Source organism: Oncorhynchus mykiss, chromosome 11 (genome assembly GCF_013265735.2).
Source record: "Oncorhynchus mykiss isolate Arlee chromosome 11, USDA_OmykA_1.1, whole genome shotgun sequence".
In the NCBI taxonomy this organism is placed as follows: domain Eukaryota; kingdom Metazoa; phylum Chordata; class Actinopteri; order Salmoniformes; family Salmonidae; genus Oncorhynchus; species Oncorhynchus mykiss.
In genome coordinates this window covers 35,698,518-35,932,951 of record NC_048575.1, presented here as the reverse complement: position 1 = coordinate 35,932,951, position 234,434 = coordinate 35,698,518, and the positions used below count along the sequence as shown (strand labels likewise).

Sequence of the window (234,434 nt, the reverse complement as noted above, 5' to 3'; positions counted from 1 at the left end):
CACTAACAAGCTCTGCTAGGGCGAATTAAATGTTCAGAGGTGTTTTCTCATTTGTGTCTGGAAGTAGCTAGCAAGCTAGCCAACTTTAGCCAGTTAGCTTGGCTGCTTGATTGCCGTTATGAAGTCAGAACAAACGGATCAACACAACTCCTCGGCCATTGCGTCCAGTGTGAGGTCCGAGGGCGAAATACACGGAATTTACGAACGGACAATCTGACAATGCACCTAATTTACACATGCCCAGAGCGCATTCTGACACTCCAGAGTGAATATGTGTGTAACATGATAATGGTCAAAAACCGATTTGGAAGAGGAAGCGAGACGTCCCACTCCCTCGTTTTTGTGATTCATATACAGTCAATGAACTAACACATTCGGCACACACTGGTTGAATCAACGTTGTCATGCCAATGAAATTACATAGAACCAATTTGGAATAGACGTTGAATTGGCGTATGTGCCCAGTGTCAAACAGACCAGACCCAGCCCAGAATACTTTCGGTATTTGCGGGACCAGGCCCAGCTGTAATACATTGTTGCCTATGGGAGAGCCACCCCGTTAAGCAGACCGGAACTGATAGTTTTTTTTAATGTTAAACGGACTGAGTGGGACATCTTTATTTATCCATCATCTTTGACTATAACGTTGTATCACGTGGAAGAGCGGTTTACCTGGTCACATGGTCAGATCATAGTGCCGCGAGACGATTCAATGTCGAGCTGAAGTGAGCTGCGATTGTTGAGGAGATACGACCGTGACAAATTAGGGATACCGGCTGGCAAATGACTGTCTGCAAACGGTACGTATACAAGTACTACTCTCACCGGTGAAGTTGATAAGCTCCAGTTTTCTGAGAAACAGTAGGTTTTTCATAGAGCCTTTGGTGTGAAGCTCACGTTTGACTGGGCTATGTAGGGCAACACAGTATCGGCTTTATGCTGCCGTATGAAGCTATAAGGAAATGTTTTTTTTTAGGACTTCTGACGACCAGTTTCTGCGAGCTTTCGCTCCTGTAGTTCTAAATTGTTGGCTAATTTAATATACATACATATGTTTAAGCATATGTGTAGGTTAGGGTAGGCTTGTCTCTGTAGTGTAAAGCGTGGCCATAGATAACGTAATTTCAGGAAATGTGAATATCACCACTGCTAAATATCACACAATCTTACTCCGAATAGGGAGGGCAATTTAAGGTGCTGCTGCACAGTCACTATGGAAACTACTTGTCAGTGTTAACTATTTCTAGAACTCCCGTTTCAATTGTGAAAACGAGCATTTTTAGTCTCTCAAAATGGTTAAACTAGCGATCAAAATGTGATCGTTCCAATAATCTGTGGATTTGCTTCATTTACTATAACCCTAGATTAAAATATTTTAATTTTTGCCATCATTATTTAAAGAACTGCAATATGTAAGATTTTGGGTGACCCGACCCAATTCAAATTGACATAATTCTCATTTATTTTTCATTGAAAGCATGTTTAAGAAGAGTTAGATGTCATATTTGCTCTTTTTCTATGCTTCCAGTAGTTTCTTTTTTTACTTTCGTTTATTGAAAATATATTTCACAGCGGTTTCTACATTTGTAGAATCATCTACGCTACGCTTGTTTTGTCACCTAAACGGAAATTAGGTGAACTATTAGAGTTCATTTATATTATGCTACTTTCCGTTATGTGGACAGGATGTGTTACTACTTACACAGCCTTTTGACCTCAGATTGGTGATGTTAGTATATAACTTTATAGCCAATGACACGATCAATTGCTTAAAACAGTTTAATATCATTGGTTTTGTACTGTTGATTTTGTCATACTGCGCTGGAGGTTGTAGGACTTTGAACTCTTGCTCTCATTTTCGAACTCCAATGGCACGGAGAAGTCAGGGCTGGCTCTCTATAAGTCACTTGCCTCACACCGATACATGGATTTGAGAGTCAATTAACAGCCAACCATTGTCAGTGTTAATATACTATGTCGGGTCGTGATTCGTTTTAAGTTAAATAACAAAGCAACTGATTTGTTTCTTCCCCTGTTTCTGCAGCCTCCTAGAATCTAGACCACTGTCTTTAGCTAATTCAATACCCAGAGTATGTGAGCAGAGCGTCCCCAATTTGACTGGAGCGCAGAGCGAGATTCCCAAAGGCTGGAGCACCATTAGCCTTCTCGCCCGCGCCAATTTCGCTCCAGTAGCGTCACTTCACGAGCTCAGGGCATGCCCGGCCCAGCATGCATTTGTAGTCTACCTGTATAGATTTTGCTGCTGTAACCGGTGTGAAATGGCTAGCTAGTTAGCGGGGTGCGCACTAATAGCGTTTCAATCGGTGACATCACTCGGTCTGAGACCTTGAAGTAGTTGTTTCCCTTGCTCTGCAATGGCCGTGGCTTTTGTGGAGCGATAAGTAACGATGCTTTGCGGGAGACTGTTGTCGATGTGTGCAGAGGGTCCCTGGTTCGAGCCCAGAGACCAAATTGTCAGTCGCCCCCAAGCACTGTTCCAGTGTGTCATCACTGCTCTTTTCAATAAAAAGTGTCTGCTGTACCAGGCATCATGCCAAGGACAAAGCAAAAATACAATAGAAAGGATACTCGCTCCATCGCCTTTGGCACCACTGGTGATCAAGAGTCTACCAACCTGTAGGCTAGTCGCCACCAGAGCAGGGAACTGGCGTACGTTTGCAGTCCAGCCCTGGGTCTTGTCCACGGTTACGAAGGGGTACAGACTGCAGTTTGTTCTGGGACCACCTATTTTCAACAACATTTTGAAATCAGTGTTGACGCGACTCTGCAGGCATTCTCCTCTCTTTTATGGGACTGTCAGGGCGATACCAGCGGCAGAGAGCCATTTCGACTTCTATTCCTGGTGATTCCTGGTTCCCAAAAAGGGGGAGGAGACCTACTGGTCCTCAACAGCTATGGGGGAGGAGACCTACTGGTCCTCAACAGCTATCTGAATAAGTTCACATTCAACGTGCTGTCTCGCTCTATTCATTGAGGCAACTGGTTCACCCCAGTCGACCTAAAGGATGGTTATTTTCAGATACAGTTGAAGTCGGAAGTTTACATACACTTAGGTTGGAGTCATTAAAACTTGTTTTTTTAACCACTCCACAAATTTCTTGTTAACCTAATTTGCCAGAGTTTTTACTTAATTATGACATACCATTGAAGGTTGTGCAATGTAACAGGAATATTTAGACTTATGGATGTCACCCGTTAGATAAAATACGGAACGGTTCCGTAGTTCACTAAAATAATAAACGTCTTGTTTTCGAGATGATAGTTTCCGGATTCAACCATATTAATGACCTAAGGCTCGTATTTCTGTGTGTTATGTTATAATTAAGTCTATGATTTGATAGAGCAGTCTGACTGAGCGATGGTAGGCACCAGCAGGCTCGTAAATATTCATTCAAACAGCACTTTCGTGCATTTTCGCCAGCAGCTCTTTGCTGTGCTTCAAGCATTGCTCTGTTTGACTTAAAGCCCATCAACTCCAGAGATTAGGCTTGTGTAACCAATGTGAAATGGCTAGCTAGTTAGCGGGGTGCGTGCTAATAGCGTTTCAAACGTCACTCGCTCTGAGACTTGGAGTGGTTGTTCCCCTTGCTCTGCATGGGTAACGCTGCTTTGTGGGTGGCTATTGTCGATGTGTTCCTGGTTTGAGCCCAGGTAGGAGCGAGGAGAGGGACGGAAGCTATACTGTTACACTGGCAATACTAAAGTGCCTATAAGAACATCCAATAGTCAAAGGTATATGAAATACAAAACGAAGAGAGAGAAATAGTCCTATAATTCCTATAATACCTACAACCTAGAACTTCTTACCTGGGAATATTGAAGGCTCATGTTAAAAGGAACCACCAGCTTTCATATGTTCTGAGCAAGGAACTTAAACGTTAGCTTTCTTACATGGCACATATTGCACTTTTACTTTCTTCTCCAACACTTTGTTTTTGCACTATTTTAAACCAAATTGAACATGTTTCATTATTTATTTGAGGCTAAATTGATTTTATTGATGTTTTATATTAAGTTAAAATAAGTGTTCATTCAGAATTGTTGTAATTGTCATTATTACAAATACATTTTAAGAAATCGGCCGATTTAATCAGTATCAGCTTTTTTTGGTCCTCCAATAATCGGTACAGAAATTGAAAAATCATAATCAGTTGACCTTTACACAATATCCCATAATGTCAAAGTGGGATTTTTTGGGGGGAAACATTTCGAAATTTATAAAAATGAAAAGCTGAAATATCTTGAGTCAAAGTTTTCAACCCCTTTGTTATGGCAAGCCTAAATAACGAGTCAATGCAACTTATGTGATTTGTTATGTGTTCTATAATAGTGGTTAACAGGATCTCCTTGTCTCATCGCGCACCAGCGACTCCCGTGGCGGGCCGGGCGCAGTGCGCGCTAGCCAAGGTTGGTGCGGCTGGCTTCCGGGTTGGATGCGCGCTGTGTTTAAGAAGCAGTACGGCTGGATGGGTTGTGTATCGGAGGACGCATGACATTCAGGTGCCACAAAGAGGGAGCTCAGAAAATTACAGTTGGCTCAGAACAGGGCAGCACAGCTGGCCCAATAATATGCATGTAAATCTCATGGTTCAAAGTGGATGAGCGATTGACTTCATTACTTGTTTTTGTAAGAATGCTGAATGCGTCGAGGTGTCTGTTTCAAACTACAGCTACCCATGCTTACCCCACAAAACAGGCACCAGCTGTCTCCAAAGGTCTCTTCAAAATCCCAAAGTCAAAAACAGACTATGGGAGGTGCACAGTACTACATGGCTACATGGAACTCTAATTCTACATCAGGTAACTAACTAACTGATGCAAGCAGTAGTCAGATTTTTAAAAAACACATAAAAATACACAGTGGAGGCTGTGAAGAGAGACACAGACACACATACACATGATAGGACATGCTCTCTACACACGTATACATGGATTTTGTATTGCAGATATGTGATTGTAGAGTAGTGGCCTGAGGGAACACACTTAATGTGTTATGAAATGTCATGTATATGACTGCCTTAATGTTGCTGGACCCCTGGAAGAGAAGCTGCTGCCTTGGGGATCCTTAATCAATACAAATACATAGTTGGACTCACCTGCTCCCTCTTTCTCCAGTTGTGCTATTTACAAACACACACGTGACTGGCTTAACTGTTCTGGGGAACTACGGTAAGATTCATAATGGAAAATAATGTGACAAGTGAAATGAAGAACGCAATCTGCTTTATCTTCTAACATATTGCATAAGTTGACTGCAGGTATTTCCTTAAAGTAGCTACAAATATGAACATTTATAGAAAAACTTCAAAGAATTAGTTAGTGATATTGAGTCGGAAACATCTCCACTTCGCTGATCCTCAACACAGCCCCCACAAGGGTGCGTGCTCAGCCCCCTCCTGTTCTCCCCGTTCACCCATGACTGCGTGGCTATGAACACCTCCAACTCAATCATCAAGTTTGCAGAAGACACAACAGTAGTGGGCTTGATTACCAACAACAACGAGACAAACTACAGGTGATATGATCGTGGTCTTCAAGAAACAGCAGAGGGAGCACCCCCCTATCCACATCGACGGGACAGCAGTGGAGAAGATGGAAAGTTTTAAGTTCCTCGGCGTACACATCACAGACAGTGTGGGGCAGAAGGCGCAACAGCGCCTCTTCAACTTCAGGAGGCTGAAGAAATGTGGCTGAAGAAATGTGACTTATCACCTAAAACCCCCACAAACTTTTACAGATGAGAGCATCCTGTCAGGCTGTATCACCGCCTGGTACGGCAACTGCACCGCCCACAACTGCAAGGCTGTCCAGAGGGTGGTGCAGTCTGCACAACGCATCACCAGGGGCAAACTACCTGCCCTCCAGGAGACATACAGCACCCGATGGCACAGGAAGACCAAAAAGATCATCAAGGACAAACACCCCCGAGCCACTGCCTATTTACCCCGCTACCATCCAGAAAGCGAGGTCAGTACAGGTGCATCAAAACTGGGACCGAGAGACAAGCTTACCTGGTTAATATTGCCTGCTAACCTGAATTTCTTTTAGCTAAATATGCAGGTTTAAAAATATATACTTCTGTGTATTGATTTTAAGAAAGGCATTGGTGTTTATGGTTAGGTACACAGATTTGATTTGTGTGTATTAGGTCATTGTTAGATATTACTGCACTGTCAGAACTAGAAGCACAAGCATTTCACGACGTTCGCACTAACATCTGCTAACCATGTGTATGTGACCAATAAAATTTGATTTGACGGTATTGAAAAACCATCCTGTGGCTATTTCCTAATACCCCGGTATACGGTATATACAGTATACCGCTCAAGCCTAGCTGACATGTCAGCAACATATCACCATGCATACCACTGCTGGCTTGCCTCTGAAGCTAAGCAGGGTTGATCCTGGTCGATCTCTGGATGGTAGACCAGATTCTGCTGAAAGTGGTGTTGGAGGGTTGTAGGGGGCACTCTTCCCTCTAGTCTAAGGATATTGCCCTGCGTAGGGTGCTGTCTTTCGGATGAGACGTTAAATGGGTGTCCTAACTCTCTGTGGTCATAAAAAATCCCACATCACAAGAGTAGGAGTGTTAACCACGGTGTCATGGCTAAATTCCCAACCTGGCACCATTCCATCATGGCCACCTACTCATCCCCCTCATTCCTAATTGGCATATCACTCCTCACCACTCCATCTGATGTGTGGTGAGCGTTCTGGTTCAAAAATGGTGGACGTACATCACCCAGGTGGGTGCTGCACATTGGTGGTGGATGAGGTGAGTCTCCCCCTTACTCTGTAGGGCGCTTTGAGTGCCTCCGTTGGTAGAAAAGTGAAATATACAGTTAGCTCCAAAACTATTGGAAAAGTGACCATTTGTTGTTTTGGCTTTGTACCCCAGCTCTTTAGATATTACATAATACAATGACTGTGGGGTTTAAGTGCAGACTGTCAGCTTTCATTTGGCGGTATTTTCATCCACATCGGATGAACTGTTCAGAAATTACAGTACTTTTTGTACAAACAAACTTCTGATGCACAACCAAATTATGAAATTGCTCCTCGTGTATTATGCTATTCTTACTCTCAATAGTAAGTTGAGACCCGAACTGAGTTCCTAAACTGCCAGGGGTTTTTCTAAGCGACCGCTTATGTCTGGATCTGGCCCTGTACTTAAACATGGCTATTGTGGAGTTATGTTATTTTGCCATATTCTGTTTCCTACTTTTGTGTTAATGAAAAGAGTGCAGTTTCAACACGATCTCCTATACCACACGCAAAGATTTTGTTTTGGAGTTATGCCTTGGCAATGACCTCTACTGCGTTTGTGTGCCCTGTACTGTGTACCTTTTTATGTGTTCATCATGCATTTTTTTTTTATCCATCAATTCACTCTTCTACAGTGGAACATGTAAATGAATGGGCCCAAAAGCATCCAGATCAGCAAAATCCTCCCCAAACAAAATAGCTTTTTAAGTGCCACTGTTACTGTTGGCTTTTGGTTTGTATTAGTGAACTTTGCGTACTGTAGCACAGTTTTATGAATGCGTCCCAAATTGCGCACTGTTCTCTTCATAGTGCACTACTTTTGACCAGGGACCGTAGGGATTAGGGTGCCATTTTAGACACAGCCTATAGGCCTAACTGACCTCTGTGCTGCAGACAGCAGTAATCTGTGCCCGGGCTGCAGCCACGAGGGACTGCTAAACCCTTTGTCTATAAATTGTATGGGGCAGCAGATAAAACTAAATATTTGCTGAGGCTGTTGTTACCAACAACACAAGTGCCATCAGGTTATTAGAGTTACACGGACAGCATTATGCGATTATCAGAAGACAATATGACCTTACAGGCCCCTACAGTGGGCGACAGGTAGTCTAGCTGTTAACAGTGTTGGGCCGGTAACCAAAAGGTCAATGGTTTAAATCCCAGAGCCGGCAAGTTGGGAAAATCTGCTGTTTTTGCCCATGAGCAAGGCAGTTAACCCCCAACAACTGCTCCCCTGGTGCCAATGATGTGGACATCGATTAAGGCAGCCCCCGCACCTCGGATTCAGAGGGGTTGGGTTAAATGCGGAAGACACATTTCGGTTGAATGCATTCAGTTTTGCAACTGATTAGGTGTCCCCTTTACTTCCCTTCCCAGTATAGATATACACTGAGCACCCACCTTTTTGCCCTCAAAACGGTCTCAATTCATCTAGGCATGGACTCTACAAGGTGTCGAAAGCATTCCACATGGATGCTGGACAATGTTGACTCCAATGCTTCCCACAGTTGTGTGAAGTTGGCTGGATGTTCTTTGGGTGGTGGACCATTCTTGATACACACGGGAAACTGTTGAGCGTGAAAAACCCAGCTGCGTGGCAGGCAGTTCTTTACACAAACCATTGCGCCTGGCTTGTACTACCATACCCCGCACTTAAATATTTTGTCTTCCCATTCACCCTCTGAATGGCACACGTACACAATCCATGTTTCAATTGTCTTGAGACTTAAAAATCCTTCTTTAATCAGTCCCCTTCATATACACTGATTTGAAGTAGATTTAACAAGTGACATCAATAAGGGATCATAGCTTTCAATGGATTCACATGGTCAGTCCATGTCATGGAAAGAGCAAGTGTTCTTAATGTTTTGTACACTGTCAATCCCTCTACAACTTTCAATATATTTCAATGCCTTTCTGCTCTCATTAAGGCCTACACAAGCTGGTAAACAGCGAATGTATGATTTTGATTTGTTTTACCTGGTGTTAATGAATGAGCCCAGAGTATTATGCCAGTCGGCTATGAATAACTCAATATTTTAGGTTCATATGCCAGGATGGCCTCTGTAATGAAGGTGGTTATAATGGGTGTGTTCTAAAAATTCACTCTGGAGTGCCAGAGTTTGCTCTCGGAGTTGTCCGATTTTCGTTCTGTTAGGAAATCCAGAGCATTTCGCTCTTAGAGCGTTCAGAGCGCACATTGGAAGCTCTGGTTGAGAATTAGGGTTGAGCCGAGTGTTCTGCAGCCGAGCCAACTGGCTAAAGTTGGCTAGCTTGCTAGCTACTTCCAGACACAAATCAGAGAACACCTCACTCTGACCATTAGACTGTCCCTAGCAGAGCCGGTTAGGCTGTTGTCATGTTATCTAGAACGTTGGTGACTGAATTTTGTATTTTTTTTGCCGACGTTTACTGACACCGGTCATATTCAAAGGGTGTTGAGCCCCTCCTTGTTTGCCTGTTTTGCATGTTATTTTGGCATTAATACGAGTCACATACAGTATGTTTGCAAACAATGCAATATTTTTTTTAGTTAATAAAGCGGCATGGTCGTTTTTTGGGGGGGGGGGTTTCTTGAGTAAGGCAGCTCAAATGCATCTGCTTCAGCCTAGCTCGGGGCTTTCTGTGGTGGAGGGGCAGCCAGAGGAAAATACAGAGCGTAGGGGTTGGTAATATTCTCTAATTGCGCCGTGATTGGCTCAGTGTTCTCACTCATGGAGACACTACATCACCAACAAATCTATAGGGAGAGCTAGAAAGTTCAAGCCCCCTTGGGTGCTGCCTTAGAGTTACAGTAGAAGTGCCCATCCAAGAAAGGCGCAAGGTCATTGGTCACAGATAAAAATTTAAAAAATACGTCAAATCACGTTATCTACAGTAGCTTTGATTGGACTGATCATGTCAACATCTTACTTACTAAATAGAGGTCGACCGATACCGATTATTGGAGGACCAAAAAAAGCCAATACCGATTAACCAGACGATTTTTGTGTGTGTGTACACACAAATTAATTAATGACAATTACAACAATACTCAATGAACACTTATTTTAACTTAATATAATACATAAGTAAAATCTATTTAATCTCAAATAAATAATGAAACATGCTCAATTTGGTTTAAATAATGCAAAAACACAGTGTTAGAGAAGAAAGTAAAAGTGCAATATGTGCCATTTAAAAAAAACTAACGTTTAAGTTCCTTGCTCAGAACATGAGAACATATACAAGCTGGTGGTTCAATATTCCTAGTTCTTCAATATTCCCATTAAGAAGTTTTAGGTTGTAGTTATTATTGGAATTATGTCGACTTTCTCTCTATACCATTTGTATTTCGTATACCTTTTGACTATTGGTTGTTCTAATAGGCACTTTTGTATTGCCAGCCTAATCTCAGGTGTTGATAGGCTTGAAGTCATAAACAGTGATGTGAAGCATGCATTGCTAAGAGCTGCTGGCAAACGCAGTAAGGTTTGGGTGAATACTTACGAGCCTGCTGCCGCCTACCACCGCTCAGTCAGACTGCTCTATCAAATCATAAACTTAATTATAATATAATAAACACAGAAATACGAGCCGTTGGTAATTTAATATGGTAAAATCCGGAAACTATCATTTCGAAAACAAAACATTTATTCTTTCAGTGAAGTACAGAACCGTTACGTATTTTATCGAACAGACGGCAACCCTAAGTCTAGATATTGCTGTTGCATCGCACAACCTTCAATATTATTTCATAATTATGTAAAATTCTGGCAAATTAGTTCGCAACTAGCCAGGCAGCCCAAACTGTTGCATATACCCTGACTCTGTGTGCAATGAACACAAGAGAAGTGACACAATTTTCCCTAGTTAATATTGCCTGCTAACATGAATTTATTTTAACTATATATGCAGGTTTAAAAGAATATACTTCTGTGTATTGATTTTAAGAAAGGCATTGATGTTTATGGTTAGGTACATTTGTGCAACTATTGTGCTTTTTTCGCAAATGTGCTTTTGAAAAATCATCCCCCGTTTGGCGAAGTAGGCTGTGATGATAAATTAACAGGCACCGTATTGATTATATGCAACGCAGGACAAGCTAGTTAACCTAGTAATAATATCAACCATGTGTAATTAACTAGTGATTATGTGAAGATTGATTTGTTTTTTAATAAATTAAGTTGGCTCTTTGCTGCACTTGCGTAACAGGTATTCAGCTCGCTACGTAGTTTCCTCATGGAATGCACTTCAGTCGGCCATAATCGGCGTACAAAAATACCGATTACCGATTTGTTAGAAACTTGAAATCGGCCCTAATCGCACGACCTCTATTACAAAATCATGAATCACATTGACATTCTACTGGCAAATCATTTTCAATCCTTTGCTACCAGAAATTATAGACAAAACGTATCGGTTCTCATCAGCCATTGGACACAAACATAAAAACTTCTTAGGGATCAAATCCCGTTATCTGAATCGATTTGACAACATCCGGTGACATGGCAGAGCGCCAAATTAAATTATTAGAAATATTTCACTTTCATACAATCACAAGTGCAATATACCAAATTAAAGCTTTACTTGTTAATCCAGCCACAGTGTCAGATTTCACAAAAGCTTTATAGCGAAAGCAAACAAACACATGACAATCATATTTCAGCCCGCCAGGCCTGACACAAAACTCAGAAATAACGGTATAATTCATGCCTTAACTTTGAAGAGCTTCTTCTGTTGGCACTCCAATATGTCCCATAAACATCACAAATGGTCCTTTTGTTCAATTAATTCTGTTGTTATAGCTCCAAAATGTCCATTTTATTTGGTGCGTTTGATTCAGAAAAACACCCGTTTGAACTCTCCCGACATGACTACACATGATCTAATAAGTCACCTGTAAACTTTGTCCAAACATTTCAAATAACTTGCTTGATCCAACTTTAGTTTTTTTAAATGTAAATAATCGATAATGTTTAAGACAGGATAAACTGCATTCAATAGCGGACAAAATGAAAGTGGAGCGAGCTTCAGGTCGCGTGCACCAACCACAACAGTACACTTGGCTATCCACCCAGATAGGAAATGGCTACTTCTTCATTACTCAAAGGAAAAACATCAACCAATTTCTAAAGACTGACATCTAGTGGAAGCAATAGGAACTGCAACAAAGTGCCGTAGAAATCTAGATCCACATAGAAAACCCATTGAATACAGTCACCTCAACAACAAAAAAATCCTGGATGGTTTGTCCTCTGGGTTTTGCCTACCAAATAAGTTATGTTATACTCAGACATTATTCAAACAGTTTTAGAAACTTCAGAGTATTTTCTATCCAAATCTACTAATGAAATGCATATCCTAGCTCCTGGGCCTGAGTAGCACGCAGTTTACTTTGGGCGCGCTTTTCATCCGGACGTGAAAATACCGCCCCCTAGCCTAGAGAGGTTAAACAACAAGTTGGAAATTGCAAATTCAACAATGAGTGGTTGGTAGGAATCAGTGACTAACTGCATGCGTTGTAAGCAATCACTATTTTGCTTCCCCTGCTATTCGGTGGAGAGGGTGTGTAGTCCAAGTTTGGGTTTAAAGCTCTCTTTTCCAAGCTTAAAATGATAAACATTCACATGCAATGCCATGGTCCAGAAAAGGTTGAATACATTGGCCATGCTGTCAATCCAGACTTCTACTACTTTCAAAACAACCGGGCAATCTCAGACTTCAGTGAGTTCAAGACAACAGGTAACTCTGGGGGAAGAACGAGCTCCGACTGGGAAAATAACTCGGAAATCCAAGTCGGGAACTCGGGCCTCTTTCTAGAGCTCCTACGTGAAGATCACTGATGTCATGATTCAACCTTGTTTATTTCAGAGTTTCTAGTTGTTTTGAAAGCAACATCAATCCAGAGAATGCCAGACTTTGATGACAAAATTTGCCCACAAGAAAGGCCGTTGTGCCACCTTCCTGTTAACCTTTCTGATCTCCCCATCCCGGATCCGGGATCGTGAATACAGACTCAAGCTCATTACCATAACGCAACGTTAACTATTCATGAAAATCGCAAATGAAATGAAATAAATATGCTAGCTCTCAAGCTTAGCCTTTTGTTAACAACACTGTCATCTCAGATTTTCAAAATATGCTTCTCAACCATTGCAAAACAAGCATTTGTGTAACAGTATTGATGGCTAACGTAGCATTTAGCATTAGCATTCAGCTGGCAACATTTACACAAAAAAACAGAAAAGCATTCAAATAAAATCATTTACCTTTGAAGAACTTCAGATGTTTTCAATGAGGAGACTCTCAGATAGCAAATGTTCAGTTTTTCCTGAAAGATTATTTGTTTAGGACAAATCGCTCCGTTTTCTGCGTCACGTTTAGCTATGAAAAAACCCCTGTATCCAGGATTGTGTAAATCTATCAGCAAGCTCATTAGCATAACACAACGTTAACTATTTATGAAAATCGCAAATTAAATGAAATAAATATGCCATCTCTCAAGCTTAGCCTTTTGTAAACAACACTGTCATCTCAGATTTTCAAAATATGCTTCTCAACCATAGGAAAACAATCATTTGTGTAAAAGTAGCTAGCTAGCGTTAGCATTTCGCGTTAGCATTTAGCGTTAGCATTAGCGTTAGCATCCAGCACGCAACATTAACAAAAACATAAAAGCCTTCAAATAAAATAATTTACCTTTGAAGAACTTCTGATGTTTTCAATGAGGATACTCTCAGTTAGATAGCAGATGCTCAGTTTTTCCAAAAAGATTCCTTGTGTATTAGAAATAGCTCCGTTTTATACATCACATTTGGCTACCAAAAAAAATCCCCAAATTCAGTCCTCAAAACGCGAACTTTTTTCCAAATTAACTCCATAATATCGACTGAAAACATGGCAAACATTGTTTAGAATCAATCATCAAGGTGTTTTTCACATATCTCTTCATTGATACATCGTTCTTGGACACATGCTTTCTCCCCTGAATCAAATGGTAAAGTAGAAGCAGCTGGCAATTGCGCACCGAATTCGACGCAGGACACCAGGCGGACACTTGGAAAATGTAGTCTCTTATGGTCAATCTTCCAATGATATGCCTACAAATACGTCACAATGCTGCTAAGACCTTGGGCGAACGACAAAGTGTAGGCTCATTCGTTGCGCAATCACAGCCATATAAGGAGAGAATGGAAAACAGAGCTTCAGAAATTCTGCTAATTCCTGGGTGATGCATCATCTTGGTTTTGCCTGTAGAATGAGTTCTGGGGCACTTACAGACAAAATCTTTGCAGATTCTGAAACTTCAGAGTGTTTTCTTTCCAAAACTGTCAAGAATATGCATAGTCGAGCATCTTTTCGTGACAAAATATCGCGCTTAAAACGGGAACGTTTTTTATCCAAAAATGAAATAGCGCCCCTAGAGCTCTAACAGGTTAACGTGAGCACAGCACAACTGTCCATAAAGGTCTTGTATGCTGCTGCATGAATTATGTAATATACAAGGGATTTATGTATACTGTAGCTTAGAAAGTAAGCTGTTAGTAGCCCATGTGCCTCACCCCAATCATTTGGTCCCTTTCCCCTTCATAATTTAGCCTGCTGTTCTGACTTGGTGGTGCATATGTAGCCTAGAGCCTGTTTTGGAGAAATGTAATCATCAAATATTGTAAGAGCTTTCATTGTCTGCTTATATGACCCCTTTATTTATCCTAAGGTTTTGACTTGGTGCACAGGGAGAATACTGTAAGAACGACCCATGTTCTGAATTCTGTCACTACATTTCAATAGTGCTAAACAAATAGTTATATTGACTACGTCCGTCTTAGCCTGCTCATTAATGTCTTAATCAAAATTACGGCTTGCCTCTTATCCTTTCATCGTTTCCTTATTCCATAGTTTGTACATCTCAATGGTCAGTGGAAACCACATTTGTTTAAGCAAGTCAGCCATTTTAGCTATCCATTTTAAAAAGGTAGTAAATGAGGCTGAATTAACTTTTTCATTGCCAGACAAGGCTCCGCTGAAAGCCAGGTGTAGCAGTGGTAAGGTTTTGGGACTGCTGTTGGGACAGTTTTATGTAGGCCCAAACAGTTTGTGGACACTGTTTGTCACTGTTATAGTGCAATTAATGTATTGTTTAGTGTTGTGTAGTGGCTTTGCTGGCATGCATCCCCAAAACATTTTTGAGTTTGCCCCACCAAGATGTACATGCTAAAATCATCACTGGACCTGTCTAATGAGCAGATACAGCCACACCCCAAAGCAAGCAAAGCAAAAGCGAAAGCACAGTGGACAGGAAAAACCCTAGAATGACGAAACCTAGAGAGGAATGTACAGTGTTGAGATTTAAGATGACATTGGGGGTTTTTGCAGGCAGGGTGCTTTTTCTTTCAGTGCCTTGACAAGTTTGATTGCCGGTTGTGGAAGTTTGAATAACGTTAGGGCTATGGCTTTGTCACTGTGTTTGGTTAGACTAAGCCAAACATGCACTGCGTAAATATTCTGTTTCAGTCCAGTATTTAATTATTTATCCTCTTTGATGTTAAGAAAAAAAATACAAAAAGGCATGCCGAAACTAAAGACTCAAACAAAAGGCTTCAACAAAAGCCAGCAGCCTCATGACTCTGCCAGCTGGGACACTGACTGTCGATCACCTTAATTGGTAGCACATGTGTGCAAATAAAGGCTCAGCAACTAGACCTGGTTACCGCTGCCATCTGAGGATGGAGCGTTTGTCTATGTCCAAATGCTCATCGTAACCCCATATGCTAACGTTAGTAACTTTTCCATCTCTCTGATAAACATGTTTTTGTGTTGCTTTAACCGCAGCCACATCAAGAGATTTGTGTTTGGTGAAGGTACATAACTGGATCTACACAACCAATGTCTTGGGATGTGATTGCATCTTGACGTTAGAGTACTTTGGAGGTCTGAAAACACATGTTGATTTGTAAATGTGATGTCCTTTTAAACGTGAATCTGTAAGTAACCCCAGCCACATCTAGAGCTTTGTGTTTGGTCCCATTTTCCTCTATACAGAATTGGGGACATTTTACCAATACATTAGTCCTAGCTAACATGGTTTTTACAGATCCCGTATTATATGAATTGACGTTCCGTTCTCCATTCAATTTGATTCAACTGCTCTGATCGTTTGAAACTTTTGGGTTCAGACAGAGTGAGATTAAATTTCTAGTTTCCTTTCCCCTCAACTGGCAGTGGTTGCAGCATGGCTCTGTTCTCTTGTGCTTTGTCTTTCTCGTCTGCGTTTGTGGTAAATGAAAGTCGTCACGTTACACTGTGAATCATCACTGTATTTCCTGCAACTCATAGATTGATGGGTTTATGGTACGCAAGCTTTGTTTCCTGGATCTACTTGGCAACAGAGATTACCGTGTCTTGTGATTGTCTGACCTTAGATCCTTACACTTTTGACCTGATAGCTTTCAAATGATGATGATGATGACCCTTTTGAATCAAGGGGAGATTCTCATTTAGGAAAAAGACCGTCCTCTCCTCGACTCCTCTGTCATCTCTCCTCCGTGACCTGGAAACCGATAAGTGGTTGAGTGCTCGACAAGTGTCTATCGTTATTAGGTGAACGGAGGAGTCTGCCTCTGTCCTCGATTGCTTCCTCCCGTGGAATCTCCTCAGACGAAATCTGCCACACCCCCTTGAATCAGCTGTTTTCTTGGAGGAGAAAAGCAGCACACATTTAAAAACAATATGTTAATTATCCTTTTAACTCTAAAATTAATTATTTCCAATTTACATGTATATTTTGGGATTCTCATTTCATATAAGTGCATTTGTTTCCATGTTTCTTCTCCTCCACCCTCTCCTCGATTACCCTTGACCTTTTTCAAAGGAGGAGAGGACGGAGGACAGAGGAGTTAACTTAACCAATTGAGAATCTCCCAAGAATGGCCCATCCCTTTGCTCAGCAATACAATAGGCAGCCATTTTACCCCATCAGCTCAGTGAGGATTGGACATCAGACAATAATAAATGATTGACCTTTGCTACGGGCAGTTAATAGCTACACTTCAATTACATATGCATCAAGCTTCTCAGAGTAGGAGTGTTGATCTAGGATCAGCTCCCCCTGTCCTGTCCATCTTATTCATTGTAATCTAAAATCAAAACTGATCCCAAATCAACACTCTTACTCTGAGACTCTTGATATCTATGGCCCCAGATTGGAAGTAAAACTGTGTTCTTCCTTGACTATGAGCCTCGCTTAAGTCTGAATGTGGGCGAGAAAGGCATTCACTACCAACCTACCTCCTCAGTCAGTGTGAACTAGATCACACCTAATGCATTCTAAGTAGGGTTGCAAGCTTTGAGAAGAAGTAGCCTTGTATTCTAATGCCCACATTCACAGTCAGCTTGGTTGGCCTCTGCGTTTGTGAGGATTTAAATGTTTGTGGTCTTCTATTATCGCCACACCACACACCATGTGAACAAAGAGAGCTTAGACAGCATTTTCCTTGAGTCCCATCTCTGCTCTACTGCACACCACACACCAAACCACACACACAAGGCATGGTTTGAGCATGCAAACATTTCATGCACACATTTCATGGTTTGAGCACACAGCATTTTCCTATGCAGTCCCATCTCTGCTCTATTGCACACCACACACACACACACACTACACTACACTACACCCCACACACAAGGCATGGTTTGAGCACTTGTGCTCCTAAGTTGGAAAATGTAGGCTTGCACAAAGAAACATTTAGGAACACCATGAAAACTGTTAGCTATTAAAGCGGCAATCTGTAGTTGAAACAACAACAAAGCAATTCCCCACAACTTTTTAGTTAAAGGTTAAGGGATGGGGCTGGAGAAATGTAAAGGCACTCAAATTCATAAAGAGCTTTGGATGCAAGGACTGACCCTCCATGATATCAACATTATAGTTTAAACATATTTTGAGGCTACACTGTGTTTGTTTACATTTGACTTTGTTTACAAACATTGGTAAAACAAGGTTATGTTTGGCTTCTGTTGGGATACCACAGTTGAAATAAGCTCATTGGGCATTTATGGGTTTATGTCATATGTTTTTGAGTTAAAAAAAAAATGGATGTGGTAACTAGACCGATTTAATTAGAATGGCAGATTTCAAGTTTTCATAACAATCGGTAATCAGCATGTTTGGACGCTGATTATATTGCAATCCACGAGGAGACTGTGTGGCAGGCTGACCACCTATTATGTGAGTGCAGGCAGCAAGGAGCCCTGGTAATTTGCTATCTAGCATTAAAATTATCTTATAAAAAAAAGAGCAATCTTAACATAATCACTAGTTAACTTCACATGGTTGATGATATTACTAATTTAACTAGTTTGTCCAGCGTTGCATGTAATCAATGCGGTGCCTGAAACTGTGTCACTTCTCTTGCGATCAGTGTAAGCATGAGGCGGCAGGTAGCCTAGTGGTTAGAGCGTTGGACAAGTAACCGGAAGGTTGCAAGATCGAATCCCTGAGGTAAAATTCTCTTGTTCTGCCCCTGAACAAGGCAGTTAACCCACTGTTCCTAGGCCGTCATTGAAAATAAGAATTTGTTCTTAACTGACTTGCCTAGTTCAATAAAGGTTAAATAAATTAACAGAGTCCAGGTATATGCAGCAGTTTAAGTTTATGCAGCTGGCTCGTTGCGAACTGTGTGAAGACCATTTCTTACGAACAAAGACCGTAATTAATTTGCCAGAATTTTACATAATTATGATATAACATTGAAGGTTGTGCAATGTAACCGCAATAGACTTAGGGTTGCCACCCGTTCGATAAAATACGGAACGGTTCCGTATTTCACTGAAAGAATAAACGTTTTGTTTTTGAAATGATAGTTTCTGGATTTCACCATATTAATGACCTAAGGCTCATATTTCTGTGTGTTTATTATGTTATAATTAAGGCTATGATTTGATTATGGTAGGCAGCAGCAGGCTCGTAAGCGTTCATTAAAACCGCACTTTCCTCCGTTTGCCAGCAGTTTTTCACAATTCTTGAAACACAGCGCTGTTTATGACTTCAAAACTATCGACTCCCGAGATTAGGCAGGCAATACTATAGTGCCTATAAGAACATCCAATAGTAAAAGATATATGAAAAACAAATGGTATAGAGAGAAATAGTCCTATAATAACTACAATCAAAAACTTCATTCCTGGAAATATTGAAGACTCATGTTAATAAAAGGAACCACCAGCCTTCATATGTTCTCATGTTCTGAGCAAGGAACTTAATCATTAGCTTTTTTACATGGCACATACTGCACTTTTACTTTCTTCTCCAAACCAAATGGCGCATGTTTCATTATTTATTTGAGACTAAATTGATTTGATTTATGTATTATATTAAGTTAAAATAAGTGTTCATTGTTCATTCAGTGTTGTTGTAATTGTCATTGTCAGAAGCTCTCGCTGTCCCGCAGCCTCAGTAGTACATGAACATGTGGTGACACAGAAAGGAACAGGGAAGAAATCATTACAACCATTTTTACCTTGGTGATTTATTTTCTAGGGGCACTGGTGCTCCCACATAAAAGTTCCAGGTAGCAAAGCAAAATCTTCAGGAGCGTATGTCCCTTAAAATGGTAGCAATGTAGAGTCCTGCTTTGGTCCCTGGTCAAAACTAGTGCACTATTTAGGGAATAGTGTGCCATTGGCAATGCATATGGTGACCAATGGGAACCTGGCCTGGGCCCCAGCCATCATGCTGCTGGTGTGATCTGATTCTGAATGCAGCACTGCCATAGAAGGAAATGGGACAGACCCTCTGTGTTTAGGGACCTCCGGAACAACAAGGTTAGTTTAGTCTGTCTCCCAATAGCAGGAAAGTTATTCAGTGCTTATCTTTTCCATTTATTTGGGGTGAAGGTACATAACTGGATCTACACAACCAATGTCTTGGTATGTGATTGCATCTTGACGTTAGAGTACTTTGCAGGTCTGAAAACATATGTTGATTTGTAAGTGTGATGTCCTTTTAAATGTGAATCTGTAAGTAACCGCAGCCACATCTAGAGATTTGTGTTTGGTCCCATTTTCCTCTCTACAGAATTGGGGACATTTTACCAATACATTAGGCCTAGCTAACATGGTCTTTACACATTCATTTTTATTCAATTTAACTATGCAATTCCTTTAAGAACAAATTCTTATTTACGATGACGGCCAAACCCGGACGACGCTGAGCCAATTGTGCACCGCCCTATTGGACTCACAATCACGGCCGGATGTGATTCAGGCCGGATGTGATTCGAACCAGGGACTTTAGTGTTACCTCTTAGACCGCTGCACCACTCGGGAGCCCAAAATCCCCTGCTGAATCTGAAATGTTCTTTCAGAACAACATTTTATTTTACTTTCTCTGTATTATTTGTTTTCAGATGTTCCATTCAACTTGGTTCAAATGCTCTGATAATTTGAAACTTTTGTGTTCAGACAGTGAGATTCTAGTTTACTTTCCCCTCAACTGGCAGTGGTTGCAGCATGGCTCTGTTCTCTTGTGCTTTGTCTTTCTCGTCTGCGTTTGTGGTAAATGAAAGTCGCCACGTTACTGTGTGAATCATCACTGTATTTCCTGCAACTCATAGATTGATGGGTTTATGGTACGCAAGCTTTGTTTCCTGGATCTACTCGGCAACAGAGATTACCGTGTCTTGTGATTGTCTGACCTTAGATCCTTACACTTTTGACCTGATAGCTTTCAAATGATGATGATGATGACCCTTTTGAATCAAGGGGAGATTCTCATTTAGGAAAAAGACCGTCCTCTCCTTGACTCCTCTGTCATCTCTCCTCCGTGTCCTGGAAACCGATAAGTGGTTGAGTGCTCGACAAGTGTCTATCGTTATTAGGTGAACAGAGGAGTCTGCCTCTGTCCTCGATTGCTTCCTCCCGTGGAGTCTCCTCAGCTGAAATCTGCCACACCCCCTTGAATCAGCTGTTTTTTTCTCAGAGGAGAAATGCATGCACACATTTAAAAACAATATGTTAATTGTCCTTTTAACCCTAAAATGAATTATTACCACTTCACACATTCTCATTTCATATAAGTGCATTTGTTTCCATGTTTCCTCTCGTCAATTACCATTGCCATTTTTCAAAGGAGGAGAGGACAGTGGAGTTATCAAAACCAATTGACAATCTCCCAAGAATGGCCCATCCCTTTGCTCAGCAATACAATAGGCAGCCATTTTACCCCTTCAACTCAGAGAGGACTGGACAATCAGACAATAATAAATAATTTGATCTTCACTACTGGCAGTGTGATCCACAGGTAGACACCATGAACTACGTGGGCCAGCTGGCAGGCCAGGTGCTGGTGACTGTGAAGGAGCTGTATAAGGGCATCAACCAGGCCACGCTTTCCGGCTGCATCGACGTGGTGGTGGTCAGACAGCCTGACGGGACCTTCCACTGCTCCCCCTTCCATGTACGCTTCGGGAAACTTGGTGTGCTGCGCTCCAAGGAGAAAGTGGTGAGTTTGTGGATAACTGAGGAAGAGAGAATAAGAGGGGTGGGTGTATAGTCAAGCAGAGCTTCCTCAAACTGTAAGCATAACGCACATGGCCAAGGATGACCTCACCCCCATATGTCCCAAATGGCACCCTATTTCCTCATACAGTGCACTACTTTTGACCAGGGCCCATAAGACTGGTTAAAAGTGATACATTGTATTAGGAATAGTGTGCTATTTGGGATGCATACCTTGTTGTTGTATTCCCCATTATCTTTGGCCGCTTGATGTCGATAACCTTTGCCCAGGTCTGTCATGGCAGTTTAGTATGACAGGATTGCATGTCTTTGTTACCCTCTGTCACATGCATAACTGGCATGCAATTATGGCCCTTTCATATTGCTGTGTGGAGGTGCTTCTGCCTGACACAGATCCAGGTATTAACCTTCCTCCTGAGAGAGGAGAGTGAATAGGGGGAGGACAACCAGGCTAGCTCATCATCCCTGAGACACTTGTATCCCAAATGGCACCCTGTTCCCTATTTAGTGCACTACTTTTGACCAGGATCCATTAGGGCTCTGGTCAAAAGTAGTGCACTAAATAGGGAATAAGATGCCATTTGGGATGCTGGCAGGAATACCTCTCTACTGCTTCTTCTACCGTTAGCCTCAGTCACTATGGCAACCCAATTTTAGATTTGCCTCTGCATAGCGAAGGGGAGAGCTGGCCTTTTATACAGTACAGAGAGGAATGTAATGAAACAGTGTGGGAAGATTGACCCATCATCAGGTAGTGGATTTGTTGATAGTGCTATCTTTTATAAGATCCTTTTGGAAACTCGTATAGCTACTCCACTGGTTGCATTATTGATGGACAGAAAACATTTCCCCCTCATCGCATATCTCTTGAGTCAAGTGTCTCTCTTTTCTCTTTACATAAACAGACCATTAATACTCTGTCTGCATCCCAAATAGATGTTTAGCCTGAGCCTCCTCAGCCTGACTAAACTAAGGCGGTATCAGTATCCCTCCTTAGAGCACCTTTTATGTTATTTTATTTTATTTATTTTATTTTTATTTTTATTTATTTATTTATTTATTTAACCAGGTAGGCCAGTTGAGAACAAGTTCTCATTTACAACTGCGACCTGGCCAAGATGAAGCAAAGCAGTGCGACAAAAACAACAACAGAGTTACACATAAACAAACGTACGGTCAATAACATCAAAGAAAGGAAAAATAGAGATCTGTGTGCAAATGTAGAAGAGTAGGGAGGTAAGGCAAGAAATAGGCCCTAGACGCAACATTAATGACAATTAAGCATTAATACTAGAGTGATAGATGTGCAAGTAGAGATACTGGGGTGCAAAAGAGCAAGAGGATAAGTAATAATATGGCAACGAGGTAGTCGGGTGTGCTATTTACAGATTGGCTGTGTACAGGTATAGTGATTAGTAAGTTGCTCTGACAGCTGATGCTTAAAGTTAGAGAGGGAGATATCAGACTCCAGCTTCAGAGATTTTTGCAATTCGTTTCTGTCATTGGCAGCAGAGGACTGGAAGGAAAGGCGGCCAAAGGAAGTGTTGGCTTTGGGGAGGACCAGTGCAATATACCTGCTGGAGCGCCTGCTACGGGTGGGTGTTGCTATGGTGACTAGTGAGCTGAGATAAGGTGGGGCTTTACCTAGTAAAAACGTACAGATGTCCTGGAGCCAGTGGGTTTGGCAATGCATATGTAGTGAGGGCCAGCCAATGAGAGCATACAGGTTGCAGTGGTGGGTAGTATATGGGGCTTTGGTGATAAAACGGATGGCACTGTGATAGACTACATCCAGTTTGCTGAGTAGAGTGTTGGAGGCTATTTTGTAAATGACATCGCCGAAGTCAAGGATTGGTAGGATAGTCAGTTTTACGAATGTATGTTTGGCGGCATGAGTGAATGAGGCTTTGTTGCGAAATAGGAAGCCGATTCTAGATTTAATTTTGGATTGTAGATGCTTAATGTGAGTCTGAAAGGAGAGTTTACAGTCTAAACAGACACCTAGGTATTTGTAGTTTTCCACATATTCTAAGTCAGAACCGTCCAGAGTAGTGATGTTAGTCGGGCGGGAGGGTGCAGGCAGCAATCGGTTGAAGAGCATGCACTTAGTTTTACTAGCATTTAAAAGCAGTTGGAGGTCACGGAAGGAGTGTTGTATGGCATTGAAGCTCGTTTGGAGGTTTGTTAGCACAGTGTCCAAAGAAGGGTCAAATGTATACAGAATGGTGTTGTCTGTGTAGAGGTGGATCAGAGAATCACCAGCAGCAAGAGCGACATCATTGATATACAGTGCCTTGCGAAAGTATTCGGCCCCCTTGAACTTTGCGACCTTTTGCCACATTCAGGCTTCAAACATAAAGATATAAAACTGTATTTTTGTGTGAAGAATCAACAACAAGTGGGACACAATCATGAAGTGGAACGACATTTATTGGATATTTCAAACTTTTTTAACAAATCAAAAACTGAAAAATTGGGCGTGCAAAATTATTCAGCCCCTTTACTTTCAGTGCAGCAAACTCTCTCCAGAAGTTCAGTGAGGATCTCTGAATGATCCAATGTTGACCTAAATTACTAATGATGATCAATACAATCCACCTGTGTGTAATCAAGTCTCCATATAAGTGCACCTGCACTGTGATAGTCTCAGAGGTCCGTTAAAAGCGCAGAGAGCATCATGAAGAACAAGGAACACACCAGGCAGGTCCGAGATACTGTTGTGAAGAAGTTTAAAGCCGGATTTGGATGCAAAAAGATTTCCCAAGCTTTAAACATCCCAAGGAGCACTGTGCAAGCGATAATATTGAAATGGAAGGAGTATCAGACCACTGCAAATCTACCAAGACCTGGCCGTCCCTCTAAACTTTCAGCTCATACAAGGAGAAGACTGATCAGAGATGCAGCCAAGAGGCCCATGAGCACTCTGGATGAACTGCAGAGATCTACAGCTGAGGTGGGAGACTCTGTCCATAGGACAACAATCAGTCGTATATTGCACAAATCTGGCCTTTATGGAAGAGTGGCAAGAAGAAAGCCATTTCTTAAAGATAACCATAAAAAGTGTTGTTTAAAGTTTGCCACAAGCCACCTGGGAGACACACCAAACATGTGGAAGAAGGTGCTCTGGTCAGATGAAACCAAAATTGAACTTTTTGGCAACTATGCAAAACGTTATGTTTGGCGTAAAAGCAACACAGCTCATCACCCTGAACACCATCCCCACTGTCAAACATGGTGGTGGCAGCATCATGGTTTGAGCCTGCTTTTCTTCAGCAGGGACAGGGAAGATGGTTAAAATTGATGGGAAGATGGATGGAGCCAAATACAGGACCATTCTGGAAGAACCTGATGGAGTCTGCAAAAGACCTGAGACTGGGACGGAGATTTGTCTTCCAACAAGACAATGATCCAAAACATAAAGCAAAATCTACAATGGAATGGTTCAAAAATAAACATATCCAGGTGTTAGAATGGCCAAGTCAAAGTCCAGACCTGAATCCAATCGAGAATCTGTGGAAAGAACTGAAAACTGCTGTTCACAAATGCTCTCCATCCAACCTCACTGAGCTCGAGCTGTTTTGCAAGGAGGAATGGGAAAAAATGTCAGTCTCTCGATGTGCAAAACGGATAGAGACCCCAAGCGACTTACAGCTGTAATCGCAGCAAAAGGTGGCGCTACAAAGTATTAACTTAAGGGGACTGAATAATTTTGCACGCCCAATTTTTCAGTTTTTGATTTGTTAAAAAATGTCCAATAAATGTCGTTGATTCTTCACAAAAAAATACAGTTTTATATCTTTATGTTTGAAGCCTGAAATGTGGCAAAAGGTCGCAAAGTTCAAGGGGGCCGAATACTTTCGCAAGGCACTGTGTGTGTGTGTGTGTGTATATATATATATATATATATATATATATATATATATATATATATATATATATATATATATATATATATATATATATATATATATATATATATATATATATATATATATATATATATATATATATATATATATATATATACACACACAGTGTGTATATACACACACACACAGAGAGAGAAGAGAGTCGGCCCGAGCATTGAACCCTGTGGCACCCCCATATAGAGACAGCCAGAGGTCTGGACAACAGGCCCTCTGATTTGACACACTGAACTCTATCAGAGACATAGTTAGTGAACCAGGTGAGGCAGTCATTTGAGAAGCCAAGGCTGTTGAGTCTGCCGATAAGAATACAGTGATTGACAGTCGAAACCCTTGACCAGGTCGATGAAGATGGCTGCACAGTACTGTCTTTTACCGATGGCGGTTATGATATCATTTAGGACCTTGAGCGTGGCTGAGATGCACCCATGACCAGCTTGGAAACCAGATTGCATAGTGGAGAAGGTACGGTGGGATTCAAAATGGTCGATGATCTGTTTAGTAACTTGGCTTTCGAAGATTTTAGACAGGCAGGGCAGGATGGATATAGGTCTATAACAGCTTGGGTCTAGAGTGTCTCCCCCTTTTGAAGAGGGGGATGACCGCGGCAGCTTTCCAATCTTTGGCGATCTCAGACGATACGGAAGAGGTTGACTAGGCTAGTAATAGAGGTTGCAACAATTTTGGCGGATCATTTTTTAACACAAACACAGTCAAGGAGGAGGCTGATGAACTCGTGGATACCATTTTTACATCTCTGTGTCCAGTAGGAAGGAAGTTAGAGGTAGTTTCGCAAGACAATGCTAACTAGCATTAGTGCAATGACTGGAAGTCTATGGGTATCTGCTAGCATTGGCTCGCGGAACTACTTGTAACTTCCTTCATTCTGGACACATACACATGGTATCCATGAGTTCATCTGACTCTGGGGAAGTAGATAATGGGCCTCATTACCAAAATCACAAAGTATCCCATTAAGCTTAACAGTAAACACTATGATGTACTGCAGGCAGGTCATCTGTTGGCCCAGTTTGCATTCAGGAACCATAGCATAGTGTTAGCCTAAAAAAAAGTGTTATTTTGAGCTTGCAAGCACACAATAATAATAAGTAGGCCTATGCCCAATATCTAGAGTGGTCTTGCTGAATTAAGCAAGCACACTATAACATTGTTTATTAATGCCTTGGTTTGTTACTGGATGTTATTGTAAAGTGTTGTTTTGAGAATGTTTGATAAATTCAGTCATACCTTCTCATGTGGTTACCAGGCCTCAGTTAAACGGCAGTTTCGCCTAATAATTCAGTTGCATCTTCCAGTTAGTACACTACCGGCTGTGTACAGTATATCAAGCATCTTCGAATAGGAGTGCCCCCTCCCCTGTCCATGTAATCTTATGGGCAAAACTGATCCTAAATCAGCACTTCTGGTCTGAGATGCTTGATACCTATGGCCCCAGAGTTCCTCCATAAATCGGTGGCTGACCTTTCCATTACCTCTGCAGATTGACATTGAGATCAATGGAGAACCAGTGGAGCTGCACATGAAGCTGGGGGACAACGGAGAGGCCTTCTTTGTTCAGGAAACGGAGCAGCATAATGTGAGTTTTTTTATTTTTTTATTGGTCAACCACTGTTGACATAGCTTATTACTGACTATGTATCCCAAATGGCACCCTATTCCCCCCAAAAATGCACTTATTTTGATCTAAAGTAGTGCACTATGTATGGAATAAGGTGCCATTGGGGATGCATTCTATAACGTAAACTTGTGACTCGTCTCTCTTTTTGTCACCCCATCCCAGGAGATCGTCCCTGCCCACCTTGTGACTTCGCCTATCCCGACAGAGGAGGCTCTGTGGAGGGGCAGAGAGTCTAGAGCTGGAGGGTCGGGTCTGGAGGGTGGGCTGCAGCCCCCTCAGGGGTGCTCAGAGGACCCAGCCTCCTCCTCTGCCACCCTCCCCCCCCCCAGCACCACAGCAGGGAAAAAGAAGAAGAGACGCAGGAGGAAGCACAAAGCAGATCCCCGGAAGGAGGAGCAACAGACCCCTACTGCTTGTGGGGAGGAGGTCTGTGAGCTGAGCTCAGACGATGAGCACGGTGGCACACACAACAACAGCAGGTAAATCCATGGAAGTTTGGGTACCTACAAAATGGCACCTTATTCCCTACATGGTGCACTGCTTTTAGCCTATGGGAATAGGGTGCCATTTGGTATGTATTCTGGGTCTGGGTGGGTCTGCTCTGCATAGTGTGTAGTGTTAACCTTTCTGATCTCCCCATCCCGGATCCGGGATCGTGAATACAGACTCAAGCTCATTACCATAACGCAACGTTAACTATTAATGAAAATCGCAAATGAAATGAAATAAATATGCTAGCTCTCAAGCTTAGCCTTTTGTTAACAACACTGTCATCTCAGATTTTCAAAATATGCTTCTCAACCATTGCAAAACAAGCATTTGTGTAACAGTATTGATGGCTAACGTAGCATTTAGCATTAGCATTCAGCTGGCAACATTTACACAAAAAAACAGAAAAGCATTCAAATAAAATAATTTACCTTTGAAGAACTTCAGATGTTTTCAATGAGGAGACTCTCAGATAGCAAATGTTCAGTTTTTCCTGAAAGATTATTTGTTTAGGACAAATCGCTCCGTTTTCTGCGTCACGTTTAGCTATGAAAAAACCCCTGTATCCAGGATTGTGTAAATCTATCAGCAAGCTCATTAGCATAACACAACGTTAACTATTTATGAAAATCGCAAATGAAATGAAATAAATATGCCATCTCTCAAGCTTAGCCTTTTGTAAACAACACTGTCATCTCAGATTTTCAAAATATGCTTCTCAACCATAGGAAAACAATCATTTGTGTAAAAGTAGCTAGCTAGCGTTAGCATTTCGCGTTAGCATTTAGCGTTAGCATTAGCGTTAGCATCCAGCACGCAACATTAACAAAAACATAAAAGCCTTCAAATAAAATCATTTACCTTTGAAGAACTTCTGATGTTTTCAATGAGGATACTCAGTTAGATAGCAGATGCTCAGTTTTTCCAAAAAGATTCCTTGTGTATTAGAAATAGCTCCGTTTTATACATCACATTTGGCTACCAAAAAAAATCCGAAAATTCAGTCCTCAAAACGCGAACTTTTTTCCAAATTAACTCCATAATATCGACTGAAAACATGGCAAACGTTGTTTAGAATCAATCATCAAGGTGTTTTTCACATATCTCTTCATTGATACATCGTTCTTGGACACATGCTTTCTCCCCTGAATCAAATGGTAAAGTAGAAGCAGCTGGCAATTGCGCACCGAATTCGACGCAGGACACCAGGCGGACACTTGGAAAATGTAGTCTCTTATGGTCAATCTTCCAATGATATGCCTACAAATACGTCACAATGCTGCTAAGACCTTGGGCGAACGACAGAAAGTGTAGGCTCATTCGTTGCGCAATCACAGCCATATAAGGAGAGAATGGAAAACAGAGCTTCAGAAATTCTGCTAATTCCTGGGTGATGCATCATCTTGGTTTCGCCTGTAGAATGAGTTCTGGGGCACTTACAGACAAAATCTTTGCAGATTCTGAAACTTCAGAGTGTTTTCTTGCATAGTCGAGCATCTTTTCGTGACAAAATATCGCGCTTAAAACGGGAACGTTTTTTATCCAAAAATGAAATAGCGCCCCTAGAGCTCTAACAGGTTTTAACCCTGCGGTTAATGGTGTGATGTTCTTTACCTCCTCAGGGCCTCTTCGTTCTCTACAGTGAAGGACACAGTGGAAAACAGGCAGCACCCCACCCTCCACTCTCTGGACAGATATCCTTTCTCTGATGGAGACTGGTCTACCGGCGGCAGCCTCAGGTATGACCCCCTCAGTCAGTCAGTTACTTATTAACTTCTTATTCAAATATTTACACAGATCATACACACAGACAGGATCATTGGAGATTTTTGGTTTCTTAGGATTTGACGTAACCGATACTAGGGCTGGGGAGTCAATCCAAGGCACGTTGTGGGGCAGCGCACTGGACAACCGTCAATGCACCTTTTAAAGGCGCAATGTCTCTGACGTGATGTTGGCTCAAGCAAAAATGACCTTAAAAGGTGTGTTGCCGGCTGTCCAGTTTGCTGCTCTGTAACATGCCTTGGTATCAATCCTGGCCCTAGGTAGATTTAAATTGAAGTGCTACGACAAACGTTTAAAAAAACGGCCTGTGGAGCTGTGTATACATGTCCTCTTGTGTTCAAAGTGAATGTATTGGGAGTTTTTTGTTGTTGATTTCAGCAGATCCTCAAGATCCCTGTCCGAGCCCATGTCTCCAAAGAGCGACTCTGAGCTGATGGTGAAGTCATCAGAGAGCATGCTCAGAGCAGAGTCACACATGCAGTGGTCCTGGGGAGAGTTCCCAGAATCCACCAGGGTAAGGCCTGGGTCTTGCGTCTCAAATGGCACCCTATTCCCTATATAGTGCGCAACTTTTGAACAGAGCCCATAGGCCACTATTGGGAATAGGGTGCCATTTGGGAAGTATAGACTGTATGTCCTCCATCTCAGAGATGGAAACATGCCAGAATTGTCATGACATGAATATACCCATTCCCACTTATTTCATATTGTCTCTCTTTATCCAGGTCTGTAAGAAAGAGCGCTCGGAGCTGACTAAGACGGTAACTATAACTCCATCAGAGAGCACCCACTTCAGGGTCATCTTCAGCTCTGACGCCATGGGGGTGGAGGCAGGGGGCATCCACAACACTCTGGACCCTGTGTGTGGACCTGCCATCGTCAAACCAGAACCCCGGACTCCCAAACAAAGTGCCCTCCATAGCTCCAAACACCACCCACCCGACTCTCTATCTGAAACCCATTGTCCCCCCCAACCTGAACTGTGTCCCTTCAAACTAGAGCCAGGTGCTCTCACAGCAGAGCCCTATCCCAACCCCACCCCCCTTCTGCCCAAGCCTGAGCGTAGGGCTCGTTGGACCTCCACTCCCCCCAGTGTGCTTGGTTCCAGCCGGAGGGACAGTGGCTCTGCTGCCTGTGCGGCCAGCCGCATGGCCGGGGACCTGGGGCCCATTGGCTCCAAGACTGACTCCCCGTCCAAGAGGAGAGGTACTAATTGTGCAGTGTAAAAGCAACCAAGCTTATTTAAGAAATCACATCTAAAGTATAGCCCTCTGTTGTCCATGACAGCTGGCATGAACCAAGTCTTCACAGGACCTTTATGTCCCCTATTTGATAGTGTTCCCTATTTTAAGAACCCCATAGCGTTGTCACTTCAGAATGGTGTGATGGCAACAGAGAGGAAATTACTTATTCATGAGCTCAGACAGTGTTATTGACTAACGTTACACCCAGACAGTGTTTGGTAGAGCAGTGTTTTAGAATACAATAACAGGAAGGAAGTGGTTTGCTTTGAGGTCTCAAATGGCACCCTATTCTCAATATAATTAACTACATTTGACCAGGACCCATAGGGCTCTGGTAAAAAGTAGTGTGCTATAATAGGCAATAGGGTGCCATTTAGGATGTACCCTCCGTCTGAATGGGGCTTTACAGAATGCTTAGAGATTTCCCAGAAGTGAAAAAGGTGAACAACAGTATTTGTGAATCGTTTATAATGTTTATACGAATGTGAACGTTGATGATTTTTGTGAATGTTGACGGTTTCTCTGTGACGAAGGTGTGAGAAAGAGGAGTCAACACCAGGGTCCTGAGGATATTTACCTGGATGACCTGAACGCTATGGAGCCTGATATTGTTGCACGCTACTTAGGTCCCAAGAGGTAACTCATCATGTCTTTCATCGCATGTATTGTAGCCCTATTCCCTTTATAGGCACCCCGTTCCCTTTATAGTGCACTACTTTTGACGAGGGCCTGTATTCTGTTGTAGTGACTGACCAGTCTGTGGTTATGTCTGTGTGTTGCAGTGAGTCCGAGGCGGTCCCTAAGCACTGGGTAGAGGTGGGCCGGCGCGATGGGTCCCAGTCTCCCCAGTCTGTGGGCAGTGCAGCGGCCGACAGCGGGACCGATTGTCTGTCTGACTCGGCTGGGGATCTACCAGATGTCACCCTGTCTCTCTGTGGAGGGGTCGGAGAGAACTCTGAAATCTCCAAAGGTAAGGTTTCCTACTCTGTGTAAGTGTTACATTATAGTGACTAGTGCTGTTTCCCAAATTGCACCCTATTCCCTAGTATAATGCATTGCATTTGACCAGGGCCTGTAGGGAATAGGTTCCATTTGGGATGTAGCCTAGGACCTTGATAAGTACGCAAATCATAAACTAGTACACTATTACTCACTAATGCCACAAATAATAATAAGACTTATGATAATAGTGATGCAAATGCTTAGATTTTTTTTTTATTGCAGAGAAATTCATGGAGCACATCATCACATATCACGAATTTGCTGAAAATCCAGCAATTATTGACAATCCCAATTTGGTGGTTAGAATTTCAAACCGGTGAGTCGTTACAGCCGTCACACTCATACTAATTCATCTTACTACATTGTACTAATTCTTAGACTATGACATTTTGAACAGAAGATCACAATTAGATTTCCTTGAACATGAAACTTATCACAATTATTTGTATTACACACATACAATATACTTTATATGGACTTAGTTTGCAAAACATTAAGAACACCTGCTCTTTCCATGACATAGACTCACCTGGTGAATCCAGGTGAAAGCTATTGATGCCACTAGTTAAATCCACTTCAATCAGTGCAGATGAAGGGGAGGAGATAGGTTAAAGAAGGATGTGTAAGCCTTGAGGTAATTGAGACATGGATTGTGTACGTGTGCCATTCAGAGGGTGAATGGGCAAGACAAAAGATTTGTGCTTTTGAATGGGGTATGGTAGTAGTTGCCAGGCGCACTAGTTTGAGTGTGGCAAGAACCTGCACCCTGCTGGGTTTTTCACGCTCAAAAGTTTCCTGTGTGTATCAAGAATGGTCCACCACCCAAAGGACATCCAGCCAATCTGACACAACTTTGGGAAGCATTGGAGTCAACATGGGCCAGCATCCCTTTGGAACGCTATCGACACCTTGTAGTCCTTGCCCCGACGAATAGAGGCCGTTCTGAGAGAAAAGGGGGTGCAACTCAATATTGTGTTTTATACACGCCATATTTATAAATGCAAAATGTGACAATTTCTAAGATTACTGAGATTACAGTTCATATGAGGAAATGTTTAATCAGCTTCTTGATATGCCACACTTGTCAGGTGAATGAATTATTTTGTCAAAGGAGAAATGCTCACTAACAGGGATGTAAACAAATTTGTGACCAAAATCTGAGAGAAATAAGCTTTTTTTTGTTGGTTTTTGTATGGAACATTTCTGGGATCGTTTATTTCAGCTCATGAAACATGGGACCAACACTTTACATGTTGCCTTGCATTTATATTTGTGTTCTGTGTGTATATGTACACACTGAGCAAAGCTGTCATCAAGTCAATGGGTGGCTACTTTGAATAATCTCAGATATAAAATATATTTACATTTGAACATCCTTTTGCTTACTACATGATTCCATATGTGTTATTTCATAGTTTTGATGTTTCATAGTTTTGATGTTTTCAAATGTTTCCAACTTTTGACTGGTACTGTTTGATTATTTATTTATTTATTTTATTTATTTATTTATTTATTTATTTATTTTACAGATATTACAACTGGACATTGGCAGCTCCGTTGATACTGAGTATGCAAGCTTTCCAGAAGAACCTGCCCAAGGTAGATCACAAGTTATGCATTAGAACTGTATGTTCTAACTTCAACATTCTGTGCGTGTACTCATAAATACTTAATCTCAGGCCACAGAAGAGGCGTGGGTGAAGGAGAAGATGCCTAAGAAGTCTGGCCGCTGGTGGTTCTGGAGGAAGAGCAGCGTCAAACAGGTAGGAAATGCATCCCAAATTGCACCCTATTCCCTATATAGGGGTTCTGATCAAAATGAGCGTACTACATAGGGAATAGGGTGCCAATTGGGACGCAACTACAGGGTGTTCTTGCAGTACGCTTTAGGTCCACTGGTATTGATACTTTGTAGTTCTCATAGTGAAATTGACCCTAGCTGAACTACTTTCTGGATACTATGCTTCGTCAACTTGAACAGATGGTTCATGGTGTTCCCCCTCTTTTTCTTCATGCCTCTGTTTGTGTGGGCAGGAAATAGTTTCCATGTGAATCGCATTGGATTTGTTTTAATTTCCATTGTAAATGAGCCTAATCAAGTCAGAATGAGGAGAACCATGTGCTCATTGTACTGCATGACTATAGGAAGGAGTTTAATGTAAAAATGGGCAGTAATTACACTATAAATCTTTGAATAAATACTCAAATCAATGTTGATATGATGATCCGTTATGGGGTAATTAATGTCTGCTCCTCTCGCCAGTCTTCAGAGGCCAAGCTGGACAGACAGGAGTCCCTGTCAGAGACACACAGAGACACAGAGAGCCCTGTCCTTGATCAACAAAGTCCAGCAGTCCCACAGTGAGTCAGCCCAGCACCACCCTGTCTGTCCCCCACCACCAGCCCTGGCATTGTTTCACAAGGGGAAGCCCAATTAGTCACACACTGATGTCACCCTCCTCACCCATATTCTTGACACCAACAAATGACAAACTGGATTAGCTCTGGGACAGTAACTCATCGGAAGTCCCCCTGAGAACATGCATGAGGCACCCGGTTCAGAAGTCTCATCAGCATTTTGTCTTTCAGTAGTAAATGAAGCTGAATGACAATTCAGATTGTTGGGACACTGCCCTCTAGTGGCAACATATACAAGTTCTACTCACTCAACTACTCACATCTTTACTCATATTAGTTTAACCTTAGACTGTTTTTAGGAAGTCTGATGTTGAAATGAGGTTGTTGTTATTTGGAATGCAGGCAGAAAGCAGCAGCAGACTCCTCCAGTGATGAAGAATCTAAAGAGCTGAATGCACTGGCACCTACTGAGTGTGTGCAGACAGAGATTTCAGCACCAACCGGATCACACTCCTACAAGAAGTCTCTCCGCCTCTCATCTGACCAGATAGTAAGAGCCACGTTCATAACTTATGAAGTTATATTACCACAGAGTTGGACAGAGTGCACATCGCTGCATCCTTGCCATAATGGCTTCTCGGGCAGCGCCATTGAAGGCTTTTGGGGGCAAGTACACCCTCTCTCCTAATCTGTATTATAGCACCTGTCAATACCCAGCAGATATTTGGAAAACCATTTGCCATTCACTGTCACGCACCACTTCATCTCTGTCTTCTCATAGGTGAGTCTGAAACTGAGGGAGGGGCCTAATGACGTCACCTTCAGCATCACCACTCAGTACCAGGGCACGTGTCGCTGCGAGGGCACCATCTACCTGTGGAACTGGGATGACAAAGTCATTATCTCCGACATTGACGGCACCATCACCAAGTAAAGTGGCTTTCAATGCTGTTGAACTACATTACCAGTGTTACATTCCCCAATAAGAAAACAAAAATACTTTCGCTCAACAGAAAAATGGTACAAACATGAGCCGCGGACAACCAAAACGAAACAGGTGGGGTTTTAAAATGGGTTCTGAAAGGCATACAAGTGGGTGCCTACTGACTGCCGGCCAAGCAAACTTGAGTAGGGTCTTAATCATAGAGATAGAGAACTAATTTTTACATCTGTGCCATTATAGCGTCTGGGACAGCATGGCCAGCGCCATTGAGGCTAGAACCCATAGGAATCCACACCCAGTTGACTACTTTAAAATGGCAGAAGCCTTCAATGGCTCTGCCCATGCTAAAATGGCTTTTTGGCCACTTTAAAGCCTCCATCATTCTCTATGGTCTTAACACACCAACCATGGACACCCACTAGATTTTCCCAGTAACAGACAAGCTAAAACAAAAGTAAACCCACACCAACTTGGGTTAGGGACTGAAAATAAATGTGTAGCCAAACAACCAAACAGGGGAGATGCAAGATAAAAGGCTTTGTTTATCAGCTTAAAGAGAACGAGCTAAAAAAAAATAGCACATGTGAAACCTCTTCTGACTAACGAGGACGACAAGTGCAACCCATCCTGATCAATGAGTAGGATTCCAATCGGAGCGTGCCACACCCACACAGAATCATCCTTCGAAATTCACTTTGAGAGAAAAACCAAAAGCCTATAACACCACTCAATGTCAACTCCTACTGTCTGAGTCTGTGTCCCAAATGGCACCCTATTCCCCTCTTAGTGCACCATAAGGCCCTGGTCAAAACTAGTGCACTATATAGGGAGTTGGATTAAGGTCCTCTCCTGATCTTTTAATCTCACAGTTTGTTTGTTTGATACTGGAGGTCTGTCTGGTAATCAGATCATGATTACACTTAATTAATCAGTTCTTAAGTTATTATTATAATCCTGTAAGGCATTCACACTAGCTAATTCCTCCAGGTGGTGAATCTCGTTTTGAAGCCTGACAAAATGCTTATTTTCTTAGGTCAGATGTGTTTGGCCAAATCCTCCCTCAGCTTGGAAAAGACTGGACTCATCAAGGCATCGCTAAGCTCTACCACTCAGTGCATGAGTAAGTAGGCCCCAGGCCAGTGGCTGTATGTGTAAAGTGTCTCAGTGAGAGTACTGATCTAGGATTAGGGCCTCTATTCAATCTGTATCGTGGAAGTTCAGCTTTAAAAAAAAAAAAAAGCAAAGGCAATATTCCCACGTTAGCGGCGGCTGCATTCAAGTTAAACGCTGTGTATATTGGAAATGACTTTTACATTTCTATTGCGCAATCTGTAACGGTTCAGCTATCCAGACTGAATAGAGCCTGTTCTTATTTATTATCTGAAAGGCGAAACTGATCCTAAATCAACTCTCCTACTCTGAAGCATTTGATACATACGGCCCCAGAGCTACCGTTTCTGACCTTCACCACTTATGCATGACTATTCACATTCTTGTTCCACATAAAAATAGAAATGCATTCCAGTAGCTCAACAATTCGAGTGAGTGGCTAGGATAATGATCCAATGTAGGCTCTATATGCATGTTGAGGTTGCAGTTACTTCAGTACGCATGTCTACTGTCTTCAGGAATGGTTACAAGTTCCTGTACTGTTCGGCGCGGGCCATCGGCATGGCCGACATGACCAGAGGGTACCTGCACTGGGTGAATGACCGGGGTACCATCCTGCCTCAAGGACCCCTCATGCTCTCCCCTAGCAGCCTCTTCTCTGCCTTTCATAGGTAAAACTGACCTTTCCTTTCTCACTTGGTCAGTCTGTTTATTATTGTAATACAGTCATATAGTTTAGTATAAAGATGTATAGAAACTGCTTCTCCAGTAGAAATGCGCAATCAGGTCAATTGAAATGGGTGATGTCATGGCGACGTTGCCTAGCTAAGTTCATGTGCAGAAACACGTCATTGGGTTTAACGGTTGTCTCGGAGCCGAACTGCGCATGTGCAGGCCGTCATGTCAAAGGCACTCCTTTGACGGTCAATGTAAACAGTCCAGGTGGCCATTTGATTAATTTTCCAGCATCTTATGGCTTGGGGGTAGAAGCTGTTGGGCATCTGGGTTTAGAAACTCTGATACAGTTATGATGGTGTTGCAAAATGGATTGATTTAAACATTGTAATAGTCTTGTAATATGCTTACATTTCAAGCATTTTATTTTACCTTAAACTTCTTTAAGGGAGGTAATTGAAAAGAAGCCAGAGAAGTTCAAGATTGAATGCCTCACAGACATCAAGAACCTCTTCTACCCAAACACACATCCCTTCTATGCAGCCTTTGGAAACCGAACAAATGTAAGCTTTGTTTTATCTTGTAATTATATACCTAATTTTGAATATCAGAATAGGGGGACTGTTAAGATGACTCTTCCATTTTTGGCTCAGGATGTGTTTGCCTATAAGCAAGTGGGTGTCCCTGTGTGTCGGATATTCACAGTCAATCCCAAAGGAGAGCTCATCCTAGAGCAATCAAAAGGCAATAAAACATCGTAAGTAGCTACTTTGCAGGTCTGTTTATCTGTCTGTATGTCAGTTGTGTGGGTTTCTTTGGAAGTATTTGGCTCCGGCGTAAATTACCTTCAAAGTCAAGTGCGGTGCATTTGTTGACCATGTGCCTTTGAATTCCGACCTTGGTCAGTAAGTAACTGTTATCTAACCCCTTGCCTGTCTCAATGTAGGTACGGCCGACTGAGTGAACTGGTAGAGCACGTTTTTCCTTTACGCAGTAAGGAGCAGAGCGCCACCTTCAGTTTCCCAGAATTCAGTTCTTTCTGCTTCTGGAGACAGCCAATCGATGACGTCTGTCTTGAGGAGCTGCTCTGAGACAACCAATCACTGAAGTCGGTCTTCAGGAGCTGCCCTGATTCTGATTGGACAATTCCCACAGCTGTGGTATTATTTTCATGTATTAAGGTAGTAATTAACAGACACTTTGGTACGGTAGATAAACTTTGTTTTTTGGATGAAAAAAAAAAAATCACTTGAAATCAACCTCAAATCGGCATAGGCAATATTGTGTGTTGCGTGATAATTTCATGGCTCTTTCCGTGATTGCTTGCACTTCCTTAATATCAGCTTTGATGACTGTATACTATGCGTCTGCTGATGCTGATGCTTACTCAATTGTTTAGTGCTCCCCAGGTACAAAAGCACTCGTGAAGATATCAATAAGAACTGCCTCACATAATACACATAGGCATACATTCTAACAGACTGTACAGCCTTACAATGTGAAGAGAAAGAAGGCCAGCTTAGTTGTAAGGTTAGGTGATTATATGGCTTGAGTGTTAATGCTGACTTTTCACTTCTCATTTGGTTCAGTCTGCTTATAATTATAACAGTTATGTTGTTGCAATATGGTTAGATGTTAATTTGGAGAATCACGCTGCTTGGAAAGGCCTTAACTTACAGTGCATGCTAAGCTTTAACTGAGATTGTTCTCTGAGCTGCCAGTGGAACTGGCACAAGTCTTAATTGGTAGAGATGTAATATATCTGAGCTGGCTCAATGTTTAAGACATACGGACAGGTAGCTGTAGTCAGGTTAAAGGTGAAGGAAGCACTTTCTAAAGTGTAGATGTTGCTCACACACACACACAGCACGGGAGATTTTGGATGGAGACGGACTAATTTGCACTGAAAGCACAATTACAGTATTATGTTGAAACTTTTAGCCGACATTTTATGGGTTACCTTTACAATGTTTATGAAATGAATTCTTCTTCATTGGATATATTTCTGTTATAGCTTGGGTTAGTCTTGTATATTTGGAACTAAAATGTAGGTTTAGTTTGGCATCCTCGTTTGGCTGTTGTATGTGATGGTGTTGCAGAGTTCCTCGGTAAAGATGTCATTCTTTCTATGAAAGAGCTATTGTGTGTGTGTGTGGAAGAGTTATACACATCCTAACGCTCTGGTATTTGTAGTTATTTTCAGCAGCTGCTTGGATCGTGATCAGTGTATCTGTTAAGAGATTCATTTCCCACTTCTCACTCTTTCCAATCTCAAAATGCCTTTTTGCGTGTGTCACCGTGTACATTGAAGTGTGTGTTTTGGGATACGAATGGTTACCACAAGAATAAATACATTTGAAGATTCCATGCAGATGTCTGGTGTGAGTTTTAGAAAAGCTCTTCATCTAGCTAAACGGCTCTGTTAAAAACACAGCGTGACATTTTGCTCCGAGACCTTCGTCGGATAAAGATGTTAGAATGGAGAGTGTGGCACCAACTTCTGATACATCATTCCATTATTTAAATGAGCACCTCCTACTACTGTTTGAACATGCAATCCACTTTTTCCTAAACAAAACTGACTGTAATTCATGTAAGAAACACTTGTGATACCATTCGGTCATAATTTATAGTGATACTATAAACAGTAGGCCTATATAATAATATTATTAACACAATACCCTAGTTAATAAACACTCATGGCCACTGTTTAAACACATATTTTATTACTGGCCCCCGGGGCTGAATTCTAGTCCTCTGATCCAAGAAAAGGTACTGAAACATTTCCTTTTCAGGCATTGGTCCTAAAGAACATTGACTCATTGGAATGTGTTGAAATACAAAAAATACCTTTCAAAACAACTGTCCTTGTTGAAAAGTTCTGTATCCCTTGTCATGTAGAAAAATGACCAGCTTATTTGTTTAACGTTAGTTCCTCTAACGATGCTACAGGTAACTACCAAAACAATGGAAACGCTTGATGAATGAGGGATACAAAAGTATATTGAAAGCTGGTGCTTCCACACAGGTGGAACACTGAGTTAATTAAGCAATCAACATCCCATCATGTGTAGGGTCATGTATAAAATGCTGGGCATTTTCTACATTATTTTAGCAATTTTTTGGGGCTACCACGACAATGCCCCCATCCACAAGTGGTCACTGAATGGTTTGATGCGCATGAAAACAATGTAAACCATATGCCATTGTGGTCTCAGTCACCAGATCAACCCAATTTAACACTTATGGGAGATTCTGGGCCGGTGCCTGAAAGTTTTCCACCACCATTAACAAAACCCCAAATGATGGAATTTCTCGTGGAAGAATGGTGTCGCGTCCCTCCAATAGAGTTCCAGACACTTGTAGAATCTATGCCAAGGCGCATTGAAGCTGTGGTGGCCCCACGCCCTATTAAGAAACTTTGGTTTCTTTTAATTTGTCAGTTACCTGTATGTACAGTATTATAATTGATGGTTCTCATAAAATAGTCATTTCAAAATAACTACAACAAATTGAACGCATCAACACAAGCACACATTCAAACATTTCAAATATAATCAATCACTAAATGTTAATACTCCATAAATGGCAGTAGCCTGCCCCATCCCCTCCATAAGAATCCTATGATCAAATATTTGATACTTATATTTGATCTCTTTTTGTATGAAAGCTCTGTCATATGATAGTACGTTAAAGCAATCTACCTGTTATACTAAAATACCTGGAAGGCATGCAATGTTGGGCATACTACTGCCACGTTCACGTGCTTGTCGGGAACTAGGAAACTCAGAAATGACCATCTTGCTAACTGGTTGAACACGACACGTGTAGAACTACAATCAATTAGCAAGTCAAATTTGAGTTTCCTAGTTCCGGCTAACACGTGAACGAGGCATACATCTAAAGTAGAATGGGTGTTGTTTTGAGGGTGGAGCTACATAAAGCAATATCATTGGTGGGGTTCTCTTTTTTTTTTTTAAGGGGGTAACTTTGTCTATAACATGGCAGCTATTTTTTTGAGGGGGTGGGGTAGAGAAGCACGGCGCTAAATGTTGAGAGGACCTCTGTGTTCTCCGAGATGGCAAGTTTGCCTGCGGTCATGACTAAACCTGCCCTGTCCCCACGCATCAGAGTGAGAACCAGGCTCAGGGAGGCAGAGCCTCCGCAGTCACAGCTGGTGGAGCCAGCCCCACCTCCTCCACCATTATCAGGCAGGTAACCGGCCGTGTCCAGCCTCTGGATGCTGCGGTTGGACACAGAGAACATCGCCTCCACCTTGGCACCTCTCTGGGCTGTCAGCACGGCACTCAGCAGGTAGCGGCCCTCCATGGGAACGTGAAAGATGCCTGGAAGACATGAAGAGGGTCAGAGGAAACCTATCAGCCACAAGGGGGCACTCATACATGTCAACTGCGAGAGGGAACAAACATTAATCTGTATTGTCACCTAGATGTGATAGGTTGTAGTTGACATCTAGATTAGTGTGGTGATGTCTGTATGTGTGTGATGGTGATATAGTCGTTACCTGTGTAAGGGTCATAGTGTCCCCCATCGTTTACCAACACCTTGTTGAAGCGGATGATACCCACCTCCCCAGGGAAGGGCAAGCGGTTGAGACCAGCCGAGAAGGACACCCGCTCACCTGATACAGGGTTAAAGTTTAATCTGTCACATTGACACACATTCTTAAAAGTGGTTATTGGGACAATTCTTTTCCATGCAGTAGCAGATTGGAATACTATGGAATTTATCTGAACAAGAGTACTAAATATCTTGCCTGTTAAAGTGAAACATGATTTGTGTAATTTACGGCCTCAGAGGAATGTGGGCAACTGTTGAAAGAGGTTCATTTTCAGGAGACTCAACATTGTATATTGATAGTAAATCATATGAGTCAAATAGCACTTACCAGAAACCACTGGCATATTAGGCTTTAAATACCCTGTAGAGGGTGGGGAGGCTGTAAAATAACCAAGATACATTTCATGAAGTTTTGAAAGAATGCAATTAATCTTGCAAACATACCTACTTGCATGTGCTTGGGGTGTGTGTAGATGTGCAAATGCATTCTGTACTTGTTCCTATCCTCTCTCCCAGCTACCCCTAGATCTCACCTGGGGCTCCAGCGAAGCCCTTGAGGGTGGACATGCTGCCGTCGGCCCCTTTGGGCGGTTTGGAAGAGATGGTGATTCCGGGGGCTCCTGCCTCCCCAGTCTCCATCATATGTAGTAGGGCCCCATCTGGTATTGGCCCAACGGGTAGGACAGGGCCCTGAGGGACAAGCTTCGTCTCGGTGGGATTACCAGACTCCTCCACACCTACATGAACACCTGGAGAGGGGGTAATGACAAACCAGGGTGTCAAAAGAAGGAGAGGATGGAGCGAGGGATAAAACCCACAGACCAGCTGTGGAGAAGTCAACACGTGTTAACAAACCAGCTGGTGTTGTGATGAATCCTGACACTGATAGACAGGACTCTCCCAGTCTCACGTCCCCTTCAGCATTAAGTTATGGGCCAAAAATGACAGTGAAGACAAGCTGTCACTGTCATTACTCTTAAACAGCCTCTGTGCTTCTGGAGTGAAAGCTTTCACTTTCCTTACAGTAAAAGCTGATTTGGGGGAACAAACACCAGTATGTAGGGCCGCCTCTAGCGCCCACCCGCCTCGTGGGCAGAACATTTTAGTGACCCCCCCTCTTGGCGGTGGAGAGATGTGCAGCTTTAAAAAGGTACGATATGCAGAAATTGCGTTGCCATTTCCCGGTTGCTAAAATTCTGATAGTTCGCCTAATTTCAGTTTGTGACAAAACAAGCAATGTGGAAAATCATTATACCATCTAAGCCGCTGTGAAATAACTTTTCCATAACCAAATATATTGTATTTCAGCTGGTGTACAAAACAGAAAGTAACTTATCTGCGCATAGAAATAGCGCACACAGGACATATCTACCACTTCTTAGACTTGCTTTCATTGAGATTGACAGATCTAGAACTCCCCCAAAAAGTGACATATTGCAGCTTTAAAGTTAATGTCCTGCAATTCTACACAATTTGCCGTGGGGCGTAGGGAAAATGTTGCAGTTTTAAAGTACATTTAGCTGCCATTCTACACATTTCATGGGGCAGAAAGAAACTTTAGCATTTTTTAAACTAATTTCATGTGATTTAACAGATTTTGCTATGGGATAGGAAGAACATTTTGCAGTTTTAAAGTCTGTTCCCTGCTGTTCAGCACATTTTTCCATGACTTATGCAATGTTCATATGATATCTGAGCTAGAGTTTCTTACAAAATCAATGAGGGCCCCTGGGCATGTGTCTTGTGTGCCAGGTCAATAATTCAGCCATGATTACTACAAGATAGCTGGCTAGACTAACTTACCTAGCAATCAATAAAATGTTAGCTGATATGGGCTAATTGATTGACTGTCAGTGACTGACAGAGGAAAACTGCTGTTGTAAGTTGAGACCCCGACTGACTTTCTAGTGGACGGAGGCCCTACATGCAGCACAAAGCCTGCATACTGACAGTATGCCATTGTAATGGCTTGTATCTTTTTCCTCATTGGCCCATTTTCTGTGTAGTTTTTAGTTACAGTACATCTTCTTTCAATTTTGGGGGGAATTCCTCTCCCCTCAGTATTTTTTTACTTTATTTGACAGGCATGAAACAGGTGGGGAGATAAATAGGTTGGAGACACATGAGGAAGGATGGATACGGGGATTTAACCCCAGAGGCATCATGTGCTGTGAGTGTTACCCACTTGACCACGGCTCTGCACTTACACCTTCTACTGTACTTTCTCTAGTCATTTTACATGAAAGTACAGTTATTGTATAGAATGTTTCTCAAGATGCCTGAGAGATTCTGTCATTAGCATCTAAACAGTGAGTAATTACCTCTCCCTGTCATCAGTGACCTAAACAGGTTATTAAAGACCACACCACAGATCAGACCCGATGTCAGGATAAAGTGACACATTTTTGGGGGTTCTTGTATTGGAATGTTATTGAATTCCCCTTATATCTGGCTATACCACAATAAAACATACACGTTCAAATGCTTTTGACCAAGAAGTGACCGGTTCAATGGCACAATCTCCACCATGCTCTATCAACACCATGGGCGGCGCCCTACACACTAAAGCAAGATTTCAATAAAAATCAACCAGCCGGGCCTCCCGGGTGGAGCAGTGGTCTAAGGCTGTGACACTAGAGATTCTGGGTTCGAGTCCAGGCTCTGTTGCCGCGACCGGGAGATCCATGGGGCGGTGCACAATTGGCTCAGCGCCGTCTGGGTTAGGGGACGGTTTGGCCGGCAGGGATGTCCTTGTCCCATCGCGCACTAGCAACTCCTGTGGCGGGCAGGGTGCAGTGCATGCTGACACGGTCGTCAGGTGCACGGTGTTTCCTCCGACACATTGGTTTGGCTGGCTTCCGGGTTAAGTGGGCATTGTGTCAAGAAGCAGTGCGGCTTGGTTGGGTTGTGTTTCGGAGGACGCACGGCTCTCGACCTTCGCCTCTCCCGAGTCCGTACGGGAGTTGCAGCGATGAGACAGGACTAACTACCAATTGGATACCATGAAATTGGGGGGGAAACGGGGTAAAAAAACAACCAGCTACATTGTTTTAATCTATAACTTTTCAAAAGAGTTGCAGCCTCTTTGATGCTCTGTGGAACTTCCTGAGTCATCGATCATTCCATTCTCCCTGAAATCTTCACGTAAGATCCCCCTAAAATGCCAGTTAGATTAGTTGAGCTTTCCTTAGGTGTAGCATGCTTCTTCTGTGCTGACTGAACACCTTTGTCAAAGTGGAAAACGAGTTATCGCATGTAGCTGTGGACGCCCCAAAAGTCAGTCCATGTTTCAGTGTAGTAAGCACGGCAGGAATAGTGGAGAGGGGCCCAGAGAATCATTGCAGGATATCAAGTGGGGCCATCTGTCCTCATTGGAGCCAGAGCGGACGTCACTAAATCTAGCTTCCATCAAATCTGTTTTGCTTAGATCCATTGCAGTGGTTTCACATTTTTATTTTTTAGAAAGTCATGTACAGTGCCTTGCGAAAGTATTCGGCCCCCTTGAACTTTGCGACCTTTTGCCACATTTCAGGCTTCAAACATAAAGATATAAAACTGTATTTTTTTGTGAAGAATCAACAACAAGTGGGACACAATCATGAAGTGGAACGACATTTATTGGGTATTTCAAACTTTTTTAACAAATCAAAAACTGAAAAATTGGGCGTGCAAAATTATTCAGCCCCCTTAAGTTAATACTTTGTAGCGCCACCTTTTGCTGCGATTACAGCTGTAAGTCGCTTGGGGTATGTCTCTATCAGTTTTGCACATCGAGAGACTGACATTTTTTCCCATTCCTCCTTGCTAAACAGCCTGAGCTCAGTGAGGTTGGATGGAGAGCATTTGTGAACAGCAGTTTTCAGTTCTTTCCACAGATTCTCGATTGGATTCAGGTCTGGACTTTGACTTGGCCATTCTAACACCTGGATATGTTTATTTTTGAACCATTCCATTGTAGATTTTGCTTTATGTTTTGGATCATTGTCTTGTTGGAAGACAAATCTCCGTCCCAGTCTCAGGTCTTTTGCAGACTCCATCAGGTTCTTCCAGAATGGTCCTGTATTTGGCTCCATCCATCTTCCCATCAATTTTAACCATCTTCCCTGTCCCTGCTGAAGAAAAGCAGGCCCAAACCATGATGCTGCCACCACCGTGTTTGACAGTGGGGATGGTGTGTTCAGTGTGATGAGCTGTGTTGCTTTTACGCCAAACATAACGTTTTGCATTGTTGCCAAAAAGTTCAATTTTGGTTTCATCTGACCAGAGCACCTTCTTCCACATGTTTGGTGTGTCTCCCAGGTGGCTTGTGGCAAACTTTAAACGACACTTTTTATGGATATCTTTAAGAAATGGCTTTCTTCTTGCCACTCTTCCATAAAGGCCAGATTTGTGCAATATACGACTGATTGTTGTCCTATGGACAGAGTCTCCCACCTCAGCTGTAGATCTCTGCAGTTCATCCAGAGTGATCATGGGCCTCTTGGCTGCATCTCTGATCAGTCTTCTCCTTGTATGAGCTGAAAGTTTAGAGGGACGGCCAGGTCTTGGTAGATTTGCAGTGGTCTGATACTCCTTCCATTTCAATATTATCGCTTGCACAGTGCTCCTTGGGATGTTTAAAGCTTGGGAAATCTTTTTGTATCCAAATCCGGCTTTAAAATTCTTCACAACAGTATCTCGGACCTGCCTGGTGTGTTTCTTGTTCTTCATGATGCTCTCTGCGCTTTTAACGGACCTCTGAGACTATCACAGTGCAGGTGCATTTATACGGAGACTTGATTACACACAGGTGGATTGTATTTATCATCATTAGTCATTTAGGTCAACATTGGATCATTCAGAGATCCTCACTGAACTTCTGGAGAGAGTTTGCTGCACTGAAAGTAAAGAGGCCGAATACTTTCGCAAGGCACTGTATCTCTGGGTCAAGGGCAAACATGGCCTCCACCAGTAGTTGGCTGTTACATTCGCTGAATCGTTCTGACATTTCACCAATGACAGCATCCAACATGCTGAAGAACAGTTTTTTTACACTCAGTCTCTTCTCCTCTGTCCTGCTGGCCTACTGTACTGTTCTCCACGTATTGCTGAGGATTTGTACTTCCATAACGTTGTCATTTGCTTGAAGCTGGTGCACCAGTGCCACTGGTCCCAAATGGCTTCGAACTCTGTCGCACCTCAGCTTCTTGACACAGCCGAACGCACTGAGGACCCACTTTGACTCCAGTGTAAAGATCCGTTGCTTTTGCCTGGAGTAATTTGTTTGGAGGATCGAGAAGACCGATTCTGTACACCATGGTGGCTGTAAACTTAAAGCCGGGGTCCGTCACTGCCTTCAGCAGCCCTGTAGCCTCAAGTCTTACTTCTGTGTTGTAGGAACGCATGCATTCGATGTCAGAGAGGAACTTCACAATGCTGCACAACTTTTAACAACTACTGACAGTCAGTGGCGGATTTAGGTATCTTGCCGGTGGCGGCACCGGGAGCCCGCACCCAAAAATGTGCAATGGTGACATTTGCGCGATCGGTTTTCGATCACTCATTTGCACGTTACGTCAATGATATCATGTCACCGTGTGGGACTGTGGGTCAATTAACCATGTCGGAGTGGGCGCCCTGATTCTAGTTTGTGAGCTAGGCAGGCTACTGCCTGGGAAGATCTCCCACTCAGAAGTACGAGATGGGGAGGAGGGTGTGGGTAGGTTGACCTCAGGTCTCCCCACTGGAAGCCCGAGGTAGGGGGAGTGGGGGAATCTATCAAATATCGTACCTCCTAACTTTGTACAGTACTAATGCAATTAGTAAAATCAGTCACACTACGAAATGCTACTAAATAAACCACAAGTCATTCATAATACTGTGAATATATAGTTTCACAGACATATTGTTGCTTTTTTTCTGGTTTGTGCGAAATCGTTAAGAATAATATAAAACCAGTGTGATCACCACCAAGGTGAATTGGGTTAGTCTTGACTCTTGGTTGACTGTGTTGGGGGATGGGTCATGTATTGATGCTCGAGTGCCAAATCCACACAAATGGATAAGAACAGATCTAAGCCATCAGGTGCCCAGTTTAGGAAAATGAGGAAAGAGAAGAAACGTGCAAAAGATTAAAGGTATGTAGCTATGTCATCTCTTTGAGTATAATATTATGCATGTCATGAAATAGGCTCGTATAACACTTAGGCTAACAAATATGTTGCTTGCTATGCTATTACGCATACGGTGACAATATTCTGTTTTCTGTCCAACTAGCTTATTGGATAACATTTCACACAGTTTCATCATGATAATGTGTGTATCCTGCAGAATGTATTATTGATTATTGATTTGGTTAACTTGAGGTGACATCAAAGGTTTTCATTGATTGTATTGACTATATCCTGAGCTTAGTAAGAGGAATTTCCAATGCTGTAGGCATCTATATTATGCTGATATTTTGTATCTTTTGTGATATATTTAGTATTTCGGGGTGTCTTATGCCTAGAATTAGCCAAGGAGGTTGTATGGTTCATTTGGTTCTTATTCTGAAAGTTTGATAAATTGTGCATAATGTCATGTATATTTAATTGTGCAACAAATGTATTTAGGGTGTCAAACTCATACTGTATTCCAATGCAAATTCAGGGGCACTTCTGAAGTATTTTGGAGCACCCTCTGGCACTGGCCAGGATGAGGAGCCATCCACCTCAGCCACACAGGCTTCTTCAGAAATGACCTCAGGATGAGGAGCCATCCACCTCCTCAGCCACACAGGTGTTTTCACAAATGTTGCCTGAGGATGAAGACCTATTTGCCTCCACTTCTCCCCAGCAGGATTCTTCAGGTGTGGGTACACGCATGTGTTTGTGTGCATAACATAAACAAAATAAATAATTTCCTTTTTGCAAAGTTTTACGTTTCCATATTGTAGGTAACAATGATGATTTTATTATTACTGGGTATGTATGTGGGATGTTCCACCACTATAAATGCTGTGAATAACGTGGGTAAACGAAAGCCCTTGTGCTCTCCATTTAGAAATGCCTGTAGCAGAATCCCCACCAAACACTGCTGCTGAGGTTGAACCACTGTCTACAGACCCTGCTGACTGGCCTTCTGTTCTGACTGACAGAATTCAGACACAATTAGTTTGCAGAGGACTAAGTGAGGTAACACCTAACTTTGTTTTCCCTAAGGAATGAGAGTGATGGAAGAAGTTGCCACCACCAGTATTTCAGGAAGACCTTGGTAAGTGGTGAAAAAATCCCTAGAAGTTGGTGTATTCTGAAAGAAACAGCCTCTTCTGCTTCTGCTGCAAACTCTTTTCTAAGAAGAACATTTATTTAGCAATCTCAGGACTGACAGACTGGAAACATCCACCTGACAGGTGTGGCATATCAAGAAGCTGATTAAACAGCATGATCATTACACAAGTGCACCTTGTGCTGGGGACAATAAAAGGCCACCCTAAAATTTGAGGGAGAGTGCAATTGGCATACTGACTGCAGGAATGTCCACCAGAGCTGTTGCCAGAGAATTGAATGTTCATTTTTCTACCATAAGCCGACACCGATGTTGTTTTAGAGAATTTGGCAGTACGTCCAACCACCCTTGCAACCACAGACCACGTGTAACCTCGCCAGCTCAGGACCTCCACATCCGGCTTCTTCACCTGCGGGATCGTCTGAGACCAGCCACCCGGACAGCTGATGAAACTGAGTTTGCACAACAAAATAACCGACTTCAGTGGTCACCTTCGATGGCCACTGGCAGACTGGAGAAGTGTGCTCTTCATGGATGAATCCCGGTTTCAACTGTACCGGACAGATGGCAGTCTGCGTGTATGGTGTCGTGTAGGCGAGCAGTTTGCTGATGTCAACGTTGTGAACAGGGTTCCCCATGGGGGCGGTGTGGTTATGATATGGGCAGGCATAAGCTACAGACAATGAACACAATTGCATTTTATCGATGCCAATTTGAATGCCCATTGTTGTGCCAGCATAATAACGCAAGGCCCCATGTCGCAAAGATCTGTACACAATTCCTGGAAGCTGAAAATGTCCCAGTTCTTCCATGGCTTGCACACTTACCAGACATGTCACCCATTGAGCATGTTTGGGATGCTCTGGAATGATGTGTACGACAGCATGTTCCAGTTCCCGCCAATATCCAGCAACTTCGCACAGCCATTGAAGATGAGTGGGACAACATTACACAGGCCACAATCAACAGCCTGATCATCTCTATGCAAAGTAGATGTGTCAGGCCGCATGAGGCAAATGGTGGTCACATCTGATACTGACTGGTTTTCTGATCCACGCCTCTACTTAAAAAAAAAAAGAGTATCTGTGACCAACAGATGCATATCTGTATTCCAATCATGTGATATCCATAGATTAGGGCCTAATGAATTCATTTATATGAACTGTAACTTAGTAAAATCATAAGTTTGGACAGCACAGTACAGTAAAGCATGGTAGAGAACAGTAGAGTACAATAAAGAAAAGTAGAGAATAGCACTGTACAGTAGAGTTTAGTACAGCACAGTAAAGTGCAGTATAATTTACTGTACTGAACTCTGCTCTACTGTCAAATCTTGTGAAACAGATGTCTATGATTGGTTCAGATTTGGTCTGGTCCGGACCAACCCAATGTGGTCTTGTTTGGGGGCGGAGCTCATTAGAATAATAGCCAGTGTGTAGAACAATACCCAAATATGCAAATGAGGCTATTGAATATTTCGAGCTTTGTGTACCTATTCAGGATACATCATGAAAAGATTGATATTCAGAGTGATAATTATGCATTTGGTACAGATCATGTAATTCAGTTCGCATAATTCTGTTACCAGATGTAAATCCACTTCACTTACTGTAGTTCGATAACCAAAATTTGATTTTTTTTCAAAGTCTAGGTGTCATGTCATAGCTGACACCCCATTCTTTCTGCAGACATCTTTGAATCTTAATTCAGGGCAGGTAGTTTTTGAAAAATGTGGTCAAAAACTGAGGGAGATTTTACCAATATTTTGTTGCCAAACTGCATCTGCACAGTTCTTCCAGTAAGTGTGTGTTTGTAAAATGTTTTGTGGAAATAGTAAAAATGTGTACGGTTTGTTTAAACTTTGAAATCAATAGTTTTTGTTTGTCTCACTTCAAAAAGTTACCAGTCTCAGCGTAATTCCGTTACCATGGAATTTCCCATATGTGAAAATGGCGCATTTCCACGTTTTGTAGGGGGAAATAAAGTTAAGAGGTTGTAGCCGATGACATAATCAAAAGTTACTTTTTTATATATTGATTTTCAAACACAGATTTGCAGGTGATGTGGGGAGCTAGAAACTGGATGCAGGTTTTGAAAATCAGTTTCTTACTTTTAATCCTACCGTGTGATGTCACAGAGAAGCATTTTTTAGGACCTATCTTTTTAAGAAACGCCCAATTTCAAATACACTACATGACCAAAAGTATGTGGACACGTGCTCATTGAAAATCATTAATATGGAGTTGGTCCCCCCTTTGCAGCTATAACAGCCTCAACTCTTCTGGGAAGGCTTTCCACTAGATGTTAGAACATTGCTCCATTTCATTCGGCCACAAGAGCATTAATGAGGTTGGGCACTTATGTTTGGCGATTAGGCCTGGCTTGCAGTCTGCGTTCCAATTCATCCCAACGGTGTTCGATGGGGTTGAGGTCAGGGCTCTGTGCAGGTCAGTCAAGTTCTTCCAAACTGATCGACATTCCATTTCTGTATGGACTTCGCTTTGTGCACGGGGGCATTATGCTGAAACAGGGAAGGGCCAAAACTGGTGCCACAAAGTCGTAGGCACAGAATCGTCTAGAATGTCATTGTATGCTGTAGAGTTAAGATTTCCCTTCACTCGCACTAAGGGGCCTAGCCCGAACCATGAAAAACAGACGCAGATTGTTATTCCTCCTCCACCAAACTTTACAGTTGGCACACTATGCATTTGGGCAGGTAGGGTTCACCTGGCATCCGCCAAACCAAGATTAGTCCATTTGGACTGCCATAACAGTGCAACTTAATATAATGTTTACATACCCTACATTACTCATCTCATATGTATATACTGTACTCGATACCTTCTACTGCATCTTGCCTATGCAGTTCTGTACCATCACTCATTCATATTCTTTATCCCTTTACACTTGTGTGTGTGTATAAGGTAGTTGTTGTGGAATTGTTAGATTACTCGTTGGTTTTTACTGCATTGTCGGAACTAGGGCACAAGCATTTCGCTACACTCGCTTTAACATCTGCTAACCATGTATATGTGACAAATAAAATTTTATTTGATGGTGAAGCGTGATTCATCATTCCAGAGAACCCGTTTCCACTGCTCCAGAGTCCAATTGCAGCGAGCTTTACACCACTCCAGTCGACACTTGGCATTGTGCATGGTGATCTTAGGCTTGTGTGCAGCTGCTTGGCCATGGAAACACATTTCTTCATGAAGCTCCTGACGTTGCTTCCAGAGGCAGTTTGGAACTCAGCAGTGAGTGTTGTAACTGAGTATAGCCTATGTTTAGGCGCTTCAGCAATCGGCAGTCCCGTTCTGTGACCTTGTGTGGCCTACCACTTTGTGACTGAGCCGTTGTTGCTCCTAGACGTTTCCACTTCACAATAACAGCACTTACAGTTGACCAGGGCAGAAGTTTGACGAATTTACTTGTTGGAAAGGTGGTATCCTCTGATGATGCCACTTTGAAAGTCACTGAGCTCTTCAGTAAGGCCATTCTACTGCCAATGTTTGTCTATGGAGACTGCATGGCTGTGTGCCCGATTTTATATATGTGTCAGCAACAGGGGTGACTGAAATAACCAAATCCACTAATTTGTATATAGACACTGGTCTGGTGCTGGAGAAAATTAATACAGAATATAGTTGAAAAGTGGCGGAATTGCCCTTTAACCATTAGTGGGGAATATGCATAACGGACCCAAGATCAGTGTCCAGGCAGGGGCAACTTCAGCCTACTCCTACAACATTATTCTCCTGAGCAGTCTGAAAGAGACCACAGGCAATCTGTCCAAACTCTTTCAGAAAGGGACTAGGCTGTACATTAATGGCATACCTGCATACCAAGTCACCAGGTGGCCTATCCCCAAAATCAACACTAAAACTTTAAGAGGGAGCTCTTATCTAGGATCAACTTCCCCCAACCATTAGTGTGGAAAATGTTGAACTGAAACTAAGATCAGTCTAGGGGCAGCTTCACCCTACTCCCTATTAAACGCGACACAGAGAAGCGACTACTAGCAACCTGTAAAACACCACAGGAGGGACTGAGGCGGCATTTCCACGTGTGACGTTTATTGTGTGTGTAGTTGGGCCTGGATGACTCCGACTGAATGCCAATCTCAGGCCCAATCCCAGGGTAATTATTAAAGGATGGAGCGCCAACGTGTGTGTGCATGTGTGCACCATGATTAAAGAGGTGGATGTAAACAATTGCAGCTGTAGCCTTGGAGGGAGTGTTACAATGTATCCGGATAACTCTACACTCACAGCCGGGCCATTCGCACAGTATTCCCTCCACCAGTCTGAGGACACGTAAGAATCCGTGTGGTCGCCCATGTTACATACCACATCATAACCACTGTACATCAGTTTAGTACCACAGACAAGATTTACGAGTCAGCCTGAGCCAAAACGGACACGATGCAGAGCCTGGGATTTCGGAATAAATGCATTCACTCCCAGAATTTGGACCTGAAGTCTACTTTCAGGGGAAGAAGTGATAATTGGATATCTTCATCTTAAACCTGTAACAATTAATACATCACATTAGTTTAGTGGGACAGCGCAGAATAAAAATTAGCAGTTACAAGGTGGTTTTTAGCAAGAGACTAAAGTGACATGTTTACTGCCGCGGGAGCCAAGTGATTTGTCAGAAGGCCATGCTCATAAAAACTAAATATTGTCCTCCCCCACCGACCGCCACTGCTCTGGACTATCTGGGCCAGCACCTGTGATGCCAGAGCCCTGCGTCCCAAATGGCACCCCTTTCCCTTTACAGCGCACTTCTTTTTGACAAGAGAACATGGGGCCCTGGTCAAATGTAGTGCACTGTAAAGGGAATAGATTGCCACTTTGGGATGCAACCATCTCTCTCTCCCAGGGTTTGCAAACATGCAATTTTAGGAAAATCAGCTTTCAGCAATCAAGACATTTATTATCTAAACCATTGAGGAAAATTGAGGATCCCTAATCTCGGTCCCTCCATCCAGCGCTTACTCGCACTCTAACTTCAGGGGGTAGGGTGTGTATGACATCATGGCAGTACAGAGCAGAACATGTGGCTCAGGGGAAAGCCTTGACTGCTCACTGTGTCTCTGCGTCCCAAATGGTGCCCTATTCCTTCTGTAATGCCCTACTTTTGACCAGGGCCCTTAGGGCTCTGGTCAAAAGAAGTGCACTATATAGTGGATAGGTTTCCATTTGAAATGCAACCTGTGGGCTACATTTTAACAAACCTAACACAATGGTATATCTTAGCGCTGGCGTTTTAGATTCGATGGTGTGTCAAATATTTTTTTGATATTTTCACAACTGGAGTTATGGGTGCAGTAGTGAGTGGTGGTGCGAAGGGGCTGGGTTTTGATGAATAAACGAGTTGTGGGTGTGTTGATGCCCCTTACTGGCCAATCAAAACGTGCTCCATGGCTAAATATGTGGTTGCTTCAAGTTGTGTTTTTACATATGCAGTGCTTTGTCATCAACTCCAATTTGAATGCTAGTCCATTATGTCTTAGTTCGTTAAATAGCCTGGCCCATATTTGCTAAATATATGTTGAACATGTCTGCAGTCCACATTGTTGTAATTGCATTGCTGCCATATGGACTTACATGGTTAAACATACATAGGCTAAAGCATTCACACTGATATAAGGGCTATGCCTTCTGTAAGTAGCAGTCTGGAGAGGGGACATGCCACATGTAGTCAATAAGCAAGATTCAATTCACTAGGCTATTGATTAGGCCTAAAAATAAAGTGTAGAATTCAAATCAAATTCAAACAATTTTAAAAAACTGTTTTAAATAGGCTGTCTAAATACAGTTCTAGGCACCATAATTGCTCCCCGTGGGAGTATAATACAGACAAGGAAACTTAAGACTATGTAGGGTTTTACACACATCCAAACTTTTCACAGCAGCTGGGTAAAGATCCAATATAAAGAGGGGGAATGTCCACTCACCATTATACTGTTCGCAAATGTAATGTTTTATAAACATCATGGGATTTCGGATCTTGATCTTACAGATCATATTTGCACTTCTCCAGAACTAGTAGACGAAATTGCATTGCATTCGAGCCGTGTCTGTCCTCACCATAAATTCATGGACGGTCAAACTTTCTAAAAAGGTTGGTATTTAATCCAATTAAACAAAGAAGGAAAACAAAAATTCAACCACCAACAATATTTTTTTTAAAGGATCGGGTCAGATGCATAAATCGCTTCTCTTGTTCCATGGCACTGTGTACACATACTGTAGGCCTAAATGTCTTTACGTATAACATTCACACATCTATTTTTTATTCATTGAACCTTTATTTAACTCGGCAAGCCAGTTAAGAACAAATTCTTATTTACAATGACGGCCTACCGGGAAACAGTGGGTTAACTGCCTTGTTCAGGGCCAGAACGACAGATTTTTACCTTGTCAGCTCTGGGATTCGATACAGCAACCTTTCAGTTACTGGCCCAAAGCTCTAACCACTAGGCTACCTGCCGTCCCATACAAAATGCTAGGTTCCTGTCAATTGTATAGTTGCCTACGTAGCAGATTCTCAAAATAATCTCCCGTTGATATGACATTATAGGGTGACTGAATAGTTTGGAGGAGTGTGTCTTTGGTAATAGGACGAGGGGTGCTCTTTGAAAATGGGGATAGACAACCTACTTGAACAAGCGAAATGTAGGTATCTATGCTGCAAAAGTCTATGTACCGGGGGGCTAGTGGTGTCTCCCACTCTCCCCTCCTGGAGGACCTGAGCCCTAGGACCATGCCTCAGGACTACCTGGCCTGATGACTCCTGGCTGTCCCCAGTCTACCTGGTCGTGCTGAAGCTCCAGTTTCAACTGTTCTACCTGCGGCTATGGAACCCTGACTTGTTCTGCTACCTTGTCCTGGACCTGCTGTTTTCGACCTCTGAATGCTCGGCTATGAAAAGCGAACTGACATTTACTCCTGAGGTACTGAGCTCTTGCACCCTCTACAACCACTGTGATTATGATTTGACCCTGTTGGCCCATCAATGAACATCATGAAGAACATTCTTGCTTTAATGGCAGTCACTCATTTATAATCTCCACCCAGCACAGCCAGAAGAAGTCTGGCCACCCCTCAGAGCCTGGTTCCTCTCTAGGTTTCTTCCTAGGTTCCTGCCTTTTGTAGGGAGTTTTTCCTAGCCACCGTGCTTCTACATCTGCATTGCTTGTTGTTTGGGGTTTTAGGCTGGGTTTCTGTATAGCACTTTGACATCTGCTGATGTAAAAAGGGCTTTATAAAAACATTTGATTGATTGAGGTATGTGAAGTGAATAAGGAAAAGCATGAAGGCAAATCCTCATATTTCAAAGGATTCTCAGTAGACCACTCAAAACTCCTTTATTTTTAGGCTACTTTTGGTTAATGGCCAGGATAAAAACCTGCAGCTGTGTAATGCTGCTAAACCAGCCTTGATTAATTAAGGGGAGGGTAGGCTATGCTTGGTTTTTAATCGAATGAAATGGGGGAAACCAATATTTTTTTATGTTTCTAAATATGAGATTCACCAGGACAAAAGGCACATCTCTCCTTCCGTGGGCACTGTGCGCCATGGCAGGAAAGGCTGCGCTTCCGCTCTCAAAATCCATGCCATTATCAACTGCGTTACTGAGAAGACCTGCTTTGTGGGTCTCAAAACTTCCCATTACAGCTGCATGAAATGTGAAACTTTTGCACTTGTTTTTAAGGACACCGCTCAAATGTTGCCACCTCAGCGCAAGCAAGCTGAAGTTAGACAGGTAAAAAACCAAACCTGGTGTCAGGGCTGGAATATGCGGGTGCGGCAGTTTTTTGCATGATGAAATGGCAAACCAACGTGCATTTGACACTTGCGCTTCCTTAGCGGCAGTCAAAAATAGAGCCCTGTGTTTTTATTTAGAGAGAGGAGAGACACGGCCAGGTAAGTGTGCTAAACATATTCAACAACACCAGAGCAAAAGGGTGCAGGGAGATATGGAGAGAGGGATGGAACACAAGGGCACTGGGGGGGGGGGAGAGTTAGGAGGGTGTGATGTCATGTCAACCCAGAAGCACCTGATCTGAACCCACTGAGACACTTGGGCCCCTCGGCTCTCAAATAACAAACCATCTGATTGGTTCCTATAAGTAGACAATTGATAAGCCAATGACCGACGTCCCTATAACGGACATCACTTTCCACGTCCTTATAAGTAGTCAACTGTGCAAGCCAGTCCAGGACAAAAGTGAAGCAGTGAGCCAAGTATGAGACAAAGACATCCCAATGTGACCCGTGGTAAAACAGCATCCAGTCTGGAACATATGAATAGCGAGCTGCCCTCTGAGGAGTACAACCCAAACATTCCAGCTGACAGAATAATGATTTTAAACATGAGTTTTTACAAGTGAAGAGCGGGCTATTGACACTTCATTTCTTAGTCTCCATGTGCACGATGGGAAAAGTGTGAAATTTTTCTAAGTAAGACGGTTATTAAGGCTCACACTTGACTTCCAGAGCTACACCCAGGATTGAGAAACAGTGACTCCGATCTAAAGTCTCTACCTCTGGCTTCACAGCCAGGACCAGGGCCTCTTCCCCATGGGACTTCCAGACAGGAGCTTGCAGAGCTGCTCTGTAAACCAGTCATGTTGAGCTGTATTCAGAAGAAGAGGCACTATGCTCATAAATGTTATGGAGTGTGCTTCCGGTGCCTTTATTCCCGGTTGAGTCACCTGGGCACCATCATTTATAACTTAGTCCATGTCCACGCTAGTTATCCGTCATGTAAAAGGATATGGGGTTTTTGAACTCACAGATGACCATGGGACAGCAAGATTAGTCACGACAGAAGTAGTTACTACAGAAATGCATGGACTGTGATAATCCCTTAAAGCCCAGGCATTGCTTAACACAAACCGGGTCTATTAAAAAGACCATGTGTGTTCAATCATTGCTGCCGCCCCGGAGTCAGAACGCAGTGAGATGGAAATCCAGCTTCCCCCCCCTCTTTCTCTCGCTCTGTTCTCATACACTCAACTAACCGTCCTACATTCAACACAACTCAAATTGGCCCCAGCTGCAGCTCTGAAGTTGATCTTATTAGCACCATTTGATTGTAATCTCCAGTCTCTGCTACTGGAACACCTGGATGATGGTCATTTCCATGTATAAAGGACCCATGAGCACCGACATGTGAATGAAAAGTAAGAGTAAGAGAAAATAATAAAAATACAATCATTTCCCATCCTAAATATTAGCAAAGGCTTTGATTTCTGGTCAAACAGATGAAAAAGGGGTCTTAGAAAACGTCTACCAGAAAAGCTTAAAGGTATTAAAAATACTTCAAAACCCAATAATGTTGAGGTAAACAACCCAACTAACTAAAAACAAAACTTATAATTTTGGAGAAATTATTTGCCTTGTGTAAGTTTAAGAACAATTGCCCTTTGCCTTGAAATTCTGTTACCAAAAACCTGCATATCATTAAGATATTTTCAAATGTCTCCCCTTCATGAGGAAGTAGTACAATGTAAGTTCACAGAAGTAACAAGTTTTTACTGATATCTATTGGTTTATGAATTACTAAGTGGTTAAAACTCAAAACTCTGTTACCAAATTGGTAATGGAATTTCTGGAAAATCCGTCACGGAATTAATGTAATTGAATTGGCAACAATGGGAAATCATAGTAGTCACCAACCACCGTTGGGACACCTGCTTTACAGTCCTTCCTTCCACTGGCATACGGTTACGTTCAACTCAAAGGTTTTCTTTTTCTTTCTGTCTGGTGTTTAAGGCTCCCGAGTATCGCAGCGGTCTAAAGCACTGCACCTCAGTGCTAGAGGCGTCACTACAGACCCTGGTTCGATTCCAGGCCGTGATAGGGCGGCACACAATTGGCCCAGCGTCGTCCGGGTTAGGGTTTGGCCGGGGTAGGCCGTCATTTGTAAATAAGAATTTGTTCTTAACTGACTTGCTCAGTTAAATAAAGGTTCAATTAAACAACCTCTCGCTCCGCCTCGCTCTTGCTAGTTAATGTCACCTCTCCCGGATCTTACTGACACCTACCCATGAGCCCCCTCTTTCCATTTACTGCAACTATCATTCTTATCCACTGAACACTGACCAACAAACGGATGTCCATGGACGCTGAAAAGTGGTTGAAATTTGGTCCACCCTGGCCTTGATCTCAACGTCCACAGATGTCGTTTTTGGTATGGTCAAGACCGGCTTTAATTTCAATATCCACAGATGTTGATTTTTGGTCCCGTCATGACCAAAACTAAACCAAATCATAGATGGAGAGCATAGTAAAGTAAAAATAAGTTGAGTAGACTAATGTAATGAACTCTACTCTAACTTGTGAAACAGACATCTATGATCAATTCTGATTTGGCCTTGTTTTCCACTCCCAAACATTAAAATAATAGCCAGTGTATAATAATACCCAAATATGCATAAAGGAGGATATTGCATATTTCTACCTGTGTGTACCTATTCAGGATACATCACCATGAAGAGAATGACATTCATATCCATAATTATGCATTTCTGTGCAGTATAGATCGGGGACCCATTCCGTTACCGCAATTCTGTTGCCGAGTGAACTTCACTTACTGTAGTTCATTAACCAAAATGTCAATGTATGATGTCATAGCTGACACCCCATTATTTCCAAAGAGTTATTGGAAAACGTGGTCACGTAAAAAAAACCAAGAGATTTTACAGAAATTCTGTTACCAAACTTTGCATCCGCACAGTTCTTCCAGTAAGTGTATTTTGTAAAAATGTCCAGTAACATTTTTAAAGTAGTCCTTGTGCATAGAGTTGTATGGTTTTCTTAAACTTTGAAATCAATGGTTTTTGTTTGTTATACATTTGAAAGTGAAAAATGTGATTCTCTGCACAATTTGGTTACCGTGGAATTGCCCTTATATTGTAGTGGTCCTCTGTAGCTCAGTTGGTAGAACATGGTGCTTGCACTGCCAGGATAGTGGGTTCGATTCTTGGGACCACTCGTACGTAAAATGTATGCACGCATGACTAAGTTTGGCATCTGCTAAATGGAAGCAACTGTGGGAAGCATTGGAGTCAATATGAGCCAGCATCCCTGTGGAACGCTTTCAACACCTTGTGGAGACCATGCCCTGACGAATTGAGTCTAATGGGGGTGCTAAAGGGGGTGCAACTCATTATTAGGAAGGTGTTCCTAATGTTTTGTACACAGTGTATATTATTATTATATTACTGCAATGTAACCAGTAGGAAACTTAGCTGGAGAAGTTGTCGCAGGGGAGCTGTAGGTTTAAGAACATATGGAAGATATAACCTGGAGTGTTGGAATAATCATGCAAATTTTAAGCAAGCAACGTTGTCAATCTCAATGTCAAGTCTTACCACTGTTCTCAGGACTGGTGGTCAGATGATGTAGGGCCTGGGTGATACCTGAGTAGTGGTCCTGGAGGTTCTGGTATGTTCCCTTCAGTCCTCTGATGTCCTTGGTGTGGGCTTGCAAGGTGCCATTGATCTGGTTGATGCAGTTCCACAAGCCGGTCACATGCTTGTTCAGCCCTTCCTTGATCCTGTGCAGGCTGCTGGAGATGGGTTCCAGCCTACCACACATGTTCTCCAAGCTGGTAACCCGGCTGTCCATGCTGGCAACGTCCAGAGCTATGCCCTCGGTCCTGTTCCTGCAGTGGTCTGCCTCAGCCTTCACCTCCTTGTCCAGCTCCTCCAGCCTGGCCCTCAGCTCCTCTCTCTGGGTCAGGTGGAGTTGTAGCAGGTCCTTGGCCTCCTGGGCTGGTCCTGCACTGCTCAGGCAACAGGTGTTCAGTTGCTGGAGCTCCAGGGACTGCTGGCTGAGAGAGAGACCCAGGGCCGACAGAGAACCCTCCTGCTCTCCCATACGCCTACTAAGAGCTCCCAGCTCTTCCTGCACATCTTTAAGATTATCACTGAGAGAGATACCCAAGTCTGACAGAGAGCCCTTCTGTACTCCCATACGCCCACTGAGAGCTCCTAGCACTTCTTCCACGCCTGTAAGGCTGGCACTGTGGTTCAGAAGCTGCCCCTGTAGCTCCAGGGACTGCTGGCTAAGAGAGAGACCCAAGGCTGACAGAGAACCCTGCTGTCCTCCAATACGTTCTTTAAGAGCTCCTAGTTCTTCCTGCACATCTGTAAGACTGGCGGTATGGTTCAGGAGCTGCCCTTGGACAAACTCTTCCATGTCTGCAAGACTAGCTGAATGCCCATTGATGTTAGACTGAATTGTGTCTAGGCTAGTTCTGTAGACCCGGAGGTTCTGTTGAATGCGCTCTATGGCCGGTTGGTCAGACTTGCACTCTGTGGAGCACAGCTGTTCTAGGGAATTGAGTCTGTCCTCCAGAGCCTGAGTACTCTGCAGTGCCTCTAGCGCAGTCTGCACCCCAGATACAGGGCTGCTTATCTCCACCAGTATAGTGGTGACCCGGTCTTCCATGGAGCTCATCCTGTCCTCCATAGCCTTCTTCAGGTCTGCGGCCCCCTCCGCCCCCTCTCTCCTCAGCTTCTCCTCCAGGAAGAGGCTGCGCACCTTCTCGCTCCTCTCCGACATGTTGAGACGGGCCTCCAGCTCTTCCACACGGGGCAGGAGTGGGTCAGGCTTGGACTTCTTCTCTAGGCTGGACTGGAGGATCAGCTGGGCCTCAGCGACCCGGAACAGCTCCTTTCGCAGCTCCTCCACCCCTGGAGGGGTTCCGTCTCCCCTCTGTGAATTAGGCAGCTGGTTCTTGAAGTCCTGGATCTCCTTGCGGAGGTTCATCTCCTTGGACTCGAGGAGCTCGGTCAGGCTCAGGTAGCTGTTCTCCTGGCCCGCACACTGCTCCTGCACCGACAGGATCTTATAGTCACATGAGTTCTTCAGGTCTGCCATCTTGATCTCCATGCCCTCCATCATCTCGTCCTTCAGGGCGTGGAACTTTGTGTCCACATAGGCGCGCAGGGTCGCATCATTGGCCGGAGGAGAGGGAGGGGGTGAGGCCGGGCTGGCCTCCATTAGCAGGTGGAGCTGTCCGTCATGGTGGTTGACTCTGGCTTGGAGGTCGTCCAGTACATTGCTCTTGGTGTTTATGGTGTCGGTGAGGTGGTTGATCTTGCTCGTGAACTTGTCAATGTCCATCGTGTTGTATTCTTTTTCCAGGGAAAGGCCCTGCAGCAGCATGCTCTGCTGCTCCCCACGCACGCTGTCTGGCTGCCGCAAGACGTTGAGCATCGTGACCAGCATCTTGCTGGCGTCCTCCTGCAGGTTCACCCTCAGGTTGGCCGACAGGCTGGTCATGGCTGCCTGCATGTCTAGAATCTGCTGGGACAGACGCTGTACCACCTCCTCCAGCTGCTGTGTCGCCTGACTCCCTCCCTGGCCCCCCGCCGGACCTTGGCCTGTCTGACTTCCTGGCTGCCTCCCTGCCCCCCAGGGGTGGCCACTCTGACCCCATGCCTGCTGTCCCGGATCTACAGGGGGATTATCAGATGGTTAGGAAAAATCCTCTTTTCATCTCGGAAATGTACATCTAATTGTGGGAGTAATCTATGTTTAACATTATTACATTAGTGCAAAAACATTCCTAAAGGAATCCTATGAGAAAACAAGCATATTAGTCATGTTTAGGGTCAGGTATCTGTCTCTACAAGGCGAGGTGGGTTTGAGCAACTTTCCCCTACCCTGTGTCTCTGGGGCAGGAGGCAGGGTGGGCCGAGGCCCCAGCACTGTCTGACTGGATGGGATGCCTTTCAAGTCTTTGCAGTCTTGACCCTGGTGGCCTGGACAGCACCTCCACTCCAGCTCTGTCACCAGCTTATAGCCAACCTTGTACATGGGGCGGAATTGGGTCCGATACCTGGAAAAAAGAAAGATGGCAAAGAAACGGATGACCAAAAGCTGCCTTCACATTTTCTACAATGGGGGAGATTGTATTGATTTAACTTGACTGGCAGTCCTCGCAAATTAGGAATTTGAATGATATTCATAGATTAACAACAGATTTAATCAATATAACCATGAAGGATATTGGGAACATCTCAAAGGAAAGACTTCAACCAAGACATACTCTAGCAACTATGAGCACAGCATAAACCCCCTCAGAGTTATTCTACTTCTGCTTTCCAAATTTCAAATGGGCCTTTATGTTCATGAAATGTGAACAATGCTTTGTCGGGCGATAACGATCTGTTTATTTATGACGACAAACTCCAGATGGGCTAGCTAGCCAGTCACACTCCTAATTAATCACGCACTCCTTTTAACGCTGCTTCATATTTTCCACCACTCACACCCAGTCGAATGTGGAACCACGCTTCGTCATTGGCCCCAGGATATTCTCACAGAGCTGGCTGCTTGTTGCCCAACATGGTGTTCAATAATAACACACACGAAAGCAGCCAACCCGGGGAGAAATGTGTCAGATGCCTCTGATGTTGCACAGGGGGGCTGTGAGTAACAGTGCCAATGCATGCCAGTACAGGCAGTTGCTTATTTACAGTCTAGGCAGATAAAGGACCTATTCTTCTCAGCTGCACAATCCTTTATCCCCCCTTATCTTCCATAAAGCTCAATGGCTCGTTGACATTTTACTCGTCGCAGACACTGACAAATAGACCGCAAAGAATAAGTCAATCAAATTCACTTGTCTGTCGTAAATATAGAATAATCTGATGATCGAAAGGGGTGAAGGCAGATTACAGAGGATGACGGGACAAGTAGGGGCCTATGTCCTGGGGTATCACTACACACCATCCAGTGGGTGCAAAGATCACATGGACATTTACACACGTTGAGTCGGTATGCCCATAAACAATGCAATCATGTGAGTGTTTTGAATACTATTTCTTAGAGACAGTCTCAGGCAGAGGATGGGACCAACCATGGATCCCTAACACTAGAGAGAAATAGTAATGGGGTCTTTTTGTAGGCACCAACTCCGCCATTGTTCGTTAGACAATGCCGATGAGGAAAATGAATGGCATTTTTGTAGGGTTTTTGAATAAACGCAGAAAAGGTCTGTGGTAAACACGGGCTTAGATCTTATATGTTTTGTTCTATGAAATCATATTCATCAGCTAACATCAATTTGTGAATGTGATGAAGTTGTAGGGGGAAAAGCACAAAGGCTTCATAATTAATAAAGGTTATGTTAACTGACTGCTATTATCTCATAGAACAAAACGTATAAGATCTCCTGAGCTTGCGTTAACCTCAGACCTTATTTTCGGTGTTTATTCCAAAACCATATTCTTTCCCCATAGGGATATCTGAATGAACCAGAGGTAACTAATTTCCGGGTTTTAAGACTACACGCTGGCTAGCTCTATTGTTTGAAACACGGAATGAACGTTCAAAGTTAATGTTGCGTTCACGTGCTAGCCGGAATTACGAAACTCAAATGTCCGACTTGCTAACGGGTGCTGCATTCAACCGTTAGCATAGCGGACATTTCAGAGTTTCCTAGTTCCTACTAGCACATGAATGCGGCATAAGTGTTCAAAGTCATCATACTTGATTATGTTGAGTCACTGCTGTAACACCGCTCTTTAGACTAATCAAAATAGCAGCACACCACTTACATCACTTGTTGCGCGCAGTTGGGCTGATGCTTCGGGCAAGGCGCTGACTCCGGCTGCACAAAGCTCTCCATACCCCCCACGACCGCACAGCTCACGTTCTTGTGCACAACGTATGCGCACCAGTTTCTGGAAAAGCATTTATTATGTCACACAAAATGACGACGAAAAAAATGCTGCCTATTCTATAGAAATTAAGTCGAAAAATCTAAATTCTATAGCCTACCATAAATACGTTGATTTCATTATTTTATTAGATTGCAGCGAAATTGTACATGCCAATGTGTATTCCATTCAAAAAAAAAGAGAGAAAGCTATATGTGTAGGCCTATACGAATTTGCTTTTTTTTGTTCTGTCGATGCTAAATAAAATAAAACAATTAATTCAGTATAGGCCTACTGTGAGGCATAAGAAATAATTAAAATAGCTATATTATAGACAATCACCATAAATTATGTCAAAACTACACAAGTATCAAATTACTGTATGAACAGTATACACTTTAATGAAAACTTCACTCACTTATTCCTTTGTCTTTGTTCTGAGCCAGAGTATGCGCTTCCCTGGAACATGTTATACCCCTGGTTATACCGGGACCGCGTTCCATAGATCAATTGAAAGGTGAGCAATAAGGGAAATAAGGCACTTTTAAGGATGAATCCGGTGGGAAGGCACTTCATTTTTAGACAACGAAAATAAACGACAAGTAAACAAATATTAAACATGTATTTCAAGCATTGAGGTTAGACGTTTGTTCCCTCTCCCAGCAGCAGCTCGAAAGGCTGATCATGCAAACTTACTTCCAGGGTGCCTGTAGTGTGACTTTTGGGGCAAAGCGGCGACCCCCCCCCCCCCCCCCCCCCAAATAGAAAAATGCGCTCCAAGCTGAACAACCATCCTTTTCCCACTTTCCTCACATCACTCGTCTACTTAAAACAATTTCTGACGCCATATGTCCACCAGATGCACATGCATTTTACCATATGTTGTTTTTGCAGGATGTCTAGCCCGCATTTTCCGTACTTGATGCACATGTGCGTCACATGGCTGCAGAACGGGTTGCAGAATGAATATGATCATTTTCGCCCTGTTCGACCGACACTAATAATTAAAACAAATGAAAGTTATTCTCCTATCTATTGGTTTCAACGGCTGACAGAGCTACTAACAGACTGACGTGCACAAGGTCCCATTGCAACAATTATTATAGTTTGTTTATATTATTCTGTCACATCTCTAGCAACATCAATAGATTGAACTATTGGTTCCAATATAGGATTACTGATTTCAAATCACTAGTTTACCCTGCAAGATAACATGCTAAATTACACACAGAACAGTTGTGTATTCATTTTGCATGCCATTCTGTTGGCTGGTTTGCACTACCCATATATTGGTAATGATGAATTGTCCCAGTGTCATTCTTACAGGAGACAAATGTCCAGTCATATAGTCAGTATCTTCTCATCTAACTACACAGAGGCCAAAATGATAGACTATTATGTTCCCATATTCTTAAATAGATTAAATTATAATTTTTCCTCATCAATCTACACACAATACCCCATAATGACAAAGCGAAAACAAGTTAAAAAAAACCAAACAAATACCCTATTTACAGAAGTATTCAGACCCTTTACTATGAGACTCAAAATTGAGCTCAGGTGGATCCTGTTTCCATTGAACCTCCTTGAGATGTTTCTACAACTTGGGAGTCCTCCTCGGGATATGTAATTGATTTGACATGATTTGGAAAGTCATACACTGTCAACTGTGGGACCTTTTTTCTATAGACAGGTGTGTATGTCAGAGCAAAAACTAAGCCACGAGGTCAAAGAAATTGTCCGTAGAGCTCCGAGGCAGGATTGTGTCGAGGTACAGATCTGGGGAAGGGTATCAAAAAATGTCTGCAGCATTGAAGGTCTCCAAGAACACAGTGGCCTCCATCATTCTTAAATGGAAGAAGCTTGGAACCACCAAGACTCTTCCTAGAGCTGTCCGACCGGCCAAACTGAGCATTCGGGGGAGAAGTGCCTTGGTCAGGGAGGTGACCAAGAACCAGATAGTCACTTTGACAGAGCTCCAGAGTTCCTCTGTGGTGACGGGAAAACCTTCCAGAAGGACAACCATCTCTGCAGCACTCCACCAATCAGGCCTTTGTGGTAGAGTGGCCAGACGGAAGCCACTCTTCAGTAAAAGGCACATGAAAGCCTGCTTCGAGGTTGCCAAAAGGCACCTAAAGGACACTCAGACCATGAGAAACAAGATTCTCTGGTCTGATGAAACCAAGAATAAACTCTTTGGCCTGAATGCCAAGCACATCTGGAGGAAACTAAGCACCGCTCATCACCTGGCCAATACCATCCCTACTGTGAAGCATGGTGGTGGCAACATCATTCTGTGGGGATGTTTTTCAGCGGCAGGGACTGGGAGACTAGTCAGGATCGAGGGAAAGATGAACAGAGCAAAGTAGAGAGAGATCCTTGATGAAAACCTGCTCTAGAGCGCTTAGGACATCAGTAGTGGCTTTGGGACTAGTCTTAATGTCCTTGAGTGGGCCAGCCAGAGCCTAGACTTGAATCTCTGGAGAGACCTGAAAATAGCTGTGCAGAAACTACATCTCTATCCAACCTGACAGAGATTGAGTGGATCTGCAGAGAATGGGAGAAACTCTCCAAATAATAGCATCAAATTAAATTTCCCATCTACAAGAGGTGTATATTCTATTTGTATTTAAATGTAACTTGCAACATTGCCTTTAAGTAAATCACAAACCAGAAAAGCCTTAGTTGCTACCTCTTTTTGGACTTGTCATTAATTTATATCACATCAGACCAACTTCTTGAAGTTTGCAGTTGTCTAAAAAAAATACTATTTTGCTCAAAACATTTGTTTTTACCCTTGTGTATTTATACTTGGGATATCGCCATTCAAAAGGAAAAGTTGTAAAAAAAAAGAAATAGCTGGAGGACGTGTGATAAACTGAGGAGAGTAATACTACGTTTGTTTTGTATAATTCATTAAATATTTTTATTTCAAGATACAAAATAGTCTTTGGACATTGTCCAATACCTCCCAAACATACAGTTAATCGTAAACTGAGCAAAATAAAGAAAAAGTTAAATGAAATGGCTTAATATACAGCAGCTGCCATCTTACATTTTAAATGTAAAATGAAATCACAAACAATCAACAAAAATGCTGAACAAATAAATGGATGGAGACTAACTCTTCAGGATAATATATAACAGATGGTATAGTACAATGCTCTATTGTACACGTCGAATCCAATTGAAAATAGACATTCATGTCGCTCAAATAAGCATGATCAAAAGTCCTGTCCCAATAACTTCCGCCTTGTTCTCTTGGTTACCATACCGGACGATTCTCCGCCATCATCAAGACTCCATTTCATCCCAATGGCAGGAGGCGTCTGAACTGAACTGGACAAATACAGAACAGACAAATATTTGAACAAATAAAGTAATCACTCACAGATTAAAACAAAGCGACAGGAAAATAATGCATCTTTAGGGCCTTGGGTGTGAGAAATGTGCTTATATATACTGCTCAAAAAAATAAAGGGAACACTAAAATAACACATCCTAGATCCGAATGAATGAAATATTCTTATTAAATACTTTTTTCTTTACATAGTTGAATGTGCTGACAACAAAATCACACAATTATCAATGGAAATCAAATGTATCAACCCATGGAGGTCTGGATTAGGAGTCACACTCAAAATTAAAGTGGAAAACCACACTACAGGCTGATCCAACTTTGATTTAATGTCCTTAAAACAAGTCAAAATGAGGCTCAGTAGTGTGTGTGTGTGTGGCCTCCACGTGCCTGTATGACCTCCCTACAACGCCTGGGCATGCGCCTGATGAGGTGGCGGATGATCTCCTGAGGGATCTCCTCCCAGACCTGGACTAAAGCATCTGAGTGAGACATGATGTCCCAGATGTGCTCAATTGGATTCAGGTCTGGGGAACGGGCGGGCCAGTCCATAGCATCAATGCCTTCCTCTTGCAGGAACTGCTGACACACTCCAGCCACATGAGGTCTAGCATTGTCTTGCATTAGGAGGAACCCAGGGCCAACTGCACCAGCATATGGTCTCACAAGGGGTCTGAGGATCTCATCTCGGTACCTAATGGCAGTCAGTCTACCTCTGGCGAGCACATGGAGGGCTGTGCGGCCTCCCAAAGAAATGACACCTCACACCATGACTGACCCACCGCCAAACCGGTCATGCTGGAGGATGTTGCAGGCAGCAGAACGTTCTCCACGGCGTCTCCAGACTCTGTCACGTCTGTCACGTGCTCAGTGTGAACCTGCTTTCATCTGTGAAGAGCACAGGGCGCCAGTGGCAAATTTGCCAATCTTGGTGTTCTCTGGAAAATGCCAAACGTCCTGCACGGTGTTGGGCTGTAAGCACAACTCCCACCTGTGGACGTCGGGCCCTCATACCACCCTCATGGAGTCTGTTTCTGACCGTTTGAGCAGACACGCACATTTGTGGCCTGCTGGAGGTCATTTTGCAGGGCTCTGGCAGTGCTCCTCCTGCTCCTCCTTGCACAAAGGCGGAGGTAGCGGTCCTGCTGCTGGGTTGTTGCCCCCCTATGGCCTCCTCCACGTCTCCTGGTAGCGCCTCCATGCTCTGCACACTATACTGACAGACACAGCAAACCTTCTTGCCACAGCTCGCATTGATGTGCCATCCTGGATGAGCTGCACTACCTGAGCCACTTGTGTGGGTTGTAGACTCCGTCTCATGCTACCACTAGAGTGAAAGCACTGCCAGCATTCAAAAGTGACCAAAACATCAACCAGGAAGCATAGGAACTGAGAAGTGGTCTGTGGTTATCACCTGTAGAACCACTCCTTTATTGGGGGTGTCTTGCTAATTGCCTATAATTTCCACCTGTTGTCTATTCCATTTGCACAACAGCATGTGAAATTAATTGGCAATCAGTGTTGCTTCCTAAGTGGACAGTTTGATTTCACAGAAGTGTGATTGACTTGGAGTTACATTGTGTTGTTTAAGTGTTCCCTTTATTTTTTTGAGCAGTGTATATACACACAGTACCAGTCAAAAGTTTGGACACACCTACTCATTCAAGGGTTTTTCTTTATTTTATACATTGTAGAATAATAGTGAAGAAATAACACATATGGAATCATGTAGTAATCAAAAAAAAGTGTTAATCAAAATATATTTTATTTGAGATTCTTCAAAGTAGTACACTCTTGGCATTCTCTCAACCAGCTTCATGAGGTAGTCACCTGGAATGCACTTCAATTAACAGGTGTGCCTTGTTAAAAGTGAATTTGTGGAATTTCTCTCCTTAATGTGTTTCAGCCAATCAGTTGTGTTGTGACAAGGTAGGGGTGGTATACATAAGATGGCCCTATTTGGTAAAAGACCAAGTGTATATTATGGCAAGAACAGCTCAAATAAGCAAAGAGAAACAACAAGTCCATCATTACTTTTTAGACATGAAGGTCAGTCAATCCGGAAAATTTCAAGTGCAGTTGCAAAAACTATCAAGCGCTATGATGAAACTGGCTCTCATGAGGACCGCCACAGGAAAGGAAGACCCAGAGTTACATCTGCTGCAGAGGATATGTTCATTGTAGTTAACTGCACCTCATATTGCAGCCCAAATAAATGCTTCACAGAGTTCAAGTAACAGACACATCTCAACATCAACTGTTCAGAGGAGACTGCGTGAATCAGGCCTCCATGGTCAAATTGCTGTAAAGAAACCACTAAAGGACACCTGTTATTTCATAGTTTTGATGTCTTCACTGTTAATCTACAATGTAGAAAATAGTAAAACTAAAGAAAAACCCTTGAATGAGTAGGTGTGTCCAAACTTGACTGCTACTGTATATATTTTATTACAGTGTTGAAATGTACCCCTCCCCACATACACGTACCAAGCTTTGTCTCAATGTCTTTGAGCTGTGTCTTCTCCTCTTTCTGTGCCATCTCTGGTGACTTCAGGTATTGCATGTGGCCTTCAAAGTCCTCCTTCACCAGTATGCGCTTCTGCATGGCCAACCGGTACTGCTGGAACAAGTCTACAAACAGGGGAAAGGCATTGTAAATGTATACCATGTATGATACGATGCAACAGGCACGCACCAGTACAAACAGAACTAAAATCCAGTGACTGACCAATCTGGCCCATAAAGGTTTGGTATTGCTTGGGGAGGGGTGCACCGAAGCACCTGGCCACGCAGTTTCTCTATTGGTGGGGCTTTGTTCTGCAAGCCCCCAAACTTGCCGATGCTGTGGATCCTCTCTCCCTGCCGGGTCACGAGGGTGGAGAACGGGATTCTGCTCTGGACCACCTGGCCAAAACCAAAACAACAAGATCCCGTTCTTAAACAAGAAAATACTGACTTGACTTTAGGACAAGTTCCTGTACTACCCTCTGCATCCCAAATGGCCCTGGTCAAAAGTAGGGAACTAAATAGGGAATAATAGGGTGCCATTTCAGATGCACACTAGATACACATTTTTATCAGCCTAAGCCAGGGATGTATTCACTGGGAACCAAATGAAAGCAAACATTCTCAAACGGTATGAAAAAGGGGAGGGACCTAGCTGAATTTGTCCAAAAGAAAAAAAGTTTGTTGCAAAATGCTTTCTTGTTTTTGCGAAACGGTTTGCTACGTGTGCACTGACTACACCCGAGGCAATGACTTTAAACTAGAACACTACTTGGCCTGTATTGTTCGATGGCTTGGTTAAGGCCATCCAATCAACACGCCTTGTTTGACTCACCCCCTTCCTGTAGTGGTTAGCAGAGTCCAGGTCATCAATCAAAATGGTGTCTCCCAATAGGTTTCCAAATACTGGCGGGAACAAGGGATGATTATCAAAGGGTAACTACATACGTAGTCACCAAACTACTACCAGATTACTTGAAACTGATCACTAACCCTCCAGTTACTGTTTGAATCATGTTTCATTAATTGGCTAAAGACAAGGGGTGTATGATCTCAAATAATTACTTCTGTACAAGAAATAAACTCAGTTCAACTCCAGATGTTCTTTGATGGTTTTAACCGTTTTAGTTTGATATTATACCCCTGCAAAAACCTCTTACAAGTGGAGCCCCGAGAAGCATAATGTAAAGAATAATGCAAAACTGTTCCAGAAGCCCTCGTTATGACATCAGTCCCAAATCTGGAAATACTGAAAACAAGGCCCTTTCATTAGATAAGGGAGAAAAAAAAGACAAAACTAAAGTTTAAACATGCAAATGATAATAATCCTTTAATTACACAAACAGCATCATTATAAACAATCATTTTAAAGAGAAGGGCTGGCTGGGGTCCAATTACCACTCCAGTAGCAGAGTCCCCAAGAGATGGAGAACCATCCCCCCCCCCCCCCCCCCCCCAGTGAGTTAAGAGCCTGGGGTTCAGTCTGGAACAGTTTAACCCCCAAACCCAGGAACGGGGGGGGGGGGGGAAGAGAAACTAGCCTAACAACTGCAAACAAACAGAGACCAGACCTAGGGTCTAGGATCAGGTCCCTCGTCCGGGTCATTTTATTCTTTGTGAACTAAAAGGCAGGACTGATCTCCTGGGACCAAGGAGGAAGAGTGGGGCAAGCTTCTGGAACTACAGAGAAACCCTCTCAGCATAGACATAGTTACATTAAGGGGGAGGTTACATATTGGGGAATATTTGATCCAAATATAAATTCTGAAGAAGACTGACTCACCCATCTGGCAGCCCTCTGCATTCTCTTGGAAAATAAGGAGGTCTCGGGCAAACACAGGGTTCCTAATGGGAAGAAATCTGGCCTGGCCATTTCTTATGTGGGGCAAGGGTCTGAAAAAAGAAACAAGTACAACTCACTAAAGCATGAACACCTTTGAGAACAAAACTCCAAGAACCTTTCCCAACACAGGTCACAAAGATTCAAATTATAGAGGTATTTCATTTACTTCTACATTGAAAGGAAGCAACAATTGCATGTTGTTTTATTAAAGGTACTTGTGTGTGTGTGTGTGTGTGTGTGCCTTGCTGCTGCTGTTTCTCTAGAACACCGTGTCCAGGGGCATGACCTGCTGCCTCCCCTGGGTGTCGTTGTAGATCTTCCGTGTCGCCACCGTTGTCATGGTGACCACACAGTCCATGTCTCCCAGGAGATGACGGTGGCCACGTCATCGTCCTCCACCAGCGCCAGGTGGCCAATCTGCACAGGAGCCAGAAGGATGGCACATTTTTAAATCCTGCTGAAACTGATGCACACGCCACACACTGTTCTTCTCTAGTCAACCACTACTAGGATGAAGCATCAGAACGCTGCAGAGACAGGGGACAGGTCCCAAATGGCACCAATTGGTCAAAAGTAGTGCACTAAAAGAAAAAAAAAAAATATATATATATATATATGGATTAGGGTTCCATTTGGGAAACAGAGTAAATGTAAGTGTCTATATTATGATATTACTTTTCCCAGGATGTAGAGGGGGTGCCCCTATGGAGCAGACTCTCCACCTGGAATTTCATTTTCTCAGTGTCGGCTGTCTTCTGACTGATAAGGGCGTCGATCGCTGGGATCTATATTAACACAGAATGGATCCATCAAACCTCTCAACTTCTGAGAGTGCATGCATCATATATAGTACAAATGACAGTCTTGTGAATGTGGTCGAGTATCTATGGTCTTTCTCAGTAAGCAGGTTTCCATCCAACCTTTTTGTGAGTAAAGTTCATGTCGGATAAAGGAAAAAATTCACAAAAGGCTGATTGAAACAGCACATTTGTCTAAAATATCCAAATGTCGACAAAACAAAATAAACTAGGACAGGTGGAATGTTTTTGTGTCTGTATAGTTTATTATGCAAGAAATGGTGATGGAAACGCCTATATGCTTTGATATAATAACCATCATATCGAAGTAAACTTGGAGTCACGCGATGACATGTGTGGTCCTCTACGACTTGGAAGCATGCAGTTTATTAGGTTACAGATTAAATGAATGATGAACTTCACATGGTGAATGTGCACAGTGATGAGCTTGACGCTCCTTTCCAATAAATAGAGGGTCTTAATTCTGGTGACATGATGATCAATGCTTGGCTGCCGTTTGACAAATAAAACTAATCTTACACACAAAAATGTCGTCATGTAAGTAGCCTAACCGCACTGTATCTTCGAGCTGTTGGCTAAAGCACACGTGCCAAGACCAGAGTGGGCACATTCGCTATATACAACGCTTTCGGAAAGTATTCAGACCCCTTTACTTTTTCCACATTTTGTTACCTTACCACATTATTTAAAAATGTATGAAATTGTTTTTCCCCCCTCATCAATCTACACACAATACCTCATAATGACAAAGCAAAAATGGTTTCGAAATGTGTGCCAATAATTTTAAATAAAAAACAAAAACATAATATTTACATAAGCATTCAGACCCTTTACTCAGTACTTTGTTGAAGCATCTTTGGCAGCAAATACAGCCTCGAGTCTTCTTGGGTATGACGCTACAAACTTGGCACACCTGTATTTGGGGAGTTTCTCCCAGTCTTCTCTGCAGATCCTCTCAAGCTTTGTCAGGTTGGATAGGGAGTTATGGCTGAGTCAATCAAGGACATTCAGAGACTTGTCCCAAAGACACTCCTGCGTTATCTTGGCTGTATGCTTAGGGTTGTTGTCCTGTTGAAGGTGAACCTTCACCCCAGTCTGAGCACTCTGGAGCAGGTTTTCATCAAGGATCTCTGTGCTTTGCTCCTTTCATCTTTGCCTCGATCATGACTAATTTCCCAGTCCCTGCTGTTTAAAAACACCCCCACAGCATGATGCTGCCACCACCATGCTTCCCCGTAGCGATGGTACCAGGTTTCCTCCAGAAGTGACGCTTGGCATTCAAGCCAAATCATGGTTTCATCAGACCAGAAAATATTGTTTCTCATGGTCAGAGTCTTTAGGTGCCTTTTGGCAAACTCCAACTCCCCACCATCTTAAATAATCATGCAACATTCAAAATGTTTTAACTAAGAACAGATATAGCCCTTGGTTCACCCCAGACTTGACTGCCCTTTACCAGCACAAAAACATCCTGTGACATTCTGCATTAGCATTGAATAGCCCCCGTGATATGTAACTTTTCAGGGAAGTCAGGAACCAATATACTCAGTCAGTTAGGAAAGCAAAGGCTAGCTTTTTCAAACAGAAATTTGCATCCTGTAGCACTAATTCCAAAAAGTTTTGGGACACTGGAAAGTTCATGGAGATTAAGAGCACCTCCTCCCAGCTGCCAACTGCACTGAGGATAGGAAACACTGCCACCACCGATAAATCTACAATAAACAATAATTTCAACAAGCATTGTTCTACGGCTGGCCATGCTTTCCACCTGGCTACCCCTACCCCAGCCAACATCTCAGCACCCCCTGCAGAAACTTGCTCTGGCAGTCTCTATGGGGGTGCCACAGGGTTCAATTCTCAGGCCGACTTTTTTCTCTGTATATATCAATGATGTCGCTCTTGCTGCTGGTGAGTCCCTGATCCACCTCTACGCAGACGACACCATTCTGTATACATCTGGCCCTTCTTCGGACACTGTGCTAACAAACCTCCAAACGAGCTTCAATGACATACAACACTTCTTCCGTGGCCACCAACTGCTTTTAAATGCTAATAAAACCTCATGTCTTGGTTTTTGCTCTGACAACTGTGGGACCTTATATAGACAGGTGTGTGCCTTTCCAAATCATGTCCAATCAATTTAATTTACTTCAGGTGGACTCTAATTAAGTTGTAGAAGCATCAAGGTTGATCCATGGAAACGGGATGCACCCGAGCTCAAATTTCAAGTCTCATAGCAAAGGGTCTGAATACTTATGAAAATAAGTTATGTTTTTGTTCTTAATAATTTTGCAAACATTTCTAAAGACCTGTTTTCACTTTGTCATTATGGGGTATTGTGTGTAGATTGCTGAGGATTTTATTTTTGTAATCAATTTTAGAATAAGGCTGCAACGTAATAATGTGATAAAAGTCAAGGGGTCTGAATACTTTCCAAAGGCACTGTAACGCAACATTTGTTTAGACAAAACCATCAGTGGAGTTACTTCTACGATGGAAACCCATTTTACTTATATTTCTTTTTTTATTTTGTATATGGGAATTTAAACGCAAAAGTTATTTTATGTGCACTACGTCATCACGCCTTTTAGTCAACTCTATGGAAACATCTCTGGTGGGAAAATGCAATTGTTTCCATTCAGATTTGAGAATATTCACATGAAAAACTGTTGTCAATTGGATGGAATGTGGGTATAATCAAATACTTACAGATGACAGTTGTGCTACATTCATGCTATTCTTCATGAGCTCCGATTTCAGATGACCCTCTTTGTTGGTGGCGTTGAACACTTGATCTAAAGATAGAGATATCCCAGCTCTACAGAAGGAACATGTTTTAACACTGATAGCTTGGCACCAAACTGGAACCAAATTGTATGTTTCCATTCTCTCTTGCAGCTCAGTTAACACTGACATAACACGTTTGGAACGCAACACCTACTATCGAGCTCCGTGATGAGTTGCCTGTTGGTGTCAAACAGACTCTTGTAGATGTCAATCGTCTGGTTTATCTGGTCCTTCTTCCTGGTCAGTTCAGACATCTGCTCCCTGTTCTCCACATCTAGTAGGGGACAGGAGAACAGTCGGGATCACCTGAGACACACTGTTCCAGGGGCCAAGAGACTGGCCTTTAAATTGACACCACACTTGCCAATCAAAAGTAGTCCAACGTTAGGATGAATCCACGTCCCACGACATCGTTTGTGTCGATCCAGCTATTTGCTCCCACCCAACATGAATGGAAAAGATAACCAACGAATACAACCCGGAATTTAGACTGCTCATCTGTTCCACAGATTTGGGACTGAGGCACATAGCTGGAGCTACAAAATAGATGGCCTAGGATGTGGAAAGTAATCTTAACATTAGTCTACTTTTCAGGTCTGAAACATCCAACACATTTTTACTTTGAGTGAAATGTCCCTTTTAAGATGGCTGGACACTCATGATCACAGCGTGTCAACCCATTTTGGATGGCAAACACTCAATGTTATTCAAAAATCTAGCAATAAAATGACAAACTGACATTGGTATGATTTAACAATTAAAAAATAAAACGTGATCTAACCATTGTAGAAGCGGAAGGGGAGCTCAAAACGCTACTAGGGGATTTTTGGGGGCCAAACCCTGGGATGACAGGTCTGAAGTGCAGGACGTACTCATTCCCATCCTGACCAGGACTGTTCTCCATGATGGACAGATTTTAGAAGGGAGAGAGACGTTTTCAAACAATATATAGACAATATCCAATGCAAAATCGTGGTTTGCACGCAAAGCCTGAAGAAAAGATGTACAAGCACACCGCACCACCACCCCACTCACAGTGATGTGGGCCTCTCCATTAGAACGGCTAATCTGCAGGCTTTGCCCTCAAAGAGAGGCAGGCTTCTGTCACTGGAGCCCTTGGAGCTCTTGATGGTGACCACCACCTTCCATCTCAGCTCCAGTCCGACTGGGTTATTATACACATCCTGGATGGAAGCAACACAAACCAGCAGCCTCATAAATAGACAAAAGACAGGGAGGGGACAAACTCCATATTAATGCCTATGATTTTGGAATGAGATGTTCGACAAGCAGGTGTCCACATACTTTTGGCAGTGTATATTGTATAAATCACTAGAACCTATTTATGTCAATGACGTCAAATTGCCATGGTCAGAGGTTCTACTACCTTTACGGCCTCAGTTAGGCTTGATCACCAAAAATGATACAACATATAGTTTGACCATTGGTAGACTTCAACTCATGCTTATATGGTGATGAGGGATTCATGGCTTCCGCTGGCCAGAGGATCTAATCGTCTCACCATTATTTTCAGACACGTCCTCCATCAGAGTACGACTGGCAATGACAATGTTGTTGGAGACCACTGAGGTTGGTGGCTGAAGGTCTGGCAGGATTGTTGGGCACAGCATCTATGACATACTAGGCGAGGACAAGAAAGAGAGAGACGTGATAACTTTAGTTCTTCAAGTGGCCCAAAATAACCTATAGGGCCTATAGACATCCAGCCACTCGACATGAAATACATTTCTTCTAGATCAAATAAACAGTGGACCAATTTGGAGAGTGGAGACCATATCCAGGCGTTTCATTCAAAGCCCAGTTAGGGGGTGTCTGGAGGTGGGTTTTACGGCTCTAAGCCACATGGTTTAGGTTGAGCTTAACCTGGTGACTCCACAGCACTTTTGTCTCGTCCACACAGAGCACAAACAGGATTGTGTACTTACCAACACGTTCTGGGATGACGTTGTCTCTGTTAGATGACCATGAATCCTTTTACATACATATCACAGGACTACCTTTGTGTTGATACAAACCTAGGAGAAGAGACGTCACAAAGTGGCTAAGCCCTCTGACAAGAATTGCCCAGCAGTCCCGCGTTGAATTGGTGATCGCTAACACACTACGGCCACACTGCTTTAAGCCTTTTTGTATTGGCGGTGTCTCTTTTCTTAAGTCATTCAGACAGGAGATGTACCCAGCACTTGGCACCAACTGCGCCCGAATATAAAACACTATCAGACACCTGAAGTGAAAACTCTTCCCTTTTGTCTTTCATGGGTTTGCTGCATTTCAGTTAGGCAGCCTTCAGAAAAGCATGCAGACCAATGAGTTGATTACTCTCATCAGATACAGAATCTTTGCCATCAATTTTTATACTTAAGTAATGTGAAACGTTGTGTCCATGTGTGACAGAGCCAAAGTCAGTCCCTCTGGGTCTGGTTAAGGGTGTAGTTAAAAGTAGTGCACTATATAGGCAACAGGGTGCCATTTGTCCAGTAACTAACCCCTGAGGTGGGCCGTGATGTCCCTGATGGCACTCCCTCCACATCAGCATGGAGATGTTGACAGGGTTCAGGTTCTTTATGGTGCTGCCCTCCTCAGACACCATGACACACCTTGACACCCACTGGACATACAGAGAACAAACAGATAACCATGTCAGCTGATACAGAGATGCCAGTGGCACACACATATCAACGGACCCACGGACCCACAGACAGACCCACAGGTAGAGCCACAGACAGACCCACAGACAGACCCACGGGTAGACCCACAGACAGACCCACGGGTAGAGCCACAGACAGGTAGATAGCGCCACAGACACTTCAATCCACAGTTACACACAGGTAGAGCCACAGACAAACAGGTAGATTTACAGATAAACAGGGAGGTACAGACATGTGAGTGTGGCTCCAGCAGGAAACACTGAGTTGGTGTTGTACTCCACCACCAGTTTGACAGGTTGGTTGGGATCTGGGATAATGGTGAGCTTCACAGATGGACCGTGGATGGGCTGCTTGTTGAAGGACCCTCTGAACTCCAGCGCATACTCCACCCTGACAGAACAGCAGGTCTTGAACACTGCCCTCCATTAATACATGGTTACAGGGTCATTATGGCAAGTAGTTAGGAATTATACGGTTAGGAACTCACTTGGGCCCTCTCACATGGTCCACTACGAAACAGGCTTTTCCATCTTTGTCTATTGGTTGTGAAGTAACAGATGACTTCACCTGAAAAAAAGATAGACCACCCAATAGACTTGACTAATTTACCAAGTGTAAATATATAGTATGCAGCATCACCGGATTGGAGGCCTTCAGCGCCACGACAACCCTTTGGTCGGGGGAGGGGTTCCCCCACTCGTCAAACATCTGGAGAAAGGGCATCTGGATGACTTGCTATTTCATCACTTGCAGGGGATGAAGAAACAAAACACATAGACTACAATGAGGGAGAAAGGAAAGCCATGACCAATACCATAGAGATGATGTCCCAAAAGGCACCATTGACGCAGCCAGAGTGTCTTGGCCCCTAACTTAATGCCCACCTCCTGTGGCCCGTCCACCAGTTTGAGCTGTGCAGGATCCCGGCGGTCACTTTGATGGTCAAGTGCTCCACAAAGTCTCTCCAGGTGAAGGAGAGCTCTCTGATGCCTGGGAACACGGGATTGAACCACCCTCCCGTCACCAAGACGGAGTTGGTGCTCTCCTAGTTACAACACATAGCCTAATGGACATTTTTATGTTTTTTCTAAATCACTACATGGGATATTTGTCTCCAATTATACTTTCAGAAAAAATAATACATCACAGTAAATGAATAAGTTACAAATCCCTTCGATTTATTCAATGTACCTGCCAGGTAAACACCAGAGATGTCTTGTCGAGACCCTCGGCGTCCACGGCGAGCGAGTCCACACAGGTCGAGGTCAGCGTCTGACTTTTATTCCCATACTGGTCCACAAGCGCTAAGTCTGGAAGAGGGAACTACCAGTTTCTCATTTGGAAGGTAATCAAGAAGAAGTCCTAAATGTGAATGTGTGTCAGGAAGGCAGTATAATGGTTAGAAGTTGACAGTAAAACTGCTGCTGGTGGATCCGGACTCATGGACCTTTCCTGATAGGACCTCTGCCATCCTCACGGTCGTGTCGCTCAGTGTGGCCCTCATGTGTTTTGGCTTGTCAGGGCGGGGCCTAAAACCAACAAACAGCGAATCAGAACAAGCACACCAGCTGATGTGACAAGCACAATCAGACTTCATTTGTTTCTACTTCTATAAGCAAATGAACTGTGAACAGCATAAAAGATAACCATGGGAGGCAAACATTTTGCCACATCAAAATACAGACCAACATTTTTCTCAAGATGTTTCTAGCCCTGTTAAAGTAGAAGACTTACAATATAGTGAAGGAGGTGTCGACAGACACCAGCTGGTCTTTGTACGAGACCTGGTAAAAGTGCTCTTCCTTCACCTGCGACAGCACCAGTACGTTGGGCAGCTTCCCCTGGGCCAGCTCCGCCACACTCACCTCAGCCGTCCAGGTCACCTGACAGTGTCACAGCACAATGCTGGGCCGTATTCATAAATAAATTCTGATCTAGGATCAGACACCATCTCTTATTCATTATGACTTAAAAAAAGGCTAAAAAAATGTGCCTAGATCAGCACTCATATGGCACATTTATTTATTTGATTAGTAAAGCCATTATACTCTTGATTGGTAAAACAGATTCGTGAAAATGTATAACTTCACTTGACAAAATGGTTTTGTATGTGTTTATACAACAACAACAAAAAATCCCAAAGTAATCTTTGAAAAACTAAAACATTGTGGAACATTAAAGAATGGTAGTGTGCAGGAGTGTCTTGTTTTCTATCATTGAGATCCTTGGAGGGATACAGTGCCTTGCGAAAGTATTCGGCCCCCTTGAACTTTGCGACCTTTTGCCACATTTCAGGCTTCAAACATAAAGATATAAAACTGTATTTTTTTTTGTGAACAAACAACAACAAGTGGGACACAATCATGAAGTGGAACGACATTTATTGGATATTTCAAACTTTTTTAACAAATCAAAAACTGAAAAATTGGGCGTGCAAAATTATTCAGCCCCTTTACTTTCAGTGCAGCAAACTCTCTCCAGAAGTTCAGTGAGGATCTCTGAATGATCCAATGTTGACCTAAATGACTAATGATGATCAATACAATCCACCTGTGTGTAATCAAGTCTCCGTATAAATGCACCTACACTGTGATAGTCTCAGAGGTCCGTTAAAAGCGCAGAGAGCATCATGAAGAACAAGGAACACACCAGGCAGGTCCGAGATACTGTTGTGAAGAAGTTTAAAGCCGGATTTGGATACAAAAAGATTTCCCAAGCTTTAAACATCCCAAGGAGCACTGTGCAAGCGATAATATTGAAATGGAAGGAGTATAAGACCACTGCAAATCTACCAAGACCTGGCCGTCCCTCTAAACTTTCAGCTCATACAAGGAGAAGACTGATCAGAGATGCAGCCAAGAGGCCCATGATCACTCTGGATGAACTGCAGAGATCTACAGCTGAGGTGGGAGAATCTGTCCATAGGACAACAATCAGTCGTATATTGCACAAATCTGGCCTTTATGGAAGAGTGGCAAGAAGAAAGCCATTTCTTAAAGATATCCATAAAAAGTGTCGTTTAAAGTTTGCCACAAGCCACCTGGGAGACACACCAAACATGTGGAAGAAGGTGCTCTGGTCAGATGAAACCAAAATTGAACTTTTTGGCAACAATGCAAAACGTTATGTTTGGCGTAAAAGCAACACAGCTCATCACCCTGAACACACCATCCCCACTGTCAAACATGGTGGTGGCAGCATCATGGTTTGGGCCTGCTTTTCTTCAGCAGGGACAGGGAAGATGGTTAAAATTGATGGGAAGATGGATGGAGCCAAATACAGGACCATTATGGAAGAAAACCTGATGGAGTCTGCAAAAGACTGGGACGGAGATTTGTCTTCCAACAAGACAATGATCCAAAACATAAAGCAAAATCTACAATGGAATGGTTCAATAATAAACATATCCAGGTGTTAGAATGGCCAAGTCAAAGTCCAGACCTGAATCCAATCGAGAATCTGTGGAAAGAACTGAAAACTGCTGTTCACAAATGCTCTCCATCCAACCTCACTGAGCTCGAGCTGTTTTGCAAGGAGGAACTGGAAAAAATGTCAGTCTCTCGATGTGCAAAACTGATAGAGACATATCCCAAGCGACTTACAGCTGTAATCGCAGCAAAAGGTGGCGCTACAAAGTATTAACTTAAGGGGGTTGAATAATTTTGCACGCCCAATTTTTCAGTTTTTGATTTGTTAAAAAAGTTTGAAATATCCAATAAATGTATATGAATCCACTTCATGATTGTGTCCCACTTGTTGTTGATTTTTCACAAAAAAATACAGTTGTATATCTTTATGTTTGAAGCCTGAAATGTGTCAAAAGGTCGCAAAGTTCAAGGGGGCCGAATACTTTCGCAAGGCACTGTAAGTTAAAAAGGACAACAACAAAGAAAATGAGACAAAAAAGGAGGTATTTTCTGATGACAATTGATTACTTACGGGAATATCAAATGTAGCTTTAATCATCTGGTCTCCTGTGATGTTTTTGAGGGCGACTGGTTTGAGCACCAGGGTCCCGGCCCCTGTGTTACTGCAGTCTACAGCCACCATGGAAGACGAACCAGAGATCCCCTGCAACCGAGACACCACAGAAAAATACATACTGCAAAAATCTATTAAAAATTGTCAAGCCAACTCACTAACTTCCAGGACTCAAATATCACAAAATCAAAAAGTAATTCCTTCCATTGGGCAACAGTCTGTTTACGCATCTCGAAGGGAAGAGTGGCTCCAGAAGACTGATGTTTATTTAAGGACAATCTATCAGCCAAAGTGGGCAACTGTCTCTTTATCCATGCATCTGGAAGGGAAGATTGGCTCTAGAAATCTGAGATTGTCTATGGAGGGCATACGATCAGGCCCATTGGGCACTGTTGGCAAGCAGTGAACTCCTCTTCACAGTGAGGAAAGTAAGGGATGGAGACCAATGGCTCCACCAGGTTAAAGGAGTCTGTATACTAGGGTCGGTTTACTCCTAGCAGAACTCAGTGCCTCAGCAATATTAATGCTTGTCCCACTTGAGACGCTGTAGCAACACCGACAGTATACACTTCCTTAAAATAGTCTGCTTTAATCTAAGATAATAACATTTGCAGAGAAGGTCTTAGTCACACTATTTTGCATTAAGATGTTTGGTGCAGTACTTCAAGTGAAAAAAAATGTGCATGAAAACTAGTGGTCTCTTGGTGAATGACAACACTTCCTTGAAGAATCCCGTCCATAGTTCCCACTTCTACTAGGAGAAGAACTGTTGACCAATCACCGACGAAGGGGCTTAGACTACGGCTACCGAACTTAGACTTGCCTCAAGAAAAACAATGTGCGTGCTTGAACACCCGATACAACAAAGTGCCATACAACATAGAAATTGTGAGAAATTCGACACTGCGATTTTATGTTCCAAACATATTGCTCACGATACGTCTAACGCAGGTGAGAGCATGAGAAAATGTATTTTGATCTGTCATGGTAATAAAATAAAAAAAGGTACTGAAAACAAATTGGCTCACAATTTAACACTAAAACCGCCATAGGCCAACAGCCACTGACATTTGATTTTGTAAATAAATAAAAATCTACCCACCCAGTAAAAGCTGTCCTGCTCCTTCCCTGACTTTTCCTAAATGTTTGTATTTTACACTGGTAATTTGTGTAAATTTTTTTAATCACAAATTTAAAAAAAGGTATTTAGAACATGGCCTGTTTTCTCACCCCTATCCCCAACTTAACCCGCCAAGACAATGTGCTGTAGGACGTTGGTACCCAGGCAGACTCTAACGCGTCTCTCACCTCACTGAATGAAAAATGGATGAATGAGCGATAATCGTGCATCTTACTTCACAATTGTTTTTTTTTTTTTTTAAACAGGCCTTACTGAATGATAAGGAAGGTGAAGAGGTTGATTTAATTTAGAAAGACAATAGTATAATTAATGATGAGTTTGTGTTATGCATATTTATCAGCAGCAAATAATTTGCCCGCGCGCCTTGGGGTTGTTACCATTCTCTTTTACATTTTAATTGGAAAAAGCCGTTACAGGACTGTTTTATTTACTATAACTAAATCACATTTATTTGAAGGAAAATGAAAACATGATGTGTGATGCAGTAGGCTTTTAGAATAATGGAAAACATATCCTTGACTATTGCACTTGACATGCGGGGAACAAAAGATGCCAGTTAGCCTGCCCATCAAAACGAATTTCAAACATAACAAGAGCTAGTCTATAGACAAGAATACATTGAAAACAATCGGATGAGTGACAATATTAGGCCTATCAGTTATCAAATTGGAAATTAAGAGATTGGTGCATCTTGTAATTTATAGATGCAGGGAAAGGATAATCACTTTATCATATCCTCCTTCAGAGTCACATGCAGGTAAAACATGTAGATTTCTATATAGTATCAGAAAGAGCATATTCTGCAGTTTCTATAACACTTACCTTTGTCAAATAACTCAAATCAAGGAGGTGCAGCTCTATTTCCAAGAATATCTGTGCTGTCCATGCATTCAGCACATTACCACTCGCGTTGCCTGCATTGCTCTGGCTAGTAACATAATAAACCTACAATTTAAATATTTTAATTTATGCAATTCATCTTTTACAATTGTTCATTCACTGGTAATTTCGTTTAGGAATACAGCAAATGATCTCACCTGAGCACCTGGCTGTTATATCATCATCATCAAATCTACAAATTAAGTTGATCAAATGGATTACACTGTTTGTATTGTAAGGGAAATGAAAATAGGCCATAGGTGTACGTTTTTTCTAGGACTGTGTAGAATTATACAAAACATATCCTTGACTATCTATCTAAACAAATAACATTTAAAAAAATGAATTACAGTACCAGTCAAATGTGTGGACCCCTACTCATTCAAGGGTTTTTATTTTTACTATTTTCTACATTGTAGAATAATAGTGAAGACCTCAAAACAATGAAACATATGGAATCATGTAGTAACCCCCCTCCCAAAAAGAAAAAAATGTTCAAAATATATTTTTGATATTAGATTCTTCAAAGTAGCCTCCCTTTGCCTTGATGACAGCTTTGCACACTCTTGGTATTTCCTCAACCAGCTTCACCTGGAATGCTTTTCCAACAGTCTTGAAGGAGTTCCCACATATGCTGAGCACTCGCTTTTCCTTCACTCTGCGGTCCAACTCAATCCAAACCATCTCAATTGGGTTGAGGTCAGGTGATTGTGGAGGCCAGGTCATCTGATGCAGCACTCAATCACTCTTCTTCTTGGTCAAATAGCCCTTACACAGCCTGGAGGTGTGTTGGGTCATTGTCCTGTTGAAAAACAAATTATAGTCCCACTAAATCCGAACCAGATGGGATGGCGTATCGCTGTAGAATGCTGTGGTAGCCATACTGGTTAAATGTGCCTTGAATTCTAAATAAATCAGAGTGTCACCAGCAAAGCACCCCCACACCACACCTCCTTCATGCTTCACAGTGGAAAATACACATGCAGAGATGATCTGTTCACCTACTCTGCATTTCACAAACACTTGGCAGTTGGAACCAAAAATCTCATCCCACCGGTCTAATATCCATTGCTTGTGTTTCTTGGTCCAAGCAAGTCTCTTCTTATTATTGGTATCCTTTAGTAGTGGTTCCTTTGCAGTAATTTGACCACGAAGGCCTGATTCACTCGATCTCCTCTGAACAGTTGATGGTCGGATGTGTCTGTTACTTGAACTCCGTGAAGCATTTATTTGGGCTGCAAACTGAGGTGCAGAGGATAAGTTAATTAGAGGTAACTCTGCATCTTCCTTTCCTGTGGCGGCCCTCATGAGAGCCAGTTTCATCATAGGGCTTCATGGTTTTTGCGACTGACTTGAAGAAACTTTCAAAGGTCGTGACATTTTCCAGATTGACTGACCTTCATGTCTAAAAAGTAATGATGGACTGTCGTCTCTCTTTGCTTATTTGTTTTTGCCAGAATATGGACATGGTCTTTTACCAAACAGGGCCATCTTCTGTATACCACCCCTTTCTTGTCACAACACAACTGATTGGCTCAAACACATTAAGGAAAGAAATTACACAAATTAACATTTAACAAGGCACACCTGTTAATTGAAATGCATTCCAGGTGACTACCGCATGAAGCTGGTTGAGAGAATGCCAAGAGTGTGCAAAGCTGTCATCACAGCATAGGGTGATTTGTTTAACACTTTTTTGGTAACTACACGATTCCATAGTTTTGATGTCTTCACTATTATTCTACAATGTATAAAATAGCAATAATAAAGAAAAACCCTTGAATGAGTAGGTGTTCTAAAACTTTTGACTGGTTGTGTGTGTGTGCATGAGTGACACAGACACACCATTCGGAAAGCTAACGTAACAAAATGTGGAAAAATGTACAGCCTTATTCGAAAATTGATCTTTTTTTGCTCATCAATCTACACACAATACCCCATAACGACAAAGCGAATACAGGTTTTTCCTTTTTTTTTAAATACATTTGCAAAAATTAATAACTGAAGTATTCAGACCCTTTACTCAGTACTTTGTTGAAGCACCTTTGGCAGCGATTACAGCATCGAGTCTTCTTCGGTATGACGCTACAAGCTTGGCACACCTGTATTTGGAGAGTTTCTCCCATTCTCTGCAGATCCTCTCAAGCTCTGTCAGGTTGGATGGGGAGTGTTGCTGCACAGCTAATTTCAGGTATCTCCATAGATATTAGATCGGGTTCAAGTCCGGGGTTTGCTGGGCCACTCAAGGACATTCAAAGACTTGTCCCGAAGACACTCCTGCGTTGTCTTGGCTGTGTGCTTAGGGTCGTTGTCCTGTCGGAAGGTGAACCTTTGCCCCAGTCTGAGGTTCTGAGCGCTCTGGAGCAGTTTTTCATCAAGGATCTCTCTGTACTTTGCTTCGTTCACCTGTCCCTTGATCTTGGGTACTTGGTCACCTCCCTGACCAATGCCCTTCTCCCACAATTGCTCAGTTTGGCTGGGCGGACAGCTCTAGGAAGAGTCTTGGTGGTTCCAAACTTCTTCCAGTTAAGAATGATGGAGACCACTGTGTTCTTGGGGACCTTCAATGCTGCAGAATTGTTTTTGGTACCCTTCCCCAGACTTGCGCCTCGACACAATTCTGTCTCGGAGCTTCACGGACAATATGCTCCGACATGCACTGTCAACTGTGGGACCTTATATAGACTGGTGTGTGTGTGTGTGCCTTTCCAAATCATGTCCAATCAATTGAATTTACCACAGCTGGATTCCAAGTTATAGAAACATCAAGGATGATCAATGGAAAGTCAAATAGCAAAGGGTCTGAATGCTTATACTAGATGTAAATAAGGCATTTGATTTATTTTTTATACAATTGCAAACATTTCTAAACCTGTTTTCGCTTTACCACTATGGGGTATTGTGTGTAGATTGATTGTTTTATTTAATAATCAATGTACATTTTTTAACAAATCTCTACTTGGAGTCAAAGTATCGAAATAATATCATCCAAAATAATATTGTGATCCCCCCCTCCCCCAAATAACTAGTATTCACTGGGAATGAAACCAATCAAATAGCGTATGAACTACCTTCACTTGTCCAACAAACACTTGTTTCAGGGGATTTTCTGCATAGAAAAGTATTTCACTAAGTGTTTTCAGGCTGCCTATTTCCAAACAGGATTTTTGGAATTTAGAATAAAAAATGTAGAAAAGATAATGGACCTATATAATTAAAAAAAGATTACATTTGAGAACTAGAAAATCACCCAAATAAAAGCTAGGCAGTCAGGGAGAATGAAAAACATGAAAAACATGATGCATTCAGGAGTATTTTGGTCACGACATTGGGCCACCATTGATATTGTTTTAGTCACTCAGACAGTTCTCAGCCACATGGCAAGATGTGCAGAATTGCAGGAAATCTGCTTTAAAAAAAACAGCTACATTTTGTCACTGCGGCCAACAAGAGGGCCTCAAGCTCCATTTTGCGGCAGAAAAAAAAACCCTGCATTTCGTTTTCCGTTGCAAAACACTAATGAATACGACCCTGGTAACACGCTGAATGGACAGTGGCCCTATCATGCACATACTCTGGGACAATTGACACACCCTCTTACTCAACCCTGTCGGGTTAGAATGGTGCTTTGGCAGACTGCCTAGTTAGTGCTTTTGGAGGAATCAAAATGTGTTTTGCACTTTTGGAATTGAGTAAAAGCATTCAAATGTATGAGCATGGAACACGAAAGACAGAACACTGGATTGAACTTCAGATTTGGGAAAAATATGCACTGGAAGAAGCCAAGTTGCCAAGTTCGTGATGGGGATATAAAGTGCAGTATATACAGTATGTAATTCTATACAGTATGTAAGACTTGGGTATTCATACCTCCGCAGTCAGGGTCTAGTATGACCTTACCTGGCAGTGGACAATCAGTTTGGGTTGAACTGTGACGTTTCCTGCTTGGTCATGGACATCAAAGCAAACAGAGGTTCCATTCTCCACAGTGATGGGATTCTCTTGTTTCACTTTGAGTGAATCTGGGCTACCTGCAAAACATTCACATGCAGCTGACACACTACTATGGAATGTCCTTCACATGTACACAATATACACAGTGCTGCTTGTAAAACACTGTTTAAGCTACACATGTTTTTATCAAGGCCTAAAGGCTGGCTGATGTATTTTTCTATCCCATGTCACCCTAAGTTGCCCTCCAGCCACAGCTGGACAGCATCAGCAACACCAGGGGAATCAGTTATCCCTTATCAGGATCTACTGTGCCCACAACCCCCATTAAATATGATTTTTCTTATTATAGCAGAGCAGCAGTCCCCTGCCCAATGTGGTGCCGTAAATAACTAGTTATTATTTAATGTATAGTTTATTATTTAGACTTTTTTTAAAGCAAAAAGGTAAATTCATGGTTTATCAAGTAAAGATGTGTTTTCCTCTGAATATCCAGGTGGACATAAGAGTATAAACATTATTTTACTTTGTGACTTCTTCAACGTAAATCAATCACTTTACCAGGGAGAAGGCTGATCTTGTTTGAGGCCAGGCAGGACCACTTTCATGTCGTGCGTCTGCCGAGACGATATTACCAAACATTAGCCGAGGACGTAATTTGAGAGAGCTTTCAGTTGTCTGTCTCGTTGCGGTTCATCTGGGCAGAGTTAAAGTGAGAGCCCTGCAGCCTTGAAAACCAGCGTCTCTGACCTTGCTCTGGTAGTTGTGCACCGCGCCCCTGGCTCTGACGCCCTGGATGGTGAAAGTGGTCCCACTAGTGGCCACCCCCTCATATCTCAATTCCAGTGAACTGAAACACAGTAACAACCACCAGCTAAACAAGGAGGGGCTGAAATTGTCTGGCACCATGAATAACCTGAGACTCGGGCTGAGCCCTGCAGGGAAGAGATAACCGATTTCTTCCGGCTAGATGTCAAGATCAAGCTTCTTGGTCACAGCAGATACATTCAATCCCCTCCTGGGTCAAGATCCCTGTTGCCTAAATAGTTTAGTGCATAAAAAAAAGCGCTCCTTGTGTCCATGTTCGCCAAAACGGTATACCCGTATGGTATACGGTATGGTACAGAAACAGTATGACTATGAACATCTGGATACCGCCCAACCCTAGTAACCATTTAAACTATTTGTGGGTGTAACCTACCTGCATTCCAGAAAGGGCTTGAGGTTGGGAGGAGGACAAGCAGGGTGACTGTGACATCCACCAGCTTCAGTGGGATTTTAAAAGGCACCCCCACATAGAGCGGTGTGTTCACAATACCCACCACAAACCTATCTGCACTGCCCTCTGGGAGAGGAGAGACAGCGAGAGAGGGAGAAAAAGAGATGGGTCTTTAGGCGATCAATCTGATTGTTACTGGAGAGGGCCAAAGCATTTCAGTCTGACTTCACAAAGATGGTTAACAGCAATATTTCCTCAGATTTTTCCAGCACCGAGCTAATTTCAGGTTGTGAACTGAAACTATATAACTTTGCGAGCAGTCCTGCACGCGTTAACAGTGAACACGGAGGCTGTACCCACTTTAAAAAAAGGTTGAACTCAAGCATTTTCATCTCCACATGAAATAATTTCTGGGTAACAATTAAGTACCTTACTCCGAGTTTAAAAATAGCTTCTTAGCAAAGAGCAATTTCTCAAGCAGCAGTTTTGCTATGATTGTTGGAATGGCATGAGTGGGGAGGGGAAAACGGAACATTAGCTGTTATCAATTTACTGCATGGTGATGTTACCATGGAAGGCCAACATTCCCTCCCAACAAAACAGGCTGAAATTTCAGGCAATCAGAATTTTCAAAATATTATTCCAACCTCAGTGTGTAAATATATATTAAACACAGAAAGTCATGTTTTTGAATACACTGGGCTTTAAGTTAGTTTCAGACAGCAGCCAATAAGCTATTGTGGCTTTTTGACCATAATGTAGGCCTAACAAAACCAATGGGGCAAATGCCATAACATTTACACATGGTTATATGTTTCCACAAGGATATTTGTGGGCAGCGGTTTAAGGCACTGCATCTCAGTGCTAGAGGCGTCACTACAGACCCTGGTTTGATCCCGGGCTGTATCACAACTGGCCGTGATCGGGAGTCCCATAGGGCAGTGCACAATTGGCCCAGCTTCGTCCGGGTTAGGGGAGGGTTTGGACTAGGTTAAATAAAGGTTCAAATAAAGTAAAAAATATAGCAGTTGACTACAATAGCCAATATGTGGTGGTCAATGTAGGCATACATTCAATGATACTTAAAAAAACATCATGCATGGCTTGTCACTGATGTTTTACTCAAGCTCAAATCACTATAGAAAAATAAGCAATGACAATTGGCCAAATAGGTCTGAAAATTACATTGAGTTATGATGCAAGAAACCACTTTACAAAATAAAAATGGTTATTATTACTACCATTCAGAGAAACAAAAATGTATGTAACCCTCTGCCAATTGGCTTATTTGCATTTTCAGTCTCAAAATATCAAGACAAAATATCAAGACCTTTAAGACAAAAAAAAATCTATTTTCCTGACTCGCTTTCAAAGACAGTTAGATATGTACAACTTTTGTGCTCTTGTAAGGAAGCAAATCACTCCCCCATTGCTGACCAAAATATATTGATATAACCAGGTGAGTAACGCACTAACCAGCAAAGAAAATCAACAAATGTGCATCTAGGCTACTCTCCGACCGCTCGTGATGGAAAAACCGTTTTGGCTGTGAAATAGAAAAAGGCTACTCAGATGCACTCCTCAGGCTCCAACAAAATCACCAACTCAGTCTTGAAGTTAGATTGGGTTTGCTGCATTGATTCAATCTGTTTACCGCCAGGAAAGATACATTTTTGTGAAGTTCAATCTCATGCATCTCTGCAGAGGCTGGCAATTCTTCTGCACGGGACTGCTTCAGGAGCTGCGAGGCCGAGCACACAGTTTACAGGGAACATTGGTTACCAGTAATGGAGAAGTCCAGTGTGTGGTTGGGCAGCTGTTTCCCAGCCCAGACAGCAGCGTTGCTCTCGTTGAGTACTGTGTTCAGTTGCAGGGTATACTTCCCCAACCTGTTTTAGGTTCCCTACACAGGGGGAACAACACTGTTTAACCACCAGAGAGTCAGACATTATGACAAACATTGCATCATTAGCTAGTAACAAAAACATGCATATTTAAAACATACAAATTTGCTTTTTTATTTATTTAGGGAATTTTTTCCCTTAAAATTATGTTCTAAATGTAAGGAAATTTAGAACATAAAAATACAGTTTTACCATACTTAACAGAGGAAACTCTAAATCATTACAATAAAGTTAGAAATAAATGAATTTCCAGTGAATTGAAACAAGAAAGTACCCATGGTTCTGAACCAGAATGCCCACTTGGCTGAATGTGCTGCAATGTGAAAGTTGATCTCCACATCACCATTAGGTGCTAGGGAAGAAGAGAGAACTTTTTATGACACGGTATACACAAACTAACCATTGAAACAGTCTGCCAACAACATAATAACAGCAATCATTCTTGGCATTCAAATTAACTTACAATGCCAAACAACTTTTAGTTAGATTGAAAGTGCTTTCCGTGCTGCGTTTTGAGTGGCTGATGGTATCCTACATGCCGGCTCTCCTTTCTTGTTGAGAATTTCCACATGGAGAGGCCCTGCAAGGAATGAAAGGGAGATCCTACTGACACTCACAAATATGTGTATACTTAGGATTCTTAGCATATAGCATGGCGCTACTGTGTAAGGTGCAGGGAGCCTGTCTCTGTACCTAGTGGAGTGCCTGCTGTCTGGACATCATTCTGGGTCCAGGGGTTGCCCTCCGGCCAGGTCACTTTCAGCTTGTCTGGGAGTCTGAGGCAAAACAGGCACAAAACCCATGAACCACTGGGGCTTAAGTGCCACATTCAAATGTATATGTTGGGATTTAAATCCAAAATGGTTCGCTCACTTGGCTATTTCATCATCAATGCTCTTCTTCATGGCTGCATTGGTAACCACCCTGTCAATTTTGGAGAGGAGTCTTGACTTCATCGCACAGCGCCTTTGGTTCCTATGGAAACCGATATAAAAATTTGATGATTTTACAGGCAAAATCATTCAAAAACAAATGAGTAGACAGAAGATTGTTTCTATAAAATGCACACAGAGCAAAGCGTTACTACTATCATTCTCTCTGATGACATCCATGTCTCACCATAACCACTTGCACCCGCCCTCCTGTGGCGTAGACATCTCCCTCCTGATCGCCGTAGGAACTGAACAACAGAGCCGGAGAAGATGGGCTGTGTTTTCTGAGACTTCGAGAAGAAAAAGAAACGCACACCTATTTAGGCGAGGTGCTGGCTAGCGGAGTAGAAAACTTGAAAATAAAGGAGAGCCGCACACTCTAGGAGCTCAGATGCAAAAATGTAATATCCAACCCAGCTGTCTTCATCAGGGTATAATCACAAACACTGCGGATGACTCATTTATATAGTGCCAAAAGACACACAGGTGTCTGTAATCATGGCCAAGAGTGGCCTAATATCATTGGTTAATATCAAATATTAAAATGGCATACAACAAACAACAAATGGATAGCATACGATCATAAATTCATTTTCGACTACACAAGCTTACAAACAATTACAATGGCAAAGTCACAACAATCACAAGAATGGCTTCCGATCAAAGTCTACATTGAGACCGAATGGAGCAAGGGTCTTTATGTTAAAGATCCAGGCAGCCTCTCGTTTTAACAATAAATGATCAAGGTCACCCCCTCTCCTAGGGAGGATGACATGTTCGATGCCAATATAACGCAGAGACCAAATTGAGTGGCCTGCCTCCAAAAAGTGGGCCTCAACTGGGTAAAGTCAAGTTTTTGCACCTAATGGTGCTACGATGCTCTGAGACACGTACTTTTAATTCGCGCTTTGTTTTACCCACATCATTTTTACCACAAGGAAAAGTTATAACATAAATAACTGGCTTAGTGGAGCACGTAATAACACCTTTGATTGAAGGATCTACATTTATAAGTGCCATTGCATTGAGCACAGCCATTACACTTGTAATTTCCATCCAGTAGGGGCGCAAATAGACGCTGTTCAGGAATAACTTGGGGTGGTAAATCAGAGTGTACCAATTGGTCTCTGAGATTTCTGCCCCGCGAGAATATGACCAAGGGAAGGTCCGAAAACACATTACCGAGACTATCATCGGATTTTAGAATTCCCTTAATTTGTTCAGAACTCTTTGAAAAGCGGGTAGTTAGAACGCGAGAATGCGTCTTTTTGCGAGGCTGACCTTGAAAAATGTCATGTCTATTTGCGCCCCTACTGGATGGAAATTACAAGTGTAATGGCTGTGCTCAATGCAATGGCACTTATAAATGTGGATCCTTCAAACACCCACAAACAGGGAAATCGATCCCAATCAAAGGTGTTATTACGAAAATGAAATGAAATCAAAGATGAGATTATATGAGCTTTACAATAAAATGTAAATTTCAGATGCTACATTATATCATTACTACTCAGTACTAGAGGTCGACCGATTAATCGGAATGGCCAATTAATTAGGACAGTAATCGCCATTTTTGGACACCGATTACATTGCACTCCACGAGGAGACTGCATGGCAGGCTGACTACCTGTTATGCGAGTGCAGCAAGGAGCCAAGGTAAGTTGCTAGCTAGCATTAAACTTATCTTATGAGAAACAATCAATCTTAACATAATCACTAGTCAACTACACATGGTTGATGATATTACTAGTTTATCTAGCTTGTCCTGCGTTGCATATAATTGATGTGGTGCCTGTTAATTTATGAACTGGAACACGCTTCACGTTGTATTTATCCGGTATTGAACACAGTATATTAAATTTGATCGATTATTTACGTTTTAGGATACCTGAGGTTGGATTAGGAACATTGTTTGAAATGTTTGGACCAAGTTTACAGGTAACTTATTAGATACTTTGTAGGCATGTTGGGCGAGTTGGAACCGGTGTATTTCTGAATCAAACGCGCCAAATAAATTGACATTTTTGGGACATAAAGAAGGACATTATTGAACAAAGGGACCATTTGTGATGTTTCTGGGACATTTTGGAGTGCCAACAGAAGAAGATCTTCAAAGGTAAGGCATAATTATATTGCTATTTCTGACTTTTGTCGCGCACCTGCCTGGTTGAAATCTGATTTTCATGTGATTGTATGCGGGGCACTGTCCTCAGATAATCGCATGGTCTGCTTTCGCCGTAAAGACCTTTTGAAATCTGACATGATGGCTGGATTAACAAGACGTTAAGCTTTATTTTGATGTATAACGCTTGTATGTTTTATGAATTTTTATTATGAGTATTTCTGTTTTTGAATTTGGCGCACTGCAATTTCACTGGCTGTTGTCAAATCAATCCCGTTAACGGGATTCGAGCGGGACGGGATCACTAAGAAGTTAATAAAACAAATATACAGTTAAATGTTAAATGTATTTTTATATATATATTGTAAAGCACGGTAAGTAACATGAAATTGTCTTGTCCCTCAGCTCAGGAGCCATGGTTTAAAGACATATTTTGAGTTTAAAAAAAAAAATGTCTCCCTTTTTAAATGTCATAATATAAAGGAAAGTATTATAGTTATTTAGTGGACTACTTAAAAAACTAAAATATCAAATAAATATTACAAATCCTTTACAAGTAATAGCTGTCACTCAATTTGATGTCACTGGTGTTGAAATGTATAAGAAACACCACTTTGAAAAAAATGCAACATCCTTGCCAAATTCTTCCTGGCTCAAAGGTTTATTGGAGACAGGACTGTTTTGAAAAGCACATGGAGAGTGTGCACTCTCTTCATATGTTAACAATTTGATGATTAACTTGGTAATTTCATGTGAGGACTTAAGATGTGTCACTGATGTTATACAGTTTATAATAAGGGGAAAGGAAATTGGATTCAAATTATTGATACAATTGCATGATTAGGTGACTTACAATTTAAGAAGCATGGTTTGAGCTACAGTGGCCGCCATCTTAGATTTGCCATCTTATCTGCAGATTTGTCACTGGCGTAATTGTCACTGGTGTTACTCTCTTTGCTGGTAACACCAGTTAAATGACGTTTTATAAAACCCTCAACAATTATATTAGGACTTATTAGCGTTTTATTACTGTTTCAATAATGTAATCACATAATATGGCTTTCCTTTTGATAGATATGGCAAAATTAGGTGCTGCTGAAAAGCAAAGACGACAGACAGCGCAGGGATGCTGACCCACACTGCAGAGCAGCTGTCACGCCCTGACCTTAGAGAGCCTTTTTATGTCTCTATTTTGGTTTGGTCAGGGTGTGATTTGGGTGGGCATTCTATGTTCTGATTTCTATGTTTGTGTTTCTATGTTTTGGCAGGGTATGGTTCTCAATCAGGGACAGCTGTCTATCGTTGTCTCTGATTGGGAATCATACTTAGGCAGCCTTTTTCCCTTTTGTTATCTTGTTAGTGGCACTATAGCCCTAGTAAGCATCACGGTCGTTTCTTTGTTTCTTGTTTTGTTGGCGACATTGACATAAATACTGGAAAATGTACGCTCACAACGCTGCACCTTGGTCCGGTCATTTCCACGACGAAGTCCGTGACAGCAGCCTACCTTAAACAAAAACACCAGACTTACTTAAAGGATTTAGAGGGTCAAAAAATAAATAGTGAAGGATCTCAAAGAAAGGGAAAAAAGACAGGAGCGAAAGAAATGGCAGGTCAGACAGAAAAAACACAGACAGATTGTGAGCAGGAACGACTCTGTTGATCCCCCATCCACTCCAGACAGTGAACCCAGTACTGCAAGGTCAGAATTAAGACAATGTGTCTGTAGGAAGACATATGTACTCTGTATCTACAGAGTTACTTAAAGGGATAGTTTACCCAAATTACATATTGGTTTCCTTACCATGTATGCAGTCTATGGACAAGGTATGACAGCAAGCCATTTTTTTGTTTACCTGGCCAGTGTTTCAAATGCTAATTATTTTGTATTTGTGGCAAAGCACCAAAGGATTGATTGCTGCCATACCTTGACCATAGACTGCTTACACAGTAAGGAAAATACCATTCAGTTCATATTTGCCACAGTATCTAGACGTACTTGGTGCAGCAGCTGACTGTGTGAAAGTGGCAGATCTGAACTGGCTACTAGTGAAGAAGCCGTCAGTAACTAGAAAGCAATGGAGAATAAGAGATATGAGATAAGAGACAAGAGATGAGAGATATGGACGCAACACACAAAGACAAACATATCTGAAGTAAAAGTGAAGAATAATACAGGAAAAAATTACATGAACATGTTTAACTGCATACAAAATGTTTGTATCAGTGTGGTTAGGAAAACAGTTTATTTATTTTCTAAGTTAGTGTTTCTAATGTTCTAGTGGACATGTTTTAGATGTTTGTATGACAATGTGTTATGAAAGACATTTTAGTCAATAGGCTTCATCTTCTGGTCTTAATCTTTGACGAATAACCCTCATTTTATTGTTCATATTTAAAAATGAACCCATCTTATGAAATCTGAAATTATTTGTAATTAAACATATTACTAATAAATTTATAAAATTTGTTTGAAATAATCGTATGTTTGTCATTGGTTTCACATTGGGTCACTGGTGTTACATCGTGTCACTGGTGTTACATTGTGTCACATTGCGCCACTGGTGTTACAGTGTGGCATATTGGTGTTCTGGCTTCAGAGTTGCCTAATTTATTTGAATATAGTTTTTGTATCTACCTAACTGTTGTGTCACGACTTCTGCCGAAGTAGAGGCCTCTCCTTGTTCGTGCGGTGCTCGGCGGTCGACGTCACTGGTCTTCTAGCCATCATTGATCCATTTTTCAATTTCCATTGGTTTTGTCTTGTCTTCCTACACACCTGGTTCCAATCCCATTCATTACCTGTTGTGTATTTAACCCTCTGTTTCCCCTCATGTCCTTGTCAGAGATTGTTTGTTGTTCATGATCGTGTAGTTTGTATTTGGTGCGCGACGGGGTCCTCGTACCCACTTTGCTTTGATTATGTATTATGGTTTTGGAGCTGTGTTATTGAAAGTGTTATTAAAAGTTATTAAACTACGCCATTATACCAAGTTTGATTCTCCTGCGCCTGACTTCCCTGCCACCTATACAGACACATCGATGACAGAATCTCTGACCAAATATATGAAGTCAGCAGGAGAAGGTACCCCAGCCATGGAGGTGGAGGAGCGCGTCCAGGAGAAGATTTACCATCTGAGCGCCGCCATGGATTTGCTCTGGAGTTTAGGACCCTGGCTGCCGGCGCTGGATGGAGCAACACGGCCCTGATCGACCATTTCCGCTGTAGTCTACGTGAGGATGTCCGTCGGGAGCAGGCCTGCAGAGACACCACCCTCCCCTTCGACCAGCTGGTGCACCTGTCCATCCGGCTGGACAACCTGCTGGTTACTCGCAGATTTCCAGATCGGGGTCTGGTTGTTCCATCCTCCCGCACCCCCTCTCCAATACCCATGGAGCTGGGAGGGACGGTGCGCAGGGAGACCAGAGGGGGTTCCTGCTCGTGCACCATATGTGGTCGCAGAGGTCACACTGCTGGTCGGTGCCGGGTTGGTTCCTCCGTGAATTGAGGTAGCAGACAGGGCGCTCTGGCGTCACCCCAGGTGAGTAGGCACCATTCTCACCCAGAGACCTCTGTTGCACATATGTTTGTCTGTCACCTTTCCTGATTCCCCCCCCCCCCCCCCTCTGTTTCCCCTCAAGTCCTTGCCAGAGATTGTTTGTTGTTCATGATCGTGTAGTTTGTATTTGGTGCGCGACGGGTCCTCGTGCCCACTTTGTTGGTTTTGGAGCTGTGTTTTTAAGTTATTAAACTACTCCATTATACCAACTTCGATTCTCCTACTTCCCTGCACCCTATACACACGTCGATGACATTTTGCTACATTCATTAGTAAACATTTTAAGGATATGATCATTGAATTTGATGACTCAACCTCAATTATTTCTAATGTTACAAAAAATAAAATAAAGTTTCACAAAATAACTCCACCTGTCGACTGGATAAAAATTTTGTTGATTTTTAGAACATTTCTCCTATAGCTGCTGTTTCCATTATACATTCCGCAATATTTTTTGTAGCATTGTTTTTATCAACTTACCAGGTCATGTGATCAGAAACTCCTGGCTTTACACTTGGTAAACCAACCTTGAAAACATGTTGTTTTTCCTGTTGAATTTGGAGAGCCTGTACACAGCCCAGTTATTGAGCTCCTTGGAGGTTATTCCACAGCCGTTGTCCATGGCAACCACTGCTGGTTTCCCCAAGGACTCGTTGAACAGCTGGGGGAAAAGATGAGAAACAATCAACTGCTGTGTCCCATTCCATCGACACAGTATTGAGGTTCTGAACTTCATAGGACTACTAAAACACTTCAATCCTTATGCATCACTTTTATTCAAGACCACAATAACGACAGTGAGGTTTACAACTGTTAAAAACACTAACTCACCAATCGGATGTCTATTGTCCTCACTCCTGTGTTGTGTGATGTCACTGACAGTGCATTGTCAATTAGTTCTGAAAAGCCGTACGCTGGGAGGGACAACAAGGCTTTAATTAGCTATAGCAAAAAAATACACCTTTTCATACTGCATCCGCTGGGTACAAATTTGCCCCTTGGCTTTGTGCAGTGTGAATATAGCTAATGAATACAAATAGGACTGTATAATTTTTGGCCTGGAGATTGAAATACTGTACTGAGGCACTCGCGTAAAGACTTCTGGCCCTTGCTAGCATAGTACTCATACATGCCACTTTGGACCAGTGTGTCATAGTGAGGGAGGAACGCATTGCGTTCCGTAGTTGCCACTAGCAGAATCTGGTCCTCACTCTGCAACAGATGGAGTGTTCCCTTCTTGAAGTTCCTCTAAAAGAGATGAGACATCAGCAACTTCTTGTCACTCGTTTCTTATTTCTTTTGTACAGTGCATTTGGAAAGTATTCAGAGAAGAGGTCGACCGATTATGATTTTTCAACGCCGGTACCGAGACCGATTATTGGAGAACCAAAAAGCCGATACAGATTAGTCGGCCGATTTGTTTTTTTTTGTTTGTTTTTGTAATAATGACAATTCCAACAATACTGTATGAACACTTATTTTAACTTCATATAATACATCAATAAAATCAGTTTAGCCTCAAATAAATAATGAAACATGTTCAATTTGGTTTAAATAATGCAAAAACAAAGTGTTTGAGAAGAAAGTAAAAGTGTAATATGTGCCATGTAAGAAAGCTAACGTTTAAGTTCCTTGCTCAGAACATGAGAACATATGAAAGCTGGTGGTTCCTTTTAACATGAGTCTTCAATATTCCCAGGTAAGACGTTTTAGGTTGTAGTTATTATAGGAATTATAGGACTATTTCTCTCTATACCATTTGTATTTCATATACCTTTGACTATTGCATGTTCTTATAGGCACTTTAGTATTGCCAGTGTAACTTCCATCCCTCTCCTCACTCCTACCTGGGCTCGAACCAGGAACACATCGACAACAGCCACCCTTGAAGCAGCGTTACCCATGCAGAGCAAGGGGAACAACTACTCCAAGTCTCAGACCGAGTGACATTTGACATGCTATTAGCGCGCACCCTGCTAACTAGCTAGCCATTTCACATTGGTTACACCAGCCTTATCTCGGGAGTTGATAGGCTTTAAGTCATAAACAGCGCAATGCTTGAAGCATTGCGAAGAGATGATGGCAAAACGCATGAAAGTGCTGTTTGAATGAATGGTTACGAGCCTGCTGGTGCCTACCATCGCTCAGTCAGACTGCTCTATCAAATCATAGACTTAATTATAACATAATAACACACAGAAATAAGAGGCTTAGGTCTTTAATATGGTCGAATCCGGAAACTATCATCTCGAAAACAAAATGTTTATTCTTTCAGTGAAATACGGAACCGTTCCGTATTTTATCTAACGGTGGCATCCATAAGTCTAAATATTCCTGTTACATTGCAAAACCTTCAATGTTATGTCATAATTACGTAACATTTTGGAAAATTAGTTCGCAACGAGCCAGGCGGCCCAAACTGTTGCATATACCCTGACTCTGCGTGCAAGAGAAGTGACAATTTCACGTCATTGCCTAGTTAAATAAAGGTGTAAAAAAAAAACGATTTCCAATTGTTATGTGAACTTGAAATTGGCCCTAATTAATCGGCCATTCCGATTAATCGGTCGACCTCTAATTCAGACCCTTTAACTTTTCCACATTTTGTTGCGTTACAGCCATATTCTAAAACTGATTAAATTGTCCCCCCCACCCCCCCAATCTACACACAATAACCCATAACGACAAAGCAAAAAACTGTTATTTGTGGGCAGAACTGAAAAAGTGTGTGCGAGTAAGGCCTTCAAACTTGACAGTTACAAGAGCTCTGTCAGGAGGAATGGGCCAAAATTCACCAATCTTATTGTGGGAAGCTTGTGGAAGGCGAGACGAAACACCCAAGTTCAACAATTTAAAGGCAATGCTACCAAATACTAATTGAGTGTATGTAAACTTCTGACACACTGGGTATGTGATGAAAGAAATAAAAGCTTAAATAAATAATTCTCTCTACTATTATTCTGCCATTTCACATTCTTAAAATAAAAGCGGTAATCCTAACTGACCTAAGACAGGGAATTTTTTAGTGGGTTAAAATGTGAGGAATTGTGAAAAACTGAGTTTTTAAATGTATTTGGCTAAGGTGTATGTAAACTTCCGACTTCAACTGTACGTATGTATATATATATTTATTAAACCCCTGACTGTTAGCAATTAGGCTTCTAGCATTCCACTGAAGGATAACAAAAACCATGACTAACTATCATCATACCATCATTAGGAGTCAACATTTCAACAATAATGGCGACGGTAACATCTGTTACTCCTAAAAAACTATTTTGCTGCTTCCACAACTTGGCAGTTCTTTCCACAAACTCAGTCAGGTTGATAACCTTTCCAATGAAGGCTATAAAGTCAATCTGATAAACTATTAAGGTGTCCTTTGACACAACATTTGTGAGAACAAGATTTCTAAACAGGTCTGCTATCCATGTCAGGACCAACATAAGGAACATTTTCTACAGTAGGTCCACTTATTCCAAGACTTACCCTATTATCGCCATCATTCTGCTTAATAGTTCCACCAATCTGCCTTGCAGCCTCTGCATAAGATACATTGTGAGTGATTCTATATCTTTGGGCCTCTCTGGCATCCACCAAATGCTGCACTGTGTTCCCCCTCACAATTACCACAGTTAACCTTGACATTGTTCACACATTCACCGTAATCATGTTCCCCTCCACACATGGCACACATTTTCTTTCCTTTGCACAGAGCCACTACAGGTCCCATTCTTTGGCATTTAAAACACCTTTAATGGGAGGTGGGACAAACTCTCTAACAGTTAAAGCCATGAAGCCCACCTGTACTTTCTTAGGTACAACTTTCTCATACATGAATAGTACTGCCAGGCTTTCACTTCGCTGCACCTTCACTGAACAGCCTTTTGGCTTCAACCACTATACCCCTTCTACATTTTATATTATCCATGAACATCGATAGTGGAACCCCAGAAATGACCCCCCTCAGCTTAGCCAAAGGTTCCAGGGACATGACTTGTGATTTTCTTCCCATTGAGAGTTTTCATTTTCATAATCTTGCCTTGCTGAACATGGTCTGCACCAGTGGAGACCCTTCATTCAGGGCAGGTGGGGCAGAGCCTGTTTTGAGTCCCACCTATTTAGCATGTTATTTTAGCATTAATACGTGTGAAATGTCAAATTGCAAAAAACAAAAATGTTGTTAATAAAGCTGCATACAAACATGGTGTCTTGCTTTCTTGAGTAAGGCAGCTCTGAAATTCAGGCATTTCAGCCTAGCTCAGTGCTTTCTGTGGCGGTGGGGCAGCCAGCGGAAATACTGAGCGTAGGGTTTGGTAATGTTCTCTAGTTGTGCCGTGATTGGCTCAGTATTCTGTCACTACATCGCCACAAAATCTACAGGGTTAGCTCAAATTCAAGCCCCTTGGGTGCTGCCGTAGAGTTACATTAGAAGTGCCCATCCAAGAAGGCTCAAGGTCATAGATAAAAGGACGTCAAATCACGTTATATCTACAGTAGCTTTGATTGGACTGACTGATACTTTAAAAATATTAGCTAGCAAGCTAGACAAGCGATCATCATGTATCACGTCAACAATCTACTGGCAAATCCTTTTCAATTCTTGTCATATGAAGAGAAATTATAGATAAAGCACATCGGTTCTCATCGGCCATAGTACATAAACACTACACAACAGGTTGGAAATCGCAAATATAAAAAGAGTGGTTTGGAAGAAACCAGTGGCTAACTGCAAGTGTTGCAAAGCAATCACTAGCCTGCTATTGAGTGTAGTGGGGGTGTGTGGTCCAAGTCTGGGTTTAAGGGTCTCTTTTCCAAGCTTAAAAGGATAAACATTCAACACCATGTGCATTGGACATGCTGTCAATCCAGCATGATTTCTACTGCGTTCAAACAATTGGAAAATCTCAGACTTCAGTGAGATCAAGACAACTGGAACTGTGGAAAAAAATTGAGTGCCGACTGGGAAAATATGTTTTGAACAGTCATCCAACTCTGGATATTCCAAGTCGGGAACTCTGGCCCTCTTTCTAGAGCTCCAACCTGAAGATCACTGACATCATGATTCGACCTTGTTTTTTCCTTCGAGATTCCAGTGGTCTTGAAAGCATCATATATCCAGAGAACACCAGACTTTGATGACAAAATGTGCCCACAAGAAGGACCGCCGTGCCAAGTTCCTGTTCAAGTGAGCTAAGCACAACAAGGTGTCCAAAAATGTATTGTATGCTGCTGCATAAATTATGTAATATGCCAGTGAGACATGTATACTGTTGCTAAGAAAGTAATAATTAGTGTATGTTGTGTTGTAAGTAGCCCATGTGCCACACCCTAATGATTTGGTTCATTTCCCCCTCATAATTTAGCCTATTGTTCTGACTTTGTGGTGCACATGTAGTCTATAGCCTGTTTTACAGAAATGTAATCCATTTTTTATTTATTTTTTTACCCCTTTTTCTCCGCAATTTCGTAGTGTCCAATTGTTGTAGTAGCTACTATCTTGTCTCATCGCTACAACTCCCGTACGGGCTCGGGAGAGACGAAGGTTGAAAGTCATGTGTCCTCCGATACACAAGCCAACCTAGCCGCACTGCTTCTTAACACAGCGCGCATCCAACCCGGAAGCCAGCCGCACCAATGTGTCAGAGGAAACACCGTGCACCTGGCAACCTTGGCTAGCACGCACTGCGCCCGGCCCGCCACAGGAGTCGCTGGTGTGTGATGAGACAAGGACATCCCTACCGACCAAGCCCTCCCTAACCCGGACGACGCAAGGCCAATTGTGCGTCGCCCAACGGACCTCTCTGATGGCGAACCCAGGGTCTCTGATGGCACAGCTGGCGCTGCAGTACAGCGCCCTTAACCACTGCGCCACCCGGGAGGCCACAGAAATGTAATCATTGAATATTGTAAGAGAACCATTGTCTGGTTATATACCCCCTTCTTTTATCATTTGGTTCTGACTTGTTGTTCAGGGAAAATACTGTAAGAGCGGCCCATGTTCTGAATTCTGTCGCTGTATATTTTGAAAGTGCTGAACAAATAGTTATATTGACTACGTCTGTCTTAGCTCACTCAATGTCTTCATCGAAATTACGGTTTGCCTCTTATCTGGTCGTCGTCCCCTTATGCCATAGTTTGTACATCTCAATTGTCAGTAGAAACCACTTTTGTTTAAGCAAGTCTGCCATATCAGCTATGCTTTTTTTAAAAGGCAGTATATGAGGCTGAATGCACTGCCAGACAAGGCTCTGCTGATAACTAGGTGTAGCAGTGGTACGGATTCACACCATGGTGCTGGAAAGAAAGCACTTCTGTTGGGACAGCTTTATGTAGGCCCTAACTGTTTGTGGGCACCATTTGTCACCATTACAGAACAATTAATGTATTTTTTAGTGGCTTTGCTAGCATGCATAAACAAATTGTGTGGGGTGTAGATGAGACCCATTGGTCGCAACAAACACGATTACAACATTCCACTCGACACATCAATACCACCTTAACCTTGTTCACGTTCTCAACACTAGTAGAAGTGCCACTGCTGTCAGTAGCACTAATAGCAGGGCCATTATTTTTCCTTTTCACCACAGACCATCCAGATCCATGACTTTCATCATCCCGACCCATACCATCAGAACTATCATCCATGTTGACAACAGTCCAGCACAGCTGTTGCTAAAACTGCCTACAATATAGAACGATGGATTCTATTTCGCGTCCTAGTATGAAGTCAAACCCTCGAATGTCTTACCTGTTGACTCTGAACTTTTTCAGCAACCGCATTTGCCATCCTCTGCCGTAGTTATGTTAAATAACGTTACATTGTAGGATTTTTAATGAATTTACAGTGCCTTGCGAAAGTATTCGGCCCCCTTGAACTTTGCGACATTTTGCCACATTTCAGGCTTCAAACATAAAGATATAAAACTGTATTTTATTGTGAAGAATCAACAACAAGTGGGAAACAATCATGAAGTGGAACGACATTTATTGGACATTTCAAACTTTTTTAACAAATCAAAAACTGTAAAATTGGGCGTGCAAAATTATTCAGCCCCTTTACTTTCAGTGCAGCAAACTCTCTCCAGAAGTTCAGTGAGGATCTCTGAATGATCCAATGTTGACCTAAATGACTAATGATGATAAATACAATCCACCTGTGTGTAATCAAGTCTCCGTATAAATGTACCTGCACTGTGATAGTCTCAGAGGTCCGTTAAAAGCGCAGAGAGCATCATGAAGCACAAGGAACACACCAGGCAGGTCCGAGATACTGTTGTGAAGAAGTTTAAAGCCGGATTTGGATACAAAAAGATTTCCCAAGCTTTAAACATTCCAAGGAGCACTGTGCAAGCGATTAATATTGAAATGGAAGGAGTATCAGACCACTGCAAATCTACCAAGACCTGGCCGTCCCTCTAAACTTTCAGCTCATACAAGGAGAAGACTGATCAGAGATGCAGCCAAGAGGCCCATGATCACTCTGGATGAACTGCAGAGATCTACAGCTGAGGTGGGAGACTCTGTCCATAGGACAACAATCAGTAGTTAATTGCACAAATCTGGCCTTTATGGAAGAGTGGAAAGAAAGCCATTTCTTAAAGATATCCATAAAAAGTGTCGTTTAAAGTTTGCCACAAGCCACCTGGGAGACACACCAAACATGTGGAAGAAGGTGCACTGGTCAGATGAAACCAAAATTGAACTTTTTGGCAACAATGCAAAACGTTATGTTTGGCGTAAAAGCAACACAGCTCACACCATCCCCACTGTCAAACATGGTGGTGGCAGCATCATGGGAAAAAATGTCAGTCTCTCGATGTGCAAAACTGATAGTCATACCCCAAGCGACTTACAGCTGTAATCGCAGGAAAAGGTGGCGCTACAAAGTATTAATTTAAGGGGGCTGAATAATTTTGCATGCCCAATTTTTCAGTTTTTGATTTGTTAAAAAAGTTTGAAATATCCAATAAATGTCGTTCCACTTCATGATTGTGTCCCACTTGTTGTTGATTCTTCACAATAAAATACAGTTTTATATCTTTATGTTTGAAGCCTGAAATGTGGCAAAAGGTCGCAAAGTTCAAGGGGGCCGAATACTTTCGCAAGGCACTGTATTTGCAGATTATGGTGGAAAATAAGTATTTGGTCAATAACAAAAGTTTATCTCAATACTTTGTTATATACCCTTTGTTGGCAATGACAGAGGTCAAACGTTTTCTGTAAGTCTTCACAAGGTTTTCACACACTGTTGCTGGTATTTTGGCTCCATGCAGATCTCCTCTAGAGCAGTGATGTTTTGGGGCTGTTGCTGGGCAACACGGACTTTCAACTCCCTCCAAAGATGTTCTATGGGGTTGAGATCTGGAGACTGGCTAGGCCACTCCAGGACCTTTAAATGCTTCTTATGAAGCCACTCCTTCGTTGCCCGGGTGGTGTGTTTGGGATCATTGTCATCCTGAAATACCCAGCCACTTTTCATCTTCAATGGAAGGAGGTTTTCACTCAATCTCACGATACATGGCCCCATTCATTCTTTCCTTTACACGGATCAGTCATCCTGGTCCCTTTACAGAAAAACAGCCCCAAAGCATGATGTTTCCACCCCCATGCGTCACAGTAGGTATGGTGTTCTTTGGATGCAACTCAGCATTCTTTGTCCTCCAAACACGACGAGTTGAGTTTTTACCAAAAAGTTATATTTTGGTTTCATCTGACCATATGACATTCTCCCAATCTTCTTCTGGATCATCCAAATGCTCTCTAGCAAACTTCAGACAGGCCTGGACATGTACTGGCTTAAGCAGGGGGACACGTCTGGCACTGCAGGATTTGAGTCCCTGGCGGCGTAGTGAGTTACTGATGGTAGGCTTTGTTACTTTGGTCCCAGCTCTCTGCAGGTCATTCACTAGGTCCCCCCGTGTGGTTCTGGGATTTTTGCTCACCGTTCTTGTGATCGTTTTGACCCCACGGGGTGAGATCTTGCGTGGAGCCCCAGATCGAGTGAGATTATCAGTGGTCTTGTATGTCTTCCATTTCCTAATAATTGCTCCCACAGTTGATTTCTTCAAACCAAGCTGCTTACCTATTGCAGAATCACTTTTCCCAGCCTGGTGCAGGTCTACAATTTTGTTTCTGGTGTCCTTTGACAGCTCTTTGGTCTTGGACATAGTGGAGTTTGGAGTGGGACTGTTTGAGGTTGTGGACAGGTGTCTTTTCTACAGGTAACGAGTGGAGGACAGAGGTGCCTCTTAAAGAAGAAGTTACAGGTCTGTGAGAGCCAGAAATCTTGCTTGTTTGTAGGTGACCAAATACTTATTCTCCACAATAATTAGCAAATAAATTCATAAAAAATCCTACAATGTGATTTTCTGGATTTTTGTTTCTCATTTTGTCTGTCATACTGTAGTTGAAGTGTACCTATGATGAAAATTACAGGCCTCATCTTTTTAAGTGGGAGAACCTGCACAATTGGTGGCTGACTAAATACTTTATTGCCCAACTGTATATATTTATATATATATATATATATATATATATATACACTGCACAAAAAAATGAAGGGGACACTAAAATAACACCTCCTAGATCTGAATGAATGAAATATTCTTATTAAATACTTTTTTCTTTACATAGTTGAATGTGCTGACAACAAAATCACACAATTTATCAATGGAAATCAAATGTATCAACCCATGGAGGTCTGGATTAGGAGTCACACTCAAAATTAAAGTGGAAAACCACACTACAGGCTGATCCAACTTTGATGTAATGTCCTTAAAACAAGTCAAAATGAGGCTCAGTAGTGTGTGTGGCCTCCACGTGCCTACAACGCCTGGGCATGCTCCTGATGAGGTGGTGGATGGTCTCCTGAGGGATCTCCTCCCAGACCTGGACTAAAGCATCCGCCAACTCCTGGACAGTCTGTGGTGCAACGTGGTGTTGGTGTATGGAGCGAAACATGATGTCCCAAATGTGCTCAATTGGATTCAGGTCTGGGGAACGGGCGGGCCAGTCCATAGCATCAATGCCTTCCTCTTGCAGGAACTGCTGACACACTCCAGCCACATGAGGTCTAGCATTGTCTTGCATTAGGAGGAACCCAGGGCCAACCGCACCAGCATATGGTCTCACAAGGGGTCTGAGGATCTCATCTCGGTACCTAATGGCAGTCAGGCTACCTCTGGTGAGCACATGGAGGGCTGTGCGGCCCCCCCCAAAGAAATGCCACCCCACACCATGACTGACCCACCGCCAAACCGGTCATGCTGGAGGATGTTGCAGGCAGCAGAACATTCTCCACGGCGTCTCCAGACTGTCACGTCTGTCACATGTGCTCAGTGTGAACCTGCTTTCATCTGTGAAGAGCACAGGGCACCAGTGGTGAATTTGCCAATCTTGGTGTTCTCTGGCAAATGCCAAACGTTCTGCACGGTGTTGGGCTGTAAGCACAACCCCCACCTGTGGACGTCGGGCCCTCATACCACCCTCATGGAGTCTGTTTCTGACCGTTTGAGCAGACACATGCACATTTGTGGCCTGCTGGAGGTCATTTTGCAGGGCTCTGGCAGTGCTCCTCCTGCTCCTCCTTGCACAAAGGCGGAGGTAGCGGTCCTGCTGCTGGGTTGTTGCCCTCCTACGGCCTCCTCCACGTCTCCTGATGTACTGGCCTGTCTCCTGGGCACAGCAAACCTTCTTGCCACAGATCGCATTGATGTGCCATCCTGGATGAGCTGCACTACCTGAGCCACTTGTGTGGGTTGTAGACTCAGTCAAAGCACCGCCAGCATTCAAAAGTGACCAAAACAAGCATAGGAACTGAGAAGTGGTCTGTGGTTATCACCTGCAGAACCACTCCTTTATTGGGGGTGTCTTGCTAATTGCCTATAATTTCCACCTGTTGTCTATTCCATTTGCACATTAGGAGGAACCCAGGGCCAACCACACCAGCATATGGTCTCACAAGGGGTCTGAGGATCTCATCTCGGTACCTAATGGCAGTCAGGCTACCTCTGGCGAGCACATGGAGGGCTGTGCGGCTGGCCCTCCATTAGGTAGCTTATTTCTCTCAAATTTTGTGCACAAATTTGTTTACATCCCTGTTAGTGAGCAATCCTCCTTTGCCAAGATAATCCCTCCACCTGACAAGTGTCGCATCAAGAAGCTGATTAAACAGCATGATCATTACACAGGTGCACCTTGTGCTGGGGACAATAAAGGCCAATCTAAAAAGTTTTAAGTTTTAAGTGTGCAATTTGCATGCTAACTGCAGGAATGTCCACCAGAGCTGTTGCCAGATAATTGAATGTTGATTTCTCTACCATGAGTTGTTTTTAGAGAATTTGTCAGAACGTCCAACCGGCCTCAAAACCGCAGACAACGTAACCACGTCAGCCCAGAACCTTCACATCCGGCTTTCTCACCTGCGGGATGGTCTGAGATGAGCCACCCGGACAGCTGATGAAACTTTGGGTTTGCACAACCAAAGAATTTCTGCACAAACTGTCAGAAATTGTCTCAGGGAAGCTCATCTACGTGCTTATTGTCCTCACCAGGGTCTTGATCTGACTGCAGTTTGCCGTTGTGGGCATCTGCTCACCTTCAATGGCCACTGGCACACTGGAGAAGTGTGCTCTTCATGGATGGTTTCAACTGTACTGGGCAGATGGCAGACCACGAAGTATGGTATCATGTGGGCGAGCAGTTTGCTGATGTCAACGTTGTTAACAGACTGCTCCATGGTGGGGTTATGGTATGGGCAGGCATAAGCTACAGACAACAAATTTGAATGCAATTTGAATGCACAGAGGTACTTGACGAGATCCTGAGGCCCAATGTCATGCCATTAATCCGCCGCCATTACCTTATGTTTCAGCATGATAATGCACTGCCCCATGTCACAAGGGTCTGTACTCAATTCCTGGAAGATGAAAATGTCCCAGTCCTTCCATGGCCTTTATACTCAGACATGTCACCCTTTGAGCATGTTTGAGATGCTCTGGATCGATGACTATGACATCGTGTTCCAGTTCCCGTCAATATCCAGCAAATTCGAACAATCATTGAAGAGGAGTGGGACAACATTCTACAGGCCACAATCAACAGCCTGATCAACTCTATGCAAAGAAGATGTGATGCTCTGCATGAGGCAAATTATGGTCACACCAGACACTGACTGGTTTTCTGATCCACACTACTTTTCTTTAAGGTATCTGTGACCAACAGATGCCTATCTGTATTCCCAGTCATGTGAAATCCATAGATTCCCAGTCATGTGAAATTCATAGATTAGGGTCTAATTAATGTATTTCAATTGACTGATTTTCTTATATGAACCCTAACTCGGTAACAATTTGAAATTGTTACATGTTGCGTTTATGTTTTGTTCAGTGTGTGGTGTGTGTGTGTGTTGTTGTGGAGTATGGACAGAAAAGGTGCACACTGTACAGCAGTAGTTATATAGGATGAGCCTTGACTAGAATTCAGGATATGTATATGAAGTGAGTAAAACAGTATGTAAACATGATTAAAGTGACCAGTGTTCAAGGACAATGTACAGTCGTGGCCAAAAGTTTTGAATGACACAAATATTAATTTCCACAAAGTTTGCTGCTTCAGTGTCTAGATATTTGTCAGATTTTACTATGGAACACTGAAGTATACTTACAAGCATTTCATAAGTGTCAAAGGCTTTTATTGACAATTACATGAAGTTGATGCAAAGAGTCAATATTTGCAGTGTTGACCCTTCTTTTTCAAGACCTCTGCAATCCGCCCTGGCATGCTGTCAATTAACTTCTGGGCCACATCCTGACCGATGGCAGCCCATTTTTGCATAATCAATGCTTGGAGTTTGTCAGAATTTGTGGGTTTTTGTTTGTCCACCTGCCTCTTGAGGATTGACCACAAGTTCTCAATGGGATTAAAGTCTGGGGAGTTTCCTGGCCATGGACCCAAAATATCAATGTTTTGTTCCCCGAGCCACTTAGTTATCACTTTTGCCTTATGGCAAGGTGCTCCATCATGCTGGAAAAGGCATTGTTCGTCATCAAACTGTTCCTGGATGGTTGGGAGAAGTTGCTCTCGGAGGATGTGTTGGTACCATTCTTTATTCATGGCTGTGTTCTTAGGCAAAATTGTGAGTGTGCCCACTCCCTTGGCTGAGAAGCAACCCCACACATGAATAGTCTCATGATGCTTTACTGTTGGCATGACACAGGACTGATGGTAGCGCTCACCTTGTCTTCTCCGGAGAAGCTTTTTTCCAGATGCCCCAAACAATTGGAAAGTGGATTCATCAGAGAAAATGACTTTACCCCAGTCCTCAGCACTTTTTATTTATTTATTTTATTTCACGTTTATTTAACCAGGTAAGCTAGTTGAGAACAAGTTCTCATTTACAACTGCGACCTGGCCAAGATAAAGCAAGGCAGTGTGACGGAAACAACAACACAAAGTTACACATGGAATAAACAAGCTTACAGTCAATATAACACAATAGAAAAAAATTAAGTCCTATATAGAGTGTGTGCAAATGGCATGAGGAGGTAAGTCAATAAATAGGCTGTAGTAGCAACGTAATTACAATTTAGCAGATTAACACTGGAGTGATAGATGAGCAGATGATTGTGTGTAAGTAGTGATACTGGTGTGCAAAGGAGCAGCAAAGTAAATAAAAACAATATGGGGATGAGGTTGGTATATTGGGTGGCCTATTTACGGATGGACTATGTACAGCTGCAGCGATCGCTTAGCTGCTCAGATAGCTGATGTTTAAAGTTAGTCAGGGAAATGTAAGTCTCCAGCTTCAGTGATTTTTTTAAAACATTTTTTGCAATTCTTTCCAGTCACTGGCAGCAGAGAACTGGAAAGAAAGGCAGTCAAAGGAGGTGTTGGCTTTGGGGATGACCAGTGAGATAAACCTGCTGGAGCGAGTGCTACGGGTGGGTGTTGTTATCGTGACCAGTGAGCTGAGATGAGGCGGAGCTTAACCTAGCATAGACTTATAGATAACCTGGAGCCTGTGGGTCTGGCGACGAATATGTTGCGAGGGCCAGCCGACTAGCGCATACAGGTTGCAGTGGTGGGTGGTATAAGGCACTTTGGTAACAAAACGGATGGCACTGTGATAATTTGCTGAGTAGAGTAATGGAAGCTATTTTGTAGATGACATCGCCGAAGTCGAGGATCAGTAGGATAGTGATCCCCCTAGTTTTACTTGGGTAAGTTTGGTGGTGTCAGTGAAGGAGGCTTTGTTTGCGAAATAGGAAGCCGATTCTAGATTTGATTTTGGATTGGAGATGTTTGACATGAGTCTGGAAGGAGAGTTTACAGTCTAGCCAGACACCTAGGTATTTGTAGTTGTCCACGTATTCTAGGTCAGAACCGTCCAGAGTAGTGATGCTAGTCGGGTGGGCAGGTGTGGGCAGCGAACGGTTGAAAAGCATGCATTTGGTTTTGCTGGCGTTTAAGAGCAGTTGGAGGCCACAGATGGAGTGTTGTATGGCATTGAAGCTCATTTGGAGGTTAGTTTACACAGTGTCCAAAGAAGGGCCAGATGTATGCAGAATGGTGTTGTCTGCGTAGAGGTGGATCAAGGAATCACCCACAGCAAGAGCGACATCGTTGATATATACAGAGAAAAGCGTCGGCCCGAGAATTAAACCAGACTGCCAGAGGTCCGGACAACAGGTCCTCCGATTTGACACACTGAACTCTGTCTGCGAAGTAGTTGGAGAACCAGGCGAGGCAGTCATTTGTGAAACCAAGGCAATTACGTCTGCCGACAAGAATACAGTGATTGACAGAGTCGAAAGCCTTGGCCAGGTCGAGGAAGACGGCTGCACAGTACTGTCTTTTATCGATGGAGGTTATCATATCATTTAGTACCTTGAGTGTGGCTGAGGTGCAACCATGACCAGGAAACCGGATTGCACAGGGGAGAACGTATGGTGGGATTCGAGATGGTCAGTGATCTGTTTATTAACTTGGCTTTCAAAGACTTTAGAAAGGCAGGGCAGGAGGGATATAGCACTCCAATCCCTGTACCTTTTGCAGAATATCAGTCTGTTTCTGATGTTTTTCCTAGAGAGAATTGGCTTCTTTGCTGCCCTTCTTGACACCAGGCCATCCTCCAAAAGTCTTCACCTCACTGTGCGTACAGATGCACTCACACCTGCCTGCTGCCATTCCTGAGCAAGCTCTGTACTGGTGGTGCCCCGGTCCCGCAGCTGAATCAACTTTAGGAGACGGTCCTGGTGCTTGCTGGACTTTCTTGGGCGCCCTGAAGCCTTCTTCACAACAATTGAACCGCTGTCCTTGAAGTTCTTGATGATCCGATAAATGGTTGATTTAGGTGCAATCTTACTGGCAGCAATATCCTTGCATGTGAAGCCCTTTTGTGCAAAGCAATGATGACGGCACGCGTTTCCTTGCAGGTAACCATGGTTGACAGAGGAAGAATAATGATTCCAAGCACCACCCTCCTTTTGAAGCTTCCAGTCTGTTATTTGAACTCAATCAGCATGACAGAGTGATCTCCAGCCTTGTCCTCATCAACACTCACACCTGTGTTAACGAGAGAATCACTGACATGACGCCAGCTGGTCCTTTTGTGGCAGGGCTGAAATACAGTGGAAACGTTTTTTGGGGATTCGGTTTATTTGCGTGGGTAAGAGAGACTTTGCAATTAATTGCAATTCATCTGATCAATCTTCATAACATTCTGGAGTATATGCAAATTGCCATCATACAAACTGAGGCAGCAGACTTTGTGAAAATTAAGGGATGGGGGAACTGGAGGCCCCTTTTGAAGGCCCTCTGATCAATTTACCCCAAAAAAACACTCTCTGGATCTCAACTTACTGTTGCGACGTAGAATACACAAGGTGAAATGTAGAAATTTGGTCGTGTATCAACAGTTTTTTTCCCTCTTACAGCCATGCGTCCTCCGAAACACGACCCTGCCAAGCCACATCGCTCTTTAACACACTGCTTGCTTTACCCGGAAGTCAGCCGTACCAATGTATAATTTGCTACCAAAGCCAGCGTCCATGCGCCCAGCCCGCCACAAGGAGTCGCTAGAGCTCGTTGGGACAAGGACAAACCGGACGGCCGGCCAAACCCTCCCCGAAACCGGACGATGCTGGGCCAATTGGGCGCCGCCTCATGGGTCTCCCGAATTAGACCCCAGGCTCTAATTCGACCTTGTCCCATCGAGCTCTAGCGACTCCTTGTGGCGGGCTGGGCGCATGGACGCTGACTTTGGTAGCAAATAATACATTGGTGCGGCTGACTTCCGGGTAAAGCAAGCAGTGTGTTAAAGAGCGATGTGGCTTGGCAGGGTCATGATTCGGAGGACGCATGGCTCTCGACCTTCGCCTCTCCTGAGTCTGTACGGGAGTTGCAGGGATGGGACAAGACTGTAACTACCAATTGGATATCACAAAATTGGGTAGAAAAAAGGGGTAAAAAGTACAAAAAAGATAATCCAACCTTTCCCTCCACCCTATGGCAAAATGTTTAGAACAGAGGGAAATTAGCTGTAAAGCTTCACATTTTCCTCTCCTCCCCCATGGCAAAATGAGTAAAATTGCACAAAATTAACTCTAAAACATAAAAATGTGCATCAAATTAGTTAGTAAATTGCTAAATCCTCTCTACACCCCAAAATATGTAGAATTGCACAAAATGAACTCTAAAACTTGAAAATGTCCTCTCTGGGGCGAGGCGTCGGTGTCTGCGATGTGACACTCTTTCCCTTTATAATTCGTAGGTTCATTTAAAGAATACTAGTCTGCGCTCAACTCCGTGGCGGCAAAAAAAAACTTCACTACCTTTTGATGGCTTAAAATCCACTTAAGTGTCAGTCTCACTCTGTAGCACTGTGTCCGGGAAGGCGTGGTTGTTAGTGGTCACAGTGCCATTTGGCTTTCCCATTTTTATAATCCAAGTCATTATACTTGTTTCTCAAGGACTATTTGTATGCAATCTCTTTAGTTTACATGACACTAATGAAACCATATCTGGTTTCATTAGGACCTATAATCTTAACAGTTTGTTTCTGAAATGGAATGTGGACATATGCATCAATTCTCCTCTGATTTATTGTCTGTTTGTTTTCTTCTTCAGGTCACCAGATCAGAGGAATATGTGTTTCTACTGGACTCTCCACATAAGAAGCCTTACGAGACTCCATTTCTACATGAATTGTATATTTGTTTCCATTAGCGGAACGATTGATCTCCTGTGAAACACAACGTGCTCTTTCTGTCTCCTTTGCAGCTCTCTGGGGAAGACAGAGCTCCCTATGGAAGAGCAGTGTGTGATCGTCAGTGTCCCATCGGCCCTACACTCCCATGAACCTTCACTCTCAGGTCAGGTATTCACAACACGTCCTGGCTCTACCAACACCGTCATAGAGCCTCATAAGAACTTCTGCATCATCAGTGCGCAGTATGGTAGCAAAATGCATAGGAATTGATTCATAAATGAAATTCCAGTCATGACATTTATACAGTAATTGGCGAAATAGAGTTCGAATTAACTGAGTTTCACCACTAGAGGGCAATGCAGCGACAAAAATGACAGCACTGCATTTTGATCTGTGTCTCAGTATCAGTGCTCTCTTCTCAATGACTCACTCTCTCTCCCTCACTAGAAGCACAAGACAATGTCTTGCGATTAAAATGAATTACATCGGCTGCAGGGTCTCTACTCCAACCTGGCCCAATGACTAGCAATACAGTTTGTCACGATGTGCTGCATTATACACCCTTGTGTTAAATTCACACCCTGCGATAGGTTTCAAATGCCCGATTGAGAACTTAACCACGCCAAATAGGTGTGTTATCTGTACGATCGGATTTGCATTTGATTATTAACAAGTCAAACTTTTGCCTCGAATTCATCAAATGTTGTTTCTAAAGAAAGGATGAGAGGCTTTGAAGACAATGATTATGCAGAGTCTATTTATGAGTGAGGTTTGACGTCAACTCTCCTTCTCTAGGGAAAGCAATTTATTGCACTCTATATTTACTTGGGGAGCAGAAGGAAGAGGTTTGTCAGTGCCCTGTCAGCTAGATGTGCAAGATGACACTGGGAAAGATGGCAGGATATTGTGAGATTTAAATTCATTATGACGGGATTGTAGAAGTCTGCCGCTTTTTTTTGTAACTATTGGGTCTCAGGGTTTTAATGGGACACACTGTATCTTTGGCTGGGCAAGTGTTGTAGCAAGACAGTGTGATACTTGTTGAAAGCTCAGATATGCTTAGACCTATTCCTGTATAGCAAGTCCACTGTCTAAATCCATAGCCAAACTCAAAGAGCACGGTACTTCACACTCTCCAAGTAACCCATCGTTTGAGTCTCTATCATTCCATGCGTTGTGCGTTTTGATATATCACTTTTTGGTGATGTCATCCCCTTCTCATCTCTGTCTCTGGCCTTATAGAAAATCCCCCTTCACCTCCTCTGGGTAGCAGGGAGGCCGTGGCGGGTGTGGTGGAACACAATGCTGTTGGGATGACATGTCAGAGGAGCTGGTGCCGCAAAGAGGTGCCGTGGCACATTAACATAACCCATGATAAAACTGTGGACCATTATTGATCCCGAAAGGTTCTATTGAGACGTTAGCAAAAAAAGGAACATCCGGAAGTGGGAATTATTGCTGAATATTCACTCTGTAGCACCCAGGGGAGGGAATAGGAATTGGGCTGCTGTCCTTTTCTCCCACCCCCTCTGGTGGATTCTTATGCAACAGCTTGAAAATAGTGAATATCAACAGCGCCAACAAGTCCCTACACCGCCCCCTTCTAAAACACCTCCTTCTCAGTTACTGTTGCCACAGGGCATTATCCCTATTAGAGGGTTGAAGCAGCAATAATGTGTGCAGTTCAAGTATTTGGATGTGCCAGGTCTGGAAGCAGTGGGCAACTCCTTACCCCTGACCTCGGTATGACATCACAGCACGGATGTCCTAAACACAGAGTGAGGAGTTGAGAGAGACCTTGTGACCCAATGGCTCTCTGACTGTCCACCTCTCCGCTAGGGACCCTGTCAGTGACATTAGACATGAGTGTGTGGCTGCAGTGGGGGAGCAGATGGATCCCAATGCTGCCTCTCATAATTTGATGTTTGTTTTTATTTGGAGCTGCTAAATCCTTGGTAATTGGCTAAAGCTTAATAGTTCCTTCCCAGCTGTGTATTGTAATCAGCGGCTAATTGGCAGTGCCCTCCTCATGCCCACCCAGTCAGCATGTGTGGAATTCTAATTGACTGGTGAAAAGATGTTACTGTCAAAGCTAGCTTTTTACCAAATCTCAGGCCGGTTGACCATTTTGTTATTTTTTCAATTAAGGATTCCAGCTCCTTGTGACAGGGGAGAACCTGAGATATTGGAGAGGTTAGAAAACATTACTCACTCTACAGTATTCCTACACACATTTCCACCCCTTTTAGATCCAATACTTTTATCCAAATCAACTTACAGTTCAGTGAGAGCATACATTTGTAGTATGTTTTCCCTGTGAGACTTGAACCCATGACCTTGGCGTTGCTAGCGCTACACACTTACCATCTGAACCACACAGGACTGCACAAATTTTAATTTATTATTTGTGAGTGTTTGTATGGTTTCCATAATCTCCGTTGCTCATAAAGTATTCATTTCCTGAGATACCTCACATTCTAAATGAATGGGTTGAGATCAGGTGGGTAAATAGAACATTGACGTCATCATAACCCTTAACCTGACTGTCCCAGGATTAGTTTGACAGAGGTCTTGTCCCAAATTGCACTCTGTTTATTTAGTGCACTACCTTTGATGGGTCCAGGTCAAAAGTAGTGCGCTGAATAGGCAATATGATGCCATTTGAGACATACACAAAATGTGGAGAGTCTAAACTCAAGGCAGCCATACTGACATGACTGAGAGGAACATCATAAAATCCTCTAATTGTGAGCACAAGTTGAGCACATTGTCTCTCCCCACCATAGAGAGGCAAGCGGGCAAGTCTCACACCCGATCTCCTGCCTCTTGTGTCTTGTTTTGAGTTCATAGATAATTAGAGTCTTTATTCCCGCTCCAAATTCTGAGAGCTGAGTCACCGATCAGACCTGTTCTTCTGTCTTGAGTCTGTGAGTTTTTTTAATGTTTGGCCTTTCTCTCTGCCCTCAACTTTTGTCTTTCTGACATGTTTCGTAAGAGAGGAGGTGGAGAGTGTTGTAGGCTGGGCTGGTTTAGGTGGGATTGGTGGGGGAAGGGGGAGCTCAGACTCCAGGGTTTTGCCGCTCATTAACCTGCTGAGTGTAGGGTGAGTGGAGTGTGCAACCGGGGCGTGAGCACGCATGTGAGCGAGCTGACAGCCCCAGCACAGGGGAAGAGATAAAGTGAAGCCTATCTTTCAGGAATGCTGTTCCTGGGATGCCATTGTTCACCCACTCAAGGACAGCCAGAACGAACACCCACACACAAACCCAGCATTCATTGGCAAGCCAGACATGAAGCCCCCACTCCCCTGCTGTACCAACTGAAAGCTCCCCCATATAAATTAATACATTTTTTTTTTTAAATAGGAGAAAGTTCTGCCTATCAGATTAATCTATATTTTTTTTATTATCTCCTCTGAGGACAACTAAAATGTATATTAAAATGAAACCATCCTTTCTTGAACTCCCCATCGTCATCTTTATTGACAAATAGATTCGAATGAGATGGGGATACAAATTAGAGGGATAGAATTCCCGAAACTGAGTGACAGAACGGATCAAAACTCTGCCTCAAGGGGTACAAGCTGTCCGAAGTCGGCAGCACTACCACTAGACACCCAGTGCCTGGAACTGTTTGCCCGAAAGCCTGCAGTCAGGATGGACCAGCTGGGGCAACGAGATTGTCAAGTTTCAGTTACGTCAGTTATTACACCGTGAAGCCAACAGACCCCTCACCCGAAGAGCCCTCTCTTCTCTCTACCTCCAACACCGGACTAATGAATGCAGTTTAACTGTGTGCCGTCAAGGCTTTCCACATCCGAATCCCCAATTTGTTTTAATAAAGTCAAGGAGCCCCTGAAGTCTCTCCCTCCATCTTCATCTCCTTTGATCTATTCTTTTCTTTCATTTGGGACTCTTGATCTGTGTTTCTGGTTTGTAGTATGTTGGGAGGTGGGGAATCACAGAGCCCATGATGCGATGGAGGGGAGATGAAAGTGCATCGCTCCGGAGCTCAGATCAAGGATATTTGGTGCCGACGCTCCTATAGCTCCACGTCACGTTCAGACACACAATTCAGTGTGTTAATTCAGAGTGGTGTGTTATGCATTGATGATGGAGCATTGCTGGTACAACGTCTGGTTTAATAATTCTCTAAGTGTACGTTCATGGTTTCTACATGTTATGTAAATGTGCTGAAAGGTATTATGTAATGTGTATGCATTTCCATCCAAGAGTTGAATAAAGAAAGCTAATGTTGAGATGGGTGGGTTGAGCAGCCATAGATGCTCGGATTCTATGAGGACATTTGCCCTGTCCCATTGTAGACACATTTGATCTACCCTGCACCCATATTTTTTTCTGAGTGCAATGTGTACGTCTGTATCCCATTTGGCTCTGGTCAGGTAGGGCTTTATGTAGGTAATAGGGTGCCATTTGGGACACACAATGGGGCTGTCGTGGTCGACCAGGTTACAGAGAGAGTCTGCCCGTGTATTGAAGCACCGGAAAGGCATTAACAAATAGTAGCTGAGCCAGAAACTGTAAGGTTACATCATCCTCACACCATCCCACATGCTATTCCCACCAACTAGTTTGGAAGGTGCCTAAACGCACCTCTTTTTTTTGCCACCTCTCACCTCTCATTCATCCCTTTCTCTGTACCCCGACCCCTCTCTGTCTGTCTGAGTATGGGCTAGGTGGGGCTAGTCTAATGGGTCTCTGGTCTCTCTGGGTGGCTGTCACGGAGCCAGATGAGGATGAGTTACTGCCACTGCAGCACACAGCACAGCAATCACCAACTAATGAATCCAGAACAGGACTCCTGCAGGATCATTTCGGTATTAGACACATTCTCTCTCTTTCTTTCTCCCTTTCGTATCCCCCATCTATTTATTTCCCTCCTTCCCTCACAACAGGAGAAAATGAATGAATGGGAAAAAGCAGAATGAGAGGTTAGATGTATTGCAATGTATCCTGTCTGTGTAAGGAGGTAGACTGAGGTATTGGACGCTTAACACAGATCTAATTAAAGGAGTTTTCTTATTAGCCTGCTCTGCAGGTGTGGAACTGATTGATTCATTGGGAGTCATTGAATCCCCCAAAAAATCCAGCATCCTTGAAATCCCCATGGAGATGTGGCAAAAATAAATACCATGACTTTGAAAACCAAACTTCTTTGCAGAATCAATGTGGGGACTGTAAATGTAGCTGGAATCATTGTTAAAGCAACATAAAGAGCATTGGCTTTCACATAGGCTGCAACTCTGTTTGCATCAATTTCAAAGGCAGCCAATTAGTGTTGAACGTCTCCAAAAACCCTCGGTGTTGTAATACTATGTAAAAAAAAAGAGGCCTGTTGTTTCTTTCATTAGCATTACAAAGATATTGTAATTACCGCGGACACTTATTTTGGAGGTCACATCAATAATAGCTGTTTAAAGCTCATAAAGAGGAAAGGAGGCTTTCCAACTCATCTCCCCGAGAGAGACTTTTTTTAACACAGAGAAAAAGACAGGGGAAAAATGAAAAAAGGGAGGGGGGGGGGGGGGTGAAAGCTGAAGATACTGAAGGACTTCATGACAATCGGTATGGACTTTCGGAGAGAAGTTCATAGGGCGGTGTTTCTCGACTGTCATTGTACAAAGGACGTACTTACTCAATTCGTTAATGATAAACTATCTGGAAGACTGGTCAGTGACTTGTTTCAAAACAGTGCTGGTCAGAAGACTTGGGGTTAAAGATTGTAGAGTGTAATTTGAAGGATAAGACAGAAATAGGACTGAATTTTCTTGGTTTGACACAAAATACTGGTCGGAACCATACTGCTGTAGAGCTTGGCACTATCCGTAAGCACCAAACTGACCAGATGATGTAAAATAAATTATAATCCAATCGGTAATGGCCTGCTTCCTTCTCCCGTGACAGTGTTTCACTTCCTGAACTGATCCATGATGCACTTGGGGTAATGATCACCAGTAATCATTATCCACAAAGAGCTTTGTTACACAGTGTTTATTGTGCGTCATCACCGTACCAGACCCTTTCATAGAACCCAAGACCTTGTTTTCACTTCAATTAGCTAATAACGGTCCGTTTTTACTGTCTTCGTGTTAATAGTGCAACGGACGTCTTCGCCTTCTCGGTTTGCGTACACACAGTGCTTATGGCTCACTACCAATACGTGTCTACTGTTGAAGGTCACCCAGCTATTTCACTTTTATGACATGTGCAGCATACCTCACTTTCAAAAGTTTTAAGCCATTGTACAAGCCTCTGGATGATGAATAAACTTGTATAAACAGGATACTGATTGGACTTTCACATTGCAACGGAATGCCTTTCTTTAAGCCAGGTGGCGGAGGGGTTGAGGTACTCGTCGCCAAGGATTTCTGCACTGCCACAGATCCAGGTATTGTGTGCGTTCCCACGGTAACGTAGGCCATGCCATAGAAATGCTCCCTCCTCAGCCTTGACTTTTTCAGACAGCCTCCATTTTGAAATTGTCCACTGACTCAATGTTTTTCAGATGGATAATAGCTCAAACCATGGTGTGGTATTCCAGCATGCACTTTATCGACCTCGTCCTCCTCGTCAAGATCTTGTTAGGCTTTAGTTGTCTTCTTGGAATTCTTCTGTCTTGGAATTCTTCTTCTGTTATTCTTCTTCTTCTTCTTCTTTCACACTCGTGCTCCCCCACATTCAGACGAGCTCCCACACAACTCTCCCGTTGTGTGGTTAGTCTGTATTATTACCCTTAGAAAATAAATATAAAAAAAAAATCTCTACACAACAGCATCGCACAGACATTATTCATTTTGGCTATGAATTTAAGACTGTACTGTGAGGAGGAAGGCCAAATACGTTTACTTCTGGTCAACAGTGATTCAACACCAATCAACAGGGATGCACCCCAAAAATCTGAGGGGGCACAAAGTAGGGGAGGGGGGGGGGGGTGTTCCGGAGGGGGGCTCCCTCTGAATTTTGAATTTTTTAAACACCTGAAACAGCTTTCTCCTGCAATCTACAGCCATAATCATTATGCTTAATTCTGTGTATGTATATTTTTCTGCATATCTAAGCATACCTCTTTACCTGTCTGTATCCTCATGACTGGTGGTTCTTTTATATATATAAACTAAATATGCTTCCCTGCAAAAATCTGGGTAAAAAATGTCTTTATTTAGTTATTGCTTGCTTTTCTAAAATTGACCAATCTTGCCAGCAGGCATGTCAGCTAAGATAGTTAGACAAGCTAGCTACTCTAACTTGATTGATAGCCTAAAATGGCTTCTTGGTAGCTAGTTATGAGGTTGAGAAATAGGTTCCCAATCTGGGCTAGCTGAAGCCTACTTCCTACATTTCTATGTGACTAGTAGTCACTTTGCCGTTGAACCAACGTGGAATAGACGTTGAATTGACGTCTGTGCCCACATTACAGAATGTCACCAATTTGAGGGTATTTTCATGCATATCTGTTTTACCATTTAGAAATCATTTGAATGCGTTTTTTTTCACAGGTATTTTGACAAATTCACTTCTAGTATATTAAAGTAGTCAGGTTAAGTATTTGGTCCCATATTCCTTGCACACAATGACTACATCAAGCGTGTGACTCTACAAACCTGTTGGATGCATTTGCAGTTTGTTTTGGTTGTGTTTCAGATTATAGTTTGCCCAATAGGAACTGAATGGTGAATATGGATCATCATGAATGAATCATGAATAATGATGAGTGAGATCATACCGCAAAAAATGCTAACCTCCCACCAATGACATGGAGGTTAGCATTTTTTGCAGGTATGATCTTTGTTCCTCTGTAACTTTCTCACTCATCATTATTTATGATTCATTCATGATTATCTGTAATCATGGTAGCATCCACACGGATGTAGAAGTGTTCAGAAACATCTTATATTCTTATTTACAATAAAAGTGACTCCAATATGGAGGGGAGTGAATACGTTCAGTATGTTTTAGTCCTATATTAAAAAAAGGAAAGAATGAAAAGTACTACATCTACCTTCCTGCTTCCTCCTCTGTCTCTCTCTCTATCTCCTATGGGACTGATTGTTAACCAGCATAAAGAGCTCTTGACTCTCCCTGGTCTCCTCCCCCCTGTCCCCCGTCCCCTGTACCTGCCATGCACGTCCTCTATACCCCCTATCCCTGACGCTCCAAAACTTCCAATTTACTGCTCTCCCTGATGTCACTGTGGTCATTAAGGCCTCCAGGCGCCAGCCCAGAGGGAACTGGAAGTGTCCACCCCAGGATCAAGCTCTTGAACAGGGACTCGAGCACATCACTCCCCCCTCCAGTCTGGCGCTCTAACAGCTCACCAGTCATAGACTGCTAAATATAAGGTGGAAGAAGAGATACGTTCCTCTTTAAAAAGTTGGAAGGAAACTCAGTGGATGTTTACACTAACGTTCCACAAATATGTTGTCTTAGAACTATTTATTTAGCATGAAATAAGTAAGTTGAAAACTGATAAACAGCTAGTTGTGATCAGAATGGTCTAAGCACATCTTCTGGGAAATGAATTATTCACAGGTTTCCTAAATGTTTTATACATTTCTAATATTAGGGGAATTTTTTTGGCTGTTAAGAGGCGCTTCTAGGACTTGCTTGGACTTGGATGCCTCTGGTCACACACTTGCCTCTTGTCTTTGTGCCACAATTGCACTTGGTTTAGACCTTTTGGTCACACAGCTATTTCAACTGAATTTCATTGTTTGGTAGGGAGAGAGGATGCAGTGCAGTTCTGAGGACTTTAAAGGAAGAATTACAGAGTTATGTCCACGGCTCTCGCTCTCTCTCTCTCTCTCTCTCGCTCTCTCACAGACAGACAAACAAAGGTTTTTGAGAAAGTGCTACAGCAAACTGGCAGCCAACACTGTTAGATTTCCCAGAGGGGCTTGGGAGAAGATGAGATAGAGATAATTATTTCCTCAGAGCTGCAGCTCTTCCTGGTCGTCTTGACTCCCCAGTCTGCTGAAACTCACCAAAAACCCTGACCGACGGACAGTTAGTCAACACACACGCAGATGTTGGAACACGCACGCACACACACACACACACACACACAATTACTAACCCCCACTGCCACCACCTTTACCACCATCCAACCCAGAAAAGAGCATCCAATGGGGTAGTGCTCAATTTGACTGACCAAAACTACCATCAAACATAATTATCTAACAGTTGCTATTTTATAGAGAAAGTCACTGCGACATGAGTCACTGCTTGTGAGTAGATGTCCAGTCCAAGTCCAAGAGTGGCTTATGATTTTGCTTGTGGTGTGTGTGATGTTGGCAAGCTCGGGGTTGAGGGTCACATTTGCATTTTCCAAAGAAGGAGAAATATGATCGACGACCCGGCACCTCACTGTACGCCTGTCAATCAACTTTAATAAAGACTCAGTCCGTCAGATGGTGTGACCTTGACAGAACATAGCCCCGAGCCCTCGCTTGGCACGCACACAGAAAAATTCATCATGAGGGAGTATTACACCATGTATCGATTTAAACCGAGATTTTCTCGAAATAGCTACAGTTGCAATCAGTACGCAGTTAGGCTAAGATCTGTTTTTCACTCGATACCACCAACTCCGTGGGATTTTTTTTTTATTCTTCAAAAGGACTTTCTTCCTGTTAAATTTAGGATAAGAATAGATGGTGGATTTTCTTGGTATCTTTCTCCCCCCTTAAATATGTAGTATATCTGGTAATTTAATCTGATATAAAATGGTGCTGTTCTCCCTCTGCAAATGTTTCACAGACACCCAGGGGACATTGCTGAATGCAGATCTATCTGGATGTCATTAAATATGCATATGAAGAAAAAAAAAGAAATAAAAAAAAAAGACAAGAGAAATTCTGTCTTTAGACTATAATATAGTCAAGTTTGGGTATATTTGATATATTGCAGATGGCACATCCTGTTGGGGCACCGATTCTAACTTTCCCAGGCTGAGACCCAACTTAAGACATCTATTCAGATGGTACACTATTCAGACAGTTCCTGAACCCTGTGTGTCAGACACTGAACAGTAACTAATACACAAATGAGATTTAAAAACCTTGACCTGTTCATAATGGGCACATCGCAGCACCACTAGCGGAGGTGGCTTGAGACCGAGAGAGGTGTGGTCAAAGGTCTTCGTTGTGCCATGTGCAATATCCAGTTGAAGTTAGTTGGGAAAAGAACTTTCAGGTAAAGTGAACTTCTCTGGTGGATTATTGGAAGAGATGCCAGAGACATAGGGGAAATCATGAGCGTATGCATTCCATAAGCGGAAGGGTAGCCTAGTGGTTAGAGCGTTGGACTAGTAACCAGAAGGTTGCGAGTTCAAACCCCCGAGCTGACAAGGTACAAATCTGTCGTTCTGCCCCTGAACAGGCAGTTAACCCACTGTTCCTAGGCTGTCATTGAAAATAAGAATTTGTTCTTAACTGACTTGCCTGGTTAAGGTAAAGGAAGAAAAATAAGCACATATGCAGGCACATCGCAGCACCACTAGCGGAGGTGCACACATTCACGCACAGACACCCTGTCCCCTACTTCTCTCTATCGCTCTTTCTCTCTCTCGCCTCTGTTCATTCAGACAGACACTTTGCCAGGTCTGATGGAGAGCTTGGTGCTGATATTTGCTCTCTAGATTATAGAGCAATATAGGAAGTCCGATTTGAGCCATGGGTTTAGAGAAAATCAATCACTATGAATGCCAATCTAAAAATCTGGTGTCTGGCCGAGAATAGAAAAGACACCTTAAGGTCTGAAAGCAATGTATTTAGAGAAAATCCATCTTAAAACAAAAATCAGACCTATATTTTAGATTCACATCAGATTAATTTTACAATTCTGTTCAGCTCCTCTGTCAGTGTCAGGTCCCTCACTCAGCATGCAGGTTCAGTTGTCAGGTAGACAGATGGAGGCCTGTATCCATATTCATTCACAACAGAAGTCATGTCTTTCCTGGATTTACAGGTCTGTCTGTCAACTATAGCAGCAGCATGTGTCCGTGAGTCAATGAGGGGATTCAGACTCAGAGAAAAGAAAGCCTGTGTTTGAGCATCTCAAAATGAGTGGACATCCTAAAAATAGGAGGAAAAAGACAAATGGGGGAGTATGAGCAGGCTGGATGTCAGAATGACTGACAGAGAGATGATCACACAGTTTGTGACAGCAGGCGGTAGGGAGAACACTCTGGGTTGGATGTACAAAGGCTTGGCTTTGTTGAAACAGAGGATTCACAGCAGCTGCCCCTCTACTCTTTTTTCTTCTGTTAGAACAAGGTGCCAGTTGTTCATCTAAAAGGATTTGAACGAGGCCCATCTGTGGAGTCCTCCTGAAATGAGAGACACTCTTCTCCTGGTTGGAACCACAGGCAAGTTTACCATCTCTCCATCCCTATGTGTCTAGCCTAAGTGTTTTAGAGCTACATAAAACAACAAAACGGGACTACACACACACAGACACACAAATACAGCGCTTTTGTTCTGCTGTTGATCTGGTGCAACGTTACGAATCAAAAACAGTAATTATGCCTCAAAGTATTTAAAAAAATTATTCCAATCAATGCATGGTCACATTGCATCATCATACATTTACGCCGCCGCTGGGTATTCCACCATGGGGTTGGAAATAAATCTAGTCAGCAGAGGAGTTTTTAAAATGTCTTTTTTAATCTGTGGGAGAAAAATGTATCTAGTGCAAATGCACAAAAGCCAAGGGCTTCTGTTGAATACATATGACATTCCAGATTCCCATTGTGAGATGCTACCTGAGACTATACGATTTAGATTAGATGATGAAATGGCACTCATGTTTGATTAATACTACTTCATTGTTCTGTAATGCCTGCTGGTGTTACACGTAATGTCGTATGACCATAGGTGTGAAATGCCCCTTTCCTTGAGCTGAGGCATTTTTTAAAAGGATGATCAACCGTTAGTTCTTGGCCAGTTGATAATACTCTCTCTCACTCTCACTCTTCCACACAAGGCTCAATAACTTTACCCAGCTCTCCAGAGCCCACTCTCTCTCCACTGGCAGCAGAAAAAACCTCTGATGCAGGGGTACATGTTTGAACAACTCAGGCACAGGGCCCTGGGTTTAGTTTAGTAATGGAAACACCTGTCATCTGGAGTTATCAATCCATGGCAAATAGTTATGGGAGCTAAATGAGGAGCCTGTTTTCATAATTAGGCATTTTAAAGTTGATTGTGTTTTAATATAGAGCTGTTCCAGGCATAATGTGCTATGAGTCATCAGGCTGCAACAACATAGTGGAAGTTATCTTGCTCGCTTCAAACTGTTTTCCAAACGCTATGTGATGCTTGTCCTTTGCTACCAACCTTCCATCACCACCGTGTCCCTTCTCTGTCAGTTACTGCAGAGGGAGCCCAATGGGCCCTGGTCTATAGTAGTGCACCGCATAGGGCATAGGGTACCATTTGGTACGCAACCTCATTGTGAGTCTTCCCTCGCCTTATTAGGCTCACTGTATTCACCAGAGGTCAGCAGAGGCATCAGCCCAGGAAACGTACACGCACCAACAACACTTCCCCTCCTTAACACAATCAATGTGGATAAATTGGTTACTTGAAATGTGTCAGCGGTGATGGTCTGGCTCGCCAAAGGGCCGGATTGCTTGTATCAGAATCTCTTTACCCGTTTGGGCTCAGTGCACTGAGTCACCGGCGGCAACGATGTCGGTTGGTCTTCCTGCGCTGGAGACAGGCGGAGAAAGGTTCAGGCCGAGAATACCAATCCTCCAATCTCTCCCAGGCAAAGGTCAGTGGTGTTCCAAGAGCAGCACTGTCAGGCTCCAATAATAAGATCACAATGGTCCACACCTCCACTACCCCCTCACCTCTCTCTGAGATGCCCGTCTATCCCTGTCTCTACTGACCTGAAACACATTGGGACAAATACACACTCAGCTGCAGATTGGCCAGGTTCCAACCATTCCCCTGCTCTTTGCCCTCCTCTCTATCTTCCTAATGTTATCACAAACATCCACGAGGATGGCAATAGAATAGACAGAGCAGTGAAAGAAAGTCTTGATCATATTAGAGATCCCGGGAGAAAATGACATTCTGCTTTGATTGCGGTGAAATATGAAGGAAAAGGAATACACTATACATGGCTGTCACTGTGGGAGTGTGTGTATATATATGTGTGAATGAGGCTACATCGGTGAGCGTGCCATTGTGTATGTAGTGTAGGAGTGTGGGAGTGAGTGTGTGGGTGTGAGGCGGCTGTAGCACTAGGCGGTTGGGAGCCAATAAGACAGACATTGAGCCAGCCCAGGGGAATTCCATCAATCACAATCCTAGCAGTATGTCACCCCCCCACCCTGCCAGTCGGACAAGAACAGAGATCTCCATTTTATACTGTGACCTTTAAAGCACACATCCGTAAGAGCTCTCCGATATCACTGAGAGGCAATGCCGTGGCGTGCAAGGTGGCGTTTGATAAATAGGAAATAAATGCCTCCCTGGCATTCTTTGGGTTATGGGAAGGATAAGCTGATGGCTAGATCCTTTAGAGGGTTGACTTCAACTGTTCTGATATATCCTCTGGCATTGTCTGAGAGAAGGAGAGAAGAGAGACTTTGTAGCTGAAGAACCTTTGTTCTTTTTGGCCTCATCTTGTTTTTACGCAATGGGTGAAGGGAAGAGAGGTGAACAGTAACATGTACGAAGGAGATGAAGGGCTGGTTCAAGGGCTCGAGGTAATTTAAACATTTTCGATTTAGATCGAACAGTCAGCCATTGTTACATTCGCCTTGGCACTTGTTGTGTAAGTAGAAGGCTAGTCACACAACACAAAAATAACAATCACCAGTGGTGGGTGTAAACAAGTTTGTGTTAGCGAGTCCAAGGGCAATATTTGAAAAGACAACTTCCCTGCCTCTGCAGAGCATTTTTGGGGGGGGGGGGGGGGGGGGGGGGGGTGAAAATGTGTTAATCTTTTTGCAAAATAGATTACTCCACCCAGAAGAGAGGTCTGAGGACATTAGTCGTTACCTCCAGCGAGCCAAGGAGAAGAAAAAGGAATAGTCTCATAATCTATTGCCAATTTACAGTACCAAAGGAAGATGAATCGCTCGTATTGAGTCTAACGAGACTTATCATGCATTCTGAATAGCTGTGGATACCAGAGGGCATTCTAAGAGAACATAACCATCTGTTGTGTGTGTGTGAGTCTTCTCCAAGTCCCCCTGGTTAGAGAGACAAAGAGAATAGGGGGAGGAGACAGGAATGTGAGATGGTGTGGATAGTGACTCCCATTCTCCATGGAGCTGCTGGTCCAGAGAAAGATGCCCACGCAAAGATGTTTCTTCATGTCTGGTAGACAGCTCAGTGACTAAAACTCAATGAAATCAACACAACATGGGTGTCAGTTACTGAGATGAGGTACTTAGCCAAAAAGACAGTGTAAGAATACATTACCTTCCCACTGGGCACAGATGTCTTTCCACGTCTATTCCATGTTCAACGTAATTTTATTGAAATGATGTGGAAACAACATTGATTCAACCAGTGGGTGCCCAGTGGGTAGTGCCTTGAAGGTGTAGCATTATATATATCTAAATTCCAAAATGCTAGTTAACAAAAAAAGTAAAATATTAAACTAAGCTCATGAGGCATTTCTAAGTTATATTCTTCACGAATCAATGACGATAGATAATTCATTTAAAAGTCCAGAAATGGATGGATCAATCCCAGATTGCCTTTTTAGTAATCTAGGGGAGAGTGGTCTAAATTTAGATTTATTTTTTTATTTTTAGCATCACTCCGTCAAGGGAAATATAGTATTCTTTCTAACAAAGATATTTACAGATGTTGTGTATCCCTGGAAATAATCAGAATTCACGTAAACATTACAGTTTTGAAAACTGGGTTGTCCAAAAAAAGTGATCTGTTGGCACAACCTAACCCGGGTGTGGGGTAAATTGGGCCTGCGGGACAGGGTAAGTTAAGCTTCCTACACATTTCTGTACTGAATTAAATATTACCATTACCTTTTTTAAAACCATGTCTATCTTTATTTCCCAAACACAATTCAACACAATCAAAATCACTTTAATGCCTTTTAATAATGTGAAGCATAATTTAACACAGGCTTAACACCTAACAAACTCTTTGTACTTTATGTCCCTAGAAAATACTTACATTTGCTCAACTTGCCATTGGCTCAACCATTGGATCAACATACCCCTTGGCCATTGGCTCAACTTACCCCAAAGCAAGCATTTGACTATATTATCCCACACAGCTGAAGCTTAAAGAGATCCCAACTGATGTATAGAACAATATTTAAATGATCTACTTTGGTTTAGATACAAGCATCATGAAACCTCGAACACAATACATTCATTTGATTCACTTTTTCCATGCGGTTTCTTCTTGCACAGACTCCATGAAATGATGACCTCTTCATAAATATTTGGTGAAATGATGAATATTGTGTATGATTTCCTAGAAACAATGTCAGGGTTTTTTATTATTAGATTGTGTTGTGTCTGTTTGTTCTACCATGTGTCATGAGGAGCAGCGTCTCACTTTGAAGTTGCAGGTGCACAGCTTGGGCAGTGAGTACGCACTTAAATTCCAACACCCTAATCGAAAGTACCTTTAAAATCAAGGCAATCACCAATATCTTTCATTATGAATTATTTATTTAAAAAATATTTTAAAAGCTCCACTTGGGCAGTGAGCGGTGAAATTAGAAAGTTATAATAAGACATAGTTCGCCCACCATCTAAGCCAGTGGTTCCCAAACTTTTTATCATCCCGTACCCCTTCAAACATTCAACCTCCAGCTGCGTACCCCCTCTAGCACCAGGGTCAGCACACTCTCAAATGTTGTTTTTTTGCCATCATTGTAAGCCTGTCACACATACACTATATGATACATTTATTAAATATAAGAATGAGTGTGAGTTTTTGTTACAACCCGGCTCATGGGAAGTGACAAAGAGCTCCTATACGACCAGGGCACAAATAATAATATAATAATAATAATAATCAATACTTTTGCTCTTTATTTAACCATCTTACATATAAAACCTTATTTATTCATCGAAATGTGTGAATAACTCACCACAGGTTAATGAGAAGGGTGTGCTTGAAAGGATGCAAATAAATCTGCAATATTGGGTTGTATTGGAGAGAGTCTCAGTCTTAAATCATTTTCCGCACAGTCTGTGCCTGTATTTAGTTTTCATGCTAGTGAGGGCCGAGAATCCACTCTCACATAGGAATGTGGTTAAAAAGGGCATCAGTGTCTTAACAGCGCGATTTGTCAAGGCAGGTTGAGCGCAGCCCAATCCAGAAGTCTGGCAGTGGCCTCTGATTAAATTACATTTTCACAGAACCGCTTGTTGGAATTTCGATGAGGCTCTCTTGTTCAGATATCGGTAAGTGGACTGGAGGCAGGTACTTTTCGTTTCGGGATAGTACCTGCGTCATTGCGCACCCAACTTACTCAGGTGCTTCGCTATATCACATTTGACATTGTCCGTAAGCTTGAGTTCATTTCCTGTGTGTTGTCCTTGTTAATGCAGACAGAGAAGAGCTCCAACTTCTTAATCATAGCCTCAATTTTGTCCCACACATTGAATATAGTTGCGGAGAGTCCCTGTAATCCTAGATTTAGATCATTCAGGTGAGAAAAAAACATCGCCCAGATAGGCCAGTCGTATGAGAAACTCGTCATCATGCAAGCGGTCAGACAAGTGAAAGTTATGGTCAGTAAATAAAACTTTAAACTCGTCTCTCAATTTTAAAAAAAACGTGTTAATACTTTGCCCCTTGATAACCAGCGCACTTATGTATGTTGTAAAAGCGTTACATGGTCTCTGCCAATATCATTGCATAATGCAGAAAATACACAAAAGTTCAGGGGCCTTGCTTTAACAAAGTTAACCATTTTCACTGTAGTGTCCAAAACGTCTTTCAAGCAGTCAGGCATTCCCTTGGCAGCAAGAGCCTCTCGGTGGATGCTGCAGTGTACCCAAGTGGCGTCTGGAGCAACTGCTTGCACGCCCTTTACCACTCCACTATGTCTCCCTGTCATGGCTTTTACACCATCAGTACAGATACCAACACATCTTGACTGCCAAAATTCATTTTATGTCACAAAGCTTTCCAGTACTTAAAGCATATCCTCTCCTGTTGTCCTGGTTTCCAGTGGTTTGAAGAAGAGGATGTATTCCTTAATTGACCCCCCACTGTTGACTCGTCCAGCTGTAACGCATAGAATTCTCTGGCTTGTATGCGAAGCAGTAATTGTTTCAACACATCTCTTGCTATGTCACTGATGTGTTGTAAAACAGTGTTGTTTGATGAAGATATTGTCTGTGTAGTTTTTTAAAACCTTTTTCCCCAGCATTGTCCCAGTCATATCCGCAGCAGCAGGAAGAATTAAGTCCTCCACAATAGTATGGAGCTTGCCTGTCCTAGCCAGTCAGTAGCTCACCATATAAGACGCTTCTAGCCCCTTCTTATTAATGGTATCTGTTGCTTTTATACATGTCTTACTACGCGAAAGTCGTCTTAATTCACACTCAAAGAACTCCCGTAGCTTATTTTTCAAATTGGCATGTTTTGTTTCTAAATGTCTGCGCAAGAGTGAATGTTTCATCGAGTTGTGAGATAGTACCTTTGCACATATAACACACTGTGGCTGAGGAAAGGCACTACTCCCAATATAAGTGAACTCCAAATCAATGTAGTTGCCATCATATTTGTGCCTCTTTGATGGTCCAACATCCCTGTCTGTTGTTCTGTGCTTTCCCAGGTAAGGGGGCAGTAGCTCTTCTGCTGCATCAGATTCACTACTGTCAGTGTCCATGCTAGCTGGGCTAAGATAATTACATCAGTAGAATTACTGATGCTAGCATTGGAGGTGCTCGTGGAAGCAGAACAACTTGTGTCGTCGACAGGTGCAGATGTAGTACTGTTGGTAGTAGCAGTACTACCAATCGAGCTGGTATATGTCTCTATGAACACGGGCCTTACTTTTTTTAACCATTTATCAAATTTCGAGCAAACGGAATGAGCAGCAGCTATGTTTGGCTACATACGGACCATTTGTGGAATTCCCACTAGAGAGTAACGGTTAATGTGATTGGATGTTAATTATTTGACTAGGCTACCTGCATTTGACATTGTGTTGTTATTTCGCTGAACACTGAACCCTGTTTTAATTAGATTTTTGGCAGTGAAATGAGGCTACTCATGCTTGAAAAAATAAAAACTCACCCAAATGTATTTGCCTGTTGGAAAATAGAAATGGACTTTTTGAAAATGTGAAGAAAAAAAAGTTCTAAAAATAAAAAGTTTTAATGTGAATCACATATTTATTTGGCGTACCTCCGACGGCATGGCGTGTAACCCAGTTTGGGAATACCTGATCTAAACCATCTAAGTGCAGACAAATGCGTCAGTGCACAACTCCATTCAAAAATCCATGCTTGTTTGAAGTCACTGAGAAAAGTTTGCCAAATTAAAGGTCGCTGCCAACTACGCCCACCAAAAGACAACGTCGGCCATTTTTAAAGTTCTCCTATGATTTATGAGGAGAGAGCAGGCTGAAAGTAATTAGTGGCTGTGTCGGCTCAGGTCAGGGAGGCCAGCAGGGAGAGCAGAGAAAGAGGAGACAGTGAGGGCTGTAAGAGACTGGCACTGTGGACACTTTGGGGAGAAAAACAGTGATGAGGAGATTTACACATCCAGCAATGCCCTCAGAACAGCCTCTATTCATAGGGGCATGGACTCCACAAAGTGTCGAACGTGTTCCATAGGGATGCTGGCACATGTTGACTCCAATGCTTCCCACAGTTGTGTCAAGTTGGCTGGATGTCCTTTGGGTGGTGGACCATTCTTGATACACTTGGGAATTTGTTGAGCATGAAAAACCCAGCATTGCAGTTCTTGACACAAATTAGTGCGCCTGGCACCTACTACAATACCCCGTTCAAAGGCACTTTGTTTTTTTGTCTTGCCCATTCACCCTCTGAATAACACACCTACACAATCCATGTCTCAATTGTCTCAAGGCTTAAAAATCCTTATTTAACCGGTCTCCTCCCCTTCATCTACACTGATTGAAGTGGATTTAACAAGTGACATCAATAAGGGATCATAGCTTTCACCTGGATTCACCTGGTCTATGTAAAGAGCAGGTGTTCACAATGTTTCGTACACTCAGCTATTTTCCAGCCCCTCAGTGAGCAGTGTCCTGGACCTAGAGGATTTGCCATTACAACTAATGAAGACCTGCAGTGAAAAGATGCCAATGCTCTTGTCGCAGCTATAAAAAGAGTATATTGTATATGTCCACCAAAACCAATAGAGCCTTTTGCTTTTGACTGAAAAATATTTATGTGAAGTAAAGTGACACTACTTTCATATTCACATACATAAAACAAAACAAAAAGTGTGAGAATGTTCAACTGGACAAAAATTGTTACATTCGTAGCTAAGTTGAAATATTAATGCTAACGAAGCAATCATGGCTGCCAAGATTTGTTTTGTTTCAATTGTTCTTCTCCTGTCAGTTGAAAAAGAAAGTCGGTGGCATCTGCAGAACAATCAGTCAGAGCCCTAACCCTTATGCAATGAGAGGGGCTGTTTCTCACCCAAGATTAATTAGTTTCACCTTTAATGGTGAGCGGTCGTAATGGTGAGCGGTCGTGATGGACCCTTCTATAATCTGTCTCAGGCCAAGCCGGTACATCCTGAGTTAAGAGAGCGGAAGGGTTCACTCACAGCGCTCCGCAGAAATGTTAACTCATTACATGGGCTTAATTACTCGCTTCAGTTCAAAGCCTCATTTTGCTGCATGTCGCAAGTTATTTCCTCACATTGATTTAAATTGCATTATGGACAACCAACTGTCACTGATTGTTACATACCAGTATGACAGTTGACAACACATAATGTATGTTGATGGGAAATGTCCATTTTGGTTTCAGATCCTGAAAACCATTTATCAACAAAAAAATGCACCCTACCAAAATAACACAGACAACAAAAAGATATGAGGCAAAATGGATCAAATTTCAACTCAGGGTCATTTCATTGAACTGCGATGACAGCCAAAGGCCAAAATAAGAGATGCCCAGTGGATCTTCAGAGGTTAGTTTCTGACGTTTGGAAATGAAATGGTCATAGGACCTAACCCGCCCCCTCCCCCACAATCCGCAAAGCGTTGTGGAATATTGGTCAGTCCAGTGTTCCACTCGGCTTCGTCATCATAGATCAGTGACACAAATTACACCCACATTGCACCTTATATTAATGCACAAATTACACAGTTTCTTTTCAATCATTTTGAGCTGGATACCCTGTAGCCTCTGTCTAAAACTCACTCTAAAACTCTATAGCCCACCTATACACCCCCCCCCCCCCCCCCCCCCCAGCTCACAAATCCACTACTAAACAGGTCCGGCAGTGAGCAGATGATCCAAGACAAATCGCCAAATGATGTACAGGACTGTGTTAAGTGTTTAAGTGAATAATTCCGACTCAAGGAAATGTTACCTAAATGAGAATGGTTGGAACGTGATGGATTGTTGTGGATGGTTGGGGAAAAGAAAGAAATATACATTTTTGAGGTAAAATGCCTCGGAGGGCGAACAAGGAAACAAGAAATCCACTGCCCTGAGACCCTATTTCCGTGGTAATCACAACAGGGGAGCTGATGTGTCCTCCTGGTAGACAGCGTAGCCTTGGAGATCGACAGGTCTGTGACAGGCTGGGACACACAGGGCTCAGTGAGTCAGTGATATGGGACAGGGATGACACCAACACTTCAGCGGCTACTCTCCAGGGCTCTAAGGCTCTATTTTAGAGAGGACCCACTGAAGAGGAAACTGACAGAGGGAGAGAGAGAGATAAAGAGAGAAAAAAAAGTGGAAGGCTTACTCTGTAAAAAGGCTTTTTTTGTTTGTTTAACTAGGCAAGTCAGTGGGTAAACTGCCTTGTTCAGGGGCAGCACAACCTTTACCTTGTCAGCTCAGGGATTCTATCTCACAACCTTTCGGTTACAGGCCAAAGGCTTTAACCACTACCTGCCGCCCCATACATTATGCGTTGTAAAGAAAAAACTTCTCCACTAAATTCTGAAAAAAGTGACAGGTTTAACCAGAATGTAAAAAGCATTTATTATACACTGTAAGGGTTTCCTCACATGTCCTTATCTATAGCATACCGTTATAACAACGTTAAAACCAACACACGTGTTCAAATGCATCTGGTAGGAGAGTCTAAGTAATTAGCAAATGTTTATTAGAGAAGTAGCTAGATGACAACAACAGCTTTTTAAAAATGTTGTATCTATCAATTTGCTCTGTACTATACAGTCAGATCATACAGAGTTACATCAGCAAGCCATGCTGATCACATTATCACAAATCATTTGTCATGAATGAATTACAGATTATGATGACTTGATTGCATTCCTCTAGACCCATCACCTGATGGTGTTTTTGCACTCAATAGTTTGTGGATATGATAACCATCAATCAGCATATAGCCTATGGGACTGAGCCTGTAATATGATGAAGCTTTGGAAAACTTGTACTCCTAGGTTTATTGGTGCCAATATTAATACTGATCATTTATCTAATGATTTGCAATTTACATTCAAGTTCATTTCAGGGCACAGGCATCATTTCAGTAAAAGCTCTTAATGATGTTAGCATCAAAACTATACTTTTATTCATAGATTTTCCTCAAAGTTATGTCACACCAGGGAGCTCACCAGGGAGTTCTAGAATGCTTAAAGGGGAAATCTGGGATTGGTAATTGGACTTTTAAATGTAACTTAGAAATGCCTCTGAGCTTAGTTGAATTAAAGTAGCTGGGCGGCCGCGTTGCTGTTGTTTGAATCCCAGATTGCCACTTTAAATTTAGTGGTTTGTTTACCATCTATCAGTCGTACCAATTGAGGAAAAAATATCTTTAGGACAAGCAACACCAGCCTCTGGCAAAATTTGCTTGAACCTTTTCCCTTGTTTTTTTTGCACTGAAAGAGCACTCATAAAACGTGTGATCTAGTAACAAGGGGAAAAAATACTTTACAACGTGTTCCTTTTGGTATGTAAAGGGAGCGGATGTTTAAATGTTTCCACCTAGCCTCCTCACTCAGGGGAATACTTTCCAGCCTCTAATGTCTGGCACATTCACAAATGTGTCTGGGAATAACAGTACATGTTCAATCACACAAGCAGAGTGATGGACAGATAATGTACTGTACAAGCCTCTCCCTCCCTCCTGCTCTCTCTCTCTATGTTCTAATTACACTGGTGACCCGTTTATAATAGCAATAAGTGACCTCTGGGGTATGTGATATATATGGCCTAAAAACATCCCTTAGTCGTGGTATATTGGCCATACACCACACCTCCTCGGGCCTTATTGCTTAATTATACCACAGCGTTGTTGAATACTCATTTCTGATTGGCTAGAATGGCATTCTAAAATGGACATTAAAACCAGATAATGAGACAGTTGGAAAAGATATCGGGACACCTTGCAAACATGACACAATATGCGCCTCCACATGCAGACCATACTTGCTACAAAGTTACAGGAAGCTAAACCAACAACTACACAAACTGAAATTGGATACATTGTAAACGCAGGTCCAACAAGAAAAAAAACGCGAGCATTAATTTGTTTTTGCATTGACATATTTTTTTGGAGCACCTGATGACCTAACATGGTGAGTGATGAACATGAATTTCTCCTGTCCCCTCCGCCACTAAAGCTGTCAAATCCTCCCACATGTTTATAGTTTCACCAGCTGTTTCCAGCAACTGATCTTTAATGAATTCGGTTGTCATATTGGCAGGTTTGCCAGCAACAAACTATTTAGCTAGCTTCTAGCCTAGTGTTCGATATGCAATGCAATCTCCTCGTAATTAACAGTCAGTGTTGATGAGTGTCCTGACGAGAATGCTAACTTTTTAAAACTATGCCATATAACTATGCTATGGGATGGAAACCTGCTGAGCCAACCGAGGCAAGGAAACCTCTCGAGCTAGCTTGGGTGTGGAAGCCCGACGAGCTGGCTAGGCACTCCCGGTTCCATCGGCGGCGGCCCATTGCCGATGTCACCACCAACCGGAAACGCCAGTACACCCAGATGCTTCATATGTTGGCTGCTGCATCCTGTCACATGGGATGAAGCTGGAGAGACTAAGCAAATACTGGGAGTCAAACATGTAATAAGGAACGGACATGGAATGAGGCAGGAACAGCGTCAGCAAACGAGTAATACAGACAAAAAACAATGAATGCCACAGCAGGGAACAGAGCAAGGGAACTGACAAATATAGGGGAGGAAATAAACAGGTGATGAATGAGTCCAGGTGAGTCCAATATCGCTGATGCGCGTGACGAGGGAAGGCAGGTGTGCGTAATAGATGGCAGGAGTGCATGATGCAGGGCGGGGGGAAGCAGGAGCAGACATGACAAACAAAGCATGTTCAGAGTGCATAACAGGAGACTACTATGACTCAACAGTCACATTGAATTTTACTGTGGTCATGACTCACGACTGCCGGTGTGGCGGCAGTACAGTCACCACAATAGCCCTAGTCGTGACTGTGTTAGCCAGAGCTAGCTGGCTAGCTAGCAAGCAAGGGATAAGGATATTGCAAGTGAGCATGGCAACAGACCTTAAAGAACAGACGACTGAGTTGCATCCATAAATATCGAACTAATTGAACTAACGACTGGCAACCAAAAGATGAGAAAGTATGAGTTTGCTCATATATAAAAAAAAATATATATTTATATACATGGAGAACCAGTCAAAAGTTTGGACACACCTATTCATTCAAGGGTTTTTCTTTATTTTTACCATTTACTACATTGTAGAATAATAGTGTAGACATCCAAACTATGAAATAACACATATGGAATCATGTAGTAACCAAAAAAGTGTTAAAGTGTCAAAATGTATTTTTTATTTTAGTTTCTTCAAAGTAACCACCCTTTGCCTTGATGACAGCTTTGCACACTCTTGGCATTCTCTCAACCAGCTTCACCTGGAATGCTTTTCCAACAGTCTTAAAGGAGTGCCCACATATGCTGAGCACTTGTTGGCTGCGTTTTCTTCACTCTGGGTCCAACTCATCCCAAACCATCTCAATTGGGTTGAGGTTGGGTGATTGTGGAGGCCAGGTCATCTGATGCAGCACTCCATCACTCTCCTTCTTGGTCAAATAGCCCTTACACAGCCTGGAGGTGTGTTGGGTCATGGTCCTGTTATTTCATAGTTTTGATGTCTTCACTATTATTCTATATTATTCTATATTACTATTATGTAGAAAATAGTAAAAATAAGGAAAAACCTTGATTGAGTAGGTGTGTCTAAACTTTTGACTGGTGTTGTATATATGTAAAATACCGGTAAATGTATGCTTAGTATTGTTTTTTTTTGGCGGCTGTGTTATAAGTGAGATAAACAGCTTAAACAAACGCAAAGCAATAAACTTTGCTTTTATTCTGGCTGCAGAGGTTGTGACTGTGTAGATGTACCTAGTTGGCTAGCTAGCAACAAACAAGGGATAAGAACGTTCCAACTGAGCACGGCAACGGAACATAAAGAACGAACGACTGGCCTGCGTCTGTAAATATCGAACGAATCGAACGAACGACTGGGTCGCGTCTCTGGCAACCAAAAGATGGAAACGCATGAATTCGCTTACAAAGATGATTTTTTATTCTACCCTTAAATGTGTGCTTTCATATTGGTTTCTTTGGCAACTGTGGTATAAACAGGATTAACGCCTCCATGCTGTACATTACCTTGTAAAAATGAACTCTGCAAAAGGAGTCGTCTCCTTCTCGTCCTGTTGCGTCATCCATTATTTCCAATATAATGTACAGAACGTTGGCGTTAATCCCTTACTTATTGTTTGTTAGATAACAGCCCATAATTATCAGATTGATCTTTCAAAAACAGACTTCCAGAAAGACCGCTATGCGTGTAGAATGTCTCCAGGCAATTAGACAACAACAATCTGTAAGAGCTGAGAGTGTGCAGAGATGTCAGGCAGAAGGCCATGGTGAGTTTAATCCATTGTGAAGTGTGGAGCCACAGTGAATAAGCTGGTAAGCACCCATTCAATGCCAGGGACTAGCCTTGTGGAGCTAGCCCAATCCCAGCACAGCAGGCGAGGGAACAGCGAGCAGGCTCTCAGAGTTTTTTCAAAGTGCTGATTACGTGTGCTACTTCATTATTATTATTTTTTACCTCTTTCATAATGCACGTCCTAAACTTCAGCCTGATTAGTCCAATGTTTTCATGTGTCCGACCCACTGTTGGCTTTGTATTCATAGAACACTATGGGGGCTGGTGGTTCACACCAATTCAAGTAAATGGATCAAGCACACACACACGCACGCACACATGGACACACACACACACAGACACACGCAGTGGCAATATTGCGTCTTGACCTTGGATATTTTATCACAGCTCGGAGGCCTTTTAAGTCTTGCCTGATTTGGAGAACAGGTTCAGTATCCTTGTGCAATAGGTCCTCAATTGTCATTCAGCTCCCGACTACTGGCTGAAAGAGAGTCATGGCTATATTTCCTGAAAGACACAAAATTGTGCCAGAACATTCTTTAAATAAGTGAAACGTCGAGATTTGTTATCATTTTAAAGCTGCATCTTACGTGGGTTTATTCTGAGTGCCCCATTGTTGTGCGATAACAAACAAGCATTCCAATTAGTAAATCCAAAGCGAGGTGCCATTTTAAAAATGAATACATACATTTATTTATATGCAAGATATATGACCTGTAACTTAATCTTGCAGCTCTTTAACCAGGCTATATTTAAGCAATAAGGCCCGAGGGGGTGTGGTATACGGCCAAAATACCATGGATAAGGGCTGTTATTAACGCACGACGCAACGTGGAGTGCCTGGACACAGCCCTTAGCCGTGGTTTATTGGCCATATACCACAAACCCCTGAGGGGCCTTATAGCTATTTTAAATTGGTTACCAACGTATTTAGGCCATTAAAAATACATGTTTTGTCATAACCGTGGTATACGTGTCTGATATACCATGGCTGTCAGCCAATCAGCATTCAGGGCTCGAACCACCCAGTTTATAATGAGTTATTAGCAACAACCTGATTAAAATTGTATCTGTCCATGCATTTTTAAGTGAGCCAGAGAGTCACTAAAGTGGGAATCAGTGAGAATAAAACAGTATGATGTACAGCCTGCACACATGCTAATTACGTCCATTGATTTTCTCCCTGAAAGCTTAAAAAGAGAAGGAAGCACGATATTACTGTCAGTCTGTAACTCCCTGGGTCCTAAAGCATTCTGCAAAATATATGCACGGGCGACTTTAGTCAGACTTACAATATCAGGTAGAAGGTTCATTAGCTAAGAGAAATCGCAAACAGCGATGTCTGTCACACCTAAGGTGCTAAGGTGTCACCTTTTGCTACATCATTAGTACATTTGGTACTGAAAAGTGAAAGGCAGACACTATTATTTCAAAGTAGTAGCTCACCCAAAACTCTGTAATGAGTATGCCGCTATGGCCACAATCAGGGACAGCGTGGGATCAGAGATTGACCCTGGGATTTCTAACACACAGGCCATTTAAAAAAAACTTTTAACCCCCCACACTCGCCCATTTTTTGAAACTCGAGGCCCCCATCATTAGCCAAATAATTATAATTTTGCACAAAAAAAAAACATGGTAGACAGGGCCACTGGGCTAAATATGGAACAGCCCATCTGGCATTTCTGGCCACAGTCATTTGAATCTGAGGGTTAGTCCAAAAGCCTTGGCATTTACCTCACCACATGATCGAACCTACTTTGTCAGACCAATGTTTATCTTTATTTGAACACAACAGTGGAATCCCCCAAGGACTGAACCGTAACTGGGTTTGGACCTTTGCTTTAACAAGGTGAAAAGAAGGGAAAACAACCACTCTGATAATGTTTGGGATACTCAATTCTCTGGCTTCCAAATCATTGTCATACCATATTGGTTTAGATGCAAAAAAAAGGGGTCGATACACACCAGTAGCTGCTTTAGACTTGTGAAGTTGAAGAATCAGAAGTGGAAGGATGAACCTGTTAGCGATTCCACTGCCGATTGCGTTATGTGACACTGCAGCAACAATAGCAACAAACAAAAAGCTGGAGCATAGATTTGTTCAAACCAAATAAAGTTTTCATCTTTTATAATCAGATCTCAATATTTAATTGGTGTGCTGTACAACTTGTCATGTAAGAGCTAATTTGGGATGCAGTTTCCATATGTTCTATATTTTGGATTATTTTGCATCTGAAAGACCATCTGTTGGACTACTGCATCAGTCACACAGCTTTCTCTCTCTCTCTCTCTCTCTCTCTCTCTCTTTTTTTTTCCCTCCCTCCCTTTCTTTCTCTCCCTCTTCCCCTCCACTTGGAACTCCTTGTCATGTACATTATGACTCGTGGTGATGATCACTGAGACTGACAGGTAATTCAGTACCTGAATTGCAGCCTCGGCTGATGGTATAAATGGTAGGAGTCACCAGGGGTGGTAGCAGAAGGGAGGCCCGGGCTGGCATTAGCCACCCCTCAAATATGATTGGCCACCCTTAGTCAAACTGGTTCAGATTTGAGAGAAAAGATGGTGCGCTTGTTCTGGTACTATAGAGGCTGGCTTTAGGGCCATGCGGATGCCTTGGAGTGGTCTGTGATTGTCTGGCTGGCTTTAGGACTATGGAGAGGCAACAGCAGTAAGTTAATCCTGAACAGTACAATTTCTCTCTCAGTTGAGTTGACAAAAGCAGTGCAGAGGTGGAAAATGGCTGGGTAACTGCTGTTTGACTTGACAGGAAACTAGAGTTTTTAATCCCGGTGTTGAGCTAGTGTGTAGCAGCTAATTGCTGTGTGGCATGTGTTTGTCCTAGAATGTTATCTATTCCCATTATCAGTATTTTTCATTTGTTAGAGATGTCCACCAGCATAATACCGGAGTCAGAGACTCTAATATTCACAGTTTTAAATATAAGAGTAATGGTAAGTAAAACCCTTTTATATACAAGGGTTGTTAAGTGAAACAAACTACTACAGCAACTCAAATACATACCAACCCTACCCTCTTTCAAAAATAATGTCAAAAGCTGGCCAATGAGTGAACAGTAAAACCGTTTTTTGTCTGTATCTAATAATTATAATGATAGAGACACCAATGGATTTAACTCCCCGACTTAAAAAAAATCAATCTAGTGTGTACATACGTATGTATTTTTCTTTTACTGGCAAATACAATCAATCATTCGATTGAGGTGAATGAAGCTACAGCAGTCAAGATGATAATGGTTTGTTTTTGCTGTTCTCCAAATAGCACTTACATTGTGTAGAAATGCAGTAGGCCTAAATCAGCTTTGTAAAAATTCATTGGAGTGGAAAATACTATTATTATTTTAATTATTTTTGGTTGTAATTTTTTACCCCCCTTTTTCTCCCCAATTTCGTGATTAAGATCTTGTCTCATCACTGCAACTTCCCAACAGGCTCGGGAGAGGCGAAGGTCGAGTCATGTGTCCCCCGAAAATCATGACCCGCCAAACTGCGCTTCTTTAATTTTTGTGTCTTTTTCTTGTGTAAATTTTACCCCTTTTTTCTCCCCAATTTCGTGGTATCCAATTGTTTTAGTAGCTACTATCTTGTCTCATCGCTACAACTCCCGTATGGGCTCGGGAAAGACGAAGGTTGAAAGTCATGCATCCTCCGATACACAACCCAACCAAGCCGCACTGCTTCTTAACACAGCGCGCATCCAACTCGGAAGCCAGCCGCACCAATGTGTCAGAGGAAACACCGTGCACCTGGCAACCTTGGTTAGCGTGCACTGCGCCCGGCCCGCCACAGGAGTCGCTGGTGCGCGATGAGACAAGGATATCCCTACCGGCCAAGCCCTCCCTAACCCAGACGACGTTAGGCCAATTGTGCGTCGCCCACGGACCTCCCGGATGCAGCCGGTTGCGGCAGAGCCTGGGCGCGAACCAAGAGTCTCTGATGGCACAGCTGGCGCTGCAGCACAGCACCCTTAACCACTGCGCCACCCGGAAGGCCAAACTGCGCTTCTTAACACCCACTTGCTTAATCCGGAAGCCATCTGCACCAATGTGTCGGAGGAAACACAGTTCAACTGACGATTGAATTCAGCCTGCAGGCACGCCAGGCTGTAGTGATGCCGCAACAGCTCTTAGCCGTGGTATATTGGCCATATACCACAAACCCCTGAGGTGCCATATAGCTATTATAAACTGGTTTCCAACGTATTTAAGCCAGTAAAAATACATGTTTTGTCATACCTGTGGTATACGGTCTGATATACCATGACTGTCAGCCAATCAGCATTCAGGGCTCGAACCATCCAGTTTTTAATAAGTTATTAGCAACAACCTGATTACAATTGTATCTGTCTATGCATTTTTGAGTGGGCCAGAGAGTCACTAAAGTGGGAATCAGTGAGAATAAGTGACGCTGCAACACTGCGATGCAGTGCCTTAGACTTCTGACCCACTCGGGAGGCTGTGGAAAAATGTTTTATTGGAGGGGCTGTTACCACTGAACATGTACACTGAGTGTACAAAACATTAGGATCAGTTTCCTAATATTGACTTGCACCCCCTTTTGGCCTCAGAACAGCCTCAATTTGTTGGGGCATGGACTATACAAGGTGTCGAAAGCGTTTTACAGGGATGCTGGCCCATCTTGACTCCAATGCTTCCCATAGTTGGGTCAAGTTGACTGGATGTCCTTAGGGTGGTGGACCATTCATGATACACAAGGGAAACTGTTGAGCTTGAAAAACGTAGCAGTTCTTGGCACACTCAAACCGGTGCGTTTGGCACCCCTGTTCAAAGGCACTTAAATATTTTGTCTTGCCCATTAACCCTCTGAATGGCACACATACACAATCCATGTCTCAATTCAGGGGTGCAACTCTGGTTTTAGAAGAGGGGGGGGGGACATAATTATTAAACACTCCGAACAGCCTACCCGACTGCTCGGAGGCATCCGCATGGTTCTAAAGCACACCGTTGCCTCATTTTGTATCATATTCCGAGGACAAAAACGCATCTTCAGAATGTGTGTGTGGGGGGGGGGGGACTTTCCCAGTGAAAGTTGCACCCCTGTCTCAATGGTCTCAACATTTAAAATCCTTCTTTAACCTGTCTTCTTCCCTTCATCTACACTGGCCAAAGTGTATTTAACAGGTGACATTAATAAGGGATCATAGCTTTCCCCTGGATTCACCTGGTCAGGCTGTCATGGAAAGAGCAGGTGTTACTAATGTTTTGTACACGCGCTCTTTCTGACTTGAATATTTTCCTTATGTTAATTTCCAAATGGATTTATTTGAATAAATTAGGTCAGGTACAAATTAACAGTTGAAACACTTATTCTATACAATGCATTGTAATTTGAGCAAATGTTCAATGCTATTTGTGATACAATTGGCTAATTCTCAATGGCCATGACTGGTTCTTGGTCCCCCCTTGGCCACCCAATCAAAAGAAACCTAGAATCACCCTATTTCACAATGTGCGGTGTCACCCTATTTCGCACACAGCAGTCTTTAGCCCTCTTTACACTGCTTCCATCCCCCACCCTCACACACGCAATACCTCAGACTGTGCTCTCTCTTTCTATAGGCCTAACCCATGTGCGTCATTCCCTTTCCATCCTCCATCACCTTCTCTCCAGACTGTGTGCAGCATTCCCCCTCTACCTCTCTCCATACCAAACTGTGTTCCCCTTGAGTCGAAATCACAGATTTGACTCTTTATCATTGACAAGAGATGGTGCTCTCCCCCTATGGCCAGCATTTGCTCCTCTACACTCGTATAGCCTAAACTGTGGTTGCCTCCCAAATTCCCTATACATTGCATTACATTACTTTATTCAATCACTTGATTTTAAAGTAAGACATAGCCCTCCAATCCAGAATTAGGCTGCCTCCTAACTAGCACCCCATTCCCTACACAGTGCACTACTTTTTACCTGAGGGAATTGGGTGCCATTCGGAAAAGGGGATACCTTGTCAGTTGTACAACTAAATGCCTTCAACTGAAATGTGTCTTCCGCATTTAACCCAACCCCTCTGAATCAGAGAGGTGCAGGGGGCTGCCTTAATCAACATCCACGGCACCTGGGTTAACTGCCTTGCTCAGTGGCAGAACAACAGATTTTTACCTTGTCAGCTTGGATTCGATCCAGCAACCTTTCAGTTACTGGCCCAACACTCTAACCACTAGGCTACCTGCCAATGTAACGCTAGACTGTTTCCTCCTTCAAACCCCCAGTTCAGATTGTGGTCTCCCCTCCATTGACTAAACAGTCTTCTCCATCCCTGTGGAGCAGGCAGGGCTCAGAGTGCCGAGTGTCCCTGCATTAATTCCAGTCTAATTAGACAATCCATCAGTGCATCACTGCTTGTCGACACTGACCCAGCTAGAACCCTGAGGTGTCCATTATTAACACCTATTGTCATGGTCATTACTTATGGACCCTTTTGTCTTGTTGTGCCACACCCAAAAAAGTATGAGTAAATATAAAAATACATAGTCTGTTCGGGCTCACAAACATAATCTGGGATTAATTCAATTGTTCCTTGTGGTTGGAACTAATGTGTAACCTTTATTTAACTAGTCAAGTCAGTTAAGAACAAATTCTTATTTACAATGGCGGCCTACCCTGGCCAAACCCAATTATTCGCTGCCCTATTGGACTCCCAATCACAGCCGGATGTGATGCAGCCTGGATTTGAGCCAGGTACTGTAGTGACGCCTCTTGCACTGAGATCCAGTGTCTTAGACCCCTGACTCACTTGGGAGCCCACTAATGTGTGTTATGGAGTGTTGTATTGTAACATGAATCCAATGATTGTCTAATGTGTGCATGATAATGTTACAGATGCTAATCCTATGGTCTTCAAGCACTTTGTATAATGTCCCTGTATTCTGAAGTATTTCTGTAATGAATGTAGATTTTCCTTTCCTTGGGTAGTGTAGAATGGCTGAGTTTTAATCTACCTCCTCTTGGCTGTTGTTAGTCAGTTAGACAAATGGCAAATTAGATAAGCATTAGAATCTATAAACAGTGAAATTGTTAGCTAGGATTTAAAATTTCACTGATACGAAACAAGTTTACACATTTGAAGACATACTCATAATTAGACAAGAATGAATGGGGCTAATAAAGATGTTTGCTGCAGGTGATTTGTCTCTGTGATGATTGCGTTGGAAATGGACAAGGACAAACATTACATAAACACACATTTCTCATCTTGAGTTTGTCCTCTGCCAAAATATTAGGGCTGCTAATTTTCTCTAATTGAATAAATGCTTGGGAAAAAAAGCCAAGGGTTACCCTCCATCAAAAGAGGAGACAGCCCAAGGAAAACATGACAACTCTGCGTGGGATTCAATAAACATTTTTAAAGCATCTTCTATTCTGCGTCATTCACTGGGCAGACCTTCTCGGCTCTGACTCAAAAAATAAGACTGTTTCAAACACGAATCTCATTCTCACACGACTCTCCACGTTTGCCAAGTCCAACGTCCTACACAAGCCCTGTATGTAAATGAAGACCTGCCCAGGTAAATTACCCATGACATGACTTATGATCTCTTTTTTTTTAAAAGCTGGAAAAGGATGTATGTAATTTGAGTTAGTACTGGGCCGGGACCTGCCGAAAGCACCGTCTTGTGCCCTACTTAACCTGTCAGGACGGGTCTCCAAACTACTCAATCAAATCTCCATGTGCAACCAGAAAAGAAAGTGTGCAGAGCTGAGAGAAACATTGAAGGGATCAGATGGGGGGGTGTTTATTTCTATTGCAAAGGAATTTGTCATTCTTCAGCTAAAATACCAGATGGAACCCAGTGCCTTCAGAAAGTATTCATACCTCTTGACTTATTGCACATTTTGTTGAGTTACAGCCTTAATTCAAAGGCCATCTATACACAATAGCCCATAATGAAAAAGTGAAAACATGTTTTTAGAAATGTTTATGTTTGAAAATATAATACACAAATATCTAATTTACTCTCCGGCTATTGCGTGTATAGATACACCATCCAATTGTAATTAATAACTTCACCATGCTCAAAGGGATGTTTAATGTCCCTGGTCTTTGTGGTTGAATCTGTGTTTGAAATGCACTGCTCGACTGAGAGAAATTATAGATAATTGTATGTGCGAGGTACAGAGATGAGGTAGTCATTACAAAATCATGTCAAATACTATTATTGCACACAGAGTGAGTCCATTATTATGTGACTTGTTGAGCACATTTGTACTCCTGAACTTATTCAGGCTTGCCATAACAAAGGGATTGAATACATTTTAGCTTTTCATTTTTTATTAATTTGTCAACTTTTTGAAAAACATGATTCCACTTTGACGTTATGGGGTATTGTGTGTAGGCCAGTGAGAGAAAAAAACATAATATAGTCCATTTTAAACTCAGGCTGTAACAACAAAATGTCGAAAAATTCAAAGGGTGTGTATACTTTCTGAAGGCACTGTACATTGTGTACTACTTTTGACCAGAGCCCAAAAAGTAGTGTTCAAAAGTAGTACATGTAGGGAATAGGGGCCATCTGGGACGCACACTACCTGTGGACTGGATGGCTTTGTCTTAAGCCCTACATACAGTTCATTGTTCTGAACTAAAAGCCAATATTAGGCTATCCTTTAAAACCCCTGAAAAACAGGCGATTTTCATTTCTTTAAGCCTTCAAAGAACAGGAACCCTTGTGGAAAGCATCCTCCTCCCTCCCTCCATCCCTCAGGAGAAAGACGGATGGATGGTGTAGCCAGCATAGCTACATTAAACACTGCACCCGCACATTGTGAAATATTAGAGAGGAGGAGAAGGAAAGGCTCCCCAGAATAGCATGTTCCCGCGGGATGGCGGAATGTGGGTGTTGCCTGTGCCTGTGTGCAGTTAAGCGGTTATTTATGGAAGACATTTCGTAATACATCGAGGGTATCCCTTTGATAAGCAACAGTCCCTCTAAAACAGCAACATCAACACATCAACCGCAAGCACGGTAAAACACAACACTGTAACACCATCTGACACCTAAACAGAGAAAAAAAAACTATAGGATTCACTGAGTTTCTCTGAGCTGTCTGTCAAGGGAGGCAGGGGAACATAGTGCAGAATGGAGTAGGAGTATGGAGGAATAAAATGGAAATAGTGGAGAATGTTAAATCAATTGGAGAATGTTTGTGAAGGTAGGGCTGGATTTGCATAGCTGGATGTTTTGACTCTCTATTTTTGTGTATTGCCACTAGAGCTCACCCTAGATCAAAAATTACCATCCCTCTGTCATAAGAGAAACAATAAAATAGCTTTTCACCCACAACTGACACATGCACTCACATTGTAAACCAAATCTGTCTTTACCATTGTGCACAATGGACAGCAGGTTCTACGACACTGTCATATATACTGAGTGTACAAAACATCAGGAAAACCTGTTAAATCCAATTCAATCAGTGTAGACGAAAGGGAGGAGACAGGTTAAATAATTTTTAAGCCTTTAGACAACTGAGACATGGATTGTGTATTTGTGCCATTCCGAGTGTGAATGGGCAGGACAAAAGATTGAAGTGCCTTTGAACGGGGTATGGTAGTACAGTAGGTGCAATGCACACCGGTTTTAGTGTGTCAAGAACTGCAACGCTGCTAAACATTGGAGCCAACATGGGAACACTTTTACCACCTTGTAGAGTCCTTGCCCTGATGTTCTGAACACTCCATAAATACCTGGACAAAGGGGTGACTAGAAAAATGTAATCTGCTGAACACATGCAAGTGTCAATTAAGCCACTGTAATATGGACTAACTGAAAACTGGGAAGTGGCCTACCATTCAGTCAACTCTCTGAAGTTCAGAAAGCAGTGGATCTGTGGATTATAATAGGGAGCAGAAAAGTGCAACATGCTCGCAGCTTCCAACTAGTGTTAATGAGCTGACAGGATTATGAAGTAGCCCATCTAATTTTGAGATAATGACGAATAATGAATAATATGATGTCTCTTGTTGTCTCTCAGACCCTCAGTAGATATGTCAATGGATTCCATACTAATTATCTACCGTACTTCTATCTCTGGAGGCTATGATAATTACACTGTAGAAAGTGGGAAGGCTTACTTTAATTTTGGTGAATCTCTTATACAATGGATTAAAGTTATGTACACCAAACATAGATGTAAAATAGTAAATAATGGTTACTTCTCAGAAAGTATTGAGCTTTTAAGAGGAGTAAAACAAGGCTGTCCCTTGTCTCCATATCTATTTATTATGGCCATTGAAATGCTAGACATTAAAATTAGATCCAACAAGAACATCAAGAAGTTAGAAATCCAGGAGATAAAACAAAAGAGTCAGTGTATGCCGATGACTCAAGTTTTTTCTTATTTCCGCTATCTGGATCCCTGCACAGTCTCATTGAAGATCACTTTTCTAGTCTCTGGACTAAAACCTTATTTTGACAAGTGTACCATATTACACATTGGATCGTTAAAAATCTGTGTTTACACTACCTTGTGGTTTACCAATAAAATGGGTGGATGGTGAAGTATACATACCTCGTATTTACATCTTAAAAAATATGAACGAAATTCCACATTCAATTTCAATAGAAAGTTAGCAAAAATAGATAAGATTCAGCAAACATGGAGAGGTAAATAATTGTCTATTAATGGAAAAATCACATTGATTGACTCTTTGGTCCTATCACAGTTTACTTATTTACTAATGGCACTGCCTACTCCAGACGAGTAATTTTTTAAATCATACGAGCAAAAAAAAAAAATAATTTTATGCCTATTTATATAATGAATATGAGTTTGGGGGGGTTGAAATGACTAAATATTAAAGCTTTAAACCTCTCACTAAAAGCTTCACTCATATAAGTTATACTTATATAATACTAAATTATTAAGAAAGGCTCATCTTTTATTTAAAAATTGCTTTTTGCCTTTATACAGATCACAACTTGTCATTTCTGACTAATTGAAAATTAATGTTGTTTAATAATCACCCTTTCTTAAACAAGCCTTACAAAGCTGGTTACAATTTTAGTTTTGTCATACAGAAAATATAGAACAAATATTACAACAAATGTTGTGGCTAAAATCAAATATACTGATTAATAAAAATCATTCTTTATGGAATTTAAAAAAAGAAGGTATTATTTGTATTAATTATATTATGAATAGAAACGGAGGAGTTATGTCACATATGCAGCTATCGGAAATATATGGAAATACCTGCTCATGTCATGTACTGTCATGTTGTGTCTTGTTTCTGTCCTTTCCCTTCACCCTGTCTCCCTCTGCTGGTCGTTGTTAGGTTACCTTTTCTCCCCCTCTTTTCCCCAGCTGTGCCTTGTCTCCTCCTAACTACCTCGTCACCCCTTTTCCCACCTGTTCCCTTTTTCCCTCTGATTAGGTCTCTGTATCTCTCTCTGTTCCTGCTCCTGTCCTTGTCGGATTCTTGTTTGTGTTGTTCATGCCTGAACCAGACTATCGTCATGTTTGCTGCAACCTTGTCCTGTCCTGTCGGAACCTGCCGGTCCATCTGAGCCTACGTTTTGTTTTGTTATTAAAGAAGCTCTGTTTACGTTAATTCGCTTTTGGGTCCTCATTCACGCACCGTAACAGAAGAATCCGACCAAGAATGGACCCAGCGACTTCGGATCCTCTCCACTCAGCCGTCGAGATCCAGGGAGCGATGCTAGGCAGACACAAGCAGGAATTGTCTGCTGCTCGGCATGCCGTTGAGACCCTGGCCACCCAAGTCTCCAACCTCACAGAACAGGTTCACCATCTCCGCCTCGATCCACCGGCCACTTCCAGGGCTTTCGAATCTCCGGAGCCCAGAATCAATAACCCGCCGTGTTACTCTGGGGAGCCCACTGAATGCCGCTCGTTCCTCACCCAGTGTGATATTGTGTTTTCTCTCCAGCCCAACACTTACTCCAGGAGCACTGCTCGTGTCGCCTACGTCATATCTCTCCTTACTGGACGGGCTCGTGAGTGGGGCACGGCAATCTGGGAGGCAAGGGCTGAGTGTACTAACCAGTATCAGGACTTTAAGGAGGAGATGATACGGGTTTTTGATCGATCTGTTTTTGGGGAGGAGGCTTCCAGGGCCCTGTCTTCCCTATGTCAGGGTAATCGATCCATAACAGACTACTCTATTGAGTTTCGCACTCTTGCTGCCTCCAGTGGCTGGAACGAGCCGGCTTTGCTCGCTCGTTTTCTGGAGGGTCTCCGCGCAGAGGTAAAGGATGAGATTCTCTCCCGGGAGGTTCCTTCCAGCGTGGATTCCTTGATTGAACTCGCTATTCGCATTGAGCGACGGGTTGATCTTCGTCACCGAGCTCGTGGAAAGGAGCTCGCGTTCTCCGTTGCCCCCCTCTCCGCATCACTACCATCTTCCTCTGCCGGCTCGGGTGCTGAGCCTATGCAGCTGGGAGGTATCCGCATCTCGACTAAGGAGAGGGAACGGAGAATCACCAACCGCCTCTGTCTCTATTGCGGTTCTGCTGGTCATTTTGTCACTTCATGTCCAGTAAAAGCCAGAGCTCATCAGTAAGCGGAGGGCTACTGGTGAGCGCTACTACTCCTGTCTCTCCTTCAAGATCCTGCACTACCTTGTCGGTCCATCTACGCTGGACCGGTTCGTCAGCTTCCTGCAGTGCCTTAATAGACTCTGGGGCTGAGGGCTGTTTTATGGACGAGACCTGGGCTCGGGAACATGACATTCCTCTCAGACAGTTAAGGGAGTCCACGGCCTTGTTCGCCCTGGATGGTAGTCCTCTCCCCAGGATTCAGCGTGAGACGCTACCTTTAACCCTCACTGTTTCTGGTAATCATAGCGAAACCATTTCTTTTTTAATTTTTCGTTCACCTTTTACACCTGTTGTTTTGGGCCATCCCTGGCTAGTTTGTCATAATCCTTCCATTAATTGGTCTAGTAATTCTATCCTCTCCTGGAACGTCTCTTGTCATGTGAAATGTTTAATGTCTGCTATCCCTCCTGTTTCCTCTGTCTCTTCTTCACAGGAGGAGCCTGGTGATTTGACAGGGGTGCCGGAGGAATATCACGATCTGCGCACGGTGTTCAGTCGGTCCAGGGCCACCGCTCTTCCTCCACACCGGTCGTATGATTGTAGTATTGATCTCCTTCCGGGAACCACTCCCCCCCGGGGTAGACTATACTCTCTGTCGGCTCCCGAACGTAAGGCTCTCGAAGATTATTTGTCTGTAGCTCTTGCCGCCGGTACCATAGTCCCCTCCTCCTCTCCCGCCGGAGCGGGGGTTTTTTTTGTTAAGAAGAAGGACGGGTCCCTGCGCCCCTGCATAGATTATCGAGGGCTGAATGACATAACAGTGAAGAATCGTTATCCGCTTCCTCTTATGTCTTCAGCCTTCGAGATCCTGCAGGGAGCCAGGTTTTTCACTAAGTTGGACCTTCGTAACGCTTACCATCTCGTGCGCATCAGGGAGGGGGACGAGTGGAAGACGGCGTTTAACACTCCGTTAGGGCACTTTGAATACCGGGTTCTTCCTTTCGGCCTCGCTAACGCTCCAGCTGTCTTTCAGGCATTAGCCAATGATGTCCTGAGAGACATGCTGAACATCTTTGTTTTCGTTTACCTTGACGATATCCTGATTTTTTCACCGTCACTCCAGATTCATGTTCAGCACGTTCGACGTGTCCTCCAGCGCCTTTTAGAGAATTGTCTTTTTGTGAAGGCTGAGAAGTGCTCTTTTCATGCCTCCTCCGTCACATTTCTCGGTTCTGTTATTTCCGCTGAAGGCATTAAGATGGATCCCGCTAAGGTCCAAGCTGTCATTGATTGGCCCGTCCCTAAGTCACGCGTCGAGTTGCAGCGCTTTCTCGGCTTCGCGAACTTCTATCGTCGTTTCATCCGTAATTTCGGTCAGGTGGCAGCCCCTCTCACAGCCCTTACTTCTGTCAAGACGTGCTTTAAGTGGTCCGTTTCCGCCCAGGGAGCTTTTGATCTCCTCAAGAATCGTTTTACATCCGCACCTATCCTTGTTACACCTGACGTCTCTAGACAGTTCATTGTCGAGGTTGACGCGTCAGAGGTGGGCGTGGGAGCCATTCTTTCTCAGCGCTCCTTCTCTGACGACAAGGTCCACCCTTGCGCGTATTTTTCTCATCGCCTGTCGCCGTCGGAACGTAACTATGATGTGGGAAACCGCGAACTGCTCGCCATCCGCTTAGCCCTAGGCGAATGGCGACAGTGGTTGGAGGGGGCGACCGTTCCTTTTGTCGTTTGGACTGACCATAGGAACCTTGAGTACATCCGTTCTGCCAAACGACTTAATGCGCGTCAGGCGCGCTGGGCGCTGTTTTTCGCTCGTTTCGAGTTCGTGATTTCTTATCGTCCGGGCTCTAAGAACACCAAGCCTGATGCTTTATCTCGTCTCTTCAGTTCTTCAGTAGCCTCCACTGACCCCGAGGGGATTCTCCCTGAGGGGCGTGTTGTCGGGTTGACTGTCTGGGGAATTGAGAGGCAGGTAAAGCAAGCACTCACTCAAACTCCGTCGCCGCGCGCTTGTCCCAGGAACCTTCTTTTCGTTCCCGTTCCTACTCGTCTGGCCGTTCTTCAGTGGGCTCACTCTGCCAAGTTAGCCGGCCACCCTGGCGTTCGGGGTACGCTTGCTTCCATTCGCCAGCGCTTTTGGTGGCCCACCCGGGAGCATGACACGCGTCGCTTCGTGGCTGCTTGTTCGGTCTGCGCGCAGACTAGTCCGGTAACTCTCCTCCTGCCGGCCGTCTCAGGCCGCTTCCCATTCCCTCTCGACCGTGGTCTCACATCGCCTTAGATTTTGTCACCGGACTGCCTTCGTCAGCGGGGAAGACTGTTATTCTTACGGTTGTCGACAGGTTCTCTAAGGCGGCTCATTTTATTCCCCTTGCTAAGCTTCCTTCTGCTAAAGAGACGGCACAAATCATCATCGAGAATGTTTTCAGAATTCATGGCCTTCCGTCAGACGTCGTTTCGGACAGAGGTCCGCAATTCACGTCTCAATTTTGGAGGGAGTTTTGCCGTTTGATTGGGGCTTCCGTCAGTCTCTCTTCCGGCTTTCACCCCCAGTCTAACGGTCAAGCAGAACGGGCCAATCAGACTATTGGTTGCATCTTACGCAGTCTTTCTTTTCGCAACCCTGCGTCTTGGTCAGAACAGCTCCCCTGGGCAGAATACGCCCACAACTCGCTTCCTTCGTCTGCGACCGGGCTATCTCCTTTTCAGAGTAGCCTCGGGTACCAGCCTCCGCTGTTCTCATCTCAGTTCGCCGAGTCCAGCGTCCCCTCCGCTCAGGCTTTTGTCCAACGTTGCGAGCGCACCTGGAAGAGGGTCAGGTCTGCACTTTGCCGTTATAGGGCGCAGACTGTGAGGGCTGCTAATAAGCGTAGAACTAAGAGTCCTAGATATTGTCGCGGTCAGAGAGTTTGGCTCTCCACTCAGAACCTTCCCCTTAAGACCACTTCTCGCAAGTTGACCCCGCGGTTCATTGGTCCGTTCCGTATTTCTCAGGTCATTAATCCTGTCGCAGTTCGACTTCTTCTTCCGCGATACCTTCGTCGCGTCCACCCGGTCTTCCATGTCTCCTGTATCAAGCCCGTTCTTCGCGCCCCCGCTCGTCTTCCCCCCCCCCCCATCCTTGTCGAGGGCGCACCCATCTACAGGGTCCGTAGGATTTTGGACATGCGTCCTCGGGGCCGTGGTCATCAGTACCTAGTAGATTGGGAGGGGTACGGTCCTGAGGAGAGGAGTTGGGTTCCCTCTCGGGACGTGCTGGACCGTGCGCTGATCGATGATTTCCTCCGTTGCCGCCAGGTTTCCTCCTCGAGTGCGCCAGGAGGCGCTCGGTGAGTGGGGGGGTACTGTCATGTACTGTCATGTGTCTTGTTTCTGTCCTTTCCCTTCACCCTGTCTCCCTCTGCTGGTCGTTGTTAGGTTACCTTTTCTCCCCCTCTTTTCCCCAGCTGTGCCTTGTCTCCTCCTAACTACCTCGTCACCCCTTTTCCCACCTGTTCCCTTTTTCCCTCTGATTAGGTCTCTATATCTCTCTCTGTTCCTGCTCCTGTCCTTGTCGGATTCTTGTTTGTGTTGTTCATGCCTGAACCAGACTATCGTCATGTTTGCTGCAACCTTGTCCTGTCCTGTCGGAACCTGCCGGTCCATCTGAGCCTACGTTTTGTTTTGTTATTAAAGAAGCTCTGTTTACGTTAATTCGCTTTTGGGTCCTCATTCACGCACCGTAACAGCTCAATCCAAATTTACAACCTACAGCATTACCACAAAAATGGAGGAGGCAAGCGGAAAAGGGGGGAGGTAGGGAACTTGTTTGCCTGCTGTATATTAAAGACCAAATTGGCTGAAAGGAATTGACATAAATAGAAAAATATACCACTTTCATTTCAGGACAAAATTGTTGGCAGCTGGCGCATACAGGTTTAAAAATAATTGAGAAGAGATTTTCGATGTACCGATTCCATGGCACATTATTTATGAACTTGTACAAAAAACAACATTTGATTAAACACTTAAGAGTTTTTACATTTAAATTATTATATACAATTCTTGCCACCAACAGAACGCTATATATACCGGGCATACAACAATCTCAGCTCTGTAGATTTTTCTGTGAAGAGACAGAATCAATAGATAATTTATTCTGGTATTGCCCCAATGTAGCTTGTTTCTGGTCACAGATCCAGGAATGGTTCAAAAATCACAACATGCACTTAAAATGAACCTCACAGTGTTGGGTGATTTGGAAAGCCATAGTCAGTGAATAAATTATATAATAATACTCATAGGAAAGGTTTTCATCTTTAGCTCACAGTCTGTGGATACTATACGATTAGAAAGGTAAAAAAATTAAGTAAAACATCACAGCACATTTGAAAAATATATGGCACATGGAAACCAAACAAGGGTGGTTTATGGTGATAGGTGGGATGGGCTGAGAGTGGCTGAGGGTTGGGATTAAAGAGCTTATGTTTGGTACTGTATTATTGTGTATTACTGACTCCCGTCACCGGAATCGCCCTTCACTCCAGCGCTGCCGGAGTCTCCCGCCTGTCCGGCGCTGCCGGAATCTCCCGTCCGTCCGGTGCTGCCGGAATCTCCCGTCCATTCGGGACCCGCTGCTAGGATCCCCAGTCCGAGGTCAGCGGCGAGGGTCGCCTCTCTAAAGGCGCCACGGAGGCGGGTAAAGAAGCGGGCAAAGACTATGGTGGAGTGGGGTCCAAGTCCCGCGCCAGAGCCGCCACCGCGGACAGACGCCCACCCAGACCCTCCCCTATAGGTTCAGGATTTGCGGCCGGAGTCCACACCTTTGGGGGGGGGGGGGGGGGGGGGGGGGGTACTGTCACGTTCTGACCTTAGTTCCTTTGTTATGTCTTTGTTTTAGTTTGGTTAGGGCGTGAGTTGGGGTGGGTGGTCTATGTTCTTTTTTATATGTTGTGGTTTTGTGTTTGGCCTGGTATGGTATGGTTCTCAATCAGAGGCAGGTGTCGTTTGTTGTCTCTGATTGAGAATCATACTTAGGTAGCCTTTTCCCACCTGTGTTTTGTGGGTAATTATTTCCTGTTTAGTGTTTTTTCCATTCACCTTACGGGACTGTTCGTTTGTCATTTATTGTTTTGTTCAGTGTTCAGTTATTTTATAAAAAATATGAACAATTACCACGCTGCGCTTTGGTCCTCACCTTCTTCCACCACAGACGATTGTTACAGATGTATAACTACTAACGTTAGGTAGATAGCTAACATACCGGTACATACTGCTGTAATGATATGCTATGTGGTTCGTAAGGACAGAGTAGCTAACAAATTGTCAGCCAGCATAATGTGTAAGGTAACTTATTTGAAAAGTCATTACTTTATAATGTGGAGTAGCAAGCTACAGAGAGGAGCAGTCGATAGCGCGCTGGACTTCGGGCAAGAAGGTTGAGGGGTTGAAACCTGCTCCCTGCTTGTTTCATTTGAAGTTGTGCACAATTATCAGTTTATTATTTGGTTTATATTGCCCATTCATTGTCAGTTAGAGACACAGTAGTGCATTGGGACCCAAAAGCATAATCAGTGCTCTAACTCCCCCTTGGTCGTTAGGGCAAATCTGGTCTGTAATAGGACACAAGTTTTTCACACCTAGCTCGGCTATTAGACTATTCTTTACTAAAGGTTGAATAGCCTATTATTCAGCTATTAGCCCCCTCCCCAACTTGCAACAAATGGATGTCTTTTTGACGAGAGCAAAACTTTTTTATTTTCAATCAAAAATCCTTGTTCTGAAAGCAAAAACGAGGCTTCAAAGTAAAAAATAAATGTTGCAATCAAATATTTTGTAAAGCGCAAAACTTTATGCATTTTATTCCCCAGAACAAAAAATGTATTTGAAAACAAAACTCCAATTTAATTTCGCTATCATCCACCTTCCGTTTTGGACATTTTTTGAGTGTCAGTTAGGCTTCAACCAATACTGTTCAGCCTTTCTTTCCGACACAAAGGAAGTCATAGCAGACACCTACGAAGAAGGGCTGTGTGATGATGGCATCTCAGGTAAGCAGCACTGAGCGTTCTTCCGTCCAACTTTTACATAGATAGTAGTTAGCTCCTACGATTCAGTGTTGGTTCATAACATTGTACTATATTACCATACCATATACATACCATAGAATGATAAATCATGCAATTATAATTCTCAAGCTAACCAAAAGCATTTAGCTGTGAACGCCTGTACTCGCCATTTTCAGTTGAATTCATTTAACTTTCTTTCATGGCAACTCATAAGCAGGCCATGTCTTATTTGTTTCACAGTTGATATATAATCGTATTTTATGACAGTGTAACGGTTAGCTTTTTTTTACAGAAGGATGAAATAACTCAATATGTCTGTCAGGAAATGCTATTCTGATATGTCAGATGAAGAGTTAGACCAGAAAGTCAGAGCCATTAAGGCAAGGATGCCCCATGCAGGCTTTAGAATGGTCAAAGGAAGTCTCAGAGCAGTGGACCATCATGTACAATGGCGAAGAGTTAGGTAGTCTTTGCAGCGTGTAGATGGTGCAGGTATCATTGCCAGAATGATCCAGATTTGTTGCGTAGCTCGTGAAAAAATACTCTGTTCCTTCTCCCCTGTCTCTCGTCCACATTGACAAGTTACTAAGATGTATAATGTCTCCTTCAAATCTAAGAAGTTATTTTAACTTTTTTATTCTTACTTATTCGTAGACAAATGTTCAATGATGTATGAAATTGGAGTTGTTCTTCATCAACTGGTAATACATAAATAATGAAGCAGGCTAATATGTTAAACATTTCACTTTTAAAACTTGTTGTGACTCCCCATCCCGGATCCGGGAGCGTAATCATCGCCTGGCACTAATTAGCATAACGCAACGGACATAAACACAACAACTAGAAAATATTCCTATTCATGAAAATCACAAATGAAATATATTGAGACACAGCTTAGCCTTTTGTTAATCACCCTGTCATCTCAGATTTTCAAAATATGCTTTACAGCCAAAGCTAGACTAAGGTCCTGGGTGTCGTGAGGGTGAAATCAGGCGCAGGAAAGCAGAGTTCAATAAAGTGCTTTTTTTTTAATGCACACACGGTGAACTACGGTCACCCCACTTACGGGTGCTCAAACCAAATGCCCCAGACACAGGGAAACGAAAACAGTCTAGCACTAAATACACAAACATGTACATCTAATGCAAACACCAGGGTTACAACAATCAATCCCGCACAAAGAACCAGGCGGGCCGGCTGACTAATAAAGCCTCATTAATTATAACCAACTCAAAACAGGTGTACTCAATAAACACATAAGGAGGGGGAGAAAATAATCAGTGGCAGCTAGTAGGCCGGCGACGACGACCGCCGAGCGCCACCGAACGGGAAGGGGAGCCACCTTCGGTCGGAGTCGTGACATAGACAAGCATTTGTGTAAGTTTATCGATAGCCTAGCATAGCATTATGCCTTGCTAGCAGCAGACAACCTTGTCACAAATCAGAAAAGCAATCAAATTAAATCGTTTACCTTTGATGAACTTCGGATGTTTTCACTCACGAGACTCCCAGGTAGATAGCCAAAGTTAATTTTTTCCCAAAATATAATTTTTGTAGGTGAAATAGCTCCGTTTGTTCTTCACGTTTGGCTGAGAAATCGACCGAAAATTGCAGTCACGAAAACTGCTAAAAATATTCTAAATTAGCTCCATAATATCGACAGAAACATGGCAAACGTTGTTTAGAATCAACACCTCAAGGTGTTTTTCTAATATCTATTCGATAATATATCCGTCGGGACAATTCGTTTTTCACTAGGACCGATTGGAGCAATGGCTACCTCTGTATTTTACGGGAGAATCTCTCTCAGAGCCACCATGTGACCACTTACGCAATGTGGCCGCCTACGGCTATTCTTCAACAGAAATGCGTAAAACTACGTCACAATGCTGCAGACACCCTGGGGAATACGTAGAAAGCGTAAGCTCGTTGATGGCACATTCACAGCTGAATAGGGACTCATTGGAACGCAGCGCTTTCAAAACCTGGGGCACTTCCGGATTGGATTTTTCTCAGGCTTTCGCCTGCAACATCAGTTCTGTTATACTCACAGACAATATCTTTACAGTTTTGGAAACGTTCGAGTGTTTTCTATCCAAAGCTGTCAATTATATGCATATTCTAGCATCTTGTCCTGACAAAATATCCAGTTTAAAACGGGAACGTTTTTTTTCTCCAAAAATGAAAATACTGCCCCTAGAGTCGCAACAGGTTTTATATTTTGTATACATATTGCATATTTCCCATTGTCTAATGAACAACCACAATACCAGTCTGGTGTTAAGCTTTCTGTGCTGTATTGACGTAAACTGAAAATGACATCTGCTGCTTTAGATTGAACGGTCACTTCTCAGTTATTGTTTTCATATCTACAAAAAATAAGCAATTTTTTTAACTTTCAGAGTGCGAGCTGATCAAGGGGTCGAAAATGTAGATATTGCCAGTTGTTCACTGTCCGAGGTACAGGCCGTGGAAGCTTTATTGCTGGCAAAAGTGTCCATAACCAGAGGTAATTAAACTTTCTGTGTTCTTTTTCTCTCTTCCTCTCTGCCTGTCTTGCTGTACATGGAACCTGTCTGACATGCACAGTTTGGAGGAAGAAGGATACCTTGACCTGTCATATTCTATCCACCTCTTCTGTGTGGGGTATGTGTTCCTACCTTGTCTGCGGGCAGATCTGCAGCATTTCACAGAGAGTTGGAATAATCAGCTTTTAAGTACAAAGGCGAACCTGACACCTCACCAGCTGTGGCATATCGGAATGCTCCAAAAACCTGTGCACATTTTTGTTTTTGCCTTGGCACTTACACAGCTGATTCAAATGATCAAGTCATCATCAAGCTTCAAGTGGTATTTATGTCTAATAATGACATTATCTTCTATTGTTTGTCCTCATGTGTCTGTTTTTCGGCATAAAGTACTCTGTAGCCACTTAGTGTGGACACCAGGTGAGACCACACCCACACAATAACAGTCTCTCTCCTTCACTTCATCCCTCGCCCTCTTCTCCCTAAATCCTCTAGGTTATTTTAGCTGTGTTGGTGAACCCCTCCCGCATCTGGCTGACACAGAGGGCACAGCATGATCATAGGTGAGAGGTCACTTGGTCGGGTTAACAGGAACTATTCTAAAAGAGATGCTTTACATTGAAATACAGATAGAGATGTAGTAGTCCCAAGAGTTCATGATCTAAGGTCAGTTTTGCATTTCACCTCCTGATGATTATGATGACTGGCCTTGTTAGAATTTAAAAAACAAGACTTAATCATGCTCTCTCTATCCATCTGTCTCTCGTCTGCAGGTACGTTTTGATGTGAGAGAGGAAGCCAGTCCCGTCATCGCCACCTCACCCTCTCTTAAGATAACCTTCGAGCCAACTGGGGGCCCAAGGCTGGTTAGGACACACCGCTGTAATTGTGATGAACTGAGAGAATATTAGGGTAGCACTAATTTATTAATCATATGCTGTCTGCCTCTGTTCTTACCTCTTTCCCTTTCTGTCTTCTACACCTCTCTCCCACCTCGTCTTTCTTCCTAGTTTTATAATGCACACCATATGTGCATTGAAGTACAGATTGAACTTGTATTTATAATATAATATTACAATTATCATAATTATAATGCATGTATTACGTATTTCTAACACCTGGATAATGAACTTCTTTCAATACAACGTTTCACATTCTCCACTGGTTGAAATTAAGTGTCTCATTGAAATACTATCCGGTGTCCTCAGATTAATGCAGATGAAGGGAGATAGTTTTTTTCTGTATATATGAATTACAAATCAGCCTTTACTTAAATCATGTTTCTAGTCAATTGCATAGTTACAATGTGTAATCATTGATGTCCCAGGAGCAGGAGTGGTAAACGCTGTTGAAGGGTATAAGTGCAATACAGACATGCAGACACAGCATCATTCAAAGAATGGAGATTGATACATATGGTATTGGATACGACTGAAAAATAATGTCTCACAGAGATTCATACCTGAACCACACCTTTATTTGCTAAGGAAGAGTATATGGTCAGTTAATTTATTCAATGTACAGGCTACAATGTGGGTAACTCATACGTGGTAATAACTACAGTCCATGTATGTAGGACTTGCATCCTTGGCACAACAAAGTTATTATATTCTACTCAGTCCATAGGCTTTATTCATGCCATTCAGACTTGAATTTGATACAGAAACTATGATAGCTTAGATTCATAGATTGGTATGAATATTAGTTCAGAACCTAACGTTTTAGGGTCCATACACAGATCGGCTACATAACGTAAACTCACCCCATTCCGTACAAATGTGCGCAACCGCAACATTCAAACGAGGCTACAAAGAAAACTAATGGGACTGTAGCAACTGTGTTGACGTCAAAATCGGGGGTGTGAACTAGGTTTCTTTTCAAGTGTTGATCGACATGGTAATGGCTCTATAGTATTGGAGAAAAGTTGAAAAAACTGACCCTCCGTTACATCTTGACGTGTCATGACTCATAAAGCAACTATTTCTGTCTTACAATCTCTCTCCACCAGGTGTAGCACTTCTATCATCCTTTAAAAACAAGAAATGGACAGTGACGGGGGTAAGGGGGAGATACCTAGTCATTTCTTTCATCATCATTGCATGCGATCATCATTCTCAAAGCCGCTGTTTACTTCTAAGATCACTTTAGCACCGCCCTAAAAACCCGATTCAAATTCGACACAAACCTTCAAATAGGTATGTAATGACACATTATATAAACTCTTTATAGTGTTTTATTTCAATTTTTAGAGGCGATAAGGTGATAAGTTGGACAGATTGAGGGACAAAAAGCAATTTTCCCACATAACTCTCCTTCTCACTATCGTGCATTAGTTTCGCTTCCCCACCCGCCATTTTTAAAAAGACCCGACGGGGGTCATTGCCTGCTTGAATTAGGCAGAAACGGGCAGCGTTTCATGCAGCGTTTCAGTGTTTCATGTAATTGATTCTGTTCGAAAGGAGAGAAATTGTGCTTTACAATGGTATTGACATTACAGTTGATCTGGAAGTATTACGTTTTTGGGGCGCTAAAATAAGTGCAATTGTACGGACCAAGGCGATGTACGAGTTTACGTTACTGTAGCTAGCTACACATCCATAGGCATGCAGTTATTTTTATCCTCCACTACACAATAAGCAAGTAAATAGTTAGCTAGCTATGTTACTTCAGCTGCATTGCACGGTAAGGCAAGTTTACACAATTGTACATTACATTTGCAGTAAATGCTTTAGCTAGCTAGATTCTTTAAATCCACTGTTTCCCAAAATGACAGCCTGGTTTGCTGGTTTTCTCAGGAGTCCCTAAAACATTAAACACAAATTACAATGTCATACTCATATCATTACACCAGCTAGCAAGCTGGCTAATGTTAGCTGATCAGCTAACTTGCGAATTAGCGATTTTCGCAAATTAACTTTATGACAAAAAAATGTGCACAATCGATTGTCTATACATTTACTAACATATTCCTCTCAATTGTACATTTTCAGTTTGACGTGTTTTGACATTACAACTACTTACATTTGCTTCCCCTGTAATGTTTTGTCAGCCATATTTGCTAAAGAAAGTCACCAGGGAAGGGTGGCTCGCATCAAATTCGTCATTGGAACCATTCAACATGATTGGTCATATAAAAACCTTGGGACCCAAATGCATAATGAGTGCTCTAACTCCCCCCTTGTCATGGTCTAGAGCAATGAAGCCGTGACGCTGGGTACCTCAAAGTCCCGCGGTGTAAGCTCGCAACTTTTAAAGGAGGAACCACTTGTAAGGGATTTCCTCCTCTTCTTCCGGAGAGGAGAGGTGAAAAGGATCGGAGGACCAATATACGGCGTGGTGTCACGTTCTGACCTCTATTTCCGTTGTTTTGTATTTATTTAGTATGGTCAGGGCGTGAGTTGGGTGGGCAGTCTGTTTGTTTTTCTATGTTTTCGGCCTAGTATGGTTCTCAATCAGAGGCAGGTGTCATTAGTTGTCTCTGATTGAGAATCATACTTAGGTAGCCTGGGTTGCACTGTTTGTTTGTGGGTGATTGTCTATGTTGATGGCTTGTTTCAGCACAGTCCATATGATTAGCTTCACGGTTGTTATTTTGTTTACTGGTTTTGTATAGTGTTCAGTGTTCACTACTTTCTTTATTAAAGATTGACCAGGGACACTTACCACGCCGCATTTTGGTCCTCTGATCCTTCTCGCCTCTCCTCTTCAGATGAAGAGGAGGGCGGCCGTGACACGTGGTAAGTGTCCATGGTTCTTTTAATAAGAAATAGTACACATGAACAATTGAATTGTACACATGAACAACTGAATACAAAAACAATAAATGTGGAATGAACGAAACCCAAAACAGTACCGTGTGGTGAAAAACACAGACACGGAAACAAACACCCACAAACACACAGTGAAACCCAGGCTACCTAAGTATGATTCTCAATCAGAGACAACTAATGACACCTGCCTCTGATTGAGAACCATACTAGGCCGAAACATAGAAATCCCCAAATCATAGAAAAACAAACAGACTGCCCACCCCAACTCACGCCCTGACCATACTAAATAATGACAAAACAAAGGAAATAAAGGTCAGAACATGACACCACTGTATATGATAAATTATAACTATTATTCTTACTACCAATATCTATAACTACCAATATCTATAACATGTTAAGGGAATAACAATACATTCTATCAAATATTTTTTTTTATTATTGGCTTATACTCCCCATTACACTGTCAACTTCACCGCAGAGCCACAGGATCAGGAAGCTAGACCTATAACCCATCGGGAGAAATCCCAACAACCCAGCAGACCTAATCTGGTGAGATTTGTATCAAAACAGAACAGAACAAACAACACAACCAACACAACAATACACTCCTTCACATATCACTCTAGGTGAGTAAACTTCAATCCAAAACCTCAGAGGACTGTTATCTCCCCCATTTAGACACATACAGTGAGGGGGAAAAGTATTTGATCCCTTGCTGATTTTGTACGTTTGCCCACTGACAAAGAAATGATCAGTCTATAATTTTAATGGTAGGTTTATTTGAACAGTGAGAGACAGAATAACAACAACAAAAATCCAGAAAAAAGCATGTCAAAAATGTTATAAATTGATTTGCATTTTAATGAGGGAAATAAGTATTTGACCCCACTGCAAAACATGATTTAGTAGTTGGTGGCAAAACCCTTGTTGGCAATCACAGAGGTCAGACGTTTCTTGTAGTTGACCACCAGGTTTGCACACATCTCAGGACATATTTTGTCTCACTCCTCTTTGAAGATCTTCTCCAAATCATTAAGGTTTTGTGGCTGACATTTGGCAACTTGAACCTTCAGCTCCCTGCACAGATTTTCTATGGGATTAAGGTCTGGAGACTGGCTAGGCCACTCCAGGACCTTAATGTGCTTCTTCCTGAGCCACTCCTTTCTTGCCTTGGCCGTGTGTTTTGGGTCATTGTCATGCTGGAATATCCATCCACGGCCCATTTTCAATGCCCTGGCTGAGGGAAAGAGGTTCTCACCCAAGAATTAACGGTCATGGCCCTGTCCATTGTCCATTTGATGCGGTGAAGTTGTCCTGTCCCCTTAGCAGAAAAACACCCCCAAAGGATAATGTTTCCACCTCCATGTTTGACGTTGGGGATGGTATTCTTGGGGTCATAGACATCATTCCTCCTCCTTCAAACACGGAGAGTTGAGTTGATGCCAAAGAGCTCCATTTTGGTCTCATCTGACCACAACACTTTTACCCAGTTGTCCTCTAAATTATTCAGATGTTCATTGGCAAACTTCAGACGGGCATGTATATGTGCTTTCTTGAGCAGGGGGACCTTGCGGGCGCTGCAGGATTTCAGTCCTTCACGGTGTAGTGTGTTACCAATTGTTTTCTTGGTGACTATGGTCCCAGCTGCCTTGAGATCATTGACAAGATCCTCCCGTGTAGTTCTGGGCTGATTCCTCAGCGTTCTCATGATGATTGCAACTCCACGAGGTGAGATCTTGCATGGAGCCCCAGGCCGAGGGCGATTGACAGCTCTTTTGTGTTTCTTCCATTTGCAAATAATCGCACCAACTGTTGTCACCTTCTCACCAAGCTGCTTGGTGATGGTCTTGTAGACCATTCCAGTCTTGTGTAGGTCTACAATCGTGTCCCTGACATCCTTGGAGAGCTCTTTGGTCTTGGCCATGGTGGAGAGTTTAGAATCTGATTGATTGCTTCTGTGGACAGGTGTCTTTTATACAGGTAACAAACTGAGATTAGGAGCACTCCCTTTAAGAGTGTGCTCCTAATCTCAGCTCGTTACCTGTATAAAAGACACCTGGGAGCCAGAAGTCTTTCTGATTGAGAGGGGGTCAAAAACTTATTTCCCTCATTAAAATGAAAATCAATTTATAACATTTTTGACATGCGTTTTTCTGGATTTTTTGTTGTTGTTATTCTGTCTCTCACTGTTCAAATAAACCTACCATTAAAATTATGGATGGAGCGACAGGGCCCTGATCGACCATTACAGTTGTAGTCTACGCAAGGACGTCCGTCGGGAGCTGGCCTGCAGAGACACCACCCTCACCTTTGACCAGCTGGTGGACATTTCCATCAGGCTGGACAACATGCTGGCTACTCATGGACGTCTAGATCGGGGTCTGGTTGTTCCATCCACCCGCACCCTCTCTCCTGTACCCATGGAGTTGGGAGGGATGGTGCGCAGGGAGACCGGAGGGGGTTCCCGCTCGAGCACCATCTATGGTCGCAGAGGGCACACTGCTGGTCGGTGCCGGGTTGGTTCCTCTGGGAATAGAGGGCACTCTGGCATCACCCCAGGTGATTAGGTACCATTCTCATCCAGAGCCCTCTGTTGCACTAATGTTTGTCTCTGTCACTTTTCCTGATTTTTCCCTGCATTCCCAATATAAGCGCCAGTAGATTCAGGCGCGGCTGGGAATTTCATTATTTAGGGATCCCCATTGTTTCTGTGGATATGCCTTTCCCTGTTAATGCCTTAGATTGTCGACCATTAGGGTCAGGGTTTATCAGGGAGGTCACCGTTCCTTTGTGTATGATAACGCAGGAGGGTCACAAGGAGAAGATTAGTATTTTCCTTATTGATTCTTCTGCGTATTCTGTGGTGCTAGGCCTACCCTGGTTAGCTTGTCATAACCCCACTGTTTCTTGGCCACAGAGGGCTCTCACGTGGTGGTCGCGAGAGTGCTCAGGTAGGTGTTTAGGGGTTTCTGTTGGTGCTACTACGGTGGAAAGTCCAGACCAGGTCTCCACCGTGAATATGCCGATTTGGCTCTCGCCTTCTGTAAAAAGAAGGCGACTCAATTACCACCCCATCGACGGGGGGATTGTGCGATAGATCTCCTGGTAGACGCTGAATATCCCAGGAGTCACGTGTATCCCCTGTCGCAAGCGGAGAAGGTGGCTATGGAGACATATGTCTCTGAATCTCTGAGTCAGGGGTACATTCAGTCCTCCATTTCACCCGTCTCTTCGAGTTTATTTTTTGTGAAGAAGAAGGATGGCGGTTTACGCCCGTGCATTGATTATCGAGGTCTCAATAAAATCAAGGTGAAATATAGTTACCCACTACCTCTTATAACTACAGTTAATGAGTCTATGCATGGGTCATGCTTCTTCACAAAATTGGATCTCAGGAGTGCGTACAATCTGGTGTGTTTTCGGAGGGGGATGAGTGGAAGGACATAGCACCACCTCAGGTCATTATGAGTACCTTGTCATGCCATATGGGTTGATGAATGCTCCATCAGTCTTCCAATCATTTGTAGATGAGATCTTCAGAGACCTGCACGGGCAGGGTGTAGTGGTGTATATCGATGATATCCTGATATACTCCGCTACACGCGCCGAGCATGTGTCGCTGGTGTGCAAAGTGATCTATATGTCAAGGCTGAGAAATGCTTGTTCTTCCAACAATCCATCTCCTTCCTAGGGCATTGGATTTCCACATCAGGAGTGGAAATGGAGAGCGACCGCATTGCAGCCATTCGTAATTGGCCGACTCCAACCACGGTAAAGGAGGTTCAGCGTTTTTTAGGGTTTGCCCATTACTACCGGAGGTTTATCCAGGGTTTTGATGTGGGGGACCGGGAGCTGTTAGTTGTCATAAAAGCCTTGAAGGCGTGGAGACATTGGCTTGAGGGGGCTAATCACCCTTTTCTCATCTGGACTGACCATCGCAATCTGGAGTACATCCGTGAAGCGAGGAGACTGAATCCTCGCCAGGCAAGGTGGGCCATGTTTTTCACTCGTTTTGTGATTACTCTTTCTCCCAGAACGTTAAGGCAGACGCATTGTCCCGGCTGTATGACACAGAGGAGCGGTCCATGGATCCCACTCCCATACTCCCAGCTTCGTGTTCGGTGGCGCCAGTAGTGTGGGAGCTGGACACGGACATTGAGCGGGCGTCACGTGCAGAGCCCTCTCCCCCTGAGTGTCCAGCTGGTCATGTGTACTGCTCTCCGCGACCGATTGATCTATTGGGCCCACACGTCACCCTCCTCTGGTCATCCTGGGATAGGTAGGACGATGAGTTGTCTTTATGGTAGGTACTGGTGGCCCACTTTAGCTAAGGACGTGAGGATTTATGTTTCCTCCTACTCGGTGTGTGCCCAGTGCTAGGCTCCCAGACACCTGCCCAGAAGTAAACTACAACCTTTACCCGTTCCACAACGGCCCTGGTCGCACCTGTCGGTGGTTTTTTAACTGGTCTTCCACCTTCACAGGGTAACACCACAATCCTCGTCGTTGTGGATCGGTTTTCTAAGTCCTGTCGTCTCCTCCCGTTGCCCGGTCTCCCTACGGCCTTACAAACTGCGGAAGCCCTGTTTACACACGCTTTCCGGCACTATGGTGTGCCTGAGGATATAGTGTCTGACCGGTGTCCCCAGTTCACATCAAGGGTCTGGAAGGCGTTCATGGAACGTCTGGGGGTCTCGGTTAGTCTTACCTCAGGTTTTCACCCCGAGAGTAATGGGCAGGTGAAGAGAGTTAACCAGGATGTGGGTAGGTTTCTGCGGTCTTACTGCCAGGACCGGCCGGGGGAGTGGGTGAAGTTCGTGCCCTGGGCAGAGATAGACCAGAACTCGCTACGTCACTCCTCCACTAACCTTTCTCCCTTTCAATGTGTATTAGGGTATCAGCCGGTTCTGACTCCTTGGCATCAGAGTCAGACCGAGGCTCCTGCGGTGGACAATTGGTTTCGGCACGCTGAGGAAACCTGGGAGGCAGCCCACGTCCACCTTCAGCGCGCCATAATGCGCAGACCGTCACCGCAGTGAGGTGGTGTTCGCACCAGGGGACAGGGTCTGGCTCTCGACCCGAAACCTGCCCCTCCGCCTGCCCTCCTGGAAGCTGGTTCCACGGTTCGCGGGGCCATTTAAAGTCCTGAGGAGAGTGAACGAGGTATGTTATAGGTTACAACTGTCCACTAATTACCGTATTAACCCCTCATTCCATGTGTCTCTCCTCAGGCCGGTGGTGACTGGCCCACTCCAGGACGCTGAAGTGCGTGATGTTCCTCCGCCTTCTCTAGACATCGAAGGGGTCCCAGTGTACTCTGTTCGATCCATATTGGATTCAAGACGTTGGGCGAGGGGCCTTCAGTACCTCGTGGACTGGGAAGAGTACGGGCCAGAGGAGAGATGCTGGGTTCCGGTGGAGGACGTGTTAGATCCTTCCATGTTAAAAGAATTCCACCGTCTCCATCTGGATCTCCCTGCACCTCGCCCTCCGGGTCGTCCCCGAGGCCAGTGTCGACGCGCTGCTGGAGCCGCATGTCAGGGGGGGGGTACTGTCACGACTTCTGCCGAAGTCATTGCCTCTCCTTGTTCGGGCGGTGCTCGGCGGTCGATGTCACTGGTCTTCTAGCCATCATTGATCCATTTTTCATTTTCCATTGGTTTTGTCTTCCTACACACCTGGTTTCAATCCCATTCATTACCTGTTGTGTATTTAACCCTCTGTTTCCCCTCATGTCTTTGTCAGAGATTGTTTTATGTCAGTGTTGTTTATATGGTTGGATAAGTGCTGGGTATGTTTTGTGGACATATATTAAAAGACTCCATTACACTCCGTTTTACTCTCCTGCACCTGACTTACCTATACACATGACTCTGACAATGTCTTATCAAATGAATTCACGTGTTCAATTAAAACTCAGAAAAGGAAAACTAAGAGAAAATTAGCAAAATTATTATTAGAAAGTTAAATTGTACTGTTAGCTAGCTAATGTTAGCTGGCTGGCTCGCTAGCTAACGTTATGTGTATGCTCTCCACTTTCTGGAGTAACGAGTTTTGACATCAGTGAAATTCGAGTATGTTAGCTAAGGAGATGGAGAAAACACCAGTCTGGATTACATCGTCAAACTAAGGGCAACCATGCATGGCATCAGACAGGAGATGCGGCCAACCATGATGTATACTGGTAAGATTGTCTAGCTAGCTACATTTTCAGAAGTATGCTCATATGCTGATACATTTCTTTGCTTCGGTTCGTTCAACCTATTCTATTAAATTTGTCTGATATTAAATAAGGAATTTGACAGATAAATGTTACTTCTTGAATTGAATGAAAGCTTCTATATTGCACCAACACCTCATTCGCATTGCAAAGCAGGGGGTGCATTGTAGCAGCGACAGCCTATCAGAAGAGTTGGAAGTGTGACCTGTTGGGGCTGTGAATGTCATTCCAGGTAATGTTTTTTGTAATTTTTTGGTGATTGCATGTTCACTGCCAGCACTGAATCTTTCATGATAACTGCATAAGTACTGTGATACTAAAGAGCCTGGAAAGGTTTCTGTTGATGAGATGGTCACTATTTGGTTACAATATTGTAACCAGTTAATGTGAAAGTTGTATGTAAAGAAAGTGTTTTGGAGTTTTGGAGTTATTTCATGTTATGGAACCAACTTCGTACTATATCTTGATTAACAGGAAATAATTTAATCGCTTGTAATCCAATTTAAGAAATTTGTATAGATAATTCCAAGGTGAAACATCTACTTGGTATAAACCTATTTATTAGGTTTAACCAAAGGGCGAAAGTAAGTTGTGTTGAAAGAAATATGTTGCAACTTGAAATATAGGTTTGAGAATAATCAAATATAACAGCATGAATCATATATTTGGTTTCAACAAATGTTTTTTTTTTATTGAGAAATTTACTAAGAAATAGTCATAGTATCATTTCAACTGTGTCACTGTCCCAATACTTTTGGAGCTCACATTGTCATAGTCATTACATAGTCATTGTATCATTTCAAATGTGTCACTGTCACAGTACTTTTGGAGCTCACTATCTCATTAAGGTCAAAACACTGAACACAAGTACAGCCACTTGGGGATAGTGTGTGTGTGAACACTGAGGCTGAAGGTGGGATGCTCTTTTTATGTAACACTGCGTACTCCGTAACCCCCGAGGGGGCATTGACTGACTGGTCCGTTGGGACAAAGCTCTTAAAGGAAAAGGAGGGGGGAAAACACGAGAATAGACTCTACCTTCATGTGTATTTATCCTACTGTTTTTACCAACAAATGTCAATTTGAGAGGCTGAGGACAAGCCCAAAATTGATAATGTGCGCTCGGACGACTAGGAGGATTCCAAAGACAAGGACAAGAAGAAACATAAGAAGATCAAGGAGTCAGTTTCCTATTACTGTACTTTTAAAGCATTTAGACAGAATTTCATCTCACGATAAGGCTCAGGAACGGCAGGTCTTAAAAGAGGTTTGAAAAGGGTGATACACAGATATATAAATATTCATAATTGAAAAAACAATGTTTACACATTTTTGGAGTTGATCCAAATCTATCTATATATATATATATATAGATATATATATATTTACAGTTTATCTTCAATGAATCATACATATTAAATAACACATAGTTGGACCCTGACATCAAGGAGAATCTATAGAAAAAGTTCCAAGCCATACTGCACAAAAAAATATATAGCAAACCTAATAACGCACCCCAACCACCATCATTCTGACTTCAGTAACAGAACCAACGCATCTCTACCTGCCTCTATGACCAATATAAAAACGGAAACATTTCATGAGTAACAACTCGTGAGATTCACAATGGACAGCAGTATTAGAGGCTCTTTGAGACCCTGCAGCAGTGCAGCTAGAGTCGTGTGGCACAACATAACACAGGGTTGACAAGGCTCCATGGGTAGTAGTGGGTGACATTTCAGCCGCTCCAGGCGGCACAGATGTGCTGCTTTGATGGAGCAGGGGCCCATCAGCTTTGACTGCAGGGTTGTGTCCCAAATAGCACCATATTCCCTATTTAGTGCAGTCACTTTGACCAGAGCCCTGGTCAAAAGCAGTGCAATATGTAGGGAATAGGGTGCCACTTGGGATGCAACCAGGTGTGACAGACAGCCTCCACAAAGGGAAATGCAAGAAGGAACAGGGGGACTCCCCTGGCCCATCTAAAATACGAGGCGGGAACTCAAATAACAGAATAGGCAAGAGCTCAAACCACTTATTGAAAGGGAAGTGCTTGGTTCACGCTCAATGGAGAGGAGTTTGGAGGATGGTGCAGTCTCGGCTGTCTCAGTCCATTGATCAGAGGATGTGCCAGTAGCAACAGGCCTGAAAGACAGGGAGACACACTGAGGAACGAAGGAATTCAATAAAGCTGACTTATCACTTGTTCGGTGTCAATTAAAGCAGGGCTTTATCAAAGGATCCAACTTTATTAAAACGCTGAGATGCTGACAGGTCAATAACCTTGTGACAAATTAATTGAATTTTGAGAGACGGCTCAGAACAGGCTGGGAGTACCCTCCAAGAAAAGACAATAGGGCTGGTTGCTTTGTTGGTAATAAAAGATAACTGTGGAAAATAGGAAATAAAGCTATTCATGTTCATACATTCTTACAAACCTATGAGCTAGAGGAGTACCTAGTAGAAGTAACAGCGGTAAAATAAGTGATTCATGGCGCAGGAGAAGATGTCTGACGTTTTACGCGATCCTAACCTACTGTGTTTTTTGTGTGGTTTTTTTGCGTTGTTTGTAACCCATTTTTTGTTGATGCTACCATTTCTTATGACCGAAAATAACTTCTGGACATCAGAACAGCAATTACTTACCACGAACTGGCAGAACTTTTTTTTCCTTTAATGAGTCCGACTTGCCCTGCGTGAAGGACATACTGCTTTCACGTGAACAGGCCCAAATCCCCTTCATTTGCGGGAAGAGAAGATAGAGAAAAAAAGGACGGAGGTCAGGCTGCCTTCTGAGAATTCGTAGGCGATCGAATAAACCCCCACTGCCTTCCGTTCTACTAGCTAAATGAAATCATTGGAAAATAAAATCGACAACCTAGGAGGAAGATTAAACTACCAACAAGACATACAATACTGTAACATCTTATGCTTCACTGAGTTTGTATCGGCAGGATAGAACAGCGGCGTCTGGTAAGACAAGGGGTGGCGGACTATGCATATTTGTAAACAACAGCTGGTGCACGATATCTAAGGAAGTCTTGAGGTTTTGCACGCCTGAGGTAGTGTATCTCATGATAAGCTGTAGACCACACTATCTACTTAGAGAGTTTTCATCTGTATTTTTCATAGCTGTCTACATACCACCACAGACCGAAGCTGGCACTAAGACCGCACTCAATGAGCTGTATTCCGCCATAAGCAAACAGGAAAACGTTCATCCAAAGGCGGCGCTCCTAGTGGCGAGGGACTTTAATGCAGGGAAACTTAAATCCGTTTTACCAAATTTATATCAGCATGTGTAACCAGAGGGAAAAAAACTAGACCCCCTTTACTCAACACATAGAGCATACAAAGCTCTCCCTCACCCTCCATTTGGCAGATTTGACCATAATTCTATCCTCCTGATTCCCGCTTACAAGCAAAAATGAAAGCAGGAAACACCAGTGACTCGGTCAATAAAAAAGTGGTTAGATGAAGTAGATTTTAAGCTACAGGAGTGTTTTGCTAGCACAGACTGGAATGTTTTCAGGGATTCTTCCGATGGCATTGAGGAGTACACCACGTCAGTCATTGGCTTCATCAATAAGTGCATTGATGACGTCGTCCCCACAGTGACCGTACATACATACCCCAACCAGAAGCCATGAATTACAGGCAACATCTGCACTGAGCTGAAGGCTAGAGCTGCCACTTTCACACTCTAACCCTGAAGCTTACCATCAAACAGGCAAATCGTTCATATAGGACTAAAATCGAATCATACTACACCGGCTCCGATGCTCGTCGGATGTGGCAGGGCTTGCAGACCATTAAAGACTACAAAGGGAAGCACAGACGAGAGCTGCCCAGTGACACGAGTCTACCAGATGAGCTAAACTACTTCTATGCTCACTTCAAGGCAAACAACACTGAAACATGCATAAGAGCCTCAGCTGTTCCGGACGACTGTGTGATCATGCTCTCCGCAGCCGATGTGAGTAAGAGCTTTAAACAGGTCAACATTCACAAGGCCACAGGGCCAGACAGATTACCAGGATGTGTACTGCGAGCTTGCGCTGACCAACTGACAAGTGTCTTCACTGACATTTTCAACCTCTCTCTGTCCGGGTCTGTAATACCAACATGTTTTAAGCAGACCACTATAGTTCTTGTGCCCAAGAACACTAAGGTAACCTGCCTAAATGACTACCGACCCGTAGCATTCACGTCTGTAGCCATGAAATGCTTTGAAAGGCTGGTCATGGCTCACATCAACACCATTATCCCAGAAACCCTAGACCCATTCCAATTTGCATACCGCCCTAACAGATCCACATGATGCAATCTCTATTGCACTCGACACTGCCCTTTACCACCTGGACAAAAGGAACACATATGTTCATTGACTACAATTCAACACCATAGTGCCCTCAAAGCTCATCAATAAGCTAAGGACCCTGGGACTAAACAACTCCCTTTACAGCTTGATCCTGGACTTCCTGACAGGCCGACCCCAGTTGGTAAGGCTAGGTATCAATACATCCGCCACGCTGATCCTCAACACAGAGACCTCTCAGGGGTGCATGCTCAGTCCCCTCCTGTACTTCCTGTTCACTCATGACTGTACGGCCAGGCACGACTCCAACACCATCATTAAGTTTGCCGATGACACAACAGTGGTAGTTCACCGACAATGATGAGACAGCCTATAGGGAGGAGGTCAGAGACCTGGCAGTGTGGTGCCAGGACAACAACCTCTCCCTCAACGCGATCAAGACAAAGGAGATGATTGTGGACTACAGAAAAAGGAGGAACGAGCACGTCCCCATTCTCATTGACGTTGCTGTAGTGGAGCAGGTTGAGAGCTTCAAGTTCCTTGGTGTCCACATCACCAACAAACTAAAATAGTCCAAACACACCAAGAGAATCGTGAAGAGGGCACGACAAAACCTATTCCCCCTCAGCAGACTGAAAAGATTTGGCTTGGGTCCTCAGATCCTCAAAACGTTCTACAGCTGCACCATCGAGAGCATCCTGACTGGTTGCATCACTAACTGTTATGGCAACTGCTCTGCCTCCAACCGCAAGGCACTACAGAGGGTAGTGCGTACAGCCCAGTACATCACCGGAGCCAAGCTTCCTGCCATCCAGAACCTCTATACCAGGCGGTGTCAGAGGAAGGCCCTAAAAATGGTCAAAGACTCCAGCCACCCTAGTCATAGACTGTTCTCTCTTTGCTACCGCACGGCAAGCGGTACCGGAGCGCCAAGTCTTTGTCCAAGAGGCTTCTAAACAGCCTCTTCCCCCAAGCCATAAGACTCCTGAACATTTTGTAAGTAAGCATTTCAACTGTTGTATTCGGCGCATATGACTAATACAAGTTGATTTGATTTGAATGCATAATATTCATGCATAACCTGTGAGTTTATTAATTAATGCATACAGTTTTGCCACCGTAAGACACTATCTGTTTGAAGAAGAGGTTGGAGATTGACATATCTTTCCCCAAACAGTGGGTGGATGGTTGTTCACGTAGCACCTTGACAGTGGTGCCAGTTTCTTAGAGAATTTGGGGGTGAGCTCTGCTCTGCTCAGTTCAAGGTGGACTGGAGGCAGCAATTGCAAGTGCTAACAAGAACCAGGATGTCTAAGGAGGGAACTGGCAGCAATTAGAGCAGCTTGATCTCTTACTGTGGCCTGGCCAGCATCACACGTGCGCAAATACGTGCGCACACACACACACGCTTTTGAATGGTTCAGTGAAGAATAGGCAAAGCCACAATTAGTCTATACTTGATATTAAACATCTGACTTTTGTTATCTGATAAAGATGATCCGATCACTCTCACACACAGATTGTCTTTAATCTTTAAAAATCTCTTTAATAATATATTTAATAAATATATGATTTAAACATTCAGTGGTGTCTGCATTGGGACCAGATTTTTTCCATTTCATGTCAAAGTAGTTCAGTACACTCTTAAAAATGAAGGTTTGAGTTGGAACCAAATAAGGTTCTTCGGAGCGATGACATAGGTTCAATTAGTCAACGGCTTGATGATTAGTTGACTAATTGAATCAGGTGTGCCAGTTTAGGGAGAAAACAAGTGAAACGTCTGGGGGTGAGGGGCGAGGAGAGGATTGGGAAATCATTTTAGGTTCTCTGAAGAACCTTAAATTAGATGGTTCTTTGAAGAACCATGCAAAAATCTAGCCTGACTTGAGAGTCTGGATGTGCTGGCACGAAGCATCAGTAATGAAGGGGCTGTGCCCTCAGTCTTCAAAACAGCACCTACGCTAGTTGGATATCCCCATTTTGAATTGAACGAATCATCATCTATTGTTTTACACAAGACCACCCCAGCTTTTCCGCTTCTTCCAGCCAGGCAGCCAGCCCTTCTGGGTTAAGAAACACAGTAGTTAGCTAGCATAACACTTCGGAGATTGTTTGCCGCTAACATCATGAATAGGGTGCATCACACACATTTTCTAAATGTTAAAACAACCCTTCTACACTAAAACGAGTGACATCTTAGACAATATGTCAAATGTTAGTCTTGTGGCTAGCAAGTAGCAACTAACGTTAGCTAGCATGCTTCAGCCCATAGAGATAGACAGAGGACTCCTCTTTATATCTGTGCATTATAGCATCTGTGACAGCATGGACAGCGCCATTGAGGCTACAACCCATAGGAATCCCCACGTTGTTGACTACTTTGACTACTTTAAAATGGCGGAAGCATGGTGGAAGCCCTCAATGGCGCTGCCCATGTTAAAATGACTTCATGTCCACTAAAGGCCTCTATCATTCTTTATGGTTTAGCCCAAAACACTGTAGCAAATTGATGAGGACGCGTTGTGCATGCAAATAGCGTGCATCTGAGAACCAATCAAAATGTTTGCTCAAATTCTGAGCAAATTTCACATTTTACACGGCCTCCTGCCCAGACCCTTGAGTCACAGCTCTTCCTCCTTGTGTAATCATGTAGTTCAACGTCAGCCAGGCTAACACAAATCTAGGTAGAAACAAAAAAGTGAAATGTTTTAGCCCTCCAGGACTGGAATTGAACAGCCCTTGCTGTAACTAGAGGACTCCTGCTATCTCCACAAGTGATATGTATAATTTTTGTCTTTATCTGTTGTTGTCTAACTGTATTTTTGTATTTCTACTTTAAGTGCTGCCTGTCTTCCCAGTAATTTACTTGGTGTGTGAACTGCAAACTGCTCATAATTTACAGATGATTGTTGGATTAAGGTGCAGGACAATTTGTGACTTGTTTTGATAATCAGTGGCTTTATTCGATGAGGGGTGGTTTCTCCTCTCCTAGGCAATTAGCAGTTAGTGTTAGTACTTCAGTCTCTCCTGGTTTTTCAGCAGCAGCTGTAAGCGGGCGGTCGTGCCAGTGGTTGTCTCGTCTACAAAACTAAGACCGTTCTGCAGAGTTCCTTGAGGAAGGCTCCACACCACTCTGTCACTTGAGTATCTAACCTTCTTATTTTCTGATTATCTAGTTTTGCTCTTTTGTAGCTTTGGCAACTATGTGTGTGTTTTCTATACCTGTTCGCTCCTCTCTCTGTTGGCTTTACAGATGCTCCCTACCTCTTGGCTGCAACCCTTCTAATTTATTGTATGCTGTGCTCACAACCCATGTGTAATTCCGTGTGTCTGGCAGCATTGGGAACTGTCGTTCTGCGCTCAAGAACACTGAGTTCATCACAGCCTATGCTGCCCTTTTTGGCCCTGATGGAGACATGGATCACGCCAGAGAACACTGCTACTCCAATTGCTCTCTCTAAATCTGACTGTTTTCTCTCATAGTCCAAGAGCATCTGGCCATCGCGGTGGTGACACAAGGCTACTAATTTTCTCCCTCTCACCTGTCCATCTCCCCATTTGAATTCCATGCTGTCACTGTCACTTTTCCTCTCAAGCTTAACGGCCATGGAAACCCTTTACATGAAGCTCTCGACAAACAGTTATGCTGAAGTTTCTTCCAGAGGCAGTTTGAACTCCGTTGTGAGTGTTGTAACTGAGGACAGACAAAAAAAATGTTCTGTCCTCCTTTGGGTAAATTGACTTAAATACAAAACCTAGGAGGCTGATGTTTCTCACCCGCTTCCATAGTTACATAGTAAATATGAGAACTTCTGGAGGACGTCGTTGGAGGACAGTAGTTGAACAGTTTTGAACAAATACATTTCTTGCAAAATTAAGGAGAAGCAAGTGAGCGAAAGAGCAAGCGATATTTCATAGTAATATATATATTACCAGACGAAAGTTTGGACACACCTACTCATTCAAGGGTTTTTCTTGATTTTTTAAAACTATTTTCTACATTGTAAAATAATAGTGAAGACATCAATGAAACTATGAAACATATAAAATCATGTAGTAGACAAGAAAGTGTTTAACAAATATAATATATACAAATATATTTGAGATTCTTCAAAGTAGCCACACTTTCCCTTGATGACAGCTTTGCACGGTCATGGCATTCTCTCAACCAGCTTCATGAGGAATGGTTTTCTAACAGTCTTGAAGGACTTCCCATGTATGCTGTGTTGGCTGTTTTTCCTTCACTCTGCAGTCCAACTCATCCCAAACCATCTTAATTGGGTTGAAGTTGGGTGATTGTGGAAGCCAGGTCATCTGATGCAGCACCATCCCTCTCCATCCCTCTCAGGCCTTGCAAAGCCTGAAGGTGTGTTGGGTCATTGTCCTGTTGAAAAACAAATGATAGTCGCACTAAGCCCAAACCAGATGGGATGGCCAAAATGTGGTCAATCCGTCTTATTATCAAGTGACTACAAAGGTCAGTAGAAAGGAGGGAAGAGGTGGCCGGTTTTCCCTTCACTTTAATCTCGCCAGGATCCCCCCCCTCGCCAGGAACCCCCCCCTCGCCTCAACGCTGGCATTTCTTCTTGGGTGGCCAAAGAATTACAGAGAGCCTATGGCAGATGTGTCAAAGTTGAATCCGGAATTGGGGTAAGGAACTGCTGATCTGATGTTCAAAAGTTATTTTCGGTTGTAAGAAATAATAGCGGATACATTTCGTGGAAATAAAGTTAAAATTAACACCAAAATATTCACAAAATAGCAAAGTTTGGTCTGAGCTTGTAAAAAGGCAGGATTCAGTCTCTGCGATTCATGGTGAATCTCAAGAAAAGTTTTGGACCTTGGCTCAGCGCATTCAGTTTCTGGGTCTCGTTCTGGACTCAGTTCAGAATCATCCGTTTTTGTCCTAACAGCGGAGGGTTGCATTCCGGCTCTGTCTGACACGGTTTCAGCTGGGGCACTCGGTTCCTTTTCACTTGTGCCTGCAGTTATAGGGTCTGATGGCCTCTGTGATAGCTGTGTTGCCTCTGGGACTTCTGTTGATTCGTCTGTTTCAGCTCTGGGTGACTACTACGCATCTAGACGCATTTCGCCACCTCCATCGGTTGCTCATGGTATCCTCGTTGTGCCTAAGGGTGTTGACACCTTGGAGGGACCAGTGACTGCTGTTGCACGGTGTTCTTATTGGCTGGGTAGTGTCCTGCAGGGTGATCAGGACAGACTCATCCTTACAGGGATGGGGTTTGCTGTGTGTGGGCTACTCAGTAAGTGGCATTTGGTCAACAGCGCAAGGGGCGCTGCATATCAATTACCTATAACTACTGACTTTAGCAATTGACTGTTGTGCTGGCACTGAGACGTTTACTTCTGATGTTGGAGGCCCAGCATGTGTTGGTAAGGTCCGACATCAGGACTGCCGTGGGCTACATCAACGGGGGGGGCAAAGCGTTTTTCTCTTTCTCTCTCTCTTTCTTTCTTTCGTTCTTTCTCTCTTTATCTCTTTCTTTCTCTTTTTCTCTATAGTGTGGAGACTTTACCCCTCTGTGGTTGCCAAGATATGGGACCGGTTCGGCAGGGCCGATTTAGGTCTTTACGCATGGCGAGAAAACGGGCATTGTCGTCGGTTCTTCTCAATGAGGGATCTGGGTACTTCAATGGGAACGGATTCTTTGGCGTATCAGTGGCCTCGTACCCTGCTCTATGAATTTCCTCCCTTGGACCTTATTCAGGCCACCATGGAGAGGGTTCGTCAGGAAGGTCTGTTGTTGATTTTGGGGGCTCCCCATTGGCCCAGACAACCTTGGTTCCTGGAGATCATCCGCCTGTTGGGCGGGGACCCTTGGAGGATTCTGTGTCATCAGGATCTATTGTACCTGGCGCACAGGAAACTTTGGTGGACATGTTGAAGTTCTTGCAAGAGCTTTCTGAGCAGGGCCTTTCTTTTTCCACATTAAATGTTTATTCTGTGCAACTCTGGCACGCATTTACTGTGAACACTTAGGGTGTACCCACTTTAAGTTACAGTTATAACAGTGGCCAAGCAGAATACTGTGCCTATTTGATCATAATGTAGGCCTATCAGTGGCCTACCATAAACAATGGCGAAAATGCGTCCCATTACATTTTTTACATGGAAATAGCTGTTCTATCATTCAGCCTACAGTAGCAGCCATTGTGTGGTGTTCAATGTAGGCCTACATTCCATGAGACTTTTGAAAAAAAAACATGTCGGGACTGGCACCTGTTAATCCACTTGTCCTTCAGACAAGGAGGTGACTGAAGACTTTTGATGCAAGAAACCACATTTAAAAATAAAATGCATTATTATTCCCATACCATTATTATAGAGAATCAGACAAATAATGCTACCCTCTGTCTATTGGCTACTTAGCTTATTCAGGCCTGTCTCAAAATACAACACTGCCCCCTTTAATGTAGGCCGTCATTGTAAATAAGAATTTGTTCTTAACTGACTTGTCTAGTTAAATAAAAGTTAAAAAACTGCTTTTCAAAGATGGCTAGAAATGCATATGTGTTGTGCTCTTGTAGGAAGCTCTTGTAGAAATTAGATATAACTGGGGTGATAACTTACTTACTAACAATATGAAGAAATGTACACACCTGGAAACATGCAGCTCTCGCTTTGATCTCAAAACAAGCGCATCTACTCGCAACCACTCATGCTGTTAACACAGTCCAGTTCAAAGTGAATGGCACAGATCCCTATGTGGCAATGACTATTTGCATATACAGTGGGGCAAAAAAGTATTTAGTCAGCCACCAATTGTGCAAGTTCTCCCACTTAAAAGAAAAAGAGAGAGGCCTGTAATTTTCATCATAGGTACACTTCAACTATGACAGACAAAATGAGAAAAACAAATCCAGAAAATCATATTGTAGGATTTTTAATGAATTTATTTGCAAATTATGGTGGAAAATAAGACGTTGTGCAGGTTGGCCATTTAGCTGGTTTGCCACAGTTCCCTGTGGGTTTGAGCATTGGGGCGCGGCAGCATGTAAAGTGTGCATTATCAGGATTATCGCAATTTCCTGTGGGTTTGAGCCTTGGGCTGCTGTGGCAGCGCGGTAGGACACAATTTCCATGTTACTGCAGGTCTCCTGTGTTTTCGAGCCTCAGGCTGCCATGGTTTATCAACTCGATGCTATGCAGCGCAAGTGTGCGCTTTACCAAGTCACGACAGGTGTTCTGTTTTGGACTTGTGTTTCCTTGTACGAGTTCTGACATGTCAGGCTTGCAAGGTAAGCATTGTTCTTGGAACCGTGAGGTCTAAAGACTTGGGCTGCAGTGGCATCGCGTCAGTGGGTATAGCCAAGTTGCAGCAGGTTCTGGTTCCCTATATGGGGCTCTGACAGTTACCGGCCTCATGAGGATCTGATAGTTCAGCCTTCTTGGGAAAATATTAGGGAAAAAGGTGGCTTCTGTAACCCCCTTTTGGAGATGGTAGAGCCTGTGTAGGCTTGGGCTGCCGTGGACCTCCTAGTTTGGTACCCTCTGAGCCGGCTTGGGCGTGATTGTAAGTCCCCATGGTATATCATACCAAGAGACTGACTGAAAGGGAATGTACAGTTATGAATATAACTACTGTTTTCTGAAGGAGGTTATGAGGTATAACACATTTTGGCCCCATGCCGACAGGGGATTTGGGCTTGCGTTACCGAATTGAGGTATATGAATGCGAGCCTCGGTATTATAGCCAGGAAGGCAGGGCTTCTGAGGGCGGGCTGGACATCCATTGGCCCTTTGGGCACAATTTCAGTTTTCTTCAGGTGAATATGATTGGTCGTTGACTCCCCATAGTATGTTATACCTTGTTCCCTCTTTCAGGGAATAGTAGTTACATTCATAACGGTACGTTGTCTACTTTGGAATGCAGCCTCTGTGGCTTTCCCATGTAAACACTCAGGCAAGTTGTCATGGCTGTGAAGCTAAGAACCCCTGGTTACCAATTACTCTAAAATGAGACATAATCAGCGTTTGATAAATTGTAAAGATAATTGGATATGACTTAAACAGGAAACATATTTTTCCAATAAATACATTATAATTTAATCTTGTCTCCTGTCATAGCCGATTAGACAGTGGCAAATAGATTTTCCTTCGTGACCCAGCTTAATATTATCACACCTCTTTTAGAGTTTTTAATCTCATTACGTTCCTTACAGACTATGATGGCTGAACTATTGCTTGAGTGCCATCATCCAATTTACAATGGCTGCAGTCATAGTCCCATACAGTCTCCGTCCAATTAGAGCCAGTCAGCCACAGCCTCCTCTGATGTCACACATTAATGTGTCAGACCAAAGCAGCACAATTGTGGATTTCACTGCTTGTTACAGTTTCACTGGTGTGGCACTAACCAGTTGGTGCGGTTAGTACATTAGTCACTCCCGTCAGTTGGGTTTAGCTTTCTGTTACAAAATGGCACCGTTTTCACCATATATAGTGCACTACTTTTGACCAAGACCTATAGGGTGCAATTTGGGACGTAGCCCTACAGTGAGAAAATGTATCAAATAGAGGAGGAGCCTAACTAACGCACAGTTCGAGCCTTCTTGAGTACTATTCCCCATACTCTATCACGTCCAATGTATTCATGTGAGGCTGAACCAGAGCCAGAATCAGTAACAACAAAGACCTTGGGAGCACTGCTTCTGAGCAGGTGGGTGGCCTATTGCTGGCAATCATCTACTGAGCCTACCTCCCCCGTAATTTATACTCCTTATTAAGGATAGGTAATTTAATGTACATATAAACAGGATTTAAGTATTTATATACTCGTAGTGGAGCAACTAGGTTGACTTACAACCTAGTTACTCAAATTATACATTGAGGCACATTTCACTGTAAATTTATGCAAGTTTTCCTTTTTTGAACTACGACATCGCTCATCCTCACCTCTGCCTGTTTAATATACCTTTGATTTCTAAAATAGAAATCTATCTTTAGACGTACTTTCACAGCTCATCTTTTCAGGCAGCTCAGTGACTGCTCCTGAAATAATGGCTCCCTTCATCAGTTAGGGTGTTTCCCAAATGGCATCCTATTCCCTCTATAGTGCCCCTATGGGCCCTGATCAGATTAGTGCACTATGGAGGGAATAGGGTGCCATTTGAGGTGTAGTATAAAATTGTCTTTACAGGTAATCCACTAGGGCTAATAGGAATCACTATGGGGGTTAGTGCTCCACAGCAGGTTCTGGGTGGAAGATGGGTGATCAGCCAGGGAAATACTGTATCTGTTAATTGGGTAAAAACGTTTTTTGTCCAATCACTTCCTTTATAAAGAGATCTGTTTGTGAGTCACTCAGTTTGTGTATATTCTCTTTCTTACACACACCTGGCAGGCAGGCAATCAGGCGGGAAGGCACATGTGCACACACATTCCACAATATTCCTTTAGATTTTTGATGATTCAGCAATAGACTAACAGCAGAGACAAAGCACACAAGTAGCTCGTTCAAAACAGCATTGCCAATGTAGGTTCTCCTCCGAAACATGCTTTCCCTCGAGCAACCCATACAGGGCTTTGAAAAATACATGATCATTATTAATTTATCCCCCTGCACATTATTAATTTATCCCCCCTGCACATTAACAAATAGCTACTGAGCTACAAACAACTTGGAATGTCAGACTCAATGCTATCCCTGTCTGCTGAGGAACCCTAATGTACCGTTGAGAGAACACTAAGGGGAAATAGGTACCCTATTAAAATCATTCTACACTTCAACCCTGTGTAGACAACACTAAATCATCCAATAAAGTATTTTCTAAGCGTTTTCCGGACATGTGCTGGAAGATCATCTCCTGTCCTTTCCTCTCCTCCCTAATCTCCTCTTGCTCTGTGGGACCCCCTCTAATGATGTCATATTTCTGCCCCACCCCCTTTGTCAAGGGCTCTAGAGGCTCATAAAAGTGCCCATCTTTTAAATGCACAGAATTCCTACCTGCACCCTGTAGCACGACTCTCCTCCCTATGAGCCACGTTCAGTAATACTGTTGCTGCAAACAAAGACCCTCTGTGACTTCCATGGAGCTTGTTGGCAGCCATTTGGAAATGGCCGCCAGGAGGGTAATACAAAAAAATCTGTGATGGCACTGTAGCTAAAAACACTTCTCAGGACTTGTCGTAGCTGTGTGTGAAATTTGATGCCTTCAATCACAAAAGCTTAAATTCCGCCAGACTAACTGAATGTCTATTGAAACCCAAAGTACAGTATCTGTGGGTCCCCCTTTTACTTTGCGAACACTGTAGGGTTGGAATCTCATTGTACAGTTTGGTAAACTTTGCAATAATAGTGTACAGTTGCTTTTGCATTTGTAAGGCTGAACTAACAAACGCATGAGTCATTAGGATTGTAATTGATTACTAGATTACGGTGTCCATATTAGGACCGCGTCAATCTCAGCAAGACTTCCAGATATTGGGATTGACTACAAATATATATATCAAGTGGTGTCTTTTCTAAATACCATCACATATTCTACACCATCCATGATTCACATCCCCATTGGCACTGTCCCTCTGCATCAAAGCGCATCAAGATTCATCAGATGCAGTAAACAAATTCCTTTGATTCTTCCTTCTGGAGGAAATTTGACTGTTGGAGTCAGCCTGGGATTTGAAGACGTCACTATCTAAAGGCCAATTGTTTTTGAATGGGGATAAAATGTAAAAAAGGATTCAACCTATATGATGGATTCTTCCATATCCATAAACGTTTTAGTCAAATCAGAATGGAAACGGTCAGAGGGTGAATCAAACTAGACTTAAAAAGCCCAACTCTTTTTATTTTTATTTTGACCACTTTAGACATGACAGTTTGAATAATAATATGCTGAATAATATTGCCAGGAGACGATTGTTTCTCGAATAAATAAACATGAAATAACTGCATCTAGTTTATTTGTTTGGATGAAACTTTCAGTATTTTCTTGGTGATATTGCTATTTACAGTATGTGCACCATATTCCCTTTATAGTGCACTACTTTTGACCAGAGCCCTTTGTGCCCTGGTAAAAAGTAGTGCGCTATATAGGGAATAGGGTGCCATTTGGGACGGTAACACCTAATGATACTGTATCTCTCCTCACTCTTCTGCAAAACCAGCAGCCCTTATTTTCTGCATCTCAAATGACACTCTATTCCCTATATAGTTCACTACTTTTTACCAGGGCACAAAGGGCTCTGGTCAAAAGTAGTGCACTATATATGGAATATGGTGCCATTTCCGACTCATACTACTGTACCTCATTAGTAAACTCCATCTCCCAGAGTTCAGGAGCCAGGGTTAGCTGACAGCAAACCTCAATCCAATTAAAACAGATTTGTCTCCTTCCAATACAACACTGTCCTGTAATTTCAGAGCTGCAACAATTATCACAGAGTAATGGCTTGTATAATTCCTCTATGTGACCCAGAGGTAAAATTCAATGACCCTAGTGCTGGTCATTTAAATAATGGGGCCCCGTTATTGCACGTACTGTATTTGCCACATATTTGTCAGGGGAGACTTTCATTTGAGCATTATGGTGATATTTTGGTAATGACACCTAAGCCAGAGGGCTCTCCCCGTAACCCTGAATTTCACCAGCTGATGGCCCTCAAGGACACCACGGGGTTCGATTCACTGGGACTATGAAGCAGCTTCACATACATATGAAACTCACTCTTGGACTAAGGTTGATTCTCAACCTCTATTCCCCATTTTACACCAGAATCCAGTTAGAAAGAGCCTGACGATCTAACAAACACCCTTGGACCACACAGATAATTTATCAACAAGGCAGACAGTAGATTTAGAGGGGGTATCCGATTTGATAGATGCTTTCTCTACGCCCCCTCTTTCTTCAGTTGCTTTTTTCTCTCTCCATTTCTCTCTTTCTCTCTATTTCTCCTCAAACAAAACAAGTGAAGTAAGATTGAGAGTGCAACAAAATATTCTAGTGACGAAGGCAGTCACATCAGCTAAATTGCTTCTAAAGCCTTTCTGCGTTTCGTGTGGTCCTGAAATTGAGATGTGAGGCTCTTTCATGAGGCCTAATGCCTCACTGGACAGTGTTTTTCATTTTTAAATCGTCCATTTTGAGGAAATTAGTACTTGCTCATTATTCTATCTATTAATTCATGGGTGTTTAATAGTGTCAAATGAGATTTGTTTCACAGTTAAGAGAAGTAATTGGTAGAGGCTCTCTGTCATTTTACTTTAGCCAGTGCTACTTAGGGTTATGGTGAGTAATTGCCCCTGTGTTTGGCTCACCAGGGTAACGACAGCCTGGTTAGTGGGGGAACAATGATACAGAAAGCCCAATCTGAGGGACACAATCTGGGAAACCATCTTGCGTTGCCTTCACCGTCATTTTTATTGGTCATTCTCCTTTTCTTGGCCAATATAAATGTAGCCATTTCAAACATCCAACATCATTTTGAGAACAATGTTTTGTGAAAAAGGAGACCAATTGAGATGTCAGAATCGATTCGCTGCAAGCGTTTCACTCACTGTTTAAGTGCTTACTGTAAGCAGTAAGCACTTACACAAAACATAGAGCATGCTGTGCAGATTTGCGACTACAGCGTTTCCTGTGGGAGGTTTTCATGTCGACCCTTTTGTCAAACAAAATGTGAGGGAAATCAGTAAGTGTTTGATGACAGTGAAGCGATCAAAGGGTTTGGATGATCTAGTACTCTACCAGGAGTTCTTCTCTCTGTACAACTTAATATTTCAGCTCGCAGCTACGAATTATAACTGTCACTATAGAGGAATGTCATTTATATCAGTGTTTATAAAACCTGCCACCTTAGTCCTAGATCAGAAATGAGTTATACTACATATGACTCTCTCAAAAATCCTATGGGGAAGATTGAATATACAGTATTAATGGATTAGCAGCAACCAACTCCTAGAAATAGTAAACAATTCTCAAAGTACTATTCCTCTCATCTGTGTACTCCAAGTCTAACTGCTGAATGTTTTTTTTTTCCACGCACATTTTCATCCCACACAGACCTCTGCTTTGGATTCTGTCATTTGGCCCAATGACACTCTACCATCCTCTTTCCTAGAAGCCCTCCAATGAACATGACACGTTTATTCATCCCTGCACCTTCCATTACACTCTGTTCATGAGGCGAGTCTCAAATAGCTATCAGTTAAAACACAAGTGGCAACAGTAAGAGAAGGTGGGCCAGAGTAGCTGGGGCTATTAAACCAGAGGCAAGCCTTGTCTCAGTGAAGCGCTGCAGTCAACCAGGGTCTGTATGACTCATCCTGCCTGATCCCTGGCTGGCAGGTTCCATTAATAACCATTTGGGCCTGCTTGAGTGCCAGTGTCACATATCTAAATCCAGAAATACAGCCCCCCCCATCCCTGAGACTAATGCTCAAGATAGGCTGGCCCAGGCTTCTGCTTGAACATGAGCTCTGTGCGAGTTAATGTAAACGGCTTGTTTTGTCATGTTTGCTCACCCCTTGTTTTCCATTTTCTATTTATACATAGGCTTCCATACATTGTTATTGTAGATCAGTCCTTGACAGAGAGAAATAGTTGTATCATTACAGTACATACAGTACATGTATACTTTATTAAAGGGCCAATCCAAAGTTGAAACAATAATATAGTGGCCACCTGTCTGTTTTGGTAACAAGCTGAGGGATGGGCGTTGAGGAATGTAACCACTCTCAAATACATAGACATAGCTATGGTTGAAAGGACCGACAATAATAGCAAAAATATTGTTCTAAGAATGTTTTGGGGCTATACAGTGTTTGTTTACATTTACAATGTTTACAAACATTGGTGTAAAATGTGTATATATTTAACATATATTCTACATTCTAAAGGGATATGACGGTTGAACTAAGCTCATGAGGCTATATTATACTATTCAAGAATGAATGAGTATATACAGATAATTAATTTACAATGAAAAAAAATTGATGTAGCAACTGCAGATAACCCCTTTAAGTAAAGCAGGCAAAATTAAACTCAAGTTGACTATCGCCAGATGAATGCCAATCATCTTGTATGTCTTTGCCTGTAAGATATGGGATATAAATAGTCCTCTGTTATGCATACATGTTCTGTAATGTGCTCAGTATATACTCTACCATTTGAAAGTTTGGGGCTGCAAAGAAAAGCCATATCTCTGATTGGCCAATAAAAAGAAAATATTAAGATGGGCAAAAGAACACAGACACTGGACAGAGGAACTCTGCCTAGAAGGCCAGCATCCCAGAGTCGCCTCTTCACTGTTGACGTTGAGACTGGTGTTTTGCAGGTACTATTTAATGAAGCTACCAGTTGAGGACTTGTGAGGCATCTGTTTCTCAAACTAGACACTCTAATGTACTTGTCCTCTTGTTCAGTTGTGCACCGGGGCCTCCCACTCTATCTATTCTGGTTAGGGCCAGTTTGTGCTGTTCTGTGAAGGGAGTAGTACACAGCGTTGTACGAGATCTTCAGTTTCTTGGCAATTTCTCACATGGACAAGCCTTCATTTCTCAGAACAAGAATAGACTGACCAGTTTCAGAAGAAAGTTATTTGTTTCTGGCCATTTTGAGCCTGTAATCGAACCCACAAATGCTGATGCTCCAGATACTCAACTAGTCTAATGAAGGCCAGTTTTATTGCTTCTTTAATGAGAACAACAGTTTTCAGCTGCATTGCAATTGCAAAAGGGTGTTCTAATGATCAATTAGCCTACTGTTCTAATGATAAACTTGGATTAGCTAATACAATGTGCCGTTGGAACAAAGGAGTGATGGTTGCTGATAATGGGCCTCTGTATGGCTATGTAGATATTCCATAAAAAATCTGTCATTTCCAGCTACAATAGTCATTTACAACATTAAGAATGTCTACACTATTTCTAATCAATTTGATGCTATTTTAATGGACAAAAAATGTGCTTTTCTTTCAAAAACAAGGACATTTCTAAGTGACCCCAACGTTTTGAACGGTAGTGTATGTTCAGTGTTTTGGATAAGCTAGATTCAGCTGCCAGCATCAAGCCAGAACCCAATGCATTACATCTTTTTTTTGTTCTTCGCATATCTTTTAAAAATATTTTTCCTAAACCTAAACTTCAATATACTCTCCTGCAACCCCACCAATTAGCCTTGAGCTAGCCCATGCTAGGCCTATCTTCCAGCTAGCTGAAGAGGTCCATCAGCCACTCCTTGGGCTACAATACCTATTTTGCCAATTGGCCTGGACCCCTTTTACTACACGAATCCCTCACGTCTGGACTACCGATGTAATCTGCCCGAGGGTTCTTTTTCCAACAGGCCCCTCTGAATGCGTTCCCTGAATGCCCATCTGCTAGCCGCGGCTTGCTAGCTGTCTAGAGCATATCAGACTATTAGCTGAATAGGTCCATCGGCCAATTTCTCGGGCCACTATACCTATTTTGCCAATTGGACTGGGCCCCTTTACTACACGGAACCCTACTAATCGATCACAACTGGTCTGCCAATGGAACCGCACGAGGAAGCTAACAACAGACTTCTTCCATCTCGATGTCCCCCTAAGGCCCTCCTGCTAGCTTGCTAACCCTGGCCTGCTAGCTGTCTGAATCGCACGTGTCTCCAGCCAGCTTAACTACTCACTGGACCCCTATGATAACTCGGCTATGCATACCTCTCCCTAATGTCAATATGCTTTGTCCATTGCTGTTCTAGTTAGGGATTGCTATCTTATTTTCACTATAGAGCCTCTAGCCCTGCTCAATATGCCTTAGCTAAACCTTCAGTTCCACCTCCCACACATGCGGTGCCATCACCTGGTTTAAATGATGGTTCTAGAGACTATCTTTCATTGTCACTCTATGTTTACCTCCATTGTATTCACATCCTACCATACATTTGTCTGTACATTATGCCTTGAATCTATTCTATCGCACCCAGAAACCTGCTCCTTTTACTCTTTGTTCTGAACGTACTAGACGACCAGTTCTTATAGCCTTTAGCCGTACCCTTTTCCCACTCCTCCTCTGTTCCTCTGGTGATGTAGAGGTTAATCCAGGCCCAGAAGTGCTAGCTCCACACCCATTCCCCAGGCACTCTCATTTGTTGACTTCTGTAACCATAAAAGCCTTTGTTTCATGCATGTTAAAATTAGAAGCTTCATCCCCAAGCTTGTTTTATTCACTGCTTTAGCACACATTGCCAACCCGGATGTCCTAGCCGTGTCTGAATCCTGGCTTAGGAAGACCACCAAAACCCCTGAAATTTCCATCCCTAACTATAACATTTTCCGACAAGATAGAACTGCCAAAGGGGGCGGAGTTGCAATCTACTGCAGAGAGAGCATGCAGAGTTCTGTCATAATATCCAGGTCTGTGCCCAAACAATTTGAGCTTCTACTTCTAAAAATCCACCTTTCCAGAATCAAGTCTCTCACCATTGCCACTTGCTATAGACCACCTCCTGCCCCCAGCTGTGCCCTGGACAACAGATGTAAATTGATTGCCCCCCCGTCTATCTTCAGAGCTCCTGCTGATAGGTGACCTAAACTGGGACATGCTTAACACCCCGGCCATCCTACAATCTAAGCTTGATGCCCTCAATCTCACACAAATTATCAATGAACCTACCAGGTACAACCCCAAAATCCGTAAACACGGCACCCTCATATCGTCCTAACCAACTTGCCCTCCAAATACAACTCTGCTGTCTTCAACCAGGATCTCAGCGATCACTGCCTCATTGCCTGCATCCGTAATGGGTCTGTGGTCAAACTCTCTTTCGTGTCTAATTTAAGATGGTGAGAAAGACACTTTTAACCTCTTGAAACTAGGGGGCACTATTTTTATGTTTGGAAAAATAACGTTCCCAAGGTAAACTGCCAATTTCTCAGAACCAGATGCTAGAATATGCATATAATTGACAGATTAGGATAGAAAACACTCTAAAGTTTCCAAAACGGTCAAAATATTGTCTGTGAGTATAACAGAACTGATATTGCAGGCGAAACCCTAAGAAAAATCAAACCAGGAAGTGGCTTCTATTTTGAAAACTCCATGTCCCAGAGCCTCAGCCTCCCATTGCTCCATTTAAAGGGATATCAACCAGATTCCTTTTCCTATCGCTTCCTCAAGGTGCCAACAGTCTTCAGACATAGTTTCAGGCTTTTATTTTGAAAAATGAGCCAGAACGATAACATTGTGTCAAGTGGTCACATGAGTTTTGCTCGCGCAACAGAGTTTGGATAGGTATTGCTTCTCCCTCTCCTACTGTGAAAGACATTTGCGGTTGATATATTATCGATTATATATTTTAAAAACAACCTTAGGATTGATTATAAAAAAACGTTTGACACGTTCTGTGGACGTTACGGACATTATTTGAAATTTGTCAGCGTTGTCGTGACCGCTCTTTCCTGTGGATTTCTGAACATAATGCGCCAAACAAACGGAGGTATTTTGGATATAAAAAATAATCAGTTGTGTAACTGGGAGTCTCGTGAGTGAAAACATCCGAAGATCATCAAAGGTAAACAATTCATTTGAATGCTTTTCTGATTTTCGTGACCAAGCTACCTGATGCTAAGTGTACTTAATGTTTTGTCATGTGATCGATAAACTTACACAAATGCTTGGATTGCTTTCGCTGTAAAGCATAATTTCAAAATCTGAGACGACAGGTGGATTAACAAAAGGCTTAGCTGTGTTTTGCAATATTGCACTTGTGATTTCATGAATATGAATATTTTTTTTAATATTATTTGACTGAGGCGCTATGCTATGCAGCGGTTGCTGATGACAATTATCCCGCTTAAGGGATGGGTAGCGTCAAGAAGTTAAAGAATAACCAGGCAAAATTGTTGCTGAAATTGTTGCAACCCCTGACCAGCTCTGGCTTCTGAGCTGGTCATGGGTGGGCCTCAGCCACGTTCAAGGTCCTAAACGATATCATAACTGCCATCGATAAGCGACAATACTGTGCAGCCGTATTCATCGACCTGGCCAAGGCTTTTGACTCTGTCAAACATCACATTCTTATCGGCAGACTCAACAGCCTTGGTTTCTCAAATGACTTCCTCACCTGGTTCACCAACTACTTCTCTGATAGAGTTCAGTGTGTCAAATCGGAGGGCCTGTTGTCCAGACCTCTGGCAGTCTCTATGGGGGTGCCACAGGGTTCAATTCTCGGGCCGACTCTCTTCTATGTATACATCAACGATGTTGCTCTTGCTGCTGGTGAGTCTCTGATCCACCTCTACGCAGACGACACCATTATGTATACTTCTGGCCCTTCTTTGGACATTGTGCTAACTGACCTCCAGATGAGCTTCAAGCCATCCCTCCGTGGCCTCCAACTGATCTTAAATGCAAGTAAAACTAAATTGCATGCTCTTCAACCAATTGCTGCCCGCCCATCCAGCATCACTACTCTGGACGGTTCTGACTTAGAATATGTGGACAACTGCAAATATCTAGGTGTCTAGTTAGACTGTAAACTCTCCTTCCAGACCCACATTAAGCATCTCCAATCCAATATTAAATCTAGAATCAGCTTCCTATTTCGCAACAAAGCATCCTTCACTCATGCTGCCAAACATATCCTTATAAAACTGACTATCCTACCGATCTTTGACTTTGGCGATGTCATTTATAAAATAGCCTCCAACACTCTACTCAACAAATTGGATGCAGTCTATTTTGTCACCAAAGCCCCAAATACTACCCACCACTGCGACCTGTATGCTCTCTTTGGCTGTTCCTGGCTTCATAGTCGTCCCCAAACCCATTGGCTCCAGGTCATCTACAAGTCTTTTTTTCTAGGTAAAGCCCCGCCTTATCTCTGCTCACTGGTCACCATAGCAGCACCCACCCACAGCACGCACTCCAGCAGGTATATTTCACTGATCACCCCCAACGCCAATTCCTCATTTGGCCGCCTTTCCTTCCATTTTTCTGCTACCAATGACTGGAACGAACTGCAAAAATCGCTGAAGCTGGAGACGCTTATCTCCCTCACTAACTTCAAGCACCAGCTGTCAGAGCAGCTCACAGGTCACTGCACCTGTACATAGCCCATCTGTCAATAGCACATCAAACTACCTCATCCCCATACCGTATTTATTTATTTAGCTCCTTTGCTCCCCAGTATTTCTACTTGCACATTCATCTTCTGCACATCTATCACTCCTGTGTTTTAATTGCTATATCGTAAATTACCTCACCACTAAGGCCTATTTTATTGCCTTACCTCCCTTATCTTACCTCATTTGCATACACTGTGTGTGTGTGTATATACAGTGGGGCAAAAAAGTATTTAGTCAGCCACCAATTGTGCAAGTTCTCCCACTTAAAAAGATGAGAGAGGCCTGTAATTTTCATCATAGGTACACTTGAACTATGACAGACAAAATGAGAAAAGAAAATCCAGAAAATCACATTGTAGGAATTTTAATGAATTTATTTGCAAATTATGGTGGAAAATAAGTATTTGGTCACCTACAAACAAGCCAGATTTCTGGCTCTCACAGACCTGTAACTTCTTCTTTAAGAGGCTCCTCTGTCCTCCACTCGTTACCTGTATTAATGGCACCTGTTTGAACTTGTTATCAGTATTAAAGACACCTGTCCACAACCTCAAACAGTCACACTTCAAACTCCACTATGGTCAAGACCAAAGAGCTGTCCAAGGACACCAGAAACAAAATTGTACGCCTGCACCAGGCTGGGAAGACTGAATCTGCAATAGGTAAGCAGCTTGGTTTGAAGAAATCCACTGTGGGAGCAATTATTAGGAAATGGAAGACATACAAGACCACTGATAATCTCCCTCGATCTGGGGCTCCACGCAAGATCTCACCCCGTGGGGTCAAAATGATCACAAGAACGGTGAGCAAAAATCCCAGAACCACACGGGGGGGGGGACCAAAGTAACAAAGCCTACCATCAGTAACACACTATGCCGCCAGGGACTCAAATCCTGCAGTGCCAGACGTGTCCCCCTGCTTAAGCCAGTACATCTCCAGGCCCATCTGAAGTTTGCTAGAGAGCATTTGGATGATCCATAAGAAGATTGGGAGAATGTCATATGGTCAGATGAAGCCAAAATATAACTTTTTGGTAAAAACTCAACTCGTCGTGTTTGGAGGACAAAGAATGCTGAATTGCATCCAAAGGACACCATACCTACTGTGAAGCATGGGGGTGGAAACATCATGCTTTGGGGCTGTCATTCTGCAAAGGGACCAGGACGACTGATCCGTATAAAGTAAAGAATGAATGGGGCCATGTATCGTGAGATTTTGAGGGAAAACCTCCTTCCATCAGCAAGGGCATTGAAGATGAAACGTGGCTGGGTCTTTCAGCATGACAATGATCCCAAACACACCGCCTTGGCAACGAAGGAGTGGCTTCGTAAGAAGCATTTCAAGGTCCTGGAGTGGCCTAGCCAGTCTACAGATCTCAACCCCATAGAAAATCTTTGAATGGAGTTGAAAGTCTGTGTTGCCCAGCAACAGCCCCAAAACATCACTGCTCTAGAGGAGATCTGCATGGAGGAATGGACCAAAATACCAGCAACAGTGTGTGAAAACCTTGTGAAGACTTACAGAAAACGTTTGACCTCTGTCATTGCCAACAAAGGGTATATAACAAAATATTGAGAAACTTTTGTTATTGACCAAATACTTATTTTCCACTATAATTTGCAAATAAATTCATTTAAAAATCCTACAATGTGATTTTCTGGATTTTTTTTTCTCATTTTGTCTGTCATAGTTGAAGTGTACCTATGATGAACATTACAGGCCTCTCTCATCTTTTTAAGTGGGAGAACTTGCACAATTGGTGGCTGACTAAATACTTTTTTGCCCCACTGTATATAACTTTTTTTCTACTGTATGTTTGTTTATTCCATGTGTTACTCTGTGTTGCATGTGTCGAATTGCTTTGCTTTATCTTGGCCAGTTCGCAGTTGTAAATGAGAACTTGTTCTCAACTAAACAACCTGGTTAAATAAAGGTGAAATAAAAAACACTACAACTATTCTGGCATCAACATGCTGTTTAGGTAATTGCCTATGAGTGCTGACAAATTGTAATTAATAAAACACAACTGAGACCCACAAAATGAAGAAGCATTCATATTTATGCAACTTTTGAACGAGTGTCTGGACACTATAAATGTAATGAGACTAGTGTGATTCTTTGCCTGTGGTGTTTCTGTATCATGTCGTTTGTGACACGCTGTAGTTGACTCATTCCTAAGAATCTCCAGAGCTCAGTCAGTTGTCGAACTAGAGACCGCCTCTGATGCGAAGACCGATTTCAAAACGGCAGTCGACGCTTTCTGAGACAAGGATTTCAGAGAGTTGATCTGTGCCCAAGTCACCTTGACTAAGTGTGGGTTCAGAGTAGGGATGCATTGGGCCCACGTACCAGACCACAGTAGCCTGGTTTAGATGTGCATACCATGTTCCTGTTTTGCCTCAGGACAAGAGACTGTGAAGGCTATTAACATTCCACACCAAACACTCACCAAGCCTTTCAGCAACACCGTGCTCACAAACTCTACTGCTTGTCAGTGGGCTCCACCTCAGTGAAAGAGAACTTTTGATTTCACCCCAAATAAAGGTCATCAATATCTATTATCATGCTGTAGCATAGCCCATGAAGGCATTGAAAGATTAACTTCCACCCCTATGGAAAAAACACTTGATTTCACATATATAATTATTATTTTATTATGTGAAATCAGGTGGTTTTGGAACACTGGCTGTGATCACACAACCTTTCACATGTGAAGCCATGTGGTATTTCACTTGTGAAACCATGTGGTATTTCCCATGAAGCTTTCCGTGGATATTTTTCACGAGATTTCACAGGTGATGCCCTGCAAACAAATATTTGTCATCAGGATGTCCCCGGAATGTTACATAGTGTTTTCAACATACATATTTGACATACATGATTACAGTACTTTGTGTATGCTTATTTATACAGTAATTATTCAGCATGTCCTCACATGGGATTTGAACATTCTGATCTTCCTGCTACGCAACCATGTCTGTGTCAATAACAGATTTCACCTGTATTTCTACAATTATGGCTTCAAAGTAAATCCCAGCTTTGTTAAAAATACACAAGAAAAAAAAGATTATATTTATCATAGTAATTCAGGAGTAATATTAAAACTAAATAATATGCCACACAAACATTAGACAACGATATAGAAAACTCTCAAATTGCTGAAATAAGTGAATCAAATCAATGATGAGAAAATTGTCAGATTAACTGATAACTAAAATAACAATGCAGATGGCACTCTTTGGTAAGTACAGAGATGTATTATAGGTAATGCAGGGATTTCCAAGAATCCTACAGACTTGTGTGGCACAGCAGATCCATGTATCCTGAATCCAGAGATTGCGAGTTCAAATCCCAGGTGGGTTCATATTTAAAAGTCAGCGCTAAGTGATCATGTCAAACGTAATCCTGTTGATTTAAAGATTTTTACATTATGTCAGCTGAACAGCGTACCACTTACCCTATAACCTCCTTACAAAAAAGCGTAATGTGCAATTTCACGATTTTCACATGTGAAATCCCATTTTCCCCAGTTGAAATAGCTGTTTTTACATGTTGAGCTGAAATTATGTGAAACCGTATGTTCACATGTCTACATTTAGAGTTCACATGTTAACATCACCCTTTCACATGTGAGGAAAATAGCATGAAAAACTATCACGAGAAAATCGATTTGCACATGTGAAAATCTAACTCCTGTGGAATAGTTTTTTCAAATGTAAAAAACTTTTGTTGAAATTTTGCACCCCCCATGTTGTCACATTTATTTCATGAGATCATGTTTTTGCATGTTGCTTTTATCAAATTAAGTTCACATAAGATCATGTTATCACATGTGAAATTCACGTGTTTTTTTCTGTAAGGGCAGGCCAGGAGAAAAAGCCAGAAGTTATTGGAACCCCTGAAGAGGAGGACTTACAGTACATGCCCTCACAATTCAGTACATAGTTAAAAGTAGATACATACAGTCGTGGTCAAAAGTTGAGAATGACACATTATTTCCACAAAATTTGCTGCTTCAGTGTCTTTAGATATTTTTGTCAGATGATACTATGGAATACTGAAGTATAATTACAAGCATTTCATAAGTGTCAAAGGCTTTTATTGACAATTACATGAAGTTGATGCGAAGAGTAAATATTTGCAGTGTTGACCCTTCTTTTTCAAGACCTCTGCAATCCGCTCTGGCATTCTGTCAATTAACTTCTGGGCCACATTCTGACTGACGGCAGCCCATTCTTGCATAATCAATGCACTCACACCTGCCTGCTGCCATTCCTGAGCAAGCTCTGTACTGGTGGTGCCCTGATCCCGCAGCTGAATCAACTTTAGGAGAAGGTCCTGGCACTTGCTGAACTTCTTTGGGCACCCTGAAGCCTTCTTCACAACAACTGAACCGCTCTCCTTGAAGTTCTTGATGATCTGATAAATGGTTGATTTTAGGTGCAGTCTTACTGGCAGCAATATCCTTGCCTATGAAGCCCTTTTTGTGCAAACCAATGATGACAGCACGTGTTTCCTTTCAGTCAGCATGACAGAGTGATCTCCAGCCTTGTCCTCGTCAACACTCACACCTGTGTTAATGAGAGAATCACTGACATGATGTCAGCTGGTCCTTTTGTGGCAGGGCTGAAATGCAGTGGAAATGTTTTTGGGGGATTCAGTTCATTTGCATGGCAAAGAGGACATTTTCAATTAATTGAAATTCATCTGATAACTCTTCATAACATTCTGGAGTATGTGCAAATTGCCAACATACAAACTGAGGCTGCAGACTTTTGAGAAAATTAATATTTGTGTCATTCTCAAAACTTTTGGCCACGAACTGTACACATGCATCTTTCCTCTCTGCCCCACATGTCACACAGACATAAACACATTATATGCATGCGTCCAAAATGTGATTTATGTGACACTAGTGCTCCACCGTGGGATTTGGAGAATAAATCTTTAATGCGCCTGACAGTCCTGCTTACGGGCTACACAGGAAACGAGTCCTGATGTGAAATGAAGGGCTTTGGCTCCGATATGATCCTTCTAAGAAATAAGTCCTTCACCGTCTGTGTGATGTATTGGTGCCACTCCCAGTTGTGTATACATCCTATTCTACGCTCTTGTTTTTCAGCACACAGAAAATAAAGGTGTCCTGCAAATGGTTTCCTGGTTAAATATTTGTGTCTGTCTAATGCACTTTGTGTGAGAGAGTTTGACAGATGCTCTATGGTTGTGTCTCAAATGGAACCCTACTCCCTATTTCGTGCTCTGCCTTCCACATGAAAAAGTAGTACAGTTTACTTTAGAATACTACGGCACTTACTATATAATTCTGTGGTATACTGTAGAATACTATACAACACACTGTAGAATGTTATACTGTAGAATACTACAGTAAATACTACAGTATTACCACCACAAATCTCTCTAGTAAATAATACAGCCATGGAGCCTGTTAGCTCGGTCCATGTAGGGCAACCATTTCAGGCAAGGACACGCTCCCCTCTACTAAATTATATTTAAATATACTACAAATTCTAATAATATGCTTCCCTTTCCTTTTACTTCAAATAAGAGATGTACTAATATCATTAAACTTCAATACAGTTATTAAAAGTGTACTTTAAATTAATAGTTTTAATTTAAGAGATGTACTAATATCATTACACTTCAATACAGTTATTAAAAGTGTACTTTAAATTAATAGTTTTAATTTAAGAGATGTACTAATATCATTACACTTCAATACAGTTATTAAAAGTGTATTTTAAATGAATTGTTTTTCAGTCTTTAACTATAATACATGTTCACTATCAAGAAACTTAAACACATTAATTATAACTTACTTCAATTTCAAATGCTTCAACTGTATTTTAGTATACAGTCTTATCTGGCTCCTCTCCGGATTTTGTTTTAAAAGCTCTACAAAAAAAGCTTTCTTAGTGTCCAACAAGCTTTCTCTGCCCTTAAACTTGTTTTGAACACCTCCAGAATAAATGTAATGCAGTTTGGTAAGCAGAATGCTCCTCTCCCTGCATGTGTGATTACTACCTCTGAGGGTTTAGAACTTGAGGTAGTCACCTCATACAAGTACTTGGGAGCATGGCTAGACGGTACACTGTCCTTCTCTCAGCACATATCAAAGCTGCAGGTTAAAGGTAAGTCTAGACTTGGTTTCCTCTATTGTAATCACTCCTCTTTCACCCCAGCTGCTAAACTAACCCTGATTCAGATGACCATCCTACCCATGCTAGATTACAGAGACGTAATTTATAGATCGGCAGGTAAGGGGGCTCTCGGGTGGCTAGATGTTCTTTACCATTTGGCCATCAGATTTGCCACCAATGCTCCTTATAGGACACATCACTGCACTCTATATTCCTCTGTAAGCTGGTCATCTCTGTATACCCATCGCAAGACCCACTGGTTGATGCTTATTTATAAAATCCTCTTAGGCCTCACTCCCCCCTATCTGAGATATCTACTGCAGCCCTCATCCTCCACATACAACACCCTTTCTGCCAGTCACATTCTGTTAAAGGTCCCCAAAGCACCTACATCCCTGGCTCGCTCCTCCTTTCAGTTCACTACAGCTAGCGACTGGAACGAGCTGCAGCAAACACTCAAACTGGACAGTTTTATCTCCAACTCTTCATTCAAAGACTCAATCATGGACGCTCTTACTGCCAGTTGTGGCTGCTTCGCGTGATGTATTGTTGTCTCTACCTTCTTGCCGTTCTGCTGTTGTCTTCCCCTAATAATGTTTGTACCATGTTTTGTGCTGCTGCCATGCTCTGTTGCTACCATGTGGTCATGTGGTGTTGCTTCCATGCTGTGTTGTCATGTGTTGATGCCATGCTATGTTGTCTTAGTTCTCTCTTTAAGTAGTGTTGTGGTGTCTCTCTTGTCGTGATGTGTGTTTTGTCCTATATTTTATTTTTTAATCCCAGCCCCCGTCCCCACAGGAGGCCTTTTGCCTTTTGGCAGGCTGTCATTGTAACTAAGAATGTGTTCTTAACTGACCAGCCTAGTTAAATAAATTATACAAATAATTACAAATATTCATTCAAAATACACTTGGAGTTGTTTTTTAAGTTGAAGCATTGATTTCTTTCGTGAAACTGCTTGTGAGTGAATAAGTACACTTTAAGTTTACATTGCCTTGCAAAAGTATTCATACCCCTTGTATTTCTTCAAATTTTATTGTGTTACAAAGTGGGATTAAAATTGGATTGAATCGTAATTTGTTGTCAACAATGAACACAAAATACTCTGTCAAGTGGAGAAAAAAAAATTATACCTAAAATATAGTCATTGCATAAGAATTTTGCCCCTTTTGTGTAGGCAAGCCTAAATTAGTTCAGGAGTCACATTTGGTTGAACAAATCACATAATATGTTATGTGGTCTCTGTGTGAAATAATAGGGGATTAAATGTTTTTAATGACTAACCCTTCCTCAGTCCCCCATACATACATCACCTGTAAGCTCCCACAGTCAAGTATTGAATTTCAAGCACAGGTTGAACTTAAAAGATCACGGAGCCTTTTGAAAGCCTCATAAAAGGGCAGTGTTTGTTAGATCGGTACGATATCAAATCAGAATATGAATATCTCTTTTAAGCATGGTCAAGTTAATAATTATGCTTTGGATTATGTATTAAACCACCCAGACACATCAAAGATAGTCGTCCTTCTGCACTGAGCTGCAGGACAGGAATGAAACTGCTCAGGGATGTTACCATGAGGCCATTGGTGATTGTAAAACAGTTAGCGTTCAATGGCTGTCACGGAATAACTTAGGATGGATCAACAACATTGTAGGGACTCCACAATTTAAATGACAGAGTTAAAAGATTAATACAAATATTGTAAAACATATATCTTGTATGCAACAAGGCACAAAAGTAATACTGCAAAAAAAACGTTTGGCCTAAATGCAAAACCCAACACATCACTGAGTAACTGCTGCCTAATTTTCCATTATGGTGGTGGATGAATCATGGTACTTGGGAGTTTTTACAGGATAAATAGAAACGGGATGAAGCTAAGCACAGGCAAAATCCTAGAGGAAAACTTGCTTCACAACAGACACTGGGTGAGGAATTCACCTTTCAACAGGACAACCTACAACACAAGGCCAAACCTACACTGGAGTTGCTTACCAAGAAGACAGTGGATGTTTCTGAGTTACAGTTTTGACTTAAATCTGCTTGAAAATCTATTGCAAGTGTTGTAAACTGCTGTCTAGCCACGATCCCCAACATCTTGACAGAGCTTGAAGAATTATGAGAAGAATGAAGGGCTAATATTGCACATTCCAGGGGGGTGGTTTGAGCACATATGGAAAAGAGTTGATGTACCAACTAACGTCCTGTGCCAAGATAGGCCAGCAATACCTCTCAGAGATAGATTGGGTAGTTTGCGAAATACCTGGATGTCCAGTGACGACAGCTGTGTGGCGGATGACAGCTGCCTGGCAGATTATAGGTGCATTCTGGACAGGACCCTCTCCCAAATCGTAGAGACGGGACAGGGCATCGGCTTTGGTGTTTTTGTTTACCTGGGTCAGCGTGAAGTCAAATCTTGTGAAGAAAAGGGTCCACCTCGCTTGGCATGGATTCATCTTCCTCGCTGTCTGTATGTACTCCAGGTTCCGGTGGTCGGTGAGGGTGGCAAATGGGTCCTTGGCGCCCTCCAGCCAGTGTCTCCACTCCTCTAATGCCGACTTCACCGCCAGGAGCTCTCGATCACCGACGTCATAATTCCTCTCTGCAGGGTACAGTTTCTTAGAGTACTGTGCACACAGATACAATTTCTGTGGATTACCTTATCGTTGGGACAGAACTGCCCCCACACCCACCTCTCAAGCGTCCATCTCCTCCACAAAGGATATCACGAGATCTGGGTGTTTGAGTAATGGGGCGGAGGTCAAAAGTCCCTTGAGAAGACGGAAGGCCTCATCGGCTGCTGGACTCCACACCAACCTACAGGACCAACTTTGAGGAGAGAGGTGAGAGGAGCGGCGATGTAGCTGAAGTTCCTGATGAAACGGAGGTCGAAGTTGACAAACCCCAAAAACCGTTGTAATCCCTTTATGGTGGTTGGGACTGACTATGTCCTGACCGCATCTACCTTCTTGATGTCCATCTTCACTCCTTGAAAAAAAAGTTGAAAGAAATCAAATAAAAACTGACACTCGGCCCAGAAAGACAATTTCCATACATGGCCACATACAGAAGTCAGATTTCAAAATTCCTAATAAGACCCTTTAGTCAACACCTTTGTGCACAAGACATCTGTTGAATTATTCAAATAATTGTCAATGAAGCCAAATGTTTTGTCCATAAATCACAGCCGAATATATTAACATTTATATTCAGCCAATGTCTGCCATGTTTTTGGATGACGTGATGACGTCATCACTGCTCTCGCTACTCCCTTTTTGTACTGAGTGCTAGTGCCCGTGTGAAGTTGGGCCTGAATCGGTGTATGCGAATGTGAGTAGATTATGTCAAAGGTCGGACATCTTGGACACAGTCTCTAGGTCTTACTATACCTTAGTGGGTGAATCCCAGATGTGAGATATCTCACTCATAATATCAGAGAACCTGGGCTATGCAGACATTTTCATTGGAATAATACTAATTATATGAAAAATAATAATGAACCCAGGGGTGTAAAGTACTTAAGTAAAAAATACTTTAAAGTACTACTTAAGTAGTTTTTGGTGGATATTTGTATTTTACTTTTATATTTTTGACAACTTTTACTTTTACTCCCCTACATTCCGAATGAAAATAATGTACTTTTTACTCCATACACTTTCCCTGGCACTCGTTACATTTTGCATACTTAGCAGGACAGGAAAATTGTCAAATTCACGCACTTATCAAGAGAATGTCCTTGGTCATCCCTACTGCCTCTGATCTGGCGGACTCACTAAACACAAATGAAGTGTTTGTAAATTATGCCTGAGTGTTGGTGTGTGCCCCTGGCTATCCATATTTTTTTTACAAAGAAATCGTGCCGTCTGGTTTGCTTAATATAAGGAATGTGAAATGATTTAACTTTTGATACCTAAGTATATTTTAGCAATTACATTTACTTTTGATACTTGACCATATTTAAAACCAAATACTTTTAGACGTTTACTGAAGTAGTATGAGGTGACATTCACTTTTACTAGAGTAATTTTTTATTAAGGTATTTTCTATTTTGGTATCTACAGTTTTGAGAATGACAAATATTTTTTCCACAATGTTTGCTGCTTCAGTGTCTTTAGATATTTTTGTCAGATGTTACTATGGAATAGTGAAGTATAATTCAAAGGCCTTTATTGATAATTAAATTAAGTTGATGCAAAGAGTTAATATTTGCAGTGTTGACCCTTCTTTTTCAAGACCTCTGCAGTCCGCCTTGGCATGCTGTCAATTAACGTCTGGGCCACATCCTGACTGATGGCAGCCCATTCTTGCATAATCAATGCTTGGAGTTTGTCAGAATTTGTGGGTTTTTGTTTGTCCACCCACCCCTTGAGGATTGTCCACAGGTTCTCAATGGGATTAAGGTCTGGGGAGTTTCCTGGCCATGGACCCAAAATATCGATGTTTTGTTCCCCGAGCCACTTAGTTATCACTAGTGCCTTATGGCAAGGTGCTCCATCATGCTGAAAAAGGCATTTCTCTTCACCAAACTGTTCCTGGATGGTTGGGAGAAGTTGCTCTCGGAGGATGTGTTGGTACCATTCTTTATTCATGGCTGTGTTAGGCAAAATTGTGAGTGAGCCCACTCCCTTGCCTGAGAAGCAACCCCATATATGAATGGTCTCAGGATGCTTTACTGTTGGCATGACACAGGACTGATGGTAGCGCTCACCTTGTCTTCTCCGGACAAGCTTTTTTCTGGATGCCACAACAATCGGAAAGGGGATTCATCAGAGAAAATGACTTTACCCCAGTCCTCAGCAGTCCAATCCCTGTACCTTTTTCAGAATATCAGTCTGTCCATGATGTTTTTCCTGGAGAGAAGTGGCTTCTTTGCTGCCCTGCCTGACACCAGGCCATCCTCCAAAAGTCTTTGCCTCACTGTGCGTGCAGATGCACTCACACCTGCCTGCTGCCATTTCTGAGCAAGCTCTGTACTGGTGGTGCCCTGATCCCGCAGCTGAATCAACTTTAGGAGACGGTCCTGGCGCTCTCTGGACTTTCTTGGGTGCCCTGAAGCATTTTTCACAACAATTGAACCGCTCTCCTTGAAGTTCTTGATGATCCGAGAAATGGTTGATTTAGGTGCAATCTTACTGGCAGCAATATCCTTGCCTGTGAAGCCCTTTTTGTGCAAAGCAATGATGACTGCATTTTTTTCCTTGCAGGTAACCATGGTTGACAGAGGAAGAACAATGATTCCAAGCACCACCCTCCTTTTGATGCTTCCAGTCTGTTATTCGAACTCAATCAGCATGACAGAGTGATCTCCAGCCTTGTCCTCGTCAACACTCACACCTGTGTTAATGAGAGAATCACTGACATGATGTCAGCTGGTCCTTTTGTGGCAGGGCTGAAATGCAGTGGACATGTTTTTTGGGTATTCAGTTCATTTGCATGGCAAAAAGGGACTTTGCAATTAGTTTCAATTCATCTGATCACTCTTTATAACATTCTGGAGTATACGCAAATTGCCATCATACATACTGAGGCAGCAGACTTTGTGAAAATCAATATTTGTGTCATTCTCAAAACTTTTGGCCATGACTGTAGTTCTGACTCTGCTGATAGCTACTTTATTGGGGAAAAGTGTACTTACTATGCCTGTGATATGTGGTTGTCGCACCTAGCTATTGAAGAATGCACTAACTGTAAATTGCTCTGGATATGAGAGCCTGCTAAATGACTTACAGTGCCTTGCGAAAGTATTCGGCCCCCTTGAACTTTGCGACCTTTTGCCACATTTCAGGCTTCAAACATAAAGATATAAAACTGTATTTTTTTGTGAAGAATCAACAACAAGTGGGACACAATCATGAAGTGGAACGACATTTATTGGATATTTCAAACTTTTTTAACAAATCAAAAACTGAAAAATTGGGCGTGCAAAATTATTCAGCCCCCTTAAGTTAATACTTTGTAGCGCCACCTTTTGCTGCGATTACAGCTGTAAGTCACTTGGGGTATGTCTCTATCAGTTTTGCACATCGAGAGACTGAAATTTTTACCATTCCTCCTTGAAAAACAGCTCGAGCTCAGTGAGGTTGGATGGAGAGCATTTGTGAACAGCAGTTTTCAGTTCTTTCCACAGATTCTCGATTGGATTCAGGTCTGGACTTTGACTTGGCCATTCTAACACCTGGATATGTTTATTTTTGAACCATTCCATTGTAGATTTTGCTTTATGTTTTGGATCATTGTCTTGTTGGAAGACAAATCTCCGTCCCAGTCTCAGGTCTTTTGCAGACTCCATCAGGTTTTCTTCCAGAATGGTCCTGTATTTGGCTCCATCCATCTTCCCATCAATTTTAACCATCTTCCCTGTCCCTGCTGAAGAAAAGCAGGCCCAAACCATGATGCTGCCACAACCATGTTTGACAGTGGGGATGGTGTGTTCAGCTGTGTTGCTTTTACGCCAAACATAACGTTTTGCATTGTTGCCAAAAAGTTCAATTTTGGTTTCATCTGACCAGAGCACCTTCTTCCACATGTGTGGTGTGTCTCCCAGGTGGCTTGTGGCAAACTTTAAACAACACTTTTTATGGATATCTTTAAGAAATGGCTTTCTTCTTGCCACTCTTCCATAAAGGCCAGATGTGTGCAATATACGACTGATTGTTGTCCTATGGACAGAGTCTCCCACCTCAGCTGTAGATCTCTGCAGTTCATCCAGAGTGATCATGGGCCTCTTGGCTGCATCTCTGATCAGTCTTCTCCTTGTATGAGCTGAAAGTTTAGAGGGACGGCCAGGTCTTTGTAGATTTGCAGTCTGATACTCCTTCCATTTCAATATTAGTGCACAGTGCTCCTTGGGATGTTTAAAGCTTGGGAAATCTTTTTGTATCCAAATCCGGCTTTAAACTTCTTCACAACAGTATCTCGGACCTGCCTGGTGTGTTCCTTGTTCTTCATGATGCTCTCTGCGCTTTTGACGGACCTCTGAGACTATCACAGTGCAGGTGCATTTATACGGAGACTTGATTACACACAGGTGGATTGTAATTTATCATCATTAGTCATTTAGGTCAACATTGGATCATTCAGAGATCCTCACTGAACTTCTGGAGAGAGTTTGCTGCACTGAAAGTAAAGGGGCTAAATAATTTTGCACGCCCAATTTTTCAGTTTTTGATTTAAAAAAGTTTGAAATATCCAATAAATGTCGTTCCACTTCATGATTGTGTCCCACTTGTTGTTCATTCTTCACAAAAAAATACAGTTTTATATCTTTATGTTTGAAGCCTGAAATGTGGCAAAAGGTCGCAAAGTTCAAGGGGGCCGAATACTTTCGCAAGGCACTGTACATGTAAGTATAAATGTAATGCAAGTAAGCTTGAGTTTTGTTATAATTTTGATTATGAAAGCATATTCCTAAAAACAAGCAAGCATCATTGTCTCAAAATACATTTAAACTCTGAGGTGAGTTTCCATCAAGACTATTTGCACTGGTGTCATACAGGCCGATATCCTCATATTATTTTGCTGATAAGATTCTCTCAAAAAAGGTGTGCATCGTGAAGGCCGAAATCCTCATTCAATGTTACTCATTGGATTCTATTTTCATTTAGAATTTAGCCATTTAGTAGTAACTCTTCTCCAGAGCATCAGAGCAATAAAACCCTTGTGCATCGTACAGGCCAATATCCTTATTGAATGTTGATTTTCAAAAAAGAAGAAAGGATTTAATAAATGCAGAAATGCTTTAACATCAACAGAATCTTTGACATTACATTGGTGCAGCCTAGCTTGAAATACTTTCTGAGTAGTCGAAGACTCTTGAAGTGTAAATAATTTGAAACAAAACAGTGTGAAGTTCTTGCCAACTTGATATTGTAGTGCTGATCAAGTAATCAGTATTTAATCTGTAATTAGCTGTAAATGGAGTCAAGACTTTCAGTGGGTGGCAGTGGAAGCCAAATATAATAAAGTAGGCTTATACTGTTGGTATTTTATTGGTGAGAATGAGGCCTGTCCTTTGGGGCACTTGGAGATATTGCCTGATTGAAATACATATACGTGTCAAGAGGTCTATGAGCCTCTGATATTACGCCTGGGACACTAAGGTAAATATGAAATTCCTGTTTCTATGGCTACCAATGTTCCTCACTGGCTAATGACATAAAAACTGAGAAGGCAGCTTTCATGGTGTGACGTGAGAGTAAGCCAAGAGAATGCATCTTCATGAGTTAACTTTTAGCTATGAAACAAAAGCTTTTACTAAAAGCTTAAAATTTGGTTTGTGCATGTTTTATCATTTTGTTCTTGAAGCTCCTACCAGTGAGATATTACTCATGTTCCTAGAGCATGAGTGTGTGTGTGTACAGTATGTGGGTGTGCGTGTGTTAGTGTTTTGTATTCAGAGGGATTCGTTGATGTGAGTTGGATGATGAACGACGTGTCATGCTCCCGTACACACCTGAGGATGATGACTTCATGTGTTTGATATCTCCCTGGGGTCTGAGAGGGACTTAAGAGGCCATGCCCTGAGTGTGGTCCGACTCTGTGTGTCGCAGTCCCCACCCAAACTTACAGCTCTCCCAGAGTACATTTGATGGTAACTGTGCCAGCCATTACATCAGGGGATGTAAATTTGTCTAAGGGGTTACCGGGTGAATAACAACAAACCAAATTCACTTGTAAATAACACTATGAGAAGGAGTGACATCCTGAATCTAAAACAGATTTGTGGCTATTAATCATTGAATATCGAATAATGTTTGTTTGTTAATGAAATAATGTTGAAATTAGGAAATATCTTCGACCAGGCTTAGTTGACGCATTGCATAACATTTGTTTTCTCTCCAGTGAAAGACTGGAAATGATTTGGATGAGGGATTAGGTTGGAGGCCTGTCAGGTTGAAGGTATTAGACGATATCCGATTCCGAATTTGTGACACATCTTTCTGGCTGCTTGTAGAGGGCAAAGGAAGGCTATCACATCCGTGCTCAGAGACTGATGCAACTCTGATGTCTTTCCTACCCTGCACTACGGTAACAAAGACCCTTTCACTTCAGCTCATTCACCGGGGCTAAGGGATCGAGGAGAAGGAGAATCTATCGCATCCGAAGGCTAATATCAATATCTCAACATGTGTATGACGCTCTCAGGCTCTCAGAGCAATTATATAGCAGTTACATAGCTCCTGTCGCTCTCTATTAGAAGAGACAGAGCGGTGCTTATAAAATGTTTCCCAAGTTACCAAACAATTAACGAGCAGTGACAATCATGATCATTTCATTGCCCCGTTTCTTGCTGGAAACAGATATTTTTAACATTCTGTTTCGTGAGAAGTTTGAGATGTTCCTCTTTCCCGCTGTGCATTGTTATACTGGAAAGGATTTATTCAAGCGCTTGAAACATCTTTCCTGCGCCAGGAAATGCTTCCTACAGTGCCACGTTGTGCTAAAAATATTAGTTTATATTAGTTATATTAGTTAACTTTGCTGAGTTATTTGTGATTATGTACTAAAGCACATCATTTTCTGTTGAGCATATTGAGTGTAGGATTTAGATGCCCTTTTATGCAGTAATTAAACAGCTCAGCAAATACATAGCAGCTGCAGTCACAAAGCATATGCTTCTGGATCCGAATTAAAGTGAAAAACTATAAATAAACACATGGCCGTTTCTGTGGGGAAGTTGCTGTCAGAAATGTGGCAGTGAGGGCAATTACGGGCTCCATAAATGACTCACCAGTGAGATTCCAATCACACAGCAGGGGGGTTCAGAGGAAGAAGTTTGTTGTCTTTTAAACTTTGTAAAAAGCTGACTCAAAGACAACCAACTGTGGGTGTCGATAGAACCGGCGCTATATGAAAGACGGAACGTAGGCCTATACATTTCAGTTTTACTGTGTGCCATGAAAACACATGAATTAAACATTGGGTACATTTGTTATTGTGTGGCTGGCTGAGTGACATCATTAAAATGTTGTCATTATGGGGGGACCTGTTTTATTCCATTTCAGCAATTATTGTTATTTCATTTGTGTTTGCTTGTACTTTTTGTGAAATGGTATAAAGGGCCACCAATTTCAGATAATGAATATATTTGCAATATGCCTACTGTTGGTGTGTGAGACATTCAACTTTTAGTCTATGAAAGAACATATTGGACTGGACACTGAGCAGCCATTTTGGAAGATAATAGAACCTAGTATTAATGTTGTGTAGGGGTTTGAATCTAGGCCATGTGTAAATGTCACCCTTGTTCTTTTTCTCAATTATGACTATTGGTTGAAAATTACTGCCATCATCTAGATTGGTCCCAAATGCTCTCTTATCCAACGTGGTGTATGTTTTCTGGGGAGAATTCACACACCACTATCCTTGTACGGTAATTTTCTTCAAAAAAAATTATATTAGGAGACAAATGGATTTCTTTGAGAACCTTCATATGATATTCTAAATGTACTTTAGTTCAATCGAATACAGGCTTAACTGAATGAACAAACAAAAACTTCATGCAAATGTGAAAGTTGCTGAAAATATATTTTGGGGATGAGCCCATCTTCCGGAGGACGATCCCCGGTGTCAGGCAGCAGGATGGCAGGTAGCCATTTGATGGAAAGCTAGCATCAGAACCCCTCCAGCTGGGTGAAAGAGGATCAGAAGTCGTGACCTTCAGCTGGTGGCAATGGGGAGGTAGAAGGTCGACTGTATCTGCTTTTGCTGCAAGAAGCAAGAGAGGATTCATTTAAATATGTCTCAAGATATGGGCCCATAGGTGAGTAGGAGAGCAAGGTGATTATTGAGCTGCTATGCCCGTTGGTCTATTTAGAAAGCATGGTGGAATCAAGTTATTCTACAGTGACTCATTGGCTAGACGGATGATAGGTGACTGACATTCTGCACGTGGTTAATTGATAGTAGAGGAGGAGGAGTGACAGGGCATTGTACTGTTGATTAACCCAATTGTGAACTTAACAATATACAGTTCCTGCTGTGTCCATGATAAAATAAGCAATATGAATATGTATTGATATACTGTTCCAAAGTTAATGTGAGATGGGACATTCAGACCATCCTTACAGATTGAACTTGCGTTAAATACACTTGAAACCAAACCAATATGCTTTGCCTAACATAGACATTGTATTTCTTTATTGTTATGTGGCTAAGTCAGTGCCTTGAATGCCAAACGGTGTCTCTCTGAATCTGCCATTCTCATCAGTTACATATTCTTTAAATCGTGTAAAACACGACATAGCTGGCAAGACTGTGTTAACTTACGTACATTTTCTCTCAGTGTGCTCCATTCATGCATTTTAAGGTGGAGCTGTAGGCACGCCGAGGAAATGTTTTCATCCAGCTCTCCTGACAATGTGGTAAATGCCAAAGAGCAATTAGCCTCCTGTGGCCCTAACTGCTGGGTGTTCCACCAGTGGACACTCAAACAAATCCTTCTCAGCCTGAACCAAACTGGTCTTAGAGCATTTCGTATTATTCTGTATGTAAATCTGCACCACTCCATCAAGTATGATATGTTACGTTTTGTATGGCATGTATTCCTTTTTTGTCACGCCTGCTTCCGCTCCCCCTCTCTGTTCTTGTTTAGTTTCATGTCTATTTATTATTAAATCCTCACCCTGTACTTGCTTCCCGTCTCCCAGCGTCTGTTTATACGGAACCGTTACAGAATGCAGACTCCACTATTGGAAGCATCAGGGAGTTTTTCGTTTTTTTGCATTTTGTTGGTGACATTGGGTCCAGGTGCCATTGCCGAAGCATCCGGGGAGGCCACAGCTGGCTCGCCAGGCTCCCATGCCTCAGCTGGCTCAAAAGAATCACCGTCCGAATCTCGTCCGGCTCGCCAGGCTCCCGCTCCTCGCCGGGCTCCTCGGCCGGCCCAGCCGGCTCGCATGACTTGGCCAGCCCGTCGGGCTTGCCCAGGTAGGACGCCAGGTGGCGGCCCTAGAGGGGGAGGGTACTGTCACTTCTGCTCCCGCTCCCTCTCTCTGGTGCTCGAAGGTCGCTAGGCTGCTCATCATTACTCACACCTGTCACCCTCGTTACGCGCACCAGCGCTTCATCTGACTCACCTGGACTCCATCACGTCATTGATTGCCTCCCCTAAATCTGTCACTTCCCGTGTCTGCATTGATGTTGTTCTGTTTCTCTTGTCCAGGTGTCTTGTCCAGTTTCATGTCTATTTATAATTAAATCCTTACCCTGTACTTGCTTCCCATCTCCCAGCGTCTGTAGTTACAGAACCGTTACACATTTGTGGATGTCCATCACCCATTTTGTATGATTTGTTACGAATTACAATTCATATTTTATCTACATTCTAGTTTACAAATTTTCAAAACGTAATATATGTTACAAATTCTAGCTAGCTAATGTTAGCTAGGCTAGGGGTTAGGTTTAAGGTTAGGGTTCATTTTAGGTCAGTTAAAGGGTTAAGGTTAGGGTTAGGGTTCGGGATGGGTTAGCTAAAAGGGCTAAGGTTAGGGTTAGGGGAAGAGTTAGCTAACATGCTAAGTAGTTGCAAAGTAGCTAAAAAGTAGTTCAAAAATGGCTAATTAGCTAAAATGCTAAAGTCAATGATGAGATTTGAACTCGCAACCTTTGGGTTACTACATGCTCACTACCAAGTTCCAAACTGACTCTGGAAGAAACAGCACATACTGTTCGCCGGGAGCTTCATGAAATGGGTTTCCATGGCCAAGCAGATGCACACAAGCCTAAGATTACCATGCGCAATGTCAAGTGTTGCCTGGAGTGGTGTAAAGCTCGCCGACATTGGACTCTGGAGCAGTGGAAACGTGTTATCTGGAGTGATTTATCACGCTTCACCATCTGGTAGTCCGACAGACAAACCTGGGTTTGGTGGATGCCATGATAATGCCATCCGCCCCAATGCATAGTGCCAACTGTGAAGTTTGGTGGAGGAGGAATAATGTTCTGGGGCTGTTTTTCATGGTTCGGGCTAGGCTCCTTAGTTCCAGTGAAGGGAAATCTTAACACTACAGCACACTGTACAATGACATTCTAGATAATTCTGTGCTTCCAACTTTGTGGCAACAGTTTGGAAAAAGCCTTTTCCTGTTTCAGCATGACAATGCCCCAGTGCACAAAGCGAGGTCTTTACAGATAGGGTTTGTCGAGATTGGTGTGGAAGAACTTTACTGGCCTGCACAGAGTCCTGACCACAGTGGAGGATGCTATAGCAGCAACAGTGAGACCCAGCTCCATATTAATGCCCATGATTTTGGAATGAGATTTTCGATGAGCATGTGTCTACCTACACTACTTTACCAAAAGTATCTCTTGAAAAATGTACTTCCATGCGCATGACTATAGAAACAGGACATGTTTGTCCTCTACAAATAGAAGACAAATTGTGCAAGCTACTTTTATGTCTGTTATAGATTATAGGGATATTATTTACATGCATGCTACGGCATCAACACTTAAATCGCTGGATGCTACTTATCATTGCGCACTTAGGTTTATTACAGGTGCTAGCTACAGAACTCACCATTGTGTTTTATATCGTAATGAGGGTTGGACTTCACTGTCCGTTTGTCTATAAAGCACTTCTGAATAAGCTACCTTCTTATTTATCATCACTCATCAATATTAGAATTATAATTCCTAAAACCAGTTTTCAAGCATGGATTACACTTGAGGCCCATGCGATTTCCACAGAGTTGGGTATGGCTGCCTTTTCGTGTTACACTCCTTGCCTATGGAATAGCCTGCAGACTAAACTTAAACTTGAGACTCTTGTCCCCCTGTTGCCCATTTTAAACATTTATTGGAGGATTTTTATTTTTGTATTGCTTGTTACTGTTTCGGGTAATGCAAGTTCTTGTGCTGTTAGGTTATTCCCCTATATGTAAATGTAATCTGTTGCTGTATTTTTTTGTGTTATCTGTGATGGTTTTGTTTGCCTTGTGTAGTTTCTTAATCATTGTACCTAAACTGCATGTGTAAACATGTATACGCAGGGCCCAGCCGTAAAAGAGACCTCGGTCTCAGTCTGTGTCCCTTGTTGAAATAAAGGTATACTAAATAATAGTGACATATTACACTTGATACAAACTTTGAGTCAAATTAAGTAGGTAGTATTTCATGCTGTAGTCAATGTTGATCGTATGATTGATCGTCATGCAGGCTGACATCCATATTGAACATTGATCGCCAATACATGTAAGATATGTAAGATATGAGTATGTTTTGAAAATAACACGGTATATGATTGATGCTTTTGTATTGACAACCGTTGTAGGAAGACACTGTTTCGCTCAAGTGGATACAGATGACCTTATTTGTACAGATCCCTACTTGTTTTTATTGACTTTCACTCAGACTGCACTGTGGATGTGCTTGTACATTCTTATTAGCGGTTCGTGTTTGACCCGGAAATTAATGATTTTCACTACTGTACAACTGTTTCTGCCCAGTTTGAGTTATGCTACCTGCAATGTGCTTTTACCCTTCTACCAGAGTGGGAATGTTGATCTATCTATGATCATGTCGTTGCTGTCCATTCATTATAATGTAAAAGGTCAAACTGATCCTAGATCAGCACTCTGACTGATTTTTAATGCAGGCTTAGAAAAAGCAGTATTGGGCAGGACCAGTATTAGTATCATCCTATGCCTCTGGCATAGTATAAAATTAGACACAGACAGGCATTCTATGCCCGATTTTCACCCTCCCGAGTCAAAGTTGACAGATTGTGGATACAAATCGTAAGACAGTAATAGGGCTCATAATTTATGTATTTGAATTAGATGATTCTATGAGTCACCGTGGAAGGAGGGAGCGGCTGTGGCTTCAGTTCCTAGACGGATCTAGAGATCCAGAAAAAGATCTGCTGATTAATGGCTGTATCATACAGTAGTGGCTCTTCGCCTGGATGTCAGGCTTGAAGCTGCCGTGTCGAGAAAATAAACATGGTCATGTCTTACCTTTCTCTCCTTGCACAAACAAATGATCTTGATGATATGAAGACCTGGATTCACTGTAAAGGGAAAAGTCACCCGCATTTGAAATACATTTTATCAAACGGTTACCTAGAAGATACAGTCTATGTAGCCAGAGAGTCAAAGTCCCATGATTTTGGCTTTGTTTATTTAGCTACACTAAAAATCCTGATGCACCTTAATTTGAACAACTTCAAAAATAACTTCCACATCGTGCAAAGAGACAGCCTTAGGAAAATCCTCTCAACATGTGGCTTCGCCCGCAAATTTATCAGACTAATTAGGTGATTCTATTGAGTTTGAACGTGCCTTCCCTGACAACAACAACACTACCACAGAGTGACTTTCTGAGGCGTCGGCAAAAGATGCACTCTCGCGCCCATTCTCATCCTAATTGCCATGGACAGGATGATGAGAAATACAGTAAAAATAAAGATCATGGAGCATCCAGGGACTTAGGGCTACATTTAATCTGATTGCCCCTTTTTGGCTATGCACATTTTAAAGGCAATGTTTCCGTGTTTGCGGAGACCGCATCGACCGTAAAATATGTCGGCTCGATCGGAAATTACCTTTAAATGTCAAGGTCCGGATTGAATCTAGGCCTTAGTACTCAAGGATCTCAACTTACCTCTCTTACCAACAAGCCCACATGTAGAAGAAAACAATTCTGCTGAACTAGTTTGCTTACCAACTGGGCCTGCAAAGTAATGTAGAAAACACCCAAGAATTTAACTCATATTCTGTTCCTCCTTACTAGATCCTTAACCAAGCTTCTTTAATGTTCTTACAGGTTTTTTTTTCACTTTTAACTGATTTAAATCAGGCAGCTTGGCTTATTGACATTTATTTGATTTAACTAGGCAAGTCACTTAAAAACAAATTCTTATTTACAATGACGGACTACTCTGCCCAACCCCTAACCCAGACAACGCTGGGCCCTATGGAACTCCCAATCACAGCTAGTTGTGATACAGCCTGGAATCAAACCAAGGTCTGTAGTGACACCTCTAGCACTGAGATGCAATGCCTTAGACCTCTGCGCCACTCGGGAGCCCCCATGTCAAGCCTCATAATTTTTTCTATTCTCATCATCTACCACAGATTATCCATTATATTGACCAGATAATTTAGTGGCTGCTCTAACAATGAAAATAAATGTCTTAAAAAAATGGAATGCAGTCGGGAGGAGGTAAGATCAGGTGTGACCATTGTAGTCAATGAGAGGGCAAAAACGCATTTGAACAACAGGCACAATGGTTTCCACTAGTACAACAGCTATAAATTGGCTAAAACAAACATAAACTTGGTCTTAATTTAAGGTTTCTGACTTTGTGGCTGTGGTAACTAATGACGACCAGGCACAACTCCGATATAAATTGTTTTTTCTCGAAGATGCAGGGATGTCGGGGGTGCGTTCGTAACAACCTAATCAAGACTTGTATTCGATAAATGAAGCCACACATAGCAAATAGGCCATTACATTTTTGGTGAAACAAATTCAACACTCTCTCACTGACCTCCTTACAAAAACTCCTGGCTTGGTGAGCAAAACATCTGCTGGAAAAGATCAATCATTTTTAAATGCACTAGATTCGTTTTTTGGAGGCGCTGTATTCAAGCCACCGTTCTTCCATCTTGGCACTCCCCCAATATTTGGAAGCTACAGAAATGCTTGTATTAATGTCTACATTCATTTTTGCCACAGTTATTATATTATAGTCACCTTCATGCATACTTTTTAAATTATATTATATGACTTAAACATAAAAATGAAAAAATAGAAAAAAACATTTTTTCCTTAAACTATCATTTTAGAGATTACTAATGTTGCTGTCCCCATTACAACAACAAACATACTCTAATCCATGTCATTTTGTCCTTGAAACATTTAATTGGCATACTACAATTCCATTCATTTCTATGGAGGGCCTTCTGGGGAGTGCCAATATGGCTTACCGGTGACTACAAAGCCTCACAAGGGCCCATAGGTGGGCCCATAGGTAGCCTTACCAATCCAGGGTTTATATACATCATTGGAGAAGACAGATTGTGGGCCCAGTTATCCCTCTCGCTTCACCTCTTCCTGTGACTCTGCTTACAATTATGTTATCATCAGTTGTTCAACACCTCTTCCTTGTTAAAGGGGGTTGAATGCACCGATTCCACATGTTTTTCTGCTGCTCATTAAGAAAAACTAGATTTGGGTCTTGGGGGGTGTGTTATGTGTTCGCTATGTTGTACCCTGGCAGTTAATGTTGTTTGTCCCTCTTGAGCTGCCATAGAAACAACATATACACTACCATTTCCTTAAAATAGTCAGAATTAAGATACATTATGAAATCTGTAATTAATTGTACACTTTTGCTGAGAAGGTTGTAGTCTCCAATTTTACATCTAGATAAGGTGTTTGGTGCAGTATTTCTCAAGTAAAAAAATGAGCATGAAAAACTAGTCAGTGCACTGCTAACTGCGGTCATGAGTGGTTTTAGAGAACAGTTCGACAACTTCATCAGCAAGCTGTCAAATTATCATAAATAAAGCACATGCTACACACTGTTTATCAGTGCACAAAATCAGCCACCTGCAATTGCTAATAACCCATCTGCAACCTCCCGACTACATGTGGTAAAGTGAAAATCTAACCCAGAAATATAGAAAATATTCTGTACAGTCAGCGATGCTGAATGGTTTTATGACAGGAGGTGCAGGATTTTTTAAACCTAATTTAGATAGACCTATGTTTCTGCTTATAATTTCCAACATTTTGGCAATGTTTTGTCTACAATTAGATACATGCAGCTTCTCTTCTGTCATTGTTTGTTGCCCTAGAAGACTAAATAAACACTTGCTCACCACAAAATACGTCATACATTGATTGAATCTCTCATCTCTGCTTCTCTCACACAGCAAATACTTTTAGGAACCGGGGAGAAAATGTAATAACTTTGGAAAGATTTTCTTTGCAATATGTCCAAAAGACATCAGTTTGACCGGTTTTAAGGGAATTCAAAGCTGTGAAAATGACCCAACACGTTTCTGATAAGATTTAGGTTCGGGTTGGATGCATATTTTATGTGGTTGAAATACTATCAGCTATCATAATGCTGATAAAGATAGCATCTTTACAGATGGTCTCTATTGTGCATTCACAATTTGTATAGCTGTCACGCCCTGACCATAGGGAGCTGTTTATTCTCTATGTTGGTTGGGGTGAGACAGTGACTAGGGTGGTTTATCTAGGTGATTAATGATCTATGTTGGCCTGGTATGGTTCCCAATCAGAGGCAGCTGTTTATCCTTGTCTCTGATTGGGGATCATATTTAGGCATCCATTTCCCCATTGTGCTTTGTGGGATCTTGTCTATGGATAGTTGCCTGTTAGCACTATTGTTAGCTTCACATTTTGGTTGAGATTTATTGTTTTGTTTTGCTGTGAGTTTCACTTAGTAAATAATAGATGTGGAACCCAGATCACACTGCGCTTTGGTCCACTCCTTATAACGATCGTGACAGAAGATCCCACCACAAACGGACCAAGCAGCGTGGCCAGGAGGAGCAGACATCCTGGACATGGGAGGATATATTGGACGGTAAGGGATCCTGGAAGTGGGAGGAGATCCTGGCCAGTAAGGATTGCCTTCCATGGAAGCAGACGGAGACAGCGAGAGAACAACAACGACGAAACCAGGGTTTGCGGCCACGACAGAAGCCCGAGAGGCAGCCTCAAAAAAAAATAATTGGGAGGAGGCACACGGGGTGGTTGGCGCAGCCAGGTTTTGAACCAACTCCCCGTACTCACAATGGGGAGCGTGTGACCGGTCAGGCACCATGTTTTGCGGTGATATGCACTGTGTCTTCAGTGTGCATTCACAGCCCCGTGCGTTCTGTGCCAACTCCTTGCACTTGTCGTGCTAAAGTGAGTATCTGTCCAGGACAGGTTGTGTTGGCTCAGAGCGCCTGGGCTCCAGTGCGCCTCCTCGGTCCAGGATATCCTGCGCCGGCTCTATGCGCTGTATCCCCAGGGCGCCTTCATAGCCAAGTGCGTCCTGTGCCATTTTCCCGCACTTGCTGTGCGAAGGTGGTCATTTGTCCAGGATGCGTCGTGCCAGCTCTACGCTCCAGACCTCCAGTGCGCCTCCACAGTCCAGTACATCCTGTGCCTCCTCCCCGCACTCGCCTTGAGGTGCGTGTCACCAGCCCGGTGCCACCTGTATCGGTCCCACGCATCAGACCTCCAGTGCACCTCCACAGTCCAGTACATCCTGTGCCTCCTCCCTGCACTCACCCTGAGGTGCGTGTCACCAGCTCGGTGCCTCCTGTACCGGCCTCACGCATCAGGCCTCCAGTGTGCCTCCACATTCCAGAGCTTCCAGCGATAGTTCACAGTCCGGAGCTTCCGGGGACAGTTCAGTCAGGAGCTTTTGGCAACAGTTCACAGTCAGGAGCTTCCGGCGACGGTCCCCGGTCCGGAGCTTCCTGCGACGGTCCCCGGTCCGGAGCTTCCGGCGACGGTCCCCGGTCCGGAGCTTCATGCGACGGTCTCCGGTCCGGAGCTTCTTGCTACGGTCCCCGGTCCGGAGCTTCCGGCGACGGTCCCCGGTCCGGAGCCTCCGGCGACGGTCCACGGTCCAAAGCCTCAGACGATGTTTTGCTGTGAGTTTCAGTTAGTAAATAAAAGATGTGGAACCCAGATCACGCTGCGCTTTGGTCCACTTATAACGAACGTGACAATAGCACCTCACAATCAAACATAACATCTTTCCCAAACATTAATCTAATGTTCTGCCCTCTTTTCTCTTTAATGTCAACTCTCCATTTTGCAGCTTATTGAATTAAATTCCGACATTGTCCTTTTTACCTCAGTGGATAAACATTAACCTTTTCTGCCCAAGTTCCCAAAAGCAGTGTATTTAGCGCACATACAGTTAGGCCCCTAAGCTTAGGCTTACGCATGAATGCCAGATAAAAAATGATGAAAGACAAACCTCAATGTACCCTATAGATATGAATTGCACAACAATTATACATTTATGGATTTTTGTATCTATTGTTCTCTTTACTCGAGCGATCACTATGAAACACATCAGCAAGTGGCCGCTCCATAAAGGGCTAAGTGGCAACATGTTTTCTTATGTAAACAAGTCCGACGAGTTGTGTGATGGGCAGCTCCATTCCTCGGAGGCCTGATTGGTGTCACAGCCCCAGATAACACATCTGACTCCAATAATCAACTAATCATGATCTTTAGTTTAGAATGTATTTAGCTGTGTTCGTTAGGGCTGGGGAAGAAGTTTGACACCTCTCCGGCCCCCGAAGACAAGAGTTGCCCATCCCTGATCTAGAGGTTCTGCTGGTATGATTTAATGGAGCACTATCAGCACAGCTGTTTCTCTGTGCATGACATTTCTCCCTATGTTCGTGGGCATAATTGTAATCAAAGCCCAACCCTCATGTGAGCCATGATGACCTCAGTTACACAAGTGCCACAAAACTCTTGTCTTGGAATATAATGACTTTTTTACTTTTTAGTACATTTTGACACGGGAATAAATGTTTCGGACTAATATCGATGACACGACCTGTTTTCAACTAGAAAATTCATTTTTTTTGCATTCAGTTGCCCTTTACGATCACCAGAAGTCCTTATGTTCCCTATTACAGTTTATATTGAAGCTTGTATAAGGGCACAAGGCAAGACACAGGAGGCAGATGGTTAGAGTCCAAGGTGTTTATTAACAATCCAAAAGGGGTAGGCAAGAGAACGGTCATGGACAGGCAAAAGGTCAAAACCAGTTCAAAGTTCCATAAGTGCAGAACTGCAGAATGATCAGGCAAGTGGGAATGGAGTCCATAAAAACAGGCAAAGGTCAAAACCCAGGAGGACTAGTAAAGAGAATAGAAAAGCAGGCGCACGGGACAACCACACTGGTTGACTTGAACATACAAGACAAACTGGCACGGAAAGACAGGAAATAAAGGGATAAATACACCAGGGAAAATAAGCGACACCTGGAGGGGGTGGCGACAATCAGAAGGACAGGTGAAACAGATCAGGGCGTGACAGCTTGATCATTTACAAATGTACACCATTATTTCTTGTTCACTACCATGAGGAAATTGTCCTACACTGTCATACAACACTGTTTCAGTTAATTGGTGGTTGTTCAGTGAGAACTTTCTCTCCTTCATTATGAGGTAGTGTAAATGTAACTCATATATTATATTGTTGTCCTTAGTGCCCTATCCCTACTGCTATGCATTGGGAAACATCTCTTCAAAAACACCACACACACATGCCCTTACAACAACAACAACAAAAAACATTCACATGTTTTTCACATGATATGCACATGTAAAAAAAAAACTCCACATGTGCAAATCAATCATATGAAAAAATGTAATTTGCAGGTTCACATGTAAGAAAACTCCACATGTAAAAATGGAATTTGCAGTATCATACGTGAAAAACTTTCACGTGAATGTTTTTCACATGCAAAATGTTGTCACATATGAAACAGCAAATTACGTTTTTTACATGTGATTGCTTTTCACATATCTAATTTGCAGTTTCACATGTAAGAAAACTCAACATTTGCCCCAATGTTTGTAAACAAAACAAATGTAAACAAACACTGTATAGCCTAAAAACATGGTTAAAACTATAATGTTGTTATCATGGATGGTCAGTCCTTGCATCGATGAATTTGAGAGTGGTTGCATTTCTAAAGCCCCATTGCTAAGCTTTTTTTACCGAAACTGTGGCAGGCAGGACATTTTGTTAATGTTTCAATTAAGGATTGTCTCGTAACACTTTTAAAGGGACAACACACCCCCAGAAGAAAAAATATATAATGAAACTCCTGTCAATGTTCTATCAATTTGCTAAAATAAAACATTTCCCCATAATTTAACTTCTAAGTGCTCCGTCTGTGAAATCAGGGAATCGTGTAGGAATGCGTCATAGCTGGTTCCCGTCAGTGGAGATAAGTGATAACACACTATCACATTTCATAACACTTTTAAAACAATTGCCTGCACTCCAGATGGCTAAATCAGCCAATAGATTGTATGAGCATACTTGTCGAGAACACATCCATCCGTTTATATCAGCTTGACAAAGTATTTACTTCACTTAGGTGTGCTCAATCTAGTGTGCCGAATTATTAATCTCAGGTTGTCCTTCACGTACCATCTTGCAATGAGCCCTGTTGTGTCTGTGGGGAACATGTGAAAGGGCCGTTGTTGCCATAGCAACATGCTTTGGGCAGAGATGAACTGTCAGTTGAACTCGGTGAGAGACTCCTAAATTGATAGTGCAGTTTATTTAAGCGATTGTACAGCTAGCTAGCAACTTCACATGCTGATGTTGACTTTGGTATTATTGTGTGTGGCTATGCTTGGTAGCCAACCAGTCCAGAGAAAACATTGCATTACAGATTTTTTAGTCAACTTGAACAGCAACAGATTTCCATAATGATTTTCGAATGCTGCCACCAACTTTGTTAGAATGATAAAATGACAATTGTTCACAAAAAATATATTTTTCACATATTAGTGTTTTTTTTTCTCCTAATCATAGGAATTAGCGGTTTGGAGTGGATTATCTCTTTAATAGAGTAATAGTGTTATTATATGGTGCAATCTAGTAAGTGAGTTAATTTTGTACTGAATGGACACATAAAAAAGCTAATTATTTTGTGTTCCCTCGCAAAATGTTTTGTGTTCCCTAGCTAAACTTTTGGGTTCCTTCGCAAAATGTTTTGCATACCCTCGCAAATTATTTTAGGTTCCCTTGCAAAATGTTTTGCTTTCCCTCACAGAAAGTCCTCTAATTTCACATTTGGAAGGTGCATTGAAACAATTAGGCAGCATGATTATATTTCTAGCACACCCAATTAGCTAGCTTGCTAGCAAGCTACATGAATGATGCACTGAAATGAGTTACTCACGAGGGAATCACTAGGTAGCTAGCTATGGCTAGCGACGACATGATAATGATGGCAAAGTTTTCCCCTACTAAACATGTCCATGCCGCTATAGTGTAATTTAGACAAAACAGTTGTTAACCTCCGTCTATCATTATATTTGGGCAACAGTAATGCACCACCGGCAGAGGGCAGCATGACAACGTTCATAACAATGGCATGACGCAAATTGACGCAACGCCAATTGTGTGTCGCCCCACGGACCTCCCGGTCGGTTACAACAGAGCCAAACCCTCCCTAACCTGGACGACGCTAGGCCAATTGTGTGTCGCCCCACGAACCTCCCAGTCGCGAACCCAGAGTCTCTGGTGGCACAGCTGGCACTGCAGCACCCTTAACCACTGCGCCACCCAGGAGGCCTTATTATATTAAATACTATTATATGGATAGAGTTGACCTGATCCTAAATCAGCATTCCTACTCTGATGACGAATTCCTTATCTCCCTCATCCTTTCTATAACTTTAGATTGGTCTATGACCCTGGTCTATGAGTAGTAGATGTGGGTGAGTGGACAAACAGATCTGGGACTAGCCTAGCAACAGATGCGTTTCTCAACTGTTGGCAAGGATTTATTTGACATCCAATCACAATGAGAGATTCTTTATTCTGTACTCAATACTACTATTGCAGGAGAGGTGAGCACCTATCAGATCCTCCTGCTGTCCTTCACCCCTTGGTACAGTCTGCTGACTATCGCTGGGGCCAGGAAGAAGTCTGCCAGCCGAAATAGGAGCCAAGCTCATCGCTTGCTATGCTCTACTGACCGAAGTAGACTATTCTTTGAGTAGCAACTCGATAGGCACGCAGGCAGAGACACACACACACTCACATTTGACTTGACCTTCAATTGACAGCACTTTACTCACAAATACCCCCTTCTCCCTTTCCCTCCCATTCATCTTTTGTTAGTCACTCTCACTTGGATATAAACTGCAAACATTTCTCTCCCCACTATGGTAAAATGTGCAGAATTGCTAAGAATCTTTTTTGTTATTGAATTAAATGGTATCACTCAATATGGGTAGGGAGAAACCCTGTGTACTCTGCACCAGGATAAGGGAACTCCTGTTGTATACGGGACACCACACAGGATGGTATGACCACTCTGACATGCTTGCCAAAGTAGCCCCATTACCACCAGACAAAATATAAATGTAAAGGCTCACATTGTTGTATTAGCAGAACACTGCTTGTATGGTAGTACGTAAAGGGTTGTTTTTAAGCCTCGGCACGATTGAGATAGGGATTGTGTATGTGTGCCATTCGTAGGGTGAATGGGCAAAACAACATTTGTATGTGCCTTTCAACGGGGTATGGTAGTAGGTGCCAGGCGCATCGGTTTGTGTCAAGAAGTGCAACGCTGCTGGGTTTGTCATGCTGGGTTTCAATCATCCCTGTGGAACACCTTGTAGAGTACATGCCCTGACAAATTGAGGCTGTTCTAAGGGAAAAAGGGGGCAGTGCAACTCAATGTTAGGAAAGTACACTCAGTGAATATATTATTTTAATTCATTATGTTGTTGTTGTTTTTTTTGGGGGGGGGGGTACCTCAGTCAGTATGTCTGAACGTACTGTTTAGAGTTAGAATAGTTAAATACACAATGTTCAATTAAAAAATGTGTTTGTGCATCAGCAGTTTTTCTCTTGTTATGTCAGTCAAAATGTTTTGGATTGGTAATTAGCCATCTAAACTTGTTGTAATCATGGTCAAATGACTGACCGGGGGGGGGGGGGGGGGGGGGGGCGTTGATTGTGTTAGTCACTCTCACTCAGATATATTAAAAACTGCAAACGTTTCTCTCCACCCTATGGAAAAATGTGCAGAATTGCAGAAGATTGGCTTTAAACTGAAAAATTATCTTCACCACATGGCAAAAGGAGTAGAAATGCATGAAATGAGTTATACATTTCAGTATCTTCTCTACGCCCCATTACAAAATGCTTATAATTGAAGGAAATTTACTCTCCGCTGTCAAGAAGGGGCCCACTAAAATGTTTTGCTCGCAAGGTGCCTCCAAAATGCAAGGCAGGGATGTGTGTAGGGATGTGGGTAGGGATGTGTGTAGGGATGTGTGTAGGGATGTGGGTACGCAGAGCCACGAGCCACTGCGGCCTCTCTTGATGAGTTCAGATTTTTTATGGCCCCCACCTCAATCAAAGTTTACCATTCCTGATTTAAACCATCACAAGTTATGTCATTAATGATATACACTTACTGTACCCTTGGGGACCTGTGATTGAGAAATGGTCCTAAAGGTTACACAGTCATTCTTGTCCTAAAAGATGGTTACAATTTGTATAATTAGTGTGCAACTAGATTTCCGTGAATATGATTTCCAACATAATATTGACAGAACTTCACTAAAGAGCGAGTACATTTCTGTATTGTAATTATATTTACAGAATATATTATTGGCCACATGACTATGTAACACCTGCCGCCTATAGGGTTATGTAAAATGGCAGAACAACCAGACTACGGCAATTCCAAAACTAATGTTATCACTTTTCACCCGGTGCAAACTCCTCCCACCGGGTAACCCGGGCTAGATAATCAAATCCCCTCAATTCCTGACATCATTTTATACCCTGCCCACCCAAACTTGTGATTTGTTGGGAGACTTGTCAGTCTGGAGAGGAACCTCCTTGGAACAATACATTTTTCCCTTTTTGAAGTTACCAATCGAGTCCGTCACTGCTGTTCCCTTTGCAAGATGACGCCGATGTTATGACCAGGAATGTGACTTTCCCGAAGCGGACCTCCACCCAGGACAGTGGATTTGGCCTCCTGGTCCGGCAAACGGACCGGCCTTCTTCATGCGGCGCGCCGACAGAGATAAACACCTCTCTGGGAAGAAGAAGAGCGGGAGTGTATGCTTCATGCTTTATGACTCATGGTGTAATCATAACAACCAACAGGAACTCAAGTCCTTCTGCTCACCCGACCTAGAATTCCTTACAATCAAATGCTGGCCATAACATCTAGTTATCGTCATAGCTGTGTTTATACCCCCTCAAGCTTCGCTGGAATCTATGTAAACTGGAAAACATATATCCTGAGGCTGCATTTATTGTAGCTGGGGATTTTAACAAGTAAATTTGAGAATAAGGCTACCTAATTTCTATCAGCATATCGATTGCAGCACTCGCACAAGCAATACACTCGATCACTGATACTCTCACTTCCGCGATGCATACAAGGCCCTCCCTTTCGGAAAATCCGACCACGACTCCATCTTCTTCCTACCATCTTATAGGCAGAAATTCAAAAATAATGTACCCGTGACTAGAACCATTCAATGCTGGTCTGATCAATTGGAATCAACGCTTCACGATTGTTTTGATCATGCAGACTGGAAAAGGGCTTTATTACAGACTGAAATACTCCTTAGTTTCGTCAGCTGTCCCGGTGGCTGGACTCTGACGATCCCGCATCTTAAGAAGCCGGAGTTGGAGGTCCAGGGCTGGCGTGGTTACACGTGGTTTGCGGTTGAGAGGCTGGTTGGACGTACCGCCAAGTTCTCAAAAATTACGTTGGAAGCGGTTTGTGGTAGAGAAATAAACATTAAATTCTGTGGCAACAGCTCTGGTGGACATTTCTGCAGTCAGCATGCAAATTGCACACTCCCTCAAAACTTGAGACATCTGTGGCATTGTGTTGTGTGTCAAAACCATACATTTTAGAGTGGCCTTTTATTGTCATCATGCTGTTTAATCAGCTTCTTGATATGCCACAGCTGTCAGGTGGATTATCTTGGCAAAAGAGAAATGCTCGCTAACAGGGACATAACCAAATTTGTGCACAAAATTTGAGATACATAAGCTTTTTGTGAGTATGGAACATTTCTGGGATATTTTATTTCAGCTCATGAAACATGAGACCAACACTTTACTTGTTGCGTTTATTTTTTTTTGTTCAGTATGGCTTGGACTGCAAAGCAAGAAGTTACTTTTCATCTCATAATTGATCAAAAAAATACCTTACCAAACCCTACATCACACCGAGCATGGGGGAGCAATTGGAGTGGCTCTTGGAGTGCAAGAATTACAAAAACTACGATAGCTGACAACCCTGAATGCAAGGCAAACTATGTTAGGATGGATGCGAGACTACGAACTAGCTCCGCAGCTCAGACAGTTTGGACTGACAGCTTGTTTCTTTGACCAAATCTCCACGGACACACCTGCTCCCGGCATTGCCCTAACAGAGAAGATTGACCCCAAGCACAGGTGGAATACAGGTTATAAAGAGGCAGAGGATGTGAACTGCAAGGAGAGATACACAGTAGTTAAATAGAATGCTCCAATCACAGGAGGAGGGGTGGTTAAAATGTTCACACAATTAAACACAGTTGATTGGAGTTGAGTGGAGGCGCAGTAGTTGGAGTTTTGAGTCCAGTAGGACTGTTGTGGTAGAAAGGAAGGTTTCTGGTTTCTAGAAGGGAGAGACAAGAAAATACATTAGGATACACAAACAATATAAAGTAGTTTCCAATGACTAATATGTAGGGAGAGTGCCAGAACTGAGCAAAACTGTATCCTAGCGTACCCAAAGTGGGGCTGAGGAAATCCTCCCGAGTGGTGCAGTGGTCGAAGGCACTGCGTCGCAGTGCTAGAGGCGTCCCTACAGACCCGGGTTTGATCCCGGCCTGTATCACAACCGGCCGTGCGGCCCAGCGGCCAGCATCATCCGGGTTAGGGGAGGGTTTGGCCGGGGTGGCTTTACAAGTAGGCCGTCATTGTAAATAAGAATTTGTTCCTAACTGACTTGCCTAGATAAATCAAGGCTAAATAAAATAAAAATATACATTTATTACTTACTTGAATATATTACAGATTCTGAATGAAAGGGAAAACATGGCTTGCCTTAAACAGTCTTATCCATAGTTGTCAGCTTAATGCGCTACAATTCTCAGGGGTGAATTCAACTTTTTGGCGAAAGGAGGGTTCTACCTAGGCAACTTTCAGCCATTTTGGTGCCACAACAGCCCTTCCTTTCCATGGGATAGCATCCTCACCTGGCTTCCTTGTTGTTGAGAATAGCCATAACAGGCTACCATAGTGATCCCCTCGAGAGCAGCTCATTCTAGTGCATCAGGCTGTGCTAGAAAAATTATAATCGTGCTAGCTAATTGTTTCAATGCACCAGCCAAATGTAAAATTACAAGGCAAAAAGGCACTTACCTAAGGCTGTTCCTCTATGACTTTGTTGTGGCTAGTTAGTTAGTCAGAGGAGACTGTGTGAATCAGGCCTCCAACTCTGTTAAGCATTTATTTGGGCTGCAATCTGAGGTGCAGTTAACTCTAATTAACTTATCATCTGCAGCAGAGGTAACTCTGGGACTTCCTTTCCTGTGGCGGTCCTCATGAGGTGCAGTTTCATCATAGCGCTTGATGGTTTTGGACTGCACATGTAGAAACTTTAAAAGTTCTTGAAATGTTCCGTATTGAATGCCCTTCATGTCTAGAAATTAATAATAGACTGTCGTTTCTCTTTGCTTATTTGAGCTGTTCTTTTACCAAATAGGGCTATCATCTATATACCACCCCTACCTTGTCACAGCACAAATGATTGGCTCAAACGCATTAAGAAGGAAAGACATTCAACAAATTAACTTTTGAGAAAGAACACCTGTTAATTGAAATGCATTCCAGGTGACTACCTCATGAAGCTGGTTGAGAGAATACCAAGAGTGTACAAAGCTGTCATCAAGGCAAAGGGTGGCTAATTTGAAGAATATCAAATGTTGATTTGTTTAACGACTTTTTGGATACTACATGATTCCATATGTGTTATTTCATAGTTTTGATGTCTTCACTATTACTCTACAATGTAGAAATAGTACAAATAAAGAAAAAACCTTGAATGACTAAGTGTGTCCAAACTTTTGACTGCTCCTGTACTTACATTTTAAAACATGAACATGTAGTGTGTGTGTGTGTGTGTGCATCTATCAGATACACACATATGTCAGGACATACACACAACAAGTAGGTCACATGGGAGAGAGGCATTGTGCCGTGATGTGTTGCTTTATTCGTTTTTTGAAACCAGGTTTGGTGTTCACTTGCACTATATAGAATGGAAGGGAGCTCCATGCACTCATGGCTCTGTATAATACTGTATGTTTCCTTGAATCTATTCTGGATCTGGGGACTGTGTGTCAGTGCTGTGTTGTCTATGCAAACCATTTGCAATTGCCAAAACATTCATGTTTCTTATAAAAACAAGAAGTGATGCAGTCAGTCTTTTCTTTTTGGCATTTGTATGCATATTCTGTATTTCCACTGAAGAAAGCAATAATTTATCTACACACTACTGTAAATTTATTTATAACCTCTGGGGTATAAGCTGTTAGGAATAGTGGCATTGGAGAGACTGAAATGAAAGAAATACCCTAACCCTAAGCTATGTTCAATGTCAGCAGCAATTTCCAGTGAGAAATGCTCAGTCTGAAGCCATTCAGCTATGGGTTTCACAGCCCTATAATAATGATACAAGTAATATCACCATAGAAAGGGTTTATATACAACCTCTGGTGTACATCATGTTGGGCAACGTGGTATAGCAGAGTCTGACATATAACCCCTGACTTGAGTTCAGTCTTCGCCAATGAGAACCGAGAGGGGCCTAGCTTCATCCTTCATGACTGGGAAAGGTCAATTCTAGGCCGTAGAAAATCCTACATCCATTCTACAGGATGGATCAACAGTGATTCATATTACTAGTTTGCATCGTAAAAAAAGGGTTAGTTGTGTTTTGCTGCATAACACACTCACATTATTTGTCTACCCATATGATGTGGATCATTGTCAGGTTATTAGATGTATAAGCTTCAGTACCAAAAGAACACCATGGTTGTAATAACACTTTAAACAGGTAGTTTGTAAATGTGTAGAATGTGCTTGTTTTGGGTCCACACTAGTAAGTGAACTTGTGTAAATTAGACTGTCACAGAGGATTTTCTTCTGAATAACTGGTCAGGGCATCGCGCTTTCCATTCAGCTTCAGGCAACTTTTATGTAAGGCTTGATAACACCTGTAGTGACTAATTCTATCCGTCACGCCCGTTGCTGCTTACCCATTGTTCACTAGATATATCAATGGCAGAGGCAATAGGCCTATAATACAGGCATAACCCTGGTTACAGTAGCCTAAGTACACTGCTCAAAAAAATAAAGGGAACACTGAAACAACACAATGTAACTCCAAGTCAATCACACTTCTGTGAAATCAAACTGTCCACTTAGGAAGCAACACTGATTGACAATACATTTCACATGCTGTTGTGCAAATGGAATAGACAACAGGTGGAAATTATAGGCAATTAGACACCCCCAATAAAGGAGTGGTTCTGCAGGTGGTGACCACAGACCACTTCTCAGTTCCTATGCTTCCTGGCTGATGTTTTGGTCACTTTTGAATGCTGGCGGTGCTTTCACTCTAGTGGTAGCATGAGACGGAGTCTACAACCCACACAAGTGGCTCGGGTAGTGCAGCTCATCCAGGATGGCACATCAATGCAAGCTGTGGCAAGAAGGTTTGCTCTGTCTGTCAGCGTAGTGTCCAGAGCATGGAGGCGCTACCAGGAGACAGGCCAGTACATCAGGAGACGCGGAGGAGGCCGTAGGAGGGCAACAACCCAGCAGCAGGACCGCTACCTCTGCCTTTGTGCAAGGAGGAGCAGGAGGAGCACTGCCAGAGCCCTGCAAAATGTCCTCCAGCAGGCCACAAATGTGCATATGTCTGCTCAAATGGTCCGAAACAGACTCCATGAGGGTGGTTTTAGGGCCCGACGTCCACAGGTGGGGGTTGTGCTTACAGCCCAACACTGTGCAGGACGTTTGGCATTTGCCAGAGAACACCAAGATTGGCAAATTCGCCACTGGTGCCCTGTGCTCTTCACAGGTGAAAGCAGGTTCACACTGAGCACATGTGAGAGACGTGACAGTCTGGAGACGCCGTGGAGAACGCTGCCTGCAACATCCTCCAGCATGACCAGTTTGGCGGTGGGTCAGTCATGGTGTGGGGTGGCATTTCTTTGGGGGGCCACACAGCCCTCCATGTGCTCGCCAGAGGTAGCCTGACTGCCATTAGGTACCGAGATGAGATCCTCAGACCCCTTATGAGACCATATGCTGGTGCGGTTGGCCCTGGGTTCCTCCTAATGCAAAACAATGCTAGACCTCATGTGGCTGGAGTGTGTAAGCCAACATAATTCATTATTTAACATGAACCTGTTTAAATGCATTGATATGGTTGAATTTATCATAATCCAGAGTTGCTATAGTTGCAAATAGCATACAGTCACATTATTTGCAGGGCTTCTGTTTCCCCACATTTATTGATGAATTACTTTCCCATCATTAAAATGTATCACCATTCCCAAATCAAATACCTTCATCGATACCGCAAAAAACAACTGACAAATACAGTTTTTTACTCCAATCTGGCAACCCTAAAATCCGACATAGCACCAGTATCCCGAAGTATTAAGCGAAAACAAGCAAAGAAAACAGCATTGGATTTAATTAAAATAAAATAGTAATAGTATTTCGGTGACAACCTGGTTTATTAACAATATTGGGTTGTTAACATGTTTTTTTATATAAATAAATGTGGGACACAAAAAAGTTAGTGCCAATAACTTTCAAAAGATGTTTCCGAAGTTTGCCCCACAAAAATGTATTTTCCTATGAATGAAGTCCCACAAAAATGTATGTATTTTCCTACGATTTAAGTCGAACTAAAAAAAATGTATTTTCACACAAATTAAGCCACACAAAAACCACAAAATCTGCTGAAATACTTTTTGTACATATTTGCACGAGTTGAGTGTGAGATTGTGTTGTTATACGTGTTGATAACTCAGTTATAAATGTTTATAGGTCGGCCACTTTAAAATAAGGCATACTTTTAGCAGTTATACATGTGGGTAAATAATTTATAGATAATTTGAGAGTTCACTCAGTGCTTAGACATCCTTATAGGCAGTATTGAATACTCAACATTTCATACATGAGAGAAGATTCAACACTTTGTTAAACATGTTCAGTCAATGAATGGTGGGTATAAACACCAAAACATTCAACGTTGTGAGAGGATATATCCTCCACGGTTTTGCCAACCAAAAGGTATTAGGGTTACCATTTCACACCAGAGCATTCACCATACTTGGACTATCACTGAGAAGTGGTAAGTGTGTGTTGATATAATCTGGTAAGGGGTAATAATTGAATTATGTCCTGGATGTAAATTTGTCCAGGGCATCAGGGTTTCAAACGTGGGCCAAGACGCATCATGAAAACAAAGCTCTTCTGTTCCTGGGACAGAGCACCAATGCAGCACACCCAAGAGTGAGAAAATAACTATTGTTCAACTATGCAACTCTTGTCAATATGGTTGCATGATCATACATATGGGTTAATCTTATAAGCATTTTTAAGTGCATTTATTAAATAGTTAATAACTGGAGGAAAATATTGTCTCACTATTTGGCAAACACTGACCAGTTATTGCACTATTTTGACCAATGCAATATAACTGTTTATTAATGGTTTGTAATGCATTTTCAAATGATTACATAATCGTTAGTAGCGTAATTGTAACCCCTTTATAAACACTTTACAAATGGAATCTTTTTGTAAAGTGTTACCAAGCAGGTAAATGCTTTTGGTTATCTTTTGCCAGTTTTAAGTTATGGCACATTCATTTAAAGCAACATAGCCCCCTGCATCCCACTGTTTGCCTCCGAAGCAGGGATGGCCCTGGTCGGTCCCTGGATGGGAGACCAGATGTAGCTGGAAGTGGTGAAAAATAAAAGTGTGTGAAAATAATGTCACATGGGGAATGTTTTATCACATTGTGGAAAAACACATGAAAAAGGCACATGTAAAACTTCACACATTTCTGAAAACCATGAAGACTCGTGAAAATGAGTCACACACATTTTTTTTTGGGGGGGGGGGGGGTTGATTTGTCATGTTTATTTTTTTTTGGGGGGGGGGGGGCTAAGGGTGGCACCCCAGTCACTTTTGGAAGTGGTCAAATTTGGCTGGAAGTAGTTACTGGCGAAGGGGTTCACACAGACCAATTGAATCCTCCAAAGCTTATCATTGAGATGATTGAAAAAATGATTGAAAGCCTGAGCCAGACAGCAATCATGTGTCCAGCTCTCCGAGTTTAAAGAAGGTGATGAATGAGCATGAGTAAATTAGCCTGACAGTCTCCCTGCCATTGCCCCTCTCCGCCCACCTGGACATGGCTAATTCATCCAGAAGCACCTGATCCACCCAACAGCAATTCAGAGGCATCAGAGCCATTGCTGCGTTGCCCAGGGCCACCCATTTAGTATGTTAATAGACGTTTTGCTGCATAAATCATTGACAGGCTAGTGTTAAACAAGATTAACGTTTATGAGGAGTGTCACTCCATCTGTTCTGCTGAAGCCATGTGGCCTAGACACTAGACGCTAACACTGACAGCCAGGGGTTGTTATAGCTATGTTTATAATCCAAACACAAAAAATTGTTCACCCATGCGCGTGTACATGTTCAGCTCAGCATTCAACCCCATAGTCCCCTCCAAACTCATCACCAAGCTCAGAACCCTGGGACTGAACAAAGCCTTCTGCAATTGGATCCTGGCCTTCCTGACGGGCCGCCCCCAGGCGGTGAAGGTAGGCAACAAAACATCCGCCTTGCTGACCATCAACACGAGGGGCCCCTCAGGTTGTGTGCTTAGTCTCCTTCTGTGCTCCCTATTCACCCATGACTGCATGGCTGCGCACAACTCAGACACCATCATCAAGTTTTCTGACTACACGACATGGT

At 42.7% G+C, this 234,434-nt stretch overlaps 2 protein-coding genes and 1 pseudogene across 5 annotated transcripts; 1 reads left to right on the top strand and 2 right to left on the bottom strand.

Annotated features, from left to right (window-relative positions):
* The first annotated feature begins 667 nt into the window (after positions 1–667).
* Positions 668–38,821, top strand: LOC110535624 (phosphatidate phosphatase LPIN2). Of its 3 annotated transcripts, none has more exons than XM_021620736.2 (20): positions 668–800; positions 21,068–21,268; positions 26,713–26,808; positions 27,013–27,329; positions 28,962–29,078; positions 29,503–29,638; positions 29,850–30,330; positions 30,902–31,004; positions 31,151–31,338; positions 31,593–31,686; positions 32,900–32,969; positions 33,050–33,133; positions 33,634–33,731; positions 34,131–34,278; positions 34,510–34,658; positions 35,705–35,791; positions 36,300–36,452; positions 36,905–37,019; positions 37,110–37,213; positions 37,403–38,821. In XM_021620736.2, the coding sequence occupies exons 2-20, from the start codon at positions 21,077–21,079 to the stop codon at positions 37,545–37,547; spliced, it is 2,877 nt and encodes a 958-aa protein (XP_021476411.2). In that variant the 5' UTR covers positions 668–800; positions 21,068–21,076; the 3' UTR covers positions 37,548–38,821. The 3 variants fall into 3 exon arrangements, with proteins under 3 accessions (XP_021476411.2, XP_021476412.2, XP_021476410.2); XM_021620737.2 differs by having other exon boundaries at positions 21,056–21,268; positions 29,506–29,638; XM_021620735.2 differs by having other exon boundaries at positions 21,056–21,268.
* Positions 38,822–39,160: 339 nt separating this feature from the next.
* Positions 39,161–64,687, bottom strand: LOC110535623 (EMILIN-2). Of its 2 annotated transcripts, none has more exons than XM_021620734.2 (8): positions 64,389–64,687; positions 63,869–63,994; positions 61,970–62,145; positions 59,717–61,759; positions 41,571–41,786; positions 41,366–41,416; positions 40,982–41,098; positions 39,161–40,802 (listed from the first exon to the last, which is right to left on the bottom strand). In XM_021620734.2, exons 1-8 carry the CDS (start codon positions 64,589–64,591, stop codon positions 40,465–40,467), a joined length of 3,270 nt encoding a protein of 1,089 aa, XP_021476409.2. In that variant the 5' UTR covers positions 64,592–64,687; the 3' UTR covers positions 39,161–40,464. The 2 variants fall into 2 exon arrangements, with proteins under 2 accessions (XP_021476409.2, XP_021476408.2); XM_021620733.2 differs by having other exon boundaries at positions 59,669–61,759; positions 64,389–64,686.
* A 2,181-nt stretch (positions 64,688–66,868) lies between these two features.
* On the bottom strand, positions 66,869–212,863 carry LOC110535011 (annotated as a pseudogene).
* Between the last annotated feature and the right edge of the window lie 21,571 nt (positions 212,864–234,434).

Bases quoted from the DNA above. Each gene is read 5' to 3' on its own strand.
- LOC110535624 (XM_021620736.2), top strand. From the start codon at position 21,077: ATGAACTACGTGGGCCAGCTGGCAGGCCAGGTGCTGGTGACTGTGAAG. The intron at 27,330-28,961 runs GTAAATCCATGG...TTACCTCCTCAG, and splicing joins GGCACACACAACAACAGCAG to GGCCTCTTCGTTCTCTACAG. The intron at 37,020-37,109 runs GTAAGCTTTGTT...TTTTTGGCTCAG, and splicing joins CCTTTGGAAACCGAACAAAT to GATGTGTTTGCCTATAAGCA.
- LOC110535623 (XM_021620733.2), bottom strand. From the start codon at position 64,591: ATGTTTAATATTTGTTTACTTGTCGTTTATTTTCGTTGTCTAAAAATG. The intron at 62,146-63,868 runs GTAAGTGGTGTG...TCTTTTTTCCAG, and splicing joins AACTGCGCGCAACAAGTGAT to GTATCGGACCCAATTCCGCC. The intron at 61,760-61,969 runs GTAGGGGAAAGT...ATCCCCCTGTAG, and splicing joins TCCTGCCCCAGAGACACAGG to ATCCGGGACAGCAGGCATGG.